The sequence below is a fragment of the Vanellus vanellus genome (assembly GCF_965231255.1).
Source record: "Vanellus vanellus genome assembly, chromosome: 2".
Taxonomy (NCBI): Eukaryota; Metazoa; Chordata; class Aves; order Charadriiformes; family Charadriidae; genus Vanellus; species Vanellus vanellus.
In genome coordinates this window covers 61,974,841-62,263,198 of record NC_138906.1, presented here as the reverse complement: position 1 = coordinate 62,263,198, position 288,358 = coordinate 61,974,841, and the positions used below count along the sequence as shown (strand labels likewise).

Genomic DNA, 288,358 nt, shown 5'->3' with positions numbered 1-288,358 from the left:
AGCAAAGAGCTACTGCCTGTTCTGAGCTCTGTTTGGGGTAAAGGTGACAACAACAGTTAACTTTTGCTCTGTTAAGTAGTGTAAATCTCACAGTATTCCTTCCTGAAAGCAAAATCAAATTTATTCATGTCAGAGTCTGTTTTGGCACTGGAAAAGTTGATACCATGCAATTCTGAGAACGTGTTATCAGGAAGCAAATAAATGGAGTCAGCTTAAACTCATGGCAGGAAGAGCCTGTGAAATGAGATTGCTAACTACATATTATTTATTTTTAATGTGTAAAATTATAAAACTGTTCCAGGTAGCTTAGCTTCAGTTTTTAAAAGATTTTTTCTCTGTTCCTGAAAGATTGCAGATTGATAACCACAGAGATTAAAGTTTCCTAGGAATATCATTGGCAGCTCTGGGATGTGGTCTTGTCCTAATGCACTGTGCTACATCCAGAAGGACCACCCATGCAGGAGAGTTTTGTGCCCTTGCAGTTCTCCACTTCTTTGACAGGAGTTCGAACTGTGATGATCCATGCCCCTACTTCATCTATTTATGTAGGCGATTCCTTTCCTGGATCCAAATAGGCAGTCCTGAACACTTGCACTCCCTACAGTGTGTCAGCTGTCTTGTGTACCTGCGGAGTCTGAATCTCCAATCTGGGGGAGGAGACCTCATTTCAGCAATAAAACATGGGTTTTGCTAGGGACAGTTTGGTTGTGTTTGGATGAACTGGCTGTTAAATCAAATCTGGGTGCTGAATTAGCTGCTAAACGTCACCTCTAGCAAATGGTTTGCTTTTCTCAGGAGCCTCGTTACTTATGCTCTGTCCTTACACGATGAATCCTTCCTTGGCAAGAGGGAAATCCCCCTTGGCCCATCCCCAGGCCCTGCCCTGTGCTCTTTGGCATTGCCACTGGAACCAGACAACATTCAGAGGGCAGCACACTGACAGATAAAATAATGGTACTTTTGAGAGAAAACATAGATAACCAGTAAGGCAGGTACTGACCACTCATGGTTGAATTTGAAAGGCTGAAACTGGAACAAGACAAAGTATTTAATGGGTGAACAAGGTCTTGATGATTGTTGAGGATGTGATGTAGATAACTTTTGCTGCAGGAAATTGTCCATTTCTGAGAAGAGCTATCTCCCCCATTTCCCCTCAAAAGAATTTATTTGATTGATAAATTTATTTGATTGATAAATTTTATTAATTAAACCCAAACATTTGTCTTATATCTGCCTACCAAGACCAGATCTCTACATTACTGAAGCTGGGATAAGACTTTCCTTTTGTTTGCCTTTTTTGATTCTGCACTGAACCTATAAAGTGACAACTGGCTCCATTGCATCTTGGGTTGCATATCCGAAAAACAGGCTGGAAGGGAAGGAAAACTCCCTATGCGTAATCCAGAAATACTAAAGTGAGACGCTCAACCTGCTCATATTGTTCCTTCTGTCTGCACTCAGCTGGAAGCACAGCTAATCTGGTACAGGGTAGGCAAGGGGAGGTGGCTAATAATTGCCGGCTAGCCTGTACCTTCAGTAAATTACTGTCAGACAAGAGCAATGAGAAGGCACAGGGGAATGGTGACTCAGCCATGTGTGTCTGAGTCACAACGCCTCCTGGGTCTGCTCTGCCAACTTTAGTCGCTTTAGGGTAGGCTTTTTTTCTAGCACTTTTTCAGAGCTGTGCCTAGAATCACACCCTAGCTCTAGTGCGAGTTGCCTCCTAACACTTTCTTTTTATCCGCTTTGCAAATGAGCGAGCTGTGTAAGGAGAGGAGAAGCGGTTTTTCCTTAGCGTGGCAGTACTAATACAACTGATTTAAATATGACTGCTTTATACTGTAGACTGAGGTTAAGCGCAGCTGACTGGTTCAATCGGAGATGCAGGAATTAATATAGATGAACGTCATAAATTGGACATATCCTAATCCGTCATCTTTAAGGAGATAGTACATATGAGACCTGTTCTCTGCCACAATAGCCTCTAAACTGTGGTCCTTAGAGGGGTGGGAAATGGGCTGAGATTCACCAGACCAAAACTCCAGGTATGTTCCTGTGCCAAGTGTTTATTATGTCCTACAGCTTGAAGAGCTTGAATGAGACAGTGGGAAACAATGTGCACAGAGTATGAGTAGGATGTAGGCCTATTGGAGCTTGACCATGGTTCTGGCTTTTCTTTTTTTCTGGTTGTGTTTCTAGTCCATCCTCTTCTACTCAAGATAGTACCTAGGTGGTTATAAAAAGCATGTGGAAACAAGAAGGATTCTGTGTATCTTTATTCATTTATGGCTATTGCAGAAAAGGGGAAAACTACAGATGCTGCTAGTGACACAATTAAAATACCTGCCAAATTCTTACATTTTCTCTGTCTACGCTGGTAACAGAATACCGCACAATTGTGTGTGGGTGGATAGGGTGTCTTTTGTCAGGTAATAAGGAAAGGTGTTATGGCCCATTTGTGTTAATTCTTGCATGTCCTTCCACCTTTTGCATGTACAGCTCCCTCCAGCATCAATAGCAGTGTACTTGGACAATGCAGCCTGTACACTTTCCCATGACTGGCAAATGATTGTGTGGCATATGAAATATGGATTTGAGGATACCAGGAGTGACTATGTTATAGTTCCTATTCCTTCATACTTCAACTTTCAACCACAATACATAGATATTGAACTCTCTAACATAATCTGGAAGGCTTGGGCAGATTTAGGGTGACAAGGAATGTAATCGTTCTGGCCCGTGTCCTCAGTTCCCATAACCAGCAGTTTTGCATAGGCATCTCTGTTGAGATGCAACGGGATGATGGAATAGTGGTACGATGCTGGCAAGGAAAGAATCTAGAACAAACTCCTGATCTCCTGATTTCGTTTCATTATAAATTCTTTACATTTCTGCTGTCTGGGCTAAGGCAACAGCTTCTGCTGTTGCTTCTTATGTGGGCTTGACTTACGTGACTGAACAGGCTGAAAAGCTGGCAACTGTCAGAATAATCTTTCCATTAAACTGATGGTCCTTTTTAATGTAGTCTGTTTTCTTTTAATGGTTGATAGTATAGCAGTGCAGAGGAAAGCAAATTATTTTTTCTTTTTAGTTTAATCTTCTTAGGGAAAGAGGTAATCCTCTGCTAATTTCCTCCATCAGAGCAAGCATATGTCTCAATCACATTTGTAGCTGGAGCAGAACAGCACTCAGCACTCAAATTATGCTAATAACCATTTAGATTACTTCTTCTCTGGCATTTATTCATATTGGGGATCCAGCAAGTAAGTCTTTCCACTATGTGAATTTATGTGTTAAATCCACATTATTTTCATTAAGACCTCTGCAAGCTTTGGCATGCAACTGTCTACCTCCTTGGCTTCTCATCAAGTAAATGTGAAGCAATGCTGCAGTCCTACCTCAATGCATCTGAACCCCAAACCCTTACTTCTTACTCTTTCCTACTTTGACCTGGCAGAGACAGGTACGAGAGAGACTGCCGAGTGTTGCCTCAAGCAGGGAGCATATTTTATTAAAAATGTTATGCTGGTAGCTGAGGTTCACATCATGTGGTTACGGCATTCATGTGAGACAATATAGTTATGTTATTCAAACTGAGGGTGGACTACACTATGTATATAGATGCATGTAGAAAGGCAGAAGAAACCTTGTAAGAGTTATCATCTGCGGTCTATAGTATTGATTCCCAGGTACGCTGAATACTAATTTTGGAGCACTATGCTTTTATACAATACAAACTTTTACAATTTCATTTGTTTTGTGTCTAAACTGAAGATTTATCTGTTCTGCCTGGTTTTCTTATCACATCGAAGTACAAACACTATTGCATGCATGTATGTATAATATGATATTTTAAGAGTGATTGAGGCTAAGTCAATAGGATTGTCACTCATGTTTTGATGTATCGTTCCCTTTCTTGTCAACTTTGCCCTCTGAGCAATTCTTGATGCATTTGTTCTCCTGCTGATAAGCAAAGCTGAGTAGTATCTGTGAGAGTGACACTAAATACAAATTTCTCTGCACCATCTCCTTAACAATGCAGAAAACAGATATCAGTCATTTGTAATTATGTTCTTTGGATGAAAGACCTCCTTTTGCATCAAGGTGCACATGAATTGCTGAACTCAGATACAATGGTTGTAAGGATCAGTTGTCATAATCCAGACATTTTATTTTTTAGAAACCGATGAATATTGAAAAACTTGACCTGAGTGTTTCATGCAACTGTGTACACCTCAGAAAGGGGTGACTGGAATTCAGGGAGGATTTTCCTTTACTCAGACTAGGGCTTCCAAAAGGTACGCTGAAACCTCTTACAAGCTCTCTGTGGAATGAAAAGTACCTCAGTGTAGATCTGTGTTTAGAGCTAAATTTAGGTCTATATTCGTGCATGTATACTTCAGGCCCTTAGCATTTATGCTTACAACAGAAACGGGGCATCTTCTTTGGCCAGAAGCTGGAGACTAGCTGTGACCAGAGAAAAACATGCAATAATGGTACATCACCAACAAAGTTAATAGGAGGGTTGCCTGTGAAAGCAAGACAAGAATAAGTCTTTGCAAATATATATATATATTTTGATCTCTCTTTCATTTTTACTACCTCTTTTTTTTTTCAGAATCAACCGTTTGAAATCTTAATTGAATAATAGTTTGTTGCCTTTTTTCATGCTTAAGTTTGAAGCTAATTGAAACAGTTGAAAATAGTTGGCTTACTATTCTGCAAATAATCATTGCTTAGCCTTCTGTTTCTCACATAATATTCAAAGTGAAATCTTCAGCAACATTAGGAAGTATTTTCTTAATTATGCTATGAAGAAAGCATTTGATATACTTTGTTGTTAGTGTGGCTAAGCTGTGAATCTATTATGTATTTCCTACCATTGGAGCAAAGCTTCCTCTAAAACCCAAGATCAACAAAACACTTAAGCAGCTGCTTATAAGATGAAATCCCATCCCAAGGCAATTTTTTAAATACCACTTTTAATCATCTTCTCCGTGATTCTCCGTTACTGTTTTATTTAGGCTGTTTGGGAATGAAGGAAAACAGAGGAAACTGTTGACAATGTTGTTCACAGATGGGAAAAATCCCTGAGGAGAAGCACACCAGTAGTTTTGAGTTTCATTCCAGTGCTGCAAGGTTTGGATGAATGGATGTTGAAATACAGAGATAATTTACTGTACCAATTACTCCGTTGATTTTATTATTTTTTCCAAATGTGCCATTAAGCCAGTCCACTAATTTCATCAATGGTGGTGTCTGTCTCTCAGTCACTAACCTAATTCCTCAAAAATTTGTTTTTACAATAGAAGAATTTGGATGAGGGATGCATTGTGAGAGCTGATTTATGTTGCTTTGGTATTGATGCAGAGTGCTTAGATATTCAGCAGAAATTATCTTTCTCTTTCACTTGCGTAGCACACAAGGAATCACCTTCTCACATTCTTGTGTGTTAACAAATCGTATCCATTATTTTTATTAATGTCGTTACCAAGGTAGCTGAAGGCTCTGTCTAATAGGAGGTGTAGTGGGAGATGAACGCAGTTCTGAAGAACTTTTAAGATATACTGGCAAGAAGTGGGTAGGGAAGTAAATTAGAGAAATGGCTTGTCTAAAATCACAGGTAACTCGCAGAATTTAGATTCCTGACTCACAGTGTCTTCTCAGGGCACCATTTATTTTGGACAGACATGTATTTGCATCTGCATACACACTCAATCTACGCTAATGTGCAATCCTGTTCCTACAAATTGTTCTCTTTTTGAATATTATAAGGATTATCACATCCTTAAGAGGATGACTAAAATACCCAATGATCTGTTAGGGGGTGCCAATTAAAGTTTTAATGCTGTAACAGCTGTTGTCTCCTTGTAAATGATTTCTCCTAATTTTGGGATTTTCTGTTAGCACATAAAATGCTTTGTTAATAAATGTGAAAGTCCCCAAGGAATTCTGTGCATTAAACTTTAATAATTGAAGAGTGCAGAGGAATAGCTGAAATAAAAATGACTACATTATGGAGCAGCTTTTAAAATGTGCCATGTCTATTAAAGGTATCATAAACTCCCATGACACAGCATCTATTTTGTTGGGTTTTTTGTTTGTTTTTTTTTTTTTTTTCTTCTGGAGTGATCAACTCTCAAATCCCTGAAACAAGTTAGCTCGGATAGGTTCTTTGGAAAGTTAAAGTTCCCCTTAAAATCCCTGTATCTAATAAGACATTATGTTACCTTCCAGTACAGGTCTATTAGCTTCAGCAAAATTACAGCTCTCTACATCATCTGAAAACTTGGCCCACTGTATGCATAAGGCTATCTATCATATACTATTCAACTGGTGTCTTAAGCAGTTTCCTTTCACATCATCTTTTCCCAACTCATTAAACTCCTCACATCAAGTCAAATTAGACACAGTGCTGGAAAATGCAGCCTAGGAGAGTGAGTAGCCTGTAGATGATATGAAATATCCAACGATGAGGATTACTGGAGGTAAAAAAATTTCCATATTGTAAGCTACATATAAGGAAGATTAAAAAGCCAAAATTTACTAATGATTCAGGTGACCAGCGTTCCCTGAAAGTGTTTCTTACAGTAGGCATTTTGCCAACTTCAGTATTTGCAGGGGCTACAGGGCTATGTGATAAATGGTAAAATAATAATTACAGTGGTAATAATAGTAGTTATAATAATTAAGAACACATACTACCATAAGTAACATAACCAGAACAACAACAACGAGGGATTAAAAGAAGTAACGTGACCAGATGTAATAAATGAAATCCTGCATCTTCCAGGCTAGTGTTACCTGCAGCCAGCACAGGACTTCTCGGGGGCTGATCACTGTATTAGCAGACACCAGCCTCGTCCTATGATGTTGCCGTTCTCTTTGGGTCTTGCTAGCAAGGCTGGTGATGATATTTTGTTCCTCACAAGTTTGTTCGCTTTGCTTTTCAGAGAAGTTAGCAGCACTAGCTGTTGCCCTAAATCGTGCACCTCTGAGTTGTTGCTGAGGGAGATCAGTATATTGCGTGTTCAGCAGTGGCTTCAGTGTGATTTTAATTTAGACGAGTCGAACTGGTGCATATCTTTTCCACTACAGTACTCATTTGTATACCGCATCATCTCTGTCTCTACGCTAGTCACATACATTATGCATACGGTACATACTGTCAAATCGTTGCAAGGCCCAGGGGTAACCTCTCTCAGATTCACTAACAGATTTCAAACCCTCTGTGCTTTCTCACAAGTGGTTTCTTTGTCAGGATCAGTGCCTGAGTGGATGTCCATCCATAGCCCCGGACAGCTTTGCCCCCAGCAGGGCCCTGGGGAGGAGAAGCAGCCTGGGCTTCCCCAACCAACAGGGGCAATGGTGTGGGGCACTGCTGTTTTCCTCTTCTGCTCCCTCAGCAGATCTGCTGCTGCACTGCCCAAAGACGCGGTGCGTGATTGAGCTGTGGTGGCCTGGAGCCACGCACTTCTCTCTTGTTATCAAAAACAGGCACTTGAGAAGCTGCACTGGCAGAGGTCATCCGGAGCAGCGGCTTTCCACTGAAATACATAGGGAATTTCACCTCTTCAGAAGCAGTGTTTTGGGCTTTGCGAAATTCAGTTGCATGCCAGGTTTGCAGTTTTGCATGAGAAGCACATGTTTAGGGGTGGACTTTCTTGTAGGGGTTACACAGAGGAGAGAGAGGTGTCACCTAGAGTGCAATGTCTTGTAAAGATAGAGCAGTCCGAATTGAGCAGACATCTATAACTTCTTAGTGTGATATAGGGGATATTTGTTTGGGCTGAGCTCTTCCGTTTGAGAAATAATTCTCCTTCCTTTTTCATACGGCATTTAATTGCACACTTCAAAAGCTTTTACTTTGAAAAAAAAATTAAAAAAATAACTTGAGGAAGTAGGATTTATTGGACTTCTTTTTTTATAGTTAGAACAAAAACAAATCAGCACAACAGTGTAATTATGAGTTAATTATTCTAATAAGTTTCACTTTCATTTTTATTTTTCATCTTGATTTCTTTTTCTGTGCTGAAGAATAGGAGACAATCCAAACAATGAATTAATTAATTACTCTAAGCTCCTTGATCTCTTCCTTGTTCTTTCCGCCCCCTCTTTTCAGATCATTAGAACTATGAGATAATCAGGGCAAGATTTAATTTGCTAACTCCTTCCTTTCTCCCAACTCCTCCAATATTTTTTTTCCTCTAAATCCCATTTTATCTTCCTCTTTTATGCACAACTTCTTATCTATTTTCCTTTGTGTGTGTGTGTGTGTTGTTTAAGTTACTTCTAGAGCCGGTAGAAAAGGAAGGGGAGTAAAAAAGACCCCTATCCATTATTAGTTTCTTGGTGAATTTCTGGTTTTGCTGTAGCCTATGGAAGTTAATGGAGCCCTACTGAAACGTTCTTGATCTCCTGTCTCCATTAGAGTTGTCAGAGACGTGACTGTGCTTTGCCATTTGGAGCTGCTGCATAGCCAATATGGTGTTTTGTTAATACTGAGTGCAAAACAACCCATGCCCCCTGTGTGGTTCGTAATTAGCAGCACTCCTTCTTCCTACCTGCTGCAGCTTTCACCCTCGACTTCCACTCCCTGGAAATTGGGAATTAAATCTGGTGATGGAGAGGGAATTATCTGCTGCCTGCAGCTTTCCAGTGCAAGTTTATTCAGACACATCAGATTAAAACTCCCCTTTCCCAAGAGACAGCAGTGGGGAATTGCTGCTGGTGCTGTGCGGGACTGAGGGGTCCAAACAGGATCTGGGGTGAGGCAGGGTTTTGGTGATGAAGATCTCCCAGTGCAAATAAACCAGACCAGTGAAGAGTGACAGACAAAAAAGACAGAAGGCTGCATTTGCATTGCCTTTTGGAGGCAGACATAAGTATGAACTGCCTGTGCTCCAAGAGGACTAGAAGCCAATATATTTTATGTTTCGGTGGTCCTTTGACGCTTGCAGGGCTGCCTGTAGCTACAGGCCTCTCTTTCATAAATAGCTTACAGTCAGGGGTTTGGAGTTGCTTGGGAAGAGCAAGCTCGTGCCTGTCTCCGCAGTGGGGACCTGAACACCACGGGAGCTTGAAGATACCCATTCCTCAAGGTAGTAGCAGCATCAGAGCTAGCGTGTGAGCTCTTCTGATGGACAATCTGTTGTCTTGTTTCTGCCATGAACATCATAAATAGGTACTGAATTCCTTATCCACTGTTTTGACATGCTGTTGTCTACTGGTACGTGTACCTCGAGACCACTTCAAAAAGCACAGGCCTTGATCCCACTGCCATCACAGTTTTGCAAACACTTTAAGCTGGACCAAACCATCATTTCCACTAAAGGAAGACATACTTTCCTCTCACAGGCATTCATTCCTGACTCCATGTTTCTTCCTCCCTTCAGCAGCACATTTATGCAGCAAGTAGAATGAGAGAACCAATTCACATTAGAAACTGTCCAGCAAAAATGGTAAGGTTGACTTCTTTTGGCAGCTGCACTCATGCCATCTCAAAGTGTGCATGAAAATATGGTTATAGTTTTGCTAACTAGGACGATGATTAAAGATCCAATAAGTCTTGCGTTTCCTTTTAGCCTGTGCTCTTTTACTGGGTGCATTGAAATATATGTCTTTAGTGTAATGAGTTATACTCCTGTAAGCTACTTAATACATGTACTAGTACCTAATGATGCAGAAATTCTGAGCCCATTACAGTCAGACACTTTTGGCATTAACTTCAATGAAGCTAGGATTTCACATGGAATTTCAGTGTTAATGAAAAACAGATGAGAATAATAACTATCAATTCTGCTAGTAAATGGTGAAATCTGCAAATCCTACTCAGCATTTACTGTAATGTATTTTTTGCCTGACTAAGATTTGCAAGATTTGACTCAAAAGAAATGCGTATTAGTTTGCAGTGTTATTGTTTTGATATATTTTCATGGTCTTACAAAGCTGTCATTATACAGCTGTGTTTCTTTCAGCTCTTTAACTTGTTCTTAGCATCTTTCTCATCTCTCCTCTTTGAGCCTACGGGAATATTCTTTCTCTCTTTTCTTTCTCTGCTCTTTTCTCCTTTTCCCGCTTTTCCTTATCCTCACCCTCTCCCTATTCTTCTCCCCTCCCCTCTTGCCCCGCTACTCAGAGAACAGGCATACCTGTATGCTAAACCCACTGCCATTTCCAATATCTGAATGATTGTATTAACTCTGAGAGGTGAGTTTTTAAGGTACAATTCTGATGTGTTCTGTGAACAGCTACACCTATACAAATCACACTGACATATGTATTTTTTAAACATTGGCTTATCGATGAATCTGTCTAATGATAATTATAGGTTCAGTCCTGCAAAGGGCTGAGCATCTCCTCCCAGCTGCTGAGCTTTACCAAATCCCATTGGTGTTGAAGAAGTGACACAGAATATCTGAAAGTCACCCAAAACCCCCTTCCACTCCTAATCAGGGTGGGGTATGAAATGGCATGCTTGTCAGCTCTAGTAGATCTGTCACATTTAAATTAGAATGTATCTGTAGGTGGCTTTGTATTTATTTATTTTAAAAGAGGAGAGGCTGAGAGAGTTGGGGCTGTTCAGCCTGGAGAAGAGAAGGCTCCAGGGAGATCTTATTGCGGCCTTCCGGTACCTAAAGGGGGCTTACAGGGGAGCTGGGGAAGGACTTTTCACTAGGGCCTGTAGTGACAGGACAAGGGGGAATGGCTTTAAACTGGAAGAGGGCAGGTTTAGATTAAATATTAGGAAGAAGTTTTTCACTTTGAGGGTGGTGAGGCACTGGAACAGGTTGCCCAGAGAGGTTGTTGAGACCCCATCCCTGGAGGTGTTCAAGGCCAGGCTGGACGTGGCCTTGGGCAACCTGGTCTAGTGGGAGGTGTCCCTGCCCATGGCAGGGGGGTTGGAACTCGATGATCTTCAAGGTCCCTTCCAACCTAAACCATTCTATGATTCTATGAAAAATGAATCTATGAACTTCGGGGTACTACTAAAGTGGCAGGTGGTTTTTGGATACGTTTGACTTCAATCTAAAAGTATGGATTGAATAACGAGGTGCATGTTTTCTTCTCCACTTCTGCTTTACATTCTTCCAACATATTTCAGTGGCATACTTCTTCATTTTCCCAATCTGGCTCTACGGTGAGTAAACAGCGAGCAATAAACATTGAAAGAAGGCTGTGATTGCTGCTTACACAAGTTCCATCCAACCGAAGATTGATTTTAAAGTGAGAAAGAGTCTGCTAAGATGACAGATAACTGCAGCTTGGCTTCTGAGCCCTTGAGTGCTTCCCAGTGCTTTGTGGCAGATTTGGAAGTGAAACAAGGCTGTGAAAGGGTGTCGATAGCGTCATGGGGACAAAGGGGTCAGGGACTAAGGGTCTCGCTTTGTGGGTGAGAAAAGGGATGCAGGGACGTTGGAATGTCATAGCCAGATTAAAATCATGGAAGGCAAGTCTTAAGGTCAGAAACTTTTGTCCACTGTTTGGGTAAATTAACAAACTGTTTTAGCAGTCTTCTAAAAATACTGATTTTCAGGAAGTTGCAGACAATGACTGAGGATGTTTTGGGTCTTGAAAATCAGAAAATTATGCACGTTAATGCTGAAATCAAGCTATTTCATCTGTGTCCTGTCAAATTAAACATAAAGTGATATTTTTCATTTTTGAATCTTGACAAATTGGTATTTTTGCAGAACAAAAAATACGTAGCTTAATAAATCTCTTTCTAGAGTCTTTGAGCTTATTACAATAAATGGGTATCTAAATTTTGGATGATTTTCAGGCAATTGGAGTCAATATTTATTTCTGCAGTGGTGGTTATATTTGAGCTTATATTTTCTACTGTTATTCTGAAATACTGACTTTTCTATAAAGAGAAGTGATTAGAGAGTTTGCTTTCACAAGCAGCATTTTGGTGGACTTACACAAAATGTGAGTAATTATGGATTCCAACAACTTCAAGAATTTCTTTCTCATTTTTGATTCAACATTAGATCAACAAAGGGAAGTGCAAAGTCCTGCAGTGGGGGAGAAAAAAACCCAGGCATCAGCCTATTGGGTCTGACCAGCTGGAAAGCAGCTCTGCAGAAAAGGACCTCAGGGTCTTGGTGGACACCAAGTTGAACATGAACCAGCAATGTTACATTGCACAAAAGGTGGAAAATAGTGTCCTGGGCTGCATTAGGAGGAGTGTTGACAACAGGTTGAGGGAGGTGATCCTTCCCCTCTATGCTGGTGAGGCTACACTTGGAGCGCCGTGTCCAGTTTTGGGCTCCCCAGTACAAGGGAGAGATGGAAACACTGGAGAGAGTCCAGCAAAGGGTTGCAAAGATGATTTCTGCAGCATCATTCCAGAAAAGGCTGAGAGTGATGGGACTATTTAGCCTGAAGAAGAGAAGGGCAATCTCATCAATGTGTATAAAGATCTGAAGGGAGAATGCAAAGAAGACAGAGATAGGCTCTTTTCAGTGGTACTCAGTGACAGGACCAGAGGCAATGGGCACAAACTGAAACGCAGGAGGTTCCCTCTGAACATCAGGAAACACATTTTTGCTGTGAGGGTATCTCCATCTGATATTCAAAAGCCTCCTGGACTTGGTCCTGAGCAACAAGCTCTAGATCACCCTGCTTAAGCAGGATGTTGGACAAGATGACCTCCAGAGGTCCTTTCCAATGTCAACCATTTTGTGATTCAGTGAATGTGGGTTTCCTGTAGACTTCAGATCATGGAATCATAGAATGGTTTGGGTTGGAAGGGACCTTGAAGATCATCTAGTTCCATCTCCCCTGCAGGGGACAGGGACACCTCCCACTAGCCCAGGTAGCTCAAATTTCTATCCAATGTGGTCTTGAACACCTCCAGGGATGGGGTATTCACAACTTCTCTGGGCAACCTGATCCAGTGTCTCACTGCCCTCAGAGTAAAGAATTTCTTCTTAAATCTATCTTCTTTCAGTTTAAAACCATTACCCCTTGTACTATCACTACACTCCCTGATAAAGAGTCTCTCCCCATCTTTCCTGTAGGCCCCCTTTATGTGCTGGATGGCTGCTATGAGGTCTCCCCAGAGCCTTCTCTTCTCCAGGCTGAACAACCTCAACTCTCTTGGCCTGTCTTCATAGCAGACGTGCTCCAGCCCTCTGATCATCTTCATGGCCCTCCTGTGGTCCTGCTCCAACAGGTCCATGTCCTTATGTTGGGGGCACTGGAGCTGGACGCAGGTCTCATGAGAGTAGAGTAAAGGGGCTGCCACACTTCTTTTGATGCAGCCCAGGATACAGTTGGCTTTCTGGGCTGCGAGCGCACATTGCAAGCTCGTGTTGAGCTTCTCATCCGCCAACATCCCCAAGTCCTTCTCAGGGCTGCTCTCCATCCATTCTCCAGCCAGCCTGTATTTGTGCTTGGGATTGCCCTGACCCACATGCAGGACCTTGCACTTGGCCTTGTTGAACTTCATTAGGTTTGCACAGACCCACCTTTCAAGCCTGTCCAGGCTCGTCTGGATGGCATCCCTTCCCTCCAGCGTGTCAACTGCACCAATCAGCTTGGTGCCACTGTCAAACTTGCTGAGGGTGTCCTCAATCCCACCATATATGTCACCAGCAAAGATGTTAAACAACATCAGTCCCAATACCAACCCTTGAGGTACTCCGCTTGTCACTAGTCTCCACTTGGACACTGAGCTGTTGACCTCAACTCTTTGAGTACGACCATCCAGCCAATTCCTTATCCAACAAGTGGTTCATCAGTCAAATCCATGTCTCTCCAATTTAGAGACAAGGATGTTGTGCAGGACAGCGTCAAATGCTTTGCAGCTGTCCAGATAGATGATGTCAGTTGCTCTTCCCTTATCCACCAACGCTGTAACGCCATCGTAGAGGGCCACCAAATTTTTAAGGCGCGATTTGCACTTAGTGAAGCTCTCACTGATCACCTCCTTATTTTCCATGTGCCTTAGAATAGTTTCCAGGAGGATCTGCTCCCTGATCTTGCCAAGCACAGAGGTGAGACAAACTCGCCTGTGATTAGTCATTGTATTATTGTATTGGACCTTTGCAAGTGAGAAAGAGCATGATCTAGTTAAGACATCCATATTCGCTTATTCATTTCTGATGTTTGCAAGTTTTTGGAGAGAGATATCTAAAACTTGGGACTAGCAGATGCTAAGTTAAATCACCATATAATGTTTGAAAAACTAGGTTGCTCTGCCTTCTTTGCCCTTCTCTCTTTTTTTCAATTTATTTTAGTGTTGTTTTTCTGAATTCTCTTGTTATATCTTATTTGCAGCTGAATTGTGAAACCTCGAGGGCCTAGGATGCATCTTCTCTTCTTGCTGGCAGCTAGTAGGAACTTTTCAAAGTGGTCCATCACATCGCACTGCACTTGGAAAAAACTGCCAGCAGTGGAGAAGCAGCCCTAACATTTACTGTGAGTCCCACCAGTTTTGGTGGAATCTCCTATCTGAATATGAACAATGGTCTTGTCAAGGTTGAGGGCTGGCTGCAGTTATCTTCAGTGGGGAAAGGCCTGTCCTGTCCTTTGCATCTTACTTTCTGTGTCACTACAGAAGTGTCATATAAAGAGCATAAGCCTCTCTACCACACAGGTGGATCATGAAGATCATAGTATGAGTCGCTTAGTGATACGCAGCGTATAAATACATTCAAATTAATATTCTGTTTATCTGTATCATGGAAATATCTGTGAACTGCAACTGATATCAGAGTCCCATCCTGTTGAACACATCCATCAAGGCAGTCAGTCGCTAGGAACTGAAGCCACGAATCCTGACTCTTGGTCTTGACCCCTGGCAATTCTGTATTCTGCCTTGGCAAAATGACAAAAATTGCAAGTGCTTGGACATAGACCAATTCCTCTTGGGATGCCTGTTAATGAAAATGACTTCATAGATATAATCAAAAGGGTAAAACAAATCAACCAGCCAGCCAGATATTCAGAGAAGGGATAGAAAAATACATCTTTCTCTTCTCTTTTTGTATGTTTACATTGCTTTGCTATAATGATGCTACCTGCTTCCTTTTAGGTGAATAACAGTCTTTTATTTGCAAAGGTTTTTCTTGAACATATTCCAGTTCAGGAAGAACATGTTCTTACGCTTCTGGTAAAAAAATTCTCAAACCCAAGACTTACGTATGTGGACAGTCTGTCTGTCAATATACACCAGATGTGTTGACCATAAAGTTGATTTAGTATTCTGCACCCATATTTTCTCATGAGGCGGACTAACGAGAAAGGAAAATAGATATGGGAAATGTCAAGGAGAATTGCAGTGAAAATTTAGATTGTTTTGCAGGCAGGTAAATAGAAACGGGGATAAAAAGCAGGAACTTTCATTCTGCCACAATTGTTTCTGCTGCACAATACCAGATACTCTCAAAAACAGAATCTGGGAAGGAAAAAACCTTTCGTTATAGAAACCTGGCTGCCTCCCTGAAATCTGCAGCTAAACATATTCTTACACCATGCCTGATGGGAGAGGTAATCACAAACATGACTTGTAGCAAATATATGTTATTATCAAGTATCTTCTAGTTCATCTATGGTGGGCACCTGTAAGAACTTGCACAGTTTTAAAGAATCTATTGTCAGAGCAAAACTCCGTATTGCTGAAACACCAGCACTGTAGGAAATAGCGCCATCTTCAATGACGGAAAAAATAAATGTTAGTGTTGCAGGGTCCTGAATGCTGACTGATGCCCAAGTTCCTTTATCAATCATCATTCAAATGAAATCGTATACTCAGACAGGATGTGCTGGTGAAATTATCCAATGTAATCAATCACTTTATTCTTTCTGAGTAACTCCCTTCTTCTTTTCTTACTGGTTTCAAACTAATTATTTGAAATAATGTATTTCAGCCTTTTATTATAGGAAGATAGCGTAGAGCAAAGGAGAGAGATATGAACTAGAATGCAGGAGAACTGGTGTTTACGTTAAGCTGTCCCACTGACCTAGTGACTGATCTTGACCAAGTCAAGTGGTCTTTTTTCTCTTTTTTGTTTCCAGCATGGTGATAATGATACTGGCCTCCTTCAGTAAAGTGCCTTGATATCTACTTGCTGAAAATGTGCATTGTGTGAAAGTCAGGCATTTCACCAGCTATGCAAGGCAAACAGTCAGCTCCTGCTGTACTCGGTCCCCGCTCCCTCTGACTTGAGCTTATAAAGTTAGATAAAAATAAGTGACAGTAGCAGATAACCCGTTGCCTTCTTCATGCATAGATACATAGATAATCTCAATCAGATGGGAACAAAGAACAGATGTTCCCTAAACATATGTGCAAACAAAAAATCGCAAGTGTGAATGTTCACGAGCAATGAATAAAACACGGGAAATTAGCAAAGTATTATTTCAGGATGTAAGCAAATATTTGTGAGGCCTGATTTGGAAATTTTTAGCAAGCTTTAGAAATGGCACATTTAAGAAAATGAAAAGATTTAGGGATTTATTTATTTTTAACTCTGGGTGGTGAGGAAATTTATCTAAGTGCCTTCAGTCTTTTCTGAACAAGGGTAAGATGGATAAATGGACATGGTGCCAGGACATGCATCTGTTTACATCTAGGCTTCTCTCCACATGGTTGAATTTGTAATGTAGATAAAGAATTAACTTTCCTTTCCAGATTCTTTCAGTGCTAAATTAATTTTCTCGTGCTTCAGTTTCAGTCATCTAACAGCCTTCCAGGACTTTCATTTTTCTAGAAGTAAGTATTAAAATGACTTATTAAATACTCAACTGTTCTACTACTATTACATTTTCCCTCCTTCAAAAGATCTGGCTACATTTGACTCAAACATTCTCTTACCCCACTTTTAAATTATTACATCATAACGCCATTGATTTCGCAGCAGATCTACGTCATCCTGCAGAAGAAAATTAGGTTGAAGTCAAGTCTCTAATTGTAAAGATATTTTTCCACTACTTGGCAGGGTACTCATTAGCAATATTACAAGTAGGAGATAAATTTTTAAGCTTGGATTTAATGTCTTAAATCACACGCTACCTTCTATTGTTGTTGAATGGGAGGAAAAAACAAGTGTGAGCTTTCCTAAGATACAAAGAAGACATAAGGTATAAAATAGATACAAGGTCGAAAAAGGTGTTTCTCTATAAATGCAATTGCGTTTTCACTATTAACATTTTGATCTTACTCATGCTTCTGAAATTTCAGAAATTTTGTGGTGTTTTTGTTCTAAATATGCAAAAACAAACATGGAAAATGATGTTTTATCTCAGAATATACACTTATAAAATGTCATGAAAATATGATTCTTGCTTTTCAAAAGATTTGGGGGCATGTGTGAGAGGTGTGTGTTAAAATACATGTAGTTCTCCACATCCTTCATGCAATTATACTTTTTCCATTTTGTTGAAGAAATCCCAGATGCCATGCAAACCAGCAATATTTACAAGGGTTTTTCTTTCATGTACGCAGACTTGAAAGATATTTCACCCTTGAGGAAATACCCATCTGATATATTTTGTAATACATCAGTAGCAAATTCATCTTAGTGAAAATTATTCTCTCTGCTTAGAAATCTTCACGTTTATGTACGAAGGCTGCTTCATAAGGTCGAAGATACGAGTTCTCTTTTTCACCCTAACTTGAGCAAAGCAAAGGTGAAAGCTGTAAAATATCTGCGAGCTTGCACGACACCGGATCAGCTCCGTTTTACAAGGATGTTCATGTTACCGTTATTGAATTAATATATTTGCACTAGCCTGCTTTAATTTAGATGTGTTCCAGACCAGTTAACTGGAATAGCTAAATAGGTGTTTAGTGTTTAATAGATAAGGTTATTAGTTTTATTTAACTTATTAGTAGAGCTGGGTAGAAAATGGTTTTCCTTAGCCTCTGAAGTTTTTGACATTTAAGAAAGTTCCTATGCCACATGAGGAAAAGATTATATAGTCTGTTGGGGTTTTCATGTATGCACATGTGTCCACACACACAGAGTCCTTGTAAGAAAAGAAAGTAAAATTCTTGCTGCATAGCCTGCTGGTGAGGGTGCTTAATGAGAAATACAAGCCCAGAGCAAATGGGCTGAATTTAGGTAATTTTTATGTCTGTAATACTAAGTACTGTGGGATTGGTTGTTTCTCTCCTGTCTGCTCAGGTCTGCGCTGTACCTGAGGGCCCCTACCTGAGAAACGCTCAGTCATAGTCATGCTGTGAAAAGTTTCATTTCTGTGAATCAGTGAATCCCAGAGAAAGCATTTGGTTGAAAAATTCCCAATCATTTCCATTTAGTCATTCATTTTGGTGATAGGTTTCTTCTTGTGTCTTCCCTTCTTTATCCCTTCTCTTCTGGGAGCATATTTTGCAAAGATGGTTGCTTTCAGATAAATCTGTTGAAATTTTAACAACAGTGATTCTTCAAACATCTGGCGCAACATCTGGGCTTGTAGTCCTGAGAATAACTATCACCCTCCCTCTTGTCCTCCTCATTCGTACTTAAAAATCAAAATGGGTATCTAGTGTTTTTTCTGCTACCTCTGATAGTATATAACACATGAGAGACTCCACAGGAAAGGAGCCCTCTTAGGGAAGGTGAGCACACAGCTCTCAAAGGTGGACAGTGCAGTCGGCCAGCGGGTCCTGGGACATTGGGTGCTGCTTCTGCCTCTGCAGTAGCTCAGTTCTCTGTCCTCACTTGCCTCACTTCTTGCTTTTTCTTGTTCCTTTTTCTTGTTCCTGTCCCCACAGTTGCAGTTGGCTCATGTGTTTAGATTCAGCTGTTTCTTCAACACCAAGCTGCCTCTGATTCTTTAAGGTGGCTTCAAGCTCCTGTTTCTCTGTGTTTTCTTCCAGCTTGTCATGCTGTGCAGCTACAGGACGTGGACAGGAAGGTCCAGGTTGCCAGATGTGTCCAAAGCAGAGTTTGTCCCGAGAGACTTTTCTTCTGGTTGAGCTGAACTAGCTATGCTTTTTGTTTCCAGCCACATCAGCTCTTCTGGCTTGGCAGGGTTTTGCATGGTGTGCTTTAATGAACTCACTGAAAACTTCAGGCTGGTTCATCATATCTAATTTAGCTAACTTTGCAGCCATTACTCCTCAGCAGACAGTGCCATGCTGACCTAAAGTGGTGATGGCTGCTTTTCCAGGCCAAACATTCAAATGTACTTGGATAAACCAAGCAAAATCCATTTCTAAATAGCTTTATTGTTCAGATTGTGTCTTCCGAATAAGGCACATGCTTAAGTGAAAGAATACTGTTCTTATTTTCTGCAACTTAATTTCTTTATCTGAAATAAACAATCACAAGAAATTCCAGTATGTTTCCAAAACTTTGGTGGGTAAATTCAGAAATGGAATATGAGTTTGGTGAGGAGGCAAAGAACAGCAAAAATCGAGCAGACTGCATTGCTCTCACAAACTTGAGTGCTGGTGCTTCAGGTTCAGCACACGCTCTTCTTCCTCATCTAACCAAGCCATGAATCTTACCTCACTAACAAATGTTACCAGAAGACACTTGCATATATCTTGTGCATTACCAGCTTGTGCAGCTTAATGGAGGGGCACACTTTTGTTCATGCATTTTTTTGCTCTAATCTACACTGGTTATATCTGAGAAAGGTATTTGGATGCTGAGCACCAGGAAAAAGCTTGAACATCTTAGTTTTATAGACCACCCTACTGTAGAAGTTGAAGTCTATGCTGTTAGGCTAGCTGTCTTGAAATCATCCTTAAATCACATTAAGGAAAAGCTGGTAGAACTACGCATTTATTCAGTGGGTAAAAGAGGCTCTAAAGTAACCAAGGTTTATAAAGGCACAGAAGATTCAAACAATTATTTTTTTTATTTTTTAAGAAGAGCTCTAACATTTCATCCCACACTCAACTGACAAAACATTAGATGTTTACAAGCTCCTGCTCAAGGATCTTGTTCTTAAGAACCTTTACTGCATTCATGGGATAAGTGTTTCAGCTGGGGACACGTGCTTATTTCTGATCTTCTCCTTCTCACTTGTTAACCCCCCTCCCTTGTTTGGAAATGCTAAAGGCAAAGCAAGGGCAGTCATGGCATGCACTTAGCTAAATTATTAGCAAGCAGTACTTTACTGAGGGATAAAGCAGCCTTGACTGCCTGGTGAAGCAATGAACAAGTCCCAGTGAGGAGCCTTTCCACACCTTGAACATTGTCTTTCACATCAGTCTGGGAACTGACAGCCAGCTTCGGTGCTTATGTACGAGGCTAACTCATACTTATGGTGCCATGACACTGCCCATTTGACAAATTTGTGAATAAACAGCGTCACACGTTCTCCAATACACATGGGAAGGGCAAAATTCAGAAAGTTTCTATGCAGATATTTTACAAAAATGTAGATCTTTTGCAAACATCTCAGCTGTGGTGTCTACAAAAACTTTGATAGTAGTTAGGCACTGGTGTCTTCTGGCCACTGCTTATTCTGGTGTTCATTGCTCCCTTGTGCTTTCACCATCTGTTTGACATTTGCTTGTAGACTGTTACGTTTAGTGCTGGCTCTTTTTGGGGATAGCTACATTTTCACTGCTGGTTTTGCATGGTTCGTAGCCGCAGCACAACTCTAGGTGCTAACACAGGGATATGTAGGGACATATTTTTTTCCTGACATTGCAGATCTAGACAGAGACGCCCACCTATTTTATTATGTACCAGTTCTCTCTTGCTGCCATCTACGTTGGAATCAGTGATTTAAAGGTTTAAGATTTCAATGCTTTTTAGATACCTTGCCCACCTGCCCCCAACAGCCCCAAGTCCTTTATTTTTTTGAAGCCACTTCGTCTCTTTCAACGAGTATGTCATCACTCAGTGGAGATACAGTGTGTAGATTAAACACATTAACATAACATCTGCCATCAATAGCTGACACATCTTGCTGCTGTAGGATGGATCGCAGCGCGTATGGCTGGTATTTATCGCTGAATTGATAGGAGGAAAGAAAGGGATGAATGGACAGAAAATTGTGAGCTCTCCAGCTCTCAAAACCAGAGATTTTAAAATCAGTAATTCTACTGTCTCTGTCTTCTCAAACGCCTACAGACAACAGTGGAAAAAGTATATAGAGACTGGCATTGTTAATAAAGCTGCATTAATGCATGTATTATGAAAATAAGTAAGGGAGCTGCCTTAGTTAACCTAGCAGAAGTGTGAATCTAATGCTGTTTTCTCTTGACCTCCTGTAGTCCCCTTACCTCTGTGCTTTAAATATCCAAGGACCTTTCTCTATTGCACGCTGTACTTGAAGAAGTAAGCTTTGTGTTGGGCTTCAACAGGCCAAAAGCCACGGACGATGCTCTTTGTCAGCCTGGGCCCCACAAGGCTTGTTTTTCTCCTCCTTGGAAAGACCAGAAACGACCTGTGGTGTCTTATTTTTTTCTTAGCTATGCCATGACCACCCGCTCTGCCACCACTTTCTTTGGTGCCACCAGCATGCTGCAGTGTGGTGGCTTTGCCCTGGGGCTTGGCAACATCTCCAACTGTACACTGCCTGGGCCCAGGGCCAGTTCCTGCCTTGTGGCACGTGTGTTTGGTAGCTGTCAGTGGTATCGGCATGTGCACCTCACACGTGCATCCCTCGGTTACGGGTGCAGGCTTTTCCTTCATGATCTGCCTTACTGATGTGAGCCAGTTTGCTTCACACCTCAAAGTCTGCAATCCTCATATGGCTCTCCCTAAGTAGGAGAAACCACAGACTCCACAAATGAGCCTTCAAGGTCTTTGAGAAAAAATAACATGCAAGTGTTGCCTGTTGCCACTGTTGCCATTTTAGCCATGTGTTCCTTTAATGGCCTCTGATAATAATCAATAAGTGCTAGCTATTCCTAAGAGAGAAGCAGCATGAAGAAAGGGGCGAAAATACCATTGTTTGCTAGCACAGACTTGCTCAACACCGGAACTGTAAACATGGATTGATTATTTCTCTTTTTGTTTTCTGTGTGGCTACTTCAAGTTTTCTAGCTGATAGGTTGCATTTCCTTTCCTCTTGGCTGCATATAGTGTGTGCTGGTCTTAAGCATCCTTAAGAAAAACTTTTGTTAGCTTATTATATCTGTCTCATGAGGATGTAGTCACCATGTGCACATTAACAGTTAAAAGGGATATCCAGAGAAATCCCAAGTAGCTTAGATATCCTTAACGCGTGCCTTGACCCCTTTCCACTAAAGTTCTTCTCAGATAATTTGAGACATAGCTTTAAAAAATGTAAGTAGTCTAGCAAAGGAATAATAAACAAGTAAAATATTTTACTGGGAATATCCCAGTATATTATGACCTCTGTTCTAGAGGGACCTGGTCTTAATGATTAGTCCATCAGAATCAGTAGAAATGGCTAACCGGTTAGGTCACATTTTTCTCTTGTCTAGGAAATTCTCTATATCAGGACAAAGCTGAACATGTGCTGAAACACTCTCCCAAACTGGAGCTGAAATCAATCAACCTGTACTTTACCTGGGCTTTGGCCACTCACTGCCATCCTATCGGAGTTTCTGAATGTCTGAAGAGAAGTTGAGGTGACTGCGCAAAGGATAGGCAGCAGCAAAGAGCAGAATGAGGTGAGGAGACAAAGTGAGACATCAGGTGGGGATGTTGGAGGTAGGCTTTCACATTGCTCTAAAGGGATCTTCAGGCAACTAAACTTAAGCCAGTGCTTAAAGGCTTTCCTGAAATGGGTCAAGGAGAAAATTGATGAAGAATGTATTCAAAGAGAAAGGAAATGCCTATAGTATGGCCACGCTATAGCTCTGTTGCTGGGTCAGGAGGGTGCCTACCTGAAATTTCCTATTATAGATAGCCAGGCTGGAATGACATTTTTGTTTGTAAATTATGTTTTCAAACCAGATTAAGCCTGACTGAAGCACTCTTGTACGTGTTAATGATTAGCGTGGAGAAGAGTCGTCTTGTAATGCCTCCAATTCAGGCAACACATAAAAAGGCAAGTTGGTTTCTATGTTATTATTCTATTGTTTTTAAGCTAGTATTGACAATATTGACTCACAGATTTGCAGCCGTTAGGATTGCCAGTGCTGAGTAAGAGACCTTCTGCCTTAAAAGCACATATATGGAACTAATCAGGTAGGAAACAATATGCACAAGCTGTGTTCTGTGCTCCCGGCAGAAACCAAAGAGGATGTCTTCAAAGTGCAATTAGCACAGCATGTACATTGTGCCTCCTGGACTATTAAATACTGTATTCCATAAGAGCCGGACCAAGCATATATACTATTGTTGTCACAGTAAAACCGATCTCTCTGTGTCTGGATGTGCTGAAGAAATTTGAACTTAGACATTATTAGTGCTGGTTTTATCCATTTTTTTTCTTTCTGTAGGATTGTAATATGACCTTCATGTAGCATTTTGTATTCAAATCTGTGTAGTACATCAGACCAGACAGTCCCATAAATTGTGTTTCCCTGGACTATTTAAGTGGCATTTCTTTTCTCACAGACAGTATACCATATATTAATAGGGCATAGCACTAAGTCTTTTTAGTGCAACATACAGCTTTTTAATCAACACTTGGATTTTACATCTTTATAGATGCAAACCCAATTATTTTCTTAATTAGGTTTCCTCTGGATACTTAGAAGAGCTTCTAATAGAGGCTGTATCTTTTGAGGCCTTTGATCTCCAGTCCATTTTTCATGTTACTGTTTCACCTGTGGCGTGGACATCGTCTTGGCTCAAACATTGTGAGGATGTCTGAGGTCTTTCCAGGGAAACATTTTGAGAAAGTCAGAGCTGTTGAAAAGAAATCTAAAGCAAATGGGTAACAACAGGAGAAAATGGGTTGAAAGGAACAGAGTCAAAAAAGGAGATAGGAGTAGGATAAAAGACAGTTTAGAAGATCACTGAAGTACTTTGAAAGACTGAGGATAAAACCAAACAAACAAAAATGTAGAGGGAAAATAGAAAAAATGTAAAACATTCAGCAATAAAGAAAAAATGAGCAAAATAAAAAAAAAAACGATTAAAGGTGGAAAAGAGGAATGACTGAAAGATGGGAAGGAAAGCATATGAATGGATTGATGGCAAAGGAAAAAGGGGAAAACAAGAAGTGGGTGGATATGTAGATTAATTTAGAGAGAGATTGTGTCCTTAACATTGTCATATAAGCATTACTTGAGTTTTGCTGTCAACTTTAAAGTGAGCAAGAAAAAAAAAAAAAAGGAAGAGAAGTTCTGTACTTTGGACAGCAAAGATATATGAATATTGAGGAGTATTCAGGAGTCATAAACTATAGGTAAATCTTGGTGGTTCAGAACTGACAACACCACATTTTGGAAATAGGCTTGTGAGATGTTGTTTGCATCTGAAGTAGAAAACAGATATACTGCGACTGGTGCCAGCACCTAGTGTTTTATTTTGGTGGAGAGAATTCACGTCTCGTGCTGCTCTACTAATGAGTCAATGTTTATAGTCTCAGTTTGGCCTTTCTTTGAATTTTTTCAAAGGTCTACCTTATGTTTAAGTAATCCAGTCCTTACCTAGACTCTTTGAACCCTCAAAATTAAGCTGGAAAGATTCTTTGAAAGTTGAGATCGATGTATTTGGCTGAAAATTTCCAAGCCAATGTTAGGGTAGCAACTGGGTAGGTATGCAAGATCAGGGTTGGAGAATATCTCAAGGCATTCATATTTTCTGGACCATTCTTCAGCTGCTCTGAATGCCAGTGTGAAACAGCCCAGTGTATGATCTTCCTTTCAACACAGGACAGGGATTTTTTTTCCAAAAAAAGTTATGGCACAAATCTAAGGGTGTGTCTAGCAAAGATATGCAGCTACTAAGAAAAAACAGGTTCTTTCCTGAGGAAGAAAATACTGACATTTTAAAAGTTGGAACTCAGTGTTAAATTTTTGAAGGTATCTTGACTTAGAAGTGCTGAGTCACCTGGTGTATGTATTGATTTGAAATTGCTTATTCTTAAATCACTCAGTTTCTTTGCATATTTTAATATGTGTCTAAGATCTGAACTTTAGTCTTCTGCTGTTTGAAATTTAGGCTCAAATTTATTACCAGGTCTGCAGACTTTACTCTCGGTATATAAAGTCATATGGAAAAGCCTTACAGTATTTATTTTTTAAACAGGTAATTGAGACAAACTTAACCATGCTTGTCTAGTAAACAAAAACTGTTACCCCTTTTTAGAAAAGTCAAATTTAGGGTTCTGTTGGTTGGTGGTGGTCAAAAGATGCAAAAATATTTATTTTAGAAAAATGCAGAAAATCCCTTTTTCTGAAACCTACAAAGAATGGAATAGGGCATATTTCTTTGCAGATATCTTTTAGATGTAATTCTGCCCAGATGGTACTCTTTCTGTACTGTTCTTCAGAGCTACACTCCCTTTTCAGTCCATTAGCTTCATTTTATTTCTAGTTTGTGCTTTCCTGTGGCTTCTGCTGCACATGTAAACACCTCTACTAAAAATAATTGTCCTAGAACCCTTTTGTGCATAAGCCTGGTATGTACTTCTCTGTTAGCCAGAACCTCGTGTGTTGGAAGCTGCAAACTGTTCCCATCTTATTGCTCCATGAAAGAATTTCTTCTGTTTGTTCCTTTCCAAATGAAGAACACTTGTTAAATCATTAACTTTCAATAGAATTTTAGCCAATCACGACAGTACAATGATGATTGCTGTTTTGCTTTACTTGGTCCTTTTGAAATGGATTCTCTGTGAATGTTTGTTACGAGTTTTCCAATAGCTTCTCTTAAGTCTTTCTAGTAAAAGAATGAGAAAGGAAGGGCTGAGCTTTACACTAAAGTCATGACTGAACTCTGGATAAAACGCTGGTCTGGTTGCAAGCAGCATCGCATCAAGAATCGCTTCCTATATGTCTCTAAGCAAGTTGCTGAATTCTTTAATACTTTAGTTCACAAGATAAAAATGCAAACAATCATTTTCTCCTGTTATTTACTTTGGGCTTTTAAACAGTTTACTCTTTCCCATAAATATTTGGGCAGGGTAAGCCCTGATTTATTTTGGTTATCTGGTACCCAAGCATATTTATCACACATATTTCAAGGCCATTCTTTTCCTGCTACTGTAATATAATGAGACAGTAGTTTTCATTTTCTCAGGAAAATCTTAGGGCAGTGACAGATGAAGTTTGGATGTTTCTGAAGTTAAGCACAGAGAAGTTCAGAGGCATAGGTGAGTCTCCCGAGATTATTTTATCTGCCTGCAGTTTACTTAGGAACAGGCTCCCTCATGAGGTAATCTCTCCTGCTTCAGACCTAGGTAGAAATGCCACAATACCAGCCTGTCACTGGTGTGCTGATTTCAGTTATTTGTACCGGTGGGATTCAGTGGGAATGTTTAAATGCCATATACCAGTAAAATAAATAAATCATTAATGGAACTTAATTCAATGTTCCTCTCTCTCTACCTGCCTTGGGATAGGGTTAATACCAGGACCGCAGTGCATTTTAATTAATGTTGGGAATACTTCTGCAGCGAACATGTACTTCGTGGGCACCTAAACTTTAATGCTTTTATGCTTTTACTTCTATTACAGAGTCACTGTTCTTATTAGGAAATGGAAAAGAGCTCTGTAATATACCTATGCAAAGTAATTAGTTTAGATGGACTTCAAAATTGTTTTCTCTAAATTTCTGCAGCTTTTTATATTCCTTCACATGCTGCTGTACAAGCAACACATTTTTTTCTTAAACAGACCTTAACAGTTCATCATGCTTTTGAATAACAAGTGGTTGATCATGTACCTTAATTACAAGAGCAAATTGAAGGCAGTTGTACTATTCATCAAAATAAATCTCATATTAGTTAACTAATGAAAAAATCAACAGACAGAGAATAATACCACAGCGGTATTAGTAAACACAGGGGCAAAATTCTTAGCTGGTGTAAATCAGCATGGACTTAATGTCTTCAACCGAGTTGTGCTGGAAGATACCAGGTAATGATCTGGCTTTTGGGGGTAAATGTGAAGAATTATATGCACTAATTTTCCTTTGGGAAATTGGGGGGCAATATTCATTGATGTTTGATATTTAGGTGTTGCTTTTTATCTGTCCTTTCAGATAAAACAAAGAATCATGTTGCTCATATAAAGGGAGACTGTGGCTTCTATTCTGGAGAATATGATTTGCAATTCCCATTTTCCAAGCCAGTTTGATATGCTTACGTACAGAGATTAAATGTCTGGGATCAGGAAGTTCAGTCGTTAGGTGAAGTAAAGAACTGTGATGCTGCAGATATAACACTTTGAAATCTAGCTAGATAAAAGATTAAAGGCCAAAGTTATTCAGTATACAAAAGGAAACACATTTCACACATAGGAAAATGATTTTCTTTTAAGGGAGGAGTGCAATAGCTGTTCTCGGTGCAGTGCTGGCTCACATAAACTGGAATGTTTTCTCCAAACGCTACTTAGGTCTCTTGTTTTTATTGTTCTGTTTGTTGAGAATCTCTCCAGTGCTGCAGGTGCTTTCCAGATGTACAAAGTTCTGGTCCCTTCAAACCTAATCAGTAAACAGAGGTCAGAGGAAGGAAGTAACAACATGGATTTTCTATAGGTATCAATACATTTTGCTATGAAGACAGCAGGGCAGAAAATGGATTTTGAAGCAGGGAGAAAGAACAGAGGGCAGAGGCAGCTTCAAGATAAATTAGTAAAGGTCAGCGGATGCAGAGAGGGACTGCAGAAGGATGCCACAAGGTGCCTCTTCAGGGGTGTGGTAAATGGGCAGAAAAAAGCTCAAAAGTGGGGCAGAAAAGAGGTAATGGGAAAGGAAAATGTCCCGTTGAAGTGCAGTATCTACATGACTTTAAAAATACCTTCAATGCATTTGGCTATAAGAGTATATACCAGCACTTGCTATAAGACCATTATTTGGAGGGGAAAAAAAAAAAGAAAAAAGAGACTAAATGCTAGAGAACTGGGAAATGCCAGATTTCTGGGAGCTGTGTCGCTTTGAGTCTGTTCCCATGTGCTCCCATGCTGGCCATGGTATAATGTAAGGGCCCTGTAAAAAAAGAAGGAAAAAAAATAATCCTGTGAAATATTTAAAGAAAGCAACGCAGTACACATAGCGGTGGATGGACATTTTCAGCGAAAGGAAATACCCTAAACCACCCTTGCATGGGGAAATACAGAGTGAACAAAAAGAATTGCTTTAAGGGTTATGCTAAGGGTTTGTTTGACCCAGGATTCTGTCTCCATATGTACTAATGTATAGAATAATCCCTTCCCCAGCATATTCTTCCAGTTTCTATCAACCTGCATGATAAAGTGGGCAAAACATGTACTAGATGCTTTTTTCTTAAACTGAAATGTACACAAGTGTAGCTACTTTGTAAGAGTTAACAGGAGGGAAGACTGAGGAAGAACAGGCTGAAGTACTTTCCATTCAGCTTTCAGATCGTGTATATATGACCTTGAGTTTAAGCAATGGACTTCTTTACAAAAGATATACTTGGCCGCTTTGGCCGCTCTTCCTCAAGAGCTTCTGATTTCAGTGCATGCCATTGTCAGTGACTAGCTGTCAATACTTGGTGAACAAATATGTTCAAGTAATTTTCAGTCTATTAATAGATGATTTGTGAACATAAAAAGTAGGTGATATTATCAAGTTGTTTACGATGAAAATCATCTATGAAAGAACGTGAATTTAAGGCAGCTTAACTTATCAGCTCAGCAAAATCATTGACCAAGTCTCAAAGACATTTCCTTTGAAGATCTCCTGCATGACAAATTATTTTTATCTATTTGCACATGACTATTCAAATAATTTCAAAGATTGTTCCTGGGTGAGTGCTGCATAATAATGAAAGTTTGCATAGGGCAAAACTAGCAGATTCAGTTAATTATCCTTTCCCCCTTGCTTTGTGTATCGGAAGGCTTTTCTTTGTTTATATCAATTTTTCTTCCGCACAAAGGGGAAATGTTTTAGACACTGGTAATAACTGATGTTTGTGCGAAGAGTAGCTCTGATGGTGTTTCGCCATCTTGAAAGCTCCTTTTGGTTGTAGGGCTTCTCCACTTCTGGAGCAGAAACAATACCCTGGGACTTAGACAATCAATCACCCAGCATGAATAATGAGCAAACACTCAAAGCAACAGTCACATTTGCATAAACCATTCATTCAGTACATTTGAATAACCACCAAATTAATGAAAATCAAAAGGAGTCTATGGATCATTTGCCAACAGGAAGGAGGGCTAAAAGTGCTGAATAGATTGCTTGCTGAAAAAAAATTTACATGACTCTCTTTCTTGGAGGAAAAAGAGGTGGCTGGTTGGAGTGAAAATTACCAGGAGATGTGCCTCTTCTTACCGACCCCTGACAAGGTTTCTTTCCATGTAGTTCCTCTGCATCACTGTATATCTTCTTGTAAGTATTGTTTTCAAGGAAAAGAAAAATAATCTAGAATCCCCATTTTTCAACAACATAGGAAAAAAGCGAGTAGGTAAAAATATGGGTTTAATTGACATTTTGCAGGTGGAGAACCAGATGTAAACATTATCAAGAATTATTGGTTTCCAGAGATGCCTGCACTAATCAGGTTGTTTGGGTTTTTTTTTTTAATGGTACACTACATGCCTGGCAAAATCAGTTTTAAAAGAAACTCAGAAAGATACGTACTTTCATTTTGTCTGTTCAATTTCTCTTACTTTTCTCCTCCTTGTTTTAGAAGGTGCTGACAATCCTCTGTCAGGAGTCTATATTCAATTTCAAGAAAGTAAACTCTTCCAGCTGTCACACCTGAAGGCAAAACCTAAAATCAACAAACAGCTTATCAGGAGGTGCTTTTCACTTTGCTGCTCCTGCGACTGCTCAGGCTTCCATTTCTTGGAAATCCTTTTTCTTTTTTTTCAGGGGAAAAAAAAAAAAAAAGAACCAATGCATCATTCAAATGCAGATGCAATTAATTTCATTAGGAAATTCTGTAATCCTGACATAAGAACAATGCCATATAGGATAGAAAAACAAATAATGGATGTGCCTGTCAATATTTAAGTTAAACAAACCAGTCTCTGGCTAGTTACTGATTGTTGAACTCTATTTTGTATGAAGATCCTTCCACCTGTTCTTCATACCTTGACAATATGACATCAACAGAGTTTTCATGCATGCCAAAATAATTACCAAATTAAAAGATACATATTTATTGCTTTGGTAACTCCCATAAGTAAGGAGAGAGCAGGACGTAGTTCAGACAATTGAATCCCTACCAGACATGGCTTTACCAGACAGGTGGGTGGGCTATGTCTCTGTACAGTTCTTCAGCCTCAGCTCTTCTAAAATGTCAGTATTTGACACTCTTCATTGCTTAGACCAAATGCTGATACCACTTCCAGAAGATTTTCCTGCAGCACAGGCATGGTCCATGGGCTGTTCAGAGTCTTCCAGAGAGACCTTTTAACTTTAGGCTTGTGTCAGCGAGTTAAACAGTTCTTGGGTTCAACAACAAACATCTCATACAGCAGTCCCTTTGAAGACACTAAGTCTGGCAGCTGACAAAATCTGGATAGCTGCCAGTTCCACAGGGAATGCCATTTTTGGGGAGATGGGAATGGAAAACCTTCCTCGGGAAGCGGCTTGCCCACTCCTAGAGCAGTCCAATGTGCTTCGTGCATTTGGATCTCCAAGTCTTCTCCATTGTTTCTGGGGTTCTTCCGGCAGCTGTTGTGTTTGGTTTTATTTATTAAGGATTACGGATGGAAATACAACATACATTTTATGGAGGTTATCCTACAGGGTTTGGAATATGGGCACAGTTTTACTTGAATTAACTGGTTCTGTCCCTTTGCATGCTCACAGTAAGGGCCTTCCGTTCAGAGGTGCCACCACACTCCCTGGTTTGTATGGTTACTGTTGTTTCTGCACCTAAATCTCTGCAGGGTAAGCCCCGAAATCAGGAACTCCTCTTTCCAAGAAAAAAAATATGGATGCGGAAACCACCTTTTCATATGTTTTATGTATTATTTTAATAATAGCTATCTGATGTAATGTTCAGTTCCAGCAACCCAGAGAGGAAATGGCATAAAATGTTGTGCAGATTTGTCATTTTCAGCTGGAACCACACAGATTACTTTTGATTTCTCTGTAGGCAAATCAAAGGTGCAGGGATCTAACTGATCCTGCTCTTGCCTTATTTCCTTTACATTTAGAGAGCAAAACTTGTGCCATCTAAATACCAAATGCTAATGACTACTTTTGGGGAAAAGTGTATCTTAAATTAGTCCCCATGAAAATCAGTTGAATTATATATTAAAAGTAACACATTCGTATAAAACAAGCTGCTCATAGATATAAAGCAGGTGAGTTTCATGGCTTAAGTTGCTAGAAACATAAAGTTATTGGCATCTGGAAATTTCACTGTTATTATGCTTTTTATATGTTAAACTAGATCACAAATGAGCTATTTATTTATGTTTCTTTGCTGTTTGTTCCGGAAAAAAAACTTGCTGCGATACATACCAGATGTCTATCTCACTCCCGTATGACTTTATTTTTCATACCTGCATTTGTCATAGCTTATTGCTTGTCTGACTGCTACTTCCTGTTGATTTCTTCTGTAGTTTTAGACTTTTTTGTCATATTCTCTGTTCTCACAGCTGCTCCTCAGTCATCTCAAAAGATATGACTTCTAGGTGGTGCCTCTCTTAATGTTCATGTCCTATGCCTTTGATAGCAGGAAGACGGCAGAGGCTTTGCCCACCTGCCACAGATATGCAGGCATGTCCAAAGTTGTTCTGACTGTAAAGTGTTAGGTCACCATAAGTGAGCAGTCATTATCATGTATATTTCTTCCTTCTCTACAGCAGAGGATCTCATCAGCACATCTTTTGTCCTCTCAGATTTCCAAGTGTTTCAAATCAGCAAAGCACAAATGAGAACAGTATGGTAGAACTCAACAGGAGAGCTAGAAGAGGAGTACCAGTAAAACAAATAAACATAAATGAGTGCCAAGGGGAATGGCAGCTCCAGGGAAGATTCCAGTTACCTGAGGTCATACCTAATTTGTCCTCACAAAGTCTCCCTCCCTGCTGCAGAAGATTGGATTCACAGCTCTGCTCTGTCTTCTCTCCGCTAGCTCAGTATCGTTGTCCATGTCCTCCTGACCTCTCTCATCATATTCTTGATGTCTATCCAACAGAAAGGGTGGTCGGGCATTGGAATAGACTGCCCAGGGAGGTGGTTGAGTCACCATCCCTGGATGTGTTTAAGAGATGTTTAGATGTGGTGTTGGGGGATATGGTGTAGGGGAGAACTTTGTAGAGTAGGGTAGATGGTTGGACTTGATGATCCCAAGGGTCTCTTCCAACCTAGACAATTCCATGATTCTATGATTCTATGATTCTAACAGACCTTAATTAATAGTGGCTTTCTTGCCTACTTGTCAAACTGCAATACCCCTGCTGTCTTTGCCTTCTAGGAACCAGCACTTTTCCTTACTGTCCAGATTTGTTTTCATTTCCTAATATATCCATCAGCTGTGCTTTTTGTTTTTCCAGTTCAACATGCCCTCACACTCTAGTGCTTCTGAGTGGACCAGCTGGATTTGGTGGTGAACCCCCAGATTCCTCAGTGTCTTCCTCTGCTTCTGGAGGTCAGGCAAACTCAGCCTCCAACTTCCCTATCAGACCTATCATTTACCTTTTAATGGCAATCCTTCACCACTGGTAACTTGCCTGATTTAACCTTCTCAGATTTAATACTCACACTGAAAGAAATAAAGCATTTTTGTTTTTCAAGCTAATGCATTATATAATAATGTACATAGTAAAATACATTGCTGTGTCAGACTATAGTCTTTGACTTTTTGCCTCCCATGTACTCCTCACATTTTAAATTAAGTTCTAAAGCTGTAAGTTGCTGTGAGGAAGTTTGATTGTATGAAAATTCACAGAACCCATACTGGTGTTAAGGCTCTGTTGAACAGCGTGTAGGACCAAAGCTGTACGGCACCAGGATTGTCAAGAAAGGACTGTCCTACTACTTAATATAGAAAATAAGTGGAGTCGGAATAGTGTGAAGAATTTTTCAGAAATTCAGAATAATGTGGAGAATTTCAATGCTTCTCCAGGTTGTTTTGAGATGAAGTGTGCTCCACACCATGTCTGCTCTTATTCCATCCTTCCAGCTCCTTCTTTCCACCAGTTCAGTGCATTTCTCCATATTCCTGGAAGCTGCACAGTAGACAAAATCACCCAGCTGTATTTGCTCTCTCCCTAGCTAGATACTTGCCTGAATCTTTTACAACCATCTGCTACCTTCTCAGCTATGTAACAGAGCAGAACATCAGCAAAAATCAAATATCTGAGCTACAGATTTCAGCTTTATTCTAAGCTCAATGAATAGTTTTATAATTAGTGATTTTTTTCAGCTTAACACCATGAGAGCTGAAGGGCATGATATCATGGAAACCCCATGAAAAGTGGTAGCACTTCTAAATATTCATGATATCATTATACAGTTTATCAAATCCAAAGGTATTGCCAGCTTTTAATTTAGAGCACAGCTTTGTCATATTTCACTCGTAGCCAGAAGTGGGTTTTATTTCTTTTAACATTTGAATCCAAAGTATGCAGAACGGGTAGACTGTGAATTTTTAGCTTCTCTTGTCTCTCCACAGATTCTTTCATTTGCGCTATTTTGTTTTTATTTCTTAAATAGATTGTGCTTTTGAGCAACCAATCAATGCAATTCAACAAGATATAATAGGAAAGCAGTTCCCGACTGTTACTTCCCATTTTTCACATCTGTAGTTAGGTTCATCAGAATAAAATCTCCAGGCTTGAATGATAGGCTATTTAAGGCATGAGATAGGTACTTACCAATGAAAACTCAGCCTACTCTAGCTTAATCAAGAAAAACAGTTGCTTGCTCCAGTTAGACTACAGCGAGGAGAAAATGAAAATGAGCCAAAACCATAGCTTACTGGCATCCAAACTATTGCTAATTCTTGCAACTCTGCAGTCCAGAATCAGAGATGGGGATCTATTGCTCCTTCTCTTCTTGTATGCATTTCTTTTTTATCTCATCTCCAAGAAGCTGGAAGGTACGGTTAAGTTAGGTATGTTGGCATAGGTGGACAGCAGCTGTTGAACGTTGTCATCTGAACATAGGCGGCCATGGGAGCCCCGTCATTGTTTTCCCTGTAACCACAACAGCAGAGCTGTTACAAGCATCTGGAGGATAGGAATACACTCTTCATACCCTGTGGAATTCATCTAACTTCTTCCCACTTTATTTTTCATAAATAGCCTGGGAATGTGAGAAGTAAGGACTTTACAAGCAGGAGACAATGATGGATCAAGTAGAGGTTTAATAATCTTGAGGTTTTATGCTCTATTTCACTTTGGGGCACAACAGGAGCATTATGTTCCAGCTCTGTTTTGGTAGGTAGAGGAAGGGTAAGCACACTGTTTTGAGGGGATGTACGGTGGCGCTGTTATTTGTCTGCTTGTCTAATTTTACATCAGTATCACTTGAATGTCTTCATCTGAAATCAGGTGCTTTGACTGAACAGAGCAAAGGATGTCCACTGTCCATTTGTCTAAATGCACACAGCAGAAAAATGACATTAGAAAAGAGACCGTGATCACATCCGTATCATAGATGAAGAATTAAGGTGTAGCAGTTGTTGAGTTATGTTGACAAAAGGCCACCAATGACATGTGACTACACTAACAAGTCAACTACATGAGAAGCAGCAGGAAAGAGAGACATTACATGTATAACAAAACAGCTTAACAGAACTGCTGACCAAGATTGAAATTACTATACGCTACCACATCACAAATATCATATAAGAGTGTAAAATCAGCAAAACTGGGCCCATGGAAAAGAGTGATGCTGTTTATTAGAGAGGGGTTGAGGGTAATAATGGAGAACTTGGGAGGGAGCAAAAATGTAAAAAGATAATGTAAGGGTAGCAAATCACGTGTTCAGAGGTGACTGGGGTACAATTCAAATGGTTTTAGTGCTTATGACTATTAGATATTTGTGATTAGTCAGATTTTGATGTGATTGTTCACTAGTCCTTTGTTTCTGTGACAGCAACTCTGGCTATTCTGCAAATACAGACAAGTCTGCATTGTGTCAAATCATCAGCACTGCCTCAGACTGCATTTTACCTGGAGAAAGTTTATTTCTGAATCCTCTAGGATCTTCTTAAAAAGGTTAAGCTGTTGCATATTGATCTCTGTATTATTTTTGAGGGCTTTTACTTTCTATAGGTCTGCCGTTAGGAACTGCAATGATTTTTGTACAGTAGAGAGGTGACTCCAGAAATATGCTCAGAGAGAATGATCTGTCCTACTACCTCAGTCCCTTTTAGGCTTTCTGAAGTTTAGCATGTACTCTTGATGTGGAGTGTGACCTTTCTTTGGCACAGACACTTTGTCTCCGCTCTTTAAAGACGATTGCCTGTTCTTTTGGAAGTGGCTGCTGTGCAGTGCAAAGACCTCTGAAGTCCCTTTGCAATCCATTAAGAGATTGGTTTATTTACTGTCTGCTATTGATTATTACTTAATCTTAGACTTCTTCCCTCAAGGAAAAAGAAATAATCTTTGTGGAGTTTCTGGTTTGTTCTGTGGCCAGAGACAACAAAAAGCTGTGATGTGGCTGACTGAAGAGGCTGTTCAGCTTTGATTCAAAGTGCATTTGTTTTATTTTGCTAGCTGAGTTAACATCCCCAAAAGATTTATTTTGAGCGAAAGCGTAGTGAAGATTGTCAGGTTGATGTCCCTACAGACAAATTTCTCTGTTTACCTGTGTAGGACAGGTGCAACCAAGGCAGCTCTGGCACATGACGTTCCCCAGATCTCCTTCCCTGCTTGAAAGAAGAGCTTTCTGGTTGTAAATCATGCTTGGACACCCGTAGTCTGTTCAGGAAATCAGAGAAATGACCACTAACCGCTGTTGTTGGGTGTTCTGCACTGAAATCATATGTGGTTCCCACGCTGCTATTGCTTGAATGGTTTTGGTTGCTGCTGACAGTAGGGTAGACGCAAGCAACATGGTCTACTGGGCAACGCACAAAAGCAACGATTTCATTTTGCTTCTCCCACTGTGCTGAACAGCCACTGAATGGCAAAGCTGTATGCCAGCTCCACGGTGGACTAAACCTGCACTACTGACTTAGGGAGGAATAAGAGCCCCCAGATAGGACAGAAATTTCTTTTTACAGCAGAGGGAAAAACTCTCCCCAGACAACAAAGGTTAGTTCATAAGGAGCAAAAGTGAGGATGCCAACTTTTCTGTGCTTTTGTATACTAACCCACTGCAGGGGCTCCTTGCAGGCTGCTCATGGCCCTGCTCTCTCTTGGTTCGCTCGCATGTCCCCTGACCACCCAGTGAGTGAGAAGTTGTACTGGGGACAGAGCTGAGAGATGCATATGCTGCCGAGTTGCTGAGTAGGTAAACTGCTGGGTGGGTGTTGGCAGGTCAAACACAATAGATGAGGGTTAAGTTCCCGTTGCAACCCTTTTCCTCCCAGGAAGAACTCGTTTGGCTCTCTTCTCAATCCAGCCAGCCATCGATTTGTATGAAACTTTCAGGAACATGATTATCTTTAAGATTTCTGCTACCCTGTCAAATTTGCTTCAAGTTAGCTAAGAGGTCCAAAGGTTCAGAAGAAAACGGAATGATGAGCAGACAGAGACTGCTGAAGTTTTTGTTCCTTAAAAAACAGGCTTTCAAAAAAAAAAAAAAAAGAGGAAGAGGGGAAACTAACAGTACAGATTTAATTACTGGTAATTTTCTTGTCCAAAATTATTTTTGAGCTGCACTTTGTATTTAATTATGACAAGAAATTAGTGAAAAGAAGTAATTTTCAATAATTTCCTGTAGATTTTGTGCAAAGATTGTGATCAAACCATATATTCTATGGCCTGAGAAAGATAAAAGCAAATCTGAACAGCTTGATGCAGTATTTTAGTCTCATAAATATGAAAAACAAATCATTACCCATAATTATGAAGTACAATAAAGAATAACAAATATTTCTATTTCTATAGTTAGGGTTTTGTTTTTCGTTATTTTGTGTGTTGTGGGGTTTTGTTGTCATTTTTTTTACATAAGTGGTGGTTTTAAAGGGCTTTTAATTACATACTTGTAATGTACACTAAGAAAGCTGGCAGCTTCCTTGCATCTAGCAGCATCCCACATATAGCTGCAAAGTTTTAAAGGAGCTTTTATTTCCGCCCTTCCTCTCTTCCTCCCTTCTGATTGTCTTTAAGAGCCCAATTTGGTACGCCTTCTGTCTGATGTTCCTGGAGACTTAATTCCTTTATTTCCTGCCAGAGGGGCAAATTATCCGGTCTCCTCTTACCCCTCTGCCCCACCTCTCACCTGAGCATATAGAAATGTCAGAAGTGCTTGGTGCTGTCCCAGCTCTGCTCCCTCCCATAACTAACAAGGACTGCTGATGACAAAGGCTGCAGCTGAACTGGACAGTCTTGAAAACCCCATCCCTTATCGTCAGCCCCGCACTACCCATATGCGTATGTATGGAAGCAATGCAAGTTTTCTGACCAGAAGCTTTAAGAATATACAATAGCAAAATAACCCGTACGGATAGAGTTCAGAATATTTCCTCGATCCTGACTAGGGCCTTAACGTCCACTGGTTTTGTTTCAGTTTCATGTCCCTGAGGTAACAGGATTCTGTAAAGCAGAAGGGAATTGACCCTGTAGCTCTCACTGGCAGGTGAAGGATAAAATGGGTTGTTGATCAAGAAGTACGAGCAGCAAAGATACCCATTTCCGCTTTGGCGCACTTACTTATTAATACTTGATTCGCTTTCAGTATATAATATTAAGAAGCAAAAAGCCTCAAGACATTTACTTAGGAAAATTCTTCCAAAACCCAAATCTGCTTTTCTCTGCAAGGATATTAAACTTAACTTTCAGCAAAAGATTGCCAGTGATTCTTTTAGGCAGAATTTACAATCCCTCTCTATTAGCTAGACACTGTTACACTACATCTAGCAGGTTGCTGAGCTTCTGCAGTAGTGGCTGGGACCAGCAGCGCTCTTCTGGTGCAGTCAGTGAAACCTTCTGCGACATCGTGAATTAAATGTTCATCTGTGAGTTAAGAGTATATGTACTGTGATGGAACCCGGAGCCGAAGACAGCCCTTTCCAGTTAGTGTTTTTTGCTGGAGTGCATGAACTCTGAATAATGTGCTAGAAAAGGAACCACCTGGCTGTTCAGCCCATTCCCTTCTCCCCCTTTCCTCTCACCATCCACAGCACCTGTGCTTCCAGCTGTGTGAGTGAGACGTTGTGCCAGCCAGCCCAGCTAGGATTCTGCATAGGTCAGCATTACCTGTGTTGTTATTGAACCTCCCTCTTTTTTCATTTTTTTTTTTTTTGGGGGGGGGGGAGGGAGGGGAGGGAGTGTTTTGTGTACTTGCATTACAACTCTTCACTTTTCTTGCAGTGGAGAAGTTTCCAAGCAGATCTTTATGGACAGAATCATTTCACTCATTAGTTTAGGAAGACATTTTCACAACCATCTCTTCAGCAACGGCCCCATGTAACCATGGATGTGCCTGAACTCCCCAAGCCCTTCGTGTTTAATGTGAAAGTTCCCAGGCTGTGACCAAACATTGATTTGGCATGTCCAGCCGGGCTGCAGGATCATAGGGGGCTTGATGTGGGATGCAGCCCCTGAGTACATAACGAGTTAAAGCTGGTCCCACAGGACAGCTGGAGCTATGTGTGCACAATTGATCTTTTAGGAGAAAGGACGAGCTCTGCAGCTATAAGGCTGCAACCACATGGTATGGTGGTGGAAGATGTTGTGCGCCTCTCTTTGACTTACAGCTAGGAAACTTGTACAGGAATGTGAACATCTACTCCGTGAGTCTGGTAGCCAGGTTAGTCCCCAGCAAAGATGCAATATTGCAGCTTATTAATACACAAACATAGAGGTTAAAGCCTGATTTAACTACTTGTGATGTTTCTCTTCTGTCTTGCATTCAACTTTTCTTCTTGGGGTACTACTTAATATCTGCCTATGCAGTTTATGTGCTTTTGAATCTTATTCCTAGATATTTAATTCACTCTGCGTAACGAACAAGGAAGTGGGGGAGAGGGAAAAATCAGGAGTGCAAATATAGCTGGACTTGTGGACTACCTTAAGGCACCTAAAGTAACACTATTGCTTAAAGTATCTTGCCTGGCGCAGGTTACCTATTATATCCACTAACTATGTATGGGTGCCCCACAAGCCTAGAGATGTCTGAAATGATGGTAGATGCTTATATTTAGACGTGCGGATCCCACTGTGGAGGTATGTCTTTCTGTTCTGGATTTCACTTCAGAGGTCTAAAGTTACATACTGTGGGACTGGTGGGCAAGTCTGCATGCTTTTCTTGGATATAGCCTTTACTACTAAGGTACTGCTGTTAATAAGGGTAGCATATCCCTCAAATTCATCAGATATGCTCCAGAGAAGCACCTATTGCTCAAAGTGATGGACTCCCTAATTTAATAAAAATATCCAACTATCAGCCAAAAAAAATTCTGATTAAAATATTCTGCCTTAGTACCCCCAGCAGATATTTGCTTCATGATCTCCTTTATGTCTCTAGTCAAGTTTCCCTATTGGAACTATTTCTTTCATGAGGTCCTTGGAGAGGAAAAAAAAGGTGGGTTTTTTTCCCCCATGGGGGCCCCTAACCCAAGGAAGAGCTGCTGTGTTAGGAAGAGACGTTTTTAACAACTGCCATGAGAAGCACAGTGACTCGACAAAGAAAAATATTCAACATGCAGGAGAAAGCAAACCGAGTTCATACAAACTTTGAAGTCAATAGAAAATTAATTAGAGGGTGTGATTAAAGACTTCTTTAAAAAACAAACAAACAAACAACAACTTATTCCATACATATCACTGTGATTTATTTAAAAAAAAAACCTTAGGAAACAAATTTTCAGGAGTGGTGAATACCAAGTGAATTAGGGGGTTTTATTCAAGCAAATATTTGTAGTGGTGCTTTATTGTGTAGATACTGCTGCATCTAAGCATTACCTTTCAATTTAATTTTAGTATAAATTAACTTATCTTCGTGCAAGTGGCTTTAAAGCTAATAATCCTAAAAGAATTAAGATTAGAAAGTAATGCTATCAGTGACAAAGCTCATTAATGGCTTTTTATCACTGCAAACTGGTGAACTATAACGAGGATAATTGGCGTAAATGGAATATACGGTTTCTTCATCCAGGTATCCTTTACTCTACTTTACATTAATTACTTCAAGGTTTTGTTCTGGTCAAATAAAATTTAGATGGCTTGTCCACCTCTTTTCTGAAAGGCTGAGCAAATGTCAGATGTGCTGCTTTGAGAAGTCAGAAAGGGTAAATCTGCAGCAGGCAAGATAAGGACAGGCAGAGGAGGTAAAGACAGAGACTGGAACAATTGCCACTGCTGATCGTTTTCAGCTGGCTGCAGGGGGACTCATGTAGGATGTTCCCACAGAAAAAGGAACTTGTTTTTTCCCCGAAGGAAAAGATGCTTGTGTTGGAAAATATACTTGTGTTTTGTAGTAGATCAGCTCAGGTTTGCTGGGGAAATAGGGATTATTATTATTTTTTTTTTTTTAAACCCTTCATAAGATGTATGTTACTATTTTAAGGTTGTCTGAAAGTCCAGTGAAGGCTGGTCTGCTCCAGGCTTTTCTGAGAAAGCACCTGAACAAACCAGATGTTTTTGATTGTGGACCTTAAAAGACCTTACCAGAGGGATATCCTTCTCTAGTAATTTCACATACAGAAATTAAAGTATAACATGCATCAGCATGCTTTGATACTCTTATTAAAGCCCTTAAGAGCCCCTCAAGGGGCCTATAAGCACTAGATAAAGACCCTTGGCCTAAAAAAGAAGGAATTTTCAAGTAAGAGATCTCTGGTCTCTCTCTGCTGGGAAATACTGGTTTATAACACACAGACAGAAGCAGGTTTCTGGACTGCACCCCCCCGTTTTCCTGCCAGCTCTTGTTGAAATTGCTCGGTTATAGCTCAGAGTGCAGCAAAGCTGCCTCCTCTAATAGCTGCTGCGTTGTCTTCCCTTTTCTTATGTTATCCATCTTCGTGAGGCAAGAAGAGGTCGTCTCTTCTCCAGTTAGTGGAGATGATGGTGGTTGGTATCTGGAAAATGGGACTACATTCAAAAGGGAGCAAACCAAGGCAACCTTTTCTTCCCTTCTCTGCCTCTCCAGTCTGGATTAGTTGCGGTAAAGGAAACTACTTGGCCATCTTCCCACCTGGTTTTGTGCCCCACTGGACAAGCAGCAAGGATGCTATGAGGTTTAGGTTTCGAGGGCATAAGAATCAATGGTCATATACTACTGCTCTATGGGAAGAAGTAGGAAAAAGTAGACTTTAATGTTTTGAGAGGCTGGTACAATACACTTATTTCTTCTTCCTTTTGACCAGCTACCAAAAAAAAAAAAAAAAAATTAAGCTGGGGGTGGGAGGGGAGGTTTTCTGTCTGATAAATGTCTTCTGAAAGTGAGCACAAGCTTTTTTTCTATTCTTTTCTGATGCACCCCCCTTCCTCCCTCCACCTTCTTTTTTCTTCTTTTCTTCCCCGGTTTATTTGGGGGAAATAAATATTTGCAGAGGTCAGAGAATAGTACACTCATCTAAGTTCAGCCAGCTTTTACTTAGTATTCTTGTGGAATTTCTGATAAGCGATAACTTAAAGGGTCTATTTCTTCCCTGTCCTGTGCCTCGTTCACTGAGCAGCTCCTGCTACTGGCAGACAAATCAATTCTAAACCAACAGATTTCGGGGAGGTTTGGTGCCATGACCTAAGCGTTTTTCAGCAATTCAAATGGAAAGAGCTCCTTTACCCACCCTAAAAGTTTGCTGCATTACCTTTACCCACCCTAAAAGTTTGCTGCATTAGTGCAGTACCTCTGAGCACTCTGGTACTCAGGACATGTGCAACTAAATGGAATGAAATAGGTACTTAAAGATTCATATAATGCATTAACCATTTTCGTAACTTAATTCAAGGCATGATATATACAGCTGACATCAAAAGCCTTTCATAGCTGTTCTTTAATTTCAGTTTCAGTAATGAATATAGATCCAATTAGAAGAGAGCTGATATGCGTTGAAAAGAATTAACAATACCCCTAATTTCCATGTTGAAGTAATGGCTGCTATTATAGACTTCTTGATTTTAATCAGATATTCTCAAAAATGACAGCGGATGGGGATTCATAATGCTCAGCTGATGCTACAAGGGATCACACTGTCTCTCTCTGTCTTTTAAAAAAAAAATAAAATTAAATCTTACAAGCATAGAGCAAAAGCTTCTTCCATGTGCCACTTATTTTTCTGGCACAGTAATGTTTACCCAAGAAGCAGATCACAAACAGCATATCTGTTGGCCAGGGCAGTTGGCAGTAGCTGAACCTGAGCACCAGCTCTGTTAGACAAAAGTTTAGTCAGGCTGATTTTGAGCCCGGCTGATATGGTTTAGGAGGGCTGGGTGGCACTATCTCCAAACCTGCTCTGAGGCTCTTGGTTCAAAGCATTTTGTCTTCATGGTATTGAAAGGGATGTTGGAGCAGTTGTCACAACTTAAAGTGGATAAACTTTTGTGACATTTATGTCACTAACTACTGTGGCTGCGGGGGAAAAATGCCCCTCTGAATTGACTCTTTCTGTAAGTGGTAATGTACCTAGTTCAGAGATTTGGTAAACTAAACCGGATGAGGGCCTGACAGTGATACAGGATTGCTTTATGTCCTCTACATAAGGCTGCATGCTAGAAATTCATCTGTCTTCAGGGTTGCTCTAATTTCTATGGCTTGTGCCAGTTTAAGAGGGAAGAAAGAACGGTGTGTAGATGCAACACACAGGCAATGAATGCACTTATGCAGGTTTTCCTCTCATCTGTCTACCCTTATGGTAAAATCTGAGTATTCTGCTTCTGCTATGTCTCTATGATTGTCTTTTACCTGTACCCTTATATAGCCATTAAGATTTAGTATTGCAGGGAAGAATATGCCACATGAGTAATTGCATGTGAATAGGCTCATCTTTTTGATATGGACAGTATCTAAGGCTGTGATGTGAGGTCTCTTCAGCTTGCCTTGCTTTTCTGACATTTTTGACTTGGTCTGTATGCCAGCTTCAGTATGCGTGGGAGAAGGTGGGGTATGGGGCATCTCAGGTAGAGACACTGGAGAATATTACATTTTCTGAAGCAATAAAGCCAGGCAGCTTAACGGGACAAATAGACCTATTTAGAGAAATTGAAAGTGTACTGTTTTGTTGTCACTGAAGAAAAATTCCCCAAAGTGTCTCACCTTTTAATAAGTGCTTGACTGACGCACAAGCTCAAAATGAGAGCTATTGATAGTGTCTGGCTACAACATCTGTAATGCAATATGGGATAAATCTATCTGAGTCTGTATTGGAGGATACCTTGCATGCAGCTGAGCTGTTAATCTAAAGCACATATTAGTCACAGAATTTTAATCAAGTAGCTTGAATTAGAAAATTTCATCAACAGGGATGCAATTCTTAAATTGAAAGCGATATTGCGTGCTGCTGAATGGATGTTCAGATTTGGCTCCATTTACAAATAGCTTTTAGATGTGCTGCATTTACCACAGTTGTGAAGCTTATGTGGGTTCTCTCTGGCATGTGCTTACTTCGTCTCAGCAGGTGTTGTACTCTATAATTAATGCTGCCTACCCCAGTGCAGGGAGTATTTCTGCTTCTTTCTCTTCCCATGTTGTTGCAGGAGGAACTAAGATAAAGAAGCCTTAATTTATTATATGAGAGAGATGGTGGAGAGACGGCCTGGCTTGTGTCTTTGTCAAGAGCCAGCCCTGAAATTGTATTAAACCCGAGTAGAACAGAGGGTAGTGGATATACATGAATATAGTGTCAGTAGGAAACAAAGTTGGGAAAGTGGCAGCTGGATTCTGCAGTAGCGTTTGGAAATTAAGTATTAAAACTTTGTTTCCATTTAATAATACTAATGCATGATCCTGTGTCTCTGGTACTTGGCAGCGATGATATTTGATATTTCTATATGTAATATGTTTGCTGTACCAGATATATGTAACTTGATCATATCGAGAGTTGCATCAGACATGTATGAGGAGAGAGAAGATATTAAGCTAAGTATTTTTTGGCAGGTTTGTTGTTTGTTTTTGTTTGTTTGTGTTTTTTTTTTTTTTTTTTCATACCAAGCAGTGTGAATATGCTTGAAAGCAAAATTTCTGAAGGAAGAGAAATACTTGATATGGGCTGATATCAGCCTGTAATGGAGACTCTTAATTCCTTAATATGCTTCCTTCCTCGCTATCCCTTATTTCATGCTGCATTGTGCACAGCATCAATTCAACTGTGTTTCAGTAAATTTCTACTTAACCATTTCTCAGCTTTTACAAATTCGAAACTTTCTATTTCTTTCCAGGAGCTACTCTACAGTTCAAAACTGCTTCATTGTTACTTAAACCATTTATGTAGAATATATTAAAATTAAATCTGGGTGGGGTTTCTTTGTGAATCTTTGAAGAAGCAAGAACATTTGCGTATTAATATCCTCACGGGTTTTATTTGGCTTTCTGGCAAATTCTTTTAATTTGTATTCCAATAGCCTATTTAAAAATGTAATAATCAGTACTGGTTTGGAGATGCTTCTTTATGCTAAACAAATATTTGAAAAGAGTTAATAAATTATTAATTCATGTTTAGATGCATGAAAACTTAATTGTTGTTGTTAAACGTTTGCATCTCAGGTCTTGTTTATAGCATGACTTGTAAATGTCTGTTCACAATGAGCACCAATGATCTGTCCCTCCTGATACTGTGACTGTAATGTGTGGGTAGATCGTCTGTTACAACTGTATCAACTATTTAAAACATGCTCTCTATATAAGGTGAGATTCTTTAGCCATCAAGCTTTAGTAATTTTCCTGTTCAACATTGGTCCTTCCATCCTCACAATATTAATATTTGCAGTAACCCAAGACTGCAGGAGGAAAAAAAAAAACCAGTCACAGATGAAAAGCCAAGATCACAGATGAAAAAGCAGCATTAAAATTTTGGCTGAGCCAGGAATGCTGCAAAGACTGGAGAAAAAAGTCTGGCTGTGGATCTACCAAAATTGGTTTTACGTGCAGAATTTAAGATTATTAACCTCTGTTGTCAATCTGTTTCATACCTAAGTTCCTTTCTTGGGCATCTTCTATAGTGTTGAGCTATGAGAGGCATTGCCTGTGCATCCCTTTTCATATTCACTGTATCTACCCAAATCTCACATTCAAAGTTTGCCAGACTCGCCAGAGACAAAACCTCTACTCGCTAAAAGTTGAAGTCACAGTTTACAGCAAAATTCGAGGCCAGGCTTCCAAGGTTGGAAACGAAAGATAATAGGTAACATGATGAATCTTCATCTAAGTCCAATTCTTCACAGTTGCATGCCTGTCTAGTTTCATAGCCCCTCAGGTTTCCTTTAACTGGACTCGTGCTATGCCACCATCTAAGGAACTCTGTTACCTTCGTGTTTTCACCACTGAATGATGCACCTCTCCTGTCAGGTCTCTCTACCTAATGTGCATGTAAGAAAATAGCTGCAGTCGTGTAAGATGTTGCCACTTCTTTTCTGTCTGTCCTTTCAGTGAGAGCACCACTATGTCGAGCCAGCAGGGGGGAACAAACTGCACCTCAGGCACTGCAGTTCAGTCTGGTGTTGCAGACCAAACCCATCTTTGCTGGGGGTTTAAGCTGGTGTAGTGAACTGGATCACTGTTCACAGGGGCGGAGCATGTGGCCCTTCCCATAGCTGTCACTATGGGTCTTCTCCTCTCCGAGAAGCTGGCTGGGTCGATAGATTTGCCAAGCCCTCAGGTCAAGCCACAGCCACCCCAGCTGAGCCCAAGTGTTGTATCACCTGAAGCTCTAGCAGATGCACAGTGTACATGGACAGAAGGATTATATTAAGCCTGCTCTCTGTATTCACTTGGGGCAAACTCCTTGCTTGGAAAATTCTGCAGTAAGCATTTTGTCAAAAATCCATGTTTGGAGCGGATATAAGCAGAAGGAAATGTGAATGCACATACTTAAATAGTTGCACTGGAAACCAGACTCTAGAAGCTGCAGGTGGCTGTCATGTACAAAATTACCTGGATTCAGATTAACTTCAGGACTCATGTAAGAAGGCTCATAGTCCTGGCCTCTCTCCAGACAAAGAAAGGGAACTGAGACAAATATAGGATGAGTCCAGACCTACCAAATCTATCGGGTCAATCCATGCCAACCCATTCAACTTGAAAATATCTTGATCACTAGACTGTTAATATTTGTGCAATTGATCTGGTGATAATGTCTTCTTTTCCTCCTCAGATGGAGGAAAAAAGCAAGACCTTTGCCAGAGAAGTTTTCTGATGATTTTTTTTTTTTTTCTTTTTATCTCTCCTCTGCTCAGCAAATAGAGTGGAGACTGTAGATGGTATTTGATTCAAAACTGTGCCTTCAAAATTATGATACATGGCTTAATTTTACTATTATGCAAAGTCTCATTGAATCCCAGAGAGATTACTCATGGTAGGGAAGTGCAGGACAATAAATGCTTGCAGGATCAGGGACTGTCTCTGTTCTTTGGTCTGAAGCATTGTCATTACGTTGCCCGTTACTGATAATTGCTCTGCCTCAAAAGTTTTTCCCCTGCTTTTTACGTATTGTGCTTCTATGCAAGACCTAATTGCTGTGCTTTTCTCTGTCAATGCATGGGAGTCCTGGACATAAAGTCATGCTGTATTAAATGCTCTAACCAAGCAAATCTGCATTCTGATGGTGTTGCGCAACAAGCAATTAAGCTTCGCTGCTGGGCCCAAGCAGGCGGCTCAATTTAAACCTAGCAGGCTCCGTGCTTTCCTGGAGCAAGGGCTCCCTGCAAGTGGTCTAGTGCAAGTCCCCCTCCTATACCTGCTGGGCTAACTATATCATTCATTAACTACTCTTGTCAGCTTTCTTGGTCTTTGCCATATATTCTTTGTCTACACGGCGTCCTACCTCACTCAGGCGCTGTCACGCAAAGTATCTTCAAGGTGGAAAGAGGAGGTTTTCCACAAGTGGAAAGTCTCTGCTGTTTCCTCAATAAAGAGAAATGAGCGTCAGCTTTCAATAGGAGTACTAAAATGCACCTTCTTGGACTTAGTTCTGTGTTTAAAGGCAATGAAAAAAAGACATGGTCAGCTGGACTCTAAAGCGGGGAATTAGTAAACTGCCAGTAGGTACATTATGTCAAATGATGATAATCAACAAGCTGGGAGGTAAAAAGACTGATTTCTTTTGGGTGTAGTGATAGTAGGTATTACAGCAGCAATAACATTTTTTGTTTGTTTGTAGTTTTTTGTTCTGTGTATGAGGTTTTTTGTTGGGTCTTTTTTTTTTTAATGAGTAGTCTTAAATTTATCCCCTCTCTAAATCAAATGTGTCTAGGTGCAGATTTACTGTTTCAGCTCAGATCATGGCAATGAGAATGCAGTTATACTGTTCTTTGTTTACTTGAACTTTCGAAGGGGGAAAACACTTCGGGCAACAAGTGGTTCAGAATTCTTGGATTTGGGTGACTTCCTCTAGAGATTTTTGTTTAGTGTGGATTTTCTTGTTTTGTGTTCTTTAGTTTTTTGGGTTTAGGCTTTTGTGTTGTTTGGTTGTTTTTTTTTTTGTAGATTAGCTTTGGAATGTGCTTCCTTTACGGTTAGTGGTACTCTATCAGATATATGGTACAATTAGTGAAATATCCTATAGATAAAACAGAATAATTTCACAGAGCCAAGAAAGCAGTAATTGCTCATGCAGACGAATTGCCAGCTAAGAATTTCTTATGAGTATTTTCAATTTTTAATGTTATGTAAATTATTCCTACACTAACATAAACAGGAAAGCAGGCTATGATTTTCAGACCCTTTTGAATAACATTTGTTCACATTTCTTTCATTCATTCTGCATTTTTATTGTACCACCCAATAACAGTTTCCCTCCCTTTACCACCCCATTCATCCATTAACGCATAGATAATGACCTCATTGCGTTGCTGCGAAAGACACTTATCGCTGGGATTCATTATTCTGACATGGCAAGGCTATTTTTAGCCCAGACTCCAGCTGGCAACTGAGAAGAAACATGGGAAAGGAAATTGCCTCAGGTGCTATTAGTGCTATCTAGTTGCCTGTAGTGTCTACCGCTTAATGTGAAGTGCCCTGGAGTGCATAGCTCCAAAAATAATTTTATTTTATTTCTTTAGCCTAAGAAGCAATATGCCGGTCTGGGGGTGGAAATAGAATTAAAGAGTATATGGCCCTGCTTTGAGGGGAAGCACTTCAAAGCTGATCAATAAGGGCAGGTAGAAAAATGTATAGCAGCCAGAGTTGTGATCAAATTTGTTCCCTTTGCATTATGCACCTTGAGCCTTAACTGTGCTGGGCACAAGCTCGACTCAAATTGGCATCTCCAGATGGTTGGGAGATGTTTATCTAGACACTTGTGCTTGGGATTGCCGGCTAAATTTTACATTTTGGCTTTTGCACAGCACTCAAATTTGGGTTGGTTCTTTTTGGTTGGTTGGCTGGTTTTCTTTTAAGGACTCGCCTGAAAAAAACCCAACCCTCCTCTGGAGGTTTTCCTGCTGATTTCATTGACTTACTAATATTTTTCATGCTGTGTCCTATCTGTGGAAAAGAATTTGGAGAAATTTTCTACCTTGGCATAAGTGTCAGGTTTCAAATGGGCCTGTCGGTTGTACTGTTTCCCTAACAAAAGATTTCAAGAGGTACTAACTCTCGGAGTAGAAAACTTGCAGCTGTGAGCTGCCTCTAGTCAGGAGAGAATGAAACCAGCTGCCCTGTGCCTGGCAGCCTTGCCTTGGGAATGGGAGTTTAAAGGCCACAATTTGGCTCACAGTGCACAGATTTATGCCACAAAATTTACCGGTTTTGTTAGAGAATCTAAGTGAGTATGAAACACTAACTACACTGGAGAGATCTCGCTTGGATTTAGGCAAATATTTTGGACTCTGGACAATCTTTCATGGCTCCAGCATGTAGCCTGGCTCACCTCAGTCCAGGGCTCCTTCTCCTCTAGGAGCAGACTTGCATGTTTAAGGTGCTCAAATTAAGAATTTAATGTTTTTATACTGATTCTTTACATTGTTAAAAACATTAACAAAATTGAATTCGAGACAAATTTAAAATCTCCGTTAGAAGTACTTCATGTCGTCGTCCCCCCCCGTCAACCTGTGGTGTAGTTTCTCTGTAGAATACTTGTTAAAACTCATTATTTTACTACAGTCCAAGGGTCCTTTATGAAAGTAAGCTTTAAATTGAAAATATACCTTGGAAACTTTTTATAGTAAGGCTGTGCATATCAAAACTAATTCCCCTTTTAGCCTTGATAGACCTTCAGGGGTGGGGGGATGGCAGGAACTGTATAACAGGAGAACAAGCTTGGACAAAACACCCATGTTCAAACCTGTCACACGGACCTGCAAACCTATGCCGACGCCAGCCAGAGACTGCAACTTGATAGCGGCCATATCCTTATTTCAGTTTCTGCATATCACAGCATGGTCTGACACAGTTATGTCTTGTGGCTGAGTAACAACCACACCCTGGTCTTCCTCAACACCAAACTGAGGTGGTGAGAGCTCTTTCTCTTGAAAACCCATAAAACTGCAGTGAGTTTTCATGGAAATTAGCTGGTTGATTCCTGGATGAAATTCACCTCTAGATCTTGATTTAGCTTAAGTGCCTGTCACGCTTCTGCGATCCACATGACTAATTTTGTAGATGCGGCATACAACCTGCAATAGGAGTTACATACCTCTGGGAAGAAAACTTTATACCGACATAAAGTTATCTCAAGGCATGCTGCTTAACAAGATAAGCTTTTACAAAACACAACTTTGTGCTGCTGAGAGGCGTGGCACCCAAGAAATTAAGAAGTACCTTTATTAGGGAAAGGAAGAAAAGGAACTGCAAATTATTTCTGAAAATTGGGATAGCAGTAGGGTCCATTTGTAAAGACCATTGCCAACACTTGTACACTGAATTAAATAGAACTCCATGCTTTTCCTCAGGCATCATTACTTCCAAACTACTCTAAAATGACTATAATATTCTCCATTATATCCTTAATTAAGCATCACAGGACAAAGCAGCTTTGCAAACAAAGAACATTTCTGTTCAATTGTTGTGGAGGAGGGAATTGTTGTGCATGGCATCTCTTCATTGTTCTGTAAAGCATGATGGAAAAAAAAACCCCTTTCAATATTTTTGTAATACCTTTAATCAAATTATGTGTTATGAACCTGTGACTGGATAATAGCTTGACAGTGACTATTGAACACTAAGGCGATTATGAAAAAAACAAAGTTTAAGGAGATAAATATAAAATGATCGCAATATGTATAAATCCATTGTCATTATTCCAGGGATACTAAATAATCAGATTTAAACAATAGGCATGAAAATATTGTTGAACCAACAGCCTGTTTCTGGATTTTTAAGCTTCTAGAAATCTCATTTGGCAGCAGCTGGAGAGGGGGACAAATGAATTTTAAACTTCAGAGCATTTAAGAATAGCAAAATATTAACCCAGCAAAGAAAACATGAATTCAAGTGATGAATAGAAATATTCTGACTGCCTTGGAAAATAAACTTTTTCTTTCAGATGTTTGGAAACCAGTATATTCATTTTAAAAAAATAAAATAAACCCCAATTAAATTAAAAATATCATAGAATGGTTGAAGTTGGAAGGGACATTCCAACTTAAACCTCATCTAGTTCCAACCCCCCTGCTGTGGGAAGGGATACCTCCCACTAGATCAGGTTGCTCAAAGCCCCATCCGACCTGGCCTTGAACACCTCCAGGAATGGGGTATCCACAGCTTCTCTGGGCGACCTGTTCCAGTGCCTCACCACTCTGAGTAAAGAATTTCTTCCTAATATCTAATCTAAATCTACCCTCTTTCAGTTTAAAACTGTTACCCCTTATCCTATCGCTACACTCCCTGGTAAAGAGTCCTTCTCCATCTTTCTTGTAGGCCTCCTTTAGGTACTGGAAGGCCAGTTGGTTTCCAAGTAGCTGGAATGGGTTAGTTTCCAGGTAGCTAAAATGCCACTGTATTCTCTGTGCTCTTCAGAAGTTCTCCTCTAAATGAGACTGTACTTCTGTATCCACGCACATGTGGGTGGTAGATGTGGCAATAGCACCTCGAGGTTCCAGCCGAGTTGGTTCCTTGGTGTGTCAGGCAAGAGGCTCGTGCCCAAGAGGAGAGGCAGCCTGCACAGAAGAGCTCGTGGAGTAATGGGACCAGAGAGGCAAGGGACTGAGAAATGCATATGAATGTATGAGAAAGTATAAAGAAAGGCAAAGGGGAAACAGCAGCAGTTCCTTAACCTGCAGTGGATGAAACTCATCCGGAAATAGAAAAACATCTTATTTTGCAAGTGTGATCCTGTGGTCCAGGCAGGACTTGACATGGGAGCAGCTAGGATATTTCTGGAATGACTCGGGAGCTAACTAAAGAAATAGAGGCTGCTAAAAAACACTGGAAACTCAGCAAACCCCAGAGCAATTCGTCCTTCATTTGGAGGTTCAAATATTTTTTTAGAAATTTAAATAGGAGGGAGAAAAACAGCTGCACAGCGCTTGAGGGATTATATGCTAGTCATTAAGAAAACATTCAGTGGCCTTTGCTAATTCAGAGCAGAGATATATTATTGAAAAATGTTGTGACGAAAAAAAAGCAATTGCAGTTAATAGACAGTTATGTTTAACTATTAGATTTCAACTAGATGAGTGGAATATTACTGATCAAAACGCAACGTTTCTCAGGTCTTTGTTTTCCTCAAGGAGGATTAGAGCTGCTGTACTCTATTTCTTTGGTTTAAAGCGGGTAAATTTAGGTATTTGAAGACTGTGATGTATGTAAACGCTTGAGGTGAAGGCTGTATGGTTTTGGGGTACGGCTGGTGAGAGGGACTGGTTCTATTCATCCCAGGCTGCCATAAAGTGGTTGTCAAGAGCAGAAGAGGCAGAATGACTTTGGGGCTCTTCCAAGAGCTTATATGAGAGGAAAAACTATCTGGTTTAATTCATGAAAACTGGGTAACAGTTTAACCTATATGTGTTGCAAAGTCCACGCTGGTTGCAAATACAGAGATGATGAAATTAATGATACAAGATTAATTTTCACTGACTCTAACTTCCTGTTTTGACCCAACAATTAAGCTAGAAATGTCTGTAGCTTGTTGATGGCTTTCTATCTCATTTTAGTCCTGGTTTTACAATAGCATCATTGGGCTTTTCCTGAACCTGTTTGTTAATTTTCCTTAACTTTATTAAAGGCGTGAATGTCTCAAAAATATAGATTCCTATGTATTGAGTGAAACTTGATGGTAAGGGAGGAGAAAAGGTCCTATTAACGCCTAATAAGGGGAAAAAAAACCACCCAAACCATTATGCCTGCCTGCCACCCACAAACAAAGCCCAAATCTGGTCATAACTCATAACACGATACATTAGAGCATAATCGATAGTTGAGGGATGTAGGAGAGATCTGGGGAACAACAGAGATATTGGAGGACATGGAGGAGGGCAGCATAGCCCAGGAGCAGGAGACACCGAAGACAAGTTACAACTGTTCAGTATGTTGTACGGCAGCAGCACATGCAAGTGTGCGGCACAAACCCTTAAGAAAAGGGGCATCGTTAATTCTGAGGCATGTAGAATAACTTCTTCTGCATCACATTTCTAGAATTTGCAGCTGGTATCTTTATTACAAATGAGGTCTTTCGCACTGTGATGATCTGCAATTTATATTATGTTGGTTAGTTCCAACTGGACTCGTGTGTCACGTGATTCTTTTTCTGTCTCGAATCAGATGAAAATAACTCTTTGACTGCCTGCGATCTTATCCCAGAACGAGCTTCCTGTGGTGCCGGTTTAAATGCATTGAGTTTTCTCCAGTGTTTCCTTAAAGTGATTAGCAAACAGGTTTTCAGAATTAATATATTTGCTGGCGTCACTGGGAAAAATGAATGCAACAAGCAGCTACAATGAACTCCCCCTCTTATTTCAGTGACTGTTGTGTGCATACATATTTTTTCCAAGTATTCAGAAAGTGTAACATAGCTATTGTGCTTGTTTAATTTCATCACCTAGCAGTTTGTACAGCATGACCATATTTCAGGAAACCAGTAACTCGGATCACAAAGAATAAATATAATTTTTTTCCTCCCCCATTTTTCGTTTTTCTTCTAGTTGATTGAAAAGCACCTGTATGTGAATCTCCCTGATTTTCCCTCATTGCAGCAAACATCAGATGAGCAAGTCATTGTCTGCTGTTCTTTCCTGGCATTTCTAGCATTTCCTTTCTTTCCCTTTTTTGAATGATATCCTGAGGTGTTATAACTGAATTTTTAATATCTCATTATTTCCTTTAGAAAGTTGTCCACAACAACTTGTCTTGAGTTGGAATTTATTTAGACCATTATATTTGAGGGCAGGCTAGGATTGAAAGGCCAGAGTTGAGCAGAAGTCATGCTGCAGACACATCTGCTCATTTTAAATGATTTCTAGTATACTTCGGTGTAGTGTATAAGTCTTGTTCCCTTAATAAACCCTCTGCTATTTTTTTTCCTGTTGTCTTACCCTTGCTTTTCAAATTGCCTATATTTGTCACACTGAATTGAAATGATGATGCAGCATTTACTGGAGGGGTGGAATTTTTTGTTTTGGGGTTGGTTTTTCTTTTTTTTCATCAAGGTTAAAATATTTGAGAACTACCAAAAATAAGAGAAAAAAAAAAAAAAAGAAAGAAAATACCTATTTCCATAATATTAAATTTTGCAAATCTTAGTGATGAGTGAGGTTACTTATTGTTGTGTGCAACTGTGGGATGAGGAGAACTGTCATATCAGTACCTAATGTACTGAATAATGGGCCTTCTACATAAAGTGCATTTGCTTTGTTCCTATAGTGACAGATGCAAGGAATTAATTTCTCTTAGGAAGAAATGTTCATTGAAGATAAGGCCTGAAATAAACACTGACACACAACTGTGAAACGCCCTGAAACTGTTTCTCGGTGACAAATTACTGCTGAGGTGTATAGACCCTTCCACAAAAGTGACACCTATTGAATTTATTAGACAGATTATATAGAGAGGACTGAATCATTTTTTGTCCTGTTCGTAGAGCTGGCATTTACCAGCTTCTAATGAATTTGATATAGGCTGCAGAAAACAAAAGTCAGATGGTTATGAAATCTCTTGGACTAAGTGCCATGGATCACGCAGCTCCCGACGGTGTTTGTGCAGTAGCGTTTTTGTGCGGAGGTGGAACAGACCCTGAGTTTGAGACTCAAGTCATTCATCTTTGCATGGGAAATTGCGCAAGAGCTGCAATCTGAGCTGTGAGGCCTCAGTGACTACAGTGAAGCACGCAAACGGCTTGTACATCGCACGAGCTAAGGCTGGATGCGCTGACTGGGTTACACCAAAGGAGGAACCTGAGGAGTTGAAAATCATCCATTGGAGCTAGTGGGAAATTAGATTTTTACCAATTGAAGGACCCAATGCAGCCAGCAAAGTGTAAGCAAGCATTTCAAAGTCAGCTTTTTGTAGAGGAACGCTTCCTGCCATAAATTTCGTTTTGTGAGTGTTTTTCTCTGGAGACGTTTGTTAAAACACTACCTTTGGTTGCAAGTCACCCTGAATGTGGGCTAATCTTAAATTCTGTCTCTTATTTACATGTAGTCAGAAAAGAATTTACATGGCACTTCTTATCAGTACTTTGCGAAGGAGATTAATATCATGAGTTCCAGTTTACAAAGAGGAAAACTGAGATGCGGAAAAGTGACTGAGTTACAGTCATTTCCCCCCTCCCCAACCTGTTAACAGAATTGGCAACAACCCCAAATCTGTTGATCACAACCCTGCATTGGTTTCTGCAGTCCAGTTTGTATAGCTGCAGCTCGGTTTTGTCCTCTGATCTTGTTATTTTGGGATTTGAGTCCAGGTTGGTGTCTGTCATGGGGAACAAAGGCTGTATCTCCTGTATCATCGGTCACTCAAAAATTCAGGTGTGTGACAGGCCATGTGGCTTCGTGTGCAAAGGCACCCGTTCACTGAGTCGGTGTGCATTTAATCCTGTTACTTAAAATGCAAGCAAGCAAGCTCCTAATTAAAAGGCTTCTTTATAATTTGCAAAAGCAGAAGCATGAAGAATTTCCCTGTTGCACCTCCATCCGAATTATTATCACTGATCTTTTTAAGAGGTAAACAGAGAAGTAATCCTCCCTCAAGGTATTCTGAATGAGAGGAGAATAAAGTATCCTTCTGCAGCTTAGGATCAAAGCATCCGTGAGACAAATGACTTCTGGTGAAGGCAGATTTGTGAAGGTATCTCTGCTCTATCTTCAGCAACCTTGTGGGTTTTTTTTTCCCTTGCTTCATATTCCCCTTCCCTACAACAACCCTGCTGAAAAGTATCATACTGACAGCCGGGCACAAACGCTACATGGAAAAAACAACAAAAAATGATCCTGCTGCTGAACATATACTATAGGTGAGTATCACATGACACAGCTCGTAGTGGTTGTTTCACAAGGGTTAAACTGACCCTTCCCCAGAATGCTGTATAAATGCAATGCACTGCTTTGATCCTACTCCCCTCCCAGTTTTGCTAGACCCAAATATATGGGTGACTTTGCCCCCAGGGTAGGCATGGAAGCAGATGCAGTGAATAAAACATTACAGAGAAGTATTAAACAGCACTTTGGTTGTTTACCTGACACAGGGCCACCTCTGCAAATAAATCATCTGCTGACTTTGGTTCAGCTTGCTAGCATTGAAAGGTTTAGCTCACTTGCAGGCTTCTTCACGAGTTCTCCACCACGCATAAATGGAGCAAATATGTGAGTAGCAGGTCCCAGAGGCTTTGGGTCTGCATGGCCTGATGTATCTGGAGACAACCCAAGGCTATCCTGTTTCCACAGTAAAGCATTAAAAGAAGCCCTCCATTGTGTTAACAGAAGAAGAGAAAAACACAGTTCTGATCTCTGTTTTATTCCCCCCAATCTTCCCTTCTCTAGCATCAGGGATCGGCTAGAATTTGGATCTCTCTGCCAGTCCTCCTTCTCTTTTTGCCTACTTTGAAATATCGCCTGTATCAGGGAGTGGCAGAAACCTTTCTGCATTTGGCATAAAACTTTCTGAACCTCAGACCCCTCTGCCTCGGAGGGACGATGGGGCTGCAGTGAATCTAACCGATGCAATCCACACCATTGCACTCGAGCAAGATTGTGCACGTACGATGCAATGTGAAAAAGAAAATTTCGGCCTAGCAACGACAAGCCCCTAAGTAATTTGGATTTTGGGTAAGACTGTTTTGATATTCTGCCCTATATGTAATTTTAGTTTTGGGTTTTTTTTTCTCCCCAGTGATTCAAATTGATTCGTATCAAATCATTAGGCCCCAGACTGGTACTGAACATAATGACTCATCCCTAAATTAATATTGTCTACACTGAACTACTCCTGTCTAAATCACTGGAAGATTCACGCTCCTTCCAAAATCAGCTACATTCAAATGAGTTCTGCAACAGTTCATTAGGTAATGATGCGTTTTATACATCTGGGTCAGCAAATGTTTTCCTGCTCTGACTTAAAATGGACAAAGTGTGGGTAACTAAACAGGAGTTTTGTAAACTTTTGACATTCCCATGAGTGGAGAAAATAAGAGGGAGAGGGAAAAAAAAAAAAAAAAGTAGGTAGAGCTTGAATTGGGAGAAAACGCAGCATACCATACTGCAGGAATTTCCAGCTCCAGCCTCACTATTCCTTCATACAGTGTGATATTCTATAACAAACCTGCCGCTCTTTCAGCAAATTCTGTCTTATAAATGATGTGTTTGACACCAGCACTTGAGAGGGGCTATACTAAAGGAACCTCTGTTAGCATGAAGAATAAATGCACATAATTAGACTGAGTTCAGTGGTCTAGGTGAAATCTTTGTACAGCCAAAGTCAGTCATTTTAGATGCTTGCTGTACATTGGACCACTCGCATCGCTACATCACTGTGCCACACGCTGTATTTCAATCACGGCTATATGAGAGGAGAGATTGGCAACAACACAGCAAGAGCTTCCTGCAAATGCTTTTCTGCAGCTATAGAGCCCACACGCTAAACGGTCTGCAAGCTATGCACGAGGCAATTTATCTTCTGAAGGTCTTAGATAGTATAGCCCTAATGAAACAAATGGAGAATTATTCATTTTTTATCAGCTGAGCATCAAACCTTTTTGGTTGGTTTTAATTATATTTTTTTAATTTTTTTTTTTTCTGATTATCGACTATGGACAGTGGCTATTCTTCTGTATTATTAAGCCTGTCAGTAAATGAGCTTCTTTCCTGTACACCTGTGTTGACAGGGTACAGCATTTTAGACTTAAGTAATCTTGGCCTCCTTAGGGGAAGAAGCTGTCAGTTGTTCCCTATAATGAATGGTAGATTTATGGTGTGAGGCACTGCCTGTAGTATTAAGCAGCAAAGAAAGCATGGCTGTCCTGGATTGTAAAGTGCTGGCTTCTGGTAATGGTAGCTGCGATAATGAATAACTGAATGATGCAATTTGACAACTGCTCCATTTTATAAAATACGACACTATTTTTTTCTTAATTTCTATGTTTTCATGAATGGCTAGAACTTCTTATCTTCCTTCCACAAATAAGAGAGAGGAAGTGGTGACAGAAAAAGAAATAATACAGTTATTTCCTTCTATATTCCATTTACTGGAATAAGGTGACTACCTAGCTATTGAATCCTTTAGTACAGGTCTTTTCCAAAGCCATCTCGAGGTGAATTTGTATGACCAGCCTTGCTGGCATCAGTTACTTTTGTAACCTGAATATACTGGATGCAGCACATTTATTTCATTGTGTCATTCCGCTCGGAGGAAGTGAAGGAATAATGCTAAAAATGAGTGTCTGAGCTGACGGAAGTGACATTCGAGGCGGCAGTTTGGAGGGGCTCAGAATAATTCAAGTACAATGAATGTCAATCATACCTATATCAGCAGATTTGGTATCTGGAAGCCAGTTTACTGAAACTCCTATTGAGTTGCGTTTCTGTAGCTTCTGGGTTGCTGGCGATTGCTCAGTCCCCAGGGCGTCTGGGGATGGGCTTATGGACCGCTTTTCATCTGGCTGCTCTTCTCTAGCTGCTCACCATCAGTGTTCCTATCTTGCTGCCATCCTTTTCAGGGTATTGAAGCATAGGAATTTCTTACCATACCAAGGCACGGTACTGGGACTGTTAGTTATTTTTATAACAGATGAAATCTGCAAGGATCCTAAATGCTTCAAAAATATTCAAAGTAGTTTTTACACTTTTGATTCAACTTTTTCTTCAGGCTTCCTCCATTTCCTCCTTGTGTCTGAGCTAAAACATTGTATGGGATGGGTCTTGTGTTTTTTTTCCCAGATCAGATGTATTACAGAACTCAAAATGATTAGAGAAGAGTTAAAGGAACGTTTTAAAACATTCATTACAAGGTTGCTAGGCCTAGAAAATGAGAAATGGCTTTTTTTGTTTTTCCATTTGTTCTTTGTTTAACAGGGATTTCTAAACTATATGTGGTTGGACAAATTGTTGGGTATCTCAGAATAAACTCACCAATTAAATTTTTAAACAAAACACTAAACAAATTCATTAGTGAAATATTTTACTTTGATTCTATAAAAGCTGTTGTTCAATCATGTAATTTTCTCCTTTGGCAGATTTTCAAAGTTTTCAAAATATCGATTGTTCTGCAATTTTAGTCCCCACAGCTGTGGCATAGAGTTAATTTTCTTATGAGTGAAGCCAATCTGCATAATCGAGATCCGAAACAATGGTATTTTTTCCGCTTTTCCTGCTGAATGTCTGCCTAATGTAATTCTTGTGCTATCACAAAGTACTTGCAGGAATATAGAGCATAATGTGCAACAGAGAAGTTTCACATAAAAAATAATATAGTGAATGATTTAATGTTCCTGCCAACTGATCGTATGCATAAAGGTATGCACTTCTAGTACCACTGGATAAATAGTTTCTAGCGTTCCCATTTCTCGCAGCACTGTTCTTTACACTTAGACTTCTCTTCTGCTTGAAGTCCCTTGCACCCTTCATTTCCCACAGATGGCCCAAGGAAGACTGCCACTTTCCCAGAGGTGAGGAAAGAATTGTATTTATCCAGATGCCCACGTAAAGTCTCTCTTAGAATATGTAAAAAAAAAAAATGACAGGTTATAGAGCTGATAGGTGCATGCTGTAGTGAGCCTCTGTGAGGTCTCGAACACCTCAGCCGGTGAAAGCAAAGTAGTAACCGGGCAAGAAAAAACAGTGACAATGAAAGAACTTGGATAATAAATTATTTCTGCGTACGCAAGGTGCTGTGCAGCATCAGTGGGGACCAGCGAGATGCAAACGGATGAAAAAGTGAGAGTGAGTTTCTGGAGTGCTGATGATTGCCGGGCAGTCTCTTTTGCAACAGAGGTCCAGGAATCAAACAGCTTCCCCTGCTCGAGCCAGTGGGTTTTGCTGACTTAAAGATTTTTATGCCGAGGCTGTCTTTCTTTTGCAAGGACCTAATCGCCGCCATCCAAGGAGCTCACCACCAGTTCAATGTTGGTTCCTTTTCAGTGTAAAGCAAGAAGATGCTTTGCAGATAGGATCTTTGTCCACCATTTGCCCTATGGTCAAAATTGAGATCTGGGCCTGAGGGGCATTGAATTTAGGAATGGAACATCTGTCAGGTTCTAAAAAACAGATGACTAATCTTCCTCTCCTGTATATGTCTGCCTAGCGTCACACACCTAATCACCTCCGCAAGGATGACTGGAGTTACTCTTCTGTATTCTCAAACACTGCTTTGTTGAACAGGTCCCCGTACCCTTTTGCTTTCTCTTTGAATACTGGAGGTATTTAACAGAAAAGACATTTGGGTTTCTTGTTCAGGCTGAGATTTGCCCGGCAGTACTTAGGACAGAATATATTTGTTGTAACCTGTGTCAGGGAGCAGCTGCTCTGCGAGGGCCGGGTGCCCATCGTGCCTTTCATTGCTGCCAAGTGGATCCTGGTTTTTTAGGTAGTCAAGAAAAGAGAGGTCCATCACAGGTTCTGCTTAGCCATGTTTGAAAGGACCTTTATGACCCATTCACCCTTTACTGAATACCACTATTACGAATTCTAGTTTAGATAATATATGAATGGTGGTAGATATGCACACTTCGATGTCTGTGTATGCATACATATATTCATATATACATGAAAGCCTTGACAGATGTGAGCAGTAGGTGTTATAGATGGTTGTAGCACATCGAAGAGATAGCATTACAAGTTGTGATAAGCCACGTGGCTGATCTGCATTTCGATTCCACAACAAGCCGCAGCAGTCGAACCGCCGTTTTCAAAGCTGTGGTTAAGAGGAGCAAACTGCATCTAATTCGCACCGCACATGGCAAGCTAAATCTCCAAAGCAGAAGAGGACCAAAGAACTGGTTCCTATAAGGGAAAGTTACTGGCTTTTTTTTTTTTTTTGGGGGGGGGGGGGGATTACTTGAAAAATATGAGTAATCTCTGTTTACCAAATACAAGTCAGAGGTAGCTTGCACCCTGGCTACCTGAGAAGAGGGTGCTTGAAAACAAAACTGAATACGAGCTCGCACTGGTATTTCAGAGCCCAGTGCTACTCTTCCCACATGCTTTCCAAAGCAGACGCTGCTTGGGTTCAGGAGGTGCCGAGCTTGACATTAAAATATGCATTCATAAGCCTGAGCACTTTACAGAATCAAAGTTTTATCTTTCCTATTGTGCAGCTGAGGAAACTGAGGCACAAAGAATATGCCCTATTTAAGGCAAGGAGTCTGTGATAGAGCCAAGAGTAGAATTCAGCTCTTTCCTTAAGACGAGGCTTTACACTCTGGATTATCACTTCCCAAGATTAAATTTTGGGAAGAAGTACACCCTGGCCTAGTTTCTTCCATTTGCTGTTAATTGTTGAATTATTTTAACTAAAGAAATGCTTGTGTTTTAATTTGTTTTCTTCTTTCACAAAGATTGAGACATGCTTATTTAATTTAAGAAACCAAGCGAAACAACCTTCTAACTATTACTACCTCTTTTGAATAGACATTAAATCCCAGAATCTCTTTTTTAGTTTTCAGTTGTGTATGTTTTTCTTAGCCTAACTCCACTGCGGAATATTCAATTTACTTTTATTAAAGTTTAGGCTTTTGCTCATTGAAGCTCTGCTGCTTCCTTTTCAAGTTATTTTTAATATATTATTTTAATTTCCCTAAATATTTGCATTTTTTTGCACATAGAAATACCATTTCATTGTTTCCTTTCTGATTTTTTTTTAATTTCTATCGTAACTAAGATGTAGAAGCAACGAGATAAAACAGTTACAGATGATAAAAATTGAACTCTGTCTCTTTTTTCCAAGCCTAATGTGGTTGCAGCAGTACTCATTAATTTCAGATTGTCAGTGAATTTAAATATTGAGCGTCATTATTTTATCCATGCCTCCTGCTGCTCTCTGCTGTCCCACTTCTTGAGACAGCAACAGGAATCTGATAGCGCCGCCGTCTTTAGGGACACGGTGTGTTTCGCTCAGTGAGACACCTTAGCTGTTCCTGTGAACAAACAAGCAAACAAATGCAGCTAAAGGACTTGAGAATGACTTTGCCACTCAGGAAAATGTTCTTTATACTCCTTATGCTGTTTTTTTTTTTTTTTTCAAGGCTGTAACTCTAAATGGTCTTTCAAGGTTCCCTTTCTCTTATCATCGCTTAGTGCTTATATTGACTGTATCTGTCACACTCACAGGCAACGCTAAAGGGCTTAGCATCTCCTGAAAGGCCAGGAAACCTTCTGGAAGCTTTACTTCTGATGGAGAATTGACATCAAAATAACAATGCTTGGAATAGAAAGCAAAGCCCGTTTTGTTGTAAGAGCAAGGAGGGGACTGCTGTCCACTCTCTTTCAGTAAGAAATGCCATTTGATGAGCTCATGGTTCATGTCAGGATTCCTGCCTTCTGCGCTAACCCGCTGACACAGGCACAAGAGTCATATGACACTGACTTTAACCTCATCTGCAGAAACTTATGCCTACACTGAATGTCTATATACCTCCTGGTCTTTATACGTGGTTTCTCAGCATTAGGTGTACGTGAGAAAAGGTTACTGATATATACACATTACATTAACGCTCAATGGTGAATTTTTGAAGCTTGAGTGAGTGTGTGTGGAAGACTATGGGGATTGAGAGGGACCTGGACCCTCACTGATGTCACCGAGCAGTCTTGGCACGTGAGGAAAGAAGGTAAGCAGTGGTGGGACCCATTGAGTCAACCAGAAAAACTGAACTTAGCTGTGATTCTTAAACTGGTACTCATGAGTGTTAAATGCTAAACAGATTTGCCACTGCATAGGGCATTGCTGATTTAAAAGAAGAGTATGGCAAAGGTTTAGACCTATCTAGCTAAAGGTTGACCCTGAGCACTGTTTCTTGGCATCTATGAGCAGCATGCTTTTTGGAAGTGAGGTGCTCCAGATGTCACTGGCAATTTTGCACATCTGGGAAGGAGAGTGTACCAGGGTTGGACATCTGCCCTGTCAGCCCTGGAGCAGGTTTTTGTCTTCAGAGTATAATCTTGAAGACTGTAGAGAATCTTAGGCTACAGAGATTGTTACAATAAGCTGTTAAATGGGGATTGTACAGCAGGTTGTGGTGCCATGTTCGTTTCCCTAAGCATGAGTCCCCATGCATGCAGGTCCTCAGCTCAGGAGTTCATTCCCTATGGAAGAACCTGCCCTAGGGCCCACCGAGTCACAGGACCTCCTCCTCCATCTCCTCCTGGCCCTGCCTACGCTGGCCATCCATGCCATCAGGAGGAGGCAGCCTGGGAGGGATACCCCAAGCACATTGACCCCTGCTTTTGCTCCCTCCTCACCTCATGCCCCAGGCAGAGCACCACTGGGCAGGGTCCACCAGCTCCCTGGAGACCAGTATGGGACATGCCAGGGCGCTCTCCTCACTATCATCTACATGAGCCCTCTCCTTCTGTTTTTCAACCCTAGACCCTTTGCCTTTCCTTATTAGTTCGCCAGTCTGTTTTCCCCTAGACTTTTCTCATCCCAGGAGGGCTTAGGGGTCAGTTAGGAGGGAGTGAGACCCTCGAAGGGCCATGGTAAAGGGTCTCTGCAGATTGCCAGCATGTAAAGCCTTTGGTCTCACGAAAATCACAGCTAAATAAGAAGAGTGCCTTCTGCGTGAGGATGAATTTTCCTCCTTCTCTCCTTTCCCACTCCCTACCTGTGATGCAGGATGCTCTTCTTTTCAGTGCTGCTGTAGGACCATCAGGACTTTTTACTACACATAACCTTCTCCCTGCCCCAATCCACACATCCCGGCGAGCCTCAGACCACCGCTATACCACTGCGGCTTTGAGTTGTGCTGTTTCCTTCATCCTCCGCTGCCTGACTGGCTGAGAAGGCGTATTAATGACTCCCACAGCCTCCGGGTGCAGCAGGATGGGCAGAGCTACTGGCGGAGCTTGCTTTCAGCTCTCAGGGCTGAAGTGGTTGACAGATGTTTGGAGGATTTCTTGTCTCTGGACTAGAGCTTTGTCTGTTCCCAGTTATTCAAAACACAAACAGTGGGTTGGCAGGAGTGAAATACGCTCAGAACCAGGATGTCAAAACAGAAATATATTTTTTAAAAAAGACAAGTGTCAAAAAGAAGAAAATAAAAAAAAGGTGTTCATGCAGTTTATAGGAAGATGTATTTAAATAGTTGAGATTTTCTTCTTTTAACCCCTTTGACTCCCAGCTGACATGCTATTCCACTGTATCTATAGCGGGTTTCATGCTTAAATGTTATCAAGGTCATTTTGGGTCCTGAGTCACTGCTCTGCTGACTGATGGATTTGGCCACCTTTCCAGGGTGTTTGGAGTACTAGCTAACAACGTAATTGGGACTGTCCTGTGAAGCGTACTGTTGTAAAATTGTAGTGAGATCCCACAAATGCGGTGAGTGGTACTGTTGAACAGAGTGGTGGAGGGGGCATTTAGGGAGAAATAAAATTATTCAAAAAAACCAGAGAGGAGTTGCGGAGAGATAGGGAGGAGAGGATGGCAGAAGTAAAAGAAGGCTCGGACCTTCTTTTAGGAGAAGAGAGTCAGTTCTGCATATTTCAAAATCGTAATCAGCATAGGAAGAAGAGTTTCAGGGTCCTGTAGCAGATACAGCTTGCCTGCAGCCTTCTTTAGCTCCACGTGCATAGTAAGGCAGGGGTGATAGCGAAACCAAAGTGAATCGGCACCAGAGCCCTCTGAAAAGGGTTGTGCTCCTTCGGCTGAGTTATTGCCAGCGGGGTGGGTGTTAGTAACTCCAGTCACTGGTAGAAGAGTAAGTATTCCTCTGTGACATCTTTGGAAAATAATCCTAATAACATTCAAGAGAAAACATAGGAAGCAAGTGTTCAAATAAGCAATGGAAACAAAGTCCAAAAACAGAGGCTACAAGTGAAATTTTTCCAGTTACATTTATGCTTTCTCTTCTTTTTTTTCAGTGTGATGATTATTTGGAAAAACAAAATGAAAAAACAACATTCCCAGAATGTTGAAAGTTGTTGTGTCCTCTTCAAACATTATTTGGTCAGCATAAGAGCTGTTTCTACTGGAATAAGGGTAGCATAGAATAAGTATATATTCCCATTATTGCTCTGCAGTAATAAATCAGCAGAATGTTGCTTTTCTGGCTTTCATCAGTTGCAGATATAATTATTTCTTCAGCTATTGATGCTGTTCCTGTGGGTGTCATCCACATCATTGTCTGTTCTGGTTATAATCCTTGTCATCAGGACAAAGGCATGCCGTGATATTACCTGATCTCATGGTAGTCTTTGACCTGCAAATTAATCTGTTGCTATGCCTTATTTTGAGAACACTTTTGGTGACAGTGGATTCTTGCTGTGTTGTCACTGCTCATCGTCATGACAATGTGCTTGGTAGGAACACTTAATATTTTAGAAGCTTTCTGTGCTCACAGCAAATAGTACTGATGCTCTGGCATTTTCCATTTTTGTTGAGATCTGATGTGAAACTGAAGGCTCCAAACGTTACGTGCACGGGGGATTTATGAATTCTGGTTTTGAGCTTGCAGCCCTTTTATTACCTTTCTAACAGTATGGACCATGACTGAGTGCCTGCTCCTTTTTCTTTCCAATAGATGAATTGGTGTGCGACAAGGGCCCAAGTTCAAAGCGATGGGACTGCTTTTCTTTTTACATTAGCTTAACTCAGCTGACTTCAGCCCAGATGAACTTGACTGATGTTAATGTCAATGAAGAATTGAGCAAAATCTGCCTGCATTCAGCAGACGTTTTACACATTTCTTTTACATCTCTTTTTTTTTTATATTAATGAAAGCAGATTTTATGAATTCTTACCATCCGTAAAGAGAGCACGTAGCCAGGGAAGATACTGCTTTTTTTTTCTTTTTCTGAAATGAAAGTGGTGATATTTACCCGTGTTAGATTCATAATGAATGTCAGTTTTGAACTGTTTGTGTGCATTTGAGGGTGGACAATGCTTAAACATTCATGCTAAAGCATTAAACCACTTTGCAAACTATAATAGCCAAGGGCACAGCTACGCCTACCCAGCGAGTGTAAGAATCGGTGAGTGGGTGTGGAGAGGGAAAGGACAGAAAAAGATAAAAAAGCAAACCTGGGCGATCTGTATTTCACATAATTGGATCCAAGCAGCGATACGCCTTTATTCTCACTCACCCCTAGGTTTAAGGTGGAATTGCTTTCTGTCACTGGAGGCGTTTTGGCTCGGCGTGTTGTAAACCCGATGGGGAGATGCTCTGTAACTGGCTGTGTTGCCAGTCTGGTGGGTGATCCTAGAGGCATCCTGCTGCCTCTGGCCATTCCTGCCCGTGTCACTGAAGAGCCCAGCAGGCTGCAGCCTTAATCTCCAAGTATGGAATATGAACCCATAATGCTGGGCATGGACTTTTAACACGGGGTTAGAAGACATGTTTACTATGAGAGGATCCTTAGGAGAGCCCCCCCCACAAAACCCCTGCTCTGCCACGGAGCTGGAAAATGGGGGTACTTTTAATTTCTATCTTGGTGGCCAGCAGCACCCAGCTGAAATGTTGCAGTCCACACTTAAAGAGCATTTTGGTTTTTCCGTTCCCTCTTCATTCATCTTTCTTTTAGGAACACTTTATTTTAAATTGATTTTGTTATTAGTGGATCTGCTCAGAGGCAGTGCACCTGTTACATATATTGAGAACCTGACTCCTGACTTCAGCGGGAGAAAGTGACAATGTTTTAAATTAAGCTGTCCTCCCTGCAACTATCCTTCTTCCCTTTATCTCCCCACCCAGCCATAAATAACCAGGCAGCAGAAGGCAGGTAGTGTTATAAATTGTCAGGCTACACAATTGCCTCATGTTCTGCATTCTGTTCTCTTTCCCCATTATCATCCATTTTAAACTAAAAGTTCATCCATTTGTGGTTCTGCCATGAGAGGATGTCAAATAAATTGATATTGTAGTGTTTAAAAAGTATTAAAGAATACAAATACATACAAATACATTGATAGTGCTCAGCAACCAAAAAACCTACTACTAACTGGACAGTAGTGCTTTATTACTGTCATTTAAAGACCAAGGGGAGAGAAGTATAATATCGGGAAGAGTGATTATGACTCATAGTCTCTCATTTAAAAAGATGAGTGCTGGTTTCACTCGCCGTAGTGGCCCATGATCTATTACCCCTCTGTTTCCCTTATACAGTAGGTGTTCCTCTAATAAAGAGCTCACTATTTACTTATAAAACATCAGTCTATCATCCATCGCAGGTCTTCATGGTGGTTCTACTAAACAATTGCAGGCAGGAATTGTAATGAGTTATGGACCTCTTGCTTTCCTAAACGCTGAGCTACGAACGCGTGGCACAGTATCCGCCAGGCAGTCGAGGTGGCTGGCAGGGACGTCATCCTTAGCCGGGCCTGTCTTGCTTTTGGGTTCATGCTCCCTCTCCATTTTTTATCATGGCATTTCAGACTGCCTCACTCTATTCCACTCCCCCTTGGCCGCCGCATTGCTGTATTTCCAGAGGCGCTATAACAAGCGTAACCTGTTTTGCGCTGCGCTTACTTTCTTAAACACGGCCTCACTGCCGTGTAACGTGTGTGGATTAGGTCTGAGCTACGGAAATGTGTTCGCACTCGTACCTAGAGCTTGTTCCCTACACTGGGGCTGTGAGGGGAGTGTGACCTCCCAGGGAGACTGCTCCCCACACCACTCCAGGCTGCCACATGCACGTAGAAAGGACAATCCCAAACACGAAGTTTTGCCTTCGTTTATTAAATAATGTGAGGGTGTGCTTCAGTTCAACTCACAGACTTCTTGAAAGAGAGAGACCCCTGTCAGAAAAGTTTCCACGCTTTTAGTGTCTGGACTATGACCGGTACCTTTCGTTCATGTCTCAGCAAGTGTAAGAAGACAAAAAAGGGGGTCAGAACCTGATGTCGACTGTCCACTATTTGCCCTAAACAGTTCCTTTCCCCAACACAGCAAATATAATGGTGAGCCGGCTTGTAGGGGAATGGGACTTAAAAGTGAGGAGGGTAAGTTTTTTGGATTGTGTTTTTTTTTTTTTTTTTTTTGTCTTTAATCACGAGCAGCTTCTAAAATGTCTATTCATGCATTAGGAAACAAAATCTTCTTAACTGTGCTGCCAGTTTCCTTGTAGATTTTTCTGAATGTTTCCCATTTTGGATAACCTTCAGGCATTATGCAAAACCCCACAGACCATATCCTGTTATCAGTTTTAGAGCTGAACTCCCTTCCCGTTGCCATTCAAATTTAGATGGAGGGAGGTGGTTTGCATAAAAAGCAATGACACAATATGGTCCGTGATCTTGTTTTAACATATCAGGCTGACTTGCCAGATGGTTTTCTACTGCTGAGAGCAGACAATGGAACATTTGTTGTGTCTGATATTTGGAACTCTGGGGATGGAGACCAAAACTGCTGTCATTGAAAGTAGTCCGGCACCGGTCAACTTTCCTCCCCTTTTCACTCTTCTGAAAATCCTTAGAACCCTGTTTTCAACAGCGAGTATTTGTGCATAAATATTTTGTTATGCAAACTTGCGAACGCAAAAAAAAAAGAAGGGGAAAAAATCTGCTTCTGCATACTTGAGCCAAGCTTTCAGGATAACTTTCATGCAGTGCTTTTTGTGCAGTGCCAATCTCAAAAAAATTATACAGAGCTGTTGAGAAAGAAAGCTGTAACGCGGTTCTGCTGCTCTACAAACTAATAACATCTGAGAGAGAGCACGATCAGTTGGGCAGCATGATACTCTTCATGTTTCTCCTTTTCCTTATTATTTCAGTGGTTAAATCACAACCTTCAGAAGTTACTTTCACACAAATAGTCACTAATAAAACCAGCTTCAGCAGGAGGATGACAATAAACTGTATTATATTTGTGCTGCCAAGTTCTAGGAGAATACAGGACTATTTAAATAGATGCTCTGATTCCGTGTAAGGAATCACTGGCCATGAGATATGAATACCAGAATGACAGCAATGATGTATTCCAGGCTGAAGACTAATCAGGAGATTAATATGTGTTTGTCCAGTTCAGCGTTAGTCTTGCTAGTTAAGCTGACTAGTGATAGCTATAGATGGGGACAGGGCAATGATTTGTTATCCACTATAACAAATCCATCTATAAATAAACATGCGACAGAATGAGTGCCATGAATTGGAGAAACTCCGATATTTTTTATTTTTTTTTGAGAGACAAGGATGTCTTATTATATCCAAAACTGGAAGTAATGAGTGGGAGATGACTGTGATAGATCAGAAACAGGAATTGGAGTTAGCAATAATCTTTGTTTGCTCTGTTTCTTGCTTGCAAATAGGAAGATTTCTAAGAGGGGAACTCAACAGTAAAATGCGAGTTAGCCCTGGTAAGTGATGCTAAGGGTGAATCTGGCAGCAGCATGGGATGAGCCTCACGCATAATTTGGGGGTGGAAGGGGAGCTGTGAGTGAAATATAATTATGGCTTGCCTGGCTGGTAATGCTGCCTTGAAGTTGCTCTCCTCCCTGTATTGTGAAGACATTTTCAGTGCAGCTGGAAATGCTGTTGCTAACCAACACATGAATGTGAACACTAATAATATAAAACCACTGGCATTTTTAAAGGGAAAACGTAAAGGCTCTTCATCTGGAAGATATTTGCACTTGCTAATAGCTTCTGACAGTGATAAACTTGTGGGTAGTGTCATTTCACAAATGAGAGGTTAAAAATTCCAAAGGATTCCTCCGAACATGAACCCGCAGTGTTTTTCAGGTCCCTGGCAGTGAAAAGGTCTAGCCCAGCCTGCCTTGCCATCCAAAGATGGACTTGTTCATTTCATTGCAGATCTTCTTTTTCTGCTGGTTAGAAATGAGGAAAAAAAAAAAAAAAAAAAAAGATTGGAAGCAGTATATTTCAGAAAAATACATCTTGCTTATAAATAGAGGAATTGCAGGACTAGCCATAATGATGCATCTAGTCAAGCATCCTTAATAAGCTCCTGACGCTCTGCTTCATTTGTGCCAGACGGCAGCCCAACACAGGCACTGGAAATGAAAGTTGCCCTTCAAAGCCGGGCCTCTGATGACTAGCACTTAACCTGCATGTTCTGCCAAATCATCATGCTGCGCAGGGGCCCACCTCTGCAGCGGAACCGACTTCTCGCTACCCTGCTAGTCCTCATTGTCACCTCTCCCCTCATTGACTTATGGAAACTCATTCTGTGTTACCAAAAGAGGAATGAAGGAGGAGATTATTGCAGTATATGGATGTCTGAAGAGCAATTGGAGAGATATGTATTCCTTTTTTTAGTGGTGTTTTCAAGTCCACGTTCTTTTAAGAAGAGACAGAAAAAAGTCTCAGGGTTCCACCAAATCATCCTTGAAACCACGCGAACGTGTTTTTCTGAGACTGAGAATTAACCATGATTGAACTAGAACTGGCTTGTAGTATTTTTTTCCACAGTCATTCAGAACAGCTTCTTTTTGCACGTGTTCCCTTGCATAAAGCAGAGCAACGTATACGTAAAAGCAACCAGAACACCAAAAAAAAAAAAAAAAAAGGTACTCATATAGCAACGATAAAATCCTGTTTCCTACCAGGCATATTTCAGATCTACCTTTTCTTGTTAATCTCTGATCGATAGTGCCTCATCCTTTGGCCCTTTTGCTTTGGTGACGGGTCAAGAGTTGAGGCCAGCGACTCACACTGAGCCCCTGTGCCACACTTGTGCTTCCTACTCCCTCTGCTCGTCTCCACTGCCTCTCCTCTTCTTCAGCGGCCACAGTTCAACGTGCTTCTTCCTCCTCCTGGCAGGACTGCCAGCGCAGAGCAGGCAGGATGGACGGGAGCATCCCTTGGGCTGCGGGGGGACATGGGACTGGCCGCTTAGGCACCTGCAAGGGGTCTATGTGTGCCCTGGGTTCGACTCATTAGGACTGCTTAATTCTCCCTCTTGGTTCAGCTGGGGTCTTGCATCATTCAAGGGCATTTTTAAGTACCATGCCGAGCTGCCATCTGATCTTTTTTTTGTTGTTGTTGTTATTTTCCTTTTAATTTTTACTTTTTGGGAGCAATCTTTTCTGTTTGGGGTGAAAACAAGCTGTGCTCGAGCGCTGCTTCACATCTCTAAAAATAAAAGTTGGCTTTCTAAGTACACAGCACACTCCCTCTCTTTCTGCCTCTCCCTCTACCCCCCCTTCCCTCTCTCTCTGTTTGCTTCTTTCTGCTAGAGAAATCGGGGGGGGGAGGGGGGGGAACGGGGGGGCATTCTTGGCAACTACCGAAGATGGATCCTAAGTGGTGCACAAGCGCACACATAGCAATTTGGCACCCAGCAGGGGCTGGGGGCGGGAGGCATTTTTGGATTTGTCAGCTCATCGGCACAGCTAGGTTCTTGTCAAACAGCAGAAGTTGCACAAGTCCCCGGTGGCTGAGATGCAATCGGCGAAGCCGCCTTGGTCTGAAAAAGCCGAGATGTGAGGCTGCAGGATTGTTTCTTCCCCCACGCTGCATCACAGTTTACAAATCGGGTCACAATCCGGTGTTACTTCCGCAACACCCATTCTCTTTCTTGTCTTGTGTGCCCCAAATATTTATGTCAGTTTTGAGATGTCTTCTCTGCCTGCATATCTTCATTTCCCTGCCTTTACATATTAGTAATTCTATTAACTGTGATTCTGTGATATTAATTGCTAGGAAATTTTAGGGAGCTTACTGTGGTCAGCACAAGCTTGTGCCTGGGAGAGGTTTGTCAAGCACGGGGATTAAAAGGTGATACATGTAGGACAGGAGTAACACAAGCCTCTCTAAAGCAGTACCCAATACAGGGCTGAGCCAGGAGTTGCCGTTGCCGATAACGCTGCTGCCATTGATGAAGCGTCAATGACCTGTCAAAAATATATAAAAATTAAAAGTGTATTGCATTCCTGGTCTAGGATCTGAATATGCTCTGCATAGCATGATATGAATTTCCCCTGATGAGATGCCGTACACTTTCCTAAACTCCTTTTCTGATTTAAAATGTTTTTTCACTGTGTTTTTGCGTGACTCAGAGACACCTTTTCTATTTGGGCTTGCAAGCAAAAAGCATTGGAGCTTTTTACCTCCGTGCTGTTTGGGAGATGTGCTTTCATCTGCAGATACAGCATAGTTTTGAATATGCTTGTCTTCCTTCCATGACTCTGTCAATTGCTTCAATTCATGCTACATCAATTTATTTAGGATATCTCAGTAACGGGCCCATGTAACTGTGATTAGGTTCTTGCCTTGACCTCTGCTGTTGTAGATGTTGAATCCTAACGAAGGGAGCCTGAGGGTGCTAACAGATCCCTGCTTTTGTGCGTTCACGACTGCTACCCCCGGTGCTTTGTGACATAGTGAAGGGCTGCTTCTCTGAGAGTTGGTGCAGCAAAGTCCTGAGGAGTTATTTTAGAAACCATTAAGCCAATCTGTCACATAAGGCTTGGCCTGGAATTAATTTTGTGCTAACCGGATGATCAATCCAGCCTTCCCCAGAGTGGTAGAGATGGCGTAATTACAGACTTCTGTAGGAACGGAGCTAGGACGTTCTGGAAATCTTGCTTCAGGACTCGAGCAGTTCAGAGGAGCTACTGCTCAGCCTTATCTCCCACAACACAGCCCTGCACATCACACACCCCGTTCTGCACGCTGGATGGAGAACTGTGTGCATTGCTATTTTTCAGATGGACCGATAAACTTAAAAGACTGAAACAGACAAAAACTTGATGATTGTTAGTAAGCAAAGATGAGAATAGATCCAGTGCATCAAAACATTCACGTTTTTGTTTGGGTAATTAAAGGGTGGCTGACAGAGAGTTCAAAAATAAACCTCTAGTCTAGTGATTAAGGCATTCTGCCAAGTTAAGTGCCTGTTGTGGAAACGTGTGAATATTCCCTTGTATATACAGACTGGCTGGAAACTTACGTATTACTTTTGTCCTATTCATAAGAATTTATTCTACCTATCTACTAAAATAGCAACAGTTTGAAATTGCAGACATCTTCCTTGGGGTGCTTTGTAGCTGTAACTTCATCTGTAGGGCATTTTGCTGGGTTCAGTTCCCTCCAGACAGGGAAGGGAACCTCACTTTTTTTTTTTTCGTATATTGGGTCACAGATCTAACCACCAGGTGTTTTGGCAAAAGCAAAAAAGAGAAGAGAGACATAAGCTGTGACCTTGGTTGGCCTAATCTTCCATATAAAATACAGTCCCAGCTGTTTAGGACTGCTGATGAAGTCCAGTCGAGTACACCCAGTTAAAGGTATTTGGACCAGTCATAGTGAAAACTAGAGTCACTTCCAGAACAAGGCAGAAGCCAAATGTGGCTTTTGAGCGTCCATCTCTTGTGGATCTCATCATATCTCTTTTTGTCCTCTTGTATTGTTGAGTGTATGTTTCAAAGTAGAGGGGTTGGAGGGGCTGGACTAAAAAGTGCTTTTCCTCTCGTTATTGTAATATTAATTCTTGTGATAGCACATAGCAGGCTAGGTTGACAACGTTATGGGAGACCATACAGTCATTAGAAAATCTGTGATACCATAAAAAAAAAAAATCAACATATACGTGAGAAAACTCAACAGTAGGGTAAAATCTCTTGTGAGAATTGCATGCAAGCGTTTCCAGGTCCAACGTTAGTCTCATGCCAGAGGCTGAGCAGCTTGTTTCATGTCGTAGGTGCTTGCGCAATATTGAGTGATGATACCAGCTGTGCTCAGGTTCTTGAATTACAGCTAGATGGTGGCCGTAAGGGGACACGCCAAGCCCGCAGGAATAGTTGGCTTGCTGCTAGATAGAAAAGCAGAGGGCCGGAAGCTAAGACTGAAAAAGAAATAAGTACTTTCCTGAATCTGTCTGTTGTTTGTTATAACTCTCTTGCAGAATATGCCTTTGCACGTCACATATTTGTTCTGCTATGCTTACCTTCTAATGGCATATTGTCCCCTGTATAACACAATTTTAAAGCAGACAGCTAAAACCCAATACGCTCAGAGGTGAGATAGTGTCTTACCTGCACTCAAGCTTTGCAGCTAGATTTGGTGTGCACTTGATCTTAAATTATCTGTGATGAGAAGTCTAGCTAAGGACACGCATTTCCCGAAATGGGTACGAAACCCATGCCTCAGCCACAAACAGCCCTCGCTAAACTGATGTCTGGTGCTTTCCTCTTTTAAGGAAAGCTGTAATTCTCTTCCTCAGCAAGCTTAATGCCTTTCACAGAAAGGAAACAAAGCAAAAAACAATTAAAGTTATTTGTTTATATAAGTGGCTGCACGTGGTCATTTAACAGATTGTGTCAGATGAGGACAAAGCAGGCTTCCCATGTTCCAGTTTGGTATGTATTATAAGGGCTAGAAAAAGCGGATCTGAATCCACACTCCTTAGGAGAAATGTTCCTTTCTCCAGTGGGCTGGATTAGGTAGCTTTCATCACCCGACACCTTTTCTCTGACAGGCTGTAAAATACGAAGAGAATTTTCCAAATCTACCAATAATGCTATTTGAAAGATTTAAGTGTCAAATACTTGTTTAAAGATTTAGTCTAAAGATAGATGTTCTGGCTAAACCAAACCCTTTTTTTAAAACTGGGTGACTCAAATGGTTAGTCAGGGAATGAGTAGAGAATATTTGGCTATTGCAGTCATCCGAGCCCATCTTGACTTGGCTGGGTAAACAAACGATAGAGCTAGTGGGGAAGGAGAGAACCTGCCCACATCTTGGCCTGATCTATACGTTACTATCAAAAGAGAGACTTGGCTGTGAAAATTAATCAAGTTTCTTTTCCCCAGGGATCAAAGAGGTTACACAGAGGAAGCAAGGGGGATGCAGGGATTCAGCTGCGTCACATTTTCTCTCTAATTGAGCTGTCTAGGGAGCCTCCCACATTCTGCAGAAGTGGAAACATCCAGTTTCATTTTGTCTTTCTCAGGCTGCAGCAGCTTTCTTCTTCAGAACCCAAGGCCTCTCTATGTTTACTTTTGGTGTTTGTCCCTTTAATTCTCCTACAGTTTCACAAATGCTTCTAGTGTATTTTTAAATTTTAGCTTATAATCACATTTTTTTAAAAGGTACCATCTGGTCCCTGATGTGGTTTAAAATAACCATCCCACCAGCATGAAGCCAGCAGCAAGACTTTACACCTTTCAGAACCCAGTAAGAGAGCTTCCCCACTTATTTTTCTCCACAAACACTGCCACCATTGGGTCCTGTTCCCTTCAGGTAGGTCTCGCAGAAAGCAGGGCCTTGTAGCTCTTGCTTTCCATCTCTTTCATCTTGAACAAAGTCGTTTTATGGAAACAAAATGGATGCATCAAAGAAGCTTACAGCTAGGGCTCTGGAAGATGTGCTGTAAACTGCTTGGTCAGAGAATTTGGAGTTGGAGCTCACATTTGTATTTAAGCTGCCCTCTGGTGCTTATTGCTTCTGCAGTGCATGCCTTCATCGCATCCCCTGGTGCCTGGAGACCCCTGCAATATCCAGGTAGCAGAGGAAATCAAGCACTGCAAAAATTCCTTAAAAAAAAAAAAACCAAAAAAAAAAACCAAACCAAAAACCCCTGGCCCAATTCTGTGGGTGGTTTTTGTTTTTTTTTAGCGGGACGTTAACATGCTATGTTATGATTGCAGGTTATGCTGGGTGAGAAGGTTTTCTTGCTTTTGGTTTTTATGAGTCACTTATAGCACTAGCTTATTTTACCTTCTTGCTGTGTGCAACAGCACTGTCTGTCCTGGTGCTTTCCCAGTAGCCACAAATCAAAGCATACCACTAAGTCATGCAACCACGCGCCTGTCACCCTCGGCACAGCTGAGGCTCAGCCTGGTGTTTCTCTTTCGCCTGTTGGAGGACCTGAGGTTGTTGGTGCCGAGGTAGCAGAGACAGTAAATACGAATACATCCTTTCCTATTTGTGGCCAGCAGTTTTGGAAGGACCAGAACCACTGCTGGAGAGAAAAGCAGGCTAATGTGATGAATGGGAAAGGACCGTGGCAGGTTCTGGAACTTCTGTGCAGGTTATCCATCTGGTGGGATATTCACTCTTTTTTTTGTTTGTTTTCCTTTTAACTAAAGGCCGAACTGGACAGTTATTTCCCTACAAGCTGTTATATGCCTGGATCATGCTCCCGTCCCTGTCGTGCTTCCCTGGTGCCGGCGGCGCGGGTGGTTAATATTAGCTGTGCAGCTGATTGTCCCGGTTGGTGCCCTGCGACAGGTGCGGGACGGCCGCCGCGCTGGAATCCCGCCTGGACCGATGCCGGCGTTGGCACCGGCCTTCCCATTATATCAGGAAGGGCCGTGTCCCGTCACGGCGATGCCCCGGCCCCCTGGGCTGGTCCCAGCTGTCTGCGGGACGTGGAGCGGGGCAGCGGCAGTGACTCCTCCGGAGCAGAAAGACGGGAAGCTCCTGGATTGGGACTGCGTCTGCTGTGTGGATGGGGTAAGGAGAAGGTCTCAGCATAGCTCCAGGCTGGCTGTTTCGTGGCACTACTCTTAGAGGAGGGAAACACACACAAAATATTACTGAAAATCAAGTATTGGCACCGTGAAATTAGCAGATCTGGGGTGCGTTTGCTCATCTGTTGGCCGTGCTTTCTTTACAGCACAGCACTTTGGGTTTGTATTAATTTTAATCGGCGTTCTCTAATTTTAGAATGCTCCTGTGCAAAGTTACTTTCAATTCCAGTGGTGATTAGATGGTGGTGACGTGTTTTAATAATAAACATGGGAGAGAGAGAGAAAAAGAAATCAAATGTGCTGACTGCACTTGTGGGGAGGGGAGAAGTGCTATCGCTCTGCTCTAAAAGTATCTGATCTGTCTGCTCGGGGGTGATATCTTAAGGTCTCCCATCTCCTTTTTTTCTTTCTTCTTTTTTCTTTTTTTTTCTTTTTTTTTTCTTTTTCAAACCATAATGGCTTCTTTTGGTAAAAACAACAAAATATCTCGGTGGTGTTTACTTAACGTAGAGGCTGGAGAGAGGAAGGGGGAGCCGAAAGGCTTGTAAACGCTTCACACGTTCATTTCCAGTGTCCTGTTCCCTTTCTGTGACCCCCCTCTCTGTTGGCTGTATGAGGGGAGGCAGGGCCGTCAGGCAGATCAGAAGAGATCCGTGTGCCGCAGCGTGACTTCTGCTGAACAACGTGTGCGTGTGCCCGCGTGGTGCCTACGTACAGGCTCAGGGATGGAGCGAGGCAGGTTTGCTTAGGGAGTCGAGCAGGCTTTGTCTGCGGTGTGACAGTCTGCTGTGCGCTGGAAGCCAGATGCTGCTGCTGCTTCCAAAATAAAGAAAAAAAGCAATAATAATAATAATAAATAATAAAAAAAAGACGCGTCTCTAATTCAGCGATTTCTGGTCTAAATTGGTGCGCTACCAAGGTCGGCCTCAGCAGTGCTCCTGGAGAGTTAGATTGATGCGGAAGACATTAAAATCAGTAGGAGTCCTTCCCTTGACTGTGGTAGGCTTTGGATCAGTGCCGTCCTCACTGTTTCCGTCTATGGGTAGCAGTGAAACAATTTTTGGGGAGTTGTGGAATAAATAAGCACTATCTGGACCAAATAAATACAATATGGAACGGATGAGAAAGGTCCAACTTCATAAGTGTCAGGTGTCTGTAGGTGTAGTCTAGGTCTACCATCTTTCTTCCAGGAGAGGTTTTTGGTTGAAAACATTAATATTTGAACAAGGTCTTGACAAGAAAGATAGAAAGTGCCTTTTCTTGGTGCTGCATGTGACAATTGAATGTGTGGTCATGCCTCAAAGTGCACCGAAGGCTTTTTGCTGCATGAACCACGACATCTTGGGGAGGTTGCGAGATCCTTCCTGGGCTGGTACCTCTGACTGAGGACACTGTGCTACTGTAACACTATTACTGTCCTGCTAGTCCTGACCTCTCCATAGCCAGCACTGCACTGGGGACTTGACGTGGTTGGTTGGCAATGAGGACAGTATGTAAACTATGATAATCCCATACATCTCGTATCGCCCTCACTCATGCTTCCAGTCAAACCTTTCTCCAGCTCCCTCTCTACTTCCCACCATGCACCCACCCCGGCTTCTATTCCTCTTATTTTGATACGTGAGCCAGAATTTGTTGCACCTCAAACCAGTGCTTCAGCCATGCCTGAGCAGAAGCTCCCACACAGGGATGTGCCAGCGCTGAGGGCTGGTGTTTTGCTGAAGGGAGACATGCCAAGGCACAGGGAAAATACATGGCCATCTCCCTTTGAAAGTCATTAATTTGCAACTTTGAAAGTGCCTCTCTAAGCAGCTCACAGAGAAGCCACTTGCAAATTTGATGCCAGTTTTTAAATACAAGATGAAAGTGGATTTCGCTGCCGCTAAACTCGGCAGCTAAGAGCCCCTCAGGAGAGGTGCAGTGATCTGCGTCCCTGAAGAGCCAGATCTGTCGCCTTGCAAAGGATCTTGCGTCCAGGTAGGAAAGCATAAATGAGCATGTGTATCTCCAGCACTGCTGGGGACAGGACAGCTTGTTAATAAAAAGGGGTTTTTTTGTTTATTTAGCCATTACGAGAAAATGCTCGGCGTTACAAAATTTTGAGAAGAATTAAATGTTTCTCCTGCTTTGTATGCAAATCACTTATCTTGCATAGAAATTAGAGGGCATATCCAAATAAGTTTTACAATTGACCTTTTACAACCAATTAGGTCATGCAGTCATTGCTGTATCTGCACAATTCTTCCTTTTTTTTTTTTAATTAGAATTATGCATCAGTTTCATAAGAAACTGACGTTATAGGTTTATGGGCTTCTGTATTACACTGTGTAGTACATCCCTCCATTACCCTCCCATCATTCTAGTAATTTCTTGGGCATTTAGGTTGTAATGTCACTGCAACATATCATGAGAAAATCCAGTTACATTTCTAAGCAGTATGGGAGTCCCCCCCATTACTTTAAACACATTACCTGGTCAGAGTTACTTTAATTTGGTGTTAAGGAAATAGAAGAATATACCCTAATGGGGTACACATCTAGCTAGTGAGGAAGACAATCCCTTTTGCTTCTTCAGCTATTACAAACATCTGCCTTTTCCTATGCCCTAGGACTATATATACATGTGTGCATTTGAGAATATGGTTTCTATAACATACAAAAGCACGGGCTAGCCACTCGTAAAATCGACCCTGTTAGGATCCTGACACCACTGCTGGTGAAGCTGGTGATAACCAAGTATGCAAGCAAGGCACCCCTCTGTCGTTTATCGACAATCCTACACTTCTGTAAGTTTGTAAAGGAACACTGCTTTCCCTTTCTGGCACAAAAAATCTGATGATGGCCTGTTCCATTCCCACCAAGGTCTGGAAACAAAGAGCAAGGGAGAAAGGCTGTTTGGCAGAGAGACTGGGAAGAGAAGACTGGGACAGATTTTCTACCAGATGCTCCCCAGAGCAAAGGCAATTTCCAGACAAGTTTGTTTACAGCTACAGTTGTGTATTGTTTACAAACTCTCACCTCCTAAAAAAAACAAAAGGGGGGACGATTATTTGAAACGCAGAAAAAGAATGCATGAACATGAAGCATAGCATGAAGCTATAGAGGTACTTAAGAGGACTACATGACCCATCCTTTGAGGAGGTCTGAGGAGGACATACCCATGTGGAGCTGAGTCTGTTCCTGTCCGAGTAGCCCCTGTTCTTGCTTCACTTGTTATTGACAAACTTCACTGGCAAATGCTAACATGTTCTCACTAGAAATGTTTACATTTAGATGTCTTTGTCCTGAATCTAGATCTGTCTTAGATCTATCTAATGCTGGGTTTCCCTTGTTACTTTCCTGGCAAGTTCAGCCACCTCTCCCTTGCTGCTACAATGGCAACTGCACCTTTGCTTACACTCCCACCTCTTCCCTGCAGTGATTAAGAAAAGTTAGGTAAAAATCTATAGGGGGGTGTGTGGAGGGGAGGGTGGGAAGGCAGTGCGATTATTCATGGGGAAGGAAACCTCCATCCGTTTCTTCTTAAAGAAAGAAGGAGGTGAGGTGTTCACAAAACAGGCAGGTTGACATCTCCTATGTTAAGGGGATGTTGGTAGGGAAGGCTCATAAAGAAGGTGCCCCGTTGAACCCTTAGCAACACGTTGGCAGCTCCAGGCAGGCCAAGTGGTAGTGGAAGAGTGATGAAATGGAAAACAGCAGCAGCCCAGGCCCCTGGTGTCCGTGCTGGTGGATCCCTGTGCAATGCAAAGGCCTGGAGCGGAAGCAGGGTAGGTGACTACCGATGATGGATTATGTTGAGACCTCAGAGAGAAATGATATAATAAATGGTTGGTCTGACACAGTAGGAAATGTTTGCGGAGAAGTGACGGGTAATAAATAAGATCATGTTGCTGTAGATCCTCCAGGCGGTGCTGGAGCAAAAATACTTTCTGATTTTCTTTCTCTAAGGGAAAAAGGTAGGGAGGCAGGGACTCTTATTTGTAATAGCCAGGCATGAATAAAACTGTGTTTGCTGCATACAGGCGGTGTAATCTAAGGCTGATCCAGATCCAAGTCAAGTACTGTTGCAGCTGTAGGTTCTCAGTTGTCACAGCTAAGGTTACAAAACAACTTGTCTAATGTCACCCTCTGGAGCTGAGGCCCCACCGCTGTATCCATGGTTAAAACACCGTCTTTTCTTGCACTTGTTATCAGGGCTGCCACGAAGATGGGGACAGTCAGACAGTTTGCCCCAGGCGTTGACTCATTATATGTGATACTTGGTAACACATGGAGGGCCACAGACTCAGCTGCTGCCCTAGAGTTTCCAGGTATTGCTGTTTATCATTTTTCATAGTATTTTACCTTTTTCTTTCCCCGTTTTTGGATGAATTTTCCTCTCTTGGTCTTTTTTATTTGAGTACCAGAAAACAGACCTCTATTGCTGCTGTTGCAACGGTCAATTAGGTAAGCTCTCCGTGAGAGTTTTTGCTGGGTAGATAAATATTACCGGGATGCAGCATTACAAAATTAATAAAGACTTTGATTAAGAAATCTATTAATTGATTTAGCAATCTGGAAGGTATTGTTCAAGAAACAGGTTAGCATCTCTTGTTTTAAAAAACAAAGAAGGAGTGGGGAGAATACAATGGCTATATTTTTAACATTTTGAGGTAGCTTCAGAAGTCTTATCCACAACCCCCTGAAATCAGTGAAACAACGTCCCCTCCTTTTTATTTTCTTTATAAGCACCTAAGGAATGCATAAGAAATTTCATACTGAAAAATTTATTTCAGGATGTGTCTGAGGGTTAGTGAGCAGCCAGGGAATGAGAGTGCTAAAATGATCTGCCTAGCCTCAATATTTAAGGTTTTGTACAATGTATTTCAGAATGCTTTCTGAGAGGTTTTCTTTTGGTGGCTTTTTCCCCCTTGAGAATTCCACTCCATGTAACAACAGCTATCCAGCTGTCCACATCCAAAGGACAACTATCCTGCAGAAAAAAAAAAAAAAAAGGCAAAACCAAAGCAAAAAACACCAAGAAAAAAAAATAATGAAATCTCTTATACAATCAGGCTCTAGTTTCCAAAGATTCCACTGCTAAAACTGTGAGGTTTTGTGAGCCACTGGTAATTATGATGGATGGTGTTAGTGAATAAGGGAGGGGCTAGAAGTGCATTTAATGTCCCCTCCCAGATGGGGTCCTGGTGTCTCCAGTGGGACTGCTAGGACTGTCCAAGACAGTTGGTGTTTGTTCAGAAAATCAGCATTGAAGTTAAATTGTATAGTGCACTTGTAATTTTAGAAGCTTTGTCATTTCAATGCCTTCTTGTGCACCTGATTGCATATCTCCCATTTTCTTATCCATGGTAAGGGTTTCTGGGACTTAGGACTTGGCAGGGAGGGAGGATTATTTTGGAATAGGCATGTAGTGACCTATGATTTGACTTGCAATATTAGGCAATGGCCTAACAGTTGCTATATAGACCTACTAAGTACTGGCATTTGGAAAGTGGGGTCTGCAAAACAAAATAAAGCATTTTTTCCTGAACATGCCCCATAACTACTAACTACGGTAGTTCAATGTGACTGGATAGATTCTTGCTACTTTCTGTGCTCCTGCAGTACACTAAGCCTAAGCTAACTGGATTTTAGGATTACTTGCTGTTCAGTACATCATTGGCATCATAGGATTATAATGAAGGACTTTCCAAGCATGGGAATATACAATATTAAATCCTGCTATATATTTTCCATAGTATTGCATTACGTTCCCTCCTCATGAATCCATTGTTCCCTAAACCCTATATTTTTAATGATCAATTAATTGTTCTATTACAGATAACCCTAATAGGGCTAAATCTAGTGCTAAATCTAGTCGGTATGCAAGACTAACAAGTTTCCTATGGAAGAAAAAATGGGGGTGGACGAAATATGGGCGAGGGGAAATAAATAATTATATACAACATATATTTATCTTAATAATAAGAACCTGAGAGATAAAGAAAGTTTCCCTAGAAGACAGCTGACTGATAGCAGTGGGGTTATCTGTTTTGCTACTGTTCTTCTTCTTTGTAGGTTTTATATGCTTTATGGAGTGGTTGTGAATGCAGTTATCCCCATTTTACAGATGAGGGACCCAACTTCTTGAAGATCAGAGAAAACGTGTGAGGGGAGCACCAGGTCTGCTGCCACCCATACTATGTCCTCTTTGACTTTCCAAAGAACATTCTTACAGCCACCCATAACACAGCTCCCCATGGCAGGCTCCAAGCAGCGCACACGTATTTGGGGGTTGAATTTCAGCCCTACTGCTCTCCCTTTGCTGACAGCGCAGTAATGAGCTGAAACAACACCACACTATTCCCAGGGCTGCGTGGACATTGCTAACGCCAATGAATAAGTAAAGTTTATTTGTCGTGACAAGGTGGTACTGGTATATTATGCCAGATCTTATGCTGTTAAACAAGAAAATCTCTACTGATTCTCATTTCACTTTAGGAAAAAAAAATACCGAGGAGGAAAAAAATCAATGTTTTCAAACTGGGAACGTATGTTTATCAGGTTTCTGAGAGAGACTGGAGGCGAAATACAAAGCCTCACATAACAATTAAGTTTGAGGAATTTTACCTTGAAATTAAAATCCTTTCCCTTTTCACACTTCTAGACACCAGGGGCACATGAGCAGTGTCAAGGTAATAAGTTGGGGAATGGCAGTGAGCTGAGCTGGTTATTGCCCTCTGAACTGTTTGTCAAGCCCTCAACAACACCGTGAATTTAAAGCCCCATTAGTTGTGCGAGAAGACATGTAGAGGGGCAAGAGCAAGAGCACTTGCTTTGGTTGGCACTGGTTATTTGTGGTGGCGGTGTTGGCAGGAGACAAGGCCAAGTTTCAGGCCCCAGCTTGCTGAGATGAGTGATCAGAGGTGAAGAGCATCATTGGCTTTAGCGTGGCCCGGGCAATACAATCGTAGTCCCAACATCCTTTGGTAAGTCAGACTGCCAAAAGGTGGGAAGTGTAGCTGAGATGGTTTTTTAGAGGAGGAGGTCAGCTTGTACTAGAAGAAGTCAGTCAGGAAAACTAAGGCTCCCTCTGTGGAGGTTTGAGCTCTGTTTGATTACAGGAGAGAGGAGGTCTTGGTGTGGACCCTTCTTCTCCTTTGCTAGCCTGGGAGATAAATGAAGGACCGGAGAAACTGCAGTATTTCAATCGTGTGCCATTAGAGCCTGAACTGAAATCCCAGGATCTCATAGCATATTGGGATTATTAATATGTCTATTACTATTTTTACTTTTGTAGCAGTATTTATATCAGGGTGTCCATATGCTTGACAATTTGCAGAAGAGATTGGTACATCCATTTTCCAGGATGGGGAAACAGGGAGGGCTCCTGCTGGGCACCAAGGCAGCCTGCTAAAAGTCTTGCTCCGACTCCTCTTCGTAATTGCAAGGAGCCTTCAGTGAACAACACTGCTGAGATGGGGATGGTTTTAGGTGGCAGGTTATGGGACAAAATCTTCCAGCCAGTGCTTTCATGAGCAACACTAGCCAGAGTAGACATCCTTATGTCTGGCCCCTGGAAAGGGAGATAAATCAGTCTTAAATGAGCAATTTTATTGACAAATAACTCAGTCTGTGATGTGTGAAAGATCTGGTGCTTTTCACTGAGTGAAAACTGATCTATGCCACAGTAGCCAGATGATTCAACACACAGAAAAAAATCAGAATTGGAAAACGCCTTGTGACAACTGGTCAAATGCAGCACAGGGCTGATCCAGCTGGTGTCCTGGATGTTCCCCTCCCGGCCATCAACTAGGGCCAGAGACATCTCTGCACTGCTCAGATTCAGAGCCATCATCTCCACAGTTCATCCCAGTTTTTCTCTTTGTTAGGCACAGTGAGGAGATGGAAGACTATGTGTTCATCTAGCTTGGGATCCTGGGGAACAGCAGGGACTCTGGGAAAGAAATAGGATATAAGTACAAAAAACTCTTCTCTGTGCTACAGCTCCTCACCTTCAGGCATTGAGAGGTTTAGGAGGGTCTTCCCGAACGGTGTGGCATCACAACCATCCTATTGATTAGACATGTCCCTCATGAATTTGTCTTGTCCTCTTTTGGGCTTATTTTATACTTTTTGGCCTCTGCAGCATGCTGTGGCTGTGAGTCACAACTTAATTGCACCTTGTGCGAATAGGTTCAATGCCGCACTGGAACCGGCAATTAGTACTTGCAGTGGCGATGCAAAGAGACGTTTTCCGTGTGAAATGTACTTTTCATCAGCGCTACCCCATGAGGGGAGCTGCCTGTTGAAGCTTGCAGGAGATAACAGTTTTGAGGGGGGAAGGGGGCTGGTGCCAGCCATCACGTCGCTGATGAGCAAGAGGAGATAGTTAGGTACTGTCAGCGTGGTGCCACACACCTCGTGTTACCTGGCACTGGAACAATTAAAAAAGCCACGTTGCTCGCTGAACCCCAACTGCTTATTTGGTTTGCTGTGGCCATGGAAACACCTGACCTATTTACACCTTCAGCGGAGTGAGTGGCGGTCGGTGGAAGCAAGGTGGGAAAAGGGGGAATGCTTTGCATTTGGATTTTGGAGACTTTTAATTAAGATGGTGTATGTGAACGAGTGTGTGTCCATGCTTGTGAGGGAGAGTCAGAGGAACATGGCCCGAGCAGGCCAGGGGTTCCTGCATCAGCACCACTGTAGCATTGGGTGCCCCTTGAACAAACGTTATTTGCCCCAGAGCCTGTGTTTTGCATACATAAAATAACATTTACCTTCTCACCCACCATTTCCAAAGGTTTGTCCATGGCTTTCTCAGGTCTTATGGGAATTCGTTCTCCTTTCACTTCGACAAAAAACTACTCCACTCTCTCTCTGCAGTGTTTATCCCTTAAAAGGCTCCTGTACATGGGAATCAGCTTGCTCTTCCCAGGAAGGAATGAAGTCTCATTCTGCACAAGGGTTGCCTGTGCACCTTACAACTCTCATCTGCTCCTTATCCATCTCTCAGTACAGCCAGGAAGATGGGAAAGAGCAACATTGAAATCATTTGGCCACGTCAAATGGAGCAGGAGATTTCACTTAATTGCAGCTGGGGCTTTTTACTTTGGCTTGCGGATTCCCGTGACGGGATAACACCGTGTAAATTGGTGGAGCATAGGCACAGCAGATGTCAGGCTAAGCTTCCAAATTCTGTTCTTCTGAGGGCACGTATTAATATAGATGGGCAAATTAGGTTTTAGAATAGCAGTTACCCAAAATGGAGCCCTAGCTAAAAGAAGAGGAGATCTGCTGGAGAGGGGAAGATATTAAACTCTGGGTGTAAAGGAGAACTCTGCAGATACAAGATAATCACGGTGCGTATTAAGAATGAAAGGAACTCCAAAGCTTTAAAGATCTGTTGGGAAATCTTGAGGAAGAAAGGACGTTCGCATTTGATATTAGTGAGAGAGAGTCTTTAATACCTCCAAAGCATCTGATTAATAACCATAGCATCAGACCTCAGGTATGCAAATTTCATAGCTCTTTAAGATGAAAGCTCCCCCTCCACATGCTTTTTAAAATTTGGGTTGTTTTTTTTTTTTTTTTTTTTTTTTGATTGCGTGTTTCAAAACCATTCATGTTCTGGCAGGTAACAGTTTTTTATGCTGAAAGTAAGGGTTGACTGAGGAACAAACTGTGCAAATTCTGTTCTCAAACTCCAAAATTAGAGAGAAAATACCATCTGTCTCCTCTCCAGCCTACTCTCCATGGTCCCAGTAATGCCTTCTAGTGGAAAAACAGTCGTGAAGCTACTAACGCGACGCACAGCAATGCACCATAATGCAATGGTTTGTGTTTGTGGAGGGACCGCTGCTTCTCCCCAGAGGAGGCAGGTGGAAGCCCTGTTCCCAGCTGGATGGGGAAGATGTTCACGCTGCCCTGTGCTGCTGGGCCCCTGCCCGGGCTTGGTGGGATGACTCTTCCACAGCAAAGGCTTTCAGGTGGCATTCCTGAGAGCTTTCTCCTCACCCTGCTACAGCAATCAAATTGATGGAGCTTTGACAGCAGCTGTGACTCATTTCAGGAAGAAATCCACTTGAGTGCTCATTATCACTTCAGCATCATTTACATTTTTCCCAGTCAGGGTGAATATTTTGTCGTGACAGGGCACAGGCTGTTTCCTTTGCCCCGGGAAGCCCATGCAAACAGACTTTTTACCTGGAAGATCCTGCCAGAAGCTTTGCAGCTGGCTGTCTTTTTCCCGCTTCTTTTTTTTTTTCTCCTTCTTGTTCTTAATGGCTGTCTGGATTTTGGAGACTAGTTACACAACACTTTTTTTTCCCTCCTCCAGTATCGCTGAGCAAATTTCAAGGCTGGGGAGGAGGGGGAGGAGAGACTGATGTGCTGAGCCACCTTTGCCCATCCACTTGTGACTGGGGTATAATAGGTACAGTTGATTTGAGACTGCCAAGAATTTGCTGCCAAATTGAATTTTTCATAAACTGATTATTGCAAAATGCTCTTGGCAGAGGAAACTTTAACACCTTTCTAACAAGCTCAGCTCAGCCCAGCTAGTAAGTGGGATACTGTAATACTAATCCCCTTCTGGATCCTTGGCCAGGATTTTGGATTTACTGAGAAACTGTTTCCACCCCCATTCCCTCACCCATGAGTAAACCCACTTAAGGTTTTTTCATAGCTATTATTGGTGCAGGCATAGGAAGACTTCTTCTCTGCTGGTGTTAAGCAGCCTACCTCCTCCATTGATTTCATTGCCCTGAGTTACTTCAGTACTGTGGGGGTGATCATATGATTCAGACACAGTTGATAAAGTTGATGGTAATCTACCCTCAATAACTTAATCTTAGTGTTTTCCTCCAAAGAGAGCTTTGTAGCCAGGGAAAGGGGCTGGCTGAACTACTCAAATGATTTATCTGACAATTTCTGCCTTCTGTTTTCTGCTGGCAAAATACTCATCCAAAAAGTTTTTGGTTTATAAGGCGTTTATTCTTCATTTTCTGTCAGCGGGTTATAAAATAGGTAGGTAAATTTGGCTCCTCGGAATGCAATGTTGTCCTTGTTGCCTGATGACTGCCACCCTACAAGCAGAGAGAGACCCCTTCCAAGGAAGCAGGACAACCTCCTACCTACAGGCAAGCACCTTTGCTCCTTCAGAGACACGTGCTAAGTGGACAAAGTCCCCACAATATATTTAACTTGCATGAGCGTTCAGGAAAGGAAAAACGGAAAACAGATTGCAGTTGAAGCAAAGCTGCTATCCGCAATTAGCCCAAATCACATTTAGAGCTCAAAAAAATACACATCAAGAGTATTATTATTTTGGACAAACTGCGTGCCTTCAGTTTAGCTGTTGGAGGCTGTGCCCGCTCGGACACTGTGGAGGACCTGGTTTGTGGTGGTGCCTTGATGTGAACGCCAGCCAGATAGTCCAGGGAGTGGGCAGAGATCCCACAGTGCAAACACATCTGCTTGGCAAACCTGGCAGAACAGATGCCGGGTGAATGTGATGCTTTAAAAGAATAATAATTCATCATTTTAAACCACCCACCCCTCAGATCACCTTTCTGGCAGGCGCTCCTAGCTTAAAATAAATAGTACCTTAGCAGTAGCAACAGGGGGAGAGCATGTTCTTATTTATTATTCTGTTTGCTTTGCCTTTCCTTAACATTTATACCATTAAAATATGGCAGGGCTTCACACATGCCGGTGACATAGATGCAACAGAAAGCCCACACGACTCCAAAGGGGAGACATTTATGGAAGCTTCAAGGAGCAGAACAAAGGCACAACGTGCCGCTGGGTCCGCCACCAGCAAGCGCTTCTGAGGAATAATCCGTACAGTATATGGGACACACATGGACAATGCGGTCACAATTTAAAACGATGCCATCTGCTTAGGAAATCTGAATGTTTTTGATCTGCCCCTGAAACGAAAAAAGAAGTAGGAGTACTGGGGCTTTGATTCTCTTTGGTGGTGCAAACAAGCAAGACGTTTCCAAATGTCTGAGCAGATCCTCTTCTGCTTGGGAGAGCTCCTTGCGGAGCAGGCAGGGGAACTGTTCTCACATGTACAAGAATTATGAATTAACTAAGGCAATGTTGATATTTATAATTCAGATGTTTCCACTATAGTTTTTTATAAAGATTGAATAACTTGAAAATTTTTGTGGGCCAAAAATCTACAAAAGCTAGGTAGAAAAAAAAAATGCACGATGTCAAGTCAGGGATTCTTTTTGTTTTCATTTTACTCCAGGAAAATTTCTTTTTGCCGTCCATTAGCATCCATTTTGAAATGAAAAGTGATTTTGATTTGAAAAATGAACCTTTCTCATCAAAAGTGAATTTCAGTGAGATATTTTAAATGATGCGGGATGTTCATGAAAAATGACCTAAAGTGAATGCCAAATCTTCTCAAAAAATGCTTCATCATGTACTTTTAGCCAGCTCTTCTCAGCATATAGACATTATCTATAGCAGTAGGAGTTCTGGTGTTAAAACAGAAAGCGCATATCATGAAAAATTGTCATTTCAGTCAGATAATTCATAAATATTAAGGATAGTTGTTTGACATGATAAATGATATTGAAAATCACTATGTGGTAGGAGAGGGAAAATGGCTTCTGCGAATGTGCTATAGTTAAGTGGCCAAAGACTTTGGCAGTAAGAAGTTATGTATTTGTTGTTTTAACAAGAGGGAACTATGTTTTGTTCTGTTTTTAACATGTCAGGCATTGAATAATACATCAGTAATGAAGATTTTTAAACAAAGAAGAAAGCCAGAATAATTAACCATAAATGTTTTTCTGTCATTTGTCATTCCAGGGCCTAAAATATCAGCAAAGATGGGTGAATGTAGGTTTCCTCATCTGGGGGAGGGAGGTGGGAGAAAAGCAATGTATTTTTTTTTACAAAAAGATGAAAAAAGTTCAGTTTGTTCTGGAAAAAAAATTTTGGACTTTTTTTAAAAAAAATTCTCTTATAATCAACTAAGGAATAGAGGGAGAGAGAAGCTGCAGTTGCAAAGTTTGACAGTTTCATTAAAAAAAATAATTAAAAAACCTCTTTCATGTCTCCAAGAAATCTAAACTGCTCCTAAACAGCAGTATATGAAGATGGCCCAGAATAACCAAGCCTTCTGTTGCTTCTTTGCAAAAACACTTGTATCTGCAAAGTAGCTTTAGAGAGATGTGTCTGTTCATCCACCTCTGAATCATGAGTCTGTTTCTTTTGGTGAGGGCTGGGCAAGGAAAATTACGGCACGTTTCACTTCCCTCCCTCCCTCATAACCCTTTCATTCATATATATATATATGTATATAAAATGCATTTTGAACTGGTCTCCAGAAGGAGGGTGACTTTTAAGACGCGGATGTCAGGATCTGCCCTGCCTGGTACCTACAACGCCACGCAGCTCTCTCACAGGAGAGGGTGACATCAAAGACTAAGATGCTCTTTCTCTTCATCCACAAACTTCCTTACAGTGAGTGCACTGCCGGAGTGGAGGAAAACACATTTGTGAATGGGAGTGCAAGTGCAGGAGTTTCCATAATGTATTTTTCATCCTCATCACTTTCTTCCAGCCCTCTCGTTGTCCCCAGCAGGACTGGGAACACGGTGCCTGTCCAGAGTCACGTAGGCACAGGTCAGGTGAAGCAGGGACCATAACATTTTGGGGTTTCCTACTCTGCCTCCACTAGGTCTGGGAGAGAAGAAAGAGAAGGATTTGGTTCTTCAGGTTCATTCTGGTCTTTTCACCTTTGTTAACACAGATACCAGATTAGGGTGAAGAAAAAAAAACAAAAAAAGCTCCACATTTATTTCGGAGAAAAAAGCTGAAGTGTTGTTTTCATTCTGAACTGGAAACAAAAATGCTCTTGACTTTCTCAAGGCACAGAATTCTAAAAATTCACTTAATGTCCTATTTTACTGGCTTTTCAGTTCTGAATTTCTTTTCTGTATTCTCCTCTGGTATGTCAATAGCACACAGTGCTGGTTTTCGTCTTTCATTTGGTCTTTTTTGCAATAGCTGAAATACTTATTTTAATCGATTCTTTTTTTAAACCTTAAGAGCAGCTGTTACTTGGTGTTGACTAGCACATCTTAACATTGCTTGTAGATCACAGAGTTTCTTTCTTACATTATAGCTGAAAGTGGTTTCCACTTAGCTTAATCTTTTCTATAGGTATCTATTTAGATACCATTCATTTGGATTTATAGAAAAAAACTAAGCAGGCTCTCTATTTTAACTTGTGTGGTGTTATTCTGTTAGACCATATAATCCAGCATCAAACATTTCTTTAGACACATGCCTCGCCTAGCTTCATTCAAAGCATTCCTCTGCTTGGAGGCATCAGGCAGATCCCTTGGGCAATTTGTTTCCAGTCGAGAGATATTAATGTTTCTGTGTGATAAAGTGTTGTGTTTTTTTTTCTTCAGTTTCATCTTTCCGTGGCATTGAAATTGTAAACGCAACAAGTGTTGATGAACGAGGTGCTTGCAGAGCCAAACAGCGAACCCGCATCAGTGAAAACAGTGACACGATGCAGAGACAAGAGTCATCTTTTGATCCATTAATATATGCTTTGTGTGTACATACAGGTTGCTGTACAGTGCAGTCTCATTTACTCGCTGGCTACATGACAAATGTGGTGCCTGTGTCATCTCTGACCTGTGCCTATGGAAAATGAACTTTTAAAGCCATGATCTTTCGTATATACTGCCCAGTTTGCTGCCAGAGGATGTTGCATATATGTATGGTAATGTCACCTGGTAGACAAATTGTTTTTGCGGTTTGGCCAGCGTCATTAGTTAATTAGACCCTGGCTGTTTAGGCACCTGGAACAAGCAGTGGGAATTTAAATTCTTCTGATAAAAGGATTTATTTATAATGAGACTTGCCACATAATGAGTTCCAACCGGGGGAGACTGACCATTAGTGGATGACTCACAGCATTACCGTAAAGATCAGAGTCACATATTAAATTTTATATGGCTTACATACGGTCAGTGAGAGCACGGATTCTAGAAACAAATCTTTTGGCTCCAGTTTTCCCCCCACGTTAAATTTGATACAGTCCTCCTATGCCTGAGAGTAAACAGGCAGGACACAGCAGACTATTTATTTTATTTCATTTTTTTATTGCTCTTCCTCTCTACAGTTTCAAGAGGAAAAGAAGCTGAGTTTTTAATATTACGAGAATGCTCAGCCCTTTTCAGCTGGGAGATGTCAGAAGCAGCTGCAGACCTAAATGAAAGGAGCTCATCTCTGAAAATTTGCTATGCTGTAATAAATGCAGGGTTCTGCTCGTGAGCTGCTGATGGCCCTTTAATGTCTTTATACTTTAGCAGTACTCAGAGGCACTGCGGTTCCTCCCCCTCCCTCCCTCCCTCCCCAGCAGCTCCTCTCTCCCTCCCTGCCCACCCAGGCTCAGGATTTCATCATGGGAAGACGAGAGTTCACCATAACATTCAAGGGCTACGCTGAGTTTGAAGAAAAGGCCGTGCCTGCTTTTATCATCCAGCCAGCAGCTTCCCTTCAGCTCAGATTGATGTTCTCCTTTACTGGCGTATTTGCTTTAGACATTTGGCTCCCTGAGTCACGTTTGTATACTGCACGTTGTTGGTATGCAACACGGGGGTTGTTATCTATTTATTTTATTTAAGAAGCATATGCTATGCAAGGAAGAATACATTTTCCCTGTATCCTTGTGACGTATTTTCCCAATTAGGGGTAGGCAGCACGTTAGGACGAAACCCAAGAACTACCTTCCAGCCTCCAGGTCTCTGCTCTTTTTGCGCTAATCTGTGAGCATTGGCATCTGTCAGTCTGGAGACTGGCAAAGTGTTAAGAGCGTGACAGATTCCCAAAAAACACATTTACAGCTGAGGAGGTGAGGATAGCGTATGCGGAGCATGGTAAAAGGATCTCGGAGTTTGACGGAGGCTCTGGGAAACCGTCTTGATGTAGTGTAACCTGCAGTTTAGAAACCTTAGAAAGCCTTTTCTCACTGAAGTTTTAGAGACATTGAGTCTGGTCACGTTGCACTTCATCATCGGATACATGAGGTGTAGTATTGTGGACTGATGGATGAGATCCCAAGGAAAGGGGGGGACCATGACTGATGGCCACCAAAACACTGCCTGGAGCTGCGCTGGGTAATGTGGAAGAGCTTGGGCTACCGGAAAATTGTAATGGGCAGGAGAATCACTTTGAGGCAAATGGGCATATGCAGACAGATGATAAAACCACAGGATAGTTTGGATTATTTGGAGATTATCACAGCTGAAAGGCAAGAGTACTGTTCACCGCTGGGTAGCAATGGGACTAAACACAGCATAAACCCCAAAATCTCTCTGGCAGAGGAGGAAAGAGTCCAATTGTCGGGATCTTTCACAGCCTAACATCATACAGGGACGTTTCTATTCATTGATGAAAATATGGTTAGAAAAAGAGCCATATGTGGTTTATGAGACTGTAGCGAATGTGGCACTTGGAGCCCTGCGGGAGGCACTGAAGCTGGCAGGGCTGCGGTCATGAGCTGTCACCATATTTGCTAAAGTTCAGTGGTTAAAGGCAACAGTCCCAGCTGTCGTTTGGAAAAGCCATGGTTTCAGGGACGGCAAAGGATATGGTACCAAAAGCAACTGTAGATTTCCAGCAGTCTCCATCAGTTGACCTGACTCGAGAGGGCACGGGAGAGAACGTACATGGTGAGAAGGAGTCCCACGTGAAGTCCCGCAGGCTATGGTAAAAAGGAAGCATCCATCAGATGACCCAATGGTGATAAACCCCATCTCCCTAAGGCAAGTAATGCTCTGGTAACCTCTGACCCTGCAGAGCCCATACCTGCATGAGAGACCAAGCAACAACCACTGAAGAAAGATGTAGTCTCTGGAGTTTGGAGGAAAGGACAGAAGTGGTGGGAAGACTGCCCACGTCCCCATAGTCAGCAGGTGTAAGGCAGTCTCTACCTCATGGAAAAAGATCTGGGAAAAAGCTCATTTTGTTTTGCAAGCTTGGAGTTCTCACCTGAGCTTACCCAGCACTCAGCTGGCAGGTGTAGTGCTATAAAGAAAAGAATTGGCAATCATCATTATAATGAAACTTCATTTTTTCCATAGCTTGGAATATTGCAGTAAAATACCACCAAAAAGTGAGTTGCTTTGACTGACACGATAAGTATTAACATTGGGAAGTCATTTTCTGTCTTAAATTTCCCTCACATTTTTTATTTCAGATGCTGTTTTTACATCAGTTTGATTTTTTTCAGACATAAATGGGCCCTTATATAAGATTTTAGCTGTCCATTTTCTTCTGAAGTTGCTCATTTGTTCTTCTTCTATTGTAGAAAAGCTGTTTGTAGCTCGGATAGGCCAAGAAAATAAAATGGTTCTTTTGCTCCTTTTTCCCAGCATGCTGCCCAGCTGTCCCAAAATCTCACTGCTCTTTAATACTGAAGACTTCAAGGCAGAGACAGATAAATAGAAAGCGACTAAAAGTACCTTTATATGGGGCAGTTTGCCATTTGGCACAAGCCTCAGTCTGAGTCAATGTTTAATTGTGTTTGCTGATCATAGTTCTGGCCTGGATATTTTAAAATAGATGTTATCTATTAAAAAAAAAAAAAAAAAAAAGAAGAAGGGGAAAACAGAGGAAAAATTCCCACTGCAAGGTGCCTGAATGCTTTTAAAATTTTATTTTCCCTTTTAAAATAAAAAGCCTGGGAAATTGAAAACATCCTCTTTATTTTAAATGCAAGTAGAGACTTTGGAGCGCCAGTTTACCAAATATGTGCAAAATCCAGATGTAATTCATCCCTGATGTTGCAGCCGGGATGAATTTATTCCAAGGTCTATACAGAAATCTTTTAATTCCCTGGTTTGACAAAGACTGGCAAACAGCCAGGTTGTATTAGACGTGCCCCAGGTTGTATCAGACGTGCCAAGCGTTGTAGGCTGTGGTTTACTTTTTGCTAAAGTGCCCTCAGTGACCTCATTGTTGTCAAGTATTTTCTGTGGCATTGTACACATGAGCAGCCAACGTAGTTCATTCAGCCTAAAACATCATAGCCATGAGCTAATGGTGACATGTTTTGGAGTTATTTTGGGTTTGGTTTGGTGTGGGTTTTTTTTTTTCCTGTTTGTTTCAGGGGTTTTTGTACTCCCTTAGCCCGTGATCCTGCAATGTGAAATTCCCCTGCTAAGCGCGTCGTGAGAATGGGGTATATGCCTGTAAATTGGAAGCTGAGCTATAGAAAAAAGAAAGCTTTCTGGGAGCTCTTTCTCTATACAGCTCGTTAAAGGAGTAGTGCAGCATTACTCAACCTGGATGGAAAGCAGCCTGTGAGCGAAGAACCGCAGTGGAGTGCAGGAGAAGAAGGAGCGCAGGCGTGGAGGCTGATGCTCCCACCTCCACACTGCCTGCAAAGATGGCACAACTCTCCTGAAAGTTTGGCAGGCGAAGCGTGGCTCCCAGCAGCCCGAAGTGTCTTACTGGAGCGGTTTGTCCGCTCGCCCATCAGGGGTCCCATGCAGGTGTATCGCACTGGAGGAGAACAAGAATCCAGCTCTTTGCGGCTGAACTCTTTCCAAGTGCAGGTGGTGAACTCCACGTTTGGCTCCTCGTGCTCCACCTTCCCCAGAGCAGCCTGCAAGCAGCTGTGGCAACACCGCCAAAAAATAATAACAACAGCTTAAAAAAAAAAACCCAAACAACCCAAAAAGCTGTTTTCCATAGTTTGTTTTCTTTTAGAATTAATGACAGTTGTTAAAAAAGAAAAAAAGCCCCACCCCAACCACCACTGCAAATTTGGCGTGGAATTTGGCATGGTTGTGGGCAGGGAGGGGGGCAGAACATCAGGCTCCATGTCGTGTGCGTGGGTTTGACAGGACAGCTTTTCCCTGTGAGAGTGATTCCCGGCTTTGCTTTCTTCTTTTCAAACTCAGTCTCCAAAGGAAGTATGAGAAATAGAATAGACCGCGTATAAAATACCCAGGTGGAGTGTCGCTGGTTTAGGTCTTTCATCCTTAAATTGACAAGAACGTTGTGAGTTTCATAAAACCTGAAGGATACATCTGCGTTCCTCCGGCAGCGCAATAATAAAATCAGCAAAGGCTGATGCTACTGCGCGGATACATCGCTCACAATAAACATTTGAAAGGCATTACATCTCCACAGTAAATGAGGCTGTCAAAGAAGGCCACTTTCAACAAATCATACTAAATTATGGCATGTGAAAAGTATTGCAGATTAGCTACTCTTAGTTCATTCAGCGCTTAATGGCCGGTCTTGAATGGCAGGCAAGAAGAGGGAAGCTGGTGGTATTCAGCGATGTATTAGCTATGTAAATACAGGGGAGATGTCGTGAACCCAATTCTTCTGCTGCCTGCCCTGCACCTTTGAAATGTAAGGGAGCTTCAGCGCGTCTCCAAGGAGGTTGGCAGCAAGTGCTGGAGCCACTCACGGTGGCTGCGGCACATTGTGCTACTCGCTGCGCTCTCTCTTTGTGGAGGCGTGTTGAGCGTTTTCCTTTTCCCTGATCTCACTGAAGCCATTCAGGCTGAAAAACGCGTTTCGCTCTTTGTGTATCACTGCGACAACCGGCATTAAATGTCTCGTCGCTCTCGGCACTGGCGGCAGAGTAGCGGCCATCCATCCCTGGTCGCGCTGCCTGCATCTGCCCCCTCCCTGCTCTGCCACCACCTCTCCTTGCACAGCCTTGGTCAAATCAGCTCCCTCTCGCTGCTTTCAGCACGTACCAAATGGAGCTCCCAACACTTCTTTCCATTTGTGTGCGGATTGCACGGATGCAAACCTCAATAGACAGGCTGTATTAGTATTTATAGCGCCTCTGGCAAACACTGTCTTTAAAAGGAAGTGCCAATGATTAGTTATGGTGTTTTAATTAAAGAGAGCATCCTGTAATTAACAAAGGGATACTGTCTTTTATATCTCATTTTTATTATTTTTATTAATCAGCAGTACTTCACAGATGTTATATTTTTCAGTTACTCGTAATGCTCTTTTGCATATTTTTTCCACTTTACGGTGGAATAATTGAGTGAAATACTTTTATCATGTTTTAAGACACAGTCAACCTGAGGGGGTGTCTCCGTTCATGTCATATTTATTGGTGGTTGTGGCAGTGCTGTACAAGTTACTTTGGATATTTTTGAGAGGAAGTAAATTTCCGTTCTCGTTCTTTAAGGTCCAGTGATCTGCTGCTTCTGTGGTGTAAGTCACCCGCTGAACTTAAAGCTTATAGATTTAAAACATATAGGTTATATAGAAACTTAGTTTACTATTACTATCCAATTTCTTCTCATGCAAGTGGTTGTTTCTATTAACTGAGTGTTTAGACACCATTGTGCAATCATCCGTCTAATCAAAATATCTCATGTGTAATTGACCACAGAAAAAATATTATCCTGTTATCATTTTTATTTCTTTTCTGACAAAAAAAAATCACCAAAAAAAATAATTTTCTAATGCTGATGAACTCGGATATTCTTCATGATGGCAATCGTATATCCCAAATGACCACTTTGAATGTGAAATAGAATCATAGAATCATAGAATCATAGAATCAGTGAGGTTGGAAGGGACCTTTAAGATCATCAAGTCCAACCATTAACCTACCCTGATAAAAACACCACCACTCCTAAACCATGTCCCTAAGCACCTCATCTACCCTTTTCTTAAACACCTCCAGGGATGGTGAATCCACCACCTCTCTGGGCAGCTTATTCCAATGTTTAATAACCCTTTCAGTGAAAAAATGCTTCCTAACATCTAATCTAAACCTGCCCTGACATAACTTGAACCCATTTCCTCTTGTCCTATCACTTGTCGCCAGGGAGAAGAGGTCAGCTCCCATCTCTCTAGAACCTCCTTTCAGGTAGTTGTAGAGGGTGATAAGGTCTCCCCTCAGCCTCCTCTTCTCCAGGCTAAACAACCCCAGATCCCTCAGTCGTTCCTCATAAGGTTTGTCCTCCAGACCCTTCACCAGCTTTGTAGCCCTTCTCTGGACACGCTCCAACACCTCAATGTCCTTCTTGTAGTGAGGGGCCCAAAACTGAACACAGTACTCGAGGTGAGGCCTCACCAGTGCCGAGTACAGGGGGATGATTACTTCCCTAGTCCGGCTCACCACACTATTCCTGATGCAGGCCAGGATGGTGTTGGCCTTCTTGGCTGCCTGGGCACACTGCTGGCTCATGCTCAGCCGGTTGTCCACCAACACCCCCAGGTCCTTTTCTGCCAGGCAGCTTTCGAGCCACTCCGCCCCCAGTCTGTAGCGCTGCATGGGGTTGTTGTGACCCAAGTGCAGGACCCGACACTTGGCCTTGTTGAACCTCATACCATTGGCCTCAGCCCATCTGTCCAGCCTGTCCAGATCCCTCTGCAGAGCCAATCTACCCTCAAGCAGATCAACACGCCCCCCCAGTTTAGTGTCGTCTGCGAACTTACTGAGGGAGCACTCGATCCCCTCATCCAGATCGTTGATAAAGATATTAAAGAGAACGGGCCCCAGCACCGATCCCTGGGGGACACCACTCGTCACTGGACACCAACTGGATTTAACTCCATTTACCACCACTCTCTGGACACGGCCATCCAGCCAGTTTTTTACCCAACGAAGAGTATACCTGTCCAGGCCATGAGCAGCCAGTTTCTCCAGGAGAATGCTATGGGAAACGGTGTCAAAAGCCTTGCAAAAATCCAGGTAGACAAATATATTTTGTTCTGGTAAATGGTTGTTCTTCATGTGGTTTTATATTAAGTTGGATAGCTGAAATTGGTATTAAAACCTGGTAACGACCCAGTGGTGATACCTGAGCAACGTTGAAAGAGCCTGTGTTTTTCTGTATTCTACTTCGGAGACGTATGTATTCAATTGCTAGTGTTTAGCTCGGAATGACCATGGACATTAATTTCATACAAGATGCGCATTCATCTGTTTGTGTGTACTTTGCAGACAGCAGGGGACACAGTCTTGAGGATCGTATGCTCCTTAAATGGGTTCCTTTGCTGCAAAAGCTGGCAGAAAAATTCCTGAACCGCTTCACACTGTTGGCATTAGCAGTTAACACCCTTCTGGTATATGACAGGGCATGTGAAAGAGGTGTATGGCCACCTAAGCTCACTGTGAAAAGCAGAGTAAAATGGCTCAGAGCTGTCAGTACTACAAGATTTATATTCGTTCCTTGCTGTTATGTCCTGCACGCACTGTGCAACCTCTAAGCTGATAGCCCCCGGATTTTAATTTTCAGGCTAAGTCCCTCGACACTTTTGCAGTCCTCACAGCTTTGGTGGTAGAGCTGTTCCTGCAAAGTGAAGCCTGATGGAGAGGTGGTGGCTGCAGATTTAGTCTGAATGTTAATGGGACGTGGAATTGATAGAGATGGGAAGGGGAAGGAAGATATTTTCCTTCCAACCAGAGATGCCTCTAGCCAGGTGAAATTGGTGTGATCCCACCAGTCTCCTGCTTAAAAGGCTCCTGCTGGGGCTGGCAGAAACAGTGATGTGGCCTCTGCCTTGGACGGAGAGGCACACACGCATGCACTGTGTATCCATTCAGGCTTCGCAGTGGGGGCCAAAAAGCCTTTAGCTTTTTTTCTCCTCTCTCTCCCTCCTCTTCTGCCTTTCCTCCCTCCCACGACTCTACAGCTGGATGTAATTGCTAATGTTTGTTTTGAAATAATTTGGGAAATATTTTTTTTAAAAAAAGAGGTTAGCATATCACTGTTTTGCATCAGCTGTAATTTCCTTATTTATCCTTAAAGATATCTTTTGAAAGAGTAGCCTGGATTTAGGATACCCACATCGACTATGAGCTGAACCTTCTTAGATATCGTCGTCACTTTCCCTCCTACCTCCCCTCCTACCTAGTGATCCAAAATAAGAGAGACCTTCCTTGAGGGGAGCGCTTACCTGTGCTTAATTAAAGATTTAACTGTAGCCTTAAATGCTTTCCCAAATAGGAATCATCAAGTGAATCACAGCCTTGAAAAACCCTGGCAGGGAAACGTTAGTTCTGAGGCTTCCAGATGGTTAACCATGCCCTTGTTTTGAGCTTCGCTGAAGAGTGCATGAAAAGGCTCCCAGCTAGAAATACTAGCGCTTGTGCTTATGTATTTATTTATTAATTTTATTTTGGCTGTACTCCTGCACACGCCGGTTCACGATTCTCACGAAAGGGGAGAGTTAGTGAATGCGCTGGCATTTACTAAAAAGGAAATGCTAAAATTGTGTCAATGTGTGTATAAGCTAGTGCAGATTTCTCGGGTAGCGGAGGGAAGGTCCTGGAGGTCCCTCTTACTTATTGTTGCTGAAGGGAAGAATGGAAAGGTAGAGGGAAGAGAGCAACAGATAGAAATAAAAAAGGAAGAATTAAGAAGCTAATAATGGCGAAAGCTCACTGCCTGGGCTATGTCTCTTGCTGTGTTTGAATGATTTTTCTTTGTAGACAGCTTTGCATGGCACTATTTTTAGAATCTCTTTAATAATTGAGCTGTAGCGATTGTGCTCAGCAGTTAGATCAGGCAGGGAAAATAGCATCTCAAAGAAACTGTGCACCAGGGTAATAATTTAAATCAAACCGCATTATACTGAGTTCCCCTTTCCCCCCCTCCCCCGGAAAGGTGAAATGCTGCAGAACGCCGAACGCAGGGGGAAAATGAAAATCGGGCAAGTTTACAGCATGTAATAAAATCCATCAAGAGGGTTTATGTTTTAGAGGTGGAGCGCAGGAAGAGGAGATCTGGTCAGCTGTTAACGAATTACCCTTACTAGGTGGTTTATGAGGGCAGCGCCTCAACTTCCCACCGCTCGCAGTGAATTCGGAGAGAGCCCGCCTGCCTCTACTTTGCCACGAGAGAAATCATCACAGAGAGAAAAACGTTTGTCAAGCCAGGCCGAAACAAGCACAAAGCAGCCGTCCGGCAAAGCACAGGAAGCTCCGGTGGTACCGGTGCCGTTTGATGCGTTTGTTTGGCTGTTGTCTGGATGTACAACCAAGTCCATGGCAGTCACCAGCACGGAGCTGAGTGCCCGCTCTGCTCCTACCAACTGCACCGTACGGGCAGGTTTGCCCGTACCAATTGCAACGTATTCTCCCTAACATCTCTCCTTTCGAGCAGCGAACTTGGAGCTTTCACAGGCAGACGGCTGAGGTGTGGACAATAAATCCCGGATAAATGGATCACTGTCTAACATCTCTTGAAAATACAGGGACAGTAGCTACTGTGGCAATTTACTGCTTAATAGCACTCTATTTTGATTTTTAGTGAACTCTTGCAGTTCCAGGTTGGTTGTCTGGTCTTATATTAACATGCTTCGTTACTATACAGACAGAAAATACTTGGAACCAGAAAAAGAACATAAAGTATTATGATTAGCACTAAGTAGTGGCTGGCTTTCAAGATATAAAAATAGGAAAAATTCAGTTATCGTCTCACAATGTAATTTTACAACACAGAAATAATTTGAATTCATTTCTGAACAAAACCGTGGGAACCTGTAACAAATTCAGAATTTCAAAAATGAAAATTTTACAAGCTCCTATTCTCTAGAATTTTCTTTTAACGTAAAAATCTTACTCTTAAGCAGACTGAAAGGAAGATGCTGAGAATTTTTTACCAATTTACCAACCAAAGAGTCTGAGTGTTGACCCGGGCTGCTCAGGATTCCTGAAAACTGGGTATAAGCTTGAAAATGCACAATAGTCCACTGGATTTGGGGAGTAGGACCTTTATAGATGATGCCTATAAAGAAGCTGTACTTATCCCTTAGGAAGTTTGATTTTCCTATCAGCACATGGGAGATTTCCCTCAGCATTCCTTTATCCAAGCATTTTACAGTTACTGGAATTTATTTTCATATTTGAACTCATATTTTTCTCTCATAACACCATCTTCTTCCACTTCTTTTTTGTATAAAATAATAATATTGACATTGTTATATAAGAAATATCCCTATGATAAGAAGCTGATGTCGAAGTTAATGGCTTCCCTTCAAGTTTCAACAACTCTTCTGTCAGGGTGAAAAGGCTCTTTTTTCAAAAACAATTTTAATAGCCTAAGTCATAAAGGTCCACTAAAAGTATTAGAAATATAATTATATGGCATTAGCCTTCTCTCCTGTTCTGACCTAATTTGGAAAGGAGTCCCTTCTTTGAAATTCAAGAAGAATATTAAAAGGAATTAACTTTTATGTGTTGTCTTTGTTTGGCTTTTATTTCCTTTCTTTAAAATAGTGTGCACTTTTTGCCTTGCTTGTAATAAGACTGTTTTTTTAAAGATATTAAGTTGCAACTAAATTTTAAGCTCCTGTTTTTTTTCACCAAATTGGAGTTGTTGTATCCTAGCTCATGAATTCTATGTTGACCTGGTTCCCAGAATATATAGTTAAATTTGGGAGCTGTCAAGAAAACCAAAAGGGAAGGAAGAGTAAGTCTCGGGATACATTGCTCCTCAGTAAACATGCAGATGGCATCCAAATTGTTAGCGCTGAAGTGTCTATTGCCTGTCTGCAGGCAAACTAATTTGAAAATTAAAAAGAAAAATATCACATTCATAAATAATAAAGTAATCCTAGCAGACTTGTGGAAGGGCTCGTGTCAAGAACTGGTAGTTTGCAGACGAGGCTGAGACTGCGATCACTGGATCCAACTAGTCTAGGCTTGCCTGGGCTATCGCAAGGCAGGAGGAGGCACTGAAGTAAGACTGATGTGTACTTGAAGAGAGATTGCATATTTTTCAGATATCTGTAACTGTCTGGTTGCTTTGAGACCGCGATGTGACGGAAGGACTCTCTGTTAAAGCCTGTGATCCATAGTTTTCTGTCACGTCACCATGGGAAGATTAGCCTGAGAAACCCTAAGTCCTGCACCCTGGAAGTTTCTGGAGATTGGATGTGAGCAAGATGAGGTGCAGAAGACGTTTAGGATGTGCCTGCTGCAGTCTAGAGTATCCACACAGAGAAAGGCCACGAGGGGTGCAGGCTGTACTTGACAGATGTCCAAGAGGTCTAGACCCAGGGCTGAGACCCGTGATGGGTGTCTGCTCCATGGTCTGTCTGCTCTCCTCAACCCCCCCTCTGGTGCTCCCAGCAGGTAAGGAGGACGTGTTTGGGGCTAGCTGGGAGCATTGCGTGAGCTGCTCAGCTGCTTGGCCTCTACCTGAAAGACCAGAAACAGTTGACTTTTACCTGTGTTTTCCTCAATACGAGCAGCAGGTTGGGCTCTACCTACCTGCCGTTGTCTACGAAACTTGTAGGACCCTAAAAGTTTGGGAGGTCTGTCCCAGTTGCCAGGAGGAATTTGTCAGTTCTGTGCAGAGCGGAGGGAAGAAAGGGAATGACACTAGGCAGCGTGCAGGCAACACAATCACATGATCAAATTGGTCTCAAAAGTACCCTGAAAGATAAATTTGGCCTTCAGTTTTAAAAGAAAACTTTTTAATGTCGTGTAATGGAATATTTATAGCACTCTCTAAATGCTAAGCAGAGGGAAGTATCATTGCTAGACAGTGGGCTTTTATATGAAGAAAAAAAAGTTCAACTTTTCTTTGGACACATATCAGCTGATAAGGAAAAGTTACCAATGTAGGAACTGACGGATAAAGGAGTATGAATAGGCAATAAAAAATTAATTGTACTGTTTTCTTTTCAGCCTCATTTTTTATTTTATGCTTACTGAATGTTGGCTTCTATTTATTGAGGAGCATAAGTGCCGGAGTTGTATCTAAATATAAAATATATATTTAAAAAAAACAGTAGCATGAATTCCTTGGCACAAAAAATTCATTGTTTATGGTTTACAGGTTGGCTGATATGCAAAGAATATGTGTGAGTAACGTCTCTCTGCAGAAAGATAGAAATATACATATATCATTATACTTGCAGGCATTCAGCAGAATGGCAATTTTCAACTTCACAGACTTTCCTGAAGCTCAGCTGCATGAGCCAATTGGACCCATGAAATTGGAAATGAGCTCACATTGGTTTGGAGGGATTAGAGCTACAAAGAGCATCCACAGAATGGTGAACTTGGCCTCTCTGAATTATCCAAATCCAACCTCAGAAATTCTAGTTGGAAATTTCATTTGATGGAATTTGCAGCGTGCTGGAGAGAGTCAAGTGGACCTGTGGTCCCAGAGACGGCTTTGTGGCTTAAATGTTGTGAGCTCTCAGCTCAAGCCTGACTCCTCTGAAGCTTGAACAGATCTATTTAGTATTTGGGGGTATTTAGGTGGATTATATGTCAGCTGGAAAGCCCATGAGTCCTAACTGCTCATGTAAGCTTGTAACTCTACTTCTGTTCCTCTTAACCCTCTTTTTCTCAATTATGAGTGATGGGAATTAGTGTTTAATTTATTAATTTTGTTTTCAGTGGAGGAAGAAAAGGAGGAATTTAAAGTTTAATTTCTCCTGTTTTTTTGTTTTTTTTTTTTTTTTTTTAAAGAAAGAAACAGAGCTAATAGTCAAATATCTGGAAAATCCTTCAGGTTTGACCTTGTTAGCATCTCCAGTGTTCTCTGTGTAAATACAAAGACATCTTCCACTGTAAATTTCTAAAATAACAACAATAATTCCTGGTTTTGTCCCAGTGTCCCAGCTTTATAGAAATTAAAGTGAGAAAATATCTTCAGTAAGAAATATGGTGGCTGAAATACCTCTGTCTTAGTGACAGAAATAAAAGTTATCTGCTGTTGGGAAGGCGCCCGTTGCCTTTTACAGCATATGACATCCTCACCTCTTTAGTGTTCAGCCATTAAGGTGTAATGAACTTCTTAATGTCCTTTTGTTTATGGGGACAACTGACAGAGGGATCGTTTAATCGGGTCTTCGGTGTATTTTTTCAAAAGTGAAGCCCTACCACTCTTCCTACTGAGATCTTTTCTTTGTGCAACTAGCGAAGGCCACTGTCCCAGAGAGAAAAAGAGCTTTTACAGATTTTAGGATCACTTGATGCACTAGTTAGTTTTTAAATTGTGACTGCCAGCAATCGTATCAAAGCAGAACTCTAGTCACAGCCTCATTGCTCCATCTGTGCATTTGATAAAAGACACGTTCATTTAAGGATATGCCAAAAGAGAGATGGGTAAGAAATTAAAGCCTCCTGTATTCATGAACACTGGACTGCAGTACAGGGCAATGGTGTCTTTGTACGTAATTTCTACACTAATTCTTGTCATCAGTAGTTTTATTTTTAAACAAAGGTTAAGAATTAACAATAAAATATATAATAAACTTTTTCACTTGTAGCTGAATATTTCTCTTTCTGCAGAGGCTGATGCTTTTTTTTTTCCCCTCTGGAAGCTCGAGAAAAGCTCCTGTTTTCATAACATCTTTCCGCCATTGTTTTTAATCAGACTGTCCTTAGCTAACATGCAATCATTGTCCTCTCTTAAGATACCCATTACAAAATGACCGTTGATTTCTGTGTCAACGTAGAGAGAGTGAAATTATTGTTAGTCTGATTTTTAGCAGTCCCATAGTGAAAAATAAACCTTTAGAAATGGAGAGTAATGGAAAGGAAATGACCATTTCATTCTAGACAGGTAGACACAGCGGAATGCATCTGAGTGTTAATTATATAGGAAATACAAAGTCTATTCATTGTTATATTATCAAAATCGCTTGAGACAAGGCAACAGGCCATTGTCAGATGCTATGTTTACTGAAGGATCCATTTCAAATTATATTTTAATTTAGAAACTAATTAACATATTTACTTGTAAACACATGGAAATATCGATTATGTTCTAAAAGTGTCAGTGCATCAATATTAGGAACCTGAGCAGTTATTCATACACAGCAAGGTAGCTAAATACAGCTTGAAGTGCAAAAGTCAGTTCAAACTTATCAAGGGGACATATACGTAATCCATACATATAAATATATATTTGCAGTGTATATACAAACGGATATTCTGGTGCTTTATATGTATTCATTCCTCGATTCTAAAATGTTTCTTTGAAGTAAGAGGGTTTTATCAGACTAGTAAGTAATTTAAGACTTTGTATTACATTTGGGCAAATATGTACTTCTTGCTAATTTATTTTCATTAGATACTCAGATGTATAAATGCACTTACAGCAAACTTACATAGCTCTCAGGAAGCAAAAATTGCCTCATGTTGAAGAAATTTTATGGTGCCATTAAGGCTGACCCTAGATAACTGGTTAGGAAGGTTTTATGCTATCACTGCACCATTCAAGGTAAAGTGCTAACATGGCATTGTTACGGCTTCTGAAGTTAAATGGAGTTCCTGATAGGTCTTTGCAGTTATTTTACTGTTGTTATTCATTCATATGTAATGGTCAGATCTTGTATGCTTTACTATCATTACTTCAAACAGCAACAAAAATAAGGAATCTAAGAGCACTATAAATATCCAGTGCTGACATGTTACAGTGCTAATACACTGTGAGCCAAATCTTCAAAAATATGTGACATTCAGGCTAAATTCTCAAATGAACTAGGTTCCAGTTCTGTACTTCAGCCAGACAGCAAAGCTGCAGGGGAAGATCTTGCTTCGGTGACTATTTTGGTGAGAAAACCAGTTAGTTTGACTGGAGTCAGCACGCCGCCCCAATGCAGTGACCAACAGCATCACCTTCCAGCCTGGGGAGGAAGGAGGAACGTGCAATCATGTAGCACAAAGGCTGCTGATGGTTCTTCGTTCTGCCAAGATTAGAAGCACCTACTTACAGCCTTCAAGGTTGAAGAGCAAGGCTTCTTATTAAGATTATTGAGGACTAAATATAGCATTAAGGAGCAATTACTTCCTAATTCAGCAAATTCCTGTTTGCAGAATTATGAAGCTTTAGACCTAACTGGCTTTTTGAAACGAATAGATCTTTAGACAGTGGTTGAGATGGATCTGTATACAAGGCTTGTAGAAAAATCTCTAGATCCCTACACTAGATTGTTGTCTATACACATATTCACGGACTATAAAGGGCGCACGTGCTCATATTTGCATCGTTTTTACCTGATGACTAACAGAAAAAGCAAGCAGAAATCAAACTTTTAATATCTGCAACACCTTCTCTAGTACCACGCTCAAAACACCAGCCTAAAACTGTCGCAGCATTTCTTCAGAAACGATATTTCTTTTACCATGGGGCAGACAGCCCTGAAAGTTGATGTGTGGCCACTGCCATCTACGCAGATACTGCTGTAGGTGGAGCAGGTGGCACAACCAGACACTACCCTTTAAAAAACACCACCACCTAAATAAAACCCTCTCTTATTTCAGTTATTAATAGATCTGCCTAACCCTCTGCTGTTCTCTGGATAGAAACATTCCAAAGTGTATACTTTGGGCTAAATTTCATTGAAAATTCATCCAGTGCCATCCGGCTGTTTCTAAGAACAAAGCTAGGCAAAAAGATGGCTGTTTTTCTCTTACTAAAACCAAGCAAATAGAAGAACCACTCTGAAAGACTTTCCTGAAAAGCTTCATTTCCCCAAAGACCTGAATCCGATCTTTGAAAATAGAAGCTGTTTTGGAGATGTGCATTTTTGCTCTTCCCATGAGCATCCACTAAAATGACAAGTTTTGTAACTACTGCTCAGACATGTGCAGTAGAGGTTTCTTTTAATTCTAGTAGCTATTTTTCCTCACGCTTTCACAACGTTTTGTAAACTAAATCCTCTAAATAATTTAGCTGTCCGAAGCCACAGCTATACAGTGAGTTTAAGCAGCCAGTCCTGGCACTGCTGTGGATCTGTTAAGGAAATACCAATGGACTATTGATTTTCTGCCCCTCTTAGTCTTTTTTTCGGTCATAATATGCTGCACAGAGGATTTGGCTCACACTGTTAATATCTGAAACTATCTGACATGCACAGATCATATATGCCACATTTCTCATGAGGGTCTTTTACAAGTCGTGGCCTTCTCAAGAACACGATGTGTGTGTTTTATCAGGTCTTTAGTATGTGTTGCTGCCTATAACATGTTTAATTATCTGCACAGATTTTCAGTTGGTCTTCATTTCATTGAAATGGTTGATCAGTCAAGTCACTGACAACCGAACAGCTGTGTTTACTTCTGTTGGTACTTTGTTTGACCAATTTGCTTTGATCCCTCTAACAAAGAAAAAGCCATTTTGATTCTGGTTTTGGCTCAGAAAAAGTGAGTTTGGTGGATACAGGCCTCTATCCTAACCGGAGCTCTGTCCTCCGGGCATATTTCAAATGATGAGGAAGGTGGATCTTAGTCCCCATCCCACTCAAAAAGGTGTTACAGGAGCTGAGTGGGACTCTGTGGATGGCAAGCAGTGACGGCAGGGGAGCCAGTAGGGGTACCGTCTGGGTAACGAGAAATCAGTCTGCAGGAAAAGCTGAAAAAGAGATCTGGAGAGAAAAGAGAAGCTGTGATTAGCTATGCAGGGAGAACGACCATGGGATGAGGAGTCCAGCTGGACGAGAAGCAAGTCAAGGTTACAATCGGGAGCTTTCAGCAAAGCAGCACACTTGAATCCATGCAAATGCACTATTTCCAGAACCTGAAGTGGTTCTTCAAGGACCTTGGATGCAAGCTTTGCTTTTAGAAACTTCTGTGAAGGTCCCCCCACCCCAGCAAAGTGTGTGTTTAATTCCCTTTTAGTGTTGTTGCATCTGAACAACACTAACCTACTCGATCTCCACTAGGAAATGGCAGAATTAGTTTTGCCTGTGTCACTTTAATTAGCCCCTCCCTGCTCTGCACATAAATAATTTACTCTTTGCAAAATAGGCTTTAACTGCATGATTAAATTTTTCCCTCTGGACTCATGCTTCTTTCATTGCAAAGAATAGCTCTGATACAGGGACAAATACATACTGTGCAGCAAAGGATGCTGTTTATCTACAGATCCCCTGCCTCACCTGTTGCAGAAATTAGGGATTGTACGGAGGAGCTGAAAACGGAGAAAGAAAATTATCATAGTGAAATGCTTTCCTGAAGGTTTTTTTTTTTTTCTTGCTTCTGCCATGTTGTTTGGATGCAATATTTATTAAAACAAGACAAAGGCAGAGAAGCCCCATTTGAATAGTTCCACAACCTTTTGCCTTAAAACAGACAATGTTGTCCCCTTAACTGAGATTCAGTCACTGACCACGTGAAAGCTACAGTACTGTTTCACTGGTTGCTTCTGTAATGGATCCAATGAGCTTTTTCTACGTTACACTGAATAGGAGCCATAGCACTCGTGTGGTCACCTCCTCCTCCCCAGCTGAAGGCATAGTAACTTCCATGGCAGCTGCAGTAACTGGGAGTTGAGAGGCAGTTACATCAGAAAGACTTTCAAATTCAACTGCAGCAGCACCTCACTGAAACCAGTCTTTCAGTTGGGAGTGAAAGGTCTTCATTTTAACAGAAACCCGAGGGGCTCATCTCTATGAGCATTTGAGGACTCACAGCATCAAATGAAATCAGTGGGAGATGTGCTTTGGACATAAAAGATGCCATTGAATGCTAAGTACGTTTAAACTCTCTAAGCAAGTTGAATGCCTCTTTAGCCTCTGTTTTTAAAAGCTAAGCCTCGATTCCTGTAATGTAAAATGGAGTTAGTACTACATCTTAATCCCAGAGACTTTTGAATAGAAAAATCAGTATTTCCAAAACTGCTTGAATGCTATAGTGGTGTGTGCCAAAGAAAAGTCTGCAAGCAAACTGTTATATTCAGAGCAAGGAGTAAAGTACAAAGCTGAACCATCAACACTGATGAGAAACGAAATACTGAACAGCTTCTCCTAAAGTGAGTACCATCCATCCAGTGTGTTGTATGGTACAAGGAATCTGCAAAGCAGTAGTATGCGACCATGTGATTAAAAACTCTCTGCTAATGCCTTCTCATAAAGGGAATAAACCGAAGATGCACAGGCCATTTGAAGCTGCTCAAGAAAGCAGGAGGTTAGGAATAGCCTTGAGACCGAAGTAATCAATAAGGTGCAGGTAATCACGCTATTTGTAATGCTCTGCAGTTTATCACATGGCTGTCATCACTGCACATGCAGACTTATCTGTAATTGCAGAAAACTTTTCCATAAGATCAAGCTTCTTTCCTTATAAGAATGACCGTAGTTTGTCTTGTTCATTGGTTTTTGCTAATTGTGACTGTTTATGGAGAGTTTTTAATATGTGCTTCTTCTCAGCACCGCTCAAAATAATTTTTCTAAATTAACTTTGCTGTTATGTTTGGAAAAGAAAAAAAGTAGTATAAATCTACCCTTTTTTCTAAGCGCTAATACTAGAACCTGCTCCATCTCTGCTGTAGGCTGTTTTGTAATAAACTGTTTTAATTACAAGTAGTCTTGCTGTCCGTGATAAAATTGCATAGTCGTGCTGCATTGCGAGCTGTGACTGATACCTCTGCCTTTCTTTCCCTGACTTTTTCCTTCCCTGAGCCACACTTTCGGCAAACGTCATATGCTTGCATTTAGTCACTTGGATGGTCTGAGCAGCTGATGCTAATGATTAGAAATTAGTGAACCAGTTTATCCAGCAAGTGGGTTTGTTCATGTGATTTTGGAGTTCAGTTTGTGGGGTAGCACAAAGGAATGTGAGGTACGCGAGGGGAAAGAAAATCTCATGACATCAAATAAAAGCATAAAAAGGAGCAGATGTGCAAAAGTGGAGGTTCTCCCTTACCTCCTGCATCAAGCCAAAGTTAAGGAGACAGTCTTGAATGGTCTGTCACTGGCTGGAGCACAGCAGAAAAGATTAATAAATTTATGAAGCGCTTAAACTTTCCTCCCAGCCTAAGCTCAAAATCTCGTTTAGCTCCTTTGAACTACGAAGGGCCTTCTACTTTTATTAGACAGCAGAGAGCATATTGGTACTCATAACGTTGGGTTCTTATAACCAGATGTGTCCAGATCACTCAATTTATTGAGTAATCTAAAGTTTTTGGTTTTTCAAGGAAACAATAATCCGAATACAATATAAAACAGCAAACAAAGTTATTCTGCATTTTTTTCTGGACTTCCTGAATCCTCTCTTCCTTTTACACATCTCTAATTTCTTTTGCAGGAATGTGTCAGAACTTAATAAAAAGGCTAGCAGAACAATTTTGTTTGTGATCTAGGGAGACAAGCAAAGTAGGGGCTGATATGCCAGGAGTGATAATGGCCTCTCCCTTTCCGTGCAAGAGCCTTGAGTAATATTGTCCTGCGGGTGAGATACAAGTTTGTTTTAATTCCCAGTCAGGATCATCTGAGTATTTTCTGCTACTGGGTCTAGCGATAACAGTGAAAAATAAACAAGGCAACAAGAAACAACAAGCACTATACAAGTGTCATTGGTAAGCCAAAGCTTACCAAAGCTAGGTGGTTTTTTTTCCCCCCTAATAACTGTCTTTGCTCATGATACGGAAAGCCATCTCTTGTCATGTGAAGAATGTTCGAGAAGCCAAATCAAAGAAAATCAGGGCCAGAGTTTTACAATGAAATTTGTTGACAACTGAAAACACTTAAGAGAAAAAACGGTCTCACAAGGAATATATAAAAAAGTACCTTTTTTTTTTTATTAAACTGTTTTATTTTCAGTTAGGTCCTCTTCTGAGAAACTCTTTGCATAAGACCTGATAGTGTAGAAGTCTTAGGTATCTGACGTGCTCTCTGGTGGTCTAGTGTTGCCCACAGTAAACTTGTTCATAAATATGGTCACATTTTAATTATGTTTTAAGAGTTCACTGTAATCATAGGATCGTAGAATCATGCAATATCTCAAGTTGGAAGGCACCCAGAAGGATAATTGAGTCTAACTCCCTGCTCCTCACAGGACTACCTAAAACTAAACCATATGACTAAGAGCATCATCCAGATGCTCCTTGAACTCTGTAGTACATATTTACCTTAGGACTAAAGAAGAATGCATGCAAAAGACTAGAAGTGACCAGTTTACAAGATACTTTCTTCATTTCTTTTGAGGGAATTTTGGTATCTTAATGAAATTAAGATTAGTAAAGTAAAACAAAAAAAAAAAAAAACAAACCAACAAAAAAACAACAAAACCCCACAGTTATTTTTCTGTAATAGTTAAATATCTGAACAACTTGGACAACAAGACCTAGTTTCAGTTAACCTGAATTGTTCAACATCATTACAGGATCCAGCATTTCTCATCATGGGTTGTATACTTTCGTAGGCAAGCCTAGTCTGAATATAGTCTTTCACCCCTTCTATGAGAGACCCCACATGTGATGAAAGCAGTGCTGTTTAACAGTGGGAGTCACGTAAAGCAAAGGATGTAATAGGATTTGAGTCTTCCATTAAAGATCTTAAAAAAACAGCCGTTAGCAATGAGTCTTTACCACAGCCTCAGTGTACTCAAGGATCTCTCATTTCTCTGACTTCACAGCTCTAGAGATTGCTATCAACAGCAGAACACAAAATTTGGGTCGTTCCCTCTCCTTTTGAGTTGACCAACTCTTTTCAGTCAGCCCCAGATTAGACTTCTGTATGGCAGTACATAGGGACTCCACTGGAAAATCTAGCCTGTATACGACACAGCTATGGCTGCCCTAGTAGTGTGAGACAGAGCAAGCAATTAGGACCTATCACTGAGTTTCTGTAAGGCTTCCTCGGAAATTCGCAGATTGTATTTAGGCAGTCAATGGTGTTCTGCAACGCATGGGACCATTTCAGATCCAGAATTTACATGAAACCACTTTTCACCCTTTATTTTGTCACGGTTCAGGTAATCTGTAACTTTCTTGGACACCCTGCATCACTTGGCAGTGTAATTAATGTGTAGCAGGGCTTTTTTCCGCTCTTTTCTGCTGGAACAGCACTGAGGGAGGCTGTTCTTCTGTCCCAGGGCATCTCTAAGGCTTCCTGTCCATTGGTATCTATACTTCTTTCCCTTGGGCCTTACTTCTCTTGGCAAGGCTGGTGAGCTACATCAAGGGAACTGCAGATCACCATTCAAGGCACGTTGTTTGTTGTTTCTTTTTCTTTGGGGTTTTGGAAACAACATACATAATTCACGTAGCAGGTGCAATTTTTGTTGTTATTTTCCTACAATATGGTGTGTAGTAGTAATCAATAAATTAAAAAAACAAACAAACAAACAAACACATTGGAAATTAAAAGGCCATGGTGGGAAGTCAAAATATGTGGATATTCTTCGTAGGTAAGCTGGAAATGCGATGCTGCAGTTGTATGCTACTACTGCCATTCATGTTTTTCTTGCTACTTATTTTTCCTGTGTGTCATGCCTTGAGGGCCACCTCCATCAATTAGGAGTTTAATTGGAACTGGAAGGATCATGTAATAGAGTTGCAAGCTTAAGTTAGCCACAAACGTAGAGGCACGTGCTTAAAAGTAAAAACAGGAAAGTAAAAAAATGGATCACAGCTTAAGATGCTTTTCAGCTACTCAGGGAGGCAACCAGTTTTACAGTATTAATTAACATTTTAGGGCATGCTATATCTAAATAGCAGGAGACCGTACGTGTGTGGGAGGTGTCATTTCACCACAGAAAGATAGAAATAAATAAAAAAGCAGTCATTTTCTGAAAAGTAAGATTTTACTTATGTAGTACCATAAAAAGGTGAAAAGCATGTTTTTACTATCAAATGAAGAATTTGGGTATTCTGGCAAATGGCATTAGAAAAGTGCAGCACTAAAACAGTCGAGGAAGAAGATGAGGTGTACGTGCATGTAGCTCTCTCCTTCTGTCTCTGTGTGTCTGGCAATCAAGCTCTCCCTCCTCCATTTCATATGCAACGAAAATGCCAAGAAGAGTTGCCTGGCCCTCTCCTCTTCACTCACAGATACAAACAGTGAAGCCCATGGTGGGGCTCCTCTTTCAGCACGTATTTTAGGATTCTCGGTAAAGCCTCCCTCCCACAGATCTTTATCACCCTGTTCATCGCCGGCCTCTTTCGCGCATTGCTCCCTCGCATCCCAACCGCATGGCCACGGATGCCAACCTCAGCCCCTCCGTGCTGAGATTCCTCTTTCCAGTGCCTCCCCTGACACGTGGCACCTACGTATCAGCGAGGTTTGCACAACTGCTCCCCTCTTCCCAGTGTCTTGCTTTATAGGTCTCTTCTTTATAGGTCTCTTCTAGATACAACATCCATTTTCTGGAAAGGTTGCAGATAGATGAGGAAGTACGTCTGTGACGGAAAAATACCATGAAATCTTTAAAGTACTTGATTACCATTTAATGTACAGTTACCATTTCACCACATTTGTTTGCATGCATCTTTTTTTCTGTGTGTGTGTATGTGTGCGCTTTTGAGCCTTAAACTTGTTTTTCACTGTGCCAGGATAGTGATTTACAATATAATAAATATTTTGTAGGTGTTCCTAATGGAGGGGGCTCATATTTTAGCATCTGGCCATTGTAATGATCCCACTTAGGCAATAAACGGAATTTGGCATTAAGTGAAAAAAAGCTGTGACTACGAAAACATCAGTAGCAATGAGCAATTGAAAGCAGTGGATTGTAAACACCAGGAAGGAAATTTGTCTTGCTGTAAAAAAACAAAAAAAAAAAAGAAGCTAACTTTCCAAGGAGATTTAGGTAAATAATAAAACTAAATGGTGGACAGAATAAGCACTGAATAAAATGCCTGAAGAGAAATCTTGATACCAGCAGCAATTACACATTTTGTTATTTGTAAGATAATGGAGATGATTAGGACAGGTGTCTGATTATATATTTTGTTTATAATTAAGCCTTTATTTGATATCATTTTAAAACCAGACAATAACAGAAATTGAAGAACATGGCAGCAGTTTTTTTGTAGAAGTCTCTTCTTTGTGAATCTCTGTGGCCAACTGTGTATTGATGTCTACAGTTTTGTTACAGACATCATCAATCAGTCATTATGATACAGCGCTGGATGTACTTTAGCCTTACATTCTTATGTGTTATAGAAGTTAACTGACAATTCAATAACTCAGCACCCTCCTTGAATACAGCTTCTTTAATATTGTCTTCCTCTCATGAAGCAAAATGGAAGGAGAAAAACCCAACTGAGATGCTCAGTTCCAGATAGCTTTCCTGCATTTTTTCGGGAAATATCCCAGTGAACTGTGATAGAAAGTTTAACGATAGAAAATCTCGTCAACTCACGGTCTTGGCTCTGCCATTCTTTGTGGCAGATTTAGGCATAAAGTGAATTTTCCAGCTTCTTAAAATTCTGAAAAAGAAAAAAAAAGAAATAAATACTTTTAATGTAACTGAAAATGTAGGTGTACAGTTATCTATTGCATATCTCTGTGTTGAACACATTATGAAAAAATAGAAGTTTTGAATCAGATTGTATGTTTCAAATTCAGGAATCTGAACATATTTTAATTCTGGAAAGTACAAGAAATGCTTTTGAGCAAAGATTGCTTAAAGACAAAGCAGTTAAAATGTATATAAATTGTTATAATTATTTTTAACTTTTCTGATGTACTGTACTTCTTAAGACTGATGAAAGCTAAAGTAAAGTTTTGACAAATGGGGATTTTTTTTCTTTAAAAGATAAATAATAGAAGAGGTGGCTATTAAAAAGCAGGGCCAGAGCTACATCCCAACAGCACGACTCATGGTCCTAAAACTCATTCTGTGCCTGATACATCAACATTTGCTACTCTACATAAGCCTGTAGCTTGCTTTCTATTGAAAGAGGAAATAAAGACTTTTAAAGCAGGAGACAGGAGACCAGACTTTTGCGACACGCATATGGCAAGACCTCCGGCTGACAGCATTAGCAAAGATTTACCGAGAGTTTAGGAGGACTGCTGCCTGCCTGTTAGCACCGCTAAGCACTGGGTGTTTCTCGTCTCAGAGACGACGTTGCACAGCCGCGTGTTGGAAGCACCAGCCACGAATAGTAATCCCGGTTCTGTGCTTACTGTGCTCCGGGATTCACAGAACCGGGGCTTCTCTCTGGTTGGAAAAGATACCGTAGGGAGGCAGCTGTGCTTTGGGGCCAAAGGTCTGCATGATGCCTGGGATGATATGATTAAGCAAGAAAAAGAGGGGGAGTTTCTAACTTGTGTTTGTGGATACGTTGTCACACGCGTATGTATACATAAGCCTTTAAATGCACTCCTGCGCCAAAAGGTTTGAAAATCAGAAAGTAAACAAAGATGCATTCTTTTGTCTAAACCATCACGAGGTTGTTTGAAATACTCTCATTTTGGATCTCTGAACATCTCTTTAGGAGGCTGCAGCCTTCAGACATATCCGTAAGCACTCCGCTGAGTTGCTACTTGCATTACTAACTGCCTTTGGTGAAGAATATATTCCAGTAAATCATAAAAAGGATAAAATAAATTATTATATATTCCTGCCAGGTTTTTTTTTCCTAAGCTGTTTCACATGTTTCTCCAGCCTTAAATGAAGGTTACCTAATATATGCACCGTGATTATACACACAAGATTTTAAAATGTCATTTAGCAATAATTAGTTTTCATGAAACAATTGAAAGCTCGCAGAGTTTTCTCAATAACTCTCTCTGGAGACAACTGCTTCGCTAGAGCTCAATCTTTGCTGTGAGTTCATTTTCCTTTCATCTTTTGCCTCGCGGAATGAAACAAAAAATCGAAAAATACAGAAAAATTACAAAACTGTAATGTGAAAAAGTTACAAAGTGAACACTTAGCATACAATCAGATTATATGAAAGGGTATTGGCTTTATGTTAAGAATGTCACTGATTTCTAATTATCCAAAACAAACTGTTTTAAGAAAAGACCATTTTGACTATTTAACTTAAAATTGAGTTTTGTATGAAGGTTAAACTCGAATCTTACTGCATTATCAACTTCCCTATATTCCATATTAATGTATATACATGAGTACATAGACAAAGAAAATATTTGTTCCAAATATTTGGGTTGGAGTTACAGTATATGCCACATGATAAAATAGTAGGAGGTCTGCAAAAGGATCTAAACAACTGTTCTTGCAAAAGAAAGTTGCACCTCAACGGCCTGTTAGTCTTTATCACAGCAGAGATGGAGAGGAAGTTTGATGGCTTTGCTTGATTCAGGCTATGACCCTCTACTGCTGAGCTGCTGGTGGCTTCACGGTCACTGGGAGACCAGTGTGTGGTTTGTGCCTGCTTTCTCTCGTGTTTCTTCCTTGAAATATCTGAGACCCTTGTTCTGAAGTGGAATGTTGAAATCTTGGCAATCCTTCAAAAAAATGTCTCTTATTTGCTAGCTGGCCCTCACAGGATTTTTGTATTAACAGTAGGAAGATGGGAAAATGGACATCAAACTGCAGGTTTATCGGCAATGAGCATTTGTGGCTAAAAATATTAATTAGGAATGTGATGAATTCGGAGCCGTTAGGAAAGTGATTGGGAACAGTAAGGATAAGTGTTGACATGTTGCTACGTGACTCATAAATACATTTTCACTTGGAGTAACTGTATAGATCAGGTCAATTTATCCTAGAGAGGATTCTGTGGGGTGAAAGGGTATTTCAGAAAAGAACGACAACAATGAATAAAGGCACAGGAAAGCTCTCATATGAAGTGAAAAACTTGATTACCTTAGAAATAAGAAGACTAAGAGATGACATAGAAATACATACAGCAGTGAATGGTCGTAAACGGGTAGATGAGGAGCCTCTGTATGGCAACACTGGTGGAATTTATAAATGGGGATGTTAAACATGAGAAAAGAAATACTCTTTGCCATGATATCAAAGTTCTACGGGGTATTGTTAGCAAAATTCATACACTTGAATCTTGGCCATTTATATGGATAATGAAAAATATCGCAAGCTTAGGGCTAGGAAAGAGCTTGGGAAAAGTTATTTAAGTATTTTTTTTAGTTCACTTCGGGATCAGAGGAAGGATTCTGGTAGGATCAGATCCACTATGGTGATTTCTATGGGTGTGTACGTGTGCACATCTGCACATGAATGCCCCTTCCTTTAAAGGAAATATAAGTGCAGTAAAACCAAAACAATCTCCCCTCACCCCCCCCAAGCACAGCACGGTAAACCCCAGGAGACACCTTATTTTTGCGGGCTTTTACCTGAAGGGAGAAGACATTTCTCAGTTGAAATTGTTCCTGAAACTAGGATGCTATAGCACGCCACAGGGACTGAAGTTACTTGCTGGCTGTAGAAGAGGCTGGACAAGAAGACCACTATAACTTACTTCACTTACGTAATCGTTTAATCCTCCTGAGTTGGTAGACCTTGGAAGAGTGGCTGATTGCATCTACATAACACATAGAACTTGGTTTGAATATTCATAGGCCTTCTATGGCATCTCTGAGGGCTTTTTTTTTTTTTTTTTTTTTTTTTTTGAGGTAGAATGGATTATCTGAAATGACTAAAATGACAAGAAGGCAAAGTCACAGCTAACCAGAAAGGTGATTTTATGGCTTGACGCTGTGTGTGTGCAGTGTGCCCTGGCGTGTGGCATGAGGGTATGATGAGTCTGTGGAGCACAAGAACAGCTGAGATAGTTTCGGAGCTTTTCGCCACTCAATTTCAGTGCGGTGTAGGTTCACATGCTCTGTCTGGAGCAGGCACAGGCTCCAAAACGGATCCCGTAAAGGGAACCCATAGCTGCATTTTGTCCTGGTGGGAAGCAGTTATTTCACTCCAGGATAAAACTATACTTTTTTCCAGCCCAGCAGAGAAGGCTTTCCTGGTTTTAGTGGTAGGAATGGAGTATGTTTCCTTTTATTTCACAGTCCCTTTGGACACAACAACAGAGAGGAAAAAAAAAGATGAAAGTTCATGGCAGGCCCCTTGCAAAAATGACCAGATGGGGAAAACTTTCTTATGGTAACTGGTATCAAATAATAACAACAAACACTTTCAGGAAGGCCTGAGATGCATGAGGAAAATGAGCCCGTTTGCCTTCTCAATGAAAATTTATAGTCTGTGTTATATGTCATGAACATTATGACCCTCTTAAAATATGAGAAAGGGGAAGGTGAGACACAAGGAACTAAATGTTTCTTTTTCTGTGAAATTACATGGAAAATGTGAGGATTTCTCACAGGCAGCAACAACAACAAAAAAAACCAAACCTTTTTTTTCCTTGGTGCATTAATTGCATGGGCTGTATTTATATTGTCTGCATGACGTTCCAGCACATTGTTCTTTTTTGCTCTCAAATTGATTTGTTTTCTCAACGAAGCTTGGATTGTTAACAGTGACTTGTCATTCATCTGAAAGTCCTTTCTAACTTTGTGGCTGATCTTGTCTGCCTTTGATTAAATTGTATTTTAAAACATGCTTTCACTTGGACTTTTGTAATTTTTCCAGCTGCTGTTTCTCATCTCCCCAGCTTGCTGAGGCAATTTCAAATGTTTTTACTGGAAAATAATTCTCTTGAGACATATCATATAGCTAAAAAGCGAACCAAAAGAGAATCTAATTTACCTGAGGGAATAATCCTAGAGGAACACCTACTGCTGAGTATCAAATAATAGCTTAGTAGTACTCCAGAACAACAAATGAATGTGCAGGACATCACTGGGAGAGCTGGATCTTGAAGTTTCTGATTCCATCAGGAACTGGGGTTTGTTTGCAAAACAGATAGTTTCTCTATTGCAAAAATAATATCACCTTCTATTCTAGGCGCAATAAAAGCAGTTGAGTATTGACCTGAAAACGTTAGTTATTGTGCCTCCAAAGCAAGCTGCTGTAAACAAACATTTTTCCCTCACCGTCCACCTTCGTGGACATAGTGTTTTACTGTTGGAATCGAGCAATTGTTTTGGCCTGTATTCCGTTGCTTTTCTTTCTTTTATTTTTCCTTCGGGCTCTCAAGGAGGCCAGCAGTAACATCTGTTAGAGTTAAGATACACTGCAATGACTTTTTCTGATACTGGAGCCCCCGTAGCGTATTGGCTACGCGGAAGCAAGGAGATGGGCTTTTCTGTCTACATGATCTATAACACTATGCTGCTAATTCAAGAAGAGTGAACTATTTTTAGAGGTTACCAAATGACTCAGAATACAGAAGCAATTGTATAACAGATGCGAAACCGAACATTCCGATTATCTGGCTGTTAAAAAACTGGAAGAAATCAACTTAATTTCCGTTCAGCTGGAGGGAGTAGGCTTCTTTAGCAGCACCCCAAGTTAATTTAAAGCGTGTTCCTGAATGTAGAACCTTTGCTATCGTGAGCTACAGATGCTTTAAAAAACAACCATCTCCCTTCCCCCCCTTCTGATGACAAATATGAATTTTAGTGCAAGAGATTTATGCCAGTGTTTGATGTTGACTGCATTGCACCTAGAGTTTTAAATCCCATTAGAAACTGCTTGTCTTACTAAATGAGGAGTTTAATAGTATGCTTGGATAGTCGACAGCCAAAACAAGATGAGCAGTGTTTTCACAGAGTAGGAAAAGTGATAAAAATGATGATGACTGAGTACGTACTACGTGTCGGCTCTGTCAGGATCATGGGCTTGAGATTTAGGTTTTAATATAATATTTCTCAAGCCTTATTGATTGTCACTACTTAAAATTCACAGGTTCCCCTCATAATGCTTCAGGAACATTGAAAATGTCACAACAAACTCAACACCTGGAAAGTTTGCATTTGAGTTAAAAAATAAAAATTACTGCAGTGTTCACTCTTAAAAACTGAGACAACCTAATAGCCTTAATATTTCAGCAGTTTATTCGGTGCACTGCATGAGGTTAAGATAGAAGTTTTTCATTACATAACAGGAAATAAGCAATTTTTAAAACTCAGCCAATATTGTATAACGCTCCTGTAAAGATGGGTGGTAAAAACTAGGCTCAGGTGAAATCAGTGGCATGAATTCAGCAGGGCTTTAATTTCACCCCAGCTGCCAAAGTTCTATTTTCTTCTACCAGATGCTGGCTTTAGAGGAAACATGGGTAGTGGAGTGACTCTTACTGTATTGTAAGATAGGGTAACCTGATGTGAGCGTGCTAAGGTGGAACCACAGGATGGAGTCAGCAGTGGTTACCTTTGCATATTCAGCTTGGGGAAAAAAGAACCCCCCGTACACAGAATGAACGAGAAACACTGAAGGAGGGCAATACCCTATTTTGGCTGAGATGAGGGTTGGCAGCAAATTCGCGCCGGTTGAGTTAAAGAGGTGGAAGTTTTCCTGCTGTGTTGGGTTTTTCAGGTTAATATGGCGGGGCTCCTTACAGTTTCTGTGCTAGAGGCTAGGTGTTAGAGAAGCTAAAGCTTGCAGGGCTGCGGGGAAGGAACAGGGCTGTGACAGCTACTGGAGCTGATCTTGGTATGCGTTTCTCGTATTTGTGATACCTAAGTACAGAGAAAACTCTGCTAGTGAAAGGGAAACAAATGCGGTTCCACTGCATTTTTTTCTACTTGGCTTTCCACCTCTAATGAATGAAAATTCATCTGGAGAAACACTAATTGGGTTTGACACCACAAACACAGCAGTAATGGGAGCAGGTTTCTCAGCTAGGGAATCTGATGATCTAACAAGCTGTCTCAATGAGATTAGCTAGTTTAAGGTCTTGTGACATTATTCATTAGTTTTCTAACACACTAATCTTTACAGTACACTTCCCAATTTGATGTTGTATCTCCTTCTCTAGCTGTGGGCTCTGTTCTTTTATACCCAAGATAATGCTTCTTGTTAATCCATTGACAATCAGCAGGAAGAAAAAACAGCACTCCCTGGCACTTTACCCTTGTCACAATATCTCTGAGGATGTTTGTTTCACATCGATGTCATTTTATCGTCAGTGGCAAGGTGACCTGATGAGTTGATCAAGAAGGCATCAGTAAGTATTTATAAATGGATATCTGGGCAATTTGTCAATGCTGAAATTAGTTTTATGCAAGAGAACTGGTCGAATGTTATTGTATTTTCAGGAAGGGCCAAACTGTAGGAGTGTAAAAGCTGATTGCCCAGAGGAAGTACCAAAATTCTGTGATTAGCGAGTTCTTTGTTCATGCCAGGAATTTGAAAAGGCAAAAGGGTCAGAGTGTCTGTAATTCCATGCCGTATACATGAGTGTGGCAAGAAAAGAAGGACAGAACTAACGTATGTGTTTGTAAATAATACTGGATGTGTTTAGGCATCGTTAGGATTGCAGCAAAGCATCCTCTGTAGATAGTGAGACTTTAAAATCGTCTACAGTTCTCCTTGTGATTACTCTTACTGCTTTTTGTGATAATTCCTTACCAGTGTGAATAATTCTTATTATTCAAAGTAAGTATGTTGCTTTCACATCAATCTAAAATAAAACTTAGTTGCTATAATAGAATAATTGCACTTAACTGAAGGCAAATATTACCTTCAGTTGCAGCGACACAGCAGTTGCAGAGAGAAAATTTGCTGTGCTAATCCTTTGCTCATCACAAAATGGTAATGTGGAAGAAGTGTTTCATGTGCATAAATAAAAATCAACAAATGAAATGCATCTAACAGTATTTGTTTGTCTTGGCAGTTTCACACATTTCTTCTTTTATAATGAATCATAATATGAGTGTAAATATCAATTCCCATCTTTCAGGAATTAGAAAGTTTCAACCCGTATTTTTTTGTCATTCCCTGTGCAAATGAACACTTTGAGTATCATAGGAAAAGCTGTTCACAAATGGTGCATTTCTCAGTTTGGAAATACTTTGTCCTATACTGTTTTATTTAGGCTATACCTATAAATAGAAATCAGCTGCGAAGAAATGAGTTTACTGTGCTAAATCATACTGTTTTATTTTGCTACTCAGCTAATCCTGGTCAGGCTAAAAAATAGTTAATAGACAATCTGTAAGATCTTATAAAATGACATTTGGAAATCCTGCAGTCATATTAGTCATTAGCCATGGCAATATTCTGCCATAAGGCAATGAGTCAGACGATTGATTAGAGAACCTCATCATGATATACCCTCTGGCATGAATATGCAGAGAGGGAAAAGGAAAAGGAAAAAAGGAGAGTGCATGGGACACAGGACAGGAACACGGAGGAATGGAAAGGCAAAGAAAGTCTGAAAGAGCTTATTTTTTAGAGTTAAAGGGTAATGGAAGCAATGGGGAAGAGGCAGAGAGCATAAATGGTGAGTCTTGAGGACCAACCAGGTGTGTTACCCTCATGCTTTGTAAGTGAAGTCCAATATCACTGGAAAATCTAATTTTTCTTGCACTCTTAGCATGGCCTCTTGCTCTAGACATGAGGCAGCCGTTGGCCGCCTTTCTCACAGGTGTTCAATAAAAGTTGTGGAGAAGACTGGCATCGAAACATTGTCTGGTTTTAATTCTGCCCATTTTCTCAAATGGATGTGTGGATATGTATGGCTTTACCAGCTATCATCATGTTTGCTGAGGAGCATCGGCAAAACGACCAAGAGTGTGCAGAAGATGACATAAGGCCTATGGGGGACACTGGAGAAATGCTTGCCCTTGAAAATATTGCTGGGCACTGCCATTAAAAGGAAAGAGCTCTGCTATTTAGGGGTTTGTGATGCTTGCGCTGGTGGCCACGCTACGACTCCCCTGCTGCTGTTTTGGAAACGAGCACACCGCTTTTGGCTGTGATGCTCAGGGATGCAAGGCTGGGTGCCTGCCCCATCCCTGCAGTCAGTCTTAAAAGCTGCCAGCTCCTGGTAGGAGAAAGGCAGGACACAAAAATTACGAGTATTGTGCAAATAGTAAGAATGATAGACACAAGAAGAAATCACTTGCACAGCTAAGATTTTACTGCAGCACCTACTTTTTTTTTTTCAGAATTCATGTCCCTAATGTGTGCTTTTCTCCATAGCAGGGTATGATGACTTAAGGACCTTATTCGCGGCATTTCCAAATGTCTGGGTCTATCTCGATTTATCCCGAATCAAGTTCATCCAGGTCCCCAAGTGATGCACAGTTCTATCAAAAATTGGTGAGCTTTCTAATTTTACTCCTGCAGATTTAGTACCATTTGTTCAATATACTTGTATTATAAACAGTCAGAGGAGCTTGTGCCTTTAATCCAGGGGAGCTATTAGTAAGATATTCTCCGTGAAGGCACTATCTTTTATGGGGTTCACTGGTTTTCTTGGTCTGCAAGGCTCACCTCTTTTCTTAGGCATTTCAGGAAAGAAGTTCCCAGTTTTGTTTATGTTTATAGGAAAGTGATTACTGTTATAACACAGGGTAAAGCTGATCTGTTGGGGTTTTTCTGGCTTATTTCCTAAGTATTCCGATTTGTATGAAAATACTCTGCCTGTGATAAACACTTACTATAACTACTTTATAAATCAAAATGAATAATTTACTGTTTGTGCTTTTAAAAATTGTGTTAATCAATACCAAACATTTCAAAAGAATACATACAGATATTATTGGCAAATGAGATTGCTGCTGAGATCAATGCAAAATTCCCATTGTCTTCAATGAGACTATTTTCAGACTAGGATGTCGGATGTTAGATTTTTACAGACTGCCATTATGTAAACTCATAATGATGGAGAGTCCTTTCCTGAGAATTACAATAGCCACAAGAAAGATCAGAAGAAATAGGTGTGAAGAATAAACAAAGGCACCGGGAGATGGGTTGAATTGCTCAAAGTTCTCCGTTAAACAAAAGACAGAATCAGGATCAGAGCCCTGATATTTGAAGTCAAGACCTGGCTCCTGCTTAATGATGTTGCTTCACATGCAGCTTTCTCAGGTGATGCATGGCTCATCTTTCTTTGGCTGTGGAGATCTCATATAGTGTGTAACAACAAAATCAATTGTAAGAACAAGCTTCGGCAGATTACTCCCCACCACCACTAATTACTTTTCATAGTGGCATCTCGCCCATCTCTCTGCCCTATCCCCATGCCTATGAAGCACTTTCCTTCTCCATCATTTACCTCTGCGAGCCGTGAAGCTCTCCCAACATTGACAGAAAAGGCAAGATAGAGAGAGGGCTTCATGCCTCGTGCTCATATAACCAGTGGATCACAGGGCCATGTAATACAGTTACAGATTGAAACAAGGCTCCTGTTCACCATGCTTATCTCTCTTTCAAATTGTTTAATAAATCTTTTCTTCTTCATAAGGAATCTCAGAGGGCCTGAGTCTAACTCCCTTTTTGGGAAATGTGGTGATACAAACACATTTAATTATCTTAACAACTAGAATTTCATAACAAATATTACAATAAACAAAATATTGTTGAAAGCTACATAGCATAAGGATAATTCCATATGTCATTAAAATACATTTATCTTTTAATTGTCACATTAATCAGTCGATCCTGTGGGCTGTAAACTTATCACAAGTTTGGACTGCATTAGGAATGAGCCATAAAATTGTAACTGCAAACTCTCATGCCACTTACTAAACTGTGACTAATTTTACCTGTTCTGACATAATTATCAACCTTCTCCAGTTGTTTTAGTATCTTTGTATAAAGATTAGCTTGACTGTTTTATTATGTTTGTGTCTTGCTCTGTGATGTCTCATTTATTTCGTGCAAGTGATATTACTAATAGTCAAGTACATGAGGAAGTCAAAGGACTACATGGTTTTCTTTAGGGTACAATTACTCCCGGATAACATAGGCTTTCCAGAAGAATGTGTCTAAAGATAGAAACTATTTTATGTGGAAACAATCATCAAGATTAATGGCTACTGTGGTGCATTATTCACTGTATTTTAAGGAAGATTATCTGCAACATAAACCATCAAGAAATAAAAGAGAGGTTAGGGTCATGGTCCAATCTTTCAAGAGCATATAGAACATCTCTTACACTGTTCAAAGGATGTTTTGTGCGTGTGCATTCAACTGACTCTCAACAGGATTGTTCTGAAATTTCTTGATGGGTATGTAAATGTGACTGAGGAGTATAATCTGGCCCCTTGTGAAAGCCTGATACTCTCTGCCCAAAATGTCAGGAGGCTTTGAATGTAAACTTACATATCCTATAGATATCTTAGTCCAGTGCTCTTGACCCTAGAGTCAGCAAAAAAAGATGAACAACTGCAATAGCCACAGAAAGCAGATGAATCCTGAGAAAAATGGATTTTAGGAGCACTCTATCTATTTACACAGAGCAGTTATACAATATCTAAGGGCAAATGGTGAATCCCTGAATCAAATGTTGATTGAAGGTGGAATAGCACAGAAGTTGCCAGTTTTTGAATGCTGAGCAAAGGAACTTTATTAGAATCAGAAAAGTAATGTTATTCTGAGACCTACTGTCTTTCAGCATCTCTCTCTTTCTTCCATGTCTGCTATTTGTTAAATTTCTGCCAAGAGCCTGCCTGCCCTCTAAAGCCTGGCTTCTAGCTACAGATTTAAAAAAATAATAGAAGTGTTTTATAATTTTTGCTTCATAACATACTCCTATTAATGTTTTGTAAGATACACAGCATGCAAGACAGCATTAAAGAGATGGAAGGACGGATTTTCAATTCCTTCAAGTTGTTTGTTTGTTTGTTTTTTTTTTAAACTACAGAACATTCTCTGATGTTAGGGAGTTTCATAATTCACATAACTGAAATGCTGATCAGTAGCAGCCTTGGAATGAGACCTTAACTGAAGCTAATAGGACGATCATGTAGTTTACTCTGTGGGCCTTGGATCAGGCCCTAAGAAATTTTTTTTTAAGTTGTTTGCTCTGTAGGACCACATGGTTGCCACACTCATCAAGAAGTGTTCAAAAGCAGACCAAAGTATGGATATCGTTTCTCAGGATTTTCACAAGGCAGGAGCTACACTGCATTGTTGTGTTGTACTGAACTTTCAGGGAATTAGTTCATTAAGAAGCCCCTGGGGTTTTCTGTGACACTGGAAACTGATTAGAAATTTAAAGCATATAGTATTAACATGAAAACAAACCAAATTTGAAAGAGAAACGGCTTTTCTCACAGCAAAGGCATTTTTCTTATCTGTTCCACCAGCAGATCGGTTAATATAAAGGCGACACATAGGTAAGTGGCCCTGGCAAATGAATCTCATCTTTCTAGCTGTCCCATGCTTGGTTTAAGCAGGTATGTCGTTCATAGCTGGCTATCCAGTGATTCAGTCATGACAGGATATGCTTTTGTCCCATTTGGGACTATATCCCTATTTGGATTATGTATATATTTGCATAGATATTGGCTCCTGCTTTACTAACAGGGAAGAGGCATAAAAGGGAACTTCCCTTGGAACGGCAGGAAATAAATTTTTTATATGCACAGGTTCCCCGTAATCTTAAGGTCAAGTTTACTAGCCAGCAAATGGGGTAAGAGTAGCCATAATTTTAATTAACTCATTTTTTTTTCTCCCATGGCTATCTGTAAACGTACATTTGGCTGCATGAATCCAATTTCTGCTGGCAGCGCAGGCACTGAGACATCTACAGCTTGTGCAGATTGCAGCCTGTATCGGTGCTTATATACTGAGCTCTGAATTTCATTGCTAGGCTGTTCAGTGCCCCCACAACGTCTTTCAAAGTCTTCTAGGCTCTGGTTTATTGTATTACCTTTGTCAGTCTGAAGTGCAGTAATTTATATTTGTCATGACTGCCCTTCATCTGGTGTGGCGCAACCTTGGGCTTTTTTGTCTTGTCTTTTTTATCAGTGGAGGAGTCCGGTATTTTGAATAATTAAAACCACATAAATAGTTGATCTTGGTGATACAGCATACAACACTAAGATGTCTTATGTAAAAGCCATGTGTTTTTACTTCTACTGTCTCATTTGCTTGAACTAGATTAAAAAATTGTTGTCATGAAAAATTAAAGATGATAATAATAGGCATTATTATCCTGTTTACTACATGCTGCTAATATAGAAAGATTTAGATTTCTCCTGAGGAATGGTTTGATGTATATTTGTTTTCAATTAAATTTGCATATGCTGCTTTAAAGAGAAAGATACTCTATTTATCTCTCTATTTGCTTTCACTGAGGAGGGGATAAAAGTTCCATGCTTCTCCCCCTTTGCTGCATCACTGCAGGAGAGCCCTGTATTGTGTATCATAAAGAGATTGGGAAGCTGGGTAATTAATCATGAGCTTTTATGTAATAGAAAGTTTAAAATTCATTAGCTTTATATCAGAGTGAGTGTTATGAGGGAGAACATGTTGTGAATGAAAGGGAGAGCCTTATAATTAAGGAAGTGTGTAAATAATAATGAAAGTCATTAGTGCCATTCAGTTTGTAAGAATGTCATAATGTAATTGGAGCATTAAAGTGAAATTTGCGATGACAAACATTAACGATACAAAAGAGAGAAAATGTGGTTATCTTTAGTTTGACAGATAATGTCAGCTTTCTTGCAGGGCCCAGATGGTGCACAGGAAAATGTTATGAACAGTTTTATTTTAATATTTTTACGATGTGGTATTTGGGAATACAATGTCACAAACACACATGGAGGTTTGCATTTGTGAACCAATAGTGCCTTGCAGAGTACAGAGTCCAATGCTGAGTGACCGAAGCATGGGATAAGGAAAGTCTTGTCATTGGTGCAAGATCGTTGTTGCAGTAGGGATGAGATGTGGTGTGGCATGGTATTATGAAGCTGTTAAGTTTTCTGTATGTCTCTCTCTCTCTGGATATGCTCTTTGAATCTTTCTTTCCTTTAAAAATAAAAAAAAAAAGAAGAAGAAGAGAGGGGGAGGGAGAAAAGGAAGAAAATTATTTAACAATTATGCGGGAAATTATATGATGCTAAAATTGTACCATGTTCTGCTCTTTCAATGAAGGGACTTTCTACAGTATTGCACATTGCGAAGGCTATAATTTTAGGGCGTGAAAAAATGTAGATTCCAAACAAAGGAAAATTTAAATATGTCTAGCGGATAAGGCAAGGCGAAACAAAAAGAAGGCAGCTGGAGAAAATTTGGGGGAACTGTATTATTTTAAGGGCAGTGACTGAGAAATAACTATACTTAAGACTCTAAGACCTGAAAGGTCCAAGACCTCTAAGTGTTGGAAGCTTAAGTATCTGTCTTTGCGTTCTGTCCATGAAGTACAGCATTATGGGGTTTCGTACTGCCCCCATCACTTTGTGTTGAATAGACCTAATTTTTACATAAGCAGTCATTCATTCTTTACTGTCTCTTTTCTGCAGCCCACTAGCCAACACAGAAGTTGATTCTAAAATGTTCAAGAGAAACACTGCATATTGCAAAATTGATGCTATGTCCTGTGAAGAGTCTTAGGAAATGAGCAGTGGTCCCAAATGAGTGAAACTAGAGAGGTGAGGGTGTGCTGGAAAGCAGTGTGCTCTGCTCACAGGTACAGGACATGCTCTAAGGTTGCAACGGCAGGCAGACAGGGGAGTAAAAAGCCCATTGGGCCAGCGCAACATAGCAATCCCCATGCCTTATCAAATGATCACCTCGGTAGGATTTTAACCCTTAGCTCCTTGAAAAACCCCTGAGACTCCTCAATCGCATGACAAAGGCCACATTTTTGCGAGTTTTATCACCACTGAGCGAACCTGGGATGGTTTTCAAATGACGCATAGCAGGAATTATTCTCTGCTTACTGTAGGGCTGCCACTACTGTTGGGGTTTTGGGGTAGGACGGTTTAAAGTAGAGTCACAGTGACTATGCTAAATTACGATTATGTCTGTGCCTTTTCTGGTCATTGTTATTGAGCATAAAAAAACCCTAACTTGATGATACATAAGATGTAAAAAGAGGCTGTCAGATATATTGCCTCCAGTACTTTGTAAAGGGCTGGTTTTGGAAAGCATGATTTGGCCAGGTTGGGGTTTTTTGCTTTGTTTTGGTTTGGTTTTCTTCAGGTTGTTCCTGTTCTTTGGCACATCTGCACGTTGTTTTTGCACATAAAGCACGATGCAGCCTTAAAGGGGGCAACTACTTCATCTCACATGGGTTGGAGGGGAACTGATCTGCCAGCAAATTATGTCACGGTCTTAACACCCTCTATTGTGGAGGGTCTCCTCATCTCCTCTTGAGCAGCGTTGATGACCAATGTTTGTTGTTTGCTGCCTCTCTAACTGAACAGGTTAATAAAGCTGGAGGTTGGGGGAGGGGAGGATAAGCACAGGCAGTCACAGTTTTACAGAATGAGAACCAGCCTTTCTTTTCTTTACCTTTAGTGCAATTTGAACATTTATACCCCAATTTGTGCATAGATTACAGCACGTTCATCCCTGTTTAGGTAAGACTTTTTTTTGTAAGCTCCTCTTTTAATTATTCCCAGTACAACTGTGTTTAAAATGTGACTATCTACAGTATTGGCGGCCACATCTTGAAGCCATTATACTGTTTTTACCGTGTTTAGACTCAGACAATATCTCTATGAAATTGAGTGGGAGTGACCTTAGCAAAGATAAAGCCCAACCTTCTTCTACAAATAGACTTTGGATTGGGGATCCTACAGGAGCAATAATTTCTGAGCCTATTTATAGTGATGTACTGAACACCATCACTTCATATTTATGGTCCTGAACCACCAACCCAGCCTTGCAGTTGCATCTACAGGAGGTCTGAGGTGGGAGCAGCTGTCTAGAAGTCAAGGCCAGTGCCACTCTCCCTGGGAGGTCCTTATTGGATTCCTCTATATTATCGTTCAAACACAAGTCAACATTTAGGCATTGTGGGCAGCATGAAAGCTTGAAGTCCCAGGGTTAATATATGTCCGTGTTCTGCTTATTGGAGGCCAGTGTTGTGGCTTCTCTGGCCAGTGTGAGCCCCAGAGCATACTGCAGTGAGGTAGGGTGGGCTACAGGAAAACAACACATCTGACTTACACAGATGCTGTGGCCAGGATCCCTTCTAGAGGTTCTGATGGGTGAAGTTAAACATTAATCTTAAACAAACAAACAAACAAACAAACAAACAAAAAAAAAACCCAACCAAACAACAAACAAACAAACAAAAACCCTGAAAATGGTATGTGTTTGAAGACTATCAACATGCTAGTATGGTATCAAGTTATTTGTAAAAAATAGCTGCAAGGTAGATATGGGCCTGATGTCAATGGAAGTCTTCTCTTAATCTGTTACGTTCAAAACATGCATTTTGGAGAAGGCTAGATGTTTCTAGAAGCAAAAGTTAAGAGGGCAACATGTTGAGGGGAATTTCAAAGGGAGAAACTGGCAGTTGGTAAGTTGATCCTGGGTTACAGGAGATGATTGGCAGGTCTTCTTTTCTTCACCTCCAAATCATTTACCAACTTCAGTCTCTAAGTTTTCATATGGTATCTGATTTACACGGTGGCACGGCTTACTTAATGTATTGGGTTGCATCTATGTGCCCTGACCAAAAACCAAAATGGAGACATGCTGAACATTACCAAGACACAGACTCCTCACTACACAAATTAAATAGCTGAATTGAAATACCTCACAGTCTGTATGATTGTTCTCTGCCTACTTATGGCTGGGATGATGGTCGTCTTTAACATATACTGGGGTTGCTCTTGAGCGCTAAACAAAGCCTACAACTCCATAACAGTGGTTTACTGCTATTCTTAATATTGCTATGACAGGATTTCTAGAAGGTAAGGAGGGATTCCTCTGGACATTGTTTTTTTCTTTTTTCCCCTCTCTGTCATTTCCTAGATCCACTTGCTCGCCCAAGAAGTGGACTAGTCCCCTGGCTTCCCTTCTGCCGGGGTACCTTAAGGACAGGTGTAGTACCTTAAGGACAGGTGTAGATCTAGTGATGGTTTAGCAGAGAGAGGGGCACCATGTACATTTGAAAGCCTGTACTACCCATATCTTATCGTGGAAGCTGAAAATTGTCACCAAAGCTTGTCTGCTCTCTAGGTGTGCTGGGAGGAAAGCCATGCTTTTATATGTTGCTTTAGACAAAGGGCTGCAATAAATGCTTTCCTTGGTGTCATCTTGACGGGAAACTGCTTTGTGTTAGTGAAGTTTGTGATTCTTATGGTTCCTATGTCGAGGACTGTAACTAGCCTCCTGCAGATGCTGTGTTTGTCATATGTCTCCTTAGAGCCACTCATACTTGTGAGCCAAGCAGTTCCCCGGCTTTTAGGCGACCCTGAGCCGTTGGATTATTAAAGCTCATAAATCCTATTGAAAGACTTTGGAATTTCCTCTGCCTGATTTCTTCCCTGCAGTACTCCAATATGTGTAGGTAGTGCACATTTCCCGCAATGAATCACAGATCTCGGGATAACCAACCTGGGACCCTCCCTCCTCTTTTTCTCACTATTTTCTCTCTGGCCTACCCTAACACCACAGCTCACAACATTCTTGCTGACTCTCTTTTCTTACTGCTCTTCCTCTTACTCACCACTGTTTGTGTTCTTTGCCCTAACGTGCATGCTGCACATATATATTATAAAAAACACCACGATGCTAAGTTCCTACATCAGAGATGTGCATCTGTCCAGAGCAACTGAGAGCTGCCCACTGCCTGAATTTCTCAACCTGTCACAGCTCTGTGAATGCTGTCTGCAACACGACTTGAGTCAGAAGGCGACTGGGATGAGCCCTCTGTGAGGCATTTGGCTTACTTTGGATCATCCTTTTTGAGCTGCCAGCTACCCTTTAGCCCATGAAACAGTTCCCTCCAACGCTGTGACCCGAAAGTCCCCCAGTCCTCCTGCCTATAACCATAAATTAAGGAAAAGGCTACAACAGGAGAGACAATTTGCATCAACGCTAACTGTCAAAGCTAGATTTCAAATTCCTGCTCATTTTCTTTTGAGAGTCACAGCTGAGCAGGAACTGCAGTTTCTGGTCTTAGGGGGGATCGGATGACTTTTTTTTGTGGGGTGAGGAACTCCACACTAGAATATCCTTTTCAAGATACACAGATATGGCACATCAAACACTTTGGGATTTCTAAAAGAAGCTAAGAGGGGATTTGAAATGTCAAACACAAAGAAATGATGCTTTGCTTTTAGCGGGGAAAAAAATACCTTCCTCAGCCCCGCTAGCAACAGATTATATTTTTAAAGGGTTGTTCATTGATCTTCTTCCAAAGGCAGGGTCTTAGATTCAGGTACCTGATATTAATCCTAATGAAGTCCATTGAAAAATTCTCACTGACTTCAGTGGGAATAGCATAAAGCTTCATGTTTTATCAAATCTGAGCTACCAGTACAAGCTGTACGCAAATTGCTTGGTTAATTTTACTTTACTGGTGATGTTGTAGCTGGAATAAATATTTTAGCTCTTCATGAGAAGTGTTTGAAACTACAGCAATTTGGCTATATTTACATAATGTAAAGTGCCATTTTAAATAGAAGTGCAGTATTTTTAAGTCCATCTGCAAATTACGCATGATTAATTTGTTTGTAACACGTAGGACTTAAAAATGGAAAAAAATGTAAAAAATAAAAAAAACCCACCCTATGACTGATCTCTTTTACAGAAGATTATGACAAAATACATCAACAGTTAGCTTATCACACTGTTATGCCTCAATCTGAATCATTCCATAACTCCAAAACACAATAGACTTTATATGCTAGTTTTGTTTCACTGAAAAGTGACTAGAGGCAGAAGAAATGTGCAACCAGTCATGCAAGCTTTTACTAATGTATTAAGTAACACTGCAGGAATCTCCCGTGATTGCAGAACTGCATGAAGCTCTGTATTGTTTGTCTGACATCACATACGTGCAACTTGATGTCATTTTTTTGAGAGCCCACTAAGGTTTTCTTGATTTCAAGGGAAATTGAGATAACACCGTTAGAAAGTGTGCGCGCAGGGAGCAAGTAATATAACCTGTTGTCATGTTTCGACAATACCTTGAGCTTAAGAGTTTGGTGCTGCCTATTTGAATTTTGTGTACGTATAGTGCATGGATGCTTCACTGCTGTAGGGTGGCCCTATTGCACAAAGGCACTTTGCAAGACCAGAGTCCTAGAAGGCATGTGCTGGGGGTTAATTAAAAGCTTTATTCAAGAAAGTATTTGGAGAAGTAGGTCTTGTGTCTTTTTTTTTTTTTTCTGACTACCCCCAAAGTCTGGCTATGCAACAGACAGAAAAAGGTATCAGAGGTCTGAAGAGTTTATCAAATTCTGCCTCTGCTTAAACACACAGCTGTCTTCCATGAGGCTTAAATGGACAGTTATCCTTGTGCATAGTTACAAATCAGCACAGGCGGCAGCAAACCATTGCCATAGTTCCCCACCTCTTAGATAGATTGTGAATGTGCAATGATTGCAATTTTTCTTTCTGCAAAGAAAAGTCCTGAAGAGGGGATGTGGGATGCATGTTCCGTTAGGTTCCTATCTGACCGTGAAGGTCTGAGATGACTTCTCAACAAAGGGAAGCAATTTCACCTCTTTGCACATGCTGTGTTTGATGCTGCTCACCATTCTGAGCTGAAATACTAGCTTGCATGATACTGGGGTATTTCCTTTGTTGCTGATCTAGCGGGCACCTTTTAGCAGTTGGTAACTTGCCCCAAGCGCATCCTGCCACACAGGAGAGAGTGGAGAGAACTGCCAGGGCTACAGCTTGGATGAATTTTTATCTACTTACAGATCTGTCGTACAGCTTCGATGCTTCCCACTCTGAAGACACTCCAGTATCCCAACGGTGGGAGACAAGCTGTGGACACGTGGCTGTTTTACATGTTCATTGTGTCTAGTGACTAGGGTAAGGTTTTGAAACATTTCCTACTCAGGCAGGTAAGCTGCAGGCTGTCTAGCGAAGGCACGAGTGAGTACCGCTTCAATGTCCCCACGCAGCCGGTGTTCTCTCCCTCAGTCGGGAAGCCTGCTTGGTTGGGAATGGGTGACGTGCAGCAGCCAGGTGAGGTCTAGGGCATTTCAGCACATTTTCAAAATAGTTTTGATAACCACTTTGGAAAATGAACTTTGGTCCACAGTGGAGATGGCTGAAAGAAACACTTCAAAAGCAAAGAACCGGTCCTTCCCCCGTTGCCAGCTGTAGCACGCTTCAGTGTAGTGCCATTTAGAGCCTTTCTGCCGGTCTTTTCACTTTCAGATGCAACTTGTAGCACACAGTGTGGGGATATGTTAAGTAATGAAATTACAAGTCGATGGAGCCACACGCGACCATCCTAGGAGGAAGCCACATCAGGAGGTGCATTAGCAGAACAGGTTTTGGTGCGCTGGGCTGAATGCCTCTGATCACTTGAGGCGTGCACCAGGAGCCTGCTAATGCACACCCCGTTGTGGTTCATTGCTCGCTGTATTCTTCCAGTCCAATTCCAGTCAGCAGTCCCTGGTAAAAGCAGGTGTTCGCTTCTGAGGGGAAAGAGGGATACCAGGGGTGCCAGGATAATACCTGCTCTAGGCAAACGTTCCCCCCCCCCCCCCCCCCCCCCGCCCTCTGTATGTTTGTCTGTGTTTGACTGGTACACGATTTCTTCTACATTCGTTAATTGTGGCAAACTGTCTTTTGTAAGGAGGACTTTCTGAAAGTGCATAGTGAAAGGAATGCATTTTTAACTGTATATTTTAAATAAGAATTGTCCGTCTGTGGGAGTTGGGTTATTTGTATCACCGTAGACAGAAATGATCACTATATTTCATAGGACCTTGCTGCTTTGTACTTATTGACTGTTTATTTTTCATCTCTAGGATTACTAATTGCAGCTAGTACCAGACGCTTCTGTCTCCTTTCAGGTTATTGTAGTAGAGGGCATTGTACCAGATGCATGGTTATTCACAGAGCATGCATTTCCAGCAGCTGAATTGCTGGATCTGCTCTAAATGATCTATGGCAATTACATTTGGCGTTGTACAGCTATAATTTTACTGCATATTAATAGCCACCTAGCAAAGAGGTAAATGCCCTTTTCTCGGCTGGGTGCAGCATGAATGCCTGGATGTATTCAATTGGGTAAAATGAGGCTCGGTTTTTACATGGATAGCAGGGGTTTTATGTATTGGAAACGCGCGTGTTGGTGAAATGTCTGTTTCCCTCTGCTGTGATGGTGCGCAGCGAGGCTCCCGGAGAAATATCATGGAGCCAGATCCTAGATGGAGACATGCTGGGGAGGGGGAGGGGGAAGGGGATCATGTGCCCCATTTTGTGGCTCATCTGCTACCACCCAAAAATCTGCTGCAGCCTGGTTTTTTACCCCTTTTAGCAGCTCGGCTGATCAGTGCAGATGCTGTCGGGTTTCATCATCAAAAATAATAATTAAACCCACCCTCTCCATACCTTCCCTGAAGCTGTCTGGAGTCAAGGGCCCATTTTCTTCTCCCCCTTTTTTTTTGGAGGGGGGGAAGGTTGGGGGCGATGGGGAGTGGGTGGAAGGAAGTAACAAGGAACCGGAGGAGATTAACGAGCTTTCTCCTTATTAGCGCTGCTCGGGTGCTTTGTCTCCGCTTCGGGCTGGGGATGGGCTGACGGGGAAGGGCTGCTTGCGGGGGGGAGGGGGGGAGAGTGTGACTGGAGGGGCCGGCGTGCGGGAAGCCACGCGGGCGGACGGACGGACAGACATACGCACCCCACAGAGAGCCCGGCCGGGCAGCTCCTCGCCCCGGCCCGGCCGCGCAGTCAGCGGGCGGCGCGTCTCAGCGTGAGGTGGTGGGGGGTGGGGGGGGGGCATAAGGGAGGGTGGGTGTGGAGGGGGGCGTTGGGCGCGCGCAATGGCGGCGCAGCCAACGGCCGCTGCGAGGCGGCCGTTGGCGCGGCCGAGTCAGCACGAGCCGGAGCGGCGGCGGCGCTGAGCGCGGCGAGCGCGGAGCCGGCGAGGAGCGAGACGGAAGCGCGGCGCTGCCTGCGGTCCGCGGCGCACCACGCTGCGTGGGCGGGGAGATAGAGAAAGGGAGAGAGAGAGACTGGCAGACAGGCAGTACAGCCGGGGAGCGCGGCAGATAAAGGACACAGAGAGCGAGCGAGCGAGCAGCGAGCGAGAGGGGATCCAGTCAGGCACCGAGGGAGACCCAGGGAGAGAGGACAGGCAGCGCCAGAGGCAGGGCAGGCGACGGCAGCCCGGCGGCGGACCAGGGCGACGTGAGCGGAGCGGAGCGGGGCGAGGCGAGGCGAGGCGAGGCGAGCCGGCCGGAGGCGGGAGGTGGTCGGCGGCGGGACGGGCGGTGCCGCCGCCGCCGAGGCCACCGCGCCCGGCCACCAGCGCGGCGCGGCGGATCTCATCTCCTCCCGCGGAGGAGGCGGAGGCGGAGGAAGAGACCATGTCTTGCAGGAAGACAGGCACTGTACTGTAACAGCAGCGTATCTGCAGCAAAAAATAAACAAACCAGCCAACCAAAAATAACAAACAAACAAACAAATTAACCCAAGCCACCAAGACGCTGGGGGCAGATCCCGTTTTCAGGCAAGGTAAAAAAAAAAAAAAAAAAAGGAAAAAAAAAAAACAAACCCAACAAACCAAAAAAGCCAAAGCAGAATCTGTAGACATTTGTGTGGTGTGATGGTCTTTGTTGTTGGCGATGTTTTTATTTTTTATTTGTTTTTCTCCTTCCAGCATGTGTCTTCTGTCATTTTGTTGGAGTCATTCGCCCCCATCTCATCCCATCCCATCTCATTTCATCTCTTCCCCCCCCCCCCCGTGATCTGTTAATTTTTGAGGTCAGGGCGGCTGGAGCATGTGGAGCGGCGGGAGAGGGGGAAATAGGAGCTGTGCATGGAGCTGGGGCTTTGCGTTTATTACATGCGATGTGCATTTATTTATAGCAGCTGCAGGATTCCGACTCTTTAAGATGTGGCATTTACCGAGGGGGGAGGGAAAAAAAAGAACAAAAAAAAAAAAAAAAAAGGGGGAGGGGGGCGGGAAGGATATTCGTAGTCTGGTGGGGTAGGATGATATCGGTGCCGGAGCCTCGGGCGGGATCTCGGAGCGGCAGGGTAGAGGTGGTGAAAGCCAGGTACGGCGTGGAGGGTTCGCCGTGGGGCTCGGCGGGGCCGCCTGACCCCGCGGAGGGCGGTGGCAGCGGTGCCTTCGGAAAGTTCCCGCCGCCAGCCGGTAACGACCAGAGGCGGTTCTGGCGGGAGCCGCGCCGCCTTCCCACCCCCCCTCCCTCCCGCCCCGGCCCTCAGCGCGGAGGGGCGGCGGTGGGTCGGGCTCGGAGGCGGAGGTGAGGCGGACGGAGCTCGGTCGGGAGGGGGTGGGGGGGGCGGCGGGGCTCCAGCCCCGGAGCCGGTGTCCGGGAGCCGGGCTAAGGTTGGGGAGGCGAGCGCTGAGGAGGGGAGCCGCGGGAGGAGATCGTCTCCCTCCTCCCAGCGGTCGTTTTAGCTAAAACGTATCAAACTGAAAAAAAAAAACAAAACCAAAAAACAACCCAACAAAAAAACAACAAAAAACCCGCCAACTTTCACTCGCTGATTTGTGAACAACATCGAGGGATACGCTTTAAAAAGCCGTGCTTTGCTGGAGGGAAAGCCTGGGCTTCTTTGACTGGCATTGTTCTTAAGGGTGGCGATTTGAGGGTAACAGATTTACTTGATGCTTCTTCAGCATGTCTTTTTTTTTTTTTTTTTTTTTTTCCTGCATGCAGTGAAGGAGGATCACAGTCCTGGAGTTTGTCATATTGTTAGGTATCCTAGCAGTCTGTTTTCGTAAAAAAAAAACCAACAACCATAGTTAATGTTACTCCGCTAAGCGTAATTGTGCTTATTTGTGTGTGCGTTTCAACGGTATCTCTTGTGGATCTAACCAAGACCTGCTCATCCAGTGCCATTGCGCAGCCTTGTTTAATTGTTGGTTTGTTTTTGTTTGTTTGTTTTTTTTCCTCATTCATTTACCGTTTCAGCCAGCGGGGGGAACACGCTCAAAATTTCGGGTGCATTTGTCTGTGCTAAGGTGTGTCTTTGCGCCTCCGCTTTCCCTCCCGTCTCTGCGCTGCCAGGTGTGTGTGCGGTTTTTGCTTAAATTCGTCCTGCTGCCGTGTGACATTGCTGTAAATGTGCCGAGAGGGGAAACAAAGGCATTAAAGAGCAGCACAGGCGGTTGTTGCTCACCTGTTTGACTTCTCTACCATTTGCGCCTGAGCTAGATGCATGCCCGGTGTGCATTCTTCTAAATGGCATATGTAAATTTTAGGCAAGTACAAAACGATTGAAGCTGAGGGTGATGGGGAGGGGGAAAGAAAAATACTGTCAACTGACCTGCAACTTTTCAGTCGCTTAATTTAACTGCACGCTGATTTCTGTTTTAGCAGTCTTCGTCACGGATCGAGGCAAGTTTGTGTGCACAATTAGGCTTGCAAATTGCTAATCTCGCACTGACTTTGCCTCTCGGTTCCCAGCTGGGCATGGTTACCTTGAGAGCTGTGGTATCAGCACAGTCAGAGCATGCTCCGGTGGGGAGATCGGGTGTGTTCTATTTTTAATACTATTTAATGAAGATGCTTCTCACTCTGCAATATACGAAGCATAATGGAAGAGCAGAGCGATGATTGGTTATGGATACTGGAAAAGGAAAAATGCAAAGGTAAAAAGGGAAATCCCTCAAATATTTCTATTAGATTAATAAAAAAAAAAGCAGCTGTGCAGAAAGGTGATCGGTTAGCTGGTTTTAAGTTGAACTGTTTTGTAGTGTTTAAGATGATTTAAAAAAATATTTTAAGAAGTTGTATGAAACAACCTAGATAGGAAATGATTTTGTGCGGTTGATAAATCTGATTGTATGTGGGTATGCTTAAGTTGAAGAGGAATATTCCGTTTTAATTCTTTTTTTAACGTTGAAATGTCTTACAATGGAGTAGTGGGCTGAGGAACATCTTAAAAATATATATTTTTTTTTCTTGTGCTAAGCAGTTTTAATGATTAATTATTTATGTTCTTATTGGTAGCCTCCTGAAGCAGCAGTTTTGAGTTTTTATTCCTTCTGGTTAAAAGTTAATTCAGTTGATACTAAAAATCATTGTTGCATGTAATGCTCACAGAGTGCAAGCAGCTGTAAACCTCTTGCAATATATGTGTAAAGGAAAATGCCTGTAGGTAACTACAGCATATGCCATTATGCAAGATATGTGTAGATACTTTTGAAAAACTGCCTTGTTCAGTTTCACGTATCTGTAGTCAGAAATACATTTATTAGCTATTTGCAACAACCTATGCACTCAGAATCACATGGAGAAACTCCCTGTGATTAAAGATGTCTTCTATAAAACAACTATGTTTTTTCTCTATTATCTGTAGTTTTACGGGATGGTGGTCTAAGAAATGGCTGAGTACCCCTCCTGCAAAATCCTGTTTGAGGCAATTATTTCTTTCTGCTGTGTGCTAGTCCTTTTGACTGCCCCCAGGGCTAAGTGTGCACGTGAGGGTTGCTCAGACGAGTGTTGCGCTGCATCGTATCCTTGGAGGAAAAATTATATAAGGAATGCATAAGGGTGATAGAGAAAACATAATGAGATTTTTAACATAGGTATAATGATAGATCTTGGAAAGAAGTAAGAACAGTGCAAGTCACTTTTTGAAACTTTATCTTGCTGGAGTAAAATTGTGGGCCAAATCATGTTTCTGATGGTGCTGCATTTCCTGTGGGCTTTACTGGAGTTATTTGCGTGACTTCGGTAAACTGGACTTGGCCTGATAAATCACTGTTATTGAACAGAATTTCTGGGAATACATAAAAGAAAACTAAGAAGTTTTAAAATGCGCTGTGCTCTTGGCTTCCTCCCAGGTTATGATTTTAACAACTAACTTTAAACTTCAAATGAATGGGGGGAGAAAAAAGTGCACTAATTCTAGGATGGCTTACTTAGAGTCTGCCTTTCCTCCTGTAGGCATCGCTCTCGCTACAGTCAATGGGAGCGTTAAATTTGGAAGTGCATCCAGGGTTTGGTTCAGTGGTTTTATCAGTGTTAAAAACAGACACAGGGACAAATCTTCAGAGCTGTAAACTGATGTAGTTCCATTGGTTTTAAGAACCGTATAGATTTATACCAGCTGATGATACACCCCCCTACTTGTAAGATACAAGATCTGTAACTTGCATTGAGTGTTATTATCAATTTTGATGGCATTAATTTCAGAGTAGGAAAATGATTTTGGCAGATTGGCAAATCCTTGTCCTAGTCCTATAAAGGGACTACTCACAAATGAATAGCTTGATCCAGTTAGTGCTCCCAGCTCAATTTATTTGCTCAGTTGTAAAGGTAATTTGTAACTTACGTGATTATTTAAAGAAAATGCTATTTGTGTTAAGTAATCTATTTTCCAAAATATCATTAAAGATTGGCCAGTTGAGAAGAAATGTAACTACCGTGCAATAAACTTGCAAAATCTGTTTGTTCCCTGCTCATTCATTTATTAGATTTGAAGTTCTGTATTAATGTTCTCAGCAGGTAGTAAGTCAAGCAAATGGGTCGCTTTTTCTTCTAGAAGATTGAAACGTTCATCAAACAAGTAATTCATGGCAAAGACTCTGTACGTTGCAGTGGAGAGCATTTGATTCTGAAGACTTGAAAGTACTGTGTATGAGTATCTTTGTATATGTATGGTTACATGCATTTCTAGGGCGCGTTCTGTTTTGATGACAAACTGCAATCCAGGTAAGTAGGCTTTTCCTCATTTTGAGGCTGGGTAAATTGAATTGCAGATAAATTATGCAGACCATGTGAGGTCGCACATCTGTTTTTTGACAACCGTCAAATGAGACCTATTCCAGTCTCTCATCTTACGCGGGTCACTGCTGGAGCATAAGGCTCCCTGATTAATTGTTGGGTTTTGTTTTGTTTTCTAATTTTTTCCACTTCATACACGAAATGGTGACTTTCAGAAACATGTAGATGTAAATAAATATACGTGTTTGTTTATTACAAATACTTCATTTTATGTAATAATTTAATGATAAACGCTTCTAGCAAAGAAATAACTTCAGAACAAGTGCAAGGAATGACTCATATCTGGTCCTGGTTTCTTTTGGAAATATATTAAACATGCCTAAAAATTCAGGTAAACGTACTGGTTACTGTTCGTGGACAGGATATGTTCTTGGGTTCTTGTTTAAAAAGGAGACTCAATAACAGCTGCTATAGTTTGCATGAGTATGCCAGTGCACGCACACACGACTTACTAGGGAAAAAAAAAAGACATACTATAAAACTACAATACTTTTTGTTTTAATAAAGACTCACTTCTTGATAAATGACATCTGTGATGGGTTCTTGCCAAGTAAGTCCTCACTTGTCAGTGCAGGTCCAAACCATTTAGTTATAGGACATGAGGTAAACTGCTTATCATTTTCTTAGATGTCTGAAGTAACTCTAGTTCTAGACTCTGAGTTATCTCATGGTGGTTTTACAGTAGGTAAACTTGATGATGCATTGCCAGTGACCCTGTGTAAGAGTGCTCCCTATGTAAAGGTCTCTTACGTTTTTCCTTAGCTTTCTTCATTTATAAGAATACATAAATGATCTATATTTATACTTAATGTGTGGCATATGCAATCCAAAATTATGAATTGTGTTAATTCCAGGGGAAGAGTATTGGAGCTCTCTGTCACCTTTAAGGGGAAAAAAAAACCCCACAACTGAACAAACACTTTCATACTGTCCTACCACAATTGCCCTTTTCCACCTGTTAAGAACATTGCCAGTTTTTACTACCACTTCCTTTTTCACTGTTGTGGTTTGCAGGCTTTCAGGTAATCTATCATCATTACACTTCTTTATGGTTCCTTGGAAAAAGGAGTTGCGGAAAAGGCCTCCTTTCATTCAAATGTATCACGTTTTAATCGCATGGCGAGATCTTTAAATGGTGTTAGATCATTCTAGATTCCTAAATAAGTAATAAGCTGGTATTTGAAAATGTTACATCACTGTTTTACTGCCCCCCCCCCCCCCCCTTTTAACTGAGAGGAAGAAGCGGACTAAATATGGGGAGAAATAAAGAGAAACAAGGAGTAAACAAAGGAACATATTTTACAGGAGGGAGTTCATAAGAGCTATTTAGATAAAGTAATTGCTAGTGTGATAAACATGGTGAAAAATACTAGATAGTCCACAGGTTTTTCTGTTAATGTTGAAGAAGCTATGAAGTGTGAGAGAGTGATAATGTCATACAGAATGACTCTGCTGAAATGCAGAAGGCGTCGTTAGGCAGTGACAGCTGGGAATTTGAAATTTATGATTTGGATATCCAATGACTTTCTGAAGCAGGGGGATTTAGAGTATTTTTTTAGTTACTGGCAATATATGGAGGCAGTAACCACATAAGACTGTTCTCAGGGCAGACATGTTCACATAGCATATGTTGAAGTATGTAAGGTGAGAAGTGCATTTTTATAAGTGAAAGAAAATGTTGTTCACTGAGAAACTGGGACGCTTTTATGCTTCCTTCTCCAAATCAGATGTCTGGTCTTGATCTTTTCAGGCCAAGAGTCACAGTTAACAAGAAGAGTACCATGAGAAAGCCAAGTCCTATGAAAAGTGTTCTTGTAATTTAGTGCTTTCTAGTATATTTCTCATTTGGTCTTAGGCAATGCTATGATTTATTTATGAGCTGTTTATACAGCGTCTGTGTTAAAATTATAGAAGCTTAGTAACATCTTCCAACCGATAAAACTCTTTTTCCTAAATTGGATGCCTTCAAGCTTTTGAGTCAAATGAAAGCTTAAATGGTCAGCAGGATGGTGTTAGAAAATAATCGGCAATTAAACAAAAACCCCCAAACACCACCTGCCCCTCTGCCCCTTCCCCCACTGTTAAATACTCTGGTTTTTATTTCTCAAAGTTTTTGTCTTCTGTTTGCAATCTGTGCTATAACATAAAAATCAAATATATACGAATCAACTACTTTCGGGGTTCTTTTTCATGCCAATTTTTATGGCCACGCAGCAGTGATTTTTCCTGGATTCATAAAGTCATCAGAGCTAGTTTTATCTTCTAGGAATTGAATTCTGTTATCAAAAGCATGCCTGAACAACTAATAATTCTGTCATTAATTAATCCTGTTGCAGTATTTGTATGTTTATTGCCTCGTGAGTTGAAGTGTCCTTGTGCCTTCAATACAGAAAGCACTTTGTACATTTTCATTATATCATCAAATATGAGAGTCAGATTGTGGTGCTTTTCTTCACAGGGATTGCACGCATCTTGGTTTTGGTGACTTCCAGAGCTTCTAATGGCGTAATGCTTTATTTACTTTGAAGAAAGTTATCACAATTTGTTCCTGAGTAAAGAGGGATGGCAAGGCTTTTTGGTTGAATGAAGCTAATGCAGATAAACTGCAGTGATTAGAAATGTGTTATAAGTACAATTAAACTGTTGTATAGTTAAACGCTCCATGCTAATTAATATTGAATTCAATGGGAAGTTTTACTGGGGAGCAGACTTTGGTGTCGATGCTCTCATGTGAAATAGGTACAGAATGGTGCATTTCTGGAGAATGTGGCCACTTTGTGTTTTTTGGGTGTTTGTGCCATTGAACTTAATTTGAAATGCTTTGCCTTCAGTTGCACAAAAGTAAATTGTAAATTGCGGTGGTTCAAACTAAACTTTAAGGTTTTTCCATGTTCAAGTGATGATTCCATTTCTAAATACATTGCCATTGGCATAACGCTTAGGATTGTTTGAATGAGCTTGCTTAATGTATTATAAAGTATTTGTCGTGGAGTCAGAAATGTTTATGGTGTCATAAAAGCTTTAGGAGAAACACATCAAATAAATTGGTCCATTCTAAAGGCTCACTACAGGTTTTAATGTAAGCGCAGGAAATGTCTGATAGCTTTATAATTTGCGTACTTTATAAGCCATGAAATCTGAAGTGAGGAGGTCTGACTTTCATGATTTTGGTTTTTGTTCCTTTAAGAAAAATTCAGACCTTTCTGCTACCAACAACAACAAAAAAAGAAAATTGTGAACATAGCTCTAAAAGGAAAGCATAATGAGTAACTTAGGGGATCTTAAAGTGTCGTATTTCGTAACACATAATACCATGAAGAAAATGTTAACAAACCCATTTTTTGATTCGGGTATGATTTTTGGGGGAGCTTTAATTTGTAGCAAACAAGTCTAACTAAATTGGAGAATGCATTGTATTTACCAGCATTACATATTCCAATATGCTTTTCCACTACGGTATAGCAATCTGTTGTGCATCTGAGCAGCAAAATGGAGGGGTCTCTAGTGACAAGAACTGTGGCAAGCAGCGAAAGAATTCTGTTAGCTACTGAAGACTGAATTATTACTGATGGATAATGTAACTTTTGTTTAATCTGCGTGCTGATGAAAATGACAGCATTTGAAAGGAGTCCTTGAATGACCTGCTTCTTGAAGTAACCATCTCAAAATCAGAGGCTGAGATAAAGGAGTGGTGGGGTGAGGGGAGTAATGGAGGATTAGCGGCAGTAGTACTGCTTGTAATGTGAAATTAGGTTATGGGGCATCAGAATTCGAAGGACAGCAAAGGAAAGTAGAACTTTAAGGAGCTGTTCCCTGAACGTGAAGTAATTGGAGTTTTGGATCACCCAGAGAAAATATATAGATGTGTAGCTTCTTTTCAGTAGAATTTGTTTTCTGATTTAAAAATAACAATAAATAAAATAATAAATATAATAATAAAAAGAATCCTTATATATGCGATGTGTCTTTGCATGGAGGATCAAGACAAAAGTGAGTACTCCACTGCAATTGCACTCGATCTCCTCAAATCTGAGGTTACAGGAATTGTAAATGGTCTACGCCTTCTGAATTTTGCTCTTGGTGAATTGCTCCTCTCTGCCACCTGCCTGGCAGCACGGAAAGGAAGAGAACAGAGTTGTTGCCAAGGTCTGAGGGCAGCTGCACGGCAGCACGCACCAGGATGGTGCTTCTAAGCCTGGCTTAATGTCAGCGCTTGAAGCTGGTGGGTGAGTCCTGGGGAGGCATGCAAGATGGGGGGCTCTGTAATCTGTAGTCAGCTCTTCTGTGAGAATAAATGGGTTTCTGTCTTAATAGCTCTTGTCTCGGCACGCCAGTAACCTCGTAAATTAGTGAGGTGTTTACTGAAATAGCATAATGTGCCCTGTGACTGCATAAATTCACACCTTTCTGTAAAGGGCTTTGTATTAATGGAGAAGAATTGGTAGAAAAGAGCAGGTTATGAGACACAAATCTTGATGCAGCGTTTTTGGCTGCCTGCGGTTATGCTACCGGTAACCAAATAGCCATAGTCGTGGGGCTGTGGTTTCTGCAGACACCCTGTCCACTCAATTTTTTTTTTTTTCTTCGTGATCATTTCCGCAATGCGGGAGGAAGATGCGGCAAGCATCTACCTTTTTCAAAGCCCACATATTTCTTTGATGTGTTTGTTACTCCTCAGGGTTTTTTTTCCAGGAAGGAGAACAGAGAACATAATTTGTACTCACAAAGGCTAATTATAATTCTTCCTCTACAGATCGTTTCTTAGAGAGCTGTATGTTCAAAGAATTGCTAACTCTTTTCTACGTTACAGTTATTCTCGGTGTCCAAGCAGTGAAAGTCAAATTGTAGATTCTTTTGGCACTTATTCCTGTTTGTGTTTATTTAATAACATACACTTGTGTCACATCTTTATTAGTGTTGTCAGGCACTTCAAAGCCATCTGTAATAAAACTGCATCAGTATAAGACGGTGTCAGAAAACAAGGCAGTAACATTCCAGTACTTCTTAACAAAACATTCTATTGATTAAACACCACAATTTCGATATGTGGAAAAATGAAATCAGTTCTGACTACTTCAGTACTTTGAGAGCAAGTGCGGTAATACCTGATTCTTTGACTTGCCTAATAAATGACAGCCGACCGAGCAATTTAGTTGTGTATTACGAGCGAATTCTATGGCATGGGAATGTGCCTGCTAGATTTGCATGGACTTGGGATCATAACAAAGGAGGAGCATACATGACTCAAGTACTTATGATGCATAGTTAAATGTTCCTCTGGAATGTATCATTTATTACCTATACTTGGTAGTTGGAATGAGGCTGGCAGATGATGGTATAACATACCAGTGCTCCTCGGAACATCAGCTGTATGTACAAGCAGTTTCAATGTCTGTTCACTGCCAGACAGATGATTTTAATAAAAGGAATACAGAAACTCCATTTTTGACCTCTGATGGTTTATTTTGGGGACAGTAACTTGAGGTGCTGTTGTTATTAAGCGTTGTAAAATTAGAAAATGGAGATAATTTCAAGTAGCCTTACAACCTCAGCAGAGAAAATAAAAAAATATGGCAGGGAGCTAATGTTAAATTCTTCTGGCAACAGCTGAGTGTGCGAGGTAAAGCACACTGGGGCTATGAGACTTACTGCATCCTTAGGTGTAGCATACAAACGACGGATCTTCCTTAAAACCAGTCTGTAGCCTTGACTTAAAGGTTGGTGAAAGCACAGGAAGTTAAATATTAGAGGAATTCTCTGCAGTCCGAATATAAACTCTTACTTTGTTTTGTTTCTTGATGTATGTATTTCAAGCAGTCTCTAGCAGTTATGTCTCCACCTCTTTCCTGGCTGTTTACATGCACGCATCAATTGTCTCTGTTCTGCTCCTTGCATTGTCTGACCATTCTTCATACTGGGCCTTTGCTTTTTTAAATTGTGCCCCTGGTGTGAACTTCTCTTTGTTAAACTGACCCTTCTGACTTTTCTTGTTTTGTCATCATTTGCTTGCGTTCCCCAGCTTTTGTTTCTTGCCTCTGTCTACATCAGTTGCTTGCCCCTGTTGGAAATGGCTGAAAACTTCAATTTATTCATCATATAGTCTGCTTAGATTAAAACATGTTATGTAAAGCATACTATCATTATTCAAAATATGCCAGTTCCCAGATCTCTTGGACTTTGTTTTGATATCTCTTAAGGAGGGAGTACCAAAAGGGCTCTGGTTGCGTCCGTGAAACAAAGGTTTTCTGGTGGAATCTAGAAGACCTTGTGCTTCTGAGCTTCTTAATGTATGCAGCTTGTGCCAGTGTACCTGGGTCCCTTTGGAGCCTCCGTTCAAATTCAGTAGCTCCATAGAATCATGTACATGTTTGCTCCTGAAAAATGTTGTGTCCTGAACTCTCTATTTATGTAGATATTCTTTTTTTTTTCCTTGCATTAGTAATATTTTCAATATGTTTTCATATTTATCAGTTGCTTAGAAACTAAAGCATAAAGGAAATGACACGAAATTAAATGCCTTTGACAGTGTGTTTGTTGTCAAAGACTTTTTACGTGTTGGCGCGCTGACCTTTCTGATGGACTGCTGTCTGTGGTGTGAGCAGGAGATCCCAACAGCTAGCTTATCTCCTAATACATTACTTTAGATGCAGTTTACTGTTAGCGTGTTGTGCAATGAAAAGAGAAAAAATGGATGGATTTCTTATATGGAGAATTATTTCATATTTCATGTCTCTACACTTGTTGAATAAGCTTGGAAACTGCACCAAAAGCTGAAGGTTCTCCTGATAACTTTGATTATAATGATTGCTTAGCCACAGATCCTGGTCAAAAATGGAGGAGACTGATTGATTGTAAAGGTAGTTACTGACTACGACATCTAGCTGTCTACATTTGAGGACCCATACTAAATACATAATCCATTCCTGAGAAATGCATATATAGAAGCTCCTTGTAAAGACAGGGAAGTAAAGGAACCATTGGCTGAAATGTCTCACTGAAGTGAAAGACTGATGTGTTTGATGGTTTGCTGCCATCATCTGAAAATTGAAATTTATTTTTCCTGAAAATTTATTCTTTTTTTCTACATTTTGTTTGAGTTTTTTTTAACCTCTTTTCATTCATTGTTGTTGAGATATAGCAGGAGAAGCGCCTGTATTCAGCTGCCAATTACAGATTTAATTCAGTTATTTGTTTCTCAGTAATCTGATTGCCATTAGTGCCTAGTTCCCTAATTGCCTGCTGTATTTTGTCAGTTTATTATGAAAGTAACATTCCGAATATTCCAAAACCTAATAAAGAAATGATGGCAGCACTCTGAATAGACGATGTACAGTAGTTATGAACTGATTTTTTTTTTTTTTTTAATGGGTTAATCTCCAGACTGATGGACAGTCAGCTCAGTTATCTCACAAGCAGCATTGGATTGAAGAAATCTCTCGCCAGCTAAAGACGCAATTCTGTTGTGTGGAGTCATTCCGTGTTTTAGAGGGATGTCATACTAACAAGTCATTTATTCCACAAATGATGGTGCCAATACTCTCTTCAATGTACTCAGTGATAATTGAGTTCTTCGGTTCAGTTGTTTGCTAAGGAGATGATTTGTGATTTTTTTCAAAGCATGTGTGTAAAACTCTGTAGTAGCACAGAGTGAGTAGTGTGCAGTGAGATGGGCTTGTTTTTTTCATGTAGCTTAGGTTTAAGTTGATTGAAGGAAAGCTCTTGCTTTTATTGACTTAATTCTCTAGTCTTAATCCTTGCAAATAAAGGCGTGAAAAAGTTTGTCCATTTACCCCTATTGCTGCAACTCAGAGAACTACGTAACTGGATTCTGTTTCTGTAGCAGGGAGCTGGTACGGCTAGAAGATCCTTTCAAAAAGTGTACACATATATTTTGTGGTCACTTAAGCTACAAGACTTGTATTTCTGAGTAAAACTAAGCTGGGATGTTTCTCAAATGACTATTACCGGTCTGCTGCTAACCTGCCTTTCCAGTGCAGTGGATAGGAGAACAACTAGATTGCATTTGGAAGACAGACAGGCCAAATGCTTGTGTTCAGCTCTCTGCTATATTCGGACATTGGAACAGATGAACTCCTGTTATGTGGTAAGGGAAGCTTTGTGATCTTCAGCCCACCAGAATGACTGTAGAGGTAAACAGCAGGTTTGACAGTGCCCACTCCTGTGCTTACTAATGTCAGATAAATGAAAAGAAACTTTATTGTTGAAAACGTGTTGGTTTTTTTTTTTTTTTTTTTAGCTGGCATTCCAGTGAAGTCAAGATGTGGGAAAAAACCCAAACAAACAAACAAACAAAACCCCAAGCTTAAGATGAGGAGGATAACACTGAGCTAATACCATTACTGGGAATGAGAGTACATGGCTCTGTAGGAGAGCTTCTTCCACTGATGCTTAGCTGGGAAGTGTGCGTATGGGGAAAAAGTCCAGCGGTGGTAATGGGCCAGTGGAGACCTGTTCCCCTCTGCCCTGCACAGGCTATAGGTGATTGGTGTGGTGGTCATAAAACACCTGTTTGCTTCAGGAAACAAAAGGAGACCCTTTAACAAACTGGCTAACTAGTCTGCCAAGGGAGTGGATGTGAATCACTAGTGGAAAAACAGGGCTACTGCTTAAAGAGTATTTTGTGGTACAGACCGTGAAATACCATGACTTTTTTTTTTTTTTCAGGAAGGGGTCTGATTTTCAGTACTTCCAAATGCCTGTCTGAGATTATTTGGATAATTTTGGGTTCTTCTTTTCCAGTGGAGGCTTTAAAAAATATTTACGTCTTAAAAAGGGGCCTTTCTGACAGTGGAAATAACTACAAATTTGAATGTTACAGATAGTATCAGTTGGCAAGCTGTATGCCATACCAATATCCTCACAAAAACCCCAGCTTTCCCATAAAATGCGTTTTCCAAAAAGCAGAGACAGATAAATGGGTGTGTTGTGAGTGAGTAACATGAAACAGTTTCAAGAGGGGATGGTCTACCATGAGACAGTAACTCAGAGAAAGATATACTCGAGCCATAGAAATCCCTATTGTTCAATTTTCTATTTTTTTTTTTTTTTTCCTAACGTTCTCCAGCACTGAATTTCCCTTCCTTATGCTCAGCTTTAAGAAGCGTGGATGTCCCCCCTGGGAAGGAGAATAGGCAGCCAGCCATCTCTCATCAGTGTGAAACTTTTTAACAAAGATTAATTTGGGGAGTGAATAGAGGAAGAAAACAAAAGAAAAGGAATTGTTTTTTTAACCCCCCCCAAAAAATGCACTTTTGGCATCGTTTGCACTCCCCAATGAGAATTAAGCTGTCCAAGCACTAACTGTGGTGATCCAAAGTACGTCTGTACGATATGTTAGCGGTTGTACTACGTGGTAGACAGTGAGGGTGAAACCTGTGGTATAAATGAATATTCCCGGCAAGGCTTTGAAAAGCGCCGGGAGCGAGTTCGAACTCGGGTAATGAAGGCAGACTTGAAGTGAAATTGAGCTGATTGTCTGTAGCGATTGCCTTGTTCAGTTTGCATTGATACTCCAGAGCGTACCTCAATAGGTGTACAGCTGATGTACTCAAGCCTCAAGATACCCCAGATACTCCTCCTCCTGTGTAAATGAAAGATGAAAAGACAGTTTGAGAAGTTTGAGGCTAGTAGAAGAAATACGAAGAATAGCAGTCCACTTTCAAAATTGTGTTTGTTGTAAATAACTAATATGGCATCGCTTTAGTATTTAGAGGCTGATACGACTACCTGTTTGTCCCCATGTTTTTTGGCAGTGTTACGATGCAGGCTTGCACGCCGCTGCTTGCTTGCTTGCTTTCTTTCATTCCTCTTAGGAAATGAATCTGAGCCGTTATTATAAATTACTTGTGTAAGTGCTATTTCAGTCTAATTAGATTTATAACAAAATGGATCCTGTAGACAGAATTTTGCATAAATAAAAGCATTTCTCTTGCTCTTTCACTTTCCTGCCGATTGTCTTGTAGTAGTAGTTCCCGGAACACTTTGATCCGGAGGCTCCAGTTAATTGTAATGTGCTTCAGGAGGTCGTACAAAAGAAATGTGGAAGGTTTTTCCTAATTATTATTATTCTTGTTAAAAATGCAGACCTTCCTGATTTCTTGTTACAGGCCATATATCTTCATGTATAGACAACAAATATTTTAAATATGCTTACACTTTCATTAGTGGGCTTTTCTTACACACACACATGTTCTCTACCTGCCACAAAGTGTCTGGGTTTAAAGGGAGCACTGGAGAGTGGAAGATGCTGGAGAATGATGGCATCTCCAGCACATGGGGAAGGGGGTGCTGGCTATCCTTCTAGGTCTTGTTTTGACCAACGTCATTACTCATTTAATCTCTGTATTCCTCAGTGTCCTCATCTGGAAGGCAGTAGTACTCATTTTTTTTTGTACTTACACACCCTGAATGTGTGGGTTTTTTTCTCCTTAATCACAGATTGTGGTATTTTAGAATCTTTTATGATAAAGAGGCACTATAGAAGTATACGTTTGCCTCTGTTGTGCTAATATTGGCAGATGCAATTAAGTTATGGCACCTTCACTAGGGAGCTCAGTCACAGTTATTACTTTTGTGTAGTCCTTCAATCCACAGCAAATATGAACACACTCCCTTTCCTGTTGCTGCTTTTAGTCTCTGCTGGCATTGTTGGGTATTACTGCCTTTATTTAGCGATTCTCTTTCAGACAAACCGTGCAATAACATGTTTCTGGTAGTTTTAGCCGGTGATAATGTTAAAGAATTGGAACAGGTACAAGATAAACAGAATTTGAAAAATAGTTACCAGACGTTTTAAAAAAAGGGAAAGTCACAACCATGTTAAAATTTGAGAGTTTTAGTACCGGAGGCAAAGCTTGAAAGAATTGATAGGTTTGTTTCAGCTGGTTTATTTTATGTTTTAAGTCTAGAAATACGTGCTTGTATATATTACGTATTCAGGGTTAGCCCTTGCCATCACAGTTTTTCAAACAATGGTGGGTGTTTTGTGTGTGTTTGTTTTTTTTTAAAAAAACCTGATGATATATACAAGTAAAAAATCTGGCACTTGTGGATGCATTCTTAAGTGTTGCACACAGATTTCACTTAGATTTTTATTTTGCAGGTCAAAGTTGAATAGAAAAAACATTTTTGAGGGGGAAGCTTTTGGAAAAAGTACAAAGTAGGCATGACCTGTTTTGTTACAGGCATGTGAATTCCCCTTTATCTTCACTTTGTAGAATATTTATAAAAGGTCATCCCTCTCTAATAAACAATGATTATTTATAATTCCCTATGGTAAGTGCCATTCAGTGTTCAAAAAATACTAGTTTTCCTGATGCAGCTGTGATTATAAAATAATTACTATTTAAAAGGAATGCTTTATTAATATGTTTTATTGTTAGAATATAAATATTTTTCTAAACAGCTTTTTAAGTGTATGATGAAAATGTATGATATTGTAATGATTGTGTAGGTATACCTAAGAATTTAGTTGCCTTTTACATCTCTGTTCAGACCTTGTAGGTTTTGTCTTGAGACTGGAACTTTGCATTAGAATCTGTTATTTCTCACATGACAGGGTTTTTCTGGAGGCTGGCGTACAGAAGTGACTTAAAACCAGACGTTGTCTGGTTTGCTGGGCTCTGTATGTGTGAGAGGTTCTGGCTTTGACATTGAAAGCTTCCACTGACTTCTGTGGCATCACAGTTTCACTCTTGGATGTGGCCTTGACATCACTGAAGTTTGTGAACCGAGATAACCAGTTCTCTGTGTCACTGGCTTGTACGCGTAGGTGCTGCTTAAATGGGTGGCTTTTGGATAAAAATGTAATTTTGTTTCCTTCTTTCTGAAGCGCTCGCTAGCTCTCGTATAACTGCTCCATGCCATTAATTTTAGGCTTTTTTTTTTTTTTACAGTCTCTTTTTGTGCTGTTGTAGGCTCCTTTTAAGGAGTCATTTTGACTGCTGTGCAGTGGTTGCCCTCCATTGTGCACCCCCTGTTTCCCTGCTTATCCAAGGAGGTACCAGCCGTAGATGGGTGGCTGGGACAAGTATGTTAATTGCTTTTCCAGTTTTGTTCTCAACATAAAAGAAGGGTTTAATTTAAACCAGGAGTTATCCTTTTTCTTTTCCAGCTGCCCTGAAGCATTGTGCCTCTCCTGGTCTCCAAGTTTTCTCTTACTACTGGAAATTTTACAGTTTTATGCTCGCTGCAGCTAGCTCCAGCCAGTCTTTCTCCTTTTGTTTTTAGTAACATACTGTTTCTCTAACCTTGAGTTCCTCTGAATTTTCTGGTATTTCTCATATCATTAGATTACCTATTTTGCACACCTCTGTGAACCAGGGAGCGCCCCTACGCCTGTTCCCTTTTCCCTGCCTGTGCAAGAGCAGCTTCCCTGTTATATAGAGTTCTTTGTTCGCTTCTTTAATAGTTTCTTATGTTGTTGAAAATGTGTAATGCTTTTTAAATTTTGCAAAAAACAGATGGCTGGAGGCATAACGTCCAAAGCCAGATTTGGTAATAAAATAAGCCCGTGGCAGCAGTAAAACATTAATGTATTTAGCATTAATTTGCTATTTGAAAGGTAAGATTGCCTGATAAAACCTTTTATATTGGCCAGTAGAGATGAAAGACAATGTTTTTCTACTATGGTGTAGTATAGATTGAGTTACAGACTGTTGTGTTGGTTTTCTGAGATGGTCTGATGAGAACATATATCCATTGTCTAAGCAATTAAAGGTACCCTTGCATTCAGTAAATTTATACATAGAGTGAGTCAGAAGCATAAATTGTCTTTCATGTGTGTCACTATTTAGTCTGCACGTGTATTTCTCTAGGACTTGATGCTGCAAAAACCTTAGGTCTGATCTGCTAAAACAGTTGTGAATGTTTTAGTGTTAAATTACGTGCGTGTCAGTGGTTACAGGATGTCACTACCCATTTGTCTCCAGTAGGATGATGCTCAGCTGACATTAGCTTCCACAGAAAGTAGATACGACTGCAGTCGTTGTTCAGTGACTTGTTTTGCCTTGTTTTGCTCATGCCCAGATTTCTTTTTTTTTACGTGTATATATATACAATGCTCAGCTGTACTTCACTGTGACTAAATTTTTGCATTCACTATGGTCATGAGCAGTAAAATAGAGCTAAGGTGGAAGGAAGGAATAAAAATGATTAGGTTAAATTTAACTAAGTAAACTAACAGCATTTCTGCTTCTTAAAAGTCTCCAAAGTATCACATAAGTACTTGGTGATTTTACCAAACTGGGGCAGTAAGAAGTGTCCACAAGCGTGCATTTCGGGAAAGAAAGAGGTCTGTAAGTTTTATGGTACATCCTTGAGATCAGACTTCCCCAGGAGACAGTCCATAGATGAAAAGCAAATTGACTCCCTTCAGTTCCTAGAGAATCTCCTAAAGGACCAAGAAAACAAAAATGTGGTAGTTGTAAGGCTTTTTACCGTCCCCAATTCACATCTGGAACCAATAATCTATAATATAGGAGTAAACCAAGAAACAAGGAAAGAAAGCTCCAACCTGAGATACTCTCCTGGGAGGTAATTTTGAGTTTGGAACATACTCAGAGAAGTGCTTGGCAGAAGAACTAAAGACCATTGAAAGAAGTTTTATGTTGTGTCTCTTGAAACAGAAATAAATTTAGTGTACTTAAATTATCCCTTCAGACCTCAGGCTCTACAGTACTATGTAATTCTTTTCTTTTGGTTTTTGTTTTGTTTTCTCTTTTTTTTCTCCCTGTCTGAATTGCCAGAGATTCCAACTAGGTATGTGAAATTTGTTCTTGTACAGTATTGGTTCACATACTTGGATGGATATAAATATTTAACATACTAAGTCAACAAGCCTTTTCTATAAGAGGTTATAAAAACTGAAGTGGATGTAAAAGAAAGTTATGCGGACGTTTTTATTTTCAGAGAATTTGAAAAAGTTGTTTAAATGCTTTGCCATATTTTGGTTAGTTTTGTCAGGTCGCTTGTGCGCGCCGTTTAATGTTTGGACTTAAACGAGAAGAGCTTTGATTTCAGTAGAAGGCGGCAGAGTATTTTCAGTATAGAAGAAGGTAAGCTGATCTCAAGGCCCCTAATAGGGTGTATAAGTACATGGGTGGAATTACAGCCAGCAGCCGCCCAGGACTGTGGTGTGGGAGGGTTGGAACAGCAGCTTTGCCAATCGCAACTTCAGCTGAAATACTGCGAACTCTGCCGTGGCAAGGAGTCAGTGCAGTCTGATATTTGGATCAATTGTTACAAGATATTAAATGTTCGCATATTGAGAAAATTACTTCCACCGAAATGGAAAGAGGTTTCTGCTATTGTGTTTGAACCCCTCCTGGCAACCCAAATACAGTGGCTATCCAGAAGTTAAAACACTTGAGAGCTCTTTCTTACAGTACGGAGGATAATAGTAAGGCATCTGATAATGAAGGGAAGGGAAAGAATATCCTCCAGAGGACGTCTTCTAGTAGTGTGTGCGCTACCAGTGTGATGCAAGCCATCTCACGATGCTTTATGAATGATGATGCTTGGACAGCCATGTGTTTTGTCCTTCTCCAGGAAGGTGTTACCCACCAAAAATATGGGAACTGCCTCTCTCCTTGTCTGAGACTTGCTGCTTCAGGAGTTTCTGTATCGAGGAGCCCTTTGAGGAGGAGAAAAGTCTTACAGATTGTTTTAAAAGACTGATTCTGGCCTCCCTAACTGAGTATCTGTAAGAGTTGTATTTTGCAGATGTTTCTAGAGTTTATGGTCAAGATGAAAGGCTTATTAAACTCTTCCCGTTTTAATTCCACACATTGAAAAAAGGGTCCTTTGCATTGAACAGGCATAGGTGGGAGGCAGATGGGGAGAGATAGAGGCAGAGCTCCATGTTCATGCAGCCAAACAGAGCATGGAAGGCAGATGGCTTTGTAGCACCAGGGTTTTTGCGTGAAGGTGAGTCCCATTCTTGCTTTCTCACTCACTGTTAAGGATTTCCCAATGAATGTGGCTTCGAATTCGTGCCTTTATTATGATATTAAGGAACCTAAACTTAGTTAGTTTGTGGAAAGTTACAGGAGTGACAACACATTTGAAACTCGTGTTTTACTTTGTGTTTTCTTTCCTGGTTTGGTTTTGAATACTGCCCAGAATTCTTATCAACAGTCTTAGTTCTGTATATCATAAGATGACAAGAGTATTTGCAGGCAGCCATGTAAATTGCAAACCATGTCCCATTTATTCATGTGCCATGTACGGAAAGGTCAGCTACTTCATTTCGTAGGCTGTCCTAAGTATGGAAATCACTATACGCCAGAGCCTCCAGAACAATAATATTCTTGTCACGCTCTGGTTGTAGCCAGAACATGAGAGATGCAAGATTTTTGACTAGAAGACAAGATAGACAAGAATCAGGCCAATCCCGGTAAGTACGAGAACTCTCACCATGGCACTCTAGTCTCACCAGCTTTGAGCAGCGTGGATCAGAATTGCACACGGTAGACAGAATATTTACAAGTGTTGGACTTCTCCTTCACTGTTGGTTTTAAAACAATCATTGAAAAGATGCATTGTTGTCTGTCTTCTGCTGTGGCTGTCCTTTCTTTGATTTTATAAAATTGGTGACAGACCACTTGCAGTGAAAGAAGCTTGATTCTCTGATTGTTTGTGGATAGGTAGGCACATATTTTGGCACATGATGGTTTTCTAAAAGTAGAAGTTTTGTGGGTCAAAGCAAGTATGTTTGAGAGATGTTGGTTTTGGTAAGACTAGTATGACTAGAACAGGTTTTGTTTAGTTCGACACTTAACGAGTCCTGCCTTGTTTCGTTCTGAGTCAAGCAACCACTAGGGATGCTGGAGGCTGGTTAATCTGTCTGAATATTTTTCTACTCTGTCAGTGCTTTGGTGTTTTGATTTTGTGAGGTCTAAATGTTTTCCAGAACGAAGGTTTCCGAGAAAGGAGAAAGACCCTTTGTTGAACCTGACAGTTGAAATTTGGGCAGTTCTGTCAGATAGTATCTTTTAGGAGACCATTAATCTTTCAAATTCTAACCTTTGGTCGAATAACGAAAAATGCAACATTAGGCATAAATTAAGATGCCAGCAATTACATTTGGCAGCCTTTGCACCTGTCTTTGGCTACGGTCATATACAAACATAAAAAGCTTCAGACCTTTTATTCTTAGATCTCCAGTTAGACTGGAGGCAGGCTAAAACTTGTCTGGATTTAAGATGGTAACAATGTGGATAAGGATGGGGAAAAGTCAGATGAAGAAAGAAAATGAAAAAGAGCAGTAAACTTCCTTTACTCCTTGTTCTTCAAAGATGCTTCTGAGAGAAAATGAGATCTTTCTTCGACTTTTGTGGCTTTGAAATTTGAAGTTTCAGAAGGCAATGGTGTGTTTGGGTCTTTTTCTGTAGGAGAAGACAGACAAGGGAAGAATCTTCCAGTGGCTAGAACTTTCCTCTCTTTAATAATTGTGGTGTGTGTACATTGTGGGAAACTTGGGCTTGGGGGACAAACTGCAAAACTTAGGTATAAAGGCAAAGCTCTTTGAGCAAGAGATTATGGGGTTTTGTGTTTTGTTGTGGTTTTTTTTTTTTTTGAGAATGATCTTCACAGCTGTAAATGATAATGATTAGCATTTAGAATTTTTGTAGTAGTACTTAAAGGGTTGATCAGGTCCCACTGACTTAACTATTGTGCAGTCTCACAGGCTTTGTCTATACTGAGAAGATGAAAACCAAATGGGGAAGCAATAAATACGCAAACTGAATAAACAACATATAGCAGCAGATGTCATAAGAGTTACAAGATAATGTCTTTTCATATGGCTTGTGCAGATGGATCAGGCCATAGACCTTGTGTCTGTCTCCTGGGGATAAGGCAAGGGGGAACATTGCTTCCCTTTAGATTGAATTTGTCCGTCTTCAGAACTCGTCACTTAACATTATTTTTGCTATCATATTATTGTAGACCGAAGAATTTCCCTTCGGCCAGAAAAGATCTTGCTATGACCTGTTAGTGGAAAATGTAAGATCTTTAAGTTGACTGAGAGACAGGTCTTTTCTTGGCTGGCTGCATCGTAACTGGGAACATGATAAAGGGGATCTAGCTGCGTTGGTGTTAACGTGCATTGGACTTGGCATAGCGGAGTGATGTATAAAATGGATACGGGATTTGCCTGCGTGGTGTTTTAAAGGTTTATTAATATAAGTACTCATTTTCCTAATACTTGGTGCTTTCACCTCTCTTTAAATACCAAGCTCACTGTGGACTGAAATGATCAGAACGTATAGAAATGACAATAATCCTCCTCCTTTTTCTTGCCCTGTTTCCCTGTATCTTTTCCTTTCTTTTCCTCCCTCATTTTTGAAACAAACAAGTACCAAGACTCTATTAGTACAACATTGCAGTTGAGAATGAAATTGTCAGGATGGCTGCTTACGGTTCCCACAACAATCATAACTAGGTTAAATTGCACTTATGTATTAAGACATAAAACATAGAATATAGCAATACAGGATATTCCTTATAACGCATTATGTATGCTGTGGGAGCCATCACTTTGAAAATCTTGACTTCCATGTTTTTAAAATCTCTTTTGAAATGTAACATTAATGTATTTTTTCCTTTTGCATGTAAATCTTGTTCTGTGCCCACTGGTGATAAAAATCAGGTCATGAATGCCATCTTGGTATCTCTGTGAACTCTGCATAGCAACCAGTCCTTCTCCTTCATTTAATGTTTTTGCAGTGAAAACTGGTACAAGAAGAAATAAATAACAGCATGCAGTGAAATGAAAAGTGTAGAACAGTGAGCTCCCATTACGGCTACATTACATCTCAGTAAGTTCCAAATGATCTCTGATAACTGTTTTTCTAAAACAGATTAAAATATTACTTTCTTGGCTTACAGACATACGTAAAGGGATACTTAAATTATATTTCTGTTCTGCTGACTGACTGGTAAGTGTTGTGTCATTTTGGAATCTAACCAGCCTTTGGTTCTTGTACTGATGTACAATTAACAGTTCCTGTACCAGTGCTACACCATGTAGTGTCAGGGGGTTACTAAAACCCTGCACTGGTAGGAGGTAAACTCGCAGTGATGGTTGAAGCTAACGTCACCAAGTTACCGTGGGGCATAGCGAGCCTTGGTCTCTCCTCTAGCCCGGTGGCGGGACTCGTGGGCTGTTGTCATCTCCTTCTAGCCTACTTCCAATCTCACCCGTCCTTTAACCTATTTGATTTGGGTCTGATGTTTGAATATTTTAGATGTCAACCGAGTGAAGACTTTCATATGAAACTTACAGAGCCAGGAAGATTGACCTGAAACTAGTCGTGCAAGGGTCTTGTTATTTCTGCTCAGTTGAAGAAGATAGCTCCATTTTCAGTGTCAGCGTTACGGTTGTGCTTCACGCTTTCTACCATCGTCCTCTTCTTATGACTCCCATTGAAATCAAGCAGAGTTTGTATGGAGCAGCAGGATAGTTTGTAATCAACAGCAGGGTATTGCATTTACAATGATTTTGTTTAATTTACTATAATTGGAGTTGAAGTGCAGAAACCCTGTTTAGTTGTAGCTTATTATGATAAGAAGCTGGAATTTTCATAAGGGTCTGTGATATTTCGGTGTCCAACTTTCCTTGGAGGTCAATGAATGTTTAAGAGTCTTTATTGTCCTGCATTTTGAGCAACTGCAGTTTAACATTGCTTAACAGAATGCTGATAGGACTTTTGCGGTTTTAATAGAGATTTGGTTTTGTCCCTAAGCGTACATACCAGATTCTTGTCTTATATTGGCTAGTGGTCTTGTTCCCTCTATTATGGTAGCTCCGAGCTCCTCCTGCCCTGCATCCTGTGGAGGATGCTGGATAAACGCAGATTAGAAAGTTTTTCTGTCATCAAACAGGATGTAATCCATTTCATTTTGTAATTCCAGCTAAAATGACAAATTAGACTTGAAAAATCATGGCATTATCTGAAATATTTGAAAAGCCGCTACAGCTTTTCCTGATTTCAGAGATGTTATCTTTGCAGCTGCTGATAATCTTGCATTGGTTTTGGAAGATGACAGCCACGACTTCAAGACTCCTTGCTTCTAGGTCAAGATGAGGTTGACTGTTAATAAAACCAAATATTTTTATCATCGTATACTAGCAGGGAGTTCCCAACTTGTATGCTTGTTTTCCGTGAGCTGGCTGTCTAACTCAACAGCTCTCTTCAGGAGAACCAAGAGAAGGGTAGAAAGAAGAGAGAAATATTAAGGCTGTTGTTTGGAATTTTGTTTATTTAGGTGTTCTCTGACGCAAAAAAAGTATCCATTAGATGTAACACTTGCTGAGATCATAGGCGTGAGGTGGGTGCAGATCTCCATGTATGCAGGAGTTTGTGAATATCAGGGCTTTTCTGGCATGATTCTCAACTCAAAACAAACCTATTTTTGGTGCTCATGTTTAGTTGAGCCATTAATACATCAGGCTATGTGGTGCTGTTACCCGAGTTGCTGATGGGCCTGTTCTTGATCCTTCCTAAATTGTGGAAATTTCCTGAAGATAAGTTACCTTGATATATAGTGGACAACCTATGCTCTGCCCACACATTCTCTGCCTCGTGACAGCTGTGGACCTACAAAAGGAAGTTACAGCACTGAACTTACTGCTAGATACCGTATATTTTGAGATTTTATGAATATTTCTGTGTTGCGCTTTTTGGGGAAGAAAATTAAACTTCTCAGGTTGTTCTGTATATACTGTGTATTCACATAAAAGCCAATGCTCATCTGTGAGATCTGTGGAAAAATCACCTGTGCAACACAGAAACCTGGGCAGTGGCAAAAGGAAAAAAAAAAAAAAAACAAAACAAAACTGCAGCCCAGTCAGTCCTGTGCAGCAAAAAGACTTCCTGGAATGCTGGTTGGATTTCTAAATTTTAAGGAGAATAGACATTGCTCAGAGATACAACTCTTTTTTACTTGAAGTATTTTGGAAAATAAGTGAAGTCTCTAAGGCAGCTGAAGCCAACTTCCAAGATATTTTGTTATAATTTTTTTTTTTTTCCAAGTCCTCCCTTAAGTTAGTTATATTACTGTAACTTCAATGATGTCAGGTGATTGCTCGTTTAGTTATGATGATAAATTTCTTACAGTAAGAAAAGTTCTGGTACTTTAGACTGGGATTTTTTTATTTCTTTAATAGGGTGAAAGATTTCACTCAATCATACAGATTTGTTTCGAAGTCATGCATTGTTGAAAGTCCAGTGACGCTCCAGCGGAGTTGCTACTAATTATTTACACTTGCTCCTGCTGATATCTGCTAAAACTTGGAATATCTGTCATCCTGCTTATAGTTGGCACCTATATATAGAAGGTCCCTGCGTGTTTTAACCACATTTTGAAATGGAGTGTATTTACTATGAATTTTGTGGTTTGTTTGTTTTTTAATTAATACTTATAACCCAAATTTCAGATTTGTTTTGTGTGATTTTGGGATATTGTAATACTTAGAATATCATGGAATAGTTCCTTTGCTTTGTTCTTCTCTATGAAACTCCAGTTCTCTCCTCTTTCCCCCTTCTTGATGTTTCAAATTGTACAGCAGATACAGGTTTTTATGCGATATTTGATCAGCAGATTTGTTTTCCTGTAGAGTGTGCCGTAAATTAAGCAAAACATACAATAAGCTAGTTTTACTTCTTTTATTGTCTTTTGCGCAAAGTTCTTAGGCGGATAAGTTTTAATGCAAAAGAGAAGACAAGGGCATAAATTCTTGCCATTGCATTTTGACATGTTACAATAAAACATACGAAGGCTAAGGTCTTTTTTTTTTTTTTTTTTTTTATTAGGAAGGAAGGGTGATTTGCAAGAAGAGTCGCAGTTCTTTGGAACTGAACTTGCAGCGACAGGAGTGGTTATTAACTTGCCCTTTCTCATAGTTGTGTCATGTTTCATCAGCCTTTGAAAATCTTGAAGGTATCACAATAAATGCAGAGGCTCAAATAGCATAGCGTTACATATTAAGAAGTATTGACCAAACAGATTTCGTGTTTTACACAAAATGATGGTTTCGGTTCTTGCAAGGGGAAGGTTAGCCTAGACTCAAAATATGATTAAATAGGTGAAAAATACTTCATTCACAGATAGACTTCTTAAAATGTGTAGAGGAAAAAACCCAAATATTACTGGATTGCATGGTTCCAACCCACGAAGATGCTTATAACTAGTCAAATATCAGTTAAAGAATTTAGGGCAACTGAAGTTCCAAAGCACTCATTAAATTCTGAAGTCTTAGAGGTACCTTCTTGAATTTTTATGAAAGCCCTTTGTTTTTCCAAAGACTGTTAAATGAAGGTCCCATTTAACAGTGGTGTTGAAGGTCCAGGCTGGGACCCAAGCCCGGAAATACATCTGTACTTCAAAGGATCTGTAGCATAGAGCTGTCTGTGATATATATCAATTTGTCATGGTCAGTAAAGTCCCACCACTTCCATTTTTCTTCTTCAAATTTCATAAAATACATTATCCTCTACCATTTCAGTGTTGTGCTTTATAATCATATTTTTGTTTACTCTTTGGTACTGAGCACAGCAATGAAAAAATGTGACGATATGGCCATTCTGCAATGGAAATCGAATATATTGCAGGCTATAGAACTTAAGTCCCGCACTTCTCTCCTGTAATTTAAATCTCAGTATTTTTAGATCATTGATGTAGTTAGTGGTTTCTAGTGCCAAGTAAGACAGATTGTTTCACAGCAGGTAAACACAATTTTGGATATTATAGAAGGTTTCTTAAAGTTGTATTTGAACTTGTGGAGACTTCAATCTGTATAACAAGATTTAAAGTACTCAAAAAAAACCCCTCACTGCTTTTCTGATTGTTTTTGAATATCCTTTTTTATTAAATATAGGTTTTTTCTAGTTTAAATTTAATAGGACATATTCCTTGGAGACATTGGCTAGAATATTTGATTTCTGCTGTGTATTCATTTCTCTCTCTTATTAGTTTGTGTGTCGTGGAGCTTTCTGGCAAGGCGTATGTGGAGTGGCCAATTACATTTTTCACAAAACTGCTTAGATCTCTCATACGTTTGTCATAATTTCTTCCCCGAAAAACACAAACAGACATAGAAACGCATTTTCTGCCTTTTCTTTTGTTCACAATATCACATGGAGCCTGGAATTACCCACTGGAAAAGGCCAACATAATGCAGAAACCACGGGGTTTCTGGCAAGGTATTTTCAGAAGTCGAAGCTGTAAATCTGTGAACCGGCACTGCCGGTTCTGGAAACCTGGGGTTCTGCCTTTTCTTTCTTGTCTGTTGTAACTGCTTTTGAAGAGGATTTTTTTCCTCTCGCTGGCCGTTAGGGTGACAATATGAAATACCTGATCGGTATTTTATAGTTGGATTTTTTTGGTTTGTTTCTTCAGGAATTGATTGCCATGTCTAGTATTCATGCTGCTAATGAGGAAGTGTGATGCATAGCAGTACGTATCTTAAGATGGGGTTTAATGTAGGAGGAGAATCTCTATTTTTAGAGTTGGCAAGGGAATTGACAAAAGATATAAATGTTGATTTCTTCTTTATTTCTACAAGTAAGCATAAGCGGAGGATATTTGGCACTTAAGTGCTTGGAGCATTGCACAGAAATGTGTAATGGTTTCATTGGCTTTTATAACGTGTATTTAATCATTAGGCATTTTAACTTCTAATTTAGACTTATAATTGGCATTTTTCTTTTTCTTTTGAAACCATGGCAATATAGAGCATTGAATACAATGTATACCATGCTTAAGGCTTCTTTTTGTAATGTGTGGTATTTACTACTTAACTGCAGCCAGCAATTAAGAGACCAGCCAAAATGTGACCGACAAAATGGGATTAGTGTGTTTTATGTAAACACAAATAAGCATATATTAAAATGTAAAGATATATAAATCAAATACATAAAATGTACAATTTATATATATAAATATTTATATCTATTATGTGTGTTTATAGTTTCTCTACAGTAAGATAATGTCTCTGCCTTAATTTTCTTTTTCTTCAGAAGGGCCTCAAACAATGACAAAATAGGGGGGTGTGGATCTAACAAGAAAAAGTAGTCGTTCTCAGGAGGTTCAAAGTTGAAAAACAAGAGGCGTCTCCAGATTTGATTGAAAACTGCCGAAATCTTATTTATATCTCTTGCAAGATTTTAGACAGAATAGTGGTGTCTAGCAGAATAAGCTTAATTGATGAGACTTTGTCTGCGTAAACTATTCTCACTGGTGTTGCTCTCCTAAGTCTATTAATAGCCAAAAGCAGCCATCAGCTAAGCGTTTGTATTCCAATATATTTTCTGATAAACACAATCAAGAAGAAATGTTAGGAGTGTTCCTATAATGAGAAAGAGAAATTAATAAAATAATATATGGAAATAATAATCTTGTATCGGGAGCTCTCAAAGGCTCTAGTCTTTGTTGCCTTTGATAGAGGGCACTTGAGCTGTAACTATACAAATTGGTTGGAGTATGAGCTTGGAAAACTAACTCTGCATTAAAACAAGCTTGATACCAATTGTCTTTGAATATGGAGAGTATAATTGCACAGTGTCCAAGCAGCAAAGTTAAATGGGGGGAAGAGGGAATATCTCATAATATGTGGTGGGTTTTTTGTTTGTTGCTAAATCTTATATAGATTTATGGGTTGCCTCTTCCCCCACCCCCCCGGGGAAAGAGGATTTTTTTTCTGTAGCTGCAGGCTAGTTTTGTTTCAAAAAAAAAAAAGGTATTGGGAAAAATAGTTACTATGTTTAATTCCAGTAATTGAAAGAGACTTTTGGGGGGAAATAATGTATTTCTTTCAGTTCTTGAGTGGAAGCTTTTTGCTGTTTTGCAGTCCATGTTTGCTAAGGCAATTCTAGTGGTTAAGCGCGGGTCTGTTTCATCAGCATGATGCTGCTTTGCTGTTAGCAATTATTTTCTTTCAGGGTTTGCCAATTAAGCTAGCGCTAGTGAAAATGCACCTAATTTGTCAAGAAATGGCAGGATGAAAAATAGGGGCCATTATATAAATTGGGAAAGAATAAAATCAGGAAAAGCGTATGTGAGACTTGGTGGTATTTGGTCCGTTCCTGCGGCATTTTCGTTCTGGTTATGCCTTCATCCACCGGTGGTGTTGGAAGAAGTGTAAAGCAATTGGTCATAAGTTACGGGTCATCTGTGCGCTGAGTATTGTGTATTTAAAAAAAATAATAATTTTGCTTTGGGAGAAGCTGCCCAGAAAGTTTTGTGCAAAGACCATGTTAGTAGTGTACAAAATTGTTTTCTTTGTTTTGTTTAGGTTTGGGTTGATTTTTCTTTTCCCCCTTGGACTCAACTGGTTTGTGTTTGGCACAGTTGGTTATTGATGAGTGAGGCACGATGGCTCAGCTGGGCGCTTGTTTATTACCTGCAGTCTGCATAGACCGAATTCTTCAAAGGCATGTACGCTCAAAATGTAGACTTGTGCTCAGGTTTTCTAGTAAAGTCCTTAAGCTGTAGGAGGAACTGCGTAATGAAGTAGGTTAATTTGAGCTTCTAGTTCCTGCATGTAAAGCAAAATGCACTTAATCTGTGGTTACCTGAGAGGATAGAAGTGTCAAAGAAAAGGCAACAAAGGAAGAAAGAGTAGGGATAGCTTAACTTAGAGAAACAAAAAATGTTTCAAGAACTCCTGCATTACGCTATATATATTTTTTTTTTCAAATGAAAATGAATGTAATCTATGTTTTATTTCACGTTTCATTATGTATAACAGCATATCATGGCGTACCTCAAACGGCTTGAATTTTCTCACCTAGACTGTGCTGGATACTTGTAGTCCCACCACTTCAGTTGGTGACATCTCCCAGGCTCTGCAGTAGCTCTGATTGCCCTCAGCACTGCTGAGACCCCTCTGTGAGGAACCCACGCTCATTTATGCTGTGGTATTCATCAGCGTTTCATACTGAAATGGTAGTATTCCTTCTGGGATATCCTTATGATAGTCACTGTCTTTAACCTGGTTTTAGTGTTTGTGAAAACAGAGCTCCTTTAGTGCGTTCACCACTGTGCATCAACGGGTGGAAGAACATCTTGTCTGCACAGAGTGCAGTCCTGGTGGAGGAAGACCATGAGAGAGATGTAGGAAAATGTTGAGGCAGACTACCAATTGATAAAAATTAGACTAAATGTAGATAGTAATGGAAATAGCGTATGTCTGTTTCACTGGCGATTAAAAGGAATTGGCATCTTTAAACCTAACAGCAAATAATGAGCTGGCGTACAGTTATTTCCCGCAGGAAGAGAGAACTCTTGAGAATTCGGGAAAGCTGTTTAAAATAAAGAAAAACTATTGGCATAAGAAGAAAAATGTACAAAGTATTTGATGTATACAGTGGGGTAATGGAGAAGGTGTCCTGGTAAGGCAGTGAGGTTCTCCAATATCCTTGCACTAAGATTACTAGAGCATCCTCCCCAGATCCCCTCTAATCTTAAAATAAAGCTATCGGTGTCCTCTTTAGAGGACTTTGTGATACAATTATCTTTGATAGCTGAGAAATAGACCTGATTATCTGGGAAGATGAGTTTTGGTCCCCCTTTCCCTTTCAATTGTGTATTTTCCTATGTTGGCTATTGTTTAATTCATTAAAGCATTTGAGGAAAATGACTGTTGTGTATTGCGAGGAGGCTTGTGTGTGTTGAAAGGATGTCTGGGAACCACCGGGTCTCTGTGTCACAGGAAATATACTGTTTTCCACCACCTAAGTCAGGCCAGTGAGTTTAATGACTTTAGGGAAATTTGTCAGGTTTATGTTTGGGAACGAGATACAAATTGGCATATGTGTTTGAAGTGCGCAAGGCTGTTTTTGAAGGCTGGGCTAAAGCAATCGGCTCATTCCAAGGGTGCCGATTTGTACATCGGATTAGCTTGTTAAAAGTTTGGGTGTTACTCTGTACCTAGTAAACTTGCGTGACTGACGTCTATTAGCCAGATCACTCAAAGCCTCATATCTTTTCATGCTGATCCTGGAAGACTTCAAATGGTCATCGTGACAGATAAAAGAGCATTTTTTTTTGAGCCTTTTCTTAAGTATTAAAACAAAACAGGCTCTCCCTATAGGCCATCTATATTTATTTTCCTGGGTAAAGCTTCTAACTTTGCAGAAGTATAACAAGCTAGAGGGAACATCGTCATTATTACTTGGCTGAAGATGATGACATTGACATGAGGTCTTCTGACAGGGGATTAAAGTGGAAAATATTGGTGGCAATCCATTAGGAACAAGAGGATCCCTTTGAAAAAAAAGAATCAAGCATAAACCACAAAAAATTGCTTGCTTTCTGTTTTTTGGTTTGGTGGGTTGTTTTTTTTTTTTTGTTGTTGTTGTTATTAGACTGTCCTTATCCCTGCTGTAATTTGTAAATACTGGATTTCACGTGCAGGTTGGGAGGAAGGCCAGTGCTATTCAAGGACGTGGGTGCTGCTCCTCGTACCATCTAGTCTCCTCCTTTAAAAGGCAACTGGTTGTTGTGTAGGATCTGAAACCTGATGCAATGTATTTCAATCCGCCCCGTTTTCGTCAAATTTGACCACTGATGATTGTTTGCTGGCCTGCTTAAGGTGGGTCAGTGGCCTCTGCACTGTTGCTTGTACACAGATGCTCGTGTTTCTTTAACTCCTGGGAAAAAAAAAAATAATTGCATCTGCTGACAATGTCTCTTAAAGTGCTAACAGTAAATGAGTCTAAATAACCTTTTACCTGCAAAGGTCTGTGGCATGTAGGAGCAGAAAACGTAGGCAATCAGTATATCTGTTTTTGTGGTGATGATGGAGAGGGGACAAAGTGAAGATGACAGGAGGTGGGAAATAAAACAAGGCTTCAAACACTTCCTTTAAAAGCATTCTTTGCCCTTGTTTTTGAAGGGTTAGTCTTGAGTCTTTTAGCAACCAGTGAACTTGTAGGATTCCACGTATTTCACAGCCTTGATTTGCATGTTATTTTAAAATTTCTTTTTCATACTTAAGCATTTTGGTGCGAGAGCTGGCATGGTTTATTGTCCTGCTATGCTAATACGCAACAGCAAACTTGGCTTCTAAGTGCATACGTGTATTTCTGTGGGAAATGTGGGAAAACAGTGAGAAGGAGCAGAGAGTACCACCTGTCTAATGATGTAGGTCCTGATGACTAGGGCCGACAACTGAGTAGTAGTGTGTTCAAACTAAAACTCTGTGATTTATTTTACTTGCCTTTTGGGGACTTGGTGGTGGGGTGTGGGTTTTGGGTGTGGTTTGTTTTTTTTTTTTTTTTTTTTAACAACAGGTTTTATATCCTGAAGTTTTTCTTTGAAGCCACCACAGAGAGTTGAAGCTTTTGTTTTCAGTGTGAAACCTGAGATTTTCCTAGATTTCGTTGATGGTGGGAACTGGAATTTTTAAGTAAATGTCAAATAACAGGAAGTTTATGCTTAAAGCCACAAGAGTTTGGCAACATTGAGGGTGGTGTGTACTGATAATCTTAAGAGAATGCCATAGTCCGTTTCCAGTGGTTTCTAGGAATCTGATGAGTTAGTTAGCAATAATGAGTCAAAGCTATCTTTATACATGTGGATGAGGTATATATCACATAATGGAAATCGTGACTGATATCTCTGCTTCCAGCTCATGGGCTCGTACCTGTGAGCCATTCGTGCAAGTGTAGAATCACAATGGGATGAGAAGGATCCTGACATGTAGGTACCGCCAGCATCAGCCAATTTTTAGTTACAGGAGCTGTTCAGGCTCAAATGACTTTAGCTCTATGCTTAGCAGCTTTATTTGGGGAAAAACACCCTGGGTTTCCCTCTGGCAGGGTTTGATCCTGCCTACTGCTGCTGCCTGCTCTTGGTTAAGAGTGTGCTGTTTGGCCTTAAAGCCTGCTCATCTTCCCTTCTGAGAGAGGAAGTGACGATGATTACTGGGAGCATAAAGATGTCAAAATTCTTGCTTCAGTACGTGATACCTTCGAGACCATCAAAACGATTCCTGATACCTAATAGAAGAAAGGGCTTGCTCTCCTATGGTGGGCTCTTAGGGTTTTGTCAGATGTCTCTCTGTTTAATTTGAGTTGATGGTCAGCTGTCAGATGTTCATTGAGGAGGGCTTTCTGATGTCTTTGCTCATTTTTCTGTTCTGTGCTTTTTTGACAGCTCTTCTTCTGGGTATAGTTTTTAAACTCTTGCATTAAATTAAGCGTATTCCTTCCCACAGACTTTACTTGGAATCTGCATGGTGTGTGTCATATGAACCTGTGACCATACGTGCTGCCTTCCATCCCTTTCTCGTTGAGCTCTGGCAGTTGCTGCTCAAGCTCAGTGGTTGCCTCAGCTTCTAAAGTGAAAATCCTGTTAATAAAGCAAGCAGTTTAAGAAAAAAATCCCAGCCTTTCCATCCTACAGTGTATGCTCATCGGCTGTTTCTTATAAATTCTGTACAAACAGATTATATTTGCATTAAAGTGGTTCTACATGTGGTTTGGTGGGCACCTGTATTTTGTGCTGCATTGCGGTGTGCAATACTCAAGTTGCTTTAAGAAATTAGGCTGAAATTGTGCTGCAAGCTCTTGCAGACCGCTTCTAAGATTCCAACACCCCTATGAAATTTTGCTCGCTTGCAAATAAAGAAGGTGGTTTCTGCCTAGCAACAAGCTTTGCGGTTTCTACCTGAGGATCAAAAATACAAGTGCATTTGTTCAGCCTTTTGCGTCACTTCAGTACTGAAGGTTTTGACAGTCAAATCATTGCTGACATTTCTGTTGATGTGCAAGAAAGAGAATAATCCAGTATGTTTTTCCATAGCAGTGCTGTCATTGCAGGACTGAGAATAGTAAAAAGTGTATTCATCACTGAATAACCAGATATCCTAGAAACGCGCGAGAAAGAGACGTATTTTCAATCAAAATGTCTCCCTCTTAATGGCTATTTTCTGACTGTTTCCTTTTTTTGCTATTTATACCCTCCCTGAAGTCTTTTATAGAGACCCGAGTCCCTTTGAAAACCCACCCAAACAACCAGAAGTGTATTTTACGTATTGTAGTATGTAAATGATTAGTCATCACTTGTGAATTGCTTAATGGAGGAGGAGGAGGAAATTTATATCGAGGAAGGTAAAGAGCTCGACTGTGACTGCTATACGTCTCAGTTCTTCCTGCCTTTTTTTTTTTTCCCCAGAAGATAATTATGAAGGATTTTTTTAAAAGAATCATCCTAAGAAACATTGTCAGTGTGGGTTTGAAAAACGGTAGCTGCACACTGTAAGCTTATTTTCCACTTGCTTATGTTTTCTTGGGGAAATTTATGGGGTTTTTTGTTATTTTAATTTAAGATTCTATGATTATCTTGTACATCACCAATGAAAAATGATGTTGGCATCAGATCTTAAGTGTAACAATATGGGGAATTCAGTTTATGAGGAAATATGTCTTTGGTAAAGCATAAGATTGTGTTGAGCATCTGTGGCACAAGACCAGAAATGCTGTTTATTGGAGTCTTGGCAGATCTCTTCACTTGCTGGATATGATACCCTTTGTTTGGTTGGTTTGTTGTCTGGTTTTTGTTTTGCTCTGTTTGTTTGTCACGTGAATAGTTAATTCACAACACATGGTAATATTGAAGAATCCTGAAATTATTTTTTTGTGTCCTGATTTTGGTACAGCTATCTATTTTTCAGTTGGTTTTGGAGGGTTTTGATTGCAGCAGTCTATCCCCTGGCTGGCCGATTTCCAGGTCAAACTGTAATGCACTGTATTTCCTTGGGTTTTTGCTTTGTAATTGGTTTTGGTTGATGCTTTCCCCCCCCCCATCTCTCTTTTGGAAGTGTGAGGGAAAGGGTTAATGGAAGGGTTAAAAGTTTTTAAGCCAGTGGTTTATTCACTCTTTTCTCTCTGAGTATTGGCTCCATGAAATATATTTGCATGTGCTTGAGCGCTTAGGCATAATTTTCCATATTGTTCCTTTGACACTCCCATCATTATCCTGTGTTTGTCAATGAGAGAAAATTTCTGAAAATGTCTTGCAAGAAATACTAAAAAGCGAGTGGGAAGACGTACTTTGTATTACTTTGTACAAATTAAGTGGTTTGAGGAAAAGAAATATTGCTATGTATATAAATTTGCAGGCTGGCAGTGGTAGTCTATAGAACTGCCTGCTGGTCCCCTCTGTGCGCCTGAGTTCCCGGAGAGAGCAGGACTTGATTTTTGTGAAAGGCTAAATTCCGTTTCTGGCGTGTGAAATTCATCTCTTTTAGCGTGATGAGTTCCAGCGTGCTGCCACATACTCTATAGCAATTGCAACCAGGGGCAGTTTAAAATGTGCCTCAGAAACAAGGAGTCTAATATTAGAGTGAGATGACTTTCAGTTTTGGTGTGTTTGGTGGGTTTTTTTTTCCTCCAAGTGGAATGATACGTTTCCTTCTGTTTGCTGTTTTTGTGTATTTGCTCTAATTGCTTCAACTGTGGTTCACACGCAAGCCTTGAGAAGAGGTGACTGTCGTATCAAGACATTTCGGCACACGGCCATGGCTTTGTAAATCAGTCCGACTCATCCCAAAATACTCCTTTTCTGTCAGATCAGCTATTCAGCTGGCAGACACAATCCTGATGAAGAAGAGTAGGAATTGCATTGCTGAGGCAACTCGTTCTTTGGTTTTATTTTCCAAAGCGTAACCTCTTTTTCCCTCCTCACGGTGCCTCAAAAGACAGTTTTTCTGGTGGCTGTTTTTTGGAGAACAGGATTTCTTCCTTCTCCTCTTCCCGTTCTTGATCATTTCAACTTTTATTCCGTTTATTAAATGAACGCCTCGATTCACTACTCTGGCAAAGCAGGTCACTTTCTAAAAGCACCCACCTAGCTTCTTTTTTCAATAGTGTTTGACTATTGAAATTTTAATTGGAGCAGAAGCCGTAGTTAAAAAGCAGGCAAGTCTTTTTTTTTTTTTTTTTTTTCCTCATACCCTCATTGATTTCTGTTGAAGCAAACCGATGAGCTTATATATAAATATGTATATATGCTTTTTTTTTTTAATGAAAAGTGCTGGAATTCACTAAAAAAGGTTAAGATTGAAATGAGTAATCTTCAGTGCATAATGCAATTGTTAATTTTAGCTCCTTGCGTAGGAGCTGTTATGACTTGAACAGCCGGCTCTAGCCTTCATTAGAGAAGAAGCAGGCAGTTTTGAGACAGGTGGAGCTGGATCAAGCTGTGAAAGTGATTTGCTCGAAGCTGGTCATTAGTGTTAGAAATCTGGTCCTATCTATTGCATCCTTACCTTGTACCATGATCGTTACCCTTGTTGTCATTTACTTTTCGTCTTTTTCCAGGTTGACGATGATCCGTCACGCTCTCTGAAGGACCAGCATGGAGATTGGCACTCTGAACTGTTAATGGGGACATGGGACTCACGTTGTCATTGATCATTTGTGTGGACTTACCCAGCCAAGAGCAACAGAAGACGCTAGAAAGGCAGTGGAAATTATAGCAGTTTTTCAGGTAAACGGCTTCTTTGGTGAAGCTGATAAACTGAGTGTCATGGTTTTTGTGAGCGCTGTGTGAGCATGCAGATGAGCTGCGGGGGTAATACGCCTATGAAGAACTTGTGCATGCGTGTGCATTTCTTGATGTAAACCCGTAACAAATTAAGGGTTATCTAACAGACCAGTTTCAGGTCTTGCCATTCCATCGTGTTTTGAATTTTTTAGCAAAGCACTCCCAAGTTTCAGTTGTAGCTGCAGAATGGCCAATACCATGGGACTTCCTGGGGAGGGTGGTGGGAGGAAGGAGGACAACTTGAAGCTTGAATTGGCTTACTGCGAGCTAATTTGTGAGCTCCATATTCCAGACAGTTCATTTAGGAACCGTGTAGCTTCATTTCTTGTGAAATCCACAATCCTTCTTAAATGGGAAGATTATGTAGGAAAGGTTTTATTATTTGATTTGCTTACAGTATCAAAACAGAAGCAAAAATTGGAAGTAGTAAGTTTTTAAAGCTCAGTAGGTTGTATTTTTTTTTTCACGTAAAACATAACTTAAAAAAATAAGGGTAAGTGATGTCGGGTCTGTTGGACGTTCAATTACAAGCTGTAAAAAGAAACATGGCAAAGTGTGGTTTTGCTTAATCGCCAGTGTTTCATTGTTGAGAAGTGGCAAGGTAGTGCAAAAGACCCTTTCTGAAACAACTCCGTTTCTCAACGGCAGTTGTTTTTCCTGAAGATACTTCTTAAGCCAAATGGATGGGGAAAGAAAAGTTAAATTATTCATGAGACTCATTTGACAATTGATCAGTGGGGGAGGCTTCAAGAGGGAGCTGGGGGGGAGAGAGAGAGAAAGAGAGAGAAAATAATAATAGGCTTTAACTTTGAAAAGCCTTTAAAGCTTCTGTACAACAACCCATTGTGAGCTGAGACTAAAGGCAGTTCAGTTAAGATATCTTCATTAGAAATACCTGCCAAGGGCTTCCTCTAGGATTTTCATAGTGCTGGAGAGTGACGTGGGGTTTGGGAAGAGGCTTAGGATTTTAATAATGGAGCTGTCAGTTTGATGCCTGAAAATGTTGACCATGAAACCTTTGCTGCCAAATATAGATTATATATTTGTATTGACTTATTACCTATTCAAATACATATTTTTTTTTAAATGGTAGTGGGCACCATGGGCTGCTGCTATGTACAAAAACCACGGTTGAGTGCTAGAAACAGTGTTGTTGCTCACATTTGCTTTTTATTTCTGTTTTGTTTGTTTGGCTATTCTTTTTTATTAAAAAAAAAAAAAGGGGGGGGCGGGGGGGAGATCGAGAGGATGGAAGTGCTGAGATGCCAGAAACCTGGAATTCTGAATGGGTCCTTCCTGCCTGGTGTGGCTGAGCTCTATAGCAGAGAGTCCCCCACTGTCCCTGCCTGCACCTCTGCAGTCCTGGTGCTGGGGTGGGAGAGACAGGGCCGGGGAGTCACAGCATCTTACCTTAAATCTGCTGTCCAAGACCGATTAGATCGGAGCTCTGGTTGTTTAACAGCGGAATAGCATCACGTTATCCAATATTGTCCATTCAGTACATCTCTTCAGCTGGGACTTACATAGCTTTCCACTCCTGAGCTGCGTATTTTGGTTTGTTTAGCAAAAGAAATTAAATGCTTGACTTGGGAATTAAAAAAAAAAAATAAAAAAAAAAAATTCACCCCTAGTGTTTTTTTGTATGTGTCTCTTTGTGTTGTGATATCTTGACCTTTCAGGTCACCAAATCTTGTTATTTTAATTTCTGTCTGGAAGAATGTCTGAGCAAGGTAAATTGAACCAGGAGACAGCAGAGGAAGCTGCGAAAGAGCAGGAGACTGCCATCTCCGAAGGGAACCCGGACAACTGTATCCTTAATAAATCTGAAAGCTCAGAAGTAGAGGAGAAGGAGGAGAAGCTCAGCGATGCCAAGACAGAGCTGCAGGTAAGACAGGAATAGTGAATGGGTGCGTTAAATGTCAATGTGTTACCATTGCCTTTCCATTTCTATGATCTCTTCCATTGCCTACGCTTCCCATATTTTTCCTCTCATAATTTTGAGACTGTTTTTTTTCTTTTTTTTTTTAATTTTATTTATTTATTTTTATTTTAACAAATAAATGCTGTTATTTGTTATACCTTTCAAGCTCTTTAGGCTGCTGTCCATGTTATTAATTTTTCTGAGAAGTTAATTCCTAGACGTCTGTGTTAAACTTGGTGAAATATTTGACTGTTTTCCCTCTTTGGGGATTTAGAAAACTACCTTGATCTCATGAATTTACAGGTAATACTAATGAATAATTACTTAATGTGTGGTTTGGTTTGTAGGTGTTACTGCCAACAAAAAGTTGTTATGCAAAGCCTAAGAAGGTAATTTGATAAGAAGACTTTATCGGATGAGGGGGTTTTAAGCCTTTTTGCTCAATCGAATATAAAAATAAAGGGGGACACTACAATTTAAGAGGAATTTGGAGAGGGGGAGCATTTACTTAAGTATGCCTTTTCTTACATTTTTATTATATTCAAAATTACAGAAAACTGTACAGTGTGTTTTTGTTGTTTTTTTATACCTGTTCTTAAAATGAATAAAGTGAGAAGAGCTGATTCTTGGTTTTCCCTGCTTTCCAGACTGGGTTTGGGGAAGTTGTTTTTGCAGTCAGCAGCTGTTTAAAATATTATTTAGGAGCGATTTAGTCTCTTTGTTTATTGTTAATGCTCTTGTCATGTGCGTTCTCCACTGAAGTGACAACTACTTCTCTTTTTTTGCTACACCCAGAAACGAGGTGCAAATCAGAACCAGCAGAAAAAGAGATCCAAGGTAAGGGTCCATCTCTGTTTGGAATTGCTTGCCGTGGTAGGATAAAGAATTTCAATCAAATGTCTATTTGCAATTGAAATGATGGCCTTTCATCGCTTGTGTCGTGGTCGGTTGTGTGTTTTTTTTTGTTTTGTTTTTTTTGTTTGTGGTCGTTTTTTTTCCTCCCCCTTAGCCCATAATCTTGTTGCACAAGGGCAGAAGACTTCTAGATAAAACGTGTCAGGCTCCCCTTTATTCATCCATCATACTTTTATGCTGCTGGGCTCGCAGTGTGCTTGTGTGTGCCACTGGGGAAGGGTAAAGCTCCTTTCTTTTGCTTTAGTAATTAAAATTTTTGTTTGGATTTTTATTTTAACAGACTAATCTTGACATAAAGACGCAGAGACTGACTAGCTCCCTAAGGGGAAGGGGGCAGGAAGGAGCTTCTAGGAACAACAAAAAAAACCCCCAAACCCCGAAAACCTTCTTTTAATTTTTCAAGTGCAGACCCATAAAACTTTCACATTTTACTGTCCATGTTCTGTGGATATAATACCGCTAGGAGAAGAGAGGGGCGGGGGGAAAAAACCCACAAAACGGACGAAAAAACCTCAAACCAAAGACAGAAGGAACCTTTGAGTTTAACTTCATGTTAAATTACGTTCAGTATTGGATTATCTATTCTTTGCTGGTTTGATTTTTGGTGGAAGTGAGTCAACTGTAGCAGAAATGATTAAGAGCAAAAAGAAACCTACCACCTCCCCAGTGTGGCAAATGGCTCGTTGCTTAGAATCATCTTCTATCTGCATGGAAGGCAGCTGTAATTTTGCTGGGAGGGTGGGTAGTAGTTACTTGGGATATTTAGGGACAGCCGATATGAGCAGCTTACGTGACTTGGGGTCAGTAGTAGTGTTCTCTGTTTTGTTTTCTCTCTCTTACTCAGTCAGGAGCTAAGGGGAAACTTGTCCGGAGTCTTGCTGTGTGTGAAGAGTCATCCCCTCGCCCGGGAGCGGAAAATATTCATGATAATCAGGTACACTTGCAATCATTGCTGTTAGCTGCATGGTTGACCTCCATGTTCAGTTGCATGATTGTGTTACTTAATTGGGCATTTAACAATGTCTGTCTTGGGGGAAAAATTACATCCGACAATGAACACGTTTTTATGAAGTTATCTGGTTTAGCGTGAACTTTATTTTGAAATATTAGTTTTATACTATATCACAGGGTGTTGTTTGCTTTTTTTTCCAGACCCCCTGAAAATTTCAGCAAATGGAAAAGAATTCAAAAGAATTCAGATTTTAAAATTAAAAAAAAATAGTAACAATCAAAAAGAATATTAATATATGTTCTTTTCTCTAAGGCTCTCTCTTTTGAGGCTGCACCAGATACAGTTATGAATATGCTCTGGTTTCTGGTTCCTCTGAGACTCCAGTTCATATCAGTGTCCCCCTTCACATAAAATTCACAGGTCTTTCGCTCTCTAAAATACCTTGGTGGAGCCAAAGATGCCTCCTACTGAGTGCCATTTGTTTTCTAAACTCTTGGTGTAGATTTTCCAGTATCAAAAAGCGTGTAGTTGAGTTTATCTGTACTGGTAGTGTTGTATTCCCAGCAGCTGGTAGAGCTCTGTCCCCTGCACCCCTCACCTTGAACAGTAACACTGGTGGCAGTCTTTGTAGGCTAACTTCAGAAAATACCCTAAAAAGCAAAAGTAAACACCTCAACTGTTCTTCTTTGCTCGCCTGGTAAGAGCAAGGCTTAAAAAAACCCAACAAAACCAAAATATGAGCACTGCCTATAATTTCTGAGATGCTTATGTGCGAATGAGACCAGCCATCGAGGGAGCTTGAGCAAGTGACTTCTTGTGATCTTAGCACAAAAACAAAAAATCACATTTAAGTGTACTTTCTCACTGTTTCCTCTATTGACTTGAACCGAAACAAATCCAGCTCTCCTCTTAGCTCATAAGTACGGAGAGTTTTTTCTATTTTTTTAGCTTTTTTTTTTTTTTTTTGCAAGACCAAAACCCAGGTTGTTTAGCAGGGGGACGTCTACATGTTCTACTGCTCTACAATGATGCTTTATGCAGTAGACGGGCAGGTTATTTTATCAGTTGTTCTGTTGTAGGTATACGCTTTCCGCTTAACTTGCGTTACTCAAGATGCGTGGCTTTTGTTCTGCTTTCATTTGTATTTTCTATTGTTTAATGGAGAATGAAAAGGAGAATAATATAAAGAGATTGTATTAAGCATCGCATGGTAGTTTATAATGTACTGCACAGGACCTGTGTTAAACATCCGAGAGACTGGCAGGTTTTGAGGTCAAAATCCCTGTCCAGATTGCACCCCGACGCCAGGCGGAGGAAGGGTTACTGTTCCACACAGCCTCTGGTCTTACCGGACTTGCCCAGCAGAGGCAAAGATTTCTTTGACCACATCGAAACATTTGTGGCAGATAAAAAAAGCCTCCCTGGACCCCAGCGTGCATTTCCTAAAGACGCGATTGGCTTGGTGTAATTAACTAGATAGGAATTGCACTTTTGCTGTCGCGGACCTTTTACTAAGGAACGCGGCTCAGCTTTGCTATGGGAAGCTGGACCTGCAGGCTCCTCCTCGGACTGGCTGAAGGATACAGGAAGTTTTGTGCCAACCAAATTGCTTTGCTTTCACTTTAGAGGAGAAAAAGCTTATTTTCGGTTTGGATTTATTTATTTTTTTAATTATTATTTTATCTTAATGGTTTACAAAGCACAGGCAATTAATTACCAGAGAATGTACGGTACATTGCCAGAACTACTGAGTATGGATTGTACTGCAGACTTGGTGTTTGTATTTATATTTGAATACTTGCCTTCATTTTCCTGTATAGGGAAAAAACTTGTTTACCTGTATTACTTGATCTTGAACGCTTACCTGATGGTTCACTATGTCCTTACTTAAAAGGAATGTTGCCTTTAATGTTATACTATTGACCAAGAAGTGTATTATTGCAATTTGAACATTTATTTTGTTGTTCACTATACTTACCTTGTATCAATGTATTTATTAACATTGTATTTTATTATTGAGAAAAATCAATAAAAATCTAAGAAAATACGCAGTAGCTTGCTTTCACGACTCTACAGCCCTTTTGTGTGTTTCTTACAGTGCAAATATAGAAGTATTACGTTACATGTAAGACAGTATCTACAGTATGTTCATATGTGTGCTTACGTGTAAAGTCTGTCGTTTTTCTTTTCATAAGTGCATTTTAACAACCGCTGTGAAGGTTAGGATTAATGTCCTGGGAACAGCACGGCCAGTTACATTTTTCTCCTGTTCTGAAAAGCCAACAACACAGTCGCTCAGCTCCGGGCAGTGCAGGGAATCGGAGTTATCCTTCGGGGTCTTTTGGCAGGGGTTGATCCAAAGTTTATTGTTTGGCTGAGAAATCGAACTGCCATTTGAAATGAAAGCAAGCAGGCATAATGTTAGTCCTCCGAGTGCAACTGAACAGGTTAGCAAACATTTTTCTATGTATCCTTATCTCAAATGACCAGGAGTTCCCACTCGTTCCCTCTGTGTGCTCAAATTTTTCACCAGTACTCTCAGCCAAAACGAACAGAAGTAGGGATTAAGGACAGTAGTTCAGGTTAAATTTTGGCTCCAGGGCTTTGTTTCTCTCTTACAGTGCTTTTCATCTCAAGTCCTTTGTGCCACATTCGAACTTCACAAAAAGTCGATAATGGTTAAGCTGAGAAATGACCGAATTTCTGTCTTACTGTGGCATGTTTATGCTGATAACTTGTTCTGTTAGGATCTTGTCTTACATGTGTTGTGGTGGCTGATTTGTAGTTCTTTAAAAAATTCAGAAACCTAAAATTCGTAATAATTATCGAAAGCATCTTTTGAATTCGTAATGGTCTGGTTGCTTAAAAAAAACACCCCTTTCTTTAAAGTTTTGTAATGATCTTTTGGTGTGCTAGTATTCTTTGAAAAGTTATGAAGGAAGGGAATTTACTAGCATTCAAGAAACTTTGATTTTTCTCCAGTATTGGTGAATTTGGTTTTCATTAACATTGTGCCAAAAATTAATAGGCATGCAGGACTCTCTTCTATTAAAGAAAACTGCATTACCAGGGAGTTTTGTGACAGCTTAATTCAAATGTGCATTCTTACACTATTTAAGCATGTAGTATTATTTTGGCCATTTTTTTTTTTTTCTTCAAAAGAACATGAACACAGAAGTATGCTTCCTTCAGTTTTATCCAAACAGATGGGCGTTTCTTGAAATATATAAATTATGCCACGGTAACTTCAAAAGAAAACAATTTGGGGTTTGTTAAAACAAACCAGTTTGTTAAAGCAAATCAGAAAATGCAAACCAGCTTGAATTCTCAGTTTCAATTGAAGTTTTTAAAGCTGAAGCATGCTTTCAAAGGGATTCGTAGTCTCTGAAATACTGAATTTTTGAGGATAAAACTGGTGATGCCTTGGAGAAGTTCACTTACCACAACTTGTTTGAAAATCGCAGTGCGCATTTCGCCTCTTTTGCTAAAGGCATATTTGCGTACATCTGTAAATATAGTTACCTGATAAGTTAGTAAGTGTTCTTGTATACAACTGAGTTTATAATTTGCTGGCGCTTTTCTACTGTCAGAGCCTGAAATCTCAGTCTAGCTGATACTGTGCTTACACATGCAAAACGGTACACATGAACCTGCAGGATATTCTAGTGGGGGGGGGGGGGGAAGTTATATTTGTCAGACATCTATCCATCAATCATCATTTAACGTGTGTAGTATTGATTAAATTATAGAATTACTTAACAAAGTCCATATAAAATTTATTTCACTCTTCTAATAAGTCTTAAGTGAGAAGTACTAAAGTGTAGAATAATATAGTGCCTTTAATATAGACAGACTAAAAGTTTATAGTATTCCAATATTAGGGAAGAAATACACTTACCGCTACAATTTGGCCTCTAGTATGCCATTATTCTCCTGGGAAAAAAAATCATTTTTTCAAATAGGAAAGAAATGTATCTGGCTTCAGCTTTTCTAGCTGCACATGGTTTAATGCAAATCTCTGCAGGTTGGAAGCCATGGGAAGCTTGCTGAATCTGGCCCTAAATTCATCTTTCTTTCTTTCTTTCCCAACAGGATTCAATCCACCTACAGCTTTCAAGTTTTCCTAGCTTGCAAGAAGAAGATAAATCTAGTAAAGATGACTCCGAGAAAGAAAAAGAGAAGGATAAAAATAAAGAAAAAGATAAAAACAGTGAAAAAACCAAGATCAGAATGTTATCAAAAGGTGAACTTAAAAATATTTAAATTGCTATAATTACTGTTATAGAAAGGATTGTGTGTTTTCATAAGCATGCATTTCTGTGTTTGTACATAAATACACAGTAGAAGTGTTTTCATACATTAAGAAAATTCAGAACCTGAAATGTCTGTGCATGGGAATGTTTTTCGTACAAACTCAGCTTTTGAAAGTGAAGAAACCTTGTGAACTCTGAGGTTTGGTATTGGCGGTTATTAATTTTCTTTAATGTAAAAACATTCTTCTGTGTTGGTATAAACACCTATATATGTAAATATAGGTGTTTATATAATAAGACAAGTGTAAGACTATTACACTTTTTCCCCCATTAATGATGATATATTGGCATGTCATTTGTGCAATGTAGGCAGTAGAGAGGAATCCTCTTCACTATTGCTCCTGTCTCATGGAGAATTTCTCTTAAATGCTGTAAGGAAATCCATCCATGACCTTTAACCTGCATTGCAATCTACTATTAGCACCTACTAAGACTTCTCCAGAAAAGACTTTTGTATCTAAATATAGTATTTTAAAAAAAACCATCTTTTTTATTAATTCTTGGTACAAAGCTGCAGTATAATCTCTTAAAAATAATCATTGCCTACCTGGGTGTGGATCCGCAGCTGGTGTGAATTGACAGTTGGCTTCAATGGAGCTCTCACAGTTCACGCCAGCTTGAGGATCTGTGTGTACTTTCGAGTGAGGCGATATAGCAATGCTGCAAAATGAATTCTGACTAATGTCACGCATCCCTATTACCTGCCCACTCTCAGGCATCACTGGATTTCAGTCTCTTAATGCAAATAGAATTCCCACTGGCACGATGCCTCGTTTTCCAGGTGTACAGCATTTATTAAGTGATTCAAAGAGACATTGATGAATAAAACTTTTTTCTTTTTTTTTTTTTTTTTAATTTTATTTAGTAGTTTGAAGGAAGAAATTGGCAGGGTCTTGAGTGGCATTGAAGGTTTCCCGTGATTTTCAAATGATCAGCACTTCCTGTCAGTGTCTAGTTTTGGTGTTGCGTTCTCGGTAGAATGGTACAGAGGAACTGTGAACGTCCACCCGAAGCTTCCGAGCGTAGATCTTTGTTGGCTGAACTCCGAATGAACATTTTCTTTCAGAGCATATGCTTTCACATTGTTGCTGGAAAATGGATTTTGATTTACAGCATAGCTTAATTGTAACTGTTGAAATGAAATAAATGGAGGGGGGGGTGTGTTTGTTTTTATTTTTCAGATTGCAGTCAAGAGTATACAGACTCAACCGGCATAGATTTGCATGAGTTTCTCATTAACACGTTAAAGAATAACCCCAGGTAGGTATTTTCTGCGTTAGAGCTGGCACTCCTGAAATTATAGCTGGCAGTCTCTGAGCTCCTGTAACTGTACACTGTGTTTTATTAGTTCTAGAGATGGGAAAATGTAAAGGAGAAAGGTTGTTAAAAAGCAAAAATAGCAAAAAGCTATAAGAACTCATCAACTTCTACTTCCCCTGTCCAGTCACCCATTGCTTAATTTCACTTTCGGTGACATCCGGTCTTTGTCCTTTCCTTCCTGCATATGGCTCTACATGATTTTAGCAGTAATATGTTATAACCATTGCAGTTGGACATTTGTATATGAATATAAAGTAGCTTTCTTTCAGCAATCCTGTACACAATTAAAATCCTGTGTGCAATGCCAAATTCTGCTCTCAGTATTCCTATAGTTTTCACTTGGAGCAGTGAGCTCATTTCATCATTAAATTTGCCTCTGAATGCCTAAGGAAGGGTCTGTAGCGTTTTTATACGTTGTGATTTTTAACATTCATTTCGATTGAATCCATTAAATAGGTAGCATGTAATTCTGCAATTACAGGAGAACTAGGGACAGTAGGGAATTTAACAGCTTGCATAATCTCTTGTATAGATGACATAAGGTCCTTGAATTGTTGTATCTGCCCAAAATGAGAAAGTTCAAAAGAGCTAACGAGTGATGGACTCTGTGAAGCTTAGAAAAAAAAATGTACGTGTGGAAATGTGCTGGGGAAATTTTTTAATGTTTTTGGCTTGAGGGGTGGCGGGGTAGGGGGAGGAACATCTGAGACCTTCCGGTTGAAAACAGAGCATTTTGGCTGAGGAATGCTGCGGCGTTGCCTCCTGGGAGCCGCAGCTCAAAGGCGTTGTTCTCCATTGTGCTCTCTCTAACTAGATGAGATGTACTCAGTCTTCTTGCCTGCAGATCAGTACCTCGTGGAAGATATGTCTCAGACAAAATGTTGAAAATTTCTCTGGTAGCAGCTCTCCTCACGAAAGAGCTAGGTTAGCTGGAAATCTCATTTTCCATCAAAAGAAGGGTGAAAAGGGACCAAAGCTATGCATAGCAGTCAGAGTCTTTGTGTGTGCAAGGCGTTGATCACAGCCTGGTGTAGCTGGAAGCTCGCTCAGACCATCCTTGAGCTCAAGGAAGAGCTAAATCTGTCATGTATGTCAGCGACGGTGCAGCAAAGCAGGCTGCAATCTTCTCCAGATGTGCCAGGGCACAGCGTGTTTCATTTTTAATCAAGATGGCTGAAAACACTTGCAAAATTGCCTTACAAACGTTGATATATTCCATTTTTTTAATTTAAAATGTCTACTGGTAGTTGACGCTACAAACCTTTGCATTTCTTTTTGACAGGGACAGAATGATACTCTTGAAAATGGAACAAGAAATTATTGATTTTATTAGTGACAACAAGTAAGTCGAGTTCCCCGCTCGGTTATTAAGTCACATGTGCGTGTAGCAGCGCGAGCTGTGTGAGGGATCTGCTCATATGGACCACAGTGCTCCCGAGCGCTGTTACTGGCACGCTGCAAGATCAGGCTTGTATTTCCTTGACACGTGGTGGTACTGCTTAAAATACAGTAGATGTAAATGAAAGCTTTTTTTTGCTTTTCATTATGTCGTAATTTCTCAACGGCTTCCCCTGGCTCCGCTCAGTTAGGTCCAAAAATATAAGTAAAGCTTTCGGTGCAGAGGACGATCAAATACGCTGCCTCGTGGGTTTTCCTGGGTGCTATGTAATTCTAATGCATTGGAAAATAAAACTGAACTTGGGTGGAAGGGATTCTTGCTGCCGCATGCTCTTTGTAATAAACTGTTTCTGCAGCTTTAAAAAATAGAGAGTCGGAATAGGAGCAGAGGAAGAAACGGTGCTGACGGGAAATAAACGTTTTTGTCCGTAAGAGAGTAAAAAGGGGTATTTGCCAACCTAGATCCTTCCAGCATCGCCCTGCATCTGACCTTTGGGGAAAAGGCAGAAAGCTGTTACCAGCGTCTCTGCAAATCTGCAGGATGGTTTGTGCAAGGAGCGTGGGGGGGTGTCTGTCGGGTTGGGGGACAGATTCTTCCCAAATACAGAATACTCGCTTGACACCATGAAGCATAAGCTTTTTTTTTTTTTTTTTTTGTCCCAGTGTAGTGCGTGGCAAAATGCTTATTCAAAATTGAAAATATAATTCTTTTTTCTTGTCTGCTTTTTTTTTTTTTGTAGCAAACATTTATATGGAAATGCACAAAGGAGAATTTTTCAGTTAGATTTCTGTCCACCGAATTATCAAATGCATTGTTATTTTTATTTAATTATAGCTCAGAGGGAAATGTAATTATCAATGCGATTTGTTTTCTTTTTTTTTTCCAGTAATCACTATAAAAAGTTCCCTCAGATGTCGTCATATCAGAGGATGTTAGTGCACAGAGTGGCAGCTTACTTTGGAATGGATCACAATGTGGATCAGACTGGAAAATCTGTAATTATCAACAAGACCAGCAATACCAGAATGTAAGTAGCAACGCTGTTGTGTTTTCCCTTGTTCCCTTTCGCAAAAGCTGGTTTGTACCATGACTGTGTGCCGTTACTTTTTTTTTTTTTTTTTTTTTGTAGTGAGAGTGAGTGCTGTTTATTGCTTTCTAGAGTGGGAGGGGAGGACGGGGCTAGTACTGTGAGGTTATTTAAGGATATAAAGATGTTTAAGGAGAAATCAACCCCATTTGTCCCTTGCAAGAAACTTAACGCAGTATGTTGGAGTGTTACTTTCCCCGACTCCTTAGTGCCACCACTTTGCTACAGAAATGAGCTTGTTGCTTTACATGTCACCTGATACCATACGGCTCTATTCCTAAATAACCCCAACATATTTGGAAGATTGCCTCTTCCCTTGTTCTGCCTGTCCCTGCCTCAAAAGTCATTTTCTGCCCAACCTGATTATTTAGGATGTAGTTCCCCTCCACCACTTGCCGCCATTCATTCCCTTTTTCTTCTCTTTTCCCCTCCTGGTTCCACTTTATTTTCTCTTCAGATCTCATTGTTTGACCACAGAGTTTTTCTGCGATATAAATTCCTTCTCGTGCTTCAAATACATTGCAAAATTCCTGGCAGGTTAAACTTGCGCTGGCATGCTTTATACTCTCCTCCGTGAACCCGTGTGAAGCTGGCAAAAGCTCCATATGAAGTTCCCTGGCTAATTCAGCAAAGATGCAGTCATGTGTCCTTGCCTAATCAGCATCACTTGTTCTGCCGAGTGCCATGTGTATGTTAACCGTCATGGAACCGTAGCCTTCCTCTCCCTCTTTACCTATAAACTACATAATGAAGAGGAAGTAATTACAGCTGCGTAATGAAGTTTTGGTATCTGGTATTGGAACAGGAAAGCCCTATTTGAAAATTGTGTACTTCCTGTATTCAATTAGTAGGAGAAATAAAAACATTTATTTCACTTACATATCCAGTCATTAGGTGATTTACTTAAATGCAGTTACAGAGAGTATTTTTTTTTTTTTAATGTTATTAGCTTCTCCTGTGGAAGGCTAGAGGGACAATCTAATTTTGCAAGACCTGAGCCGAAGATATTGGTATTTGTTATTTTGCTGAGCCCTAAAAATCTTCCATGTGTGTGAAGTAAACTTAAGATCATGGACAACTTATTTTAGATCCTATTCACGGGCTATCCCCGAGATACTCGGACACCTGTAAAGCAACAGTTAGACATTAATGTTTTTAAAGGCTTGAATAAAACATGCACTAACAGTCTGATTTTTTCAGAAGTCAAGAGAATTACGGCAGCTCAATAAAAGTGACGCTCAGGCTCAGGGTCTGGTAATACCTGCCCCCATGCAAGGGCTGTGTTTGGGTATGAATAAGAAAAAGCTGGGTATGCAGCAATCTGCTGTTCATTTTTGAGCTGTAAATGCGAGAGGGGGGAAAAAAAAAAAAAAGAAATTAGTCTCCTCTTAAAACACAATCAATCATATTTGAATGCTTTTTAGGCACTCCTGTACCTTTACAGTTCTCCCTTTTACCTTCACGTCTTCGTCACCTCTGTAGCAGACCAACTGCTCCAGGTCTTTCCTCGCAGCATTGCCTTCTCCTGGTTGGCTTGATAATGTGATAATATCGCATTAATATCTGGTAACGCCTCGCTCGGTCGCGTGGCTGTGCAGCGCAGAGGTGGGTGGCACTGGAAGCGCTGTCGGAAATGCTTGCACAGTGCTTCTGGAGAGGACGCTGAAGTCGCCTTCAACAGTCAAAACTTTATCCGAGTGCTGTGGCGAAGCTGTGGTTTTTTGCCGTGTGTGGGAACGAGCGAGCAAGGCTGTTTACCAGGCGTGAACCGGCATCCTTGCGGGCAAGCTCAGCGGGCAGGACGTTGCAGGGGGATAACGGATCGAATGACCCTTTCAGCTGTGGTGTTGCAAGCTGGAGGTGAGGCACGGAGCCAGACAAATTGGTTCTGACACCGTTCCTGTGTAGGTCTTCCAGAAATAAACTCGAGGCTTTGCCCCTCTGTTGACTGGGAGTACAGCTGTTGTGTAAGCACCGCACAAGCTGCAGATTTTTTTTCCCTTTCTGCAGTGCTTTGGTGGTAGGTAACTGGATTGTATGAAGCTGGTATTGCATCGTGGTGCTTCCAGTCAGTGTGTTATTGACGTTATTTTGATACTGCTGTGAAATAAAGGTTTGTAGAAGTAGCTCTTTCTTTTCATAACTGGAGGAGATGGCATGTTGTTTTTTTTTTTTTTAAAAATGTCCCTGGCTCTGGCAGAAAATAGATTGTTATTATCCAGCATGAATAAGGGCTGATGAGATTTTATCATCCGCAGCAAATACTGTGTAAGTTCCACATCTGAAAGCATCCAACGTGATTTCATGTGTTCTGCATTTCAGTACTCTCAGAGGAGATAATTTTGTGCGGTTGAGAATCAACACCAAATACTAGGAATGTGTTGACTCTATTAATTACTACTTGGAAAGTATCCAGAATACTGGAGAATCTGGAGAGCGGCTGAAATGCTGTTCAATGTGTTTATGCTGTGCTGTAAGCCTGAGCCTTGATAGTTTTAGGTGAATTTATGGAGAGGCCCTGTAGACAGATATTCTGAAGATTTGCATTTTGACAATAACTTATCTCTTTTATGGCATATGGTTCCCAAAGTACTTTAGCTGCATACTGTGGAGAGGGAAAAATTTTCTCGCATACTCAAGAATTCATAAATTCTGCACTGGCTGTGACTTCTGTCTGCGTGTGCCGGTTTGGGAAGAGCATATGACTCTGCGGAGTCTCCGTGTGGGCTTGAGTATGTACCGTGTGGCTTATTTCTCTGGCCAAGTGAGGGTTCGTGTCCCGTCTCTGCTCACACTTGCAGGCGATGGCTCCGGGCAGGGAGTTGCATTTATTTGGTTCAGCAGAGACCTCCCCGTGCTCGCTGCCCGCAGGCGCTTGGAGGCACGAGTGTCAGGAGAGTGAATGGCTTTGAGATGGATGGGCTGGTCAGGGAAAATCTGGTAACAACACTACCTTAGAGATGCCGCAGTACCAAGTAGGGTCTTTGAAACAGAGGACTGGGGTATGAATGGAGTAGATAAGGGCATTTCATTTCTTTCATCAATTGGCCATTTTAGGGCAACATATATCCACTTCTGCATACCTGTGCCCATAAAAAATACCTGCTTTTTGAGGGCTTGGAATTTGAGAAGGTGTTTATTGACGAGGTTGCACAGCTGGAAGGAGGGCTCCGGCTTGTGTGGTCAACTGTTCTGCTTTACAGAAAGGCAAAGAAGACGGTAAAAGTGCACCAGGACTCGAATCTCTCTGGGATTGGAGTCCTGGAGCTTTAGTGAACTCACTGTGAAGTGCCTCTTAAAAATACTGTCAGACCACAACGGCAGTTTTGCAGTTATGATGAAGAGCTTAATCTAAGGTGTCTATCTTTTAAAATTTTATCGGAATGTGAATAAGTCATACTGCTTTGGAAGCTTTTTTTATGAAATGAAATTTTAAAACACAGAGAGGTGACCTCAACTACCCAAATGTTTGTTAATCTTCATATAGTTAAGTCTCTGTACTGTAGCTCTCATTACGGAAGAGGGGATTTTAAAAACAAGTTATCTTTCCATATGATTTTTGAAATTAAGACTGGGTTAAAAAAGAACAACTTTGAAAAATAAGTATATTTTTTCATGGTCTCATGTCTTACATAGTCCGACTAACTAAATTGTCCAACTTTTAAAAATTTTATTCTCAGCCGTATACATGCGAAAAGTTGACCGTAAAATGAGGGAGGTTTTTTGTTGTTGCTTTGGTTTTATGGTCAAAGAGTTCAAATACTACTTAAAATGGGAAGTCTGCTTTGTTCAGTATGAAACTGCTCTTGTGTCACCATTGTAATAGGTATATTTGTGTCATCTGTGTCTGCCTGTCATCTATCTAAAGATATACTGAAATGTATGGGGAACTTAAGGCAGTGAAATACGATATAAACAGAAGTTTGGAATCGAGGCAATATGTTAGACAGGGCATCCCAAGTTGGCGCAAAAAAAACGTGTATGTGCCACCTTCTCTTCCATATATTCCTCATAATTCCTCTCAAACAACTGGTTTAGAGCCTTTTGCAGAACTGTTCGTATTGTTACACGTATCAGTTCAATCAGTTTCATTCATTTGGTTATCTGTAGGTAGGTGGCGAAATGTAGGGGAAGTGTGTTTGGTGGGATTGGTAAATGAAAAAGGGGTTTCATCTGGTTGAGATCATCACCCATGTGACAAGTACGTCTGTACCACAGCCCACGCATCCATTCATGTACGTTTTTATATAAGCATGAGTGGCAGGGCTCATCAGAATTGAGAAGGTGGAATGCTTAGAATATACAATGGTTGCATTTAGACATTTTCAGACATTCTGAGGGTGTAACATACCTATTGCAAACTTTATACCAATACTCCCATCCCATCTTCAGTTATGACTAATTTTTTTTTTCAAGAGCACCATGAGTCATGATCCTCCTAATATTTGGCTTTCTTCTTACTCTGTTAATATGTAAATGTTAATATAATAACGGCCCAGTCGGAAGATTTTTTGGTGCCTTTGAGATGCGTGAAAAACTTTGGGCAATACTAAGATGTTATGTGTATTACAGGGGTTCCTTATAATCTAGGGTTGAACTGTATCAGCAGAAGAAGATATAATCTACGGTGTGTACTTTGAATTACCTACAAGCCCTCGGTAGTTATAACATACAATCTGTTATTCTGTCTCCTCTGTGTAAGAGTGGTTTGAATCACAAGCAGAGAGGAAAAGTTCTCCTTAGATTTCTATTGTGTATACATTGAGTGATCTTGTAGATAACACCTATACCACTAAAGGTGGGCTGTGCCAATTTCACTATCTGAAGATAAGAATCTGAACTTTGGTACAGGATCCTACAGACATAGCAGAAAAATGGCATTCACTGAACATTGGCAATTTCCATGAGGAATAGTTTCTAGAATTGTTTTTTTTACCCTAGGCAGAGGTGCCAAGAAGAATTCCTTGAGATGCCAAATGTTACAGCTTTTGGAGCATGCAGAAAAGTATGCCTTTCCCCTTGACTGAATAAAGTATTCAGTGTATGTAAATGACTTTAATTTCTTTAAGCAGTTGTTTGCTGATGGGAAAGATGGGACATTTTCCACATGCAATTGGTAACGGCTCTTTTTCGGTTAGGTATATGGTACTAGTTACAACTGTGTACCTGAATGCATATATCTTATTTTTTGTAAAATCACAAGCCATTCAATGTTTGCCAGAGAGTTTGAAGCACAGTTTGGGGTTTTTCCTGCCTGTTCTAATATGGAATAGTTATCCGGCAAATGATCTTCTGTATGGTATTGCAGCTGCAATTAAGCACCCTATGCTATCCTTGGTTATCATATATGTACACAAAGTAAGGATCTCATAAGAGTAAAATCACTTTTATGAGCCACATGATGCAGGAAAACATATGTGAACACCATTATTTCTGGTTTTATTTTTTTTTTTCCTTGGAGTCTTGCATTATTTTTCTTCAAGGGATGATGGAGTCCACTCCATTTCTCTGTTTCCTATCTCTTTCCGATCTTCACTACAGAATAGTTGCTCCTTGACTACTAAGAAATAAGCAGAAACTGCAGATATCTATACTTTTCCTCTGGCTTATACTGATTGGGCAACAGTATATGTGTCATATGTTACAAATGTATGGAGAAATATAAGGGTGCGTAGTAGATGGGTACAACTAAAATGGAAAAAAAACCTCTACAACAGAGAAATAACACTGTAATTGTCTGAGACATGACATTTTGTTCCAGTTTAAGATGAACTAATACGTTATGCAACTAAGAATTTAGTAGGAACATAATAAAGCAATAACGTATAATGATAACTATGAGCTGATGTAGCTACATAGTAACATACATAGCTTTGAAGTAACAAATTATGTTGGTTTTCCTGGAATTTATTTCTTGAGATTTTTATACAAAACCAATATGTTTATTTCAATCTGGGATTAAATTAGGAACATGATTAGAAAAAACTTTTTTCAGTGCAATAGTAATCATGTTTAGGAGAGCCCCGTGCCCCAGTAGCCATTGCTGTGATGTTTAGGTTTTAGCCTTTAGCTCCTTTCTGGACTTTCCTGCTGCAAGCCAGAGCATCCTTGCATGCCAAGCAGGGGAAGACTTTCACATTCGAGAAGGAACGGGGAACTTCCCAAAAAATGCTTTAGAAAAGCATTAAGGGGAATTAGTTGTTTCGCACTGAGGTTCAGGAAACCTTTGCCTCCAGCAGTGCCTGAGCCTCCTCGAGCACCGCAACGCCTGGGCTTTCTATCGCAGGAGGGAGCCACCTGACATGGAGGAATTGCTTTTCTTTTATCCAGTCACATGGCGATTGGAGAAGCAATTTGGGGTGTATGTATGTTAATGACTGCTAGGCTTTTTAGCAATATCTCAGTATTACACTGCAGGCATTTGTTTCAAACGTAAAGTTGCCACTGTTCCACTAAATGCATTATTTGAGGTTGCACACGTTCATCGTTTCACTGCTTGATGCGCGTCTGGAAGAGATTGAGCTTTTTTCCTCCCAGTCACAGGTTGTTTTTTGGTTTTGTGGTGGTGTGTTTTTTTTTTTTTTTTTAATTTTTCTGTTCTTTATTTTAATGATACTTGATATAGGACAGCCTTTTTTTCTGAGCAGGCATTATCTCATTTTAGTCGCATGGCTATTTTACATGAAAGATACAGAAGAAAAATAAAATAATTGGTAGACTTGAGGTTGGGCTGAATATGATCCTTACATACTGGCTTCATTCTTCCTTCGATCAGTGTAAGGCATATACTGGACCCATGGAAATTACTTACTTTGTAAATGAGATGTTAGGGTTAATGAACCAGTTCTAACAGCTCCAATATTAAATTTTCATCTAATGTAATTTATCAAAACTAAATTGTTTATAATTAAGGTGGACATATACTTTACAGCTGTTCTATACTCTAATGAAATGTTAGTTAAATATTAATCAGGGGACATCTATGGTATTTCTCTTTTTTTTTTTTTTTTTTTTTAATTCTTGCAATCACACCACTGAATAGCGTTAAGTTTTGATAAACGCAGGAGGTTATCATCACCTGGTCTGTGCGGGGAGATGGGAGGTTACCCAGGAAGAGGGGTCTATGGAATAGCAAGTAGGTGATTTGGTTGAGGGAAGCTCTTCCTTGCATGAGTAATTAACCAACGTCTTTACATGCTCGTCCGAGCTGTAGCAGGAAAGTGCCCGTTAATCAAGCTGCTGTTTGGTCATTTATACTTTCAAATCACTGGAGGCAGATCTGGAAATCTGAAATGGCCCCTGTGCTTTCCTCAGAGGTAACTGTATGTCAGTAGTAGGTGAAATAATGTCTTTAATTCCGGGCATTTCAGAAATGAAGTGCTGATACACGAGCAAGTAAATTTTAGAGGTGTTCCAAATTATTTTTAGTGATTGCCTCTTACACTTCTGTGGCCTGCCTCGTGTTTAATGTAGGAAATATGCCGTGGTCGCTAGAAATGAGAAAAAAATATTGTGAATTTTGAGAAATTTGTGTGTTAAAGCAAAGTCATTTGCTTCTGTTCGCTGTTTCCAAGGTAGCCTTGCAAGGCTGTCTGTGACAGGTTGTTAAAAACCGGCGCTCTTCTTCAGGCCAGTGATTGTTCATGGGATGACCTCTGGTCCATGAGTCTTCCTCCTGGAGATGGGAAAAATGTTCATGGCCGGAAGTAGAAGTAAGCACAAGAATTTATTATGATATTGATTGGCATGCTTGGGGCATTTAAAGAAGACTAATGGTTTCTTCATTACACAGTCGGCTTTTGGAGAACTGTTTTGCCTTCGTTGGTAGTATTCAAATCTTGAGTTTGCTTCCTTTTTCTTTCTCTCTTCCTTGTTAATTTTTGAACTTCTAAGATAGGAAAATGTAATTTTAAATAGATTGCAAGCAGTTATGCAACACTGATCTTCAAGCCACTTACCAAGAATGCCACATCCTTAAAATCAAATATTAATGAATTCTGTAATAAACTACGCTACCACTTACGAGCCTCTACTAGCTGGCAATAAGTTGGTGCTGGGCAAAATGTTCAATCTTGATAGCCATCCTGAATATCAAGAACTAAGTCCAATCCAGGGGAGTGGAGCAGGAGAAGCAGGTCCCTTGGGCACAGAAATAATCCTAGTTCGATCACAGGAGGACAGTGGATCATTTTGAAGCTCTGAAAATGGTCCCTGTCTGAGACAGGACTATGCATTTCAGCCCCATGTGGCAGAAGAGCTGGTGTTTCAGTGTGCCTTTGCCCTGCCCCCTTCCCCCTGAGTTCAGAGCTAGATTTCTGTGTTCTGGCCCCAAAATACCGGGTCAAATATTGAAGCCTGTACTTTGGCAGACTCTCAGGGAGTCAAGATGTACTATGCTTTTGCATCCATAGGTTAAAATGGGATGAGTTTCTGGAGTTAAGCTTTAGGGAAGTTTGTGAGGCTCACGAGTTGTGTTTATGGTACCTCAACATTAGATCCGGTTCTTTAAATACCATATACTTTGAAAGCCTTCAGGATTTGGCCCTCTGCTTGGTCCTCACACAGAATAACTTGGCATAGAAGAGATTCAGTGTACATCATCTCTGTCCATCCTGCAGCCTTCAGCTTCATCAGCGTTTTCATAATGGAAAACGCTACTGGTGCCAGTCCCACTGAAATCGTGCTGCTGGGGTATTGGGACTCAGCACCTTGAAGGAGTGGGCAAGAGCGACAGAGTGAACCTCAGACTCTCTGAACGAAAAGCCCAGGGGGATGTCACTTCCATGTACCATTACTGGCTCTTTCCTTTCTTTCCTGCCAGACTTATCTGCAACCCCAATGAGAGGGGAGAATGCCTGTCAGAATAACTTGTGACTTTTCACATCCTTGTTGTTAAATGCAGAACATGTTTAGAGTCCAGATGCTATTCTGAAAAAAAAAAAAAAAAAAAAGTTAAAGAATATAGAGTCTTTAACCAGGAAGAAAGTAGCATTTGGTATTTGAGGTTTTTTTTTTCCCCTGTGTTACCAAGAAGACAGCACCTTGAAGGAGCTGTCCTGTACAGGGTTAATTTTTTTTTTTTTGATGGCTTTCAGTGTGCTTTTATCATCATAACAGAAATTGTTAGTGAGTCATACCATAAAAGCAGCAATCTGTTAATGAGGCATTTACCTTTAAATGCTTGAAATGCCATCTTGAGTGCTTTTAAGTATTAAGTTGTGATAATGTAACTGCACTGTACTTTAACAATTATCTGTATTTAAATTCTGACTCTGACTTTTTGAAACTCGGTTTTAGCATCCATCAGCCCCTAAATACATGAAGCCTGTAATTCTGGGCCCTCATTCTTGAAAAATGTTGTTCTGAGAGAATTCAATCAAATAATCACCTGTAGGGTTAGAATTCTGCCTATCGTCATTATGTCGGGGCCTTTTGACAGTGATGATATTTTGCTTCCGAGTTCTGTAAATTCTCACATTCTCAGAATGTATTCCCATGTATCCATGATCAAACCAGTCATTTTTACTGCAGATAGTAAAGTTTTGGCCCACAAGGTAAAGCAAAGAAACAGTAATGCTCACGTAGCTTTACTATGGTGGTAACGCGGAGCCCGGGGAGAGCCTCCAGCATAAAACCAAAAAAAACCCACAGCGGGCAGATGTAGTAGATGCTCACAAACGAGCAAAGCAAGAAAGGCCACCATGCTGTGTCACAGCATGCCCTCAAAATAAGAGGCCAATGTGATGTTGGACTGAGCAGTCAGTTTAATTAGACAAGTGCAAATAACAAGAAAACATTGTTAGACCATCAGAACACCTGCATAAGAGTGCCCTAAAACTTCCCGACGGCTCTGAATCCTGCCGGCAGCAGCGCTTCTTCCCCGCTCTCACCGTCCCGTTGCCCTCCTGATGGCATCCTTGTGGAAGAAAATTTTGTCGATTATTCATTTTGTTTGCCATATGATGATCCTGGAGGTACCTGTGGGGGGGTGGGGGGTGTTTTGCCTGTTCCTAGCCCCATTACCCTACCTATCTTTCACTCGCTCTTGCTGTTCATTTGCAAGAGGAACATTAACATGCTTTCCCCCATTACGTGCATTAAACGAACATCGCTTTGCAAATGCGAAGTTCATTGTTTTTAGACTCTTGCGCACCGCAGCGATCTCCACTTTTGAACTCGCTTTCCTATACCGCATTCCTGCGGACAGGTGCTTCGCTATTACCTGGGAGGCTTTTGCAGATGGCTCGTGCTACAGCACTTGCTAGATTTTTGGCTACATCAGGCGCTGTCCTGGCAAACCCATCTTTTCCACACATGGTGAGGTTGTTGCTTCTTTTGAAAGGCGTCTCGCAACGGCCTGTGCGCTGTGGTGCTGTCAGAAACATATGCCTCATAATAAAGATTTATGTGCTGTATAGAAGGCAGCCCTGACGATCCCAGGCTGTTGGTGTGCTCTGCTCATACAGTGACTCTGCTCATGCCTGTCTCTTTCCATTTGTCCTTTTGGTGTGGTATCTGTGTTTCCTGTTTCTTCGCCAGTTATTTCAGAGCTAATTAACTTATTTTAAACGAGTGCAGATTTCCCCCCCCCTCCCCGCCCTGCCGTCCCCAGCGTTTAATTTCTAATCTCCCATGCAAATAGAGGTCTATGAAACTGCGTTCGGTTGCTTCTAAACATGGCAGATGTAAGGAAATGCCCTGTGACTTCCTTATTCCGTGTATCCCGATAGCAATTTAGCAACTCTGCAATAGGTTTTTAAAATGTGTAATTTGATTAAATAGTGAATACCTGGTTAAAGGGCTTAGGGTTTGGGGGGTTTTTACATTACTACTTACAATGGTTAACTCGGAATGAGAAGCATTAAATGAGCACGTAAGGGGGAGTTCTCCTTAAAGAGTCCACCTAAAAAATTATGCCCGAGGGACGAACTCTGTTTTCTGTCATACTGAGATAAATTGAGAGGAACTCTACTGAAGTGAATGGAAGTAGCTCACATTAAAATTGGCATAATGATACTAGGAAAAAAAAATCCTATAATGGATGTTGCTATCAAAATCTTAATCAGCAAAACATTTCTGCATTATTCCAGCTTTACCATTTCTAAAGTATAGGCTTTGTTCTAAGGAATGAGTCCAGAAAAGTGTCTTTTTTTGGGTCCTTGCTTAAGTAAGGTATAAGTAACTATAAAATGACAATAGTAAATGCTAATGACCAACTTGCAAAACAAAAAGCATACACAAAAAGCATCTAAAAGTGGTAATGATGGAGCTTTGTTCTGCCGTAGATTTGTTACTATATATCTGACCTAGTGTTTCACGAAATGACAGCATAGTTGAGGTTGGAAGGGACTTCTGGAGGTCATCGTGTCCAACCCCCTGCTCAGGCAGGCCTACATAGAGCCAATTGCCCAGGACAACATCCAGATGGCTTTTGAATATCTCAAAGAATGGAGACTCTACCACTTCTCTGGGCAGCCTGTGCCAGTGCTCAGTCACCCTCACAGTGAAAGTATTCCCGGCACAGAAATAAGAAACTTGACCCATATCTTCCCATGACTGTTACAATGATCTCCCAACACAAAAATGAGGCTGCAGGAATTGAAATGATCATTGGATGCATAAGAAAGGAGCAGAGCCACTAGAATTGGGAAAGCAGTACTGCTCTGAGGTTTTGCCTGAATCATAGAACCATAGAATGGTTTTTGGAACGGACCTTGAAGATTATAGAGTTCCAACTCCCCTACCATAGGCAGGGACACTCTCACTAGACCAGGTTGCCCAAGGCCACATCCAGCCTGGCCTCGAACACCTCCAGGGATACTCTCCCCAAGTCTGGAGCTTATACTGCAGTGAAGTATGCAGAAGTACTTGTGAACCAGGGAAAAACACTGGATGTAGGGGGCTTAATGATGGTCTGTTACGTGCTGCATCTGGCAATTAGGCAAGCTAATCACTTCCCCAAAAGTTAATTTGTAATCCATCCTTTCCCTTTTTTCCACTATGAAAGAAAACAGAATAGAAAAAAAGGTTTCCCAAGAGTTTGAGCGACGTGAGCAGACTTTGCAGAAGTCCGTAGAGGCTCAGAGATTTTCAGGAAGCTTTTCACGGCGAAAGGTTTGGGTGCTGCAGGACACCTCCTGTTTCCCCTATAGATATCCTGGTGGCACCTACCTGAATAGCGTGGTGCTACCTCGCTAGGCAGGATGGAGAAGTGAGGGTGTCTTGGCTGCTGAAAGGGCCTAGGCTCTCTGGTAGATCTGGGGTGAGAAGGGGGCTGCGCAGCTGCCCGAGGACTTACTTTGAGATCCAATTTCTCTTAAACATTCGTAGCACCTGGTCAAAAGCTTTACAAGGAAGGAGGAAACGCCCTGTGTGTTTTGTTCTGAAACACGTTGCCAGAAAGATGACTAACTGACCTACCTGACAACTTTTAGGAAATACTAAATGAGTTCATATACAATTGTGGTTTTGTGAAGCTGCATTTTTAGGGCACAGATGTTTTGCTTCCACCCATACTGTCAAGCAATAAAAGTTTGGATGATCAAAAGCTAATATTAAATAAAAAACAAAACAAACAAAAAACCACCCCAGAGTTTACTTGTTGGTTTTTTTTTTTTTTAGCCTGTGTGATTTCCCCCTCCCCATGTGTTGGTTTCTGAGCCTTTAAGGTATAATTGAGTCATACTTTCCATTTTTCGCAATACAGTCCTCAAACTGCTAAAGTCCTGTTGACTCAAAAGGGAATTGGTGTTTCTTCCTTAAGCTTTTTTGGAGTAATGGGGTTTGAGGTTCTCGGGTGATCCGCTGATTCCAGATATGGGGGCTGAATGAAATAATATCGTACATGTGGGCAGCACTCTTTGTAAGCCTGCATTTGTGTCTTTTCTTGCAGGCTGTTGTTAGCATGTAGATGGGTGTACTGTGTGGCCACCAATATAGGATAGATATTGTATGTTGTTTTGGGTTTGTGTTTTTTTTTTTTTTTTTTTTTTTTTCCAGAAGATCCCCGAATAGAGTACTCGAGTTAGTGATAAGGTCTTCAGAAGTACTCAATGGCTCTTCAAAAAGGCTATGCAAATCCCATTTTTACAACTTAAAATTAAACTGAGGTGTGGTTAGGGTTTGAAGGTTTAAATTAAGTAACCGGATAGTAAATAAGTTCCCGATTTTCTGTGGGTTTGTGGGTAGTAATTGGTAACCCTGCTTTGACTTGAGTAAGATCTTAATTTGTGCTAGTATTGAAAATAAGCTTGATAAATTCACTCCCTTACATGTATGAACACAATTCGGTATATTGTACAGACTTTACTACTGGCAGCATCTGAGGTAAAAAAGCTTAGAAGAAAAGTAAATGTGATTGTGATTCATTTAGGACTCACATGAGATGAATTCACTGTATCTGCTGTATTACTGTAGTTATATACTATATTAGTATCTTGATGGTCTACTGCTTCTTACTCTAAATTACGTATTATTTTCTTCCATTTTCAAGCAGTTGATTCACCTGCGAATTCATAAACTAAGGCAACAGATTTCCCCAGAATAGCCACAGTGGTTCTACTTCCTTTCAGCAAATGCATTATACAATTATAGGGGACTTTAAAGCTGTGAACGTGCAACTTGCACTGACTTCCATCAGAGGACCAGACCCCAGTCTTTGCAGAATCAACCTCTTCTCTACCCAAACAATAAGAGCATTTGGTTCCACTCATTGTTTTTAAGCTTAATTTGCCATCTATATCCTACTAACAATAGGGTTTTGCAATAGATGTTAAAAAAAAAATAAAATGCAGTAAACGGTATTGACAAAAAATACCCCGAACTCTATATGCAAGTATTGCTGGATTCCGATATCTTCTTGAGAATAGTCCTTAGTTTCCATTCCTCTCAACTAATTGTCCTTTTCTGATTTTGAATATTTGAGCATTTACTGAGGGAGGCCCGTAGGCTGGCGTGCCTGAAGACATTTGTTGCTGTGGTATCCTATTTCTCACTTGATGGACTTCCCTCAGGCTTTGCATCCTTAGAAACCGAACAGGTCGCGCAGTTTGCAACCTCACTGGCAACAGTGACCTGGAATTGCAGTGACAACTGGCGGGGAAGGACCTTCTCCTGGCGCTCGTAGTACTGCGGCGCTCCGTAATGCTCTTGCCTGTTCACCCAGGCAAACTTCTTTTCACAGCTGTGGAGATTCATCACCTACTGGGCTTGTAGATTAATTTTATTAACGGGCACATACCGGATCATTAGTTTAGGCTCATGGCTTGATCTCACGCTTCTCCCATTCTCTTCTGACAAGTGGAAACATTTTACAAATAGTAAATGAAGTGAAAATGGGATTAAAGAAATGAAAATAATGCTATGAAGGATGAAAACCGTATTGTTGTTTAAATAAGTTGGTAGTTGGAGGAGACATTTTACCAAATGGCTTTTTCAAGTTGTTTTTTTTTTTTTTTTCTCTCTGATAGTTGATTACATTCTTTTTCCTCTGCATTTTAAACCTCCAGTTATTTATTGTGGTCGGTATATAGTTTATTAGATGCTCAGCGGATAGTTTACAACTATAAATTTTACACTGATAGTATAATTGCAGAAGCATTGTTTGTGTGTTAGGATGTAAAACCAGAAAAATAACATTCCTCAGCTGGTCCTGTCAAAGCGGAATACTTGAGGGAATGAATCTTCTTTTCTGGGTGCGCAGGCACAGCGCTCGTTAATGGGAGCAAAGGCAGAACAACCCACCTAGCAACCCATTAACGGGGCTTTGTAGCCTTTCTGTTTATGAGGAAACATCACTAACGACCCGTTAGGTTAGAAACCTATGCGGAGAGCCGTGCTCCTCTGGGCTGCCAAAAAGAAGGCTGGTGGGGCATCCAGAGAGTCTGCTGACTTTCATCTGTTGGGCCCTGTATCTGCTAGCACTTACAGCTCGTGGACAAAGGTTTCTGGAATTCTCAAAAGCTGCGGAAATCAGGCTAGTCTGTTTTGTTGCTTTGTCACGCAAATGCTTATTATGAGCAGAAGTGGGAGTCCTTCAAATTCATACGGAAAGCGAGGCAGGAGGGCTGCTGTCTCTCAATATTGTATTTCTAACAGTTAATTACAAATGTTTCCTGCACATCTGACAGTGAATTGTAATGGACCGTAATTATGGCATGAATATGTGCTGTATTTTGATTTGAAACCCATTGCTAATTAGTTAAGTGCAAATCTGAATGCTATAACAACAAAATGGTGGCTGATTTACGCATCTGGTTTAATTTTTCCATTCTGAGACAAGATGAAGCTGGGATTTTTATTTTGAAGTTTACTGTGGACTTTTAAAAACTATTTCTGAAGTCACCCGCTTGTGTAAATTCTACCTTTTGACTTCTTCGCAACTGGTCCGTTACTGCCAGTGGAAGCTTCGTGTCTCATTTATGTAGGTCTCTAAGTAGGCACGAGCATCTCCTGCCTTTACAGCTGTTAGGAGCTGAGCACAAGGTTTGTGTCCCCTGATGGAACCCTCATGGTGTGACACAGCCTATTACTGGTTGTATAAACCAGCTTGTGCGTTAGCAATGCCTCAGTTGGGTGATAGCAGCGTGTGAATCCCAGCTCAGTTCTCCGGGCCACCGGTTACCCTATTGACATCAGTGGGGCTTAAAACATTACGGGTTTGGGTTCGGTAGCGGTGCGGGCTGGAGTGCTATGTATTGACAGCCACAGGGTGTTGGCGGTGACCAGTTCGGTGACGTGAGATGCTCCTTAAAATTTGCTTTATGCGCAAGGTGAGAATGTGGAACAGCATCCTCCCAGCTTACGGACCTGCAAATGTTGAGCTTTTAACCAGGGGGCTTTGGCTTTTAAAAATAAATAAATAGATACCTGGGTGAGTTTAAACCGGTGAACTAATTGATTCTGTTGTGATTGTTGCAGAGTATTTTCCCCATTGAATGGTGATGAGATAATACTTTGTTTAAGCAAAACACCATCAGTGCCTCGAATTACCGGTTTTGTTTATTAGGAGTGAGGAAACTCTTGGGTTTGGTTTTTAAGATTTCTGTCAGTTTTTCCTTACTTTTAAAGGTGGATAGGCTTCGCTAAGCGGCAGTGTTGCCGGAGGTCACAGCTGCTGAAGGAAGCAAATTAACCTACAGTATGTTAATTTGTTTTCCCTGTCCTTCAGTCACAGTGAGGAGAGTCTAAATATTTCAGTGACTGAGACTTTGGATTCCCGCTCCTTGCTACACAACAACAACAACAACAAAAGCTATTTATAGCAATAACAGTTAGCAGCGATACAGCAGCCTCAGACAGCTATAGGCAGCGTCTCGCCACGAGCACGAATGTTAACTGCTTTTGCACTGAATGCCTCTGTGAAAACAAAGAGCACTGAGAAATAAAGATCAAAGCAAAACCAAAAGAAAGATTTTTTTATTGCTATGTTTTACTTTGCTGGCAGACCAGAGCAAAGGTTTTCTGAACATTTAAAAGATGAAAAAGGTGAAGAATCCCAGAAGCGATTTATCTTGAAGCGAGATAACTCTAGTATTGATAAAGAAGACAATCAGGTTGGTTCTCGGTTCGAGAGTTGCTGAAATTTGTTCTGTTTTTGAAGGTGGGCTGACTGATGTTATTGTTGTTCTTTTGTTGTTGCTCTCCTCCTCCTCCTCCTCCTCCTCCTCCCCTGCCCTCCTGCCCCCCTCCCCGCCTCCTCTGGCGTACGTACCACCACCGTGGGTAGCATCCAGCCCCGGCGTGGCCGCTTCAGCCGTGGCAGTGTGTGGGGTTTGCATGGGTGGTTTGCTTGGCGCAGGACTTGCTGCATGCCCACGGGAGGGGGAATGCCAGCGGCTCCGGGCTGCGTGGAAGGCTGTGTCAGTCGCATTTCTCAATGTCTCGCCTAACTATGGCAGTTGTTCCGCTCCCTTACAGCTTCCTCCTTCCGTTGTACCCGTTCAGAGTTGGATTTCAGTACGGACTGGTGATAAGCTGATGTAGCCCAAAAAGGAGAGAGGAAAAATACCAAAATTTAAAAAAAAAAAAAAAAAAAAAATAAAAAAAGTGCCCCAAACATATGATGGTGAGGCCAGGTTGATTTTTTTTTTTTTTTTTTTTTTTTTTTAAATCCTAAAATAAATTTTGACCAAAAAGAAATCAGTTTCATCTTCTAGTTCCCTCCCTCCTCCTGGTCCCTCACCACCTTTTACTGTCTGTGTAACTTACTTGCTTGTTGTGCATGTACTGTGGCAGATGTTCCCCCTCTGTGTTGCCTGTGCCATAACACTACCTTACCTTAGGTGAGCCCGATGAGTAGGGGAGTGCCAGGGAAATGTGTGTGTTTGTGCTGCCTTTAAAAGCGGGTGTCGTGCTGTTTCAACCCAGTGCAAGCTGTGTATGTGGAATATATTAAAAAAAAAAAAAAAAAATCAAAATGGTTTCTGACGTGAATCGCTTGTATGAGAAAATTCTCACAGGTAAGAAGACAGCGTATGTTTTCTTTGCATAGGTTATATTTGTGGAGGGACCTGCCAGTGAGTCTTTCATTGCTGCTCTTCTTTGATTTCAGCAAAAGACTGATTTTTTCCTGTCTCTTTTTTTTTTTTTTTCCTTTCCATTTTTTCCCTTTTTCTTTGACTTTGAATTGCTCACAGCAGCCTTGCCAGTTATGCTGCGGCTGAGTTGGCTTCGAAAGCAAACCCCAAGCATTCTCAGGGTATGATGAACATGGGGATCAGCCAAAGGAAAACATCATGACCTGTCTCACCAGGTGCTGGGGCGTAGGGGGAGAAGGAGTAGTGCTTGAAACCCAATTGCCAATGAAGCATTTCTTGCTGGGGGTCCTCTTCTCCTCTCCTCCCTCCCACGGCACTGCCATTTCCCGCACTGTGGTTTACCGAGAGGCACAAATGGCCGTTCTTTTCCCAGCACAACTGAAGTCGAGGGTTCCTTTATGGTGTGGAAATGGTTAAAGCTGGCGTGCTGGATATTTGGGACTTCTCCTCCTCATACACATAGACCTTGGTGGGTTTCTTCTAGGGTTTGCAGCGTAGCTCTTACCGCCTAGTTTCCCTCTTCCTCGATTTCGTAGGTGGTGCAGCGCTGCCTGCCCTCCCACTCCTCGCCTCCTCGAGGGGAGTCGAGACATCTTAGCAGTCGAGAGCAATGGCACTTAGGCTTGGGGTGAGAACACCCGGTTTTAGGATGGCGGGTCCACAAAAAGGCGTGCAGAAAGCCTCCTTTCGGCCACTCGCTCTACGAACCCGCGGGCAGTATCTACCTGGAAACCCTGGGGTGCCCAGCCCCGCAGGGCGCTCCGGGCAGGAACGACAGCTATCGTTTTTTCATGCTTCATTTGTTTAAGTGAACATTTATTATTCTCAGCTGACACTTACTTAACGGCAGTTTTTAACAGCTCAACTTATATAACCCTCCTGGTTTTCTTTCTGCTCAGCAAAACAGAATTCTTCCATTTAGAGATGACAGACGAAGTAAATCAATTGAAGAGAGAGAAGAGGAGTATCAGAGAGTGAGGGAGAGAATATTTGCACAAGATGTGAGTAGTTGTTTTAATTGCCTCTTTAGTGCCAATACCTTCGCCGCTAGTCAGACAGTCTTGTCCCCCTCTGACACGGAACACCGCAGCTGGACTTGCCCTGTGGAGCTGGAGGCGACAGGGAAGGGCGATTGGCGCAGAGGGTCCGAGAGGAGCTCGAGAGGTGCGGAGGTTGGTTTCTGGAGAAGGAGGTGATGAGAGTCTTAGGGAAGAAGGGTAGAGGAGAGATCAGGCCCAGCATGTTGTCTGGGGAGTGCTTACCCCGTGTCTTTGAATGCTCGTGTTCGTGTGGTCTAGGTTTCCTTCTCTCCCCACCCCCTTTTGCCAACCGAAGAGCAGTGATTTAAATGGACACTCTCCATAATTTCAAATAGCTGTGTTATTTCATATTTTGTTTCGAGCTGGATCACATTTCGTAAGTGTCTTTCTGCAGAGCCTCCTCGTGGTTTTGTTTCTTCGGACCAGGGCTGTAGCGCTAAGGCACCAAGAACAAAGAAAAGCCGGAGGTTAAACATGGAGTTGCGTGGGTTTTTTGAAATGACCGATTAAGGAACTGTACTTCTGCCATCAAAAAGAGTCGGTCACATTGTTGATGATTTTATTCTGAAAGGAATAAGATGAAATCGGCATTATGATTCCTGCCTGTACCAAAAAGCAGAACCTGTGCAACAAGCTGTTTTGCTAGAGGAAAACTCTTAAATATGAAACATCTGTGCGTAGTACCTCGTATTCCTGAAAAAGGAAAAAAATCATAATTTGCTATAATACTGTAATGACGGGGTCCTAAAAGGAAAAAAAGAAAAAAGTTAACATTTTATTGTTTTATCTCACATTTCAGTGGGAGCTCTGCCACTAAGAGGAATATGAGAATAAATCCAATTAAAACTGTTACTGAAAATCATATTTGGCAGTGTCCTTTTAAATTACAACTGTTCATACGTTGTAGGGCTAATAGTATAGATACCCTTTTGTTTGGCTCTGGTTTTGGAGTTGCACACATCCAAGTTATTTCTCTTTAGCAGAATACGCTGTATAGTTTTAAGGTGTGTGTTGTCTCACTTGTGATAAGTAATTTTGCTTTTTAGTAAGTAGCTTGCCACATCTAAATGTTTTTAGCCTCCCTTTTTCTTTCTTGACTGAGACAATTTCAGTGAAAGTGGAGGCCCTTTGGTTTATGTTTTGGTTTTGGCACGTGGGTCTGATGTAGATACTGTCACAGTATATATGGTAGAGTTACGGAGTCGTTCAAGGGCTGCAAAAGCCTCTTTGCAACCTGTTCCCTATATGAAAGTTGCTGGTTCTGACTTATTACAGAGGAGCTTGTGCAAACCCAAAAAGCCTTCGGGTTTTGAAGCAGACTTCAAATGAGACAAAATGCTGTTGAAAAGTACTATGTGGAAAGTTGCTGCCAAAATAACGCAGTTTCTATCACAAGCAGCAGCTAGAAATGCCAGGCTGGGAGAATGGAGGTGACTGGAAAAGTGTGCTGAAGTTTGCTCCGCAATGTGCTGCTGTTTTAATCTTTAGATACTTGAGTTTTAAAGCCAGGCAAGCAGTGAGCATTTTAATTGCCCACGCAGGAGGTTGTTGTGGTTCTTTGGGTTAGCATCTCCGAGTGGCAGGACCCGAAGTAACAGTGTGGTTTGTGGCAGGCATTTTAAATGGATTGGGAGTGAGCGTTTTTAAAGATCAGAAGCGTTAGGGATCTCTCCCTCTCTCTCTCATATCCACTCATTTGCTCTCTCTCCCTGCTATTGCAGGTGTTCCTGAGCATCGTAGTGCAGTGAATTTCAGCAAGCTGTACTAATAATATTAACAGGAACGTGTGTCTTAGCTGAGCTTTTTCGAGTGGAGCGCTCCTCACAGATACGAGGTGTTTTTTAGGATGATGTCAGTGGCTGTGGTGGTGGACAAAGTCATTTTTTTTTTTCAATTTTAGGAAAGAGAGCAATGGCTTCCTGTTATAGGTAGCCACTTACTGCATGTAAGACTTTATAGTTTTAAAGCCCTCTGCAATCATTAATTAATCCAGTTTTCCCCAGGTTTCTCCGAGGTAGGTACCTAAGCCTTGTCATCCTGCAAACTATAGATTTAGAGAGACAGGGAGGGATTAATCATGTGGTATTTTTATTATCTCTATACTGTTTACACTGCTGTAGTCAAGCCTTTATCAGTGCCTTGCTTATGAACCTTAGCGAATGGATTATAGATTCTTCACTTCTAATTAGAGTATGCATGAAAAGAGCTTGCATGAGAGGTCTCCAAAGGGCAGCCATGAAGGTCAAGAGTACTGCCGTAACTTGTTGCACCTAGAACCCCCTCTCAAAACGTGTTTGAGGTACCCAAAACTCTTCGGATAACAGATCAACCCAAGAGTCAGAACTTGGAACAAAATTTAGGAGGAAAAGGCAGTCTGGTGACAGGGGCAAAAAATTCTCTGCGTGTTTCAAGTGCTGTGAAAACTGTCTTAACCTGGACCCCCCCCACCAGCCACCAAAAAGCTTGCGTGTCCGTCCTTGGGTTTTGCAGCACTCTAGAGCGCCAGATACCTTCATTTCCAAGTGGGAAGCTTTTAACAAAATAAATATGTTAATGAATAATGCCATCATTATGATAGTCCTTATGATGATTAGTCTGATATTAGTCAGTTTAAATTATACTTCCTGGCAAGTTTTCCATCTGCTGCGTTGGCTAGCATAAATTTTGACAAGGGGACCTGGAGGTTTTAATGACTCCTGTCACGTATAGAGTCATAGCAAGTGGCAGAGATTGAGAAGCATGCTAATGTGATCTCTCAATAAAAGGATTGGTGAAGAAATCAATAGTTAATACATGTGGTCGTTCCAGCTCACTGAAATAAGAACGACAAAGTGCACCTCAAACTTTTCAGGCTGCTAACAGTAAAACAGCGCTGCATGAGCTCTGTTATGCTCAAAGCTATTTTCAAGGTTATTTTTTAATTGCAAAGCCTACAACCTTCCTTTTTAAAACATGTTTTTGTTGGAACCATAGTTTTACAACAATTTGTGAATTTTACAACCAAGTTCACTGAAGCAGAGGACCTGGAGTATCTGGGTCTTGCAAAGAAGTTTCTTGTCTGAACTGCTTTAGTTGCTTTTAGCAGGTTGAAAAGAGATTGTTTGAGAAAGACAAAGAAAAAAAAGAATAATAATAAAAAAGTGTATGTTGTTCTTTCCCTGTGGATTAATTCAAATTGTAGATTTAGCGGAGAATACCAAATGCGTGCGTAAATGGTACACTACGTTTGGCTTTTAAGCATGCAGAAAATTGATTCTAAAGACTAGCAATCAAATTACGTGGGGGAAATTTCATTCTTGAAGGTTAACGCAATGTATAACCTCATGAGCCAGAATCACATAAGGACCATCCATTGTTCATAAACGTATTCTCTAGTAATCATTTTGTATTCACTGAAAAATGTAGATGTTTTATTACTTACACAAATGCTAGGATTGCCCATGGTACACACGGAACTTATTAAAGCAAACACACTACAATTTTTATTTTTTGTTGTTAATCATAATGGCTATTTTTGACTGGCTGTATTCTGAAGAGCCAGACCCTTTAGATAAAATAAATCATGATTCCTCTACTTAAGAAACCACCGAGGATCTTTATCACTCTCTGATTAAAGAGAGTCATGAAAGAAATATTTGAAAAGGTGGCTTCAGCCTGTCCTGTCCTCCTAGTAGGAAAAGATGAGGAAGAAGAGGGTTTAAAATTAATAAAACCAAAGCAAAGACATGCCTTGTGTTGGCTACCATATGCCCGTAGGTACTAAAACTCCCATACTGCTGTACAGAGCCTTTGTTTATGGCTGCAGATCAAGCAATTAGCATTAGTTGGAAGCCTGAGATTTATCACGTCTTGTTAACTGACGTGAAAATGATTACCTGATGGTATCCACTGCAGGATATTGCTGCATGTTAATAGTTATCTATGTTGGCTAATGTGATTAAAAACAAGCGCAGCAACCCCCAGTATACCTACTGCACTGGCAGGGCTGATGAACGTTTTCCAGTTGAGACTTTAAAAGGCTCTGTGAAATTGGTAGAGCGAAATGCTCGTTTCATAAATGTCAATTAGTCATACAGAGCACCCTAATGGAAATCTTGCGTGCAGAGGTCTCCGAGGGGGTGAATTTGTAGGTAATCTTATGTAAGTTTTTTCCTTTTGTAGGTTTGTTGTCAGTGGTTTTGAGTATACAAGAGCCAAGTGTTTTAAGAATGTTTTTGACAACAGCTGTGCTGTGTACTTAAGCTTTCCCAGTGCTTTAAATTGAGCATTGTTGATGCTATAGATCAGGAAAATGAGTCCTGACCTTGTAGTAGCCTAAATTGCTATCCAATTGGAATTATTACAGACTCTGTCTTGAAGTCTATAATGCAGTTGATAGCAGTTCCCATCAAGACACTGAAAGGGGAGCAGACCTCTCCACATGTTTGATAAAATATAAATCCCAGATATTTATTCTGCTTTATGCCCCGGTCTCTTTAAAAACTTGAAAAAAATAATTTTTTTTTAAAAATTCCAAACAGGTACGTGCCCCTTTCCTTTTGTAACTTTGTGGGGGACACAGACCAGTAGTCTGGTCTAAGCAAAGGTTTTTACTTGCTTGTTCTGGAGGAGCAGTTGTAACGCTGCTTTGGAAATGTGGCTGCAGCAAAGTCAATGCACAAATGCCTATCATGAACCTCAAACTGAAGACACAGCGCCGCAGTTGAGGTTGTACAAGTCCATGGGGTGATTGCACTATGCTCGTAGGTAGGTAGAATTATGCTGAAGTCTCCACAGCCACATTTGTTAAAGAAACTTTGTGAGTAAGGTACATAAAATGAGAGAAGAGGTAGTGTCGTAGCTGTGCAAAGGATCCCAGTGGTTTTAGAGGAAACAGTTTGTGTCTCTTCTTGGCCTGGTGTGAAACACTAGGTCTGCTATATAGCTGGTGGGAATTCAGTCCCTGGCAGTGGAGAACTTGCTCCTGATCTCCTGAGGCTGTGTGCTAAGGAGAGATGCTCTTGCCACCAATGCAGCCCAGAGCCTTGCGTGTTTAGTTGCAGTGCAGGGTGGGAGCTCACCTGGGAAGCCCACAGAGCTCTCAGATGTTCCCTGATGTGGATGCTGCATGGGCGAAGTACAGCTTTAACGAGAAATCACATTGCTTTCTCAGGGCTAAATTCCTTCCCTGTGTAAATTGATGGGATGGCACTGGCTGCAGTGCCAAGGGAAAACTTTGCCCAGGCATCTGTGGGAGCACTGGGAAGGAGCAGGGTGTTGCTTCTGGTGTTGGCCAGTGCTCTTTGAGTAGCTCACCCTTTTCAAAACAGAAACATCCCAAATCCGTGCATATCACGTACCATTAAAATCTGACATGGCTAATGATGGCATTGCATTATTCTTTGAGCTGAGTCCTGTTGTTAGAGAAGTAATGGGCATGATCTCTGGTGCCCGCCTCACTTTGCCTGCCTTTTGTTTAAATTCAGTGCAAGTACTGACTGTCCTTTCTTCTGTACCTCATGGAGATATAATTCAATGACAGCTACAAGGCACTTTGTGTAGGGAACATGAAATAGGAGGGAAATGAAAAAAATCAAAGAGGGAGAATTATTCACGGGAAATTGAGCACAGCTTCATTTCTCTGCATAAAAAATTAAGTAATGCTAAAAGAATTATACAGTTGCCCATAGGATTTATTTCTTCTGAGCCATTCACCTTTCTTGGGATCTAAGTCCTCCAGCAGAGAACCTTTTTGCACTAAACTATTATTGTTGTTAATATTATTATTAAGATGATTATCATCATTTTATATCTCAATGTGGGTATGACTGTTCCTTCTCCAACCGTAAAATGTGAAATCACACAGTATTTCGAAGTACTGCAGTATCTTCTCTCCCTTTGAAGAACTTTGTCAATTCTGCATGCTTTCCTCCTGTTTGTCCTTCCTACCTGCAGCTCTGTGCTCTCCTGCAATCTTATTTTGAGGTGGTAGGGCAGACCAGTGGAACCTTATATTATGTAGGGAAAAAACATTTCGAATTGCCAGTATTCTGCACATACCGCCGCCTTCTGATCTCAGGACTGAGAAGTTTCAGTTTGTTTCCAAACTGAGACCCCTCATTGGCAATGTGTTGTAATGCATGGAATTTATTTTACTGGCCTGACCTTATTCTTGACCTTTTTTCCCTCTTGTCTTCTGCAAATGCAAATGATGCATGAATTGAAATCCCCTTAAGCCTGAACAGGGGAGATAATTCTAAAATCAAGGAAGGAATTGGAACAGCAGAGCATATCTAGAACGTCTGATACAATGCCTTTTTTATTTTTCAGTCAGTTTGCTCCCAGGAAAACCTTTTTGTGGAAAACAGGTAAAAAATAGCTTTTTTTTTTTTTTTGGTGTTAAACTTAGCTGTTTCTCTTATTATTTTGTCTATCGTAGTTCTGTAGTTGTTTATCCTAATGCAAAGACTGTTGAGCAAATTTGTAATCCATATTATCTGCAGTGTTGTTGTGCTTTAAGGGGGGAGGAGGGGAGGGAGCAGGGGAAGACATTGCCTTGCAGTATTGTATGTGAGCAGATAAGGCGTTACTGCTGCTTGCCCAAGACTTTGCGTTTCAGTTTAAAAAGCAGCTTGTAGGAGGGAGGGGGAGCCCACCGAAGGCTTCATTTCAAATGACCAGTCTGTCCCTGGAGTGCCTTTAGAATTTAACTTATTGATCTTTAAAAAGCACTCTAGCAGTGGCTGGATGACGGTCTTTATGAAACGCCACGCTTGGGTTTCTGTTGTTTACCCTGCTCTCCTGCGGGGCTGAGCGGCAGCGCTGACTTCACTTGTCACTTGTGAAGGCTCACAAGTGCCCCAGACCAGACCTGCTTTACTGCTGCATTGTAGTCACGAAATCGTGGTGTCTGAGCCGATTGTGACTTTGCATTACTGCGTGATGGTTCTTATGGATGTTATTTTTATTATAATAAAAATACTTAAAGCAAAGAGAAGAGGAAACTGTGTTTAAGATCTACAAAATATGAAGTGTTAGCTCCATAACAGCCATAAATTAGCTTAACTGTGTTGCAAATCTTAGAAATTGTGCACCTTTTTGGCAGATAAGGATTTTAACAAAAAACTCTGGGAGTTTCACTGGTGAGTGTTTGAGCAGTGCTAGCCCAAGTCTGGCCTGTGCAGGTTTTAAAACTGTTTATCATCCCCTTGAAGAAGGGGAGGTTATCTTTCACAGTATTTCTGTCTCTGTCCATCCTTACATTTGTCAGATGCATGTATGCGTAAGGCTGTTCCCATAGAAAATGGCTCCACGGTAATGGTACAAACCAGCTTTTCTGATGGACAGTCCTGTAAGTGGGATGAGGGAAGGCCCTCAGGAGGTAATGGCCACTGTCCATCTAACCACCTCGTATTCTGAGAGCCAAGGATACTTCCTCAGCTGCTGCTTCTGTATCATGATTATGGGATACGTTTTATCAAAATAAATCAAAACTTCAACAGAGGAACCCAAAAAGCAGATCCTCCCATAAACCTACTTGTCCCTCTCTGGAGAGATTGGGACAATAAATGTGACCTAGTCGTTCACCTTGCCAAGTCAGTACGGAAAGAATCATAGAATCATAGAATTGTCTAGGTTGGAAGAGACCCTTGGGATCATCGAGTCCAACCATCTACCCTACTCTACAAAGTTCTCCCCTACACCATATCCCCCAACACCACATCTAAACGTCTCTTAAACACATCCAGGGATGGTGACTCAACCACCTCCCTGGGTAGTCTATTCCAATGCCCGACCACTCTTTCTGTGAAAAAAAAAGCGCTCAGGTACTGCGCTGCTGAGGGTAGGATGGGGACCTTTATGGGATAAACCACAAACTTTGTTGCCAGGCCTCCATTGGCTTATGCATTCAATCCCCCACCTGCATGCAGGAGAACATGGCCAGTTCTGGTGTTTGCACTGGGTTCGCTTTGCTCGAACCTGTGAGCTGGCTGACCAGCTTTCCTAGTGTGAGGACGTGTACCCAAATGGAGACCAGAAAAAGGCCAGGTTGGAAATTGGGGTTCAGTCACTGCCTGCACTGTTGTTGTCAGGAGGAAAGACATCAGCTGCGTTCCTCAGAACACTGCTTTTTCTTGCTGCATGCCTCACACCCTTTGATCAGGTGAAGCACTTCAACTCGTGCTTAGCCCTGTGCACATGAGCGATCTTGTTGATTTGCTGTGTTGAAAGTTAGGTATGTGTTTAAGTGCTTTGCCTTTCTTTTTCATCAGAGAACCTGAGCATTTCTCTGAGCTGCAGAGATTTCCAAGCGACTTAGCAAGTGCTTAAAGTTATATATGCAGTGTTTTGCTGGCTTGCATTTTTTTTATGTTCTTATTAGGTGATATTTTTATGAATTTTCTTTTGGATGTAGATGTATGGTTCCTTGGCTTCTGAGAATTACCTTGCTTGGTAACAGGAAGCGTTAAATGGCCTTCAGCCTCCCTGGCTGACATTTCTTATGTTCAGTTGACTGTGCGCAGTTACGGGGGGGAATTTTAGCCTTGTTTTTCTTAAACTATGAATCTAGTGCAAGTTGAAAGATGTTGCTAGAAATTAAATATAGCTTTACAGATCAGATGAATTTGAATTACCATGTCTGTTACCACAATCTTTCTTTTCATTTTTCAGTAGGCTGTTGGAAGACAGTAGCATATGCAATGATACCCATAAGAAAAGACAGCTGTTTAGGTTTGTATCACTTTATTAAATAATTGTTTCCCAGTAACTGTCACTCGTGACTCTCTCTGTGTCCTCGCCGAGGAAGACCTTGACGGGTGTGGGTATGTCATTTTTCTGGTTGGAAAGGAGCACGGAGAACAGAGTTCTTACCCCACTCATCCCACGCTCTGAATGAGAAGGCCCCAGTGGGACCCTTTCCTTTGGTTTTATGGATCATTGGCTCAGGAACCGTAGGAGATTTTTCAGCTGCCTGTCCGGCTCCTTGAACTGCCACAATTTGGGGGTGACTGTGACTGATGGAAGTTAATTTTGCTCTAGTATGCACAACAGACACGTTTCACAGACTAGTGCCCAGACTGACCTTTTTTCCTTTCGTTGTTTTATTAAAAGCTGAGGTAAAAGTACGATGAGGTGAAACCGATTGAAGTCCCTTATCTAAAGCAGCAATGTTTTGAAACCTTTTTCTCTGTGAACTTTGTCTTCCAAACTCCAGTTCCTTCTGCCCAGAGAACATTCAGATGTATCCAATATCCCAGATCACGTCCCAACCCACAGGGAATTACTAGGAGTCAGTCTATATATTCGTGGAGAACTTTTTTAATCAGTTGACACACTGGATCAGTGGAAGACCCAACCTGGTGGTGACAGCGTTCCTCTGAGTGGCTTAGAAGGGCTCTCTTCCCACACTGTGACCTCCCACAGGTTCAGTTCAAATCAGCCAGAGTTTGAGCATGCCAAGCTGCTTTTAAAGTCAATCAGCTACCACAAATCTTAAGCAGAGCGGGCAGAAGTAATGGATGCTTTCACAAGCATATCCTTCATCCAGTAAAGCAAGTGGATAGCTAGACAGAAGTTGGATCTGTATGCACTGGGGTCTGTATCTGTAGCAGTGATAGTTTGTGTCACTTCAAACCTATATCCATCTGTATTACATAAATTTTCATTATGAGAAAAGGATGCGGGATTATTTGACGTATGGTTGTTGACTCTCCGCGTCAGCACAGCAGCCACAGAGGAGAGGGCAAGACTGCACCAGATAAGGAGCAATGCTGGAGCATCTGGAGCTGCATCCCATGGCCACAGGCAGCAGGCAGAAAAACGTTTCCCCATGCTTTGGGCTACGCTTGATGATCTGAGAGTCTTGGATTGGGCATGCAGGAGTAAGGAGGCATCTTACACCCAGACGCTCTTAATAACTAATATCTCTTCAGGTTTGGGGAACATAAAGAAATTTTGTGTCACCCAAACCCACAGATAACTGGGTTATAAAAGCATTCTGTCTTCTTCCTCTTTTCCACTAGAATAGAAATATAAGAGAATTATTATTTTCTAAGGACAAGAATGCATGAGTCTGTGAATAATATACTTTGGTTTTATGCTTTTCAATTAAATCTTAAGGACAGTTTCTTTTCAAAATCTTTTTCCTTGTTTTATGTTGTTGCTTCTGTGCTGTTTCTCTTCATGCTTTCCCACTGTCTGGGTCTAGCAAAAGTCAACAGGTTAATACTGCTGATCACATCTGTGAGAGGCTCTGATCACAGGCAAGGAACGCACCGGCTTGATCCCGTCTTTGACACGCTGCTCCTTCACGTCCCGAGTGACACAGCTCGGCAGGTTTTCCAAATAATAAGCAGGAGCCATGTTCACAAGGAGAAAGGGGACAAAGAAAAATAGATACAGTCCCACCCTTTTGATTTGTAGAAAGAGCTTTGAGCCTGCAAGGTATTATACTGTAAAACAAGACAGAGGGGTGGAAAATAGCTTCTAAAAGTCTTCCAAAAGCCAGTGTTGTTAGCATCACTTGGGATAATGATCCTGGTGCACTAAGCTGTGGTAGGCATGCTGGTTTTGTCATTTTAGCAGCACATTGTAAGCGGTTCACCATAAATAAGCCAAATTCTCCTCCAAATTCTGCTCACACGTGACAGTTGCAGTACCCTGGGTGTTCTGCAGTTGTTGAAGGACAGACAGTCTCTACCCAGGAATTTTTTGCAATTCCTGTATGCGGCGGGGGGGGAACCCAACCCAACCCAACCCAACTGGTGGGTCTGAAAGTGGAGTATTAGCACTGAAGAGTTTGGGGTCACACGGGGAGGACACATGTTTGGGGGAAGGCTTTGGATGACTTTACAGAGGAGATGATGAGTGGGGACAAGGTGCAATAAAAGTGAGGAGGATGGATATGAAGACAAAGGTATAGGGCAGGTGAAATTAGTGAGAAAAACATTACAGGTGATGGACAGCAAAGGGAGAAGTAGCGAGGGGTCTGCTGAGGGAAGAGACCGGTCAACAGGCGACAGAAATACTACGTCAGTGCTGCGTAATATCGCTACGTCAGCCCCGTCCGGTGAAGTGCTCTTATAGGATATATGCGAAAGGGGAGCAGCGGTAAGTGCTGTGCATGTAAAAGGGTATAGTAGCGTTTATTTGCTGAAGGCAGATGAGTACGGGGGTCGAATCCCCTGTTTCAGGCATGCTTTTGTAAATGCAGAGTATTTCCTTTTTCATCATGAGGCTTGCTGCAGGGTACCCAAAGATAGACTCTGCCCTGACATGGTTTTGTTTGTGTAAAAGTCTTTGTTTCCTGATGTCCGTAGGGGTAACAGAGACAGCACGGGGAAGGCATCTGGCAGTCGACAGAGCAGTACAGAGAACGAATTGAAGTGGACAGACCACCAGAGGCCATGGAGCAGCACAGACTCGGACAGCTCAAATCGAAATTTGAAGCCAGCCATTACAAAGACAGCCAGTTTTGGTGGCATAACCGTCCTGACAAGAGGAGACAGCTCATCAAGTAACAGAAGTACCGGCAAACTGTCTAAAACAGGTAGCTAGTACTGTATTGGGTTCACAGTACTTCTTGTTGTGTGGTGATAAATGGCTGTACTGGTACTTGCCCGAGTACGGTATATCACAGAATGGTTTGGGTTGGAAAGGACCTTCAGAGATGATCTAGTCCAACCCCCGTGGTTAGACTAGATGGTGAATTACATGAACGGTTGTATTTCCTGTGCATAGCAGATGTGTATGTCCGTCTGTGTATGCTAGTATGTGTGTACCTGGTATTGAGTTTTTTAGGAATCGAGAAGAAACCTGGTGCCTGAGGTTTGCAAATCACAGGTGAGGTAGGCTTTTCCCGGAGTAGAGTATGCGCACGTCTTAGCTGAATGCTGTCTGCACTTGTTGTAGCCTGAAAAGGTGGTACTCCTTTCAGACAAAGCACAGATTTTACCTTTTTATTAATCTTAATCTTTTTGAATCATGAAGATTTAAATGTCGTATATCTGATGAGAAACGCAAGAACATTTTGTTGTTGTTGCTAAAATGCAGACCATCTGTATCTTGGAGGACAGCCTCTCCCTTGCTGCTGGCAGATGAGGCAGTGCGCTGTGGTGGAAGCAGGCAGAAGCGATGGATTCACACAGGTCCCACGGTCTCTCCATTTCCTTGTTTAGTTCCCATTAAATGAAAACACCGTTTAAGGAGATTACAAACCTGGTGGGGTTTCTGCATTTATTTGCATTAACTTCACGGATACATTAACATATGAGTGAGTCACAGGGTCTGGATCTAAGTAATTGCAAGCCATGCCATTAAGCTGCTCTGTTATATTTTTGTGTAAAAGTGCACAATAAATAATGAGCCCATCAGATGATTCCATCAGTTTAGTTCATTTGATAAATATAGTACAGGACAAGTGGTAATCAATACTTAGCACTTAGTGCTCTTTCAGCTTGAGAGTGTTTTATGGACAATACTTAATGTAAACTCAGTTTCTCAAACCTGGGTTGGTCAGATTTCACTCCTATTCCCAAAATTATATGGTAGCCTTTGCGGTGATTCAGGATATTGGGGAACGGAGTTTTCAGAATAAGTCGAAAAAACCTTTGACTTGGTAACTACATCCTGGATCTCCAGATCTTGAACATAGTTTAAAATACTGTTCTATTTCACAGCTGTAAAGGAACCCGGCTGGTTGGAAAGCTGCTCTTTCAAACCCTACCGGTCATAAAGCTGCTGTGAGCTTTTGGAATATCCTGCCTTTTCTTCTTAATGCTTCTATTTAATGTTTCTTTTGAGACCGCAGACAAATAGTTGGTTTATAATCTTAAAATTCATAGAATATCTCAAGTTGGAAGGGACCCATAAGGAACCTTTTCTCAGATAAGATTTGCCTTCAGTTTTACTCTGTCCTTATGTATGTGAAATCCTATGGAATTAAGACTTGAATCTGACTTTGAAAATTAGTATAGTTGTTTACCTCTGGCTTGTGCCTGAGCATAAGCATATCCAACAGGGCAAAACCAGGCTGTTTTGTAGTTTTGAAACTACACTTTCCTGTATTTTTCATTTGTATAAAGGCTGAACAGGCCATACGGTGGGACCTGAAGTATGCAGTAGACCATGTTTTTACCTCCAGATTTCTTTGGCTCCCGCAAATCTTTTCATTGCATCAGAATTCAATTTGATATGCATGAACTGGGGAGGAGGCACAGGCTCCCGGTATGCTTTTTCATATCGTTCACCTTCAATAGCGTACAGGTAACTGTATTTCTCTGCAGCATTGTATTGCAGAGGTGCAGAGCATTTAAAATGGTACCAGGGAAATCCAGTTTGGAGGGTTGAGACATCTAATTGCAAAAGAGTAATGTTTTTAAGTAGCCGGTTTAGTGTTAAAATCAAGGATATTAGAGGGTGCAGTTAGAAAATGTATTAGAGATCATTGAAGCATGCCAATACTTGTAAATGCATCTGCACTCCATATGCACCAAACCCAAAATTGCTTTCAAATGAAAGCTCTTATAATACATTTTTAAACCACCAGTGATATTAAAATTCCATGTTCTTTGCAGAGCAATTACATATTGTAAGTGCTCTGACTTTTTTTTTTTTTTTTTAAGCAAAGTGTTTAAATTGGAAAGTTGGTTGAGGCACAGAAAGAGTGGGGGGAAAAAAAGAAATAAAATGAAAGGAAGAGGTGGGGAAAAAGAGCAAGGCTGGATGTCATAACAAACTTAAACCTTCAAAGCCAAGACACAAAGTCAAACTGTCAGTCAGCCTGAGGAAAGGCATAGGAAATAATATCCAAATCGCTATTTCTATCCTTTTCTCCGAAAATGTTATTGAATGGCATTAAAGCAGAAAAGAATGACTGTTCAAAAAATAATGGGGAAATATACTTTGATAAAGCGTTCTCCCTTCACCAAAAAATGCTGAGTGCATTCGTACAGCTGTCAGAGCCCCCACGTGCTGTTTGCATATGTTTGCTAATGTACATTAGGTACCAAGTGACTCTTCATTGTGCATGTTTTGCATTAGGTCTTCATTACTCTGTACTGCAGTCATAGGCCATGCTGGGTGTTCCGTAGCTTAGTACACATTTAAAGCTTGATCATGTTTTTTATTTTGGGGGATTTTGTTTATTTTCTGTTGTCTTTACTACACTGATTGAAATAGGATTACAGAGGTGTAGCTACAAACATTGAGCATGCTGCCCTGGTAGTGTGGCAGAGACTGGTAGGCACCGATTCTGTCCTGGTTCTCCTCTGCAGAAAGTGCTAGACTGTTCTCTAAAGTGCCTTATGATTCGCAGTGATAAATCAAAAACACTTTTTGTCTTGCTTATAGTATGTATGAAAGCAGCCTAAGTCATTAGTTGGTAAAGACGTTCTTCATTGGCTAAATGATGGAAAATGTTTGTGACCATTTTAAATGTGAAAATTGTTCTACGTGTATGGTGGTCATCCAGAAGCAGCGTCAAACACACTGCCTGAGCATGGGAATATTAAAACTTTCAGGATTTTCACAGATGGCTCACAGCTGCCTTTGAGAACATATACAGTGTAGCAGTATTAGCATTGTAGCCTTTCTGGATCATTTTTAATGTTGTCACCAAAATTAAATGTTCTGCCCTTAACCTTAACTTCTGATAAATGAGTAATTAATGGTACATAGCAGACAAACAGAAACTGAAGCACAGAAAGATGTTAGCCTCCCCTTAGGCAAAGACAGATCACAGAACGTGCTGTTTTCCATGGTAGAGTCCAGTAGTGTCAATTAGCCTTAGGCTTTAATTGCATTCAGCTGCATGGGAATTAGAGCTTAGCAAAGGAATTGCGTTACTTCATTCTTGCAAACTTCACAAAAGGCACTGTTTGAAACCCATTACACGGTTATCTTACTGGTTGTGATGGTTATTTTCACACACCTGTCGATTTTTTAGAAAGCCCTGTTCCACTGAAAAGCACAGATAGTATATTGCAAATAAAATTCTCTTCTCTGTTATTCTGAAGCCTAGTAGATATGTAGAGATGCGGTAAGCTATAGTTCAGTATTGAGTGGGGAGTTAATAATTTAACAAATTGCAATCAGATTGCATTCTTACAACTTAGGACATCATGCAAAATGTTGATTAGTTTAGATTTCCAGTAATATAGTGGACTTTCCCGGGTTGACAATGCATGTAGAGTGGTAAACGAAATAGATGTCCCTGTAGGTATCAAAGATGTACCTGCTCAGTCTCTAACACACCCATGAAAAGCAAATCTAGCTCACCAACTACTGTATTATTTTCACCGACACATTACAACATTTTTTAATATACATTATTAGGAGGGAAGACAAGATGCGTTTCAAAGAACTGTCCTCTGTGTATCTACATATGTATTTAAATAATTGTTGGAAGACTTAAGAGATGTAACTATTGCATCTTTAGCTTCTCTTAATGCATTTTCTGTTCAGTGGAATGCACATCTGCTGAGTGTGTTTCTTTCCCCCACTCCATTTATGAAAAACTGGCTGCATTGGGGTATCAGCTGTGTTGATACAGATCTGTAGGGATCGTTAACTTCCTTGGCGGGGCTCCAAGTAATCAGAGCCACAGTCTAGTCTCTCCTGCTAGGTGTTCATTGCTACTGCTGTTGGGGAAAGATGATTATACTGCAGGCATTTCAATACATTAAATTTTTTTTCTTTTTTTTTTTTTTTTTAATAAAGTTTCCTGTAAATTAGAATTTTGTCTCTGAGTTTTGGAACTGGATTTCTGCTTCTTTATGATTTCCTTTAATCAGGCATTAGCCTGATGGATCTCGTGAGTCCAAGAGAAACTGTAGGAATGTTGATGCATGGGTAATAAATCACGAGCCAACTGCTTCCAGTCATACTCTTCCCGCCAACCAGCTGTGCTGAAACATCAATCTTATTTTTAGAAGTGTGACTTGCAGAGAAATAATCGTGTTCACATGAGCAAGTACCGTTATCATAAAAAAAATCCAAATACCTTGTAATATACAGAAATGCAAGTGACTTACAAAAGTAGCAAATAAATATTCCTAAACCAAGAAGCTATATCCAAGACAAAAATAGTTCCAGAAGTAATGGGCACTCTACTGTTCCTGAAAAATCGGCCATCTGAAGCAAGTAGTGGGTAGATGTTGAGAGTCCAGTTGATAAGAAAGGAAAAATGTACCCCAGGCTTGGAAGGTGGGATGAACAGAGAGATGTTCAAAGTCATCAGATACTGAATGCTGACCCAAAGAAAATAGAGCAAGACATGTGGCATCAATCACTAGCACTCAGAATATTGGAAAATTAATGGTACCTCCATGTTCTCCCTCCGCAAACCCTCTAAGCTAGTAAGACTTTGTGGTGATTTTTCTGTCTGTTCCTTTTAGTACTCTTTGAACTGCTGTATCTCTCAGAATACTTTAAAAATATATTAATTGAAAGTCATGAGAATATGAAGGTTATTGTTATGTCAACTGTGAAGCAGCAAGAAAATTACAGAAGAATCTAGAAGAAGTAGCCATCATTACATATTGAAAAAAAGAGGTTAGATTGTGTAATGGGGGCAAAAATCTCATTTAGTCAAAGTTCCTTTCAGAAGTCTTTAGCAAGACATCTCTTAATGCAAATCTGAATAAAGTCAGATAGTTCTTTTTTTTTTTTTTTTTTCCATTTTCTACAGTACTGAATTCATTATGTAGCGATTTCTTATTCCAAATTTAGACACCATGAAAACAGCTAATCAGAGCTACAAAGACAAGATTAATTGGTGTTAATTTCCAAACATTAGTGTTGGAATTTACTTGGTTTAATGTGTCTAGACTTAAAAAGACAGGAAATAAGTTGTAGAGATAGGGAAAAAAATAGATAATTTTTTATTCTTATACAGGATAAATTGGGGAAAAGTCGGTTAAGTAGTAATTTCTGGGATTTTTTTTTTTTTAAATATTCAAAAATTTTGTCTTATTTGTGTTCTTTCAAAATCACCAACTTGTTCTGCTGACAAAGGAGAGCAGATCTCTGATCTTCGAAAGCAGACATTTCAAAGCTATCATCTTGGCCAACGTGGGGTGATAGATTCCAGAGGTTTTTCCACTGCTTCTGCCTACCATTTGATGAGTACATCTGAATTCATTGCAGTCCTTCGGCTTTTAACATTCAGAAGCTGGTAAAGATCAATCTGTGATTCTGCCATAAAAAACAGCTGAAAAGGGGCAAAAGAAAGGAAAAAACGGCCAACAATTGAATGTCAGAGTTGCAATCTTCTTTTACGCTAACGACATTTCTTCAGAATAGCACTAAATGGGGAGAGAGAAGTCTGAACTCAGGCTTGATACTACTTACACGCTTAGAAATAATGGGAGGTTTATGAAATCTCATCACCGCTCCTGCATCCCCGGGTAGCTTTCTAACCTGTTACGTTCAATAGGTGATGGAAAAGAGGAGAAAGTAAAGCAAGAACTCAAAGCAATATGAAGCGCATGTAGAAGAGCGAGGGAAAGGCAGGCAAGGACCTGGTAGGTGCTGTAGAAGGAAAATTAAATGCCAGGGGTTGTAAGGAAGATACCAAACACTGCTTGCAGCTTGATGAGGATGATTTCCAGGAATATCTCTGCAACTTGTAGAAACACTGAAATCTGAAACGATCCAATAAATAAAACTATCCCTGCAGGAATAATCTTTCTAAATTTCCAACTTCGGTCTACAAGGAGGGGAAAAAACATAGCAAGTACTACAACTTCGAAGTGTATTTATAGAAATAAAGAATGTCTTCTGAAATCTCTTATTACTTTCTTGGTTAGATACCGGAGGAGCAGATTTAGGGTCCTGCTGATGGCAAATAGTGCACAGCTCGGAGAGGACTGTGTGTAGTAGCTGTCGTATGAATATGAAGTTTGAAAAAAATGGATAAAAGTGTGTTTTACACAGCAATCTGCAGTGATCTGTGGAAAGACCTTCAGTTAAGTAACAGGATGCTGGTGTGATTTCTTCAGAGGAAACCTGTTTTGCTCTAATTGTGAGGAAATAAACAAATTCTGATATGGATTTGACTGAAAACAAATCCGAGGCTCTAGTCAGTCTACTGCAAGGTCCTCCTGTAGTATCCCAAATATGAAGGGGTGTAATTTGCCCTGTAAGAAAGAAGTTTGCCAAAACCTGAGTCTGAGTTCTGCCTTTTCTTTTAGTCTATACCTGCAGGAGGGCACTGTGGAGGTTAGTAATGACTATAAGATGCGTAGACAGTGCACAGAAGTGAAATAAAAGAATTTGCAATTACAATATATTTTGCTTTTGGGGGGAAGCATCCATATAGACATTAGCTTTCACACCTCGCTTGTATTTGCCTTAGCGTCCTGCTTTAAGGAAGCCGTCATCTGAGCCTTACGTTCTCCGAGATTCTTGGCATTTTTTATGTGAAACCAACTGAAATCTAATCAAGGAAAATCTCTGAAGTTTGGAAAGGATATTTGGTTTTTAAAATAATGCATATCCCCATCCTTTCAGGCACAAATTGTGTATTAGGACATTTGATTTATCTTGATTGATCAATTTTAATAGGCTAGGTGCTGAAAAACCAAAGTGGCAAAAGTCTTAGGTAGCATCTTAGGTAGCTTTAAGTTAATACACATATATGGCACAGCTACTTTGTTACTTGACTGACAACTCAGTTGCTTTTTTTTTTTTTTTTCTTACAGCAAATGTTTGGTGGTTTTTTGTGTTGTGTGGGTTTTTTGTTTCTCTTTTCATTTACAAACCCCGTGTTTAGTTTTTATACCTTACAAACCAGTACTTTGGCATTATGAATACATGCTGAGCATCTTGTGTTCTGTTTGATAAAGCTATTTACTGGCTGGGGGGAAGCAGATGTCGCGGGAGGAAGGCGGTCTTTTGAATTGTAGAAATACCACTGGATACTGAGCTCAGTAGGGAGTGAAAACCCCACTCCTACCAGCTGGGCATGGGCTGGTGCTTGCCTTTGTGGTCTGCAAAGGCTGTCCTCGCGTACGTGCCATGTCTGATGGGGACTGGGGTAACCCCACTGCTGCGGTTGTGTCTCTCTGTTAGGCTCAGAGTCTTCCAGCAGCGCTGGCTCCTCAGGATCACTGTCACGAATACATCAGCCTCTCCAAAGTGCATCGCTTGTCCCCGGGGTGACGGCCAGCTCTTCAGGCAGCGTGTCCTACCCTGAGAATGGGATGAGCGGCCAGGTGGCCCCCAGCAACACCAGCTATATCATTCTTCCACTTGAAGCTGCAGGGATACCGCCTGGCAGTATCCTTCTCAACCCACACACAGGTCAGTATGATGCTCTCCTGCCTCGTGCTGCCCTTCAGCGTTTCTGATGTCATCTGGGAAATTGGCAAATTTCATGTTTCTACAGATGTTTTCCTCAAGGTACTTTACGGGGAAGCAAGTAGCAAATATACGTAGAAATTACATTTGGCAGGTTGGTTTTTTTGAATCTGCAGGCAAAATGGGATTGGCTTTCTGAGGCTGTTGTGACATAGCCGGTGGGAAGTGATGCAAAACACACTCATGCGATCCCAGACGGGATATTCATCTTGTAAAGTCCTGATACTCCCGGGCTGTGAATCCTCTGAGATCCCATTAGCTTCACTAAGGGCAGATGCTCTTCCGTATCGAGCTGAGATATGGTGCAACTGCAATACAATGCTCAAAGTTTTAGAGATTGTGCTTAATGTCAGAAGAATTTCAAAAGGCTTAGAGGCTGCATTTGAATTAGCACTTCAGAGTTAATTTCCTTATGTGATTAGCGATTGTACTTAAATCGGAAGTTTTGTGATAAGAAAAAGTTGTAATGTCTTCAATTCTGCATCATGGCCCAGGCAGTTAGCAGCACTGCAGGGCTTGAAGGACGCGTTCACAGTCACCCAAGCACTGTGGACACTTGAACTTGAGTGCTCGCTGAAAGTTTAAGGCACTTTATTACTTCCTTGGTCTAGATGAAGTCCAGATAACGTTACACAATTACTCCCCACAGTATTGTACTGACAGCATCAAAAAGGTTCAGGGAGGTTGAGACAGTGATGCTTCTTCAGTGATTTGGACTATTTCAGTGACCATGACTGGCTGTGCTGTCAACCTTAGCTGACTTATGCTGGGTTTAAAATAACAAAGCCTACAGTGCAATGTATTTTCCATTATATTGGGAGCTGAGAGTCGAACTCCAAAATGTTTTGTTTCAAAGTCCTTAATAGAGCGTTCAGGAGTTTTTTATTTGGGGATTTTTGTTTATAACCAGTCTTTTATGTATATTACACCCTTGTGTTCCAATATTTTGGTGCAAATGCATAAAGCTTATTTGTGAGTCCACTGCTAAAAAAATACTTTTTTAGTCAGAATGCAGTCAGGAAAAACTGAAAGTTGCAGTGTTTGAGAAAAACGCAGCTGTGACAAAAATATTAATCCAAATTTTCTGGAGGCATTTAGAGATAGTAGTATCTGGGGCTGATTGATATATATTAGCATATCTAAAATCAGGGAGTTGTTCTTGTTTATTTAGCTACAGATGTGATAAGTTCTTTCCAGAGAGGTGATTTAGAAAAGACACGGTTTTGCAAGTTACTAAAGACTTCATTATTTATGTGTACTTTTTTAAAAGCTGTTACATTATTGACATGAGAGCCTAATCCTGTCAGCATAGGTCGGGATTTTATTCCTTTCTTAAAATGACTCAGTGGAGAGGACAGAATGGGAGGTGGTCATCAGACAAAACCCCATCATTATTAATTTGCTCATTTCTCATGTTCTGATAGTTGATAGTCCTGTCTGTAACACTGGAATTTCTCGGTCAATGCTGAAGAAGGCGTTTTGTGTGCTATGTGGTCCACTCCCATACAAAACTCATCAGGCGTAGGCAGAAGTTCATCCGTAATTCAGGTGCAAGGACCAAGAGAAACAAATGAAAGGAATTGCTGCTGCTTGGAGCCCACCGACAGCTGAGAGGAGGTTGTGCTCGTTCCTGGCCACGGCAAAGACAAAGGCTGCAGCTCACCACACTTGCAAGCCAGAAGAGCTGTTTTAAGAGGAACATCTCCTACATCTCTTTTGTCAATTTAGCAATTCGCAGCAGCAAGCTCATATACTTCCCTGATACCTAGGGAGTCTTTGTCTGCCACAGGTATAATGCCTTTCAGTATTGTCACTAGAGCAGAGTACCTGGTCTTCCCTCCTAGCACTCCTTATTGTCTGCAGGGGCGTAATCGAGAGCTCCATGTGCGTTTAATATTCAGGGAGCACGTGTTTTTGTGTACGTATAATCTTGCATCTCTTTCAAACGGCGTGTTTTGTTTCTGTAGCTCCCTTGTAAATACATACATAAAAAAGAAAATGGAGGGAGCAGATTCTTCTAAAGACTGAAATTCTTGTCTCAGGTGTATAGGTTCATGCTGCTACCTGTGCTGGAAGTCAGGCTATACTGTAGCGTCTGCTATGTTTTTAACATGCAGCAAAATAAATGCTGCAAATTTGCCACTCTTTGGGCTCAGAATCTTTGCATCTTATTAGGGTAATGTTACAAAAGAAGCTCCGTAGGGAGGAGACTTAGATTGCTGGATGCTGTGATCGGCTATCAAAGTGATGGATGCTGTCAGAAACATAGATGAAGAGAAGACAGTTTAAAGAAAAGGAAAAAGGAGCTTTGTTTCCTATAATGAATAGATTTTCTTTTTCCATGTAACACCATTCTTTAGCTCGCTCTTCTCCTCTTGCAGAGTGGCTACTTCCAATCTTTTTCTCTCTTTTGATCATAGCACCGTGTCCTTTAAAGATCTTTGCTTCCTGTCACACAACATAGTCATTGACTGTGCAAGCCTAATGGCATCCACAGATGCTGTCAGTATCTCACTACTCTGATATTACCTCTCAGCTTCTTCTCTGGTGTGGGCAATCTGCACTTTCTTTTCGTAGCTGCAGTTTCCTTTGTTTCCTTTCTTCTGCTTTACCCTTCTCCTTCCCCAGATAGAGCAGCGTCTTGCTTGCTTTGGGAAAGGACCATTTATGTGGCTGTGCTGTTTTACTCTCTGTTTCACCCCCTTCACCAGTCCGTTTTACCCTTTAAAGGATTCCTCTCGACACATTCTCTGACTTAACCCCTTTGACAATTTAAGACCATTTATGTTTCATTCTTACTCCTTTAAATGACCTGGCAATCTTTGCCCTTTTTTCAGGGCCACAGTTCATAACTTACAAATGTCTTCCCTGTTACCATCTGATCTCTCCTTTTCCTTTCTTATTTCAAGATTTCTTCATGAAAGGTCTGTTTTTTCATCTTTAAAGGCATTGCTGGACCTTTTCTCTTTCAGTTCTGTCATCCTTCACTGGGCCACGGGAAACGCTCTTTATGGCTTCCCTTGAGCATCTGGCGCAGACTTTGGGAACCTGTTACCCCGCTCACCCAGTCAGGCTTCCCCAGTCTCCTAAAGTACTTCTGGAGGCTGAGACTCCTAAATCTGGGGAGCCCATGCTATTGTCACCCAGTATGTTCACAGCAAGAAGCAGGAAATCAGCCAGTGGGCAGAAGTGCCCCGTGCTTCTCTTCCACTCGCTCTAATCACAACCTTTCTCACTTGGACTGTGAGACGTGCCCAGTATAATATGGCGACTTCATCCAGAAAGTCTTCGTGCATAAGAGAGTTAAGGCAAGTTTTCTTTATCTGGTGCTCCTCATACGTTCCTGACCATGATAAATAAGAGGGAGGAACTGAAAGGCTGAGGAGTATATAGAACAAGTAGACACGCTTGTATACTAATCAGAAGTTCATTATTTCACTATTGCTTTCATTCACCAAATTCCTCCAGATCTCCCTTTTTATCTCAGATATTCATTCTTCAGTTACCTACTTTAAATGTTACCACTTCACTGCTAAAATTCCTTCTCTTCCTCACAGAAACACCCTTAATTCCTTTGATTTATGAATTTATGATAGAACTGAAGAGAGAACTGAGGTCATGGAAAACATTTTTCCTACAGAGAAATACCATTTCTTTTTTGTTTATAAGACGATTTGGGTAAACTTTTTTTTTTTAAACAAACACTGCTGTTGCAACGTTACTTTCCCCCAGCTAAAATATCTGAAACAAAGAGTTCAGCAACTTAGCAGAACTTTTTTAGACAGAATTTGTCTTGTATGCAAGAGATTTTCAAAGACATCTTAAGTGTTTCTTCCTTGATGACTTCCAGTGCTGCTTCTTCTAATTTCATAGGGCACAGCTCTCAAAAGTACAGCACTATGTTATTAGAATGTGTAAATAAATTGGTAATATGGGGGGGGGTTGTGGTTTGTTTTTTTTTTTTTCATACAAACTACAGTGTGTCAGGAGTAGTTGCGTACATTTGATTGCTGTTGCGTGGCAATAAAATGTACATGAATATTCTCTACCTCCAGTGTTTGCTCCAGAGTTCACTTTTAGTACTCATCGGTTCATCATTGAATGACTTCAAGTAACCATAGCATCTGAATCATCTTATAGCCATGGTAACCTTCCACCCATTCCTTGGAAAATCATACCACCAAAACAAATATCTGCTCTCTGCCTTGCCTGCAAAAAACACCCCAGATGGCTGATATTGTAATGAGGCATTGAGAGCGATGAACACTTCACTGTTGTAGCAGGTCAGCTAAAGAGCGATCAGTTAAAGCGAGGCTGTATGATTTCATACAGAAAACATTCTTAAAAGCGTTCAGCAAAGGCAGGGTGTTTTGTTTCAGGTCAACCGTTTGTAAATCCTGATGGGACACCGGCAATATACAATCCTCCCAGCGGCCAGCAGACGATGAGGAGCCAGATGGTGGGACAGTCTCAGCAGCAGCCTTCATCCCAGCAGCCTCAACAGGTTCAACAGCCACAGCAGCAAATGGCAAGTCACCTTGTCACACAGGTAGGTGTGGTGGCTGTTAAAAAAAAGAGCAGCAGCTCTCAGGGATACGAAGGATGACCTAAAGGGTAGGAGGGAAGGATGCAGCTAGACAAAATATCAGGATGTTCTTTTCTTTTGAAGCAAATGGGGCCCGTGATCTGTATTTTCAACATGGATGAAACAGATGGAGAGGGAAGATCCCTTTTACAATTCCATCTAAAGGATGGTTTCATTTTGAAAAGGACTGTTAAGTGAGTTGGTGTATGTCTATATAAATGTATTTTGCAAAAATCGCCCATAATTGAAAGCTGAAGCATTCATTCTCAAACTAGCACGGTCTGTTATTCTTCCCGAAGAGCCAGGGACCTTTCCCTGTCCCTTTTGACATCAGTGGGGTTGAGCCAAAGAATCAAGTGCAACACAAGGCTCTACAACCTCTTCCATATCCGCTTACATGGGGCCCAAGCTGTGGGTAGCCCACTCTCCAAGCACCCCTGCCCCAAACCATGGCTTTTATAGAATCATAGAGTCATAAAGTGGTTTAGGTTGGAAAGGACCTTGAAGATCGTCGAGTTCCAACCCCCCTGCCATAGGCAGGGACACCTCCCACTAGACCAGGTTGCCTGAGGCCACGTCCAGCCTGGCCTTGAACACCTCCAGGGATGGGGCCTCAACAACCTCTCTGGGCAACCTCTTCCAGTGCCTTACCACCCTCAAAGTGAAAAACTTCTTCCTAATGTTCAATCTGAACCTGCCCTCTTCCAGTTTAAAGCCATTCTTCTGCCTGCGCCCCACGTTCTGGCCATGACCTTGCTCTGAGCTCTGAAGCTACAGCAGGAGAGCGGAAGAGTGGTGTAATGTGGGCACAGTGCCACGGTTTGTTGGCTCTCTGGCCCCTGGGCCGGCCGTGGCGTGCAGCCAGAAGTGGCTGGGCCTGGGCAGCAGGGTTTGGGTCTGGTTCAGACTTAATTTTGTGGATTGTGTGCTTGCTCTCCCAGAGCAGAGCAGGCAGAGGAAAGAATGCTACATCCTGCTTACTCGCGGAGCAGCCAAGATCTACTGTGGTTCTTGCGTGGCTTTATAATTTGGCATGGTTTCATCCCAGGTTACTCAGAAATGCGATGTTTAAATTCAGTGAAGTTGCTTTGATTTTTTACTTGGATTTGTGTGTTTGTGGCTCTTATTTCTTGATTTGGTCTTAGAAGACGGAGGTAGCACCAAACCTATGTAAGACTCAAGTTAAGTGAGAGATTTAAACGAAAGGAATAGTAAAGCTATTGCAAGGTAATTGTGCTGTAGAAAATTGTTCTTTCACTTAGATAAACATCTGCTCCAAGCTGACAGGCCTGTCTCTGTTGATAATTTGCAGCCTGTTCTTTGTCAATTATTTTTTTTAGCTATTGTGTTCTGCCAAAGGAGCTTTAAAATCATTATTCCTTTGCCTGTGACACACTCGGAGTTAAATCAGTCATTATCAGCAAAATTCAAATATACACTTACACTGTGCCGCTCTTCCATTTTATCTCTGTAAATTAAATGTAGAATCATAACTTGGATTTACCTCACATCAGTAATAAGAAGTTGTAGCTGTGGCTTTATTTAATCTAACAGCCATCAATATATGAAAAAAGGCAGAAAAATCTGTAATAAAGAATTGTTTGGTAGAAGACTAAGATGAAGACTAAAATGGCAGTACCTGACCTCTTGTATTTGGGCTGGCGATGAGTCACCTGTATTTTCAGAGCTGTGTTTGTGATCTTTGTTCTCAGTAACAGAGGAGGTTGTTGTTGTTATCTGTCTCTAAGTAGCTTGTATTTATTGTCTTTCACTGTGTTTACTTTGCAGCCTGTTCAGGCAATGCAGCCATCTTCTCAGTCAGTCCAATATCCAGCAGTTTCTTATCCTCCCCAGCATCTCCTGCCAGTCTCTCCAACGCAGCAGTTTTCTGTGGTACTAAAGATTTATCTTCTTTTTTTTCTTTCCTTGAAGTTGGGTGTGTGAGCATGAGTATGTCCGAGAGCATCTGGGGAGCACTGCGACTGGCGTCCCATGGGAGAGCCCCATCTAAATCCCCCTTTGCCTTAACACTTTTGGTACTGACAAGCATCTTGTAAGAGCGTTCCCACTGATTCTGGTTATCTAACCTGGAGGATGATGTTAGGAGCAGGGCTCTGCCCAGTTAGCAGAGCCTCTAGAAAAGTGTTTTGTTGTGATGGGAGCTTGTGTCTCCCCACTTTATGTCAAGGGAGCTTAAATTTTAACTCGGGCATTTCAGATTTGGGTTATCCCCCCTTTCATGTCCACAAAGACTGGAGAAGAGACCTTTAGAAATAATTATTTTTTTTATTTTATATTATTTTATCAGTCTACTAAATCCACTGCCTGGATTTATTCCCTGATGGTACCAGAGCACTTGGAAAACAGAGTAGCAGTGAACCCGCTGCAAAAGGTGTGGTATGCTATGCATCATGACAAAGCAGCAATGGACGTATAATAAAAATAGAGTGCTCTTCTGGAGTCTGAATCTGGCTTGGTGCTTACAGGGCTAAGATTATACTGTTGTAAAATGAAGCTGACATTTTAAGAGGCACTACAAGATGGTTTTTTTTTCCTGTTATTTTTCTCTCTTGCTCTGGTAATCTTGTTTATGACTGATTTTTTTTTTTTTATTTTTTTTTTTCCCCGAGGCAGAGATGTCACGTAGTTACAGTAAGAGATGGAAACAAAGCTGAACGGATCCTTGCAGCTAAAATAGTGTTATTAATGCCTGGTAGATGAGCGGTACCATTTAAAAGACAATTAAAAACATGTTCTTTGCTGAACAGAAGTCGCATATCTCAGTGCTAATTCTCTTGAAAAGTGTCTTGCAGGCGTCTCAGGTTGTTCTAGTGATAGTCATAGGAAGGCTGATATTTTTGTAGCTAATTTAATAGTTAAACTTCGCCTGAATTAATGTCTTCAAAGTACGTTACATTATACACACAATCTATAAACTAGAGGGTTTTGAAGCTCTTGGTCTCTACTGCGCGAATCCAGAGACATTCCAGGCTCAGTGAAGTTTCTCATAGAATCTGTTTGCAGTCATTCGCCATCCAGGTAACAAATATCCTAGCTTTCTAAAGAAACAACTTCAGACAGACAACTTGTGTGCCTGAATATGGATGTAGGATGATGGTAAAGTTAATAGCATTGCTTTCTTACACTACCTGAAGATCTGCCAGGAGTGTTTAAAATGTTGGCCCGTGGCATCTGCTCTCCAAGTGGAAGGGTGAGTCTCTGTGCAGTCTCTGGCAGTCCTTTCCACAAACTTTTTTTTTTTTTTTTCTCTCTATTTTGAAGTTTCCGGCCAATAAATACATTGTGCACTATGGTTTTGGAGAGTGAACGCCACAGGGATGTGAACAAAATCAAAGAGGCTCCTTTTAAAAAATAGCATGAATGTTCTAAGTAAAATGCGCTTTTATAGTGCTTATTCTCTGTCCATGAGGGGATATAAGGAAAGGACTGTAATCTGCATATTAGCAGACGATGGAGTTTTATACTGGATTTATTGCCATATAGAGTATGGTTTAGTGTTGAGGATTTAAAAATCTTATGGTATGGACACAAATGAAGATGCATAGAACCAAATTTGTAAAACTTCGACCTTTACAGAATAAACTTGAGAGCATTGATTAGTATGGATCTTTTTGCAAGGCTGAACAGTTACTGTCTAGAATCCTTGTATCATTACCAGCATGTAATGAGTCGTAGGTCTATTGACTTTATTTGGTGCGCTCATCCTACCATAGATTTATTCCCCCCCCCAGTCAAATAAAGTACTTGTTTCTTTCCAACACTGAATAAAAAGCCTTGAAATAGAAACTGAAGGTTTAGCTTTTTTTACCTTCTCTGTGTTTACAACCTTGGATTTTCAAAACAGTCCAAAAAGGAAGAGGTCTGCCCCTGAATCCTACTGGATTCTTCTTGGGATCATTTTGAAACACAGGTGAAACTACCAGCATGTGTTTGGCTGAGGAATTCTGTGTTTGGGGGAAGAGGTATTCAGAACGTTATTTTCATGCCTTTTATATTTAAAATGTCTTCTTTTGAACACTGTAAAGTTCACTTGTCATTTTGGAATAAAAGAGGAGGGGGCAGGGTAAAAGCCAAAATAATTGGCTTTTATGCCGAGCGATGCCATTCACCCTGCAGTCTGGACGTCTTTGTCAAAGCATTTATAGCGATTTTCATTTTAATTGCCTCCATTTTTGTAGATACCCATGCAAAGTTTGGCACGTATTTGAGCTGAGCGATTCCTTTCCCCCTCCGTGCGCTGTTTGAACCGATTTGGTTTTGCTATTTCACGTGTCTACTGCAGACATCGCGCCTACATCATTTTCTACTGCCTTTTGCCCCGCAGCGAGATGACATGACTACGCAGTTTAACCAGATGAGCTTAAGTCGTCAATCATCAGGAGACAACGCTGAATCGCCTTCTGGTCCTGTCTACCCGTCGCCTATCTTGCAGCAGCCTGCCCAGCAGACGGGTTACATTATGGCTTCACCAAGTCAGCAGCTTCCCCCGGGAGGCTTTACAGGTTCAGGTCCACCAGTATCCCAGCAAGTGCTGCAGCCGCCACCGCCGCCCCAGGGCTTCGTGCAACAACCACCACCACCACCTGCTCAGGTAAGCAAAACCTTCGCTGCCAGCTTGGCATGGTGCTCATTAGAACAGCAGAAAAAGAATATAAAATAATTATCCAGGTTCTAGATTATTATTATTCTCCCCCCCCCACCCCCCCCACCCCCATAAAAGCTTAGCAGATTATTAGGCAGCAGGAAACTTGCAAAGCCTCTATCGTTTCCTGGGTTTCAGCAACTCCTTCCCTATCCTCAAACCATCTTCCAAACATATGTTCGTACTCCGGGACACATCTGCACATGAATATGAAGGAGGAGGGTGAGGACCCATAGTCTTTTTTGCCTGTACGTGTACCAAAAGAGCAACATGCACATCAGCCCAGGTAGTCGTTAATCATACTTAATTGACTTGAACATGTGAGATGTCACAGATCAGTAATTTTAACTGTCTTCCTGAAGACTGATTATGTTTTACTGTTCACTACCAAACATCTCTACTTGTCTCCTGGGTACCTTTACAGAATATTGAAAGTGATTACTGTCAAGAAGTAAAATGCACAGATGACTTTCTGGACCATTTTCAAGGCATACACTTTAAAAAGCCAAATTCCTTTATCCAGATATAGATAACTTCATTTAAACTCTACTTTAAAATGGTGTTAATAGTATTTCTCCTGTTTTCATTTTATCCTTTGGAAGGAAGTATATAAAAAATAAATTAAAAAAACCTTCACCATTTCTTTTACATTAAAAGTAGTGTAAAACCTACTGGGTTTTTTGTTTGCCACTTCTTACTGAAAATCTCCTATTGCATTTGTTAATGGGATTCTGTATTGCCACAGTAATGAAGAATTTATACTGTTGTAACATTTTAATTGGGTGAGAGATCTAGTTAATTAGATCACTAATTAACAATACAAGAAATCTGAAGACTACTGGATGCTCACATCGCATAAAGGACTGTGACGCCCATAATTTCTGTAGTTAGAAACTATGCAGACAGAGAAGGGAAGGCTTAGCAAAAAAATAATTCTTAAGGAGCTGAAGTTCAATATAATGTGATTGAATTTTTTTTTAATTGAAAATATGGCTAGAAGAATATTTCACTGTTTGCCAAATGTAGCATTTAAAAAAAAAAAAAAATTGGGAGGAAAACGTGTCCTGAAGAGCAGAATCCCCTGATGAATCCATCTCCCCAACTAGACCGTGTCTCCAAAGTGAGTAAGTAGAGGCTGTTCAGGCTTCTCTCCTCGTGTACAACACCCTGGCGCCCTCAGTGTTTTCAAGCATCATTTAATCAAACCTTACGCCGCTTCTAGTGAACCAGATAAATGCAAGTGCCTCCATTTTACAAGCTGTCACGGCAGCAGGCGAAGCGATGCGTTTCCCGGCCCTGCCGGCCTAGGTTTGCTGCGGGGGCTGCAGCGTGGTGCTGCCTGCCGTGGCGGGGGGGCCCCGCGCCGCCTCCTCTCCCCCCTCGGGTAAGGCCAGGTTTGCAGCCCACCTTGGGGTCTCTGCTAGAACCCCCCCTCGCCCTTGGTTGACTTGGCAGAGGTTGCTTCTGTGGGTTTGGCCACAGCTCCTGCCTGCGTGTGGCTGAGCCTTCATCACCTGGGGCCGGGAGCGTTGGATGTCGCCCTTGCACAGGCGGCAGGGTGAAGGGTTTTTGGCTCGGTCTGGCATAGTGTTACTTTGTGAAGGTGCTTTTTCCCTCATTAATACTTCCTCTGGTGCTACTGGGAGAGGCAGGTGAACTTCTTCAGAGGACAAGTGATGAGGAGGTGTCTTTTCATACATAGGCTGCTCTATGACCAGTATCCTATTGGTGAGTCTGATGGCCACTGTGTCTCTGTCCCTACCCCAAAGATGGTACATACGGGTGCTTTCCTCCTAAGTTTTAACAAAGTGGAAAGTTACCGAGGGCAGAAAAATATCTTTGGGGGTTGGAGCAACTTCAGTTATTTCACTGGGGAACGGTTTGTCCTTGGGGGGGGGGGTGTAGAAAAGTGAGAAATTCAGTGCTGTCAGCTTCCTCTGCATCTGCTGCACCGCACGCACCATTCATCTCCAGCTTGTTACTATCCCAGAAAATCCTTGTCAGATACCTGTGTGGAAGAGGGTGCGAGGAGGGGGTCAGTCCCTGCTTCTCGTGTCCCTGTGCCGTGAAAGCACGGTGGCCTTGGTCTGCTGGGAGGGAGAGGGGGCAGCAGCTCTCTGCATCCGCATGCACAGATGGGAACTCGTGATGGACGTTTCAAGTTCTAATTTATTCTCTTCAGCCCTAGAACGTGGCATGGGGGTTTGGATGCTACTTGTAGCACGTGTAAAATGGCAAATAGGGGATCCCTCTTCTAAAAAGATGAGCAAAGCCTTGGGGAAATAGTAGTTCCTCTGCCCTAACAGCGCAGCTAGACCCCAACTCCCTGTTCTGCCCGTGGGAGAACTTTACTGTGGCAGTGGCTGTTGGCAACCTGAATCGCCTGTTACTCTTTTGGGCTTACATGCAATAGTAAGGCTGCTCTCAGATGCCAAAGCAGGTGGTCTAAGGCAGGCTTTTAAAAAAAAAAAAAAAAAAAAAAGGCAATAAAGGACATGGTAATGCATGCAAAACATTCTGCGATGCATTAATCAATGCGATCAATGTAAAAGCACTTTTATATCTGAAATGTTGCCATTGAGTTTATACCGGTAAAAAAGAGGCTTGATTTTAATGGCAAATTACTTTCTGTAAATGCATCCCTGATAAGGTTCTGGTGGATTGGCTGTGGGGCCCTCTATGCTCTTGGAAAATATCAGAGCGAGGAAAATTTTGGATGGAGGTCCTGTAAGTATGATCCTTTCCTTTGGGAAAGAAGGAGAAAGAAATACTCTCCAAGCCTACAAACATAAAGGTACTGCAATTAAATTATTAGCTTTTGTATTAAAGTTCTATTAGACGTGGCTCTACAGCTGCTCTCCAAGATTCTCTCTTCCAGTCTGTATCAAAGCAGAAGCAGGCTGAGTTCAAAATGACATGCCTAAGAAGTGGTGAGAGGACCTGTTGCATTTCTTTTACTGCTTTTTTCATCACATCTGTTCCCCAGCTTGACAACAGAGTCATGATTTAATAACCTGAAAATAACGATCTGTCTTTGTTCAGACAATTGGAAAAAAAAACCCAAAACCCATAAACCAAAAAAACAAAACAAAACCAAAACCCAACCATTACTCTGGGTTTGCTGAAAGGGACTTTTAGCAGCAAATTCCTGTTTGTTTTGTGTATCACAAACAGCAAACATACATCTTTACTTCCTTTATTTCCTTCTATTTTCAATTTTCTTCTCTTTCTGGTGATTCTTCTATAGCGCTTATGGGCCTGGGCACTTCAACAAGGGTCCGTATTTGGGTTTTGCAGCACTCTGTCATTGGTGCTTGTCATTGCTCTGCCTTTCACGGAATCACGGAGTTTTCAGAGTTGGAAGGGACCTCTAGAGATCATCTAGTCCAACCCCCTGCTAAAGCAGGATTGCCCAGAGCACATTACTCAGGACTGCATCCAGGCGGGTCTTGAAAATCTCCAGAGAAGGGGACTCCACAACCTCCCTGGGCAGCCTGTGCCAGTCCTCTGTCACCCGAACCGTAAAGAAGTTTTTCTGTGTATTTGAACGGAATATCCTATGTTCTAACTTATGCCCATTACCCCTCGTCCTGTTACTTGGAACCATTGAAAAGAGCCTGGCTCCATCCTCCTTCAACCCACCCTTTAGATACTTGTACGCCATAATAAGGTCTCCCCTCAGCCTTCTCTTCTCCAGGCTCAAGAGTCCCAGCTCTCTCAGCCCTTCCTCATAAGGGAGATGCTCCAATGCCTTAATCGTCTTAGTTGCCCTTCGCTGGACTCACTCCAGCAGTTCCCTGTCCCTCTTGAACTGGGGAGCCCAAAACTGGACACAGTATTCCAGTTGTGGCCTCACCACTTTGCAAACGAAGAACTGGGAAAACTGCGAGTACTATGCCAGTGGGAAAGCATACGCTCCCTTTAAAGTTATTTTCACCTTTGACTCATTATTTATGGAAGCTGTACTGGCAAAATGATGTCCGAAAATAAGATGGCATGAATTCTTGGAAAGTCGGGGAGAAGTAATACACATGTTGAGGGATTTTTCACCTGAATTAATTTTGTGTCATCATTGATTTTAGCTGTCTCTTTGTAGAAGCCCCGTCCTAGAGAGTCCATAGCTACCCTAAGACACAAAATCTTTCTTCATAGCATGTCTCCTCTGGGAAACTTGTTATGAAAAAGCCTGGGGAGTGACTGCAAGTGAGTGAGTCTTTTCTTGATGATCTCAGAAGATGATATTGGAGGACACGTCTGTATTTTTCCACAGGCCATTATTTTTTTTTGTTACTATTGTTGTAATTATTATGGAGGACAGGGGGGTAGAGGAGAGAGAAAAATCTTTGAAGGATGACTGATGCCAGTCAGTTAGATACTGGAAGGTAACAGCAGCTCCATGTGTCCATAGATCAGTGTGGTTTCTGTTGTCTTCACTCCCATTTTATACAACTTTAGCTGCCATTAGCAATAGTGTCAGCATCACTAATCATCTGGATGAAGGTAAACTTAACTGGTTTTCAGTGATGTTAAGAGAAGGTGGAATACCTGTCTGATGGCAGATCAGTAGGGAGATAGGTTAGAAAAGTAAAATCAGCCTGAAGGATGCATGGAACCTTATCCCTACCATGAGGAAATAAACAAAATAGCTGTGAATTTAAGGGATGCTCCTAGAGAGCAGTCCAAGGGAGACCTGCTCTGGCAATGGGTTTCAAAATGTACACGGACAGAAAAAAGCAGAAAGCCAATGCTGTATTGAGTCTCTGTCCATCATCTAGAGAAAAAAAACACATTAGAAAGAGGAAAAAATAATCCCTGTTAGTGCTGGTCCATGAGTGTCTCTGAAGTGATGTGCCCAGTCCTGTTACAGTTGAAGTTCAATAAAGAAAACGATGTATGTGAAAGAAAAAATAGAGATGCATTGGAATGGTCAGCCTACAAACAAGGAGGGTATCCACCTTCAAAATAAGAATATCCAAGGGTTAAGGATCATCTGTCAACTATTTCCATGGTGATTATTAAAGGGGGGGGGATGGACAGACGGATTTTTCCCAGTGTCAAGGATTAAGATCGAGGAACTATGCTTTTAGACTGAAGAAGACAGCTTTTATTTATGTTATGGTCTTAGAAGGGCATATTTTTAAAATATTTATTTATTTATTTTTAGGGTAACCATATTGGCATGCTTGTCAGTTTAGTGGAAACTTCCTTGTTCTGCAAATGAAATACGTTACACAAGCAAAAGGTCCAAGGTTAGATTGTGCGTTCACATGGGAAAGCAATTCAAGTATAATCTGGCATGTCGGTAGGCTGCTACAGAAATGTAATGCTTTTTGTTGAAGAGCACATAAGCAGAGGTGTTAGTATTACTGACGTAATGAGAAACTAAAAAATTCAAGAGGGTCAGAGTAGATGATGTAAGCGATACTTGTTATCTCTGATCCCTCTAATTCCGCTGTCCACTACAGTAATATCAGAAAGGACAAATAATGTGTTTCAACTACTGACGTAGAGATGTATTCAAGATAAATGAAAATGCATCCTTCCTGACCCCTCAACCACGAGAGACCTATTTTATCTATGTCTATATTTTACATCAAGCCCTTCTTTTAATGTCTGATCTCTTAAAAAAAATACCCCAAACGAAACAAAAAGCAAACCCCAAGCCAAACTTCTTCTTTGCAAGTCGTGTGCATGATTACTAGCAAATTGATCCATTAATCTTTCTACATGAAATGATTATTTTTACCCAATGCTCCTACTACTAACATTTTTCAGGCTGATAGATTGCACTCTGATAAGCTTCTAAATGGCTATATAACAAATGTATTCCAATTAATTGAGAAAATGAGAGAGAAGGAGAAAACCCTTTGACTAACTCTGAGGTGTTATCTGTGTAGTAAAAGTAAATACCTGTTTCCAAATAACTCTCAACGCTCTGGTGTATGTATATGTTTTTGTGCTAAGTATGTTCACTTCAAAAGCTATACTCTTTAGGCTATGTTTTAAAGTTAATACCTACAGAATCTTTCCACAAGAGAGAATTCACATCGTTCTCATATGCTCGTGTATTTTCAAATATCTAGGGGCTTGTCTGCACAAGGAAAATGAGGAAGTTGAGGGTAAATCAAGTAACTTTAAATCCTTCAAGTGAGATCAAGCTGCAGCCAGGAGAAGTGAGAGTATTTCCACAGGGGTTTAATATTCTTTAATTTCTAGAATACGTTATTAGAAATTAAAGAATATTTGAGAGGATGTTTGCTCCGTTCCCCTTCCCCAAGGCAGGATCAGCTATTTGCATTGACTTTATTTAGGCTGAGTCTTACCACTTCTTTCAAGTTTCATGTTGTAGAGGTTTCCACAAGGTGAGTCTATCACACTAAAATGCTTGATCCCTTGTTTACACTGTTATGATGTTTAAAGAGTGATTTTTTTGCACCTGAAATATCTGGGTCAACTTTCCTATACCTTGTGGCTTTTCTTTGCAGAGAAACAAATTGTTTGTGATTTTGTCCATTTTACACAGGCATTTTGCTTTTATTACTTTAGTCTTTAACAAAACAAATTACTTGAAGACAGGCTGTAACCATTTGGTGTCACTTGGTATTGTCTGGAGGGAAGATAGCTTACAACATTTTCCAGTTGAAACGTATCTTGTCTTTCTGGTACATGCTTGAATCTGGCTGATATTACCTGGGTGGGGGGAGAAGAAGAAGAAGAAAAAAAAGCTATGTGATTTCAATTGATTCAAGAGAAGATGAATACAGCTTAAAGAATGAATGGGTATTCAGTCTCTTGACTGACAGGTGATATTGACTGTCAGTTGGTCTGGGGGTTTCACTTCACCAACGTCACTGAGGCCGGTTTTGTTGATCCTGATACTTTTCCCACCACATTTACCCATTCAGTAGTCTTCTACTTGCCAAATTAGCCATCCATACCCGCTTCTTGCCTAGTCTTTTGTATCTAGGCCTGTTCTTTTTCATTTGACGTCATCTCTAGGAAAATTTCTGATCCCTCTGATGTCCTACCAGTATACAAAAGGATGCAGGTACCTTTACTCTGCTAATACTTTACTTTATGGGGAATCAAGTTGAATAAGCTGTTCCAGGAACATTTCCTTCATGGAAATAAAGGTGACAAAAATAGTTGTCTTTTTTGTATGGGAAAAAAAAAAAAAGGAAGCATTTTGTATGACTCTGTGCATATATATGAGTAGGATAAATGATACACACAAAGAAAAATAATAATTGTGTGATTTATAAAGAAATGCTGACAGATGTGGCAGAAGTCACAAGAGGAGCAACGTTCTCCTAAGCCTTTGTCCTCTGCAGTTTGTTGATACCACACGCTGCTGAACTGTCACATACCCACAGAATCCTCTGCAGCTGAAAATGAAGAATTTTGAGTGCTTTGAACTTTCCAAGGGTCAGTTGAAAACTGTTTAGCTCAAATGTCTCAGTAATGGTGGTGTAGGATGTATAGGAAAAACCTTTAGCTCCAGTCACCTGTAAACTTCCATGTTCGCTTACTTGTTAAGGTGATGTAGTACATGTTGCTCTGTAGTGGCAATAATAATAGAAGAAAGAAGCCCACCTGGCAGAACTTGCTGACTCAAGGCCTCCCCTTAGCTCCTGCAAGAAAACAGCTATGATTGTTTTTTGAGTTGTAATTGTATTCACACCAAGTGTGAGAGAGGCTTTACAGGGAAACGGTCGTGTAAGGAAGGATGTAGCTGTTGAACAAAAGCATGAATTTAATAATCATTTCTTACAAATGTTAAGGGTAGACGCGCTCCATCTTTTCCTCTGTCTCACTTCTATATATTTTTTACTCCAGGCCATTCTTTGCTTCAAATTGACCATTTTCTCCAGAGTTCACTTAATGCTTCAATATGCTGTCTATACGTATTATGTTGATATGGAAGGTGGTGTTTGCATCCACTTTTCTGCAGCATTTGAGACTTCACTGTGATTTCTGTGGTATATGCACGTAGCTTTTTATGCATGCTGTATGTTTTTGTGTCTTTCAATTAAAATTCTTTTTCTCCTGTTTCTTGAAGTATCTGAGAAGTAATCTGGGCACCGATAGCCCTTTTCCTAACAAAGCTGAAAGCAAGCAGCAGTTCTTGAAGAGACACAATGCAAACCTCTCCTCTTGATTACTGTTATCGCTAATATGGCTGACTTGAACTCTTGTTCCCCTTCCAGTTTTGTTTTATTTTGAGAATCTTTGGGCTTTAGGGTCCGTAGTTAGTTGCTGTTCTCTTTCTTTACAGATGCCAGTGTATTATTACCCATCTGGTCAGTACCCTACCTCAACAACTCAGCAGTACAGACCCATTGCCTCAGTTCAGTACAGTGCACAGCGGAGTCAGCAGATCCCACAGACTGCACAGCAAGCAGGTATTTCCATCTGTTACTCAGTTCTTTAGCTGCTCGCAGTGACTTTGCCGGTGAAACCGAGTGGTTGTGGTTTAATTTTGAATTTGAGCAGCGGAGGAGAAAGCTGGTCGCTGTTCCGTTTGAGAATACAGTGAAAATTACAAATTGAGAAACCCTTTGCTTGGAGATCACAGAATCATAGAACAGTTTGGGTTGGAAAGGACCTTCAAGATCATCTAGTTCCAACCCCCCTGACATGGGCCAGGGACACCTTCCACTAGACCAAGTTGCTCAAAGCCCCATCCAACCTGGCCTTGAACACTTCCAGGGATACCGAGCAAAGGAAGAGAGGAGTTGCGTTCTCCACCGCTGCTGTCCTGCACGCAGTGCCATGTCCTCAGTATCCATGCTCCATGTGATGGGTCACAGAGAGAGGTGGGAGGGAACTGGTGTGAGCAGTCACATTGCATGTTCAAGCCGACCGTTGCGGTTTGTCCTTCATCATGCAAACTCCCTAAATGGTTTGTAAGACTCTACACGGTGGACAGGTTTGCAGTGATGCAGAAGGGGCCGGTCGTGCTCTACCACCTTCTGCTCTCCCTGAGCCTGAGGAGTGGCGAGGTGGTCCGTGTTGTTGGTGCCCATCAGGACCAGCTTCCCACAGTGACGTGCAGCTGGAAGGGGGGCCGTTACACTGTAAGAGAGTGAGTAGCAGGTCTCACAGTGAACCGGTCTCTTTTCCTGCTGTGTCATGCCACTCCTGATGACACCAGAGTAAGAGGGATATAGGCAGCATTGAGCTGGTGTTTGCTGGGGGAGAGCAGGGTTTGTACTCATGAAAGGGTCTTCGCATTTCAAGGGAATAAACAGTTCTGGTTTTGGAGATTGTTTTTTTAAAGTTGTTGATTGTGTATTTCTTTAGTGCACACCTTCCCTCGTAGGGTGTCTCAAACAGTAACTCCAAGGTGTGGGGGGTGTTGTTTCCCGGTAGGGTTTGCAATCACCGACGTGGCAGGTAGGACAAAGCATTCATCTTTCTGTCTGGGTTTGGCAGAAACCCTTCTGAATGGCAAAGCAGGTTCCCTGCAGAGGCATTGATGTGAAAGTGTTTTAAGATGCAAGTCAAGAGCCCAGACGTGAGACATGAACAAGACTTATGGGGCCATCCAGCCTGTCAACCTGTCCCTGTAATGCGACTGCTGGCAATTTTGTTCCCGCTCTCTCAGGTGCTCAGGGAAACAAAGGCATGGCAAACACAGCTATAACTAAGCAATTGATTATTTTTATTTTTTTTTTCTTAAAGCTGTTCTGTGTTCTAATAAAATAAGTGTTTTGGTCAGTGTTGTGGCGGCTGACTGTGTCTGCTTTCATAAACTTGTATTTATACATTCCTAAGAGAGAAAGGGGTGAGAACACTGCGCAAAGGTCTTCTGACTTCTGCCTGGCAGTCTGGTACCATATTTATTATCTCTGTGTAGCGGGTCTTTGAACCTAAGTGCAAATCAACTTAGATGACATTATCTGGGTCTGCTGTGTTGTCATAAAAACGTATTTATCAGTTTAATGCTACATCCATAGCATAGTGGAGATTATGGTAAATGAAGTGCACAAAAGATGGCCTGAAGCACTCGAGTGATGTTCTGGAGAATATCCAGCTATTTGATCTTGACGAAATCGTAGTTTTAAAAAAATATATTGAAGTACAGGGGCTGTTACGTTTGAGTACAGACAATGCAGAGATGCAAATGCTAATTTTGTTTCTGTGTTTACCGCATTGTTTTCCTTCCATGTTTGGAAAACATGAGTCAAAGAGTCTATGTAAAATCTCTAGCATGTCAGTCTTTCCCTGCTGCAATTCGCTCTTTCAGCTGCCTGCTCAGTTGGAAACATTATTCTTATCTCTTGTTTAAAAACGAAAACATTGTGACTATGGTTTAGGCTCCCTGCTGTGGCAATGATTTTAAGCATTTAGCTATTCTCAGATCTTGAGACTTGGCTGAGAACAGATTCCTCAAGCTGGTTCATCCCTTTGGGCTCAGATACATCCCTTCCCATAGCCGCCGTCGGAGCGTGTGATAGGCGTGCCAGGAAGCAGCTTGCAGTTTCCTACAGATCTTCTCTTGGAGATACGGTGTAAGGATCGTTCAAATTTATGTTCCACTGCATCCCTTGGCATTTGGAAAATAACTACCTTTCCAAAATGTCACAGAATTTGTCCTAAAATAAAAGAGGAATTAAAATACAGGCAAGTATATTATTTTTGCTCCAGATTTATTGCAGGAAGTTCACTGGAAGCACCAAGACACCACAAACCCAAATGATTCAGTGATGGTTTCAGATGGTTTCATGCCCGGTGTTGCTGCATCTGCCTTTCTTCCCATGAGCCTGCCCACACACATACATTTTGCTCCTTGTGTGCCCTGTGGCCTCAGCCTACCTGCAAAATCATCATTCCTCTTTGTTCCTCTTTGATGCCCAGCAGCTGCTTGCTGGGCAGGAGACAGTGTTATGGCACCACAGCAGATTGACCGGTGGCACCTAAACAGAGCAATTAACTACCAGCTCGTAACGCAGCCTTTTGATGGTCGGGCAGGTGAGCTTGGACGAGCCTCTTCGCTTTCCAGCCACTGATTTTTATGAAACTTTAGATATGTTATGTCTTTGCAGCTTCCATCTCTGTGCCAAACGTGATAGAAATTAGATGACGAGCTCAAAAAGTTACTCTGAGGGTTATTTGAGGAAAAACTGGCAGAGTAATCATGCTCATTTTTCCTTCAGAAACCATCTTTTTTTAAAAAAAAAAAAAAAAAAACAACAAGACAAAACACTAAACCGCTTCAAAAATTTCTAAATCTTCCTATAAACTTGTATATGACTGGAAAATAGCAATCAACGGGTGAGCGTTTCAGAGCAGTTTCCCTTCCTGTTCAGCACGGGAGCAGGTTGTGGCAGGAGCCGGGAATAACTAGGGGCAGGAAAATGAAGACGTGAAGGAGAGCGGCGCTGGCGAAACAGAGCATGTTGGGGATGGGAAGCGGGAACAGACGGGAAGGAGGCAATCAAAAGGATGATTTCTGAAACGGTCTCCCCAAAGACCTCGCAACGCTTGCTGCTGCTGCTTCGGAGAGAGGGTGGCTACAGTGCGGGCAGGCTCGTGGGAGCCCACGCTGTCTGCCTGTACCTGCCGGCTGGCTCGTAGGGCAAGCGTGAAGAGGGAGGTATCCTCAGCACGGCAGCTCAGAGAACGTTTTCTTAAACTGCAAAAGTTTGCCTGCTTGGAGGAGCTTTCGGAAGCTTTCAAAGCCGGCAGCAAGGAGTTCAGATCTTACTTTCCCCACTTTGGGCTGCAGAGGTCAGAGTGTGATCTAATGCCAGCAATTTGTTTTCATTTTTCTTAGAAAAGGTCTCTTCAAGAGCGGAGCGATATTGATGACTTTTACAGCAAACAGCTAAAGTAAAATGTCAGCACAGCATCTGTGGTGGCTGAGGGAGCCTGTACTCTCTTGTGGCTCTGGAAGGAGAGCAATATTAAGTTAAAACGGCTCCAGGGCAGAAAAAAAGATGAGCTCACCTAAAATTAGATTAGAGCTCTGATAGCAATAAATCATTTGGAGAGAAGGATGAGAACTTTTCTGTGTGCTTAGTTACCTATTTTTTTTTTTTTTTTTTTTCCTTAAGTGCTGGCTTGTATGAGAACGTAAGTGATCCATTTCTAGGAGAAGCCTGGTACGAAGAGAGTTGTCCATGAAGATTTTATAAAAATCTCTGCCTTTTGAATTACATTTGTTTCTGTTCAAGCCAAAATGTGGTATCTGATGGTGTGGTAGCATGGTCCGTAAACAGAAATACTTCTCTTTCAGTCAGTTGCATACCATCGTTGCTCTTCTTCATTGTGCTGCTTCTGCACCATTCTTGTGTCCAGTCCTGCACAATGCAAAGTTTTTTGAAGTGTTGCCATTGAGTGGGGCCAGGGTCCAAGCCGGTGTCTGTCACACCATGGCACGAGTAGGACATCGTAGTTGGATTCTTAGGACATGTTCAGGCAGCTGTTCTCACACCCAGTATGCTCATTTTTCAAACTATTTGGTTATGTTGCTATTAGTCATTTCTGCGTGCTATAGTAGATGATACTTAAGATATTGTGAAATGCCCAGTTCTATAACCACACAGAAGAAAATATTATTTCTGTAGTCCCCTCTAGCAGTGCTCTATAAATTACACGTTTAGCATCATCAGTATTTCATTCTTCAGTAATTATCTCTATATTGATATTTTCAAAAGCTTTCAATCCTAGTTATTGTTTTTGAATAGAAAAATAGAGATATATTGATGATAAATTAGTAATGATTTCTATTTTATCATGATGGAAGAAATCAGCAATATGTTATTTTATATCTACGTCTGTATTTTCTTTCATTATAACAAGTGCTGTGCACTTCGAGGATTTTTTGTCTTTAAAGTGCTTCATAAACATGAGCTGGATAAGTACATAAGTATTACTTTGGGATATGCAACTGCTCTTATTGCTGTTCACAAATTAACAAGTTGCAACAAATTACATTATTTTCTCCTACTTTGGTTCATTGTTGTATGTCTTCCAGATAATTTCATAGTGCAACAGAAATTTTATAGATAAAATAATACTTAGATTGTTGTTTGGGCCATATTCTAAAAGGCAGTTGGCTTCGTTGACCACACAGTTGTAAGGTAAAAATCTGTGGCATGCGTTTTGTAAGGTAAAAATCTGTGGCATGTGTTTTGCGTCAGCGATGAAGATCATCTTTTAAGGAGATTAAAGCTAGACCTATAGCTTTTTTCAGTTGAAAAGTCTTCCAGTCAGAAGTTTACACTGTAATATTTCCAGAGAAAATAAGACGGTATTTGGCATAATTGGATGGTCTTTAATTCCTGCAATTAATGTAATGGGTTTAGGATTTCTCATTTGAGAATCAACAAATGTTGCCATTATAACTTGTTTCGGTGCCCAGACAGCACGGGAAGGCTCAGGTTGCATAGGAAATCTCCGCTTTTTCCTACAAGTGGAATAGTTGGTTGTGTACAGTAGCACCACGGGCACAAGGAAGTCGTTACATGAGGAAAGTATATATCTGAACACTGCCTGGATGTAGAGTCCTTTCTTAATAAGTATCCAGGGATCTTCTGTAAACAACGAATGCTTGTCTTGAAGGAAAGGTAATATTTCTGATGGAGTGCTGTATTATTAGCCTTTACAGCTTCCAGTAAGGAAAAAGAGGTAATTGTCTCTTTAATGCATCCCCGAAACAAATTTTAAGCGAAGACAAAATGTACCTTAATGTAGTCCATAAATTTGTTTAGGTAGAAATCAGAGTCAAATTGACAATGAAATACCAAATTTCTCCTTAATTTAATCATTTAGGTGTCGGCATAATTGAAGAGTGTTATCGTCAAGTCCCTTTCATCCTTTTTGTCTTCTGAAAGCATTTGTCACTATAAACTGATGCTGAAAGGAAAAAAAAAAAAAAAAAACAGGAAGGGAAATGTGCAGCACTAAAAAAAAAAATTGGTTATCATGGTCATTAGAGGACTTTATAAAGAAATATTGCAGCTTTCTGCCTTCATTAGCAACCTGACAGGAGCTCGTGGTCCATGAGAGATTTGTTTGCATAATTCCACCTATAATTTCTGTGCTTATATAAACATAAACAACTTCAATTTTTAAGTATCTAATTATCTGAAGAAACTATTTCTCCAACAGTAATTGCTTACTGCACTGTTGAAACAGATTTGTACCGAAGGTGTCCATCTGTGTATAATGCTATATTTTTTTACAGCAGATACTATTTCTCCTGGAAAGCATTGCAGGGGGTGTGTGTCTCATTTTCACAGGGGCTTGACAGGAACAGGAGGGACAGGGCTCTACTGTTTTAGTCACTTAAGTGTAGTGCTGTATTCATTAATGTTGATGTAAGGCCTTGAAATGTAAAAGCATTTTATGAAATGCTAGGGCCAGATCAAGAAGGAGTTTGCAGCAATTGCAGTAGGAGGACTAAGTTCAAACTTGTGATCTTGGAGTGAGCCACACCCGTATTATTAGATTCTGTCCAAGTATTTTATGTTTAAGTTGCCCAGAAACTTAAAGCTTTACCTACAAGCGCTTTCATTTTGACAGTACTGATTGTCTTAGACCAAGAGCATCTGCAAGGCGGAGCTAAGCTCTCCTCCTGCCAGCAAGACTTCTTCTGATGGATGTGCCATGGAAGTGCCTGTAGCAAATATGGGTGGCTGCTCCTCAGGCTTGGGTTTGGGGTTTTGTTTTGTTTTGTTTTTTTTTTTTTCTTAAATCACATCTGGAGGGGAAAGGAGCCATTGTGTTTGGGTTTTTTTTGTGTGTGGGTTTTTTTTTTTTAATTTGATTTTATGATCTGGTTCCAACTTTAGGCATTCCCGTGGTATGAGAAATGGATGCCTTGACCTGAGGGGGTTTTAACCCATGTTGTGCACTGCAGGGGAACTGCTCACCGGGTTCTCTGCTGTTCGGGGACGTTCCCCATCTTTCTTACAGTGCTTTCTTTAAAGGTATGAAGGAACAGAGAATTAAGTGCATGAAAAAGAAGGGCACTGACTTAGTTCTGATTATGTATTTTATGTTCTTTTTTTGCGAGTTTAAGGTCTTGCTTTGTGGTATTTCACCATTGAAATCACCGTATATCACTGTATATGGTGTGTGATTAAGATTAGCCCCGTCCTCCTCCTCAGTGTTTCCTATTAGCTACCCATAGGGATCTTCCTACCTCAAGTTTTGTGCCCTGGATTTCATTCCCCTACTGCTGAAGGAGGATTCTGTCACTAAATATTGCATTCAAGACTTTTCAGAAGCTTGCTGGGAGAGCCAGGACTATGGCTTAAAAGTTTTTAAATTTCTAGGCTTAGAAAGACTAAATCCTGTTGTCCTTCTGAGATTAAGCAGTAGTGCTGCACCAGTACCGAACAACTGTTCAGCTTTATAGAATATCTGTAATTTAAATTAATAGCAGAATTAATACTATCACACTCCCTGCAGCGTACTTGATTCTGAAAATTAAAAGGCAAAATCACTTTTGTCAAAAAGCTTTGTTCTCCCTCAAATGACTTGTTTAATTATTCAGCATTCCCACCAAGAGAGAGCAAATATTGAGGGAAAAGAACACCGGTAGACTCGACAACCATAAAAGTCTTAAGACAAGCATTTAGTTGTTGGTTTCTTTCAAGGCTTCTCAAGTTTTGTTCAACTTCTCTAGCACTAATTAAAATCTAAGCCATTTCTGACAGTGTTCCTCCAGTTTCACACTCAAATACATATTTTTTTCTTTTTAGAGAATTAGTACGTGTTAATCTCCTGTCAGTTAACGTACAGGAGCAAGCAGAGAGAGAAAAGATTTCGAGCAGCATTATGCACTGGATAGGACTTCAAAATAGCCTCTAAAAATTGCAGAGGCCACACTAAAATGTAGGGAACACTCTGAGGTATTCAACAATGTCTACAAAGAATCTTTGTATTTCTGTCTTTTCTTTGCCAGAAAGAGTCATACATCATCTCTATTGCTAATTCTGTGTTGGATCAATGCACAGTGCTCCCACTTCTTGCGATGGAAATTTCCAGCACTGAATAATTGAGAGGTTTATATTGTAGTCCTTGAGAGCACAGACAGATTTCATCTTTTTTCTTTTTTTTTTTTTTTTTTTTCCTTTTTCTTTTTCTTTTCCAATACCATCCTGCCATTGCTAATACAAATGGAGCCCCACCATAAAGAGAAACGCCGGAAGGGCTCTCTGGAGGGGCAGAGGCCATCTCCAGCTCTGCTTCGGGCGCGCTGCTCACAGTAGGTCTATAGGCTTTGGGGCTCAGTTTTCCGTGACTTTCCCATGGATGAAAGCATGCAATGGGATGGAGAAGTGCAGGAGGGCTTTTGGGTCTAAGCTAGTAGTTGAAGAAATACTCTGAATGTGTACCAGAGATCTGCACTGCGGGGCTGGTGGGGGGGTGGTGGTTTTCGCCTTACTGTCGCTACTGGTTGAGGATTTAAGAATCGAAGCACACTTTGCAGCTCTAAAACTCAATAGAACAGGACACTTATTTAGATCGGGATGCAGCAGAAGAAATGGGTGTGAGTATGAGCTGCCTAGAAGAAGGGCTGCAGCATGTGTTCAGTGTTAGTGTAGAGGAACTCAAGAACCACGTTCCAGTAACTGAAGTGGTATTGTGCTGACCGGCCCTGATTTGTAAAAAGGTCCCAGTGCCTTTGCCTGATTTTTGTTCAACCTTTGTTCCAGTCAGTTATTGTTTGCCTAAACCGTCTGCAAGAACAGCATCCCTCTGCAATTGCAAGGACATTTTCAGTTTGTCTCACCAAGGTTAGACATATAGAATGCATGCATTTATATAGCAAGTGAGCAATTGTCTTAACTTCTCTTTTGTTTGTTTGCAAATGAAATAAGGCTGATGGTGTGAGTATGTGAAGGAGGCGCAGCCCTTGAGTCTTCTCGAAGAAAGGAGCTGTTTTCCGTAGCCACAGGCAAAGATACGTGATACCTCTCCAAATAGTTCTTCACCTCTTCCCCAGGTCCTGCTCTCTGTTGCAGCTCGCTCATTATGCACCAGAGCAGAGAGCATTCCTGCAGTATGAGCTAATTGTGATGCGTGATGGCTGGTAGCTGTCATTGCTATTGGACAGAAAATAAAAATAAAATTGAATTTGCTGTCTGAGCGTCTGGTTCTAACAACAGCTTGATTATTTCTGTTATTACTAGTGATACATAGTCCCTGCTGAGGTTTCGCTTCCAGTGGGTATCGCTGGCATTTATCATCATGAACGATAAGGATAAATGCAGGTTTTCTTGCTGCAGACTCTGGTGAGGGTTCCCTCATGGCTGATAGGATGTAGATTGAGAAGGGAAAGAGGTGATTCTTTTCTCAGCCTTTGCTGCCAGTCTAAAGACCTAGCTGTAAATGCGAGTCGTTTGACGTTAATTCACTCCAGAACTGACAAATAGAGGTTGGTTACTACTATTCAGAGCTGCTGTTTCTGCTTCTGTTTATGCGCTGGTGGCAAGATGTGACTATATCTTCATCAGGAATGTTATTTTCAGGATAGAGAGACAGATAAGCACGCTACTCGGTATGTTGAACTGAAATTCAGTTTTACAAAATGCTCTTTTTAACATAGAGATTTCCATGATGTATAAGTTTGAATCCTTAAGCCAACCATACCTGCATAATGGAAATTTACATAAGCTTTTACCGCAGTATGTCTGGAAGGAGATTAGAATGACTTTACCACAGGTTTTCCTTCTGTATTTTTACGTATTTAATTTAATTTTATTTTTCTTTTCAATGCAGTGCTGAGGATCCTAATGCCTTAGCAAAAAGTACGGTCTTTTGACTACTGTCATACAAGCGCTTAAAAACAAAGAAAGGAAGACAGGCCAATCTGTGCGATAACGATTCTTCTACCATAGTCATGCCAAGGAGCTACAGCTAGCCTTGAGAGCCCTCCGTGCTAACAACTGTACATGTATAAAGGTGAAGGAATCTTGTTTTTCATCCCTGAGATGCAGCAAAGAGCTTGCACCCAGGGCTGAAGGGATAGTAATGTAAGCACCTTAGTGGCTGTCCACTTCAGGGCTATTGTCTGTCTCTAGGTTCCTTAGCTTAGGTAAATAAGAAAAAGAAAAAAAAAAAACCTTTTACTGTGGCATTTGTTCATTCATTCATTACCTGCAAATGTTGGGCACCCAGAGTTCCCGCTGAATGCTAAAAATGGTAAGTAGCTTTTGGGATAATACAGGTAGGATCCTCACGTGTGCTTACCTAAATATTACTGTTTGGAATAACTCGTGGTTTTGGAAGTGTTTGGTTTTCTCGTCATGTTCAGTCTTGGTGTTTCTTATGTTTGCTTATACAATGAAAAGCCAGAACCATAATGAGAAGTGAGTGGACTTTGCCTGTAAATAAGAGCAGTCTTTTGCATGTTACTAATCATTTCTCTCCAGAAGACCTTAGCCCTGCAGCATTATTTAAAAAAGGAAGCAAAAAAAAAAAAACAAACCCACAAAACCATCCATTTCTGAGCAAGCAAATATTTAGGCTATATATATATATATATATATCTCCTTGCCCTTTTTGTCAGCCTGTGTTATCAAAACAATTTATTATATGCTTCAGCACTGTCCTCGGGGCTTCCAAGTAGCATGCTGGTAAAACAGAACATCTTCAATAGCATCTGCTCAACAAGGCTGCATTTCCAGTTTGCTCTTTGTTGAGAGCTACCTTTCATCAGGTACCGAGCCTGCAGGAGTGCAGAAGACTGGATTTTTACTAGTCCTACAAAGGAACCTCCACAAATTAAATTTTTAACGTTGCCAAGTACCACTTTATAGAATAAGAAAAAGAGGGGAAATGTGTTAAATTATAAGCAGCACCGTGCTACTTCAAAATGATTGCTGCGTTAATAGTTTGTATCAAATGGCAATTTTAATTCTGTCTCTATTGGAGAAATAGAAAGCAATTAATCTTTTGTAGCACATTGTGAAAAATAAGGGCTTAACCAGCATCTCAGTGAGGCTGTTCCTTCACTTAACCTTGAGCTGGGCAATAAATAATTATAAATGCAGCTACATCGCAAGGCAAAAGTAATTTGGTAAAATAGAATTATCATATAATGCAGGAATTAGAAATCTGAATTAGGTTTCCTGATGTTCTTTGTTCCAGAGAAGTATGAATTTGCCAGTGATTTGTGTGTAAAAGAGTGGAGCCAGGTTTTACAAAGCACCTTTTTATACCCAAGCTACCACCAAATTATTTGGATTGCAGCGCTGGCATAGGCAAATGCTCTTGCGGTCTCTCAGCTATAACTCACATAGAGCCTCTGATGATGGGACTTGTTTTATGTAAGGAGAAGGTGATGTCCAAGATGCATGGGCGTATTAACATCTTTTCAGTAATTTCCTGCTCTTCACTCAGGGCACCATGTCATCAGTGCTGCCTTCCGTGAAATTTTCAGTTGTACTGCATCATATAAAGTTTCTCCTCCGTTGTGAGCTGCTGAAGACGCTAAAGATACAAATCAGAGCTGCTTTACCCTGAGCCTCTCTCTCCTGCCCATGCAGCTTCAGGGGATGCCTGTCCCCGTGGTGCCACACTGCTGTTCCTTACATCTGCCATGCATGTCTTGCAGGTCCCAAAGCAGCGTCGCTAACCTTGCTTTGCATAGGGGCTTTTCGGCCAACGCAGTGGAAGCTGGTCAGTGAAAGCATCAATGAAGCATATATGATATGGGTCATCAGTTCGTATTGTGGAGCTGTGTGCGGGATGCTCTGATAGGGAGAAGCAAAGGATGTGGGGCAAAAAAAACCCAACCAAACATGCAGGAGGAAGTGAAAGAGCTGTATTTTGCTGCTCCAGGAGTGTGCTTCAACATACTGGCCAAGTGGACCAATAGACAGGAGCCATTCAAGCCCCTGGCCAGCTCTGTGAAAATGGGAAGCCCTGAGTTTGTTATGTCAGGGTCACGTTAAGGAAGAAAATTTCCTAAGTAAAGTAATTTAAATATTATTCTGCTTTTCTTTGAGTTGCTCATCTCTGTCTCCAAGAAATATGGCCTTGCAATATAAGGAGCAATAAACTCGTGGCTAGGAAACGTAGCTAGCAATAGCAATGGGTTTCTAGGGCATTGTCCAAAGTCCTGTTGAGTCTGCACGCCGGTCCCACTAATTTCAGGGAGCTACCGTATGTCTGCAGTGAACCATATTTATACTTCTGTGGTGGAAACCTCACAGCGATAAAGTCTCGTCTGCTTTTATCTGTTTTGTCCATGTGTCGATAGTGAGCTATGGAGTGTTTACAAACTAAACAGAGGAGATTTCTTAGTTTTAGAAAATGTAAAAAATAAATGTAATTTGTAATTGTGCACATGTTCCTCATTTCTTCTACGCAAATTTGAGACTAACCAAATGGCTAAAAAAGCTGACATGGTATGCTTCAATTTGACAGAAGTTAAAAGGAAGTGTACTTTTCCCCCCCCCCTCCTCCCCCCCGCCCCCCTTTGATGTATTTACTTGTTACATTGCAAGGAAGAAAGTGGAAGTGCAGAGATATTCATATTTATTAAGAGTTGTACTCAAGTGAGCGGTGTGTGGTAGGACCGAGTCTTTTAAGTCCTCAAACAAACTGGTTTTCTGACCCATTTGAAGCCTGGAGGAGGGCACAGTTAGTTCAGCTTCTGTCTTCTCATTCTACTCGGTTCTGATTAATATGTTATATGAGTTTACAGCATTTTTTGAAATGCATTAGGCAGCTCATTTGTGCTATAATATGGCCCATTGTGTAAATATAGAATGATATGATTTATTGGAGAAACAGGTGTGGGCACATGGAAATACAATTTGCCTTAGAGAGTTGTTTCTAATTGACTAGTAAAATGCTGTTTCCGAGTAGGCTATAATTAATCAGCAAGAACTCTTTTCCTGAGTTTCCTCCTGTAAATGAACAGACTCAGCACATCCATCAAGTAGAAACTGAGAAAATGAGAGGGGAAACAGCCTGAGTCTCGAGAGAGCAAAGTGGTTGTATTGCTGTGAAGCAATCCCAGCAGGGCGCTTTGCTGAGTGATCGCAACGTTGGCATTGAAAAGAAATCCCAAATTTCTCATTTCTCATAGGTTTGTTGAAGTTTTAATACACTTGCAGTGGCTACTTCGTACCAAGAAGGAGGCTGAGGTGGGTCAAGAAGAACGATGGCACGAAAAATGTGCTGGTAAACCGAAACGTTTCTCTGGTACCTCCTTAAGTGGTCTCACACATCCTCTCTCATCTTTACATTATGTTGTGGTGTGCAGATACATTTCTAGTTACTGTATTAGCTCTGATCTTGCTGACCTCACTAAGCACAAAAGTGAATGTCAAAAACTTGTGTTGAATATCCATCTTACAGCAGCATTGTTACAGTGTTTTCAAAACCTTTAGGTCTGGAGATGTTTAGTCTGGAGGTGAAACAAGTGGTAACTCAGTTTTTATAATACATTGTAGTCACTTGAAAATCTCAGTGTGGTTTGATCATCAGAAGTTTGATCATCTAGCTTGATTTTTGTATGTATTGTCTTGGTGACAGACCTGTCACGCTGAGGGATACGACTTCACCATGCACACTATGCTGGTGATGGAACAAGGGTGGACGTTGGTAGATCTGCTGTGCAGGTGGTTGATTTCAGACTCTGCTTTAGTAGATTCAAGAATATCTCATTTATCTTCTTGTTCAGCGATTTGGGAATGAGATTTATTTTTTAATACCGGGAAGTCAAAGGACTCCCATTGTTTAGAGCAAGGTCCGTAGGACTTACTGGTTAGAGAAGGATATTTGCAAGGAAGGCAGGGCTTCTTGGATGTGGAAAAGAGGGGAACGTTTGGGTGTCCGTTACAGGAATCAGCCCTCAGAAAACCACCTGCTTAATTTGCAAGAGTTGACTTCACTTCAAAAATCTTAAGAACCAGCTTGTTGGAGTGTAAGCCAGAAGTCCAACAGTTAGATGGGGTCGTGTGTATAATTTCATACTTGGGATGTGCTGTAAATAAGCAAAAGCTGTAATGTTCCAAACTGTTGTTAACAATAACCTTAGGTTAAGGTAAGGTGTCACGTCTTTCTGGTGGTTTCGAAACTAGGGATACTTTTATATGCATTTTCCAAGAATGCCCATCTTGCTGCACAGTGAAGGTACTAAAGCACTCTTTCAAGATTCAGTATATCAGATGAATTTTTACCTTTGCTCAAAAAGTGGCTGTCCAAGCATTATCTATTGATTTCTAGCATCTAAAGAAGTACAGAACTAAGAGGAAGATACTGAATCTGTCCTTTCTAAAACCTTGTTTCTCTAAACACCTGCAATTTCTACAACTTACTGTGTGTATCATACTAGAAACACAGCCTGTGGGCTGCTGGCATCCTTGGGAGGAATTGTGTTGGCCCTGAGAGCTGCCTCTTGTTGCATGAAAGTTGGGGACTTCCTCATACCAGCAACTCAATCTTGTTTAAAAAGTACTTAGTTGGTTTTTTTTTCTCTTGGAAACAATTTTGTGAGGTTAAGAGCAGTCACCGTATGACAGAAGAAAAGGTGAAATAGGCAAGGCTTCTTGAAATATTTCCCCCAATTTGGCAGCTTTCGTGTGAAAACCAGCTGAATCCTTTGGCTTGTCCTTTCCCCCCCCCCTGCAGTGGAGCTGTGGGCCACTGAAGTGCACACTTACATCCATTTCTGTTCAGGTAATCATTTCAGGGATCTGAGCCCCATCTTGCTCAGTAGGACTTGCTTACATGTTTAAAATGCTTTCATGTTACAGGGATTATTTCATTATTCATGCAAAAGCATGAGCAGAACTGAGCACTACTGCTTCCTAAGGGACAGCAGATTCTGTTCTGATCCCAATTGGTCAGCAGTTGATTTCTTAACATCTTCAACACCCGTGCTTTGGGACGACCTCAAGACCAGATAAGTTTGTGTGGAGCTTTTTTGCCTGTTTATTTTTCAGTATGCTTTGTGTCAGTCTGTTTCTTTCCGAAGATGAACATCCTATATACGATTAACAAAAGCCCCACATGTGTGACTCCTGAGTATGAGGAGAACGTGCCATGTACATTCTTCTCCATATGGTTAAAAAAGGAGGAAAGAAAACGTACAGCTTCAAGCACTAACTCTTAGGGCAGAAGGTTAACATTTGACAAGAAGAATGTCCTTTTGAGGTGTCCCAGCAGAAGCAGATGCAGATTTCGCCAAGGCCTGATCTTTTGAAATTCACTTTGCCTGCTCAGTGTACTTCTCACAGGACTTTTCCTACAGCTCATAAACATTTACACCCGTGTGACGGCTGAGGTGATGTCTTTATAAACTCTCAAGCTCAAAACCATTTTGAAGTCTTCCGGTGGTTCACAACATTGGAAATATGAAGATTGGAAATTTTGTTGGGAGGCACTTCAGCGTTTTATAGGGCAAACTCTGTTGCAGTATATATGCTTATTATGTAATTTAAATACTGCATCTCATTCATACATGCCTAAGTTTCTGGAATTAAGGTTGTAGAGGCTACTTTTGCATTGCCTTTTCCTTATTTCTGAATATTAACTGTGCCACCCTGCTGCTCTCAGAGGCCATACAGACACAAATGCATTGACCTGTGTTCCAGTTTTAAAGACCGGGAATGCGTGTCCCTTTAAGGCAGTGCAGCTGTAGCCAAGCCATGAGAAAATTCTTAGTTTTCAGCATTTGGCTTTCATTTTGGGAGCCTTTTTGTCTCTGTACAGATGTCTATGTGTGGTTTACTCCAGATTTATTTCTCAAGCTTTTTCTTACAAGGTCATGCATCCCTAGCTTTAGGAATAACTGCAGCTCCTTGCTGAAGGGACCCTACACTTTGGTAGTGAAACTGCTGTGATCACACTGTGGAAGAGTGGGGCTGGCGTGAAAGGAACCTTGGGGGGGTATGGGACTTCTTTTTACTTCGGACCGTAACCTTCTGCTGCTGGGAACTGACGTTTGAGGCAGGTCCACCTGCACAGACCATCCTGCACCATCAGTTTTCTTATTTGTGTGCAGGGCTTGGGAGAAAACAGTGCTGCATGACTAAAGGGTATGTAAGTTTTCCATCCTGGCCACTTCAGCCTTTGCTCCGAAAAGCAGATTATTATCTACCGAGTTAGAATTGTATGTGTATTTCGGCAGTACATGAAAATAGAGCCTTAACAAAGAGATACCAGTTGTCCTTGCTTAAGCAATAATATTGATCCCAAGAAGATGGAGAAGCTTTTGTCTTCTTGTTACAAAAGATTGTTATATTGACATAACAGAAACTGAAAAATTGAATGTAATATAGGGGGGAATTTTCCTTTCATTTGAAGGGCAATGCATGAAAAAAAAAAAAAAAAACCTCTTTACAGTTACTAGACTGTAAAAGTAGGTGGTAAAATAATCTCAGCTTTTATACAGTATTTACCTTCGATGGCAGATTTCCAGAACCGCTGTCTTAGGCCTGGGAATCCTGCTACTGTTTTCCTCAGAGACCTAAGGAACTTGACATATATGGAGCATTTCCAGTTCTGGTGTTAACCTGTTGTTTGTGTTGCACCTCGAGTATTGTGTCCAGTTTTGGGCACCTCAATACAAGAGAGATGTCGAGGTGCTGGAGCGAGTGCAGAGGAGGGCAACGAAGCTGGTGAAGGGCCTAGCAAACACACCATATGAAGAGCGGTTGAAGGAGCTGGGACTGTTTAATTTGAGGAGGAGGAGGCTGAGGGGAGACCTCATCACTCTCTACAACTATTTGAAAGGACACTGTAGAGAGGTTGGTGCTGGTCTCTTCTCACAGGTAATTAATGACAGAACAAGAGGGAATGGCTTCAAGCTCCAACAGGGTAGATTTAGACTGAACATTAGAAAAGAATTATTCACAGAAAGAGTGGTCGGCTATTGGAATAGACTGCCCAGGGAGGTGGTTGAGTCACCATCCCTGGCTGTGTTTAAGAGACGTTTAGATGTGGTGTTGGGGGATATGGTGTAGGGGAGAACTTTGTAGAGTAGGGTAGATGGTTGGACTCAATGATCCCAAGGGTCTCTTCCAACCTAGACAATTCTATGATTCTATGATAGTTGCTAGAGCCCTTGAGTAGAGCTATGACTAAGTTTTATTGAACACCTAGTAAAAAGGAACAGGGGGGAGGGGGACTATGTGCTTCAGCAAGGTTCTGAACCGTATGGAGAAAATGGGGAAAGGGAGACAGCAAGGAGCAGATGGCAAGAGCAGAGACAACCTTATCTCCTTTCCTTTCAATGGTGCTCTCTGTTTAGTCTTTTTCTTGAAAAGAGAGTCATGAAATCATAAGTACATCGCACGGGCTGTGCTACAAGATGCTGGGTTTTGTTCTGTAATGACAACTTGGAGGCCCAGGAGACCATTCGTGTTTTTCCTTTTGAAGCAAAATGAACTGCCACTGCAGCAGCTAGGCTGGCTGCTGTGGCCAGAGAGCCTATGCATCATGGAGAACCTGGGAAGCTCTCAGAGGAGGTGGAGCTGGAGCAATAGTTTTCCGATAAAATGGGCTCTTGAGACAAAGTGACATTTGTGCCCACAAGGAGCAGTTAGCCTTCCAGAGAAAATGTCCCAAAAGACATTTTGAAGACTGCAACATAGAAATGGGTGTTTGGGAAGGAGGGAGATTTGGAACCTATGTAAGAGTGAAATTTTCCGGGAAACAGGGGATAAAGTCACTGTTTTTTGGGTTAGAGTCTGTGGGAGGAATAGAAATAAACATTTACAGTCACTTACTGTCTGTTACTGGGATGCTGTGAGGGTTATTTCATCGCTTCAGGGTGACAAGCGCGGGCAGGTGATGGGGTAGGGAAGGGTATTCTTATTTATTCTGTCATTGAAACCAAGTCGGGGGCGATAGCAGTTAATCCTACTGCCACCTGCCCAAATTTGCAGTAGAGAGGGGAGAATCCGTCCCCTGCTCAGAGGTAAAGTTTAGAACATTTCTGGTCTTTCAGTAAGGTAGAATTTGAGGGATGTTGCAAACACACTCCATTATTTAAGTAGCAAATCTAAATCTGAAGGGTACAGAGAAGAAAAAGAAAGAGGAGGAGTCACATCCTTGTTACAGCTTTGATATTCAAGTTGTTACTGAAGAAACAAAAATGCTCCCGTTCTCACTTGCTTGAAGAAATCTATTTCTGCCGTGTACTTCTATTGTGTTGTAAAAAAATCATAATTACAGTGTACTAAACTAATTCTTTTACACTTCATTGAGCTTAAAATAATGTTGAATCCATATTTCCATTAGCTAGCAATGAAAAAACTATTAAGAATAACACTTAACATACAATCAATTCAATTCCTGCAAATGTTTCTAAAGAAGAATGGTGCTGCAGAGCCGTAAATAAATGGAAGCGGTAGCTTGCACTGTGCTGTACTATCTGTACTACCTAGAATTTCAATTCAAGGAAAAAAAGTTCATTCTTCTAATCATTACATTAAAGCTACAAAAATAGATAAAGAGACTGGTATAAAAAGGTGCTGAGCTCTTCTTTCCCATATGCTTTAGAGAAATTAGGAAAATAACTACTAGGTTTTGCCACTTTGCATTTTCTCCAAGTCTCCATCTCTAGGGAGAGTGTTTAGCAAGATTACTCTTAAAGCATCAATCTGTATATAGGTGTTTTATACCATTTCAGTTACAGTGTCACTGGGGCATTTTTCATAGAGAGACTAAATACAGAAACACAATTCTCAGGCATTTGCTGGCATAAATGCAAGAAATGGCCAACATCCTCTAAAAAGTTACACGAACTCATTCTGTAAATATGCAGTGTGTCTGAGGTCCTCAGGTTATACGGCAATGGGTATCACAGAAATAGATAGATATTCATTATCACTTCCCGAGGGAGTGTTTTGGATTAAATAGAAGTTAAAAATGCCCAGCAGAAACAAACTCTTTGTTAAATGTGCTTTATCTTTTGGATATGAGCCGATTACAGTATAATTGCTGATAAACTTCTTTCGATGCACAGCAAGATGTAACTGCTTTGACCAAGTCATTAATTTCTCTTGTTACTCTTAATGTAGGGATCTGTAAAGACACAAAGATGTTCTTTTCCTAGTGTGTAGAAATGGCAGGACTGTAATAATTGGAGGCAGATATCATTTATTAAACTTTCCCTGGTAATACGAGGAGAAGAGTCTGCAGCGTGGTTCCCCATGGCACTGTCCAGGGACACGTTTTTTTCAGAGGACACCCTCTGAAGTCTAGGTTGACTGTGAAGTCAATCTTTGTCTATGCTAGTATGTCAGAGGGTAGAATTTAGCCCAAAGTGTTTTAAAATAAAATAATTTTTCAGTGTTTTTACCGTACTAAAACCTTGCTGTGGGAGGAGACTTCGGCATGATGCTTTTTCTGTGCTCCTTTTCCTGAGCCATGGGAAAACCCTGGCTCTTACTGCAGGTTTAAACTGGTGTGACCAGCGAGCAAGTGTGCCCAGTAACTTGCTTCCTTCACAGAAGTGATGATACAGGTGTCAGCGTCGCCGTGCTGACCGCCTTATGGCCAAATCCCCATCCCGTTCTGGATATTAGCACAGCTAAACCATGGCAGCACTTGGGTCGCTTTACCAGTCCTGCTGAAGGGGTACAGCCTGTAGATCTGCAGCCCATGGCTTGCTTCAGTGCCTACAACCTGGAAGCAAAAGGCGGTTATTTTCCAGGTTCCACCTAATAGGTAGCATCTAAAATGTGACCTTCTGTGCCAAACTTTGTTCTACAGCCAATTTGTAAACGCTTTGCATGTCAACTTTAGCTGGGAAGTCCCAGCCACTCTCACCGTCGTAATGTTATCTTCTAAAAAGCCAACGAAAATACAGCTTTGATCTGTTTCTCTAGGTGCTCAGATGCCGTTGCATGTGAGGTATTATCATGAAAACCACATTATCACAGTAATTCAGGGCCTTCGGGCATCTGATGTTGCCAATTGCCTTCAGTTCTTGCTGGTATGTAATTTATCACTGGTGTGGCCTACCCTGCTAAAATGCGCCCTTTGTGGGCAGAGGCGAAGCTAATATACTTTCAAAGTGTATTTGAATTGCTTCAATAAATCACTGCTGTCACTGTGAGCAGTTTTATCACTTGCCAGAACAATATGTTATCTTCATGCTTTATAGTCTTGATACTATTCTGGACTTTTATTTGTGTAAATTCTAATGCATCATAAGTTATTTTATCAAATGAATTTGAGCAACTCTGATTTTTTACTTTTTTTTTTTTTTCACAGTATCACAGTATGCTAGGGATTGGAAGGGACCTCAAAAGATCATCTAGTCCAATCCCCCTGTCGGAGCAGGAACACCTAGACGAGGTTGCACAGGAAGGCGTCCAGGCGAGTTTTGAATGTCTCCAGAGAAGGAGACTCCACAACCTCCCTGGGCAGCCTGTTCCAGTGCTCTGTCACCCTCACTGAGAAGTTGTTTCTTCTCAAATTTAAGTGGAACCTCTTGTGTTCCAGCTTGAATCCATTACCCCTTGTCCCCTTGTTTCATAGAGAGACTTTGCCTTGATCTGTAGAGGGACAGCACTTTTATGGGGAGGGTATTTTATAGTAGTAATTATTTTTTTATTATTATTAATTAGCTCTAAGAACACTTGCAGTTTGTTTTCGGTTTGTTAATTTTCATTCTTTTAAGCGGCTCATGCAGCTGGGGTAGCTTTGTTTTGTAGCTCGTTTCCTCTCCTGCTCTGCTGTGTAGCAGGAAGAGCAGCTACGCAGATACCCAGGGCTGTGGAGTCACTGCAGCGAGTAGGACGGTGGGGAGCTGCAGGAGCCTCCCCGCCTCATACAGTTTATTTATTATCTGTGCAGAATATCCACCAAAGTAATCAACTCTGTGGATTTAAAAGAAAAAATCTCTTCAAATCCAGAAAGCAGTTGCGGACAAACCTTTCTACCTGAGACCTGCAGGAGAGCATAGCAGAGAAGTCACAGGTAGTTAATTGTGCCTAAGGCATAATTAATTCCTTCATCTGGGAGTCCTTCCCCTGAATCACAGAGGACAGCCGGGAGCATGACCGGCATGAGGACTGTCAGAGCTGCAGTGTGGTGCCCAGGCACAGGCGTGGGCTGGGGAGAGGGAAGGTTGTGTCTCAGCAGCCAGCCCCACTCTCCTGGGCACGGACCAACCGTGCTCACAGCATCTGCCTGCTCTCTCCCTGTCCCAGGCGTGTTGGGTGGGACTGCTCCCACGTGCCAGCTCCGCCGCCCCACCAGGCAGGTTCCTGGTAAGGTCACGCTAAGCTCAAGACAGACGCAAGCTCATCCATCATATTTTTCTTCTCCTGCTACAGTGGTAGGTCTGTTTCATGAGTGTGACCTGTGGATGCTTCAGGACCTTGCTGTTACTCGGAAGCTCCCTGCAACAAGAGCATCTCCACAGCTCTCGTTTCTCTGGGATGCTCTGATATTTGATACACTGTTTCCAGGACAGCCAGTAAAATGTCTCCTTTTTATGTCCATGCCTAAAATACCAGTGAATATTTATGAACCAATTTGCCGTGGCTTCTCCTATGATGGGAAAAAAAGTGCTTTTCTTTTAATTGATGCAATAGCTCATTCCAGAATATGAGAACAAGGTCTATAAAGTAGTCAGTTTTTATAATTAGAAAATTATTTATTTGCAGCAGATATATTTGCTAAAATGTGAAGATTGCATTCATCTGTTTTTTAGTTTGAATAAGTTATGCTAATTGTTTAAAATTGAACAATGGCTCTACTGTAAGGGAAAATTTATAGGTGTAGATCGAGTTCCTTGTCATGAGGAGTATTTAAAGGTGTGACTTAGATTTGTCCTTTTTCAATTACAGAAGTTAGTGTTTATTCTCAAGGTTTGCACTCAGAACGAGCAGTAGTTGCTAAAGAACATTTTGCAGATGCGTTTGCAGATCCTGTGATTTTCTCTTTTCAAAAATTTTAGCTACACAGACATTTTCGGCAGATTGGCGAGGCACATCAGCTACCACTTCAGAAATGCATGTTGTAAATTTTACATGGAGAGACATTTCTGGCAGCTGCTTTGTGGTTTGACTTTGAGCAGCCCCAGAAGAAGTATATGAAATCAGTTACCCCATCCAGACCACGTAAGCAAGAAACAAGTATTTTAGCCAAAGGTCGACTTGGATGGTGGTGCTACGTTAAATGCAGTGATGGCATGTGTAGGAATGCATATACACCCCTGCCCATGTGCATATATCATTTCATAGGATCAGAGGAGCTAGGGATGGAGGATACTCGTGTTTCTGTGAAAAAAACACTAAGACACCTGCTTTTCCCACAGAAGACATCTCTCCCACCTCAGCTGAGCCTGGGGAGCTGGCAGTTGCCTTTTAGCAAGCGTTGCAAAGCCTATGCAAACCCTTCCAGGTTAAATTCAAAATTCCCATTCGTATTGGTTTGCTGGCACATCTCTGATTTGCAGAGAACTGTAGTTAAGACTCGTGCTCTGCCAAATGACTCTTACTATGCCCTCTTCCTCACCTTCCTGCCAGTATTGGCAGACTTCGGGCTCTGGGAATGCAGACCTACACTTGCAGGTGCTGACAGAAAAAACAACCGTCTTTTTTGGATCAAAGCGGGGTTCTTCGTCCAACTGAAAATTTTTGCAAAGCTCTGTACGTAACTCTTAGCAACTTCAGCACTCAGAGGTCTCTTCATGTTATATATTGTATTGGAGATCAGTTGGTTTTTTCCATTGACTTTATCAATTAAGTACATAGCACTTCTCAGCACTGCTGGATTTCAAAATGTCACGGAAGAAGTCACCCCTCAAAACCTTCTTTTACAGATGAGAAAACTAATATGCAGAAAGGAGAAGTAATGTGCACTCAGGGTGTGCTATATCCCAGGCAAGCAAAAAGCTATTAATATTTATGATGTTTGCAAGGAAAAAGTTCTGCTGCTGGCTCTCAAATCTACCTTGACCACAGACCCAGGCTGATCTTCAGTATTTATGCTGAGTTGAAGACTCCATATGTTTATGGTCTTTATTGCGCATTTTCCATAGCTCTGAATGCTTAGCTAGCATTGCTCACAAATTCAGACTTTGCAAATACCTTTGGCCATGAAGATTGCAAACACAGCTTTGCTGGGGTTGCAAACTATTAAAAGTTTGCCGTGTGGCAGCAAATGCTCCGTGGCAGCTCTGCCCCAGTGATTTCTGAGAGCAGACATTGCCCTGGAGAGACCCACAGCAGACAAAGCACAAATATTCAGGAGAATTTCCTACATTTAAATGTGTGCTCTGCTGCCTTTTTTTATTTTGCTAATGAACGTAAATCTTGCATCATTTACAGTTGCAGATACCTTGAAGGGAGATAAGGGGATCAGGACTGATGCTATGGGTTTCGCAGTGCAAGTCTGCATACCACGCTTTTGCTTGACAGATCAACCTTCTCAAGCTGTTGCGCTCGTTGGGTTAACCAAAATGTCCTTGTTATAAATAAAATAAATTAGTAAAACCAGACCAGCAGCAGCAGGAGTTTTCCAACTGACTAACGTGCTCTGCAGTGAAAGCTGGGGATGAGCAAGGGCAAGGAGAGGTTTATTTCCATGTAGCTGAATTAAACCATGCTCTGGCTGAACGTTTTGAAATCGGTTGACCACAGGCCTGATTCCAGGCTTGTTCGAGCCCACGGAAAAACTGCCACTAGCGTAAGCGAGGCAACAACTGGCAGGGTGACATCTGCCCGTGTCCCCTGCACTGTGTCAGCCTTTTGGCCAACTTGGCAGAGAGACTTGGGAATCAATATAGAAACGAAACTGTCTCTTCTGAAGCCGCCTCCATCCTCCCTCTCCATTTTTCTCTCTCTCCCGCTCTCCTTGGGCCAAGGTTTCTTGACGCAGCTGTGCAGAAAGGCTTGGCGCTTGCTGCTGGGGGCGTCGTATCTATTAATTTCTCTTGTGAATGCGCAAGGAACTTGTGTCTCCAGGTGTTAATACTCTTGTTTTCAAAAGTACCAATAAACCCTTTTTAGAAAAGGCAGAGGTGAAAGTTTACATCCAACTGTACATTCCCCATTTTTCTTTTCTTAAAAAATGTAGTTCATATTATTCTGCCCGCCCAATGCAGGAGTTGAAAATATGTTTCCTGTGATATGGAGATAGGCATAAACTGTATGAATGAGTTATTTTGCAGATTCCTTGGTCAATTAAAACAAAAAAAAAGTCTCAAATTCCTTTGAAATGAGATGATCTTCCTCCCCGTGCCCCAGGCAAGCCAAAAGATGAAATAAAAGCTTTTAATTGCCTATGGACAATTAAACTGTTTCATTTCATTTAAAATATATTTTAAATATAAATTAAACAAAATTTTTGAAGTCTTAGAAATTGGTAGAGTTCTATTTGGAATGTCAAAAGGGAATGCGTTTACTTTTTCAGACATTTTTGTCTTTTACTGACTTATTCCCTCCTTTGTAAGATGAATAATTAGGCCACAGGTGAAGCTAACTATGCACTGGATTGACTATCCCTGTTGATTTTGCTGTTCACTTCTTTCCAAGAAAAAAGGTTTAGTTGGAAGATACAGCCCGGTTTTAGTGCAGTAATCCGATGTATTGCTTTTGTACCTATGGCAGAATTGCAATCAGGGTTTGCATTTCTGCAGTGATACAGAATGGAGTGGATGCCGAGAAGAGGCTGATACAAAGTACACGTAGGTGCTTTGCACATCTTTTGCCTCGTACTTCAAGGGGTAATGGGAATGGAGGGTCTTAATGATAACTATTGCTTTAGTAGCAGAAAAGGCCTAACCCAACTTCCTTAACAGCTCTTTTTAATTAAGAAAGACAAGAGAAGTAAACTAGGGTCTACTAGTAAACTAGAAGGGTTTAATTGCAAGATGAACATGACTGGGAGCACTCTATGCCTGTGCCACAGAAGGGAAATAGGTTAGACTCATCCCTGGTTGCCATTTGGTTTATTATTTGCCAGTATCTCTCAGTACGCAGCCAATGCTTAGTCTAATGGCACTCTCATATATGTACGTATATGTGCATTGGGCCATGCATGAATGCAGGCTCAGTCGCATCTTGGCCCACCTTCCAGTTTGTGGACTAAGCAGTGGCTGTGCAAAAGGAGAGTTGGGAGATGATCTGATTTCATATATTGTAGAACTGAATTTTATTAGGATGGAACCTCTTTTTCCTTAGCTTGATTGCTGCCTGCCTGGTCAAGTTTCTCAGAAGCCTTTTAAAGGATGCTAAGAATAAATTTGTCAGTATCTCTCCCATTGGAGATCCCTTCCTTCAAGGGGATGAGTTCCCTGGCCTCGGTCCAGAAGTGTACTCAAGCCTGTAAATCATTGCTCTGAAATCAAGAAATTGGCTGTTATGCTTAAAAGTTAAGCAAATGCTTAAGGGCTCTGCTGTATAGGGGCCAGGGTAATCACTGTGTTGCAGGCGAGTGCTCCTAATACGGTGTAAAGCTGGTTAAAGTTGATTGCTAACCCCAATAGTCTTTGGATTATGTTCTGCATGGGCGCACTTGGAAAAGATAAGATTTTTGCAGTTGGACCCATATGGGCAGACATATGCTCCGTCAGAGTCCTGTTGGCTTCAGTATCATCCTTGCGTCTGTTCGCATCTAGCTGGGGGATATAGACCATAACTTGCTGTGCCCTTATGTTATAGGTAAATAAACAAGCACAAGTCTTTTTGCTCAGTAATTTGATATGTTAACCTATAGGTGTATGCAGAAGCAGTAGGGAGGAAGAGTGCCGTCAGCCAGTGGCTGTGCCTTTGTTGCAGATGGTATTTACAGTTCGTGTCGCATTTATGAACACTCTCCTGGAGGCTGAGCCACAAAACAAAGCCCAGCTTGAGAGGGTGGAAAGCATAGATCATTAGTGAGAATTTATGCTGCTTTATTCTGCCCCCAGTAAAATCATAGAATTATAGAATGGTTTAGGTTGGAAGGGACCTTGAAGATCATCGAGTTCCAACCCCCCTGCCATGGGCAGGGACACCTCCCACTAGACCAGGTTGCCCAAGGCCACGTCCAGCCTGGCCTTGAACACCTCCAGGGATGGGGCCTCAACAACCTCTCCGGGCAACCTCTTCCAGTGCCTTACCACCCTCAAAGTGAAAAATTTCTTCCTAATATTTAATCTAAACTCGCCTTTTTCCAGTTTCAAGCCATTCCCCCTCGTCCTATCACTACATGCCCTAGTAAAAAGTCCCTCCCCAGCTCTCCTGTAGGCCCCCTTTAGGTACTGGAAGGCCGCAATAAGATCTCCCCAGAGCCTTCTCTTCTCCAGGCTGAATAGTCCCAACTCTCTCAGCCTCTCCTCGTAGGAGGGGTGCTCCAGCCCTCGGATCGTCCTCGTGGCCTTCCTCTGGACATGCTCCAGCAGGTCCATGTCCTTCTTATGTTGGGGACTCCAGAGCTGGATGCAGTACTCCAGTTGGGGTCTCACGAGAGCGGAGTAGAGGGGCAGAATCACCTCCTTTGACCTGCTGGCCATGCTTCTTTTGATGCAGCCCAGGATATGGTTGGCCTTCTGGGCTGTGATCACACATTGCTGGCTCATGTTGAGCTTCTCAATCAGCACACCCAGGTCCTTCTCCTCAGAGCTGCTCTCCAGCCATTCTCCGCCAAGCCTGTATTTGTGCCTGGGATTGCCCCGACCCAGATGTAGGACCTTGCACTTGGCCTTGTTGAACTGCATGAGGTTGGCTTGGGCCCACCTCTCCAGGTCCCTCTGGATGGCATCCCTCCCCTTCAGCGTGTCTACCTCGCCAAACAGCTTGGTATCATCAGCAAACTTGCTGAGGGTGCACTCAACCCCACTGTCCGTGTCGCCAACAAAGTTGTTGAACAGTACGGGCCCCAGTACCGACCCCTGAGGAACGCCACTCATCCTGCTCTCCACTTGGACATTGAGCTGTTGACCGCAACTCTTTGAGTGCGACTGTCCATTCAGTTCTTTATCCACTAAGTGGTCCATTTCTCAAATCCATGTCTCTCCAATTTAGAGACCAGGATATCGTGTGGGATGGTGTCAAACGCTTTGCACAAGTCCAGGTAGATGACAGCAGTTTCTCTTCCCTTCTCCACTGCCACTGTAACCTCTTCATAGAAGGCCACCAAATTTGTCAGGCATGACTTGCCCTTGGTGAAGCCATGCTGGCTGTCACCGATCACCTCCTTGTTTTCTACATGCCTCAGCAGAGTTTCCAGGAGGATCTGCTCCGTGACCTTGCTGGGCACAGAGGTGAGACTGACTGGCCTGTAGTTCCCTGGATCTTCTTTATTTCCCTATTTGAAAATAGGGGTTATGTTTCCCCTTTTCCAGTCAGTAGGAATCTCACCAGACTGCCACGACTTCTCAACTATGATGGCTAGTGGCTTAGCAACTTCATCTGCCAGTTCCCTCAGGACCCGCAGATGTATCTCATCATGTCCCACGGACTTGTGCATTTTCAGGTTACTCAGGTGGTCTAGTACTTGATCTTCACCTATAGTGGGCTGTTATTCATTTTCCAAGTCCTCGCCTTTGCATTCTGCATCATGGGCAGTGTGGCTGCAGTCCTTGCCAGTGAAGACTGAGGCACAAAAGTCATTGAGTACCTCAGCTCTGTCTCTGTCCTGGGTAACCGGTTATTGCGTTTCCTTCTGGAGAGGGCCCACGTTTTCCCTAGTCTTTCTTTTCTCGCTGACATACTTAAAGAAGGATTTTTTGTTTGTCTTAATGTCCCTGGACAGATTTAGTTCTATCTGGGCTTTAGCTTGTCTAACCCGAACCCTGGCTGCTCTAACTATTCCTCTGTATTCCTCCCAGGCTACCCGTCCCTGTTTCCACTCCCTATAGGCCTCCTTTTTGCTTTTGGTCATGTCCAGGATCTCCTTGTTCATCCGTGCAGGCCTCCTGGCTTTTCTGCCTGCCTTCCTCTTTGTAGGGATGCATCACTCCTGAGCTTGGAGGAGGTGATCCTTGAATATTAACCAACTTTCTCAGGCTCCTCTTCCCGCCAGCACTTCATCCCATGGCACCATACGAAGCAGATTCCTCAAGAGGCCAAAGTCAGCTCTCCCAAAGTCCAGGGTGGTCAGTTTGCAGTGCACATTCCTTGCTGCTTCAAGGGTCTTGAACTTGACCATTTCATGGTCACTACAGCCCAGGCTTCCCTTGAGTTTGACACTGTCTACCAGCCCCTCCTTGTTGGTAAGAACAAGGTCCAGTATAGCTCCTCTCCTCGTTGGCTCCTCAACCACTTGGAGAAGGAAGTTGTCGTCAATGCAATCCAAGAACCTCCTGGATTGCCTATGCCTGGCTGTGTTACCCTTCCAACAGATGTCAGGGTTGTTGAAGTCGCCCATGAGAACCAGGGTCTGTGAACATGATGCTGCCCCTATCTGTTTATAGAGGGCTTCATCCGCTCGGTCTTCTTGGTCAGGTGGCCTGTAGCAGACCCCCACTGTAATGTCCCCTGCTCCCAATTTCCCTTTAATCCTGACCCATAGTCTCTCAGCTGACTCTTTATCCATCCCTAGGCTGAGCTCCATGCATTCCAGCTGCTCGCTGACATATAAGGCAACACCGCCTCCTCGTTTCCCTTGCCCGTCTCTCCTGAAGAGCCTGTAGCCTTCCATGCCAACACTCCAGTCATAGGAGTCATCCCACCATGTTTCTATGATGCCAATGAGATCATAGCCTTGGAGGTGTGCAGCCTTCCTCCAACACACAGGATGTGGGAAGGAGCCTGTACCTGAAGCTGCGTGGAAGCAAACTGTGGCAGAAGCAGTGAGACCGCATGGACCATCATCTCCGTGACGGTGCTGGTGAGCAGCAGACTGCCTGAGCGTTCCCTGCTCAGGACAGGGCTCTAAGCACTAGCACTCTCTGAGGCAGTGCACAGAGATTTTGGTGTGTTTTCCACAAAATTTTTGTGCAGTTCTGCTATTTTTCTCCGGGCAAATTATTTCTCCTGGGTGCTTATTTTTCTGTCTCCAGCTGTCTTGGCTATTCAAGAATTTGCCATCTTCAGCACAGGGACTGCAGGTATTCTTTGAAGTTCACACAGCAGCTGGCATGGTGGAGGTACACCCTGGGCTTGTGCTTGTAGATATTTCAGCAATACCAAGAGCGAAGTTATATAGATCAAGACATGAGGGATTAACAGGTTGTTTGCTCAGAGCTGCTGTTATTTATTTGGGGGCAATCCGGAAAATCAAACTAGTGTAATGTAGAGATGAACCTGCTGAAATTCAGTGACTCCATAGGTTCGCGGCTTGCACGGAAAATCTGATCCTGATGGTTTTGTATTTGTTCTTTTTTTGGGGTCACACTTAATTTTGCTTGGGTGGCTAACTGTCCCATCACACGCAGTTCTGATGGATTTCCTAACAAAAACAATGGATATCACAAATCATTGTTATGCTATGGCCAGGAACTGTTTTATATAACAATGCGAACACAGACACAGATACGTATAGGGAGTATTAGGGTACTGTTCATCTTATAAGCTACATTGACTGGACCATATGTGCTTCCAGCCTGTTCTATGCCTGAAGGCTTAACCCACCTCCTGCTTTGCTTTGCATTCAGCACAAGAGCGGTTGTGCACAGTCAATTTGCGTAGCCCCACTGATGATCGGTAATTTGGACATTTATTGTTATCTTCCTATGTCTTGAGCCCTGTCACTCATGTCTGCAGGTGTTTTTGGCTGAAAATAATAGCTGTTAAGTCTGCTGTCCTTGGAAAGGCCAGGCTAGTTATACCCAGTGGGGAAAATGATCGTATTGCCACCTGAATCAGGTGAAGAAATCATTCCCGTGCAATCACAAAGAAAAATCTCTCTAGTAGACTGTCTCAAGTCGATGTTACTTGACTGTTTTCATTATTTATATGAGCTTTCCTGGGTGGCCCTATGCTGGATCGCTGCATCACGCAATCTGGAGCCATCACATGTCCGGCATTCCTCCCTTAAAGCTGGTGTTTAGGTTACAACTCAGTGGTTGCAATGAACGGGCTACTATTTAACTTTTTTGGCTCTCCAGTTCATCTGATACTTCTTTCCACTGCTACAGATAAATTTGTGTGCATGCATACAAAAAGTTAGTGCTAATTTTTTTTAATAAGGGTTTGAATTTATACCAAATTTAAGTTTGTACCAGCTACAGTATTGATATTGCTGCCCTGAACTATGGGAAGTTACCATTTCGCATGAAAAATATCCCCCTGTGAAAATGAATACATTTGTAACAGGTTACATTGTGCAATTCTGGGTAGAGAGATGAGAAAAGAGCAGTTTGTTCTTGCAGTCTTCAGCCAAAGTTATTGGTTTGGGGTTTTTTTTCTGAAAATAATAGTAATAAAATAGTTAATCATATGCTTCATTTCTGCACAGTTCACTGTAAATCTTAGCTTTAAAGAAAAATCAGTTTTTCTGCAATAATGCAGGGACACTTTGTCTCTGAATTCAGCAGAATCCTGAACATAATGTTATGTAGTCATTCTAAATGAAGACCCTCTAAAGTGTTTTGGTGGCAAGGGCTTCTCTCGAGGTGCCTCTTTTCAATGTGAGGCAAGACCTACGGCACGTCAGATGCCAAAGGAGTCTTACTATCAACACTAATGAGTTTTTACATCGTTATTTTAGTTGTATATTAGTTATTCAAAAATCCTGCAAAGAGGAATTGCAGCGGACTACAGCAGTATGTCTATGTACAGTCTATGGCTATAGTAAGGGCTATGACTAGATTTGCATCTCTTTTGGTCTTTAAGCAGTAAAGCTCTCTTAAGAGCAACCCACAAGTTCTCCAGAGCGATCTATTGACCTGCCCATGGTTCTGTGTTAACTCTCGTTAACGTCAGCGGGATCGGCGGGCAGAGGCTGAGAGCAGAAGGATTAGACTTGGGTTTTCCCTAGCGCTATTTGGGACCTCCCTGATGTCATGAGAACCCCGCAGCAGCTTGCAACACGTGCCTTCAGTGGCTGAGCTCTGTGGTGATGAGAAGGCTTCACCCCTTTCAGAACGTTTTCCAGGTCCTGCAGTACCCTCCCTGCAGGCACCTCAGCTGACTTTGGGCATCTGCACTGCTCCAGTGTAGAGACCCTTGCTCATCGTTCCGGCCAAAGGGAAACCCCTTCCAAAACCCACCTCCCCAAAGCTGTCGAGCCTGTTCACGTGGCTCCGTGGATTAACTTAGTTCAAAAGCATTAAATTCTGTATATCACCTGTGTCATTTGCTGGCTGAGTGACTTTTTTTCTTTTTCTTTTTTTTTTTTTTTTTTGGTCTCCAATAAAACGCAGAAGCCTCAGATTACCAAAACAGCTGCACATGCTTTGTCTGGGTTAATGCATTTAAGTCAGGCTCCAGGGTCTGGCTAAGTGCCAAGATCCTGGATCAGCTGCTTTACCGGAATTATGCTGCTGTAACGGAGCCCTGCATTATTGTGTTGCAATTATTTTGGCTTGCAGCTGGCTGTTCCCTCTGTGTTTTTACTGAAGTGAGATAAAAGGATTTTGTCTTAAAAACAGAATTTTCTTTTCTGAATCTCACAGAAGCTTTGAGCAACACACCGTGTCTGTAAGAGGTGCCCCTCTGTTTATCTTCAGATTTATCTTCAAGGAGAAGAGCAAATAATTTTTGTCGTAGTTTTTGAAAAACGGGAACGGCGCTAAGTGGTCTCAAAACATAAAATAAAAGTATATTGAAAAGATAATAAAATAAGTGATTAAAGTGTCATGTAACAACCTGGTTTTAGGTTCTCGGCAAGAACAGGTTTATTTTCAGCATCAAGCCACTTACCAGTAGCAAGTTGTTCTTAAAGCTGTCCCTGTAATTTGGAAATCCTTTGTATAGGCAAGTAAAAGAATAGATAGATTTTAAACTGAAGAAAAACATTTCCCCAGCCTTCGATCTCCTATATTTGTATCTATTCCAGCTCTTCTTGATGCCTATTTATACACATTTCTTGTCAAATAACTGCTCTCTCAGGTTGGGCAGTAGATAGGGGAAAGTAAACTGAATGCAATCCTTTATCTTTGAACTGTTCAACTGTGCTCTTCCTCATGTTCTTGTTAATAATGCCAGGTCTCCCAGGAGCTCTCTCACGCAATTTTATCACATAAACTTTTTGTTTGACCTTACCTGCTGTTCCTCTGGAACGCAGGGAGGGGGAAAAAGCCAAAATGTCAGCCTGCCTTAATTAAAATTTTAGTCTCAGAAGGTGTTACAGTATGTGATTTCATTAGGTGTATAATGAAAGTATTTAATCATACCGCTTATTTGTCTGGGCCTTCTTACTTGGTAGTGAGGTCACCGAGTTTTAAAGCAGCTCTTTTAAGGTGTGGAAAAGTAACTGAGGGGTGGGGGTGCATCTTCAAGGGATTCATAAATTCGTTGTATCCATGATTTTGCATGTTTGCCCTAAAGGTAGTTGCTTGAATGATGAAGTCGAAGGCTCTAAATAACAATTCAGTGCTCTTTGCAAAAACATTTTTGCCCCACTGGACAGTGAGCACGCATATAAATGGCTTTTAAAAGATAATGCTATTCCTTGTCTTCAGCAGTTGGAACTTGGCATCATAGAGAAAGGGTAAAAGAAAATGTAATGGGTGTTTCTTTGGTACTGATGTGTAAGAAGCCCCAAATCTCACGTGTGATATGCAGTGTTGCTTTCATCATTTCTCATCAACGTAATCTAAACCACCGTAACAGGAGGCTTTCTACCACCCCAATGAGATCATTTGTTTTAAGCAATGACTATTCTTCAGGAAAAGTCTGTGGCCAAAGCGCCCTCTGTTAGCTTTTGTAAAGATGTATCTTATTCCGGTTTATATAGGACAAGCAAAGTTAAAAATTACATTTGTGAGGCCCTGATCCTGCACATCATTTGAAGTGGGGTGGGGGGGGGGGGGGGGGGGGGGTTGCATTGCTAGGGGAGTTGTGGTATTCCCCTGTTTTCTTCCTCATTTTTTTAGCAGCTGAGAAGTGCCCTCAGTTGATGGTATTGTCTCAAGTAGCACATGAAACCATCCGTGCTTCAGATGCTCTGTGCTTTGGGTTTCTTCCAGCCCCCGGGGTTGCAAAACAAGTAAAACCAAGGTACCGTATAGCTTTTTGAGGAAGAATAAATGAAGAGGACAAGGAGGGGTGGGCAGTTCAGCTAGATAAGACGGATCCTCCTCTAGCAGTTGGACGGAACAAGCCAGATGAGGGATTTCAGAGCTGTTAGCCACAAAGCAATTTCTTGCGTATCAGAGTATCTTCATCAGCAGATTTTCCCAAATCCAACAAATAGGTTGCTCTGAAATAATGCAAAACTGCAGCGAATTTCCAAATTTGATTTCTTCTTCTGAAGCTGGACAAAGATGTTTTTGCACTATTGATTTTGTGAGATTTGTAGCTTCCTAAACAAGAGAGAGAAAGGAGGAGGGGAGGACAGCCAAGCTGTCTTCTAACCAGTATTTTTCTTCTTTCTCTTGCGATAATAAATCTTACTGGCTCTTATCTCTGATGCATATGCATCTTGCTGAGTTCCTTAATGCAGTTGAAAACGGCTCTTTCTCTGTGGGTCTGCCAGCAAATGTAGCTGTTGATCTGTTACCAGGTTCAGGAAGCATGAATGTGCTTTTAGCAAAGCTACAGCCAATTTAGGGATGAGGGAGCTACAATTCTGGCAGCAATTATGTGTTGAGACGCTTAAGTTCAAAATCCTGCAGTTTTATAACCCCAGCTCTGCAGAGAATTATTCAAGTCACTGTCATTGTAATCAGTTTAGGAATATATTTACGGTGTTTTGTGTTTTCAGTGAATGTAACTGGAGTGCCGTTAGCTAAAAATTGTTTTTGATCTCGCACAACTCAAAAGAATCGATGCCATTACTTTTAAGTTTTGAAAACAAAACCGATGTAATACCCCATGCTTTCCCCTGCAAGCTGTACTGCTGGAGTGGGATGTGCTTCTACCCGAAATTAAAGAAGCCGAACTGTAAGGCACTTATGTGAAAAGGCTTCTCTTGGGTTTGAGGGTCTGAGCCTGTGGAGTGCCGTGGGGAGAGGATTCTGTGTGCTGCTGTGGTTATTGGCACATGTGTGCTATAAGCCACCTCATGCCTCCAACTTATCGGTTGCTTCTTAAGACTCCTTTATTTCAGGCATAGGTATTCTTCTTTTTTCCTTTGTATGTGTGTGAAAACTAAATAAAATAATTGCACGTTCTTATGTTTTGAGGGGAAAGGGATGGATTTTTAGCATTAAGCTGTTATGTATTTGTCCTTCTAGCTCACATGGCATCCAGTTCACACCCATAAATTATCTGTGTTGTCTTTAAGTGGAACATAAAGCCCAAATATCTTACTGGGTCAAGACATTTTTATGTGTATTGCAGAGAGAAAGCAGACACAGTAGGAACGGATTGATCAATTGCAGCAGGTTTGATTTGCAGCATGCCTTGGATTTTAGATACAAGCTTAAACTACAGAATTGTTTACAAAGCATTTTGGATTCCAGCTGCACTAGATGCAGTTTAAATCTTCAGGCTTACACAGAATATGACACACCAGCAGGGAGATATTAATTAGCGTGTCTTCTGTGGGAGTCTTCCAAACTGCAGACACTTTGGGGTGAGGCTAAAAATCAATATCAGCTTAAATGTATATCTTAACTTTATATTTTCCATGAGACTTTTAGTCCATCGTTTGCAGTGAAACTAGGCAGTTAATGACCAACTGCATAATGACACCCCCCCCCCCCCCAAATTTCCTCAGCAGCCACCCAAATCTAAAGCATAATGACTGGACGTGAGAAGCCAGCCTGAGCACAACGCCTTAGAGCAGCTGTCCTCTAGAGCGAGCAATATATGGGTGGTGATTACGATGTTCACGTAGGAGGTGAAACATGTGGTTGCAATCCAGTACTTGAATATCTCACGCGAGGTAAAGAGCATCAGCAGGAGGGACTGATGGACCCCAGGAAGAGGGAGGGCTTTGTTCTGGCTGCTAGAAACCCCTTGCCTCAAATTCCAGCTCTCAGTTGTGCTGGGAAGGGATTTCAGTACGCACCTCCCACGGCTTGGCCAACTGTTGTAAACGCAAGGTTCCCCAACTGGCTTCCTTTCCTCATATTTTACAGATAACATTTAGGGTCTGTTTGAGAATCAAAAGGTTCTTTGTGTCAAGATACAGTGTTTGATCTTGCTGAACTGCTTGCTTCATTTTTTTAATTCCTTCCAGTTTTGCAACTACTTTGGGATGGACCATCTCGGAGCCTTTGGCAAATAAGTGAATTGCCAAAAACTTTACCAAACTTACCAAAGTGTGCATGGCTGAATCGTAGTTTTACAATGACACTTTTTCTTCTCTGCTTAGTAACTCATCATGGGCATTGTAAGTTTCTGCGATTATAAAGTAAAAGCTACCTCCACCCACTTTAATACTTCACCCATAGCTTATTTTAAAAAGTAAAGGAAAACATAGCCTCCCAAAATTGTGGGAATAGAGACTGATTGTGTTCTTAAGCCTACAAAACCTACTGAGTGCTACTCTAGCCAGGGCAAAGTAAACTAAAATAGGTCAGAAATAGCCCTTAGAATATCTACCATACACAGGTAAACTCTCTGCTTGTGGAGTGAACTGGGTGACATTGCCAGTCTGCGATCAAAGGGAGGAGAGGCTGGGAAGAGGATCCTGTCTTGTGTGCAAAAGATTAGTCTTTTCCTTGGAAGATAGGAAAAGTGTTAAGAGCTAACTGGCTAACATTTTCATAAGTATTTCAAGTCGGGAACGTGTGATTTAATGCTCTAAATAATACCGGACACAGAGCCCACTCTAATCATATCTTTATTCCCAGAACTTCTTACTGATTAATATCTTCTAGCGAGCTGTCCATTCTCATTTTAGAGGTTTTGGGTGATAGCAGATGTACTTCCTCTCTGGGTAAATTGCACCCTTGTTAATTATAAGGTCTGCTGAAACTTTGAATTTTATTTCTAATCTGAACAGTTCTAGGTTTATCTTCCAACCATGTAATTTTATTATACCGTTTTCAATTCTGTTCAAGAACTATCTACCAGCAGATACCTCTTCTTCTTTGGAATAAATTGAGCAGCGTGAGCTCATTAGGTCTCCCAGGAAGAGGTGCACTTTCTGACCTCGGATCGTTTTTGTAGCTCTCTTCTCAGCCCTTATCAGTTTTGGGGAGCCTTCTGCCAACGAAAGCCCCCGTGGTGAGCACACCACTTGGGACTGGGTGCAGAATCTGCTGTTACACTGTTTTCAGTAGATCGCAGGGTATCCCCTTGTGTCCACACCCAGAAGTGGTGCTCGCTCCCCTTGGCTTTTCTATGGGAGCTCAAATTCAATCTCTTCCAGGCGGCAGTTGCAGCAAAGGATGAGCTGGTCTATACTGGGTGGGCGTATAGTACCAGAAAGGCACTGCAGTAGTTGCAGAGTGGGCAGGAGCACGACCAGATCTGTATAGCATTGCACCCAGACCAGTTAGCCCTGCTGAGGTTTCCCTCCTGAAGTTCTTTTTGGCCTTTGCTGGTTTGAGCCACTGACAGTGTGTTGCCAAGGTACCTGCGTTTTGGGTTTGCTGGTGGCAACGGCTCAGCTTCTCCCAGCACTACACTGAGTGAAGCGGAAAGGGAGCAGATGAGCCCTCAAAGCACTTCATATCAAAACCACTGTGAATTTATGCATTTGCATGACATGGGCTTAGATGCAAAGACTCTGTTCATGTGGTAAGAATACAATAAGATTTGCAGTTCTCGTGCCAGACTGCCGCGCTCGCCAGCCGAAGTGCCGATTACTCTTTACCCAGAGCGCTGGTACGCATATTACAATGCTACCTTGCTCGTATGTGCTGCAAATCTAAAATGAGCAATGAAAGTCCCTCCAAACATGGATGTGCTGCTCATGAAGGATGTACGCTGAGGCCAGCAGAGCACCAAACATGCTTAATTACAGCTCTGGGTGACGTTACTGGCGGAGGTATAAGACCACTGCATTTTGTCTTTTGAGCTCTGTAGCCTCATTGAGAAATTAAAACATTTGTGGTTGTTTCATGCGGTCTTTCTTCCCCTGGGATGTTTAAGTTAGCTGACTGCCAGCTCGGTGATGCAGGCTGTAAAGGTTCAGAGAATTACCTTGATGGGATGACGGCCTCTTCCATTTCGACTGCAATCCAAGGCTCGTTTTTCCTCTGAGGCATTCGTTGAAATTCTGTGCACGATTTGTTCCTCTGGTTGTTTAACAATGTCTCTCATGTTTGCCCTGGTTTAAAAAATCCTCCTTTGTAGCAGAGATAACATAGAGCAGGATGATATAATTGCAGTAAAGAGGCCCTGGAGCTTGCAGTAATAGGATGGTTCATCTGATGTGTACTGCCATTAGAAAATAACCCACGTATGTATGTTCTCAGGGGACAGTAAAGAGGCTTTTAAGGATTACACTTCATGTAGTATGAAAGCTAATGAGCAAAAGAGCAAGTATGAAGAAACCTATTGCTGCAGAAAGCATGGTGCCTCTTCCTGTTCTCACTCGTTTCCTGACACTTGTGTTGCTCCAAAATATCCACCTCTGCCCAGCAACGCATGGCTTTTCTTGCATTACAGTCAGTTGCCAAGACTTTCGAAGACACCGTATTGTTTTCATTTCATCGAAAAATAAATAGCATGTCAAAAGCGTGGCGGAGCTGAGTCGAGAATTGAAACTGCTGTGTGCATACAAAATAAATAATTTGGGGGGAATAGCGATCTCTGATAGACTGTGCCCTCAACAAAAAAAAAAAAAAGAAAGATTTGCTAGAATGATATAGTTTCACAAAAATTGCAGAAAGGTTGGTATATTAAGACTATCAGTTATGCAGAGTCTCAATTCTCCCATCTCCATTCTTTTCCTGGCCAGTGCGCAAAAACGTATGAAGACATCAACCCACAGTAAACACTGAAGGATCCGTTTCAAATGTTATGTGGCAGGCAGAGTCAGAGTTGCAGAATTTGGGCTGCAGAGGTAGGAAATTCAGAGCAGCTGGTTTCTGATATTAACAACTTCTTGTTCAAGTGGATTGCCACGTAAGGTGCCACTTTCTTCCCCTTGCATTTGTGCTGAAACAGAAGCTGTGTAGCAGAATGGATTTGTGCTTCTTTGTTTTGTTTTGTTTTGTTTTTTTCACAGCATTTTGCTCTTACTTACAGAGCTGGTTGTAGATGTATTAATTTATTATTAATTTAAGAAATTAATTCACCTTTTAATACTCTGTACCCTGTCTGCACTGTTGGAGTATTTCTTTGTACCTTGTCAGGTTTTTCTGTTTATTGGAATAGAGGAACTTGCATCTTTCTTCATATATTTAACATAGTAAAGGGTCAGACTTTGCTATTGGGTAAAGTAAAGTGGGTTCACTTGAGTTGCACAGCCTAGAAGAGGTTGCTGGATTTTGACCAAATGCTGTACAGGGGTTTTGCAGCAAGGTCTGACATCCATAATTTCATTGTATTCCAAAGGGTACTGATCATAAAAAAAGAAGTCCATGAATATTAAGTGAGGAAGAGATGACAGCCAGCATCTTTGCAAGGATACAAGCAGGCCAGTAACCTTCTTAAACATCCCTGTTTCCAGCCACATGTCAAGGGAGCAAACGGTCAAGAGACCGCGGTACCTCCTTCTGGGCCAAAGAAGTGACTTAGTTTCCCTTAACAGCAAAGAAGGTTCAGGAGACAATGCGATCAGATTCTTATGCTAATACCTCTTTGCTCCCATCTAATCACAGTGGAAGTGTGTTAGAGTGCATGTGCAGGTTTTTTTCTGTTTGTATTGAGGCCCCTCCGTGTGGTCAGAGCATTGTAAAGGGCTTGCAGAAGCAGTAGGAAAGAGGTCTTCTTCTGACTCTCAGGCATGTAAGCAAGATTCTGCATATTGGGACAGGATGCACGTGTCCTATGGGCAGAAGAAATTGCTGAAGTCCTTGAGGAGTAATAAGATTGTTAAAATAATAATCCATGGCGTACCGGACCTCAGTTCTTAACCTGTCCCCTTTTTGTGTTCCTGCACCTAAAACGTGGAGTGGTTGTGCCATGTACCTAAGCAGTGTTTGCTAATACAGAGCAGATTTCCAGGGCAGAGTTACATGTTATTGTAATATCCCCGTGAGATGATGCCTACATGTCCAGCATAAGAGTAGATACTTCGTAATTTCCATAACTTCTTGTTTCAGTTTGATAGTCATGTCTGTATTGGTCAATAAATTTGTTGTAGTTGGAGAATACGGAACACAAAGCTGAGGTGAAGTGACAGCTGTATGTCCAAACATACAGCAGAGTATCAGCAGTAGTCTGACTAAAGTAATGTTAATGCAATTATATTTACTAGAGGTAACAGAAGGGCTTCTCTCTACTTGACCCCAGGGGTGTCTGTCTGTCTCTGCGGAGCACCAGTCCACCGCCCTGTGCCAGTGCATCACAGTTCAACTCTGTGAGCCCAGATCTGATGTTTGATTGCATTTCCCAACTTACCGTCACTTGATCCCTGGTCCACCATCAATCTATCGTTCATTACAACATCTGGGACTTACTTTGACAACTGCAAGTGACATGAGATGAATTAGCTGTTGCTGCTTCCGCTGTCAGTTGACTCCTCTCTGCTTAAACTTCCAGTCTTACAAATACCGGAATAGTAGTGCTAAATTTTTTATTTCTGTCCTTTCTCCCCCTCTTCTCCCCCATAATTGGTATACGGGAGCAGAAGAGGACTTGCAATTTTATTATTGCTGTATAAGCCTTCTGTAAACTCAGTTACAGCACTTCTGATGTTGGTAATTTTTGTGACTTAAAAATATGCTGACACTGTGTTTGTGCATAGTAAAAGAGCAAATTTGAATGTATAATAATCTGGTGCATTTGGGAGATGCTATATCCCAGCCAAGTTAATCACTCATGGAATTATTTTTTTTTTATTTTGCTCAGTTGACTGGAGACATTAATCTCATATCTGCGGAAAGGCATCTTTAATGCCAAAAAATTGATCAGAGATATGGGACATTTCTCTGGCATCAGAAAAGACTTTGAAGGAAAGCTGTCAGTTGACAATAGTCCAGCAGGAACAGAAACATTCGTTACTTTATTTTTGTTACATAATGAAGAAATACCCAGGTGATGATTTCCAATTCGTGAAGTATATTGAACCGTGTACTGTATTCATGAATATAAATTGAGCAGACGTGACACACATTTTTCAAATAAAAATAACACTGCATCGCTCCTGATAATTCTTCTTTGCCTGAAATATGCTTATTCTGAGAACATCACTACAGAGTTAATAGTGCACTGCATAACTGCATGTTAAAAAATATGAGTGCTAAAGGACAAAGAATGCCTTAAAGAGAAATTATTCATAGTTTTATAACGACTGTGGCTGGCTGCATTTTTCAAGGATGGGATCTTTCTGCGCTTTCCCACTTTTTCTGCAAAATCCTTCATCTCTAAACAGTAGCATCACCCAGCAGGCCCGCTTCCATCCAGCAAGGCTCGTTCCCAGGCTGGATCGTGTCTCTGCCAAGCAGCGCACTGCTCGCTCTTCGCTTCCCATGCGGGCTTCTGCCTCATTAGCAGTTTTGCCCTCCTGATCGTCCAGACTTTGCCCGTTTCTCATTTAGTCCTGGAGGAGCAGTCCCAGCAGAAAACCTGCAGTGTTGTGGTGGCTTTGAACACAGAGCCGATGGCAGGTTGAAACAGAAGCATCGACTTCTCATCCCTGTGCGGTCACTTGTGTGTCGGCAGTGTTTCCACCAAGCAACAGGGAGGACCAGACACCCCCTAATTTATGATTTTCCTCTTTTGCCAAACACAAAACTAGGGGGGGTGGAATATGACCCTTAATATACTCTAATCGTATAAAAAGCCTTGCATGTAGGAGCCAGTGTGTATACAGCTGTTCTTGATTCATTAAGGCCTTCTCTGTTTACATCATGCTAGGGAGCTGCATTACAAGAAAGGTAAGAGGGTAAGATAAGAAACGTGGCCTGAAAGAAAAATACCAGAGTAAACTGTGAAGGCCAAACACTGGTGTCCTTGAATCCGGTGGGAGTTTTGCCTCTGAGGAAGTAGCCAGAAGCACCCTGTGTCTGTTCAGGGCTTTTCAGTCCTGTGCTGCAGTCAGGCATCCCTCAAGGTGGTCTCTGCCGCAGGGTTGAAGATCATGAGGAAAGCGTGCTGACCGCTCACGTAAGCCTGGCAGGGCTCTCAACTCACAGCGTTTGCTTATTCCCCTGCAATTTTTCACTTCCAGTAATGCTTCTTTAGAAAACAGAGCAACTTTTCGACAAATGCAGGGAGAAATGATGGCGTCATTTGCCCTTCCTGAGAACGGTTTTAATTTTCCCTCTACAAGCGACAGGGTATTTGAAGACATCTTTCTTCTTCCAGGTTACCAGCCTGTCCTGCCAAACCAGCAGCAGGGGTTCCAGGGTCTCATGGGAATGCAGCAGCCACCCCAAAGCCAGAACCTGATGAATAATCAACAGGGAAATCAGGTGCAAGGCATGATGGTGCAGTATCCAGCCATGTCATCTTATCAGGTACTTGGGAGCCCTAAAGAAAGACTGCTTTGCTTGGAGACTGCTTAATTGAATTGAATTTTCGTAACGCTGAATGGTCTTTATTATTTCATTAGGACAGCGTGTGGCAGGAGGCCTCCTGATAAATACGCTTCTAAGTCAAAGTGGTTTTTTTTGCTTCCTGTTTACGTATTCTTAGTACTCCTTATTTTCATTCTGAATTGGGAATACTTCGAATGAACTATTTATTACAGCCTGCAGTGTGGGTAAAATGTCACAAATGATGAAGGGATTATACTTCTTCCTGTGAAGAAAATGAATTTAAAAAAATAAAAGACAGAACATTGTTTTTTGTGGTTTTTTTTGGTTTTTTTTTTTTTTTGCCAGTGCAGTGATGTTTCCTGTAATGAAGTTGAGGGCTTTGCCTGAACCAATTAAAAATTACTCATCTGTGGAGACTCCTGCCAAGGGTTTCACCATGTCTTCAATAACAAGCTGTAGCCAGATAGATTTTTGTTTATTGGGTTTTGGGGAGAGGGAAGGCAGTGGCTTGATTTTTACCAAGTCCATAAGTTACCCAGACTTACTTCTCCAACCTTATACCTGGTTTCTGTAAGATATGCCAAGAGGCTGTGAGAGGTGGCCTGTGCTTACGTTTCCTGCTGGTCCCTCTGGAAAGTTAAGAAACTAAATGACATCTAATTCATTTTAATAGATTGCACTGATTGAGCAGCCATTCTTCTTTTCCCTTGGCTTCTCTGAAAACACTGCAGCAACCCAGGTGGAAATGGGGGAATTGCTTGTGGGTAAAATTTTCCCCTTACATCTTCAGAATTACTGTACTGCAAATGTGTTTTAAAGGTTAATGACTAAGTTAAAGGTTTAGACCTTTTAAATGGCCTAGATATACTGTTTGCACTGATCCCAGAAATTCATATTCCGCTAGATCATGACAGAGCCACTTACCGTACCCGGGAGCAGAGGGATTTCTCTTTAACCCTTCTCTAACAAAGAAAATCCTCAGGGATGAGAACTGTTCTGAGCAGCAGAAAAACGACCCATTTTGGCAGAACGTGCTGTATATTTAAATTCAGCTAGAAGGAAGATAGGGATACTCGGGACCTACTTTAATTTGCTTAGTAATTACTTTTATTTTGTTCTTACGTCTTTCCACATTGCTACCTAGGTGCCAATGACCCAGGGTTCTCAAGGATTGCCACAACAATCATATCAACAACCAATCATGCTACCTAATCAATCAGGTCAAGGAACACTTACAGCCACTGGAATGCCTGTCTACTGTAATGTCATACCTCCTGCCCCACAGAACAACCTACGGTTGATTGCCCCACACTGCCCCTCCAATAACGTTCCAGTTATTTCTGCCAGCTGCAGGACAAACTGTGCGAGCATTAACAGCGCAGGGTGGCAGGTCAAGTACTGACACTGTGGCTTAGTGCGGATGTACGAGGATAGCGGTGCATTATTTGACAAATAACTCATGGCCTTCAAATGAAGAGGAACACAACAGGATAATCAGTTGAGGACATAAGTACTGACTACGCTCAAGTGATTTGCTGCTGGAAAAACCTGTAAAAAAAAAATAAAACTAAAATAAATTTTGAAAAAAAAAATGTTTGCTGGTTAATGGTGCATATTTTTGTCATGTCTGCTAGGTATGCCTTTATAGCTTAGCTAGTGACATGAATTCATTGAGGTAAGATTTTTTCCTACCACTGAACACCACTGTGTAGATTGTAATATCCCCGATTCGGATTAGTTTTGTACTTTGTGTTGAGTTTGTGAAGCTAAAAGTATTTAAAAATATAATAAAAATCACATTGTACCAAAGCTGTAATGGAAATGAAAAAAATGAAAACAAAAAAAGAATTACTGAATGGAAGGAATAATTTATATACACTATAGAGTTTTTTTATGGATATATACTGTATTGTAGTGCTTAATCACAATAAAGCTATTTGACCTCATGGAGAAAGGTCATGTTTCTACCACTTGCTTGGTCTCCTCTCTGTTTCTGAGTGAGTGAACTTCCCTTTGGTTCTACAATGCCTTGTTTCAGGTGAAGCTCATGGGGGAATGATGCTTAGTGGGCATATGGGAGTTTGATGAAAAGGCAACATACCTGTGTCTTAGCATGTAGTACCATAGCGGCTAAGACCACTTAGAAATTGTAGCATAGTCATCCAGGAAGTGTTCAATGAGTGATGTACCAGATCATCTTAAACTAGGTTTGTGCTTTTCCTATCCCTTGGACCGGTAATGTCACAAGCACAATTCACCACTGCTACAAGCCTCTACTAAGTCATACCTCTTCAAGAGGCCATATGACAGTTGTAGATAAGAAGACACAGATGTCCCATCATATCCCATCCACTTGCTGGAAGATGAGTTGCTGCTGATGTCACAACCACCGTACCCAGCAATGCTTCTGCTACGTAGAAATACTCTACCCAAGTATTGGTACTCCGGCTACAAAGCAGTTTTGCAACGAAAAGATGACCACCCAAGAATCTACTCCATCATGTTCAAGTAGTGGGGATGAATAATATATTTGGGGGTTTGGCTCTTGAAACATGCAGCACTGTGGTTTGCCAGAAGTTTTTAGAACTTCTTTTTTTTTAATTCCTGTGATGTTTCTCATTATTATATCCATGTTCACTCAAGTTCCCAGCTTGTTCTGATAAATTATTCTTCATTCATAAATGCCTCATGGAGTCCCTCATTCTGCTTCAATGGTGATAACATTTGAGTCACAAATGTGTTTACCAGAAAAAGCCTGTGTCTTTTTCCACTTAAGCTGCATTTTTGATCAGTTTTGAACACCTTTAAGATAGTTAGGAGCTGAGCACTCCAGAATTATGCATAATCATCATGAAAAAGCCTGAGATCCGTCTGTGTGTAAAATCTGTGTGTGTCATAGTACGATTTTAGGTACACCCAAGATGACAGCAGCCTACAAGGCCCTTGACCATTGTTAACCTGAATGTGAAACAGCTTTTATTTTACCTTTAAGACAGGTGCCTTTTCCTTTACACACTTCAGCTGTGGAAGCAGGAACTGGAAGGGCTACAACCCATATTTAAAATAAACGTTTTTCTTTTCTATACGATGAACAGATATCTTTCAGAGTTCAATCTTTTTTTACATATGTGCCTTAAAGTGTGGAATCCAGTCCTGTGGGATCATAAGAAAGCCAAACACTGAATTTTACGTAGGGTAATCATGATTCATTTGCTAAGAAACAGTCGAGAACGTGAGCAGGTAAGTAAACACAATTCACTCTTCAATTAGAGGTGAAATGCCTTGGGAGACCCTACCGATTGATTTTTTTTTTTCCCTTTTTTTAAATCGAGACACTGCATTTGAATTTTGCCTGTGACCCTGAGCTCTCATTTCAGATGCCCTGCACTGTGTGGCTTATTGCCCTTTCATGTTTTATAAGACTATGGAGGTTTCTCTCCTAGCATTACTATAATTACACATAATTGGGTTTGCTGCTGCTGAATGAATGTGCATCCTTTGTAAAGGCTGCAGAGTCCAGCAGGAAGGATGTGCAGGTGACTTTGTTCAGGACAGGTTGTGTGTAGCCAGGATGAACGAGCTGGGGACAGGGGGGGAGCGAATCTCTGTGCACGTGGTGTCTAGAGTAAAGAGATCCTTTGGTAATCACTATATTTAAGTCTCATTTCTTTTCTTCCCCAAACCACTTCTGTTATCTTCTTGATCTTCCTTCTCGTCAGAGAACTATGAATGAATTGCCTGGTAAAAAAAAAAAAATCCGCCCTCAGCGTCCTAGATCGATGGCAAGTCGGGCAGTAGATGCTCTCAGTAGCGACGGGGAAGGGAGTCAAAAAGTCAAGCCTAGGAATCTTGTTTCTGTAAAGACACAATATCCTCATGTCCTTCTGCCACTGCTTGCCATGTCCCCTTGGCAAACAGCAAATCCCATGATTGGCCATGGCCATGAATTCCCATGATTTCCCTGTCTCTGCCTGTTCAATGACCGGCTCGTGTAAAACATGCAAATAGCTGTGGGAGAAGGGATCCCGCTGACTGACTTCTCTCAGCCTTGTGGCAGCAGCACCTACTGGCACACGCATGCACCTTCCTGCTGAAGGAAGACTTTAACTTTTTATGTAAAATTGAGCAGTTTCAGGAGGAAAACTGCTCCACTACTACTCCAAAACTACTCCACCCACTCCAAAATGGCCTACATCCTCCGATTGTCTCACTCTCCAAAGAGTTTGAATCTCCTTAGGCATAAGAGGAAACTGAATTTGATCTCCCTCAGCTATGGGGAGTGCCCTAATTATTAAGGTATCATATACATGGGGGAAACATCTCACATGGGGGTGCGCATATTTGCTTTATGATGGAAGAATTTATATTTGAAGACAATTAAGTAATTCTGTTTCTATACCAAGTGAAACAGGAAAATTGTTCTCTAATTTTATTTTTTTAATCTTACAACATTTTTAAGTCTTTCTCCTAAACTTTTTGTTCATTAATAAAAGTATTCTGACATGTTTTGCTTAGCAGCCTTCTGCTATCAGACCAGAGACATTTCAGCATTGTCAGAAGGTGAGGAGGAGGAAAAAAGAAGTGACCTGCAAATACATGTAACAAAAATCAGTAGATGAAGCTCAGTGGTTTTTTCTCAGTCCTTTGAAATATTTTGTAGGCGGTCTCCATAAGAGGGGTACTATTACACAGAATCACAGAATGGTCAGGATTGGAAGGGACCTCTGGAAATCGTCTAGTCCAACCCCCCTGCCAGAGCAGGGTCACCTACAGTAGGTTGCATAGGACAGCGTCCAGGCGCGTTTTGAATGTCTCCAGTGTGGGAGACTCCACAACCTCTCTGGGCAGCCTGTTCCAGTGCTCTGCCACCCTCAAAGTAAAGAAGTTCCTCCTCATGTTAAGATGGAACTTCCTATACTCAAGTTTGTGCCCATTACCTCTTGTCCTGTCACTGGGCACCACTGAAAAAAGCCTGTTCCCATCCCCCTGGCACCCTCCCTTTAAGTATTTATAAGCATTGATAAGATCCCCCCTCAGTCTTCTTTTCTCCGGACTAAAAAGACCCAAGTGCCTCAGCCTTTCCTCATAAGAAAGATGCTCCAGTCCCCTCATCATCTTTGTAGCCCTTTGCTGGACCCTCTCCAGCAGTTCCCTGTCCTTCCTGAACTGGGGAGCCCAGAACTGGACACAATACTCCAGATGTGGCCTCACCAGGGCAGAGTAGAGGGGAAGGATGACCTCCCTCGACCTGCTGGCCACACTCTTCTTGATGCACCCCAGGATGCCATTGGCCTTTTTGGCCACCAGGGCACATTGCTGGCTCATGGTCATCCTGTTGCCCACCAGGACTCCCAGGTTCCTTTCCACAGAGCTGCTTTCCAGCAGGTCAGCCCCCAACCTGTACTGATGCATGGGGTTATTCCTCCCCAGGTGCAGGACCCTACACTTGCCCTTGTGGAATTTCATAAGGTTTCTCTCTGCCCAACTCTCCAGCCTGTCCAGGTCATGCTGTAAGGCGGCACAGCCTTCTGGCATGTCAGCCACTCCCCCCAGTTTTGTGTCATCAGCAGACTTGCTGATGGTACACTCTATCCCTTCATCCATGTCATTGATGAATATATTGAACAGGACTGGACCCAGTACTGACCCCTGAGGGACACCACTCATTACTGACCTCCAACCAGACTCTGTACCACCAACCACAACCCTCTGACCTCTATCTGTCAGCCAGTTCTCAGTCCACCCCACTGTCCATTCATCTAACCCACACTTCCTAAGCTTGCCTGTGAGGATGATGTGGGAGACCGTGTCAAAAGCCTTGCCAAAGTCAAGATAGACAATATCCACTGCCCTCCCCTCATCCACCCATCCAGCCACACCGTCATAGAAGGCTATCGGATTAGTCAGACATGACTTCCCCTTGGTGAATCCGTGTTGACTACTTCTGATAACCTTCTTTTCTTCCAGGTGCTTTGAGATGACACCCAGAATAAGCTGTTCCATCACCTTTCCAGGGAGGGAGGTGAGGCTGACCAGCCTGTAGTTTCCTGGGTCATCCTTCTTGTCCTTTTTGAAGACTGGAGTGACATTGGCTTTCCTCCAGTCCTCAGACACCTCACCTGTTCTCCAGAACCTTACAAAGATGATGGAGAACGGCCCAGCAATGACTTCCCCCAGCTCCCTCAGCACTCGAGGGTGCATCCCATCAGGCCCCATGGACTTGTGGATATCCAGTTTACCTAACTGATCTCTAACTTGTTCTTCTTCAACCAAGGAAAAGTCTTGCTTCCTCCAGATTTTCTCTGTTACCCACAAAGTCTGGGACTCCCTGGGACTGGCCCGAGCAGTAAAGACAGAAGCAAAGAAGGCGTTCAGCAACTCCGCCTTCTCTGCATCATCTGTCACCACAGTACTTGTCTCGTTCAACAGCGGGCCCACATTTTCTCTAGTTTTCCTTTTGTCTCCTATATACTTAAAGAAATTTCCTATGGACCTTGACATCCCTCACCTCAGGTTCAATTCCAAGGCTGCATTGGCTTTCCTTGTTTCCTCCCTGCATACCCTGACAGCATTCTTATACTTGTCCCAAGCTGTCAGCCCCTTCTTCCACCTATTGTAAATTCCCTTCTTCCACCTGAGTTTTTTCAGAAGCTCCCTGCTCAGCCATGCAGGTCTCCTTCCTCTTGCTCTTCGGGATGCACCAATCCTGAGCTTGGAGGAAGTGATATCTTAAATATCACCAGCTCTTATTGAGCCCCCTTACCCTCTAGAGCTCTCTCCCATGGGATTTCTCCAACCAGTTCCTTGGAAAGATCAAAGTTAGCCCTCCTGAAGTTTAAGGTTTCAACCCTGCTTGTCATTTTGTGTATACTGCACTTAAGCCTGAACTCTATCTTCTCATGATCACTGCAGCCCAGTCTGCCCCCAACCTTAACATCCTCCACCAGTCCCTCTTTGTTTATCAGTACTAGGTCCAGTAGTACACCTCTCCTGGTGGGCTCCTCCACCGTCTGAATCAAAAAGTTATCATCAATGAATTGGAGGAACCTCCTGGACTGTACATGCCCAGCTGTGTGACCTTCCCAGCGGATATCAGGGTAGTTGAAGACCCCCAGGAGAATCAAGGCCTGTGATTGTGAGGCGATTATCACCTGTCTGTAGAAGACCTCATCAACTTCCCCAATTACAGGTGGCCTGTAATAAACACCTGTAATTAGGCTCACCTGGCCAAACTTAGTTCAAGCAACTCAAAAATTGGTCACCCTGTATTCAGAGTCCAGCTCATAATACTGAAATGATTTACAGGATATGCTCCTCTCCTATGGGGTTGCTCTGTCACAGTGGGTTTGTTTTTCTCTAGTCTTCCCTTGGAATTCATCAGGCTCAGGTGGCTGCTCTGTTGTGCTGCTAGGGACTGTTCATTGCATTTTCCCTTTACCTGCTGCATACCTGCTTTGGTAGTTATATATTGCTTTGTCTTTCTTTTTTATATTCTGATGGAAAAGTTCTCCCAAGTTCCCATACATATTTAATTTGCCACTTTTTTTTTTTTGTTTTGTTTTTAATTTGTATTGCACTGAGAAATGAAAGAGGCACATCCTGAATTAAGCTGACTGCACCAAATGACACTGATCAGCCTTTTGGATGGGTCTAATTCATTTGGGCTGTAATTTGCAGAAGCTGTAC

At 41.3% G+C, this 288,358-nt stretch overlaps 1 protein-coding gene across 12 annotated transcripts; it reads left to right on the top strand.

Annotated features, from left to right (window-relative positions):
• Nucleotides 1-76,039: 76,039 nt before the first annotated feature.
• On the top strand, nucleotides 76,040-282,622 carry ARPP21 (cAMP regulated phosphoprotein 21). Of its 12 annotated transcripts, XM_082498960.1 has the most exons (23): nucleotides 136,714-137,013; nucleotides 137,434-137,473; nucleotides 171,858-172,026; nucleotides 173,763-173,968; nucleotides 174,352-174,393; nucleotides 174,800-174,841; nucleotides 175,764-175,853; nucleotides 179,964-180,114; nucleotides 181,366-181,444; nucleotides 182,787-182,846; nucleotides 183,790-183,930; nucleotides 200,435-200,543; nucleotides 202,427-202,528; nucleotides 208,877-208,914; nucleotides 211,220-211,279; nucleotides 213,868-214,100; nucleotides 221,621-221,851; nucleotides 226,288-226,457; nucleotides 228,282-228,386; nucleotides 230,839-231,105; nucleotides 239,432-239,558; nucleotides 280,500-280,651; nucleotides 281,817-282,622. In XM_082498960.1, exons 4-23 carry the CDS (start codon nucleotides 173,801-173,803, stop codon nucleotides 282,072-282,074), a joined length of 2,625 nt encoding a protein of 874 aa, XP_082355086.1. In that variant the 5' UTR covers nucleotides 136,714-137,013; nucleotides 137,434-137,473; nucleotides 171,858-172,026; nucleotides 173,763-173,800; the 3' UTR covers nucleotides 282,075-282,622. The 12 variants fall into 12 exon arrangements, with proteins under 12 accessions (XP_082355085.1, XP_082355090.1, XP_082355081.1 ...); XM_082498959.1 differs by lacking the exons at nucleotides 136,714-137,013; nucleotides 137,434-137,473 and adding an exon at nucleotides 76,040-76,130 and having other exon boundaries at nucleotides 173,800-173,968; XM_082498964.1 differs by lacking the exons at nucleotides 136,714-137,013; nucleotides 137,434-137,473 and adding an exon at nucleotides 76,040-76,130 and having other exon boundaries at nucleotides 213,868-214,097.
• Nucleotides 282,623-288,358: the final 5,736 nt, after the last annotated feature.

Coding starts and splice junctions, on each gene's coding strand:
- ARPP21 (XM_082498959.1), top strand. CDS start 173,801: ATGTCTGAGCAAGGTAAATTGAACCAGGAGACAGCAGAGGAAGCTGCG. Junction 180,115..181,365: donor GATCAGAATGTTATCAAAAG/GTGAACTTAAAA, acceptor TTTATTTTTCAG/ATTGCAGTCAAGAGTATACA. Junction 214,101..221,620: donor CAAACTGTCTAAAACAGGTA/GCTAGTACTGTA, acceptor TCTCTCTGTTAG/GCTCAGAGTCTTCCAGCAGC.